This window comes from Balaenoptera musculus, chromosome 9 (assembly GCF_009873245.2).
Source record: "Balaenoptera musculus isolate JJ_BM4_2016_0621 chromosome 9, mBalMus1.pri.v3, whole genome shotgun sequence".
Taxonomy (NCBI): Eukaryota; Metazoa; Chordata; class Mammalia; order Artiodactyla; family Balaenopteridae; genus Balaenoptera; species Balaenoptera musculus.
Window position 1 is genome coordinate 98,154,079 of NC_045793.1, and position 284,085 is coordinate 98,438,163.

General features: G+C 49.3%; 6 protein-coding genes, 2 long non-coding RNA genes and 1 pseudogene across 21 annotated transcripts; 4 read left to right on the forward strand and 5 right to left on the reverse strand.

Moving 5' to 3' along the window:
* Positions 1 to 1,304: 1,304 nt before the first annotated feature.
* On the reverse strand, positions 1,305 to 83,002 carry NUDCD3 (NudC domain containing 3). 3 transcript variants are annotated; one of them, XM_036862895.1, is made up of 7 exons: positions 82,687 to 82,964; positions 76,938 to 77,248; positions 25,360 to 25,492; positions 16,316 to 16,459; positions 6,482 to 6,670; positions 2,954 to 3,099; positions 1,305 to 1,425 (listed from the first exon to the last, which is right to left on the reverse strand). In XM_036862895.1, the coding sequence occupies exons 1-6, from the start codon at positions 82,876 to 82,878 to the stop codon at positions 2,989 to 2,991; spliced, it is 1,080 nt and encodes a 359-aa protein (XP_036718790.1). In that variant the 5' UTR covers positions 82,879 to 82,964; the 3' UTR covers positions 1,305 to 1,425; positions 2,954 to 2,988. The 3 variants fall into 3 exon arrangements, with proteins under 3 accessions (XP_036718790.1, XP_036718789.1, XP_036718791.1); XM_036862894.1 differs by having other exon boundaries at positions 1,305 to 3,099; positions 82,687 to 82,963; XM_036862896.1 differs by lacking the exon at positions 6,482 to 6,670 and having other exon boundaries at positions 1,305 to 3,099; positions 82,687 to 83,002.
* A 1,697-nt stretch (positions 83,003 to 84,699) lies between these two features.
* Positions 84,700 to 111,160, reverse strand: NPC1L1 (NPC1 like intracellular cholesterol transporter 1). Its single transcript, XM_036862893.1, has 19 exons — positions 111,056 to 111,160; positions 108,548 to 110,073; positions 106,140 to 106,240; positions 105,620 to 105,792; positions 105,247 to 105,375; positions 104,646 to 104,828; positions 103,415 to 103,529; positions 103,158 to 103,285; positions 102,572 to 102,709; positions 102,205 to 102,294; positions 93,240 to 93,430; positions 92,952 to 93,076; positions 92,231 to 92,357; positions 92,011 to 92,066; positions 90,730 to 90,880; positions 90,289 to 90,520; positions 90,017 to 90,130; positions 89,777 to 89,939; positions 84,700 to 87,914 (listed from the first exon to the last, which is right to left on the reverse strand). Exons 1-19 carry the CDS (start codon positions 111,107 to 111,109, stop codon positions 87,739 to 87,741), a joined length of 3,972 nt encoding a protein of 1,323 aa, XP_036718788.1. The 5' UTR covers positions 111,110 to 111,160; the 3' UTR covers positions 84,700 to 87,738.
* A 23,381-nt stretch (positions 111,161 to 134,541) lies between these two features.
* On the forward strand, positions 134,542 to 134,980 carry LOC118901227 (annotated as a pseudogene).
* Positions 134,981 to 135,104: 124 nt separating this feature from the next.
* DDX56 (DEAD-box helicase 56) lies at positions 135,105 to 144,994 on the reverse strand. 2 transcript variants are annotated; one of them, XM_036864326.1, is made up of 14 exons: positions 144,906 to 144,994; positions 144,655 to 144,816; positions 143,903 to 144,063; positions 143,587 to 143,757; positions 143,383 to 143,473; positions 142,560 to 142,804; positions 142,176 to 142,295; positions 141,552 to 141,665; positions 141,360 to 141,454; positions 140,152 to 140,225; positions 139,936 to 140,025; positions 139,132 to 139,237; positions 136,263 to 136,336; positions 135,105 to 135,851 (listed from the first exon to the last, which is right to left on the reverse strand). In XM_036864326.1, exons 1-14 carry the CDS (start codon positions 144,963 to 144,965, stop codon positions 135,774 to 135,776), a joined length of 1,641 nt encoding a protein of 546 aa, XP_036720221.1. In that variant the 5' UTR covers positions 144,966 to 144,994; the 3' UTR covers positions 135,105 to 135,773. The 2 variants fall into 2 exon arrangements, 1 of the variants encoding a protein (XP_036720221.1); XR_005021303.1 differs by having other exon boundaries at positions 135,787 to 135,851; positions 139,132 to 139,302; positions 144,906 to 144,984.
* Positions 144,995 to 148,224: 3,230 nt separating this feature from the next.
* Positions 148,225 to 151,099, reverse strand: TMED4 (transmembrane p24 trafficking protein 4). The gene is made up of 5 exons (XM_036863596.1): positions 150,658 to 151,099; positions 150,355 to 150,455; positions 150,117 to 150,242; positions 149,711 to 149,857; positions 148,225 to 149,275 (listed from the first exon to the last, which is right to left on the reverse strand). Exons 1-5 carry the CDS (start codon positions 151,082 to 151,084, stop codon positions 149,126 to 149,128), a joined length of 951 nt encoding a protein of 316 aa, XP_036719491.1. The 5' UTR covers positions 151,085 to 151,099; the 3' UTR covers positions 148,225 to 149,125.
* On the forward strand, positions 151,073 to 152,737 carry LOC118900806. The gene is made up of 2 exons (XR_005021229.1): positions 151,073 to 151,134; positions 151,839 to 152,737. It is a non-coding gene; the product is annotated as an uncharacterized LOC118900806 (long non-coding RNA).
* A 3,660-nt stretch (positions 152,738 to 156,397) lies between these two features.
* LOC118900807 lies at positions 156,398 to 165,221 on the reverse strand. Of its 2 annotated transcripts, none has more exons than XR_005021231.1 (3): positions 164,975 to 165,221; positions 157,650 to 157,777; positions 156,398 to 156,438 (listed from the first exon to the last, which is right to left on the reverse strand). It is a non-coding gene; the product is annotated as an uncharacterized LOC118900807 (long non-coding RNA). The 2 variants fall into 2 exon arrangements; XR_005021230.1 differs by having other exon boundaries at positions 164,822 to 165,221.
* Positions 165,222 to 165,275: 54 nt separating this feature from the next.
* Positions 165,276 to 239,775, forward strand: OGDH (oxoglutarate dehydrogenase). Of its 4 annotated transcripts, none has more exons than XM_036863592.1 (24): positions 165,276 to 165,374; positions 178,744 to 178,992; positions 193,533 to 193,724; positions 195,286 to 195,376; positions 201,912 to 201,956; positions 209,943 to 210,058; positions 213,020 to 213,174; positions 213,301 to 213,447; positions 213,974 to 214,064; positions 214,441 to 214,620; positions 218,933 to 219,061; positions 226,865 to 227,044; positions 227,384 to 227,536; positions 228,262 to 228,364; positions 228,521 to 228,649; positions 229,001 to 229,151; positions 229,392 to 229,519; positions 229,660 to 229,838; positions 230,314 to 230,385; positions 230,972 to 231,100; positions 231,709 to 231,781; positions 238,074 to 238,237; positions 238,436 to 238,590; positions 238,688 to 239,775. In XM_036863592.1, exons 1-24 carry the CDS (start codon positions 165,285 to 165,287, stop codon positions 238,806 to 238,808), a joined length of 3,222 nt encoding a protein of 1,073 aa, XP_036719487.1. In that variant the 5' UTR covers positions 165,276 to 165,284; the 3' UTR covers positions 238,809 to 239,775. The 4 variants fall into 4 exon arrangements, with proteins under 4 accessions (XP_036719487.1, XP_036719486.1, XP_036719488.1 ...); XM_036863591.1 differs by lacking the exon at positions 195,286 to 195,376 and adding an exon at positions 195,511 to 195,613; XM_036863594.1 differs by lacking the exons at positions 165,276 to 165,374; positions 195,286 to 195,376 and adding exons at positions 166,726 to 166,749; positions 195,511 to 195,613.
* Positions 239,776 to 258,493: 18,718 nt separating this feature from the next.
* ZMIZ2 (zinc finger MIZ-type containing 2) lies at positions 258,494 to 274,350 on the forward strand. 7 transcript variants are annotated; one of them, XM_036863251.1, is made up of 19 exons: positions 258,494 to 258,604; positions 264,624 to 264,758; positions 264,919 to 265,033; positions 265,352 to 265,554; positions 265,798 to 266,023; positions 266,261 to 266,524; positions 266,677 to 266,853; positions 267,507 to 267,584; positions 267,774 to 267,942; positions 268,538 to 268,682; positions 268,759 to 268,969; positions 269,612 to 269,717; positions 269,906 to 270,063; positions 270,720 to 270,787; positions 271,036 to 271,104; positions 271,375 to 271,619; positions 272,130 to 272,299; positions 272,384 to 272,623; positions 273,333 to 274,350. In XM_036863251.1, exons 2-19 carry the CDS (start codon positions 264,709 to 264,711, stop codon positions 273,438 to 273,440), a joined length of 2,802 nt encoding a protein of 933 aa, XP_036719146.1. In that variant the 5' UTR covers positions 258,494 to 258,604; positions 264,624 to 264,708; the 3' UTR covers positions 273,441 to 274,350. The 7 variants fall into 7 exon arrangements, with proteins under 7 accessions (XP_036719146.1, XP_036719151.1, XP_036719152.1 ...); XM_036863256.1 differs by having other exon boundaries at positions 272,384 to 272,540; XM_036863257.1 differs by lacking the exon at positions 273,333 to 274,350 and adding an exon at positions 271,935 to 272,029 and having other exon boundaries at positions 272,384 to 272,525.
* The last annotated feature ends 9,735 nt before the right edge of the window (positions 274,351 to 284,085 follow it).

Below are 284,085 nucleotides of genomic sequence, written 5' to 3' on the forward strand. Positions count from 1 at the left end.
TGGGGCTAGGACAGCAGAGTGGCGTCCAGCTCAGGGACCCGGGTTAAGAGGGGAGGGCAGATCTAAGACCCCCAGCTGGCACCCGACGGTCCTTTCTTCCCTCTGAAGGCAAGCCGGTGACCCAACCTTCAGTTGTAAAGAATAAAACCAAGGACATTAAGACAGATTAGACCAGATAAAACCATGCTCGTGTGGACTGGCTGAGGGGTGAGCTGAGTCTGAGATTACAGAATATATTAATTTTTCCTTGCCCCTGAAGTTGTGAGGAGAGGCCTCAGGATTCCTAACCATGTCCACGGGGGCATCAGGGAGCTGAGCGAGAGCTTGCCAACCTGGTGTCCAGGAAAGGTATGCATAGCAGCGGCCAGGCTGAACCACCTGACTCCCAGACCACGGGGGACCAGTCCCACATGTGCGCCACTGTCGGGGGCAGGAGCTCTGCTCTGGCGCCTGCCCTCTGGCCAAGACGGAGAGAGCACTTACCGAGGACTGGCGATTCCGAGTCCACACACCACTCTTCATTCACAGAAACAAGTCGTCCAACCTGGGCTGAGCCTGCTGCCAGCTGGCCGTCTGGGCAGCAGACTGGAGCGGGGTTTGGGTCTGTTCCCCAGACTGTGTTCTGGGTGGTCAGGTCTTCGTAAGGCAGCTGCCACTTCCTGGACACACTGGCACATAGACTACTCCTGACTCTTCTCCCTCCCGCACACTTTGGAGGCAAACTGTTGAGAGATGGTGCCTCTCCCTCCTGGCAGATTATTTCTGCCCTCGGAGTTTGGAGTTTGCTTGGTAATTCCACTGTTGAGCCCTCTGCACATTCTTCACTCATTCAAGAAACGCTTATCAAGATATGCTCACCAGGTCCTGCCCACCGAGCATGGCCCCTGGAATGGGGGAACGGGCAGGGGGTTCTGGAGAGGCTGCCATGTGACTGAGGAAGGGGATGTGTCACACACCTGTTATGTCCGGAGCGGGTGCAGGCAGACCCGTGAGCCCAGCGTTCCGGAATCCGGGCAGGTAAATGCAGCACTGAGGACCCTCGGGCTGAAGCCTTCTGACTCCTGTTTGGAAATGCACGCAAGCTCTAGAGCTACAATCTTTTCTCCTGACCAAAAGCTTATTAGATTTCTGAAACCTGTGTGAAGTCTCGCCAGGATGCGGGCTGGATGAGAAACACCTTTGGGAGATATTTAGGAATTTCCCATTTTGGCGTTTGCTGTGTACACGGGCCTCAGGGCTAGAATTCAGGTAATGTCCACACAATGAGAACTGTCTTGGCAACAAACGTCACACACAGACCCACAAGTGCTTAAATACAGATTTATTGCAAACCAACACCGGAGACAGGGTGATTTCGCAGGCGTGCACCCCACTTCCTTGGACCTCAGCTGACGGAGCTCAGGGGCCAAACTGCTGCTGCCGGGTCTGAAGAGAGAAAACAGGCAGAGTGCACAGGCTCCAGAGCCCAGGCCGGCGGCGAGGGGCAGAGGTCTCCCACAAGATGGCAAGGGCGACCGAGCACTCCCTCCCCTGAAGCCCGGCACTCCCAGATGCCTGCGAGCTGCTGTTACAGCGGGCGGGTGGGGAGAAACGCAACACTGAAAATCAAATCGGGCAAAAGGAAGAAAACTGACCACTGAGTCCACAGCTCCCAAAGTCTCCCAAATAGCTGAGGTGCAGGCACCACACCCCACCTGGTCACGGCAGAAGACCCCACGGGGGTGGCGGAGGGGAGGAGACAGAGGCGTGTTGAGAATGGTTCTCTCACAGACACGTGCCAGTGAGGCCTTTCACTACGTGGGACAGGTGTGCAAATCCTGAGGGCGCTGCAGAGGGGCCTCCAGCAGCTCCATGAGCAGCCTCGGTGACAAGTGCAAACAGCACGGCCCTGTGGCCCTGTGCCCTCGTGGTGGCGCTTCCCCCAGCCACCTGGTGTCCACACCTCCTGTGATGGCATCAGAGCAAGCAAACGCTTCCCGGGGACCCAGGGATGTGTCTACAGGGCGCTGTGAGCCAGAAACCTGCCCCCACAGACTGTGATGAAGCAGCTCCCACCTCTGCAGTTGAAGGGGGAAGTCTCCAGAAAGAACGCCCCCCGGACAGGGCTCCTTCCTCCCCCAGCCCAGAGGACAGAGCTCACGAGGTGCAGAGACCTGCAAGGTAACCGCCCAGAAGGGCAGCCCCACAGTCCTGGCGAACGGCACAGGCTCTGGGTCCTGGGAGAGCGGTGGGAGCAGAGCCACGAGCTCTGTGCGGTGCAGTCTGGCCTCAGCCAGGAAAGGACCAAGGGCTGCACCGAGCAGCTGACACACCACGGGGCCTCCTGAGGGTGCCTGGCCCAGCTCACTTAGACAAGAACCGGATCCCCCGAGAGAAAAGTGCTAGGCCCGGTGGGAGCAGAGCAGCCCGGTCAGGAGAGGGACAGAGCCTGCCGTGCCTGCACCTGAGGCCACAAGACACTTTCTTCCAGCATCCAGATCCGGCGGCAGGACCCCAGTTTCCGCAGCTCCTCAACGAGGCTGAGGCAGGCGGTGAACGCGTACAGGCAGGCGGGCAAGACCACACGTGAACACACCCAGCAAGAGGGCAAGGCTGCGCTCTCCCCAGACTGGCCAGAAGCCCGGCCCTCAGGCCGCACAACCCTGCCCGCGCTTCTTCAACAGGCGAGCAGCACCCACGCCCGCCCCAAGCGTGAGAACAGCAAGCAGAGAGCACGAGAGCAGCAAGCGGAGGGAGGGAGTGGCTAACGGGCCAGGTGGGGCACCCGCCGGGACACCCCCTGCTCTCTAACACCCGCCCTGCAGCCACGCAGCCCCGCCCTGCTCTAGAACAGTCTGGAGATGCAGGGCCAGCGTGGAGGCCGGGTTCACCCTTGAAAAGAAGGATGGCAAGGGTGAACCAGACAAGCGAGTCCCCGGCAGGAAGGAGCCGAGGGCCGCGGCTGAGGCCCCACCTCCCCGCCGGCGAGGGCTTCCTTTCCTTCGGTCATTAAAACTGCACAGCCCCCGGGGAGATGTTGAACATGGCCGGGTCGAATCGCTGGCCTCGGAAGGGAGAGCCTTCAGCATCCCACCCCTTCTTCAGCATCTCATGGACTTTCTACAAACAGAAAATAGAGAGGTTAACTGTAGTCACCAGGCCCGCACGTCCTAGAGCAGGACTCTGCTCTGCTTCCTCCGGAAGAGGACCTGCCCAGGGTGACAGCAGACCCTCCGCAAGACTGTGCTCCCCACATGCAGATTCCACCCCCATCTTGTCCCCAGCGAAGCACCGGCCATCTTCCTGGCTCAGATGCTGTCCCTTCTCACCAGAAATACCTGTCCAAACTCCAAATGGCCTGAGGGCTACAGCCCACAGGGCTGACTGAGGTGCAAAGAGGGGTTCTCTGCTCCCCTTTCCCAGGGAGAAGGCTGGTGGCCTCAAGGCCTGCACCCGCAGATAGTCTGGGAATGACCCAGGCTGTGACTCAGAGAGACCTCAGGAAGTCTGGCTGTGGACCCACCAGTCACCGACCCCTGCAGCCCCTGTGGGGCAGAGGTCAAAGCTGCTGGATCACGTATCCCAGCACACAGGCAGCCTGGACCATCCAACCTTCAGGGGCAGCAGCAGGCCAAGCACTGTGGCCTGGGCCAGGGCACTGCAGGAGGCTGCACCCATGAGGGAGGTCCCTCGCGGTGCTGTAGGCCCTCCTTCCCCGCGGGTCCCCAGGTCTGCCCTCTGTGCTTCCCTGTGAATGCATCAGGCTGGGAACATCTCCCCTTCCTTCTGACCAGGAGAAACAAAGAGACTCACTGCCACGGGGCCAGAAAGCCCTGCCCACCTCTGGCCTCTAGGCTAACAGACTGAGCTGAGGGGGAAATTCCTGGTATCTGGCGAGGCTGCAGGACTCTCCTCCTGACAGGGGCCTTCTCTTCCCTGTTATTAAACCTACGTGGCGCAGCAGCAAACACATCAAAGATGGGCAGTACATCTCAGGGATTCATCCATATTACTCCCAACTCGGCACAGATGACACACGCCAGGGACCCTGGGAAGAGCACTGGAGGAGTGGGCAGTGCTGCCCGCAGGCCGCCCCCCGGGGAGAAGGGACCAGAGAGGCCGGCCCCGCCCACCAGCCTGACTCCGGTGCTTCCTGGCAGCCCTGCTGGGCCAGGCCTCCTCCTCCGTCCCATCCCTCTTCCTCTAGCTCTTGCCCACCTACCCCTCTGAAGCCCCCTCCGACGCCCCCTCCTTCTCGGTCTCTCAACTCACTCTGTGCCCCTCATCTGAGCACCTCGTCTCCCGAGTGAGCCCTGACCCACCTGACGTCCCCGTGCACCGGCCTCGTCACGGGCGGTCTGACGGGCCCTCACGCTCCAGCTCCACGGGTCCCCGGCCCGCTGCCCGCGCTGGTCCTGCCCCAGGCCCCTCATGGCCACCACCTGCTTTCTTAAGCCGCCCCTCCTCCCCGTAGCCCCCATCTGAAGCCACCAGCCAGTCCTGCTGACTCTCCAGCCGCGATTTCCTTCTTCTCCTGGGGACGCTGTCCTCCGAGGACTACAGAGACTGCCCGTGGCTTCAGCACCGCCAAGTCCAGCTCCCTCACCGCCCGGCCACGCCGGCTCCACTGGCTCCTCACGCCTCCAAAGCTCTTCTCTCGGTCCAGATCCTGCTGCCCGCGCTGTGTTTCCCTCAAGGCCCCGTGTGCTGAGGACAGTCCGCGTGGAAGCCGGGAGGTTCCCGAACGTCTGCTAAGCCCAGAGGAGTCCCAGACAGCAGTGCTGGCGCTTGCACCTCTACTACCACGGCCCTGAGGTCTCAGTCCTCTACTGTCTCCAGCGAGGGGCGGCGAGCTGGAAGCCCCTGCCTGTCCAGGAGCAGGTCAGCTGGGCGAGGGGTCACCCCCGAGCCCTGCCGCCTGCACCACCAGCCACGGGCTCCTGTGTGTCTGCTGAAGGTCTCCGCGGGGCACTGCACTCAGCCAGGCACTCACGTCCCTTCACGGTCAGCACGCTGCCTGGCACACGGCAAGCCCTTCCAGAATCCCTTTCGACTCAAACCACAGAGGTCTTTCCATCAGACTGCAGGGTCTTCAAGGCTCTTCTTCAGATCCTTCTTGATCGGCCGGCCCCATCCCTGAGCTCATCAACAGGGACTCGGCTTCCTACTTGGGTCTCACAGCCAGGTGCCTGCCCACTTCGGGGCAGCGACACCCACACTTTCTTCGGTGGCTGCACAAGGTCCCCTCCCGTCGGGCCAGTGTTCAGAGTGCTCTTTCATCTGGTGGCCACAGGCAAATGCAGCACAACTGGATAAAACTGCCGCCTAAACGTGCACAGAGGTGGGCTGCACTCCGCGTCCTGTGCCCTGCGAGCTCAGCGATTACAGCCAGGGGCCAGTTTCCGTAGACAAGACCAGCAGATGCCCATGATCCAATGGTTAACCGTAGTCCCGGCCTCTAGCCCCAAAAGCCCAGGTGGGTCAGGGAGCCAGACCAAGAGGCGATTCAGAGACTTGGGGAGGGGTGACAGACAAGCCTGGAACCTGCTCAGGGTTCAAACCCCAGCCCTGCTGCCAGACCAGCTGTGGGACCTTGAACACGGGCTGTGACCTCTAAACCTCAACCCCCCTCTCAGGGGTGCTGCAACGGGGACCATGACCCAGCCAACCCGACCCAACCTGCGTGCAGTAAGCACTCACTAAGCGCTCCCCTCCATGGCTCCTTGGCCCTCAAAGGAGCAAGGTGGGCCGTTTGCATGCAAGGTCCGAATGAGACAGGCAGGAAGGACCACAGGCACGCGGGCAGTGGGCGGGGGCGCTCGACGGCCCCAGGCCTAGAACACTCACAGGAGCCACAAAGTGAGGCCCCTGGGAGACAAAACAGGACGCCTGAGAATCTGAATGGCACTGGGGGTGGGGTGGACGGCGGGCCTCGTGTCTGACACATGAGCAGCCTTGGAGATGGGCCGTGTGCCATGGCTCAAACTCCCGGTGCTGTTCACGTGGGACACTGGGAGCTAAAACTAACCTGAGAAAAGCAACCCTCTCTTCTGCACAGAGCCACTCTTCGGAGTACTAAAGCAGAAGGAAGACGGTGCACGTCTAACTAACCCTCCTCTCTGCCACCGCAGGCTCAGGCACGAGCCTCCTCTCCAGTCACTAACTCCCTCCCGTCCCTCCACAGCCGCCGGCCACGCACACTTCTCACGCTTCTGACGTTCGAAAGTGACTTGGAAGGACTTTCTTCCCATTGGCCCTTTGTGGTCAAACCCGCACCGGCCCCGAGGCAGGGTTGGGCCTGACTGCCCCTCCGGTGCTGAGGGTCCTGGAGGGGCTGAGGGGAGGGAGCTGTCTCCACGGCCCCAGCGTGCCAGCTAGCAACACGCGCTACCACCGGGGCCCCGTGGACGACACCTCTTGGCTCTGCACCCGGGCGCCCCGTCCCAGGCAGTGAGCAGCAGCACGCCCCGTCCTCCCCGCTCCGGCCCCGGAAGGCCCGTACCAGCTCGTGGCTCTGCGGCTTGCCCTGCAGCTTCTGGCGGTAGTCGAAGGTGAGCCTGTCCAGGACAGCGTGCTCCTCCTCGTCCACTGTGGCCATGGAGCGCTCCTTGTTGATCTCGTCGATGTCGATTTGCTCCTCCCCCTCCAGGATGGCGCTCCACCAGTACTCGCCCACCTTGTTCAGGCTCACCTGGCACACGAGGGCAGAGACACAGTCAGTGTCGGGCAGGTGGCACTGGGGACCCAGCGGGGGGGTCCGGACCCCAGGCTCTGAGTGTTCCACTCTCCACCGCTATGCCTGGGCAGTGCCTGTGGTCCTTGTCCCCCAGGTCCTCTCAGAAGACACTGACCCCTGAAGGCATCAGCACCCGCACCGCTCAGCCACCAGAACCCCAGCCAGCTCTGACCAGAGGGGGGCGTTTCCAAGCACTCTGAGCTGGCCCATCCGCCGGTACCCGGACCCCATCACGGTCTCCCGAGCTGCCGAGGGAAGCTTGAGCCCGAACAGGAGCTTCTGTCAACATCCACCTGCCCGGGCCCCGCTAGCTCATCCCCCTCCCTCCTGCTGGCCTTTCCCGCCTCCAAGTGCAGCACCCAGTCTCCTACCTGCTGGGGGGACCTGGAACCTGGGGGACCAAGCACTCAGCCTGACAATGACTACCCCCCAGCCAGACGCCCAGGCGCCTTGTCTCACTCTCTTCCCTGGCCAGGCAGCTGCAAGAGGGGCTCCCCAGCCCTGCGACCGCTGCACGTGACTCACCTCCCACTCAGCCTCATGGTGCAGCCCAGTGAGGGACGGGGGGAGTCGGGGGGACACAAGAACTCAGAGACGGGGACTGAAGAATAGCAGGGCTTTGCCTGAAGCTGATGCCAAGTACATGCATCCCAGGGACCACACAGGGAGGGCCCAGGCCACCCCCCTCCCCGTGGTCACTGGCCGGCTCATCGGGAGACTCTTTACTGACTGGCCAAGAACTGACAGGAGGGCTGCCCACGCTCCCTCACTCTGTCCACTCTCAGACGGGATGTAACCCCCACTCATGCCCAGAGGGGCAGGGAGGTGCCACAGAGATGACGGAGCCAGCAGTGAGAGCAGCCCTTCCTCACGGGAGCACCATGAGGAGAGGCTGACTGGCCAGTGGGCAATCCTGACGAAGTGGACCGGGAGCTGGCCCACAGGCGACATCTGTGAAGACACTGCATGCCCACAGGTCCTAAGAAGTCGGCCCCATGGCTCACGGGCTGCAGGGAGCGGTGCTGCCAGCTCCAGCCCTGCTGCCCGAGTCCACGAGAGCCCCGCGGAGCCCGGGTCCAACAGGGTCACAGCAGAGCTAAGTCCCGGCCCTGAGAGCGGCTGAGGCGTGGGCAGTGATGAGGGCGGGTCACACAGTGGAGACAGCCTCCAGGAAACCACAGGCACAGCATGAGTGTCAGATCTCAGCACATTACAAAAGCAAGTCCCCCCACTTCTGACCATCCTGGGTGGACGCGGGCGTGAAGATGGCAGGGGTGAGATGGCAGGGGTTCTGAGCACCCTCTGCCCACCTGATCAGATGAATGACCTCTACCCTGCCAATGCCACTGTTTACATTCAGGGTGAAGCTTCTGTTTCCAGATGCTCTGTCTAGCCAGCTTCTGGCCAACTGTACTCCCCTGTTTGCACGCGCGGACCTGACCTGGCCCTCAGAGCCCCCAGTGCCGAGCGCTGAGCCCCGTCTTTACAGAGCTGCAGATCACTGCGCCAGTGCAACAGAAACCTTCCAAGGGGGAAATACATTCTCTTCTTACCATTACAGGAGAGACTTCTGAGGAAGTCGGCCCTCTGTATCCACAGGTTCTGCATCCACTGAAGTCAACCAACTCCAGATCAAAAACATTTGGGGAAAAAAAAATTTCCAGAAAGTTCCAAAAAGACTTGAACTTGTCGCACTTCAGCAACTGTTTACATAGTATTTACATTGTATTAAGTATATGATGTGAAGTCAACAGGAGGATATGCCCAGGTTACATGCAAACACTACACCATTTATATAAGGGACTAGAGTACCCTCGGACGTTGTATCCTTCGGGGGGTGGGGAGGGCTGGGTTCTGGAACCAATCCCCTGAGGATACTGAGAGACGACTGTAAATCTCCAGAGACAACAGACCCTTTAGACTCATTTTCCTTGTATCTTCGTTAGTCGTCATCATGGCCGAGATCTCTCTAACATGTATCGTTAGTACTCACAACCTCTGTAAAATACCCACTATTACCTCTACCTAGAAGTCAGCGCCTCACCTGGATCACCCAGTGCTACAGGCAGAACAGAGCCATGCTCGGGCCAACAGCCCGTGACAGCGCTGTGGGGTCAGCCCAATCCCCACCCCGGGGCTCTGCTGCTGTCCCTGCGCATACGAACCACACACGGGGTGTCCCAGCCAGGTCCACACACACATCCAGGCCCGACACAGCTCGGGGGCACAACGGGACTGACCCTGAAAACAGGGAGCCTGGTGGGCCTCGCTGCCCTGGCCTCTTGTGTCCACAGAACAAGTCTGCACGGGCACTCTGCAGACCCAATAAACATCAAGATGAGCCCAGCACCACAGTAAACATAATGTAAGGTGAAATTCACATTAACATAAAATTAGCCATTTCAAGGTGAACAGTTCAATGCATTGAGCGCGTTCACAGGAGTCTGAGCTATCACCACCTCTATCTAGTTCCAGAACACTCATCACCGCAGAAGGAGAGCTCGTGCCCGTGAGCAGGCACTCCCCACTCTGTCCCTCCCCCAGCCCTGGCAACAAATCATTTATTTGCCTGCTCTGGACATTTCCCAAAAACGGACCCACAGGCTATGTGTCCTGTGCCTGGCTTCTTTCACTCAGCACAATGTCCTCACGGTCCATTCACATGCTAGTGGGTCAGAACTTCATTCCTGTTTCAGGTGGAATAATACAGAGTGCAGCATCAAGAGGACATGCGTGAAATGTTCTTGGAATGGAGCTCAAGGATTCAGGTCTAAGAGTAACATCTCTGATAAAACAGTCTGATGGTTTAACATTTGGTTTTGATTTTTCAACATTTTGTTATTTTTTTCTTAAATCAGGTGTGTGGAGGCGTAAGCTGGCCCACAGTAAAATTCACTCTTCTGAGGGAGCATCCTATGAGCTTCGACAAATGCAGCTACGTAGCCACCACTGCTATCAAGCCACACCCCAAGCGCACAGTCCCCTTTCGACGGCGACCCCCTCAGCCCGACGCTTGCTTTGCCATTTCGTTGGTCTGTGTCTGTTGGTCTGCTCTTCTCGGGGCGCAGTGGCCTGGTGTTCAGCCATGCTACGCGCGCCTGGGGGTCACCCCCGACACAGGCCGACGCACCTGTGGGTGGACAGGGGGGTGTTTCCAGGGTTCAGCGGCCACCTACCAGGCTGCCTGCAGGGCTTTGTGGTCTCCTTTCCCCTTTGTAGGTACCCAGCAGTGGGATTGCTAGGTCCCATGGTAAGTGCACATGTAACTTTATAAAAACTGTCAAACTGCTTTCCAAACCGCCTGCACGGTTTGGCCTTCCCATCCGCAGTGCAGGGGAGCTCCAGGAGCTCCACACTGTCACCAGTCCCTGCTCCTGTCGATTCTTTCCAGGAGCCAATCAAATAAGTGTGAAGTGACATGTTGCTGTGGTTTTAATTGGTATTGCCTTAATGACTAACGACGTTGAGCATCTTTCCATGGGCTTATTTGCCATCTCGTTTCTTAAAACATTTTATTTAGAGTAATTTCAAACTTACAAGTTACTAGAATTATTCAAGTACAAAGAATACCTTTTCCTAGAGTCACCCACTGTTAACATGCTACGCCTTTTCTTTATCACGTGTATGTGTGTCTGCACATACGCTCTCACTCTATGTGTGTAAGTTTATAATATGGGGTAAATTACACAGTATTTTTTCAGAATCATCTTGGCCCTTTACCCCTAATACTTCGGTGAGTGTCTCCTTCCTGAAGGTATGGAAGTTCTTTACTATAGTAACTTCAGCTCACCTTCCCTCCTGCACAGGATCCAGTCCAGGGTCCTGACTACATCCTAGTGGGCCTGTCCCCTTTCATCTGGAACATTCCACCGCCTTTGTCTTTTGTTGTTAAGGACCATCCTTCGTTTGGGGTTTGTTTGGTGCTTCCTCCGGATTAAGCTCAGGGATGTGCCCCCGCAGAACCTGCACAGGTGATACTGCAGCCCTCCTGAGATGTCCCCCCTGCAGGCACAGATGTCACGTGGCCGCATTCCCGGGGTTCCTCCCTGACTCCATCTGCCCCACAATATGGCAGGGACACGACACTTCCAGCCCCAACAGGTGCTGTGCAGGGGCCAGCAGGGGCCTTCTCCTCCATGACGGAGCCACTTACCCCTCTGTCGTCAGCACCGGCTCCTGGACACGTAGCATCTCAATGGCTCACTCATTCCCATCCCTGATCCCGCAGCGCTCAGTGCCCCATCTCGGCTGGTCACGGGTGGTTGCTGTGACCTGATAACACACCCTCGTTCCTTGGCTTTCCTCCAGGTTCCTTTTAGCAATCGGTCCCAGACCCAGAATCAGTTTCTCAGGGGAACCCCCAGAGTGCTGGTTGAACAGTTTTCCCAAAACGTCCTCAGAGAAACTTCCAACTCCACGTGGCTCAGCTCACCTCAGCACCCCAATTGGCATGATGATGATGACTCACCCACACTCATCTCCCTCCCCTCCTCTGTCACACAACGCTGCTTCTATTCAGAGAGGGAGGCAGTGCGCCCGGCAGGGAGGACGGCCCCTCGCAGCTGCCCGTACGTGGGATCGAGCTTGGGCCAAGGAGATGCATGTGAAAGCTGTGGGACGGTGCTTCAGAGGGGCACCTTGAAACCAGGACAGAGGACAGGGAGAGGCAGCGGGGGCCCGCTCAGCTCCAGGAGCTTCTGCGGGGAGGACGCGGCCCCGGCCAGACCACTGGCCTCTCAGGGCTCTGCCAGAGGCGGCACTGCGGTTGGCAACCTCCTGGTTTTAATGTCGTCAGCAAGCGTTTCAAGCTTAAACATTAAAGTACTGTAGGGCCAGACAGAGCCCGGCCGTGGTGGGCTGTGGCTGCGAGGCAGGTGACCACGCAGTGCCAAGCTGCGTCTCCACTCTCCTCCCCCGCGGGACGAGCGGACGCACGCTCTGTCCACCAGGAGCGTGGTCTTCCGGTTCTGCTGACACGTCCCTTCTATTCACGGGCAACTTCTCCAGAACGTGCGGACTCAGGCTACCTGCTTCTCAACACCCGGTGGAGATCCAGGGGCTGGTGATGATGCCAAAAATGTGACCACCTTGAGAAACACGATGGGTCCTGAGAGACATGAGCACTGAAGGCCAAGAACTCGCATTTCAGTCCCTGGACTAATTTCCAGGCTTTGGGCTCTTGCCAAAATACTAACGTAATTTAACCTGTATTTTAAGCTGAACGATGGCCCCTCAGAGCCAGGCAGGGGGCCGGTGGCCACCAGCGACAAAACAAAAGTGGTGAACCACTGCACAGAGAAACACACATCCCCACTCAAAAACAGCCCAGTGCCAGGGCACACAGGGGTCTGCTGATGTCACAGAAATCCGACGTCCTTCTTGGAGGAGCCCACGGCAATGGCCAAGGACTACACTCAGCCTGTAACTCTACTTCTGAGAACTGTAATCTAAATATATAATCCAAATACGGGGGACACAGCTTATATAAAAACACTCACAGGTTCAAGCACCAGACACACCCAGTAGCGCGAGCTTTAAGGCAAGCCGACGAAGGTCTGTGAACACTCTGCAGCTACTGCACCAGCTTTAAATGACTCGAGTGTGGATCGTGTCAGCGTGTGGACGGGCGTCACCTCACGAATGGCTACAAACGCCAAGACCGCAGAGCCTCAAGGGCTCGAGGCCATGGCCTGCAGGTGCCCACGGCAGGGCCATTAGCCCCACCTGCAGGGAGAAACCAGGACAGCGAGCCGAGGCGGGTTCTGGGACAGAACAAGGCATGGGGGGAGGCCCTGATTTCACGTCTCGGGAACCAAGAAAGGAGCTTGCCTCAGAATCAAGAAGCCTCGTTTAACATTCTCGAGTGTGGGAGGGAGGGAGGCAAGAGCTGTCATCCGGGTTTAGCTGCCACCCCTGCCTGCTCTGAAAGCCTGCCCGGGCGTGTCTGATGTGGATCCGGCTCAGGCAAGGAGGGAGTGGTGGCTGGGAATCAAGGGGCATGTCTGCATCGGCCTGCTTGGGAGGTCAGGACTTGGACCACGGACTCTGGTAAGGTGACAGGCACCCCTGGAGTGACCCCTCCTGTCCCAAGTGGCCCCCACAGAGATCATGCCACATAAGGCCTGTGCTAGTGTCCTGGGGCAGCCGTAACACAGCGCCACACACTGCGGGCTTCAAACAAGACACTTATTCTCTCCGTCTGGAGGCTGGAAGGCCAACATCAAGGTGTCGTAGGGCTGCACCCCCTCCAGAGCTTCCAGGGGACCTTGCCTTGTCTTCACTTCACTCTGTGTCTGTCTCTTTTCCTCTTGTAAGGACACTTGCCACTGGATTTAGGGCCCACCTGGATAATCCAGGATGATCTCATCATCGCAAGATCCTTAACCTTATCACATCTGCAAAGACCCCGTCTCCAAGTAAGGACCTATTTGCAGGTTCTGGGATCTGGCGAGGACATCTGGGGGCCCTTTTCGGCCCACTCAGTCTTTAGGAGGTGGGCCCTTGACTATTTTCCTTAATCGCCCCAGTGCCCAGCACAGGGTCTGGCACTTAGTGATAAGCAACCAACAAATGTCTGGGGATCGACCAACCAAGGCTTTGAGCCTCACTTTAAGATCGAGGAACGGAGGTCCAGTGAGGCTAAAGGCGGCCAGTGAGTGGGGCTGAGGCACAAAGCAGGCCTGGTCACCTGGGCAGCCACGCTCTGCCCCTCCAGAGGCTCGAGGGAACGGCACTTGTTCTGGTCAGCAAAGGCACCAGGGTGTTCACACATCAAAGCCATGTGCTTACTGAGCTACAATATCATCTCAGATACGTGGTCCTCAATGTTACCAGTAAATAAATAATTACACTGAGAACACACCAAACCTTCAGCTCCATAAGCAGCAATGTCTCCATTAAGACACTGGCATTGGCTGTACCCGAGGACCGTGGTCAGGAGGAAGGCGGAGACAGGCAGGATCCCCGCATCTCGTGAGAAGGTGCACGCCAGGTGTGCAGGGGGCCGGGCTGGCAGGGAAGCTCCAGAAGAGGATGTGATGCTCTAAATTAAGTCCTCTTCTTTTTCTACAAGTGGTGGAGCAGCATTAGAAATGTGATGCCATCCACGGATGGCGAAAGCCACTCTAAGGACCCTCGGGAAAGAACCAGCCTAGCACCTGCAATTCTGAGAGAGGTTTCTACGTGGACCTCGCAGGGTTAAGCAGGAGCAGAACAGCCAGAAGCCACGCTCACGGGCAGTGACAGGTGCACCTCAGCCCGCAGCCGGTTCTGCTTCTTTATAACTCCTCGAGCAGCAGGTGCTTGGCAAGAGCAAACTGGAAAACTAAAAGGCAGCCAGGGCACAAGCCTCCCCCTGGACCAGAGGAGAGCCTGGGGCGACCACAGGGCCTGGGCGCATGACCGGACGCTGAGGCCGTCTCATCAAGGTCAGCAGAGAAGGCGACGCCCCAGCCTCCCTGCTGGCCCGGGGCTGCTGGTCACAAGCTACGCTGCGCTGCTGCCAGCTCTCCTCCCCTCGCCTACTCGCTCCTGGGCGCCTATCAGCTGAAAGGTAGAGAAGGAGGGAAACGGGAGGCTTCTGGGCCTGGGGTCTGGCTCCACCCTGAGCAAGCTCTTCAGCCTCTCTGAGCGTCCGCATCCTGATTTGTATAACAGGCTTGCAGAGATGAAACTGCATCACCAGGCACCTCACAGAGCCAGGGCCTAAGTGTACCCAGTAGATGGAGGCCATAATTACAAGGACTTAATGCCCTGGCCACGAGCCATGTCCGTATTCAGACGCAAGTTGTACAAAACACGCAAAAAAGGTGACACGGCTTTGGAACAGGCATGAAGAAGTCAGCATCACCTCTGGCAACGAAAATCCCAAGAGTGAGCTACCTGGTTAGCAGAAGCCACGTCAAGTACAGGGAATCCTCGGTACCCTGATTACAACCCCGACAGACCAGTGGGTAAACAGTGGCTGTAGACCTTCAGGGTCCAGCGATGAGGTCAGTCTTTCCGTCCCAGGCGGGGACTCGAAGACAACAGGGCTGAAGACAACAGAAGCGCCCCTCAGAGGGAGCAAAGCACAACCGGCTGTCTGCCAGGACGAGCTCTACGTGCACAGCTCTGGGCGGTCCATCAACCCCACACAGGAGGAGTGAGGCCCGGCATCCGTGGACAACGGGGCACCCAGGACAACGGGTCCACGCTCCCTGTGACCACCTGGGCCATCACAGCGGCACCGGGAGAGGGTGGGCTGCCTGCCGCGGGTTCCCGCTGGCCGCCTGCGTGACCTAGGGAGGCGGGGGGGTAATGAGACCCTGGCTTCCTACTTCCCACAATCGTAGGAGGTGCGAATGAGACCATGCCCATGAAGGTATTCTGCAAATGGAACTGGTGGTTAAGAGCCTGGGCCGTAGTCTGGGGAGCGGCACTGGGGGTGGGGAGGCACGGGGGTGAACAGACGAGCAACTGAACCCCAGGGTGATAAGGGGGAAATCATCATGACTGTTGCACACTCGTGGCGAGAAGGAGAAACCTCGGAAGGGCAGGGGAGGTGCAACAGAGCAAGGTTTAAGCAAGACTCGGGCAGACTTGGCTGGCGCTCTGCCACCGGGTGTTCCTGTCACACAGAGGGGCCTGTGTGTGCTCGGGGGTCCCGGGCATGCCGAGACCTCCAGCTCCCCCAGCAGTGATGGAATCCTCTCCGCTCCAACGGGTTCGTGTGTCTGCGAGCTGAGAGCAGCCAGAACAGAGCGCCGCAGGCCTTGTCGGTCAGGACCAAGCAGGCAGGCCCATGGGCACCTATTCCCATAGAGCAGTGGATCATGACGGAACGGCACACTTTGCACATATGAAGAACATGCCTATATAAAATTCTGAGGTCTTTTTTGCCCAAAGACTTAGTATTTTTCTTTTCATCTTTGCCCCTTTCACCACGCCCTGGTTAAGCACCCCAGCAGGAGGGAAGAGGAAAGGAACGAACCCAAATATACAGAGTCTCCCTTCGCTGTATGAAGCCTCCCTGGGCGCTGCCCACTGACCAGGTGCAAGGCTCTGACGAGGGAGGATGCAGCCACCAAGGAGTCTAGTAACTGGAACACGTACCCCTTCGTTTGGATCCTGCACCCTTGGCTAGCTTAGCCAGTTGAGACCCACTTTGTCAAATAAGGCTGTCGGTTTGAATTTATTAACTCTGCATCCTCCAGACTGGCATTCATGAAAGCGATCTGCCGTTTAATTTTTAACTTCTTTGGTTTTGCCTTAGATGTAACTGAACCCCTGGAGAGCAGAAGCCTCTGGAACTGAGGGGACATGTGCGGTGTGAGCACAGCACCAGGACCTCCTCCGTGGTCACTGCATGTGGTCTGTGCATGGGCAGGAGGACAGAAAGCAGCGAGAAACACCGCACTCCAGTGCCCCTCAGTTTCTTGTTGACATGGGCCCCACCTCAAGGAAGCAAGCAGTGGGACGCCAAGAGGCCAAGGCTGTAGATGCAGCAGTGACAGTCAGCTGAGGCCCACAAAGGTGCCCTCTGAGCTGCTTGGAAAGCACCGAGGAAACTCCCCAGCTGGCAGAAATCAACACCCTCACAGCATCACTGCCCACACTTACCAAAACGCACTTCCCGGGTTCAAGGCTCCAGAGGGAGCTCTCGGTGTTGATCTTGTGGGTGAACTTTCCTTCCATGAGGACGTGCTCCCCATTTTCCTCCAGCACGGCCACCCGGATGGAGCTGCTGCTGAGGGCCACAGAGACCTGGAACAGAGCGGAAGAGAATCATCTCGTGCTGGGAAGGTGGTGACCGGCGTGCTCCAAGGTGGGAGGGGACGGAGGTTTCCAAGGCGCCTGACCACACACTGCAGGAGAACAAGATGCAAAACCAGCCCGAGGGTCATCAGGCTCTCTGAATGACGCAAACCACACCAACCAATTCACACGTGAAGCAGCCTCTGCATCATCATCTCCTTCAAGGAAACGCACTAGAAGATGTCTCGATATGCATAGCGGTAACGTGGGGGGCTTTGCGGGAACTGCTGGTTTGCCGCCGCAAACTCTACTCTGGTTAGGGGAGGCCAACTCCCTGGGCAGAGGGCAGGCAGGGCCGGCAGCAGGGGGTGTGCTCCCCCCGACGCCCACCCTGCTGTCTGGCGTGGACAGCAGCCCTGCGCTGGAGGACACGCCCGGGGGGGGGGGGGGTGCAGAGCAGCCGCGTGCCCAGCTCTGCTGCCTGCCAGGAGCTGCTGTGCCATCTGTGGCCACAGCTCAGCTTTCACCCAGGAGGGTGAGGCCAGGTCCTCTGGTTTTATATTTTGCCTTTGTTCTCCCATCTCCTCATTCGCTGGAAACGCCCTCTCCCTGCTCTCACACGTCTGTCTCCACAACAGCGCTGGAGTTGCTGGACTGGGGGCTTTATTTCATGCGTGTACCCCGGCCAGCAGGATTCCAAGCACGTGGACCCCAGGACGTTCAGCAGATCAGTAAACAGTAGAGGAAAGAAAACAGAACTCCGGGTTTGTTTTTCCCCCACTTCTTTTAAGTTCTAAATTTTGTGTTTTATAATGTAAAAATCTTTTATAATAGTATTTACACAATGTCCGGCCTTTCTCACAGGTGGGTGGCGTCAGTCAAGGCGTCGAAACAGTCTGGAGATGGCCCTCCCACAGGTCACTTGCTAAGTGCTTATTAAATGCACTTGAAAAGAAACCCTCAGTGTCACAGAATTTTCAAACTGGAGTCTACACCTGTCAGTGGAATCTGATACTATAACCTACCTGTGTTTTAAATAACCATAAATAAGAGATGGAAAGGAGAGAGATGCCTGCACACACCGTGTCCACATGCAGGCCCCAGTGGGGTCCTGTGAGCCCCAGCTCCAATTGCACCCAATTTCTGAGAGAATGTACCACTTAAGTCGGTTCTGCTAAGGCACAGGCACAACTCACTTCACTCCCAGCTGCCCAACAGCGGCCCAGCGCACTCCTAGACAGATGCAGACAATCGCTGGCCAAATCGGGTGTCCCTGACCACGAACTCGGATGTGCGGTGAACACGTGACAGAGCGGACCAAGGCTCCACCAGTCCTGGCCTCCCAGGAGCAAGCTCACTTTAACAAATAAAATCCTCCAGCCAACTTTAGGTAACAGGATAATTTCCAAACCTGGGTGAGCTTCTCACAACGCTCGTCTCTTACACAAAGGGGACGTACCCAAGCACCAAGGGGAAACCAGACCAGAGATGCTTCCAGGAGCTCCGGTTCAAGACGTCACTCTGGGAACAGGCGGCCATCTCCTGAACTCCATGGCCCAGAGAGATGACAGGAGCAAAGCACGCAGAGAAAAACCCCAGACAACACAGGGAAGAAGGGAGAGGCCAGGACAGAGAAACTTTCAACAGCTCTATGGAGAGGAAGGAGAGGCGTGTGGCGACAGACAGCACAGAGCAGGGACAAGCACAGCCGGGTGGCGCTGCCGGCTGGCACTCAGCAGGTGTGGAGTGTGCAGGCAGAGCGGCTGAGGCAGTCCACGGGCAGCCGTGCCCGCGGAAGCCCCGTCAGAAGGGATAAGAACCCGCTGTGTGCCATGGAGCTACAGGGGGCCCTGCTCCAGAAAAACTGGCCGGCAGTCTGAGGGAACTGGGTGGACACCAGCCCAACACACTGCAAGGCAAAGCCAGCCAGTCAACTCCTCAGCTGTGAGCAGCGACAGGAGAGGCAGACCTCAGACATGTAAAGGAGAAAACCATCAACATCAGCCCACACGCCAAAGAATGGGGAAGTTTTTTTTTTTTTTTCTTCTTCTTTTTTGCCACACCGCGCAGCATGCGGGATCCGACCAGGGATGGAACCCGTGCCCCCTGCAGTGGAAGTGTGGAATCCTAACCACTGGACCACCAGCGAATTCCCAATATATTTTTAAAATAAAAAAGTAACAGGGAACTAAGGATTGCATTCTGCGAGAAAAAGCAGCAGCACAAAAAGACAGACTTAGGTTAAAAAAAAAGTAAAGATTACAGAGCTAATTAGGAAAAAAGGGAATTCTAAAATATTTCCAATTTATACCCTCAGAGAGATCTGAGAAGATACGGTATCTATTGAATCAGAATAAAATATGAAAACAGAACTAGACAAAACAAACAAACACTTAGAAAAAAAGAGAGTCAAAATAAGATTTTCAACAGAAAGGCTGGAAGATAAAGTCAAAGAAATCAAGGTAGAGCCAGAAACCAATCCAGGCAATCAGTTTGGCATTCCAGAAACTGTGACAGCAACAAGACAATTTTCCAGAGCTTTAGAAAAATATGGTTTCAGTTTAAAAGGACCCACTGAGGGCTGAACAGAATGAATGAAAGATGACTTACACAAACTCATAACATTTCATACCACTGAGTATTTAAAATAAGGTCTTAAAAGTTCCAAATAGGAGGAAAAAAGTTTACTCACAAAGAACCGGAATGGAAGACATTTCTAGAATCAGTAACAGCGGATGTAAGAAAACAGGAGAATAAAACCTTCAGTCTTGTTCGGGGAGATATTATTTTTTTGGCCACACTACACGGCTTGCGGGATCTCAGTTCCCCGACCAGGGATCGAACCCGGGCCACAGCAGTGAAAGCCCAGGCTCCTAACCACTAGGCCAGCAGGGAACTCCCAGGAGAGTATTTTTTAAAGTTAGAATTCTATACAAACTCAAACCACAAAATAAGCAAAAGTTTAAAATAACCGCATTTTAAGACATTCAAGAACACTGCGTTTATTACCACACATCATTTCAAGAAGGTTACTTGAGTCTATACCACAACAAAATGAGGATGAAAACAGAGGAAGATCCTGGATGAGGAGGGGGGTCAAAATCCACTTATAAAATGAGTAAGTTCTGGGGATCTAATGTACAGCATGGTGACTGTAATTAACAATACTAAACTGTACATTGGAAAGTTGCTAAGAGAGTAGAACTTAAAAGTTTTCATCACAAGAAAAAATTTATAACTATGTGAGGTGATGAATGTTAATTAAACTTATTGTGGTAATCATTTTGCTAAACATACACATCCCAAATAATTATGTTGTACACCTGAAATTAATACAGCATTATATATCAAATATATCTCAGTAAAACTAGGGGAAAAAAAGAGGAAGATCCAACAAGGATCTAAAACACAGTGAATTTAATCTAGAAGTGCAGTGAAAAGAAGTTCGAGGATGCAAGCTATACAACCGAACTAGAAAATAATCAGTCCGGATGGGAGCCAGAGGTGAGAGGGTCTGCAGGAAGTGATTTCTAGACAATACACAGTACTAGTGAGAGACTGAGTAATTCTGAGATTATGATGAAAGTGTACTATTTTTTGACAAGAAAAAAAGAAAGACAGCCAGAAACTCCAGAAAAACAAAAAACTATACAAGAAACTACTGATCCAAAGGGATGTAATGAAAATGGAGTAAGGACGTGCAAAGCAGCTTGACAGGAGGAGCAGCAGAGACCAGAGCCCTGAGTGTAAGGGGTGGTGGGCTCAGAGTGCTTGCCCTCTCAGGGTCCCGACAGCCTGAGCCAGATGACACGGGAAATCCTAGGTCCCCTGAGACTTTCCCGGGCAGCCACCCTGGCTGGCAGGCAGGGCTGAGGCCCTGGGGGCATGGCGGCAAACACCAGAGACCAGAGCCGCCCTGGTGGGGCCGACAGAGGGAACGGGGGGCACATCATCTGTGCTGAAGGTGGGGCCGCGAGGCTATTTATTCATACTTGACAACTTGACAACACATGCATAGAAAACATCTGCCAAAAGATCCCAGGAACTAGTACCGTGATTTCTGAGGTTGCGGTGGAGGCTGGTATAGGATAAAAGGGCAGAGGCAGGAAAGAAACTTCTCCTTGAACATTTTATTCTTTTGAACAGATAAATGTCCTATGCATTCAAACAAAAAAAATTTTTTAACAGATAAATGCAGCCTATTAGCCTTTTCTGCTATGGAAGTTTCCTATAAAAAAGAGTCTTCCTACATTTTTTTCTAAACGCCTTCTAAGAAGGGAACACCGTGTAATAGAGCTTTTTAGCACAAATTCCTACAGCTGAATCAAGCTCTGGGGCACAGCGTCACTGTACAAGACATGCCCAGGGGCCTTGGTGCTGTTCTGGAAGGTTCCCATGGTGAGACGAGAGATGGCATACAGCATGGCCGCGAGCCCACCAGCCAGCAGGAAGGACCTCATCCGTCAGTAAAGACCACGCACCATCTCCGAGAGGAAAGAGAGTGCCGAGAAGGAAAGTAATTCACTTGTCACTCAATGTCATCCAGTCATGACCGTGTGCAACAATATCATGACTTTTTCCACGCAAAAGACAACTGATCAGACAGGGTGGAGGTGGGAGCCGGGTCCTGCGCTCCGCTCCACCACCGTCTCACCGGACAGTGTGGTGCCTTAGCGGTTCATGTCTCCAGGAGAGCTCTCTCATCTGCAAAATGAGAAGTCAGACTAAAACTCTCCGGAGTTCAATTTCCCTGCATTAAAATCCTATGATTCAATGAAATGCCAGGTTTATAACCAGTCCCAGCTGACATTAGTGATCACACATACATCGTCCTGATGGCAAAGTTCCTTCTCCCTACCCCATGGCTACGCTGAGGAAAGAATGGGGAACTCGGCTACTTTTCCCTTGCAGAGTGGAAAGAACAAAGAACATGATGAAGCAAAGACCTAACTACATTTCACTAATGAATGAAACCAAAGCTTCATTTTGAGAAGTTTTCCGTTAGATGCACCAGCAAAATGATAAAAACAACAAAGACAAAAAAACGGTTGCATGTAAAATAAGAATGCTTGAACTTAAAGCGTTACGCACATGCATTTATCTGTCCCCCACTACCCTTGAGAGGCAAATACGTTTCTACAGGAAAAAAATCCACAAGGAGTAAAGGAGGGGCAATGTTCTGAGGCCTCAAGCACCAAGCTACAGCTGAAGAAGAGGGGGCCCAGGATGCCCCTGTGTTAACCCTCAGTGCTCCCACATCTACCCATTACCCCCAACACCCCTGGCCCCTCACACACAGAGCTACCTACAAACCCAGAACAACTGAGACTTCATCAGCTGAGCCGCTACAATCACAGCTACCATCATGATGCTATCTGATAGGTGCCACAGACAAAAACCAAAAATAAACACTGCTGACATGTAGCTGTGACAGGTACCGCAGGGAAGAGCTGGAAAGGAGCCAGCCCAGAAAGAAAGTGGCAACTCAGAAAAAACCCTTAGGCCAGCAAAAGCCGAGAGATACAAAATAAACTTATCCCTAGGGTTTAAGTGAGGCATGCCTAAAACTCTTTAGATCACCAAGAACTAGAGAGACCATGAATTTTTCAAAGGTTGCAGTATAAAAGCGACCTGGAATTTGAAAGTTGCTAAGAGAGTAAATCTTAGGGGTTCTCATCACACACACACACACACACAGTTCTGTAATACGGTGAGCACGTTAACCAGACTTATTGTGGTGATCACTTCGCAGTACACACAGATATCAAACCACTATATTGTACATCTGAAACTAATATAACATGGTATGCCAATTATACATCAATCTTTTAATGACATGGGGAAAAATACTATTGAAGGAGAAAAAAAAATTCAACCGCATAGGAGACTAGTGTAAAGTAAGTCAGCAGGTGTCACAAAGTGCCAACACTAGATAAATAAATGCCTTACGGGAAACACGCCTCTTCCAATCCCGGCGCCACAAACACTCAGGCTCATCCACACCCCCCGAGTGGTGGGAGCACTGGCTCCAGAGCAAGCCAGCCTGGAGAGACCCTCACCGTCTCCGCGTTTCCCCCTGTGCGCACCGCAACGCCTCGAAGGGCTGCTGGGAAGAAGGGCCCGAGGGGTGCCCGGCCGCACGGAGCTGGTTGAGCCAACAGCCTGTTTATGCTCCGCACGGCACCTGCCACACCCTGGAACTGTGCTGGTGCACCTGCTGTCGTTACCTGAGCCCCACGCAGGTCAGCTCCAGAGCAGCAACCTTGTTCAAGTCTTGGGGAGCATCACGTGGTCAGTAAACGTCTAATGCAGAAATGAGCAAAACCCAGGGCTATCCTCAGGGAAAGCGAGGCCATCTCCTCCCAGAGGTCACAACAAGTGGATTGAGGAGGCAGAGATACCACTGAGGCGTGACGGTCTGTCCCTTAGCGCAGTGAGACGAAGGACAGGCGCCTCACAACACACTGCTCAGGGCACAGCAGCATCGTGAGACTGACACCCCAGTGACCAGTGTGCACCTCTGAGATGCTGTTTTCAATGGGAAGGTTTCCCAGATGGCTGTGGGAAGTTCAGCAAGAGATGTCAGGTAACCTGCGTCTCTTAAGTCAAAGAAAGAGAAAATAACTAGTTGTTTTTTTTTTTTTGGCCGCACAGCGCAGCTTACGGGATCTTAGTTCCCCGACCAGGGATTGAACCCGCATCATCGGCAGTGAAAGCGCGGCGTCCTAACCACTGGACCACCAGGGAAGTCCCCAAAATAACTAGTTTTAGGTTAGGCCTAACACAAGTCCTTCCAGAGAAAGCTCCAGAAGTTCATGGAGAAGTTAGAAGACAGACACTAGACCAGGAAGCTGTAACATTTTTAGCCAAGTAGTGAAGTACAGTAACCAACGCTTTTCATAATTTATTCGCCTACACACAAAGCAATCCTACCAAAAAACAAAATGAAAATCAACACCTGACCCACTAAAACTCTAAAGGATGCTGAACAAACTATTCTGACAAGGAAGGTCAGCCTGCACCCACTATGACCCACCACAATCAGAGGGAACACGGTCATCAAAAGTAGGACTCCGTGGGGATGACCCCTGGTTACCTGGTCTGACCTGGATCCTAAAGTCCATTGGGTCACGGGTCACTGAGCCCTGGTGAGATCTCCTGGGATGGGGTGGGAAAGGGAGAAAGGGAGGAACGAGCAGACAGTGCTGCTGCAGCCACCAGCCCCATGACGCCCTGACGCACACCCACGTGGAGCCGTGAAGGCTCAGGGGCTCCTGTCCTGCTCCTGTCTTCTGTGCTGCAGAATGAACTGCATTCGTCTCACACTGGCGGAAAGTAGCAGTATTCTAGAGGCTTCCCCGGGCCCCACCCAGACTCCTGCACAGGGCAGGCCTGTTTTAGGTAGAGCCTAGGAAACCAGGGAGGGAGCAGCAGGGGCCTCAGGACGGGGGTGGGGTGGAGGGGAGGCCTGGAGGGGCTCACTCACTGCCCAGAGCCTGGATCCACACACGTATCCAGACCAGCAAGAGCCACTTGACACGGCATCGTTTCTCGAAAATGTGTATGAAACTCAGCTTCTGTTTTACATGCTCTGGGACCTTCTCTTTTAAAGAAGCCAGCAGTTATGTCGCTTTATAAAGTGAGGAGTGGGACACACGGAAAACAGTATGAGCTTTAGAAGCAAACACACCTGCATCAAACCACAGCTTTACCATAGCACCCATTCAGCCATTCACTCCTCCAAAAACACTCGGACAGTGCTCACTGCCCCCGGTACAGCAAGAGGGAGGGAGACACACGGTGACCTCTCCATGTCAACCTGGAGAACCAAGTAACTGCTCTCGGCCTTAAGTTCTCATCTATAAAACATAAACGATACTACTTACTTTGCAGGTTGTAGTTTCTCATTATGACTGAAATAAGGAAACAGTTTCTGGCATATATCGGAATGTTTTATATTACAGATTATAGTAACAATGTCCCATTTCACCTGAGAGTTTTTCCTTTAAAGTGATGCCTACCTATTTCCAACGAGCTACAATCATGTTATTCTCAGCAACATCCCCAAGTAAACATCTCTCTCCCGCTAAAAGATTAAATTTCTACTCACTCAAGCTCATTAAGATGGAGAAATCAACTAAAGCTGTAAATGTTACAACTCCGCAGAGCACAGGACTGGAAGTCCACTTGTCACTACAGAACCTGTAGTTCTTTGCTTTCCCTCTTGGGACTCCACTTTCTCCATCTGTGAAATGGGTATAACAACAATTGCCTTGCCTACTCTGTAGTGCTTTTGCAGAGACTAAAGGCAATAAATGATATGAGAATACTGTCATTAAAAAACAACAACAACGGGGCTTCCCTGGTGGCGCAGTGGTTGAGAATCTGCCTGCCAATGCAGGGGACACGGGTTCAAGCCCTGGTCTGGGAAGATCCCACATGCCACGGAGCGACTAAGCCCGTGAGCCACAATTGCTGAGCCTGTGCGTCTGGAGCCTGTGCTCCGCAACAAGATAGGCAGCGATAGTGAGAGGCCCGCGCACCGCGATGAAGAGTGGCCCCCACTTGCCGCAACTAGAGAAAGCCCTTGCACAGAAACGAAGACCCAACACAGCCATAAATAAATAAATAAATAAAATTAAAAAAAAAATTTTTTTTAAAAAATTAAAAAAAAAAAAAACAACAACAACGACAAAGCTCAGGTTCTATTCACATAGGGGGCTGAGCCGGGTCTCATACTTGACGTGGTTAAAGAGGATGTGGGGTGGCAGGCTTGTGACTGCAGAAGAGAAGCGGTTTTGTGTTGGTGGCTAAGCGGGGAGACCAGCTCCAGTGAAGCCCACAGCCTGAAGCCTATGCCCCAAGGAAAGAAGCTGAGCAGAGAAGCTGGGAAGAGCCCCCGAGGTTACCTGCTTGCCCTTCACCACGTGCTTGGGCACCGGCACCTTGAGCTCCAGGTCAGTGTAGTCCTGGGACCAAGCGTAGTTCTCACGCACGGCACCATTGTAGCTGTCGGGGTTTCTCTGGAACTGCTCCTGCCTCCTGAGAAAGAACAAGAAGTAAGATGACAGCCCAGGCCCACACACAGGGCAGGAAGGCCACAGGGAACCCAGGTACATACTGTCTCTAGGTTGTGAGAATTTTCACCTAATCTCACTTGGCTTTGCATCTAAAACTCTCCCTCTCTCTGGGCGATTTCCTTTCTGACCCCCCAGCTCGGGCTTCCTGGGAGGTCACAGGAACAAAGAGAAAAGCCAAGGAGAAGACCCTGAGTGCAGCACCCTCAAGGTTAGGAAAAGTATCTGCCACCACAGTCCATGGCACAGCCTGGTCCTCCTGGTCTTCATGAAGCTTAGAAACCAGGCCAGCCCACAAACCAAAAATCCTCATTAATAAAATCCTGGGGGGACTTCCCTGGTGGCACAGTGGTTAAGAATCTGCCTGCCAATGCAGGGGACATGGGTTCGAGCCCTGGTCCGGGAAGATCCCACATGCCGCGGAGCAACTAAGCCCGTGTGCCACAACTACTGAGCCTGCGCTCTAGAGCCTGCGAGCCACAACTACTGAGCCCACACACCACAACTACTGAAGCCTGCACGCCCTAGAGCCTGAGTGCCGCAACTACTGAGCCCGTGTGCTGCAACTACTGAAGACCGCGTGCCTGGAGCCCATGCTCCAGAACAAGAGAAGCCACCGCAATGAGAAGCCCGCGTACTGCAACGAAGAGTAGCCCCCACTCACCACAACTAGAGAAAGCCCGTGTGCAGCAACGAAGACCCAACGCAGCCAAAAAAAAAAAAAAAAAAAAAAAATCCTGGGGCTTGTGGGTGCCTGGTTTCTCATAAACTACTTGGCAGGGCGTATCTATTAAAAAAAAAAAAAAAAAAGGCAAAACAAGTTCAGCCTACAGCTGCTCAACTTCAATCCTAATCCAACACCAGCCTCCATTTTCTCCCGGTAAATAAATGAAAGCCAAGGCAATGTACTAAACTGCAGGCTCTCCTAAGATGCGAGCAGTGTGCTTATGAGACAGCCTAGAAAAAACCCAGTCAGCCAAATCCTCCTGTACACGCATTACCAACCCAGCACAGATGCAAACAGGCATGGCCAAGAAGCTGATGTTAAAAATAAAATACAATAAAATACTTGCCACAGAATTTAACAGTGTTAATAATAGTATGAACACCATACAAAAATAAGTGTAGAGTCCATTATAGTGAGTTTTAGATCTAAATTAAAGACAGAAGCTTAGTCGGGGAGGAGGCAACACCTATGAGGAAGGACATCCCAAAAAACAGATTCACTCGGCCACCTTCTCCTGCCCTCGGAGAGCCCAGCAGATGCACCTGGTGGGAGAGGCCGACGGACGAGATTCCACTCACTGTGAGCGTCTGCGTGTGTACAGATGGAAACACCCAGAAAAGGGTCAAGAACGCACGTACCCCATGAGCCCCTCACCTCTGGTCAGGAGGGGTTGGGAGCGGTGGTTAATGAGGGCGCACTTTTTCTGGCAAAAGTTTTAAGCCAAGAACATGCGTACCTCCTGTGGGTATGCCTTACACACCTCATATCTGAGGCTGGGCCTCCATCACAGCCCAGGCTCTCTGGGCTGGTAAAGTGGTGGCTGCTACAGGCTGAGCCACGTCCCCCAAAGTTAATATGCTGAAGTCCTAACTCTCAGCACCTCATTTGGAGACAGGGTCTACACAGAGGTAATCCAGTTAGAATGAGGTCATTAGGGTGGGCCCTGATCCAATGGGACCGTGTCCTTAAAGGCAGAGAGATCCGGACACGAAGACACACGCACAGAGGGACAACGTGTAGAGACTCGGGGAAAAGACAGCCACATGGCGACGGCGATGCAGCTGCAAGTCAAGGGACACTGAGGACCACCCCATAAGCTGGAAGAGGCAAGGAAAGGTCCTACCCAGAGTCCCAAAGGGAATGCAGCCCTGCAACACCCTGATCCTGGACTTACGGCTCCACAGCTACGGGAAGATTTATTTCTGTTGATCAAAGCCACCCAGTTTGTGGTACTTTTTGCAGCAGTTTAGGTCAGGGGCAGGGCTGGGCACTGACCAATCAGAACAGATGCCAGCCCCAAACTACACGCTCACGCGGCCAGGGAGGGATGGCGGGCCCCTGTGGGGACCTAGAACCACAGAGAAAGCAGGGTGGAGCAAAAGAGACAGGAACGGTCAAAGCCTGGTCACAGGGTGGTCAGAGTAAGCTTGATGTGGATGCCACCAATGCGAGCGTCTGCAAAGGGGGTTCAGTGATGAGAGGAAAGCTTTCAATATACTATAGAACTGACAAAGGACATGCAGCTTTTGTGCATGGTACAGGTTCAGTCTTCTAAGAAAACACACACACAAAGACGTGTGTGTATGTATAAAAGGAAGTCCATTAAGCCTCTGTGGTTGTCTCTGGGTAGCAGGATCACATGCAGTTTGATTTTCTTTTCGGTATCTTTAGGTATCGTCCAAATTCCCTACAATATGCAGACGCTTTACCACCAGGAGAAAAAGAGCTCTCTTTAAGAACACACTGACAGGAGACGATGATCTGCCCTGTGGCCCCCACTCCTGGGAGCTCTCCAGTGGCCACACCAGCTTGCTTGCCTCCTGAGCCCCTGAAACAGGTCCCGGGGACAGAGTGGCCCAAGACCCACGTGTCCCTGACCCACAGGCTTCCTCCTCGCTCTAGCACCTACCGCAGCTGTAAAGCTCACATCTGACAAACACTTGAACGTGCACAGAATACCGCCAATGAGCATCAAGTAACAGGAGGGAGTGGGAGGAGGCCTGACCCTCCCCGTACATCTTCTCTGTATGGCCTTTTGAATCGTGTGTGTACTTACCTATGTGAAATAATCAAGGTTATGAAAACACGGAAATAAAATACCCACACACAAAATAAAAGCCCATGTGGCCTGGCACTGGCAGAGGTTAGGAAATAAACCTAAGGACCCCTCAAAGTGGGGGGACAGCTACTTCCCATGACATACAGCTAAGCCCTTATCGGCTGCCATCCACGTGGGCCCTCCGACCAGGACGGGCAGCAGACGAGCAGAGGATGGGAGATGCCAAGAGGTCACACCTCCTCAAGGGGCCACCCTCCACCCCACGGGCGGCTGTGCTCAGGGAACCCCCTCCCCCAGAGCAGGAGGAGTGCTGCTCAGGCAGCATCGCAGGGGGGGCGGCTCAGCAGGCGCTTGCCCCCATCCCCCAAGACCTGCACCTTCCCAGCGGAGCCAGGAAAGTCACTCCCAGCACAGAACAGCAAGCTGCTGGGCGTTTTTAACTCTCAAAATCCACCTTCTCTTTAAATATAGTTGATTATTTCCAGCCAACAGCGTGCAACAGTAAGTCTCCTGTCATGTGCAGGTGCTCTGGGCCCCCGCCCTCACCCTGTCCCCCCTGACCAGCCTGCGGCCACACCCCTGCAGCTGCTGGCCAGCGCTGGGGGTGGGGAAGGGGGAAGGAGGGCAGGGAGTGGGCAGGGCGGGAGGAGGGGCATGAGTCAGCAGCCAGGGTGCTGCGGCGGGGTGGGGCTGGCCACAGGCCTCACTGCAGCCCCCATGCCTGAGGAGCCGCAGCACCGGATTACAGGGTTGCGACCGTGTTAAAGGAAAAGCCAGGCCCTGTATCTCCAAGGGACCGGCTCTGCTGGGCAGACGCCCACAGCCAGCATCACCTGCACAGGTGGGAGATGAGCTCAGGCCGCCCCCACTCTCCTCCTCCACGCCCCTGCACCGCGGCAGCGTGGGAATTAGAACAGCCAGTGGCAAGTAGGAGGAGTCGTGGGTAAAAGGGGTCATAGCCCCCAGACAAAGGCTTTTGTGCAGGAGGCTGGAGCCCATACAGGGAATGGGTTACAATTCGGGGAGCAGCCGGGGCTGCTCTCAAGCCCCTTCCCAGCCTCCCGGGGTTGAGGGTGGCTCCCCCTGTGTGAAGACAGGTGCTGGGCAGTGCTCACCAGGTTCCCAGAGCCAGAAAGAGCTGCTTTCACCCTGGAACATCCTGCCTCCACACACTCACACTTGCCCCTCATGACCTAAGGCAAAGGCCACCTCTCCACTGTCCTCAGTGGTGTCCAGATGCGACAGCTCTGGCCACACCTCCCTACCCACCTGTAGATGCCACTGCCCCTGAACCCAGTGGGAGGGGCCAGGGCTTATGCGTGCATGAGCACACGTGGCATGCGTGGGTATGTGTGCATGAGCACACCATGCGACCGTGTGTGCTGTAAGCATGTGTGTGGTGTACGTGTGTGGTATAAGCATGTGCGTGGTGTGTGTGCGTGTGCGGGGTGTATTAGGAACCCAGTGGGACGGGCCAGGGCTTATGCGTCCACGAGCACACGTGGCGTGCGTGGGTACGTGTGCATGAGCACACCATGCGACCGTGTGTGCTGTAAGCATGTGCGTGGTGTGCACGTGTGGTGTAAGCATGTGCGTGGCGTGTGTGCGTGTGCGGGGTGTATTAGGTGGTCAGCAGACAGCAGCTCATCCGTTCTCTTCACAGACCAGCTCCATCTGTCATCGACTTCCTTCTCTTCTCACTGATCCCACCATATCCCACATGTGGATGGGAGCCACAGCCACTGGAAACACAGTGATTTTTCCTCTGGATTTCTGCATTTTCCAACCTATACAAAGTGAGCATTGTTAGAACACTTGCCCACCTCGGAGCCCCAACTCCCTGCTTCGGAAGCCCAGCACCAACTGTGCCCTCCTGGAAGCAGGTCCACGGGCAGCGTTCTCAGCACTGCGATGTGCCTGGCGGGGCCTGGATCCTTAGCCATTGTGACTGTCTGGGATGGCCACGCCACACCACGTCACACTTCACCTCTGCAGCTTAGAAAGGAAAGGGTCAGATGGCAGCATCTGACCCGCATGACCCGCCCACAGGGCGCTCTGCACCAGGCGGCCCACCGTCCTCCCCAGCCTCCTGCCCAGTCTCCTCTGGGGCCTCCCACCTGCAGGATCCTTTTTAGTACCTGCCTCTTCTCAGCTCCTCAGGCAACAGGAGCCAACACCACCGGGCCCCAGGTGCGGGGCTCAGAGCCCTCTACGCCAGGCCTAGTGGTCACTGAAAACCCCGTGTCCACAGCACTCAAGGCCCGAGGCCGACCCCATGTCACTGGGTGCCAGCCATGAAACCTCAAGCAGGTCATGGCACTCCGGTCCCTGGTCCCCAACCATAAAACCAGAATACTGACAGCTCTGTCCCAAAGAGTGGCCAAGAAGAGCAAGCAAGACAAACATGTAAAATGGCCAAAACGGGAAAATGTTCAGGGTCACCACCCTCCGCGCGCTGGATCACTGCCCTCTTCAGTGCCTTCCCACCCAGTCAGAAAGTCTGCCTACGGACGCAAGGCTCAACAAGTGACTTTTATGAATAGAGATTTCTTGACCTTCTGGGGCATTCAGGGAGGGAAGTTATGCATTTTGCCTAATAACCTTACAGTTTTACCCTTGAGTTTCTTTTTAAAAATCTAGCATCAATAAGTTTATCTACACTGATCTCACCAGTTTAGCATCTGCCACCAATCGGTCTCCCCAGATAGTAGGGGGCCTGCCTCACCAACAGGACCAGAGCCCCTGGAGAGGCAGCTAGTCTCCAGTCGGCCTAAGCTAAATAGTCCCCTGAGAGCAAAGATGTCATTCAAGGTGAGGAGGGTCCCATGAGAGGCACACATGAGACCCCCAGAGGGCTCCTGCTGGCCAAAGATGGGACAATTTGAGCATCAAAAAGAATAATGTGAAATAGTTAAAGATCCATGAGATCATAAAACCCCAGTGGTCACCTCTGGTGAGCAGAGTATAGCTCAGTCTGAAAATTAATTTAAAAAAAAAAAAGGTTCTACAGGAACTGGAATTTCAGAAAAGCCAAGTCCCTCTATAAGGATTCCAGATAGTAAATGAAGGTGTAACAGAATGAGAAAATCACCACTGTGTAAACTGCAATGGAAACGTGAGTCTGGGCAGCACCCCTTGACAGACGCCGAGCACTAGGTGAGCGGCGGATGGGAGTCTGCCCACGGAAGGATCAGAAAATCACCTATGTCCACAACAGCCAGATACCAGGCACCTCCTGAGAGAGCCTCACCTTTGCTGTAGTCCTGCACCAACGCTGGGCCTTTAATTCACTCCACTCGGGCTTCCCTGGTGGCGCAGTGGTTGGGAGTCTGCCTGCTAATGCAGGGGACACGGGTTCGAGCCCTGGTCTGGGAAGATTCCACATGCCGCGGAGCAGCTGGGCCCGTGAGCCACAACTGCTGAGCCTGCGCGTCTGGAGCCTGTGCCCCGCAACGGGAGGGGCCGCGATGGTGAGGGGCCCGCGCACCGCGATGAAGAGCGGTCCCCGCACCGCGATGAAGAGTGGCCCCCGCTTGCCGCAACTAGAGAAAGCCCTCGCGCGAACCGAAGACCCAACACAGCCAAAAATAAATAAATAAATAAATAAAGTAGCTATAAAAAGAGAAAAACTTTAAAAAAAAAAAAAGTAGTGATAATTGGTTAATTAGAAGTAGAAGATTGACTAGGTATTAAGCGATTTCTAGGAATAAAGCAGAACATAAAGGAATAAAAGCTGAGCTATAAAGATAATTCTCCTTTTGAAAAAAAAAAAAAAAAATTCACTCCACTCCACAGGTCTACAGGTCTAATCACTGGACTATAGGGAGCACAAGGGACAGAGAACATGTTCATCAAAACCACGTACATAGGGACTTCCCTGGTGGTGCAGTGGTTAAGAATCCACCTGCCGAGAGATTAACCAAGATGGTGGAGTAGAAGGACGTGCTCTCACTCCCTCTTGCAAGAGCACCAGAATCACCACTGGCTGCTGGACAATCATTGACAGGAAGACCCTGGACTTCACCAAGGAGGATACCCCACGTCCAAGGACAGAGGAGAAGCCACAGTGAGACGGTAGGAGGGGCGCAATCAGAGTAAAATCAAATCCCATAACTGCTGGGTGGGTGACTCACAGACTGGCGAACACTTATACCACAGAATTCCACCCACTGGAGTGAAGGTTCTGAGCCCCACGTCAGGCTTCCCAACCTGGGGGTCCGGCAACGGGAGGAGGAATTCCTAGAGAATCAGACTTTGAAGCCTAGAGGGAATTGATTGCAGGACTTTGACAGGACTGGGGGAAACAGAGACCCCACTCTTGGAGGGCACACACAAAGTAATGTGTGCATCGGGACCCAGGGGAAGGAGCAGTGACCCTGGGGGAGACTGAACCGGACCTACCTGCTGGTGTTGGGGGGTCTCCTGCAGAGGCGAGTGGTGGCTCTGTTTCACCGTGGGGATAAGGACACTGGCAGCAGAGGCTCTGGGAAGTTCTCCTTGGCGTGAGCCCTCCCAGAGTCTGCCATTGACCCCACCAAAGAGCACCGGTAGGCTCCAGTGTTGGGTTGCCTCAGGCAAAACAACCAACAGGGAGGGAACCCAGCCCCACCCATCAACAGTCAAGTGGATTAAGGTTTTACTGAGCTCTGACCACCACAGCAACAGGGAGGGAACCCAGCCCCACCCATCAACAGTCAAGTGGATTAAGGTTTTACTGAGCTCTGACCGCCACAGCAACAGTCAGCTCTACCCACCACCAGAGCCTCCCATCAAGCCTCTTAGATAGCCTCAACCACCAGAGGGCAGACAACAGAAGCAAGAAAAACTACGATCCTGCAGCCTGTGGACCAAAAACCACAGTTACAGAAAGATAGAGAAGATGAAAAGGCAGAGGGCTATGCACCAGATGAAGGAACAAGAAAAAACCCCAGAAAAACAACTAAATGAAGTGGAGATAGGCAACCTTCCAGAAAAAGAATTCAGAATAATGATAGTGAAGATGATCCAGGACCTCGGAATAAGAATGGAGGCAAAGATTGAGAAGATGCAAGAAATGATTAACAAAGACCTAGAAGAATTAAAGAACAAACAAACAGAGATCACCAATACAATAACTGAAATGAAAACTACACTAGAAGGAATCAATAGCAGAATAACTGAGGCAGAAGAACGGATAAGTGACCTGGAAGACAGAATGGTGGAATTCACTGCTGCAGAACAGACTAAAGAAAAAAGAATGAAAAGAAATGAAGACAGCCTAAGAGACCTCTGGGACAACATTAAACGCAACAACATTCGCATTATAGGGGTCCCAGAAGGAGAAGAGAGAGAGAAAGGACCAGAGAAAATATTTGAAGAGATTATAGTCGAAAACTTCCCTAACATGGGAAAGGAAATAGCCACCCAAGTCCAGGAAGCGCAGAGAGTCCCATACAGAATAAACCCAAGGAGAAACACGCCGAGACACATAGTAATCAAAGTGGCAAAAATTAAAGACAAAGAAAAATTATTGAAAGCAGCAAGGGAAAAACGACAAATAACATACAAGGGAACTCCCATAAGGTTAACAGCTGATTTCTCAGCAGAAACTCTGCAAGCCAGAAGGGAGTGGCATGATATACTTAAAGTGATGAAAGGGAAGAACCTACAACCAAGATTACTCTACCCGGCAAGGATCTCATTTAGATTTGATGGAGAAATCAAAAGCTTTGCAGACAAGCAAAAGCTAAGAGAATTCAGCACCACCAAACCAGCTCTACAACAAATGCTAAAGGAACTTCTCTAAGTGGGAAACACAAGAGAAGAAAAGGACCTACAAAGACAAACCCAAAACAATTAAGAAAATGGTCATAGGAACATACATATCGATAATTACCTTAAACGTGAATGGATTAAATGCCCCAACCAAAAGACATAGACTGGCTGAATGGATACAAAAACAAGACCCATATATATGCTGTCTACAAGAGACCCACTTTAGACCTAGGGACACATACAGACTGAAAGTGAGGGGATGGAAAAAGATATTCCATGCAAATGGAAATCAAAAGAAAGCTGGAGTAGCTATACTCATATCAGATAAAATAGACTTTAAAATAAAGAATGTTACAAGAGACAAGGAAGGACACTACATAATGATCAAGGGATCAATCCAAGAAGAAGATATAACAATTATAAATATATATGCACCCAACATAGGAGCACCTCAATACATAAGGCAACTGCTAACAGCTATAAAAGAGGAAATCGACAGTAACACAATAATAGTGGGGGACTTTAACACCTCACTTACACCAATGGACAGATCATCCAAAATGAAAATAAATAAGGAAACAGAAGCTTTAAATGACACAATAGACCAGATAGATTTAATTGATATATATAGGACATTCCATCCAAAAACAGCAGATTACACGTTCTTCTCAAGTGCGCACGGAACATTCTCCAGGATAGATCACATCTTGGGTCACAAATCAAGCCTCAGTAAATTTAAGAAAATTGAAATCATATCAAGCATCTTTTCTGACCACAACGCTATGAGATTAGAAATGAATTACAGGGAAAAAAACTTAAAAAGGACAAACACATGGAGGCTAAACAATACGTTACTAAATAACCAAGAGATCACTGAAGAAATCAAAGAGGAAATCAAAAAATACCTAGAGACAAATGACAATGAAAACACGACGACCCAAAACCTATGGGATGCAGCAAAAGCGGTTCTAAGAGGGAAGTTTATAGCTATACAAGCCTACCTAAAGAAACAAGAAAAATCTCAAGTAAACAATCTAACCTTACACCTAAAGAAACTAGAGAAAGAAGAACAAACAAAACCCAAAGTTAGCAGAAGGAAAGAAATCATAAAGATCAGAGCAGAAATAAATGAAATAGAAACAAAGAAAACAATAGCAAAGATCAATAAAACTAAAAGTTGGTTCTTTGAGAAGATAAACAAAATTGATAAGCCATTAGCCAGACTCATCAAGAAAAAGAGGGAGAGGACTCAAATCAATAAAATCAGAAATGAAAAAGGAGAAGTTACAACAGACACCACAGAAATACAAAGCATCCTAAGAGACTACTACAAGCAACTTTATGCCAATAAAATGGACAACCTGGAAGAAATGGACAAATTCTTAGAAAGGTATAACCTTCCCAGACTGAATCAGGAAGAAACAGAAAATATGAACAGACCAATCACAAGTAATGAAATTGAAACTGTGATTAAAAATCTTCCAACAAACAAAAGTCCAGGACCAGATGGCTTCACAGGTGAATTCTATCAAACATTTAGAGAAGAGCTAACACCCATCCTTCTCAAACTCTTCCAAAAAATTGCAGAGGAAGGAACACTCCCAAACTCATTCTATGAGGCCACCATCACCCTGATACCAAAACCAGACAAAGACACTACAAAAAAAGAAAATTACAGACCAATATCACTGATGAATATAGATGCAAAAATCCTCAACAAAATACTAGCAAACAGAATCCAGCAACACATTAAAAGGATCATACACCACGATCAAGTGGGATTTATCCCAGGGATGCAAGGATTCTTCAATATACGCAAATCAATCAATGTGATACACCATATTAACAAATTGAAGAATAAAAACCATATGATCATCTCAATAGATGCAGAAAAAGCTTTTGACAAAATTCAACACCCATTTATGATAAAAACTCTCCAGAAAGTGGGCATAGAGGGAACCTACCTCAACATAATAAAGGCCATATATGACAAACCCACAGCAAACATCATTCTCAATGGTGAAAAACTGAAAGCATTTCCTCTAAGATCAGGAACGAGACAAGGATGTCCACTCTCACCACTATTATTCAACATAGTTCTGGAAGTCCTAGCCACGGCAATCAGAGAAGAAAAAGAAATAAAAGGAATACAAATTGGAAAAGAAGAAGTAAAACTGTCACTGTTTGCGGATGACATGATACTATACATAGAGAATCCTAAAACTGCCACCAGAAAACTGCTAGAGCTGATTAATGAATATGGTAAAGTTGCAGGATACAAAATTAATGCACAGAAATCTCTTGCATTCCTATACACTAATGATGAAAAATCTGAAAGAGAAATTATGGAAACACTCCCATTTACCATTGCAACAAAAAGAATAAAATACCTAGGAATAAACCTACCTAGGGAGACGAAAGACCTGTATGCAGAAAACTATAAGACACTGATGAAAGAAATTAAAGATGATACCAACAGATGGAGAGATATACCATGTTCTTGGATTGGAAGAATCAACATTGTGAAAATGAGTATACTACCCAAAGCAATCTACAGATTCAATGCAATCCCTATCAAATTACCAATGGCATTTTTTACGGAGCTAGAACAAATCATCTTAAAATTTGTATGGAGACACAAAAGACCTCGAATAGCCAAAGCAGTCTTGAGGGAAAAAAATGGAGCTGGAGGAATCAGACTCCCAGACTTCAGACTATACTACAAAGCTACAGTAATCAAGACAGTATGGTACTGGCACAAAAACAGAAACATAGATCAATGGAACAAGATAGAAAGCCCAGAGATTAACCCACGCACCTATGGTCAACTAATCTATGACAAAGGAGGCAAAGATATACAATGGAGAAAAGACAGTCTCTTCAATAAGTGGTGCTGGGAAACTGGACAGCTACATGTAAAAGAATGAAATTAGAATACTCCCTAACACCATACACAAAAATAAACTCAAAATGGATTAGAGACCTAAATATAAGACTGGACACTATAAAACTCTTAGAGGAAAACATAGGAAGAACACTCTTTGACATAAATCACAGCAAGATCTTTTTTGATCCACCTCCTAGAGTAATGGAAATAAAACAAAAATAAACAAATGGGACCTAATGAAACTTCAAAGCTTTTGCACAGCAAAGGAAACCATAAACAAGACGAAAAGACAACCCTCAGAATGGGAGAAAATATTTGCAAATGAATCAACGGACAAAGGATTAATCTCCAAAATATATAAACAGCTCATTCAGCTCAATATCAAAGAAACAAACACCCCAATCCAAAAATGGGCAGAAGACCTAATAGACATTTCTCCAAAGAAGACATACAGATGGCCACGAAGCACATGAAAAGATGCTCAACATCACTAATTATTAGAGAAATGCAAATCAAAACTACAATGAGGTATCACCTCACTCCTGTTAGAATGGGCATCATCAGAAAATCTACAAACAACAAATGCTGGAGAGGGTGTGGAGAAAAGGGAACCCTCTTGCACTGTTGGTGGGAATGTAAATTGATACAGCCACTATGGAGAACAGTATGGAGGTTCCTTAAAAAACTAAAAATAGAATTACCATATGACCCAGCAATCCAACTACTGGGCATATACCCAGAGAAAACCGTAATTCAAAAAGACACATGCACCCGAATGTTCATTGCAGCACTATTTACAATAGCCAGGTCATGGAAGCAACCTAAATGCCCATCAACAGACGAATGGATAAAGAAGTTGTGGTACATATATACAATGGAATATTACTCAGCCATAAAAAGGAATGAAATTGAGTCATTTGTTGAGACATGGATGGATCTAGAGACTGTCATACAGAGTGAAGTAAGTCAGAAAGAGAAAAACAAATATCGTATATTAATGCATGTATGTGGAACCTAGAAAAATGGTACAGATGAGCCAGTTTGCAGGGCAGAAGTTGAGACACAAATGTAGAGAATGGTCATATGGACACCAAGGGGGGAAAACTGCGGTGAGGTGGGGATGGTGGTGTGCTGGATTGGGCAATTGGGATTGACATGTATACACTGATGTGTATGAAACTGATGCCTAATAAGAACCTGCAGTATAAAAAAACAACAAAACAACTAATACTAAACTTTCATTGGGTTATTTGTATGGAAATATGTTAATATAAATGTTTCAGACATTACATGAAATTTCTAAAAATCTTATATTTGTATTTGTATGGAAATATGTATGGAAATATGTTAATATAAATGTTTCAGACATTACATGAAATTTCTAAAAATCTTATATGTTCTGGTATAATGTTATAAGTAATAATCCTAGTTATTACTTTAAAATGTATATCTCAGAAATAACTAATTTTCTTGTCAACTGCATTATTATGAACTTTCATCAAATCTTTAACCGTGGTCATTTTTAAGTCTTTTGTCATTTACAGACAGTTCTGGGTGTACTCTGATGATTTTGCAAATATGTTCCTATAAAAGGGTTTCATCTTCAAGAAATTCATGGAAAAGACTCTGACAAGTACAGGTTTCTGGTAACTGACTGTACTGCTGAACTGAATGAATAAGCATTTTCAGAACTCTAATGAAAAACTGATGAACTCATAAAAGTGCTAACAAAAGATCAAGATGAAAAAAAAATTAATTACATGGGACTGAGTGAACTGATGAGGATGAGTATAATTATTGTGACTTTCTGTCTGAATTTAAAAAAAAAAAAATCCCACAAGGACTCAGAGGCAAAGAATATACAAATCAATTTTCACTGCAAAGTAAAGGAGCTGTTACAGTGGAGGATTACTGGACTGAATGTCAATATTATGACATAGTATGAGTGTGTTTCATGTTTGGTAATTGCAATCATTGTTGCTTTTGTTGTGGTCATCCATGTACAATGCTTGGTGTCAGTCTATTTATGTCTTGTAAAAATAAAATACAGTGTGTGTGTGTGTGAATAAAAATAAATAAATAAATAAATAAATAAAGCACAGGAAAAAAAAAAAAAAAAAAAAGAATCCACCTGCCAATGCAGGGGACACGGGTTCGACCCCTGGTCCGGGAAGATCCCACATGCTGCGGAGCAACTGAGTCCGTGCGCCACAACTACTGAGCCCACGCGCCACAACTACTGAAGCCCACGTGCCCTAGAGCCCACATTATCGCAGCTACTGAGCCTGCATGCTGCAACTACTGAAGCCCGCGTGCCTAGAGCCCATGCTCCGCAACAAGAGGAGCCACTGCAATGAGAAGCCCACGCACCACAATGAAGAGTAGCCCCCACTAGCTGCAACTAGAGAAAGGCCGCGCGCAGCAACGAAGACCCAACGCAGCCAGAAAAACAACAACAACGCCAAAAAAAAATAAAACCAGCCAAGTCCAGAATTTGGAAAATTACAATAGACAAAACTCTAAGTTTCTTTACAAATAAATGGCATAAAATGAAAAAAGAGAAGGGAAATGATTCTAAATTAAGAGACTTAGAAGATACAGCAACCAAATGTAATGTTTGGACCTGCTGGAATACTATTTTGAAAAAACCAACTGAAAAAAGACATTTTGAGACAATCAGGAAAGAGTGAACACAGACTGGACATCAGATGATTATAAGGAACCATAAATTTGTAAGTTATGATAATTACCTTAAGCCCTTATTTTTTTACTGAAGTATATATATGGGTGAAGTCTGTGATTTCTGGGATTTGCCAAAAAAAAAAAAAAAAAAAGTCTGGGATTAGGGAGAGAAATGAAACATGAATCATAACATGCTGCTAACAAGGAAGGGGGGGAACCTCGTGGACATTCGTTATGCTACGCTTTCCTTTTTGTGTCACAAAACCTGAAGGATTTGTCTTGGCTATGCACCCAGGAGTGGGCCTGCTGGGTCAAGAGTGTAAAAGTAAGCATCCCACCCTTAAGAGGCAGTGCAAACTCATTTCCAAGGGCTGCCCCAATTCACGTGCACCAGTGGTGTGCACGGGGTCCCGCCAACCCACAGGGTCATGTTCAACACAGGCACACTTTCTAAAGTTTTATCAAGTAAAAATATATACAAAATAGTATTTCCGTATGGTCTTGATTCACATTTCCCTGCGTATTAATGTTAACTGGCCGTATATGCGACTCATTTCTGCGAAATTCCTGCCACGGCTTTTGTTTGTGCTTTCCCTGGTTTGAAGAAGTCCTCTATAAACTTTTGATAAGAATTCTTCGTTGGTTTCATAGTTTACAAACGCCTTCTCCAGGTTTATTAACTTGTCTTCCTATTTCCTTCCAGATGTTTGATTAACTCAAGCTCCATCACTACCATCAAAAGATCTTCACAGCTCCTCACCTCCCAGAGGTCTGAAGGGTGTCGTCGCGCCTATTTTCTAACAGGAATACTCTAATTTTTTAATCTCTACTTTTTGGAGTTATTACTCCCTTTGCATTCAACATGGTTTCCTTGTGTAGTCTTTTCTTCTCTTGACCAGTTGTACCAGGAGCTCGTCTAAATATAAAGGGAAAGTCCAGCTGAGAAACACAGAGGGGCCAGCTGGGGACAGGACTGGCCCGTGGTCACTGCGTGCACCAGCCCGGCTCCTCCGGGATGCCTTCCATTCCTTAGCGCCCACTCACGGCCAAGGCACTGTCAGGAAGGCTCAGTTTAATAAAAAAAATTCTTACAAAAAGTATATTTTGAAAATGTGCTTTTAACATTGTAAAATTAATTCTGTAGCACAGTTAAAAATATGAGACGATTCTATATTTACCTAAAATAAATGAGGCAAGGTGCTTGGAGTCTCATGATACGCCCATGAGTCATTTGACAGGTGTTAATGCAAATTTAGGGAACGTCCTTGACAATCTGTATCAGATGGTCAGCCAACAAAAACATAATCAATATTTACTAAGAACTCTTCTAATTAACTAAAGATATAAGTTGGTTATAGTGAGACTTTTTCTTAAATCGTGTTAATTACTTCAACAAGGGAAGGAGGCATTCCAATTTTTTACAAGTATATAAATGTGAAATATACATTTTAAAACAAAAACTAGATAACCTACTCCATAAGTATTCTGAATTCTTAGTCTTTAACTCAATTTTCTATTCCTAGTCATCCAAAATCAGGACAGTTATGACCAGCTTTACTATTTCAAGTCCCAACAGACTTCCCAATTGAGGAATACAAGCATACCTCAGAGATATGGTGGGTTCTGTCCCAGACCACCACACCACCACAATAAAGTGAGTCACATGAATTTTCTGGTTTCCTAATGCATGTAGAAGTTATATGTACTCTACACTATACCATATAACTATTCTGTAGTCTGTTAAGTGTGCAATAGCATTATGTCTAAAAAGACAATGTACATACATTAATTACAAATATTTTATCAGCGAGTCATAATCTTTGTGCTGGTGGAGGGTCTTGCCTTGGTGTTGGTGGCTGCTGACTGATCAGGGTGGTGGACGCTGAAGGCTGGGGTGGCCGTGGCCATTTCTTAAAACAAGACAGCAATGAAGTCCACCGCATCGATTGACTCTTCCTTTCACGAATGATTTCTCTAGCAGGCAATGCTGTTCGACAGCATTTTACCCACAGGAGAACTTCTTTCAAAATTGGAGTCAATCCCCTCAAACCCTGCTGCTAAGTTGATGTAATATTTAAATCCTCTGCTGTCATTTCAACAGTTTTCACAGCATCTTCACCAGCAGATTCCATCTCAAGAAATCACTCTGCTCATCCATAAGAAGCAACTCCTCATCCGTTAGAAGTTTTATGTTTATAACAAATATAATAATAATGAAAAGGTTTGAAATATTGGGAGAAGTACCAAAATGTGACACCGAGACCTGAAGTGAGCAGACGCTGCTGGGAAAATGGCGCTGCAAGGCCTGCTTGACAGAGGGCTGCCGCAGACCTCCAATTCGTAGGAAACACAGTATCTGCGAAGCACGGTAAAGCAAAGCGCAATAAAGTGAGGAATAGCCTGCAGTTAGACCAGAGGAAAACAGCACCCAAACCTCAGAAGGGGTGAACCCAGCAACAGAGCCACCTGTCAGAAACGCCTGCATCAGAAGCTGCCCGTGGAGACAGTGTGACAAGGGGCAAGAGGTTCAGTGAGGGGAGGAAACGGAATCCAAAACAGATGCATGCATGAGAACCGAGCACTGCCACACGCTCACCACAGATGCAGACGAGAAGCCACACCTGGCTGCAACATCAACAAGCCTCAGCACTCAGCCCCTGCCTGCATTAGCACTGACTATTCATGACAGCAACTTCCCCAAAGAGCCCTCAACTCTTCCATGAATGTAAACTCAACCCCCAGTTTACACCCAGCCTCTGAATCCACCCTCAAAATCATAGCCTTGCAGTTTCCACCAATCCTGACTATCCTCACCCAGTCCTAATCAAGACTCCCACCCCATGTTCTCACTTTGAAAGACCCACCTTATATCAAACTTCTAATTCTCAACAAGTTCTGGCCTTACCACCCCCCTCCGAGAGGCTGTCAGAGCTTTGGAGGTGGTACTGTCCCTCCCGAGGTGAGCAATACTCAGCTGTCTCACCAACAGATGACATGGTCTCTGGGGCTGCCGTATGCAGGCATGCAACGTGCACATGCGATGTGCATGTCAGGACCCAGCAGGGTGGCTCTGAACCCATAGGGTCTGCTCTTTCTGATGCTGACATCCCATGATAAGTGAAGTGCATCAAGTCCTACTTCAGGTGGACCAAGTTGTGATGAATGAAAAGTACCACCCTGGAGGAGAGAGATCGGCGTTACTTTTATTGAAAGGAAAAATCAAAAAATAGGGAAGAAGGAAGCTTGGGAGGGCTGAGGAGGGCTTCCCTGGGCCCAGGTGAAGAGGCGGTGAAAGTGTCAGGGTTGAGGGGCAAAAGCCGCAGGCCGCACAATCGGCTGGCCGCCTCTGTCCTGGTGACAAAAGGAGCCGGTTAACGACACCACCACTATCACTGTCAAAGAATTTACAGCCCACTCCGGGAAAGGCGTGTGCCCAGCCCAAGATGGAAGGTGCAAAGCGTTAGCTGCCAGCGCCAGGCTGTCCAGTACCTGCGAGCACTGAGGGACTTCGGGGGGGGGGGCAGGGCAGGAGAACGTGGACACCCCGAGACGGGGAGCAAGGGGAGGCGTGGCAAGGGGACACGGAAATCAGGGGAGTCCCGAGGACCTCGGCAGGCCAGGGCCTGAGGTGGCAAAAGGCAATTCTACCCACAAGTCTTGAGCCACGAAGAAATGACCTTGGTACCGAGTACTGAGAAGGCTCGTTTTTTTCAAAGGTGAGCCAGCTAATGTAAGTTCTACTTTGTCCTATCCTCAAGGTGTTTTACTGAGACGTTGTCTGAAATACTACAGGTCACAGGATGGCAAATGACAGCCCGGCACCTGTTTGGTAAATAAAGTTTTATTGGAACGCATGCTATAGTAATCCATTTACAAAGCGTCTCCGGCTGCTTCTGGCTCTAGAATGCATGGCCTGCAAAGCCTGAAATATTTACCACCTGGCCCTTCAAATTAGCTTATGTAGTTTTGGAATTGGGGGGCTGGTTTTGGTGTGTTTGTTTGGTTAGTTTTGGTTTTTTGGTTTTGGTATTTTTGAAAAGCCATGTTAAGTTTGAAAAAAAAAACTTTTAAAAGGCATCAACTTAATCAGTAACAAAACCTCTGAAATGAAAGCGACTCCTATCACTAGGACATGTGGTCAGGTCACTTGGGATGGGGCCTCCTCCACTCCCAGGGGCTCCATCCTGGGAAGGGGCGGCATGGAACAGCAGACGCACAAGGGATTCAGGATGATCAGCTACGACCACTCACACCCTCTCTGGGCTGCAGGTTCTTCATCTCCTTTTCACCTCCCAGGATTCTTAGGTGAGAATCATGTGGAAGTGTATGCACACAGTGCACCTGGTAACAGACATGCTCTGTGTGGTTTTTTTTTTTTTTATTTATTTAGTTAGTTAGTTAGTTAGTTTTGGCTGTGTTGGGTCATCGTTTCTGCGCGAGGGCTTTCTCTACTTGCGGCGAGCGGGGGCCACTCTTCATCGCGGTGTGCAGGCCTCTCACTGCCACGGCCTCTCTTGTTGCGGAGCACAAGCTCCAGACGCGCAGGCTCAGTACTTGTGGCTCACGGGCCTAGTGGCTCCGTGGCATGTGGGATCTTCCCAGACCAGGGCTCGAACCCGTGTCCCCTGCACCGGCAGGCAGACTCTCAACCACTGCGCCACCAGGGAAGCCTCGCTCTGTGTGATTTTATCTAGTGTTTCTCTCCCATAAACTACCACCCGCAACTCCTCACGGAAGAAACCAAATGCCCTTTCATCCTGGAAGCTGTCTGCTGTCCTCTTCTCTCAACATCTTCCTGACCGTCCCACCGACTGGACGACCTCACCCACAGAGCGAGGTGGGCATGCCTGCATCTCTCCAGTCCAGACCACAGAGAGAGGAGGATGAGGCCCAGAAAAAAGAGAGGTAGGGGAATTAAAATAGAGACCAGAAGGGATGCCAAGGATCACCAAGATAATTCTGAAGAAGAAGAAAAACAAGGGGGGAGAACAGCCCCTGCTGATGTCAAGTGTGATCCTGGCACTCGGAGCGAATGGCCAGCAGGGAGAACACCCAGCCCTGAACCAGCCCCTCCCACGGAGACCAAGGTGGCACACAGGTGGGAAAGAATGGCTGCTTGACAAAGGGCAAAAAACTAAACCTATATGTGAAAAACACACTTGTCTTTAAAAATTTTATAGGGAAATGTTTTTATTAAATCCAAGTAGAGAAGTACTAACAAGACACCTTATATCATAGAAAAGACTGATCATTTAAATCTAAACTAAATGTGGGCTTCCCTGGTGGTGCAGTGGTTAAGAACCCGCCTGCCAATGCAGGGGACACGGGTTCGAGCCCTGGTCCGGGAAGATCCCACATGCCGCAGAGCAACTAAGCCCGTGCACCACAACTACTGAGCCTGCGCTCTAGAGCCTGCGAGCCAGAAGTACTGAGCTCGTGTGCCACAACTACTGAAGCCCGTGCGCCTAGAGCCCGTGCTCCGCAACAAAGAGAAGCCACCGCAATGAGAAGCCTGCGCACTGCAACAAAGAGTAGTCCCCGCTCGCCGCAACTAGAGAAAGCCCTCGCACAGCAACGAAGACCCAACGCAGCCAAAAATAAATTAATTAATTAATTAAAAAAAAAAAAAGGTAGGCCACAGAGAGGAGGAAGATCTGTGACACATAACCAACAAAGAACTGGAACATATAAACAATTTCTACAAATCAGTAACAGAAATAGGAAAGTCGGCAAGGGCTATAAAGAGGACATTCAGAGAGAAGGAACTGAACTGCCACTGAGCACAGGGCTGCATGGTCTCCTGAGTAACTGCAATCACGGCCAAAATGATGGACTCCCTCATCGACTGACAGAAAGGAAAGGAAACCACTGAGGTAATCAGAGAGCAGGGCAGGAGGAACGTAACTTTCCATACACCACTGGAGGGTGCACACCCTGGAACGGCACTTCTCAGAGCACGGGGCATAAAATCTACATGTGGAACAGAACACAAAATGGAACAGACAATGGGAAGCTGTATTGCAGAGAAAGAGCCAGCACAGCTTCATGGCGCTGCCCCCATGTTGGTACCGGGCATCTGAGGGCACAGCCAAGACAGCGTGCAAGTCGTTGACTGAGAGAACAGGAGAGGAATTGCACCATGGTCAGGAGAGGTCAGGAGTCGAGAGAGGGTCACGGGGCCAGGAGGGAGGAGGGTCCTGGGGTAGAAAGGGGGTCACAGAGTGAGGAGGACACCACATCAGAAATTATCTAGTAACCAGTGGGGGTGAACAAATGACAGCAGGTTCAATCAGTGGCCCGGTGTATGAGGCTGAATAACTGGAAACAGAGCTTAAAGATGAAGGGTAACGACTGAGTGGTGCTAGCGTTGGGGGAAGGACACACCCAGCATCACAAGAGAGCGACAGAAGAAGCTGGGGGCTCACAGTCAACCAATCAATCACAAAAGTAGGAACACCTCCTACAGCACACATCCAAGCTGGGACACCGAATTCACCTATTAGAAGGATTTGCTAATTGCATCGCAGGTGCAGGTGACAGGCGCCATGCTCTGGTTCTCAGAGAAAGGTACAAAGATTTTAATATATTTCCAGAAAGAGAGATATAAAAATTAGGAGACAAGCATGTACACTGACAGGGCCCAGAGGCAGGGGCGCCCAGCAGCAGTGAGCTCATCCACTGCCACATATGGTTTCTAAACACTGTCCTCAAACAAAGCAATCAGGCTCCTTGGAGAATGGGTGGAAGAGAAAATACGAGATGAGCCTGGAGCACCTGGCAGTGCCAGAAAGTAAGGAAGTGCTCAAAAAACCACAGGATGCAGAATGTCAAAAGGACAAAGAGGCCAACCGAGAGCTCCCAATGGGCAGAGCTGGAACTGAAATGAGTGGCTAAATATATAAAACAGCACTGGATTATCATGTAGAGAATAGGGACTTCCCTGGTGGTCCAGTGGGTAAGACTCCGCACTCCCAATGCAGGGGGCCCGGGTTCGATCCCTGGTCGGGGAACTAGATCCCGCATGCATGCCGCAACTGAGAGTTGCTCAGAAAGGTCACAGAGCCGCACCTCCGGTCCAGGGAGCCACTCGGAGGCTTGGCAGGTAGGAGGAGGGTGCCTATGACCCCGGTGAGCAAGGGAGGCGCACAGCTCCAAGCCAGCTCTGCCACTGACTTGCCGTGCGACCCTGAGCGGATGCCTCAAGCTTCTCACCTGTAAAATGGGGACGCATTAGTACCGACCTCAGAGATGTGAGGATTAAATGGGTCGAGATATATATAAAGCGCTCAGAGCAGAGCCTGGCCCAGAGCAGGTGTCATAATCATCAACATCTTTACTCACCTGGATCATCAGTCCTGTAAACACTGCCACTGTTTTGTCAAACAGAAGAAGCTGTCATGCCAGGCAAGACCTGGGCTTTTAAAACCAGGGTTCAGAATTTAATCAAAAAGTGATGGGTAGTCACCACAGCGTTGGAACAGGGAGTGACATCATTTGATTGTTTTAAAAGGTCCCTGCAAGGTTGCCGTGTGGAGGCGATCGGATAGCAGGACGCCCACTGCGTGGGAAAGGAGGCTGGTCAGTGCCGGCGGGAGTCGGGGTGGTGGGGTGTCGGCAGGGATGGGAAGAGCTGCGGAGGCGAGGGTGCTGGGGGCCCCAGCCTACAGGCGGCACAGGAGCCTGAAGGGTGGCAGGAGGGCGAGCACCTGGAGGGCCGGCAGAGCCCGACACTCAGAACGTGGGGGCTGAGGGTGGAGGGCCGGGTGACCCCCACTGGAGGCCTGCCTCACCTCACCCACCCGCTTTTCTCAGCCCGCTCATCCCATCCTTTCCCCTCACCGCCAACCTCTACCAGGACCAGGCTTCCTCCGTGATGACAAGAGGGGTGAATCTCCCCCTTCACACTCAACACCAGGACACAGACGACACCACAGACACACATAGAGCAGGCACGGTGTTACCTGCTCATCCTGCACTTACACTCAGGCAGCCACATGCATAGCTGTCATGGAGTCCCATATGAGATCACAATCTTCCAGAAGAAAAACCACACCTAACACGGGGTCTAACACACTGGTATACAGTTGAGACAAGTTTTGAACAAATTAAATGTAAACCACAGAACTTAACGAAATACATACATCATAATCTTATGGAAGACCTTCTCCCCGTTTCCTTTAAATCCATCCAAAAAGCTTCAAGTTACCAATGTCTGAGTTTTGTTTTCAATCTCACAAGAACACCCTGGAACTCTAAGTAGAGATGCAGTCCATCTCCTCAGCTGTGAAGGCCCGGAGTTATCAGGGGTGGAGAGGGGTTTCCACTGCAGCCTAAGGCCCAGCCTGAAGGTGTCCTATTGCGGGTCAGCCCTCACGTCAGCCTTCTGCATATGCACCAGCTTCCTCTCAGTAAAGCCTAGAATGTCTTTTCTGCAGGCAAAAACGCACACCTGGAATTCAAGATCATAATCCATTAAATTCTGATAAGTAAATATCGATCACGAACTGAAGGCCCGGTGCACTGAAACAGGACCTTGGCATAAGACTGGGTGGCCAGCCTGGGGGCAGCTGCAGGTCCAGGCCCTGTCCGGCCATTTCTTTTTTTTTTTTTTTTTTTTTAATTTATTTATTTATGTATGTATGTATGTATGTATGTATGGCTGTGTTGGGTCTTCATTTCTGTGCGAGGGCCTTCTCCAGTTGCGGCAAGCGGGGGCCACTCTTCATCGCGGTGCGCGGGCCTCTCACTGTCGCGGCCTCTCTTGTTGCAGAGCACAGGCTCCAGACACGCAGGCTCAGTAATTGTGGCTCACGGGCCTAGTTGCTCCGCGGCATGTGGGATCCTCCCAGACCAGGGCTCGAACCCGTGTCCCCTGCATTGGCAGGCAGATTCTCAACCACTGTGCCACCAGGGAAGCCCTAAAGTACAGATTTTGACACAGCAAAGCTCCACTCCTCACTGAACACTATATAACACAGAACTTCGACGTCAACTAGAAATGCTGAGTCCTGGGGACCTGGGCTGTGCTCTTGCTTCTTGCTGTCAAGGTCAACGGGCCAGGCCCCCTGGCCGGCTCCTGCTCGACCCCTCCCACAGATATCCCCTGTCGCTCACAGCCACCCACTGCTCCAGCCCTCACACCTCACCCCACCTTAAAGACAAACAAACAAGGACTCAAAATCCTGCTCCCAACCTGCCTTCCCTTCAGGAAGTCACTTTCTCTCCACCTCACCTTCCAGCACGCCCCACTGTGAAACTCTGGCCAGTCCAGTGACTTCCAAGTGTCAAAGCCAAACTGGCCTTTCATAGTTTCAGAACCTGCTTTCCCCTACAACATCTGACATCAACATCCTGCCCTAGACACCCGGTCTCCCTCTCTCCCCTCCACCATCACACCCACCACCACCTGGTCTCCTTTGGCTGACCTCTCCTCCCCATAAGCTCCAGGTGACACAGCAGTAACCCTGCCTCTTCCACACACACCCCTGGGAACACTGCAACAGTGAGGTATCCTGTCTGCATTCCCAACCTCATCCACTGTGTCTGCTCCCTGTTAACGCTCAAACAAGCCAGAGTACGTAACTCTTGAGTTAGAAACCACTGGGTAGCCCACTCTCCACAAGATAGACCCACTTCTTCAGCATGACACTCAGGGTACTTCACCGCCTCATCCCAGCTCCCCAGGTACACAGACAAGGCCTCTCTCCTCTGACCTCCCACGGGACCACAAGAACTCCAGCACTGACTGTACAGGAATTCCTCCTGACAGCGTGCCTGCCCTTCTCAGCCTGCTGACCTCCCATGCCATCTCCCCCACAGTCTGGCACAGTCTCCCCACCAACTGTTCCTGGTGTTCCTGTCTGCTTTGTTTTTGGAAGGGAGGAGGGTTGCTGCTGTGAGCGTGTGTGCACACACATGTGCACAATAGAAGGTGCATTCCAGACTCTAACACAGCACAGGCAGCCCACACGGTGTCAGGACCGGAATCGGCAGCTCTGAGCTGATGTGACACTGAGAAGCAATGAGTACCTGACCCTAGTGAGAAAGTGAAAGACTAGGCAAAGGGGTTCACATGTCAGACCTCCTTAAAGCAAGGAAGGTCTTCGAAGGATTTCAGATAACAAAATAAAGCAGAATAATTTAGTGCTTGAGGACACAGACCCTGGAGTCAAAGTCCCTGCTGGGCCACAGACCAGCGGTGGAAGCCTGGACAAGCTGGCCCGGCTCTCCAGGCCTTGGTGTGCTCATCAGTGCAACGAGGGACGTAACCCCTCACTGCGGAAACAGCATGGGCTGGCGAGCTAACAGACCGGCAATGGCTGACACCCCCAGAACCCACCTACGGGTTGTGTTGATCCAATCCTTATCCCCAATTTACACACATGAGGCTGCACAATTCAGGTCCAGACACACGCTCTAGGCCCAGCTGTGACCTCTGGGTGCCATCCACCTGCCCACCCACACGACCCTGAGCCCTGCGAGTGTGTGGTCAGACTTGCACGCTGACAAAACGCGCTTCTCCATACACATCCAGGGTCTTGTGTGGCTGTTTTCGCCTCCTGACAACAGCTCAGCTTGGAAGAGATGACGGTCCAAGAGTACAGCCAAAGCAACAACGTGCCATGGGAGCACTAACGCCTGCTGGATTTCAGTCTCTGCACATAGTACTTTCCGTTCTCATAGTTATAGGCTGCCAGGGAATTTTAGCTGTGAAGAGAGTGAAGACAGGCTGGAGAAACACTCCTACTATTTACGAAGTTCTGTGTCAGACTCGATCCTTCCTAACAGCCCCCTCCCCGCATATATATGAGCTGAGACCCTCCACCAAGTGCTGTTCTGAGGGGGGCTGAACGGACGGCTGGACAAGACCCAGGCCACAGGCTGGCCAGGTCCTCCCACAGCGCCGGGCAGTGAGCTGCAGCACGATGCCACCCAGCCTCGCTGAGCTACTCTGCTGTTTGGCTCCTGCTGCCTGTCCCCACACGGCATGAACTGTTAATTTTACTGCCTCCTAAAAAGTGCTTCAGAGGAGCCTTAGACTACGGTATATATTTGCAATCTCCATAATTTTACCCTTTAAAGAAGCAGAACTAGATGCTCTATCAAACATAATTACCTCATTGGACTAACAATGCCTGAGGAATGCAGCCCGGTTTCTGGCAATGGACTGGAGAGTTCTATGTAGAGGCTTATAGAGAAAGGTCTTTCTTACTATAAGAAGAGTCACAAACAAAACTAGTGTCCGAAAGGCATCTCTGACAGACAGCCTTTCAAATGCAGCACATCTACTCAGGCTACTGATGAAAAGCAACTAGTTCTGCCTTCACGGGGACTTCCCTGGTGGCGCAGTGGTTAAGAATCCACCTGCCAATGCAGGGGACACGGGTTAGAGCCCTGGTCCGGGAAGATCCCACATGCCATGGAGCAACTAAGCCCGTGCGCCACAACTACTGAAGCCCGCGTGCCTCGAGCCCGTGCTCCGCAACAAGAGAAGCCACCACAATGAGAAGCCCACGCACCGCAATGAAGAGTAGCCCCCATTCGCAGCAACTAGAGAAAGCCCGGCGCGGCAGTGAAGACCCAACTCAGCCAAAAATAAATAAATTTATTTAAAAAAAAAAAAAAGGAAATGTTGCCAAGGATATGGAGAAAAGAGAACCCTAGTACATGGTTGGTAGGAATGTAAACTGGTGCAGCCATTACAGAAAACAGTAGGGAGGTTCCTCAGAAAACTAAAAATAGAGTTACCATATGATCCAGCAATTCCACTCCTGGGTATATATCCAAAGAAAACAAAAACACGAATTCGAAAAGATATCTGCACCCCAATGTTCATAGCAGCATTATTTACGATAGTCAAGATACGGGAAGCAACCTAAGCGTCTGTCAACAGATAAATGGATAAAGATGTGATACACACACACACACACACACACACACACACACACACACAACAGACTATTACTCAGCCATAAAAAAGAATGGAATTTTGCCATTTGCAACAACAATGGATGGATCTTGAGGGGATTACGCTTAGTGAAATAGGTCAGACAGAGAAAGACACACACTGTATGCTATCACTTATATGTGAAATCTAAAAAATAAAACGAATGAATATAACAACACAAAAAACAGATTCATAGATATAGAGAACAAACTAATCGTTACCAGAGAGAGGGTCAAGGTAGGGGTAGGGGATTAAGAGGTACAAACTCCATGTACAAAATAAATAAAATACAACAATATATTGTACAGCACAGGAAATATAGCCAATATTTTACAATAACTTTAAATGGAGTATAATCTATAAAAATGCTATCACTGTATGTTGTACACCTGCAACTAATACAATATTGTAAGTCAAATACATTGTAATATAAATCAATCAATCTTCTTCCATGTCAAAACTGTACGCAAAGAGCACATGAACAGAACGATCTGCTGATCTACCAAGTCCTGCCATCCCAAATGTGGCCACATGGTTGAATGGGTGAGTTCAACTCCCCGAACTCACTTTCAGTCCACTGAGTCCCACCCCGCCCCCCCACACCAGACGGCTCTGCCCGCTGACCTGAGCTGGGACAGCGAGTCTTTCCCGAACCGTCTTGCTCTCAGATTCCCCCCCCACCCATCTTACCCCTCTTCACGGATTCCTTTTCTTCAACCGTCCGTCCCCAGGGCTTCAGAACGCTTTCCCCCAGTCTCTCAGTGGCCCCTGCCCTTCTCACTCCCTTCAGAGACTTCATTTCCAGGGTTACAACCACCACTGCCAAGATGATGACTCTCACACCTGGCTCCAACTTTTGCTTCTCTCCCTGAACTTCAGACTGACATATCCCTGTCAGCTAATCGCTTCCACTCACATGTCCCACAGTCACCTCATACCTGAAACCAAACACACACTTCTTATACCACAGAACCCCCAAAGGCTCTTGAGCAAGGGACACAAGTTACCTTAGAAAGTAGGGAAGTGGGGCTAAATACTGAGCACAGGTTAAGGAATCTGTCTAGGAAGAAGTCAGCCCCCTCTTCTATTCCACGAAGAGGCAACTACCCACCCCAACCCTCCAAAAACCTAGAGGTTTATTCTACAGGGAATTGGAGACAGATAAACACACACACACACACACACACCCCCCTCCATCCTCGTGTGTGTGTCCATCCTCTCACAACAGTGAGATGATACCACAGCCTTGAAACAATAACAGAATATTATGTAAAAAACAACCCCTTTCAGAAAACAAAGAAAGAACTTGTGGAAATGAATAATGATAGCAGAGTAAAAACCAACTCAATACAAGGATTGGAGGATACAGGTGAGGATATCGTGCATGAGTTTCCCAGAAAAAAAAGAGAAAAAAGTCAGAGACAGAATACACAGGTTTACCACATTTTATTGCACTTCGCAGATACTGCATTTTTTTTTTTTACAAATTGAAGGTTTATGGCAACCTTATGTTCATTGTCACATGATGGTTAGCATTTTTTAGCAATAAGGTATTTTTAATTAAGGTATGTATATTGTTTTTTATATATAATACTATTGCACACTTAACAGACTTATAGTGTAAACCTAACTTTTTTATGAACTAGGAGTGACTCGCTTTATTTTGACATTTGCTTTATTGCAACGGTCTGGAACCAAACCTGCAGTATCTGCAGGGTGTGCCCGTAGAAGAAAAAAGTGGAACAATGGAACCAGCAATCCAATTTCTGAATAACAGAAGAACTAGGTGAAGAATAAAGAAAATAAAGGGGGGGAGATAACCAGAAAGAATTTAAGAAATTTCGTAGAGATGAAGGACATCAATCTACAGTCTGACGGGCCCACCAGGCACAAAGCACATCAAATTAAACCAGAGCCAAACTCAGAGAAGCAGGATACACTTTTGGAAGAGCAGGAACACGGGGAAGAGTAAGCTTCCCACCAAGAGCAAGAATCAGAATGCCCTCCGACTCCCTAAGAGAGACACTGTGAGCCAGAAGAAAACAAGGGAATGCAGGGCACACTGCCAGCCTAACACTATATAGAGCCAAACTATCAATCAAGTATAAAGGCAACACAGACACATTCAGACATTTGGTAGAGTGGCCGGCTTGCCGTGGTTTCCTTGGGGCTTTCTTTGCTTCAGCACTGGATTCTCACATCCTGGGAACCTGCTCAGTCATGGGCAATGGTTTGCCCATAAAACTAAAAGTCCCTTATCCCAAGAACCCTTGAATCCCAGGAAAATTAGGAAGGTTGGTGAGGTCTCAAAAACTTTCTCTCAATGGTCACTTTCTCAGGAAGTTACTAGGAGGTGTTCTCAACCAAAACATGAGAGTAAAGAAAGACTAAGGCCCACAGTTCACATCACACTTAAGGGTGAAAGCCTGAATGCTTTTCCCCAAGTCTGGGAACGAGACAAGGATGTCCACTCTCACAATTTCTAGTCAATGTTGTACTGGAGGTTCTAGCCAGGGCAATTAGGCAAGAAAATAAATAAATAAAGGACACCCAGACTGGAAGAAGTGAAACTATCTCTATTTGCAGATGACATGATCTAGATAGATAGATAGACAGATAGACTGACCGATAGATGCTTAAGAATTCACTAAAAATTATTAGTTAATACAAGAGTTAAGCAAAGTTGCAGGTTACAAAATCAGTATGAAAAAATCAATTGTGTTTCATAACAGTAGCAGTGAACAATCTGAAAAAGAAATTAAGACAATTCCACTTACAACAGCATCCAAAAGAATAAAATGCTTAGGAATAAATTTAACAAAAAAATGATAAAACTTACACTCCAAAAAGAAAACATTGTTGAAAAGAATTAAAGAAGAGCTAAATAAAATTGAAAGGCATCTCAAGTACAAGGACTGGAAGACTTAAATACTGTTAAGATGACAATACTCCCCAAACTGATCTACAGAGTCAATGCAATACCTATCAACACCCCCACTGGCTTCTTTGCAGAAACTGGCAAGCTGATTCTAAAATCCATACAGAAATGCAAGTGATCCAGAATAACCAAAACAATCTTTAAAAAAAGAGAACAAAGGTTCCAATTTCAAAGCTTACTAACAAAGGTGCAGTAATCAAGACAATGCGGTACTGGCATAAGGACAGACATGGAGATCAACAGAACAGAACCGAGAGTCCAGAAACTCTCAAATTCACGGTCAACTGATTTTCAACAAGAGTATCAAGTCTATTCGATGGGGAAAAGAACAGTCTTTTCAACAAATGATGCTGGAATAACTGGATATGCAAAAGAATAAAGTTAAACCAATACCTCATATCATATGCAAAAATGAACTCAAAATGGATCAGAGACCTAAATGCAAGAGCTAAAATTATAAAACTCTAAGAAAATATAAGAGTAAATCTTTGTGATCTTGGGTTAGGCAATGATTTCTTAAATATGACACCACAAGCATATGCAACCAAAGAAAAACTAGACAGACTTCATCAAAATTTTAACCTTTTGAGCTTCAAAGGACATTTTCAAGAAAGAGAAAAGATAACCCACAAAATGGGAGAAAATACTTGAAAATCATTTATTTGATAAGGGCCTAGTATCCAGAACATTTAAATAACTCTTCTATCTAATGATAAAAAGACAACCCAATTAAAAACTGGATTAAAGGATCTGAATAGACATTTCTCCAAAGAAGATATACAAATGGCCAACAATCACATGCAAAAACATTCAACATTTATAGTCACTAGGAAATGCATATCAAAATCATAAGGATGGCTACAATCAAAAAGATAGATAATAACAAGTGTTGGCAATGATGTGGAGAGATTGGAGCCCCCATAAAGTGCTGGTGTACAATGGTGCAGCCGCTGTGGAAAACAGTCTGGAAGTTCTTCAAAAGGTTAAACATTGAGTTACCATGTGACGCAGCAATTCCACTCCTAGGAATATGCACAAGAGAAACGAAAACATGTATCCAGACAGAAACTTGTACATGAATGTTCACAGCAGCATTATTCATAATAGACAACCCAAATGTTCATCAACTGATGACTTAACAAAATGTGGTCCATCCATTCAAGGAAATATTATTCAGCCAATAAAAGGAATGAAGTCCTGACCCATGCTATACCACTGATGAATCCCGAAAGCATTATGCTAAGTGAAAGAAGCTAGACACAAAAAGCCAAATATCGTATGGTTCCATTTAAATGAAATGTTAGAACTAGCAAATATAGACAGAAAGTAGGACGCTGGTTGCCTAGGCCTGGGAGGTTTGGGAGGAAATGAGGAGCGACTGCTAATGGGTATAAAGTTCTTCTGGTAATAATAAATATATTCTGGAACAGAATTAGATAGTAGTGATGATTGCACAACCTTGCAAATTTACTAAAAACACTAAATAGCATATGATAATAGGTATTTTATGATGTGTGAATTGTATCTCAATTTTTAAAAACTGTGTGTGTGTGTGTGTGTGTGTTGTTAGCATGGAGGAAGGTATGCAAGAATATACTTCGTGGTATATTAATATTAGCTACAGAATTAGGAGGAAGAGTTTACTTTTAAATATACTTGTAATTCACCTATTATAGTGGCCAAGTATTTTCTAATGTTAAAATGATCTAAAAAAAGAAATAGCAAATGTAATTTTTTTAATTGGAAGGAAATTCAACAGTATAGTTAATACTGATGGAACTTGAATAATTTTCTCTATTTTCCAAATGTTCTAAACCCTGCCTTTATTACTTTTATAATTAATTAACTGCTTTCCTAACTGCCACAAGCTATAACAAACAGTGGCAAAGAAAATGCCATTCCTAAATGCAACACAAACATTAAAAACTTGGATATTAATTGAACTCAGGATACATGAAATGTGTCTATAATCCTCCAGGGCAACTTTCTGTAACTGAATTTAATGAGAGAAGGAAAGGAAGCCATGAACAATGCAATGATACACCTACTTTTAACAGGGTATTTAATGGGAGTATAATGATAACATATACTGCAAGGTAATATGCAGTTTTACCATAACATCAATTAAAGACCCAAAGGGGTATAACACAGAACTTGATCAAGTCACAGTAAAATTCATTTTAAAGAAATCAAACAATATTAAAGAACAGTCTCAAGCCCCTTGTACACAATGGAATGGAACATCCAACCTACGACTTGAAAGGAGAGAGAAATTTCTAAAATCTAACAACATAAAGGAAATCACTGAAGACAAGATAGATGTGGCAAACAAACTCCCTGCACAAAGTTCAATGAATCAACTGGAAAAAGAAGCGCAGCAAATAAGAAGACACATTAAGTTTTATTTGTGAAACTCTAGAGAAGGGAAATACCCAGATTCCAGGTACTGGAGTAGTTAACAGAAGGAAACACCAATGGTAAATCACTGCACAGAAAATGTAATCTTTCTTATAATTAAAGAAATGCAAATTAAGGTGTAAGGTACTGTCACACATGTTTAACTGAAATTTAAAACTTGTTTGTTATCCATGATGACCAAGTAGGCCTGTCCCAGAAGAGGCAAAACACAGAGAAATAGGAATGTGCTCCATCCCGTCACCACAAGACTCTCTACAGACAGCGTACCAGACTCTACCACAAGCCCTTTTTAAAAAACCATCAGTATGTGTAATATTCACCACCACCAAAGCTATACTAACCACACAAAAAAACCTTTCACCACTGATGACACCTGAGGCTTCAAATCTACCCATACTCACTCTCCCCAAAGGACACTAACAAACCAACTACCTCCAAGAAATAGAGGAAAATATGACTGTGGCGTGAAAATAAAGGTGAAAAGGACCTGATGCTTTAACTTTGGGGGAAAAAAGAAAAAGGAGATCAAAAGTTTAAGTCCTGGATGGAGGATGAAACAACTGCAATTTACACTGAATTCACAAACACCACAAGACACTCCACATGAAGTAATTCCACGACCCAACCTGTGACTGTTATACTTTTCACAAAATTTGCAATAAGGGATTTCAGTTTTCTTGGAAAAACTTTCAGTCTTTGTTAAAGTCTATTTGAACTGCATCATGATTCTTTTCCACACCCACACGTCCTAGGTGGCCCCAGACAGCAGACCCAAGGACTAGCCTGGCCGCAACCCTACCCGTCTCACAAGCTCCTTCAAGGCTGCACCCTCCCGGGGAAGGCCCTGAGCACACGCAGGGCCCTCGCGTGCCTGCCCGCCTGCCCGCCTGCCGCCACACAGGCTGGAGGACCGGGAAGCCCCCGCCCCTGGCTCCCGGGGCCCCGCCCAGCACACCCTCGCCAGGAAGCATTTCGGATGTCTAAGGGAGCTGTTTGACCTCTTCCTTACACTCATCACACTGGACTACAGCTGTCTGTCCCCGTCCCCACACCGTGAGCCTGCAAGCTCCCCCTGTCCCCCCAGCTCCTACAGCAGGGCCTGGCACAGCACGCAAGAGACACAACACGCCTGTCGGACACGAGGGGAGAAGGGCAGGCCCGTGCACAGACACCTCCTCTAACATCAGAGCGGCCTGTGAAAGGAAGAGGCGTTGCAAATGACCGGGGTTTCCCGTCACTGGCCTGATTGATTCCCACCCTTGGGGGTGTGTGGGAAGGCAGAGGACGACCCACCCCCAGCACTGAGGGTCAGGACCCGGCACCCACAGCTGTGAGTGCATACTGGGCCATGCTCTGAATGGAGTGTGGCCATGCCTTTAGCCCCAGCGGCCGGAACAGAGGAAACTGAGGAAAGGGGAAGCCTGGGAGCCAAGCCCAGACAGGTGGGACAGGGCGGCTCCTGGGGGCACTGCCACCCTCCTCGGCAGCCGGCCCCGAACCCGTGACCACATGGAAGCTGTCCACACTTGCGATGAACAGGTGATGACAGGACAACTTCTACAGCAAACAACATCAGTGCTCAGACCAGTCAGCTGCGCAGGCAGATGTCCGTGAACAGGTGGCCTCCCTAGGAGACTTTCTGTAGCATTGTAAAAATAAAGCCACACACACACTCCCTGGGAGAGAGGGAAAGACAAAGAGAAATGTGTGTTACCTCCAGATCCTTGAGCATATTTCAAGTTACTCAGTCAAAGAGCTGGATATATTTTGCTTACAAACAACATTTCACAAATTGCCCTAAAATTTCAACAAAAACTAATTTCCAGGGTTCTAGTCACAGTTACTGAAAAAATGTAACCTATAATAAATTAACACACATGCAATTCACCTGCTAAAATCCTCTAATGGTCATGTCTCCAGGAAAAGTCCTAGATAAGAAAAACTGATCAATATATAAGCTTAACTTCTAGTGGAATAAAGAAACCTTAAAGCAGATTACTCCGCTTGTTTGAATGTACATGAAACCAGGCAAGTCCTACTTGATGGGCAGCTCTCAAATGGAGGGACACCGTGGAGTGTTGGGGGCCTGGAGGGAGCAGGTGACGCTGGGCCCTATGCACTGTCCTCTGACCCACACCCCTCTACACGTCCCTCTAGACAGCAGGCAGGTGGCAGTATGTTTATAATTAATCTGAGCCTGGAAAAGAGCTCAATTTTAGATACAAACCCTAACAATCTTTTGCCTGGTCTCATCACACTGTGAATTTTCCAGGCACACAACCGTGTGTGAATCTGTTTGATTCTGGGCTCTACTGAAAGTTAGTCACCTTTTTGAAAACTCATGACCAGCACAGCACTACTGAAGTGACACTGGTAGACTTCACCTAGAATAGTCAAATGCAGTGGCACAAAGTATTTCTTACAAACACGGAGCATGGTCTGGCAGGGTTAAGAAGTTTAGGAGGAAACCTAGTTTCCACTTTTTAAATAAATGAACGCTTAGCAACTCTTCAGAGAATCACCTCTTGATATAAACTTATGGGTCTGAAAAGCAACACAACATAAGGGGCTGGCTGTGAGGCTCCAAGCCACACAGCGTTTCCCCACAGACAAAGCCACCGCCGGCCCTGTGCCCCCGACGAGCAGCGCGCACAGGGCTCGGGCCACGCTCAGGGGACGCTGCGGCTCCATGCAGGACAAGTGCTCCGTGCAAATGCTGTGCCCCCAGCGTTACAGAACGGAGGGCTGGAAGGACCGCAGAGATCACCCGGCACAATCCCCTCATTTACCCAGGACAGAACTGTGACTTGTCCACAGGCACACAGCTCTGCCAGCGCCTCGTCCCTGACCCAGGCTCAGCAGTCAAGTCCGCTCAGACACGTTCGGGGAGTAGGTGCTGAAGCGGTGCCTCAGAGACACCCTAAAAGAGGGAAGTGAGGGAGCTTTTCCCAGGCAGGAGCGCCGCTCAACAGGTGTCTCGCGGCCCGTGGGACACGCCTTCTGGACGATGTGCGGACCCCGGCAGTGTCACCAGTGCCTCAGGGAGGGCCAAGGCTGAGCCAAAGGCTCACATCCCCTGGGGCTCAGACCTGTCAAGTCCTCTTGCAAAGCGCGGTCCCTGCAGTTTATAACAGACACCTGAACAGCCATTTTGGAAATGGGAACACTGGAGCCACACCTCACACGTACAAAGAGAGCAAATGGATCAGAGGCACAGATATAAAAAAATGACACCACACAAGGGTTACTTTCACAGAACTATAGAAAAAAAGCACACAAGTACCACAGGAAAATGGGTGAAATCCTTCCTGAACTCAACACAGGGAAAGCTTTCTAACTCAAAATCAAAAAAAAAAAAAAAAAACTGATAAAGTTTATGACACAAACATTTTAAATATTAAAAAACACTTTTGCTTGGAGCAAAACCTATCACAAGCCAAGTCAAAAGACAAACTGGAGGAAAATATTTATAATATATTACAGATAGAGGTCTAATTTCCCCAATATAGAGAGCAAGCTCTTAAAAGCTGAAGTAAAAAAGTAACAAACCCTAACAGAAAAATGAGCAAAAGACATAGAGTATTCTCAGAAAAAAGATATACAATCAGCCCTTAAATGCGTGACACTACGTACAACTTCACACATGATAAAAGAAATAAACATTAAAACATGAGCGTATCTCATCTTTCAAAGCGTAAAGATTCAAAAGCTCGGCACACAGTCCACTGCCCAGCTGTGGGGACAGGCTCGCAGTAGGAATGCAGACGGCACAGCCTTAATGTCACTGGCTTATCTAACAAAACCACGGACACACACATATGCAGAGACTGTAAGGGAGTGGGTGGCACACAGAGGGAGCGCGTGGGGAAACTTCCAGTCATTTCTCATTTGGGAATATCTTGTTCTGGGTGGTGATTCACGGCAATGCTCATTTGTAAAAATACATCAGACTGCACTTGAAAACTGCACCTATAACAGATGTGTGTGCTGTGCCACCCTGGCTAAGGGGGCCCGTCTCTCCGAACCCCCTTCCCCAGGCGGTTCTGAATTAGAGTCGGCCGGAAGCTGCCCGTGGATGGAAGTGAAAGCTTCGAGGGGGCAGCAGCCTCAACTGTAAGACAGGCCCAGGGTGTCTGGTGGGCTCCAGCTCAACCTCATGACTTACAGCTAACCAGTATTACTTCGCCTGCTAGTGGCTGAACAGACCACCATCAGGCCTGCAAGAACCACTACTAAGCAGTATGTGGCTAAATCTACCAAGTATTCCAGGGGCCTTCCAGGTCTGGACCCAGGTGAGCTGGTGACTAGGGACAGTGGGAAGATGATGGGGTCGGGGGGGCCCTCAGCAGCGTGCAGGGGTGGCCCCGACCCCTCAGCAGAGATGGGGGTGAGCCCTGTGGTGAGATGGTACCTTGCTGAGCAGGTGGACGGAGGCAGCGCTGGTGCCCAGAGCACTTCCCTCCCCAGAACCAGGAGAGCAGGCCGGGCTGCACGTGGAGGGGGCAGTTCAGGCAGGATAACCTTTTCGGTTTCTGACTTACAACCTGCTTCGGATAATTAGCTGCAGGGCGCACCCCTCAAGCCTATGTCGTACTTACGCACACGAATGAAGTCTGAGATGCAGAAAGTGACACATGCTGGGAAAACGCCCCCGAGAGACTTCAGGGAGGCCCGGCCTGGACAGCGCTGGAGCGAGCGTGCACAGGCCGGAGAGGGAGGCCGACAGAAAAGGAGCCGGCGCGCAGGGGGGAGCACCCTCCTGTGAGGGGAAGGAAGGGCCACAGAGGCATCAGGGGATGAGCCGAGGATGGAGGGGGGACAGCGGGAGACGCCCCCCTGGGCAGAAGTCTGAAGCGCAGAGCGTGAGGCTCACAGGAGGAGAGGGACCGGAGAGAAAGCACCCAATGAGCTTGGGTCGTGAGACGGGGCTGAGTGACTAGAAGCTTTAGGGAGGGAGGGAGGAGGCCACCCGGCTTCAGGGAAGTATTTTACATACCTGCATGAGTGTGTATGAGACTAAGTGGAATGGAGAAAGGCCACGGACCGAGCAGGGGGCTTCAAGCCCCGGTCTGCGTGGAGGGGTCAAAGATGCAGAGATGGACCCAGCTCTGGTCTCTCCCAAACAAGGAGGGCCAGCGCGCTGACGGCAGGACAACAGAAGGGCCACGAGTCCACCTCCTGCCCCCTTCCCAACACATACAAAATCTGAACCAAGTGGCACCCAGGCCAGAGAGTGTGGGGACATATCTGGTGACACCCGGGAAGTGGAACTCCATTCCTGCAGAAGAGCAACCAGCGCAGTACACCCTAGGCCACCGCCTAAAAATTTCTAGAGACCAGGTGTGGAACAGTGACAGCATTCACAGACAGGGTGACAGGAGTCTCAAGCAGAAAAATGAACACAAAATCAGGAATCACCAAACCCTGAGAAAAGCCAGCTTCCCAGGGCGGAGGCCACCAAATTCTACAGGGAAAGAAGTGCTGCTGAGAGCCACAGAGGGAACCGGGCACCAGGATTCCACAACAGACACGATCACCCTTCCAAGTGACGGGAGGGACACTGCACTCCAAAAAGTCAACCAGCCATCTGAGAAGCTAAAACCTGTGATCACTGAAATTAAAAAAACAAAACACAAAAGGTGAGCTCCAGAAAAGTAGTTGCCTCTGGGAGCAAACTGCGATCCGGTGGTCGAAGGGGGCCTGAGATTTGCCTATGCTTCTGAGTGTACTCTTTAACTATTGTGTAAATTAAAATTAATGAAAAATTTCAAAGAAATATATTTTCTGGACGAAATAAATGAGAACTTAGTACTTCTACAAACTTTCAGGCTCCTCCAAAAAAAAAAAGAGTCCCTCAAGGTGACAGCAGGCCGATTAGGAAGGAAAAGGCCCTGTGGTCTGACTGATTTGGTAAATGCTGGGTTAAATCGCACGTTTCTCTCTTCCAGGTCCACCAGGTGACGGTGCCACAGCGCAGACCAGTGAGTCACTGATGCTTCAAGAACGCCTGCACAGAAACATTCACGACTGGAGATGCCCAAATCTGTGTGTCAGCTTTCATTCTTTTTTATTCTGTGAACCAAAAGCCTTTTGGAAAAAGGGCAGCGCCCACTCCTGGGCTCCTGGACAGTCTGCGCCCCCTCATTCATTTTCCTCAGTGAATACACATTACTTCGGAAGATATTTTTAGGACTGTTAGAATCTCATAGTCTGTTTAGTCACTGTTCTCCTCTAGTTCCATGAGAAACGAGGCCGACGGAGCAGAGAGAGTCACTGAGCACAGTTTACACAGAGGAACACGCCGGGTGGCCGCTCCAAAGAACACAGAGCACCGAAGAGGACACATTTATAAGGTTCGCCGTGTGAAAAAAGCCAGGGACGAGCAGTGCACACAGCGCGCTGTGCCCCCAGGAAATCAACCCGAAAGGCAGGATGGTGACACGGGGAGGCTGTGCGTGTGGGAGCGCGGCTGCGTGCGGACTCTGTGCTCTGCTCACTTTTGCTGGGAACCTAAAACTCCTCTTAAAAATACAGCCTGTTTTTTTAAAAAGTAGGGGAGAGGAGCACATAAGCACCCTCGGATCCTCACAGACTTCCCCTGTGGTGTCCCCGTGGTGACGGGCTCACGCCGGGGGGCCTCTCTGCAGAGAGAACAGGGAGGTGGGGTCATGGTGAGAGGAGGACGGATGTTCCATGGCCCCCCTTTCTGCTACTGCGATCTCTTTAAATATCTGCATGCGGCATTTTTCGAAACACCAGTAAAAAAATGGTTTTAAGGAAAAAGGAAGTTCTAGGGCTAGAGGGGTACAAGGGAGACAGATCTAAGTAAAGGCTGCAGCAGCAAAATCAAAGGCGCTCGGCCACAAAGCCACACAGTGGGGAAGAGACTGGCACAAGGAGGCAGAGTCTGTAAAGAAACGACCACAGGACCCAGGGGCACAGCCTCCACCCTGCAGCCAACTGAGACTGCAGGGCCCGGGGCCACCCTCGCTCGCAGGGCTCTCCCTAATATCCTTCTCATCAGATTTCAGCCTCAACCTGAAAACTGGTGTTAACAGTGAGATCTACTCTGTGTCGCTGAGAGGGCACTGCCAACCTGCTGGAGGACAGGGACCACACCCCACATCCGCTGTGAGGCAACCGTCCCCCTCCTGCCTGACTCTGAGCTCTGGGAGGTACTTCCATGAGTTTTGCTGCTTTTGTTGTTTGGAGAGTTTGGGACTTTTCTTGGGAAGGAGAACAGACTTCTTTCTGTTCTCTTATTCCGGACCCAACAGAGTGGGCAGGGGTGGGCGGTCCCACGAAGCAAGTTAGGAAACCAGTCGTCACTGCACCGCATTGTGCAGCACCCACCCTGCCAGGCATGTAGGCACAAGGGTCATGGGGTCAGCATGCAGGCACTGGGGTCACGGGGTCACCCCGTAGGTACCAAGGTCACAGGGTCAGCCTGTGGGCACCAGGGTCACAGAGTCAGCACCACTGCCTTCAGAAACAAGAGGCAAGAAGAGACCTGGAAGTTTGTTCTCCTGGGAGAACACGAGCATCTGAAATGACATTCCTCCTACTTTATTCAGCTTTCCCCAGGGACGCCCAGAAACTGCTCGACTGTTTTTAGGTCACAGCTAGTCCTACCTACCCACTTACTGCGATGCTCCAGCAGCAGCAGAACAGAAAGCTCTCGGGGAGCCTGTCTTCCTGCCCGGGGACAGTGGCGGGGGCGGATCGGGTGCCCAAGGCACAGGGCTTCATGGGGGGACCAGCCCAGACCTGTCTCCCACCCCTCCGGCCGTTCCCCCGCAGAGAAGATTCCGTCTAAGCATCTGGGGACTCGTGGCCACCACTGCAGAAGACTAAGGGGCGCTGGCTGGTTTCCTTCCGACTGCCCCCCTCATCAGCCCCCAGGCTGCACTTACTGCGAGCCCCACCCCACCCCACCCCGCGGAAGAACCGGTCAAGAAAGGCAGAAAGGTTACACCAGAGGAGGAGGAGAAGTTCCTTCCAACCCCACACGTGACAATGCCACCCAGAGATGAGCGATGAACGTGGCGCTTGCTGTCGGAAGCAGAACGTACTGATAGAACCAGGACCGCTCCTTTAACTGGGGACAGCGAAGCGCCCACTCCTCTCTCCCCGCATCCTTCCAGCTGTAGAGCAGCTCGGGAACAAGGAGGCGTCGGAGGCACTGCACCTGCCCCAGCCGGCCAGAGGCCCCACCGGGCTGGCACTCCCAAACCCCACATGTCCCAGGCCCTGAAACAAACCTACACAAGTATTCATCCCATAAATACTTGCTGAATGAAAGCACCCAACTGAGCACTCAGCTTGTACTGACCACTCTCATTTTACTCTCTCATTTAACCCTCACAACAACCCTTTAAGCTGAGAATCATCACCCCTACTTGACACATGGAAAAACTAAAGCCTGAAGGCCAGACAGCTCAGCAAGGTCTGAGCTGGCATTTGAATGCAGGGCTTTTTTGACTCCAAGATTCACACTCTTAATCCATACCATGAATTTTTTAAAAGGGGGGAAAGAAAACTGGAAGTGAAAAGTTGGGCAGGATGGTTTCAGAGGGTAAAGTAACCAGGAAATGGGCATAAAACAGGCCTAGAAGCCAGGACACCTGGTGCCTAGATCCTTGATTTCAGACCATTCTCCAATCAAAAGCCAAGGCCGGGGACTTCCCTAGTTGCGCAGTGATTGAGAATCTGCCTGCCAATGCAGGGGACACAGGTTTGAGCCCTGGTCCGGGAAGATCCCACATGCCGCGGAGCAACTAAGCCCGTGCGCCACAGCTACTGAGCCTGTGCTCTAGAGCCCGCGAGCCACAACTACTGAAGCCCGCGTGCCACAACTACTGAGCCTGCGCTCTAGAGCCCGTGAGCCACAACTACTGAAGCCTGCACACCTAGAGCCCGTGCTCCACAACAAGAGAAGCTACCGCAATGAGAAGCCCACGCATCACAACAAAGAGTGGCCCCTGCTCATTGCAACTAGAGAAAGCCTGTGTGCAGCAACAAAGACCCAATGCAGCCAAAAATAAAAAATAAAAAAAAATAAAAAAAAAAAAGCCAAGGCCATTTGGAGAAAAAGCCGACTTCACAGCAGGATGACATGGAACATCTTGTGGTGCAAGCACGCAGAGAAGTGCTCAGAAAATGATGCGAACGTGTCAAAAGGACAAGCCCATTTGAAGGGCACCCTGAGCAACAACGCAAGACAGTGGGGCCATAACTATGGAGTCAACATCTGTAAGGGCACAATGACACACACAAACAAGTGCATGAATGAGTGAGTGAGTGGAGGAGAAAGAAAAGCCATTCCTAGTAATATAATCCCAATTAATAAATGTAGAAAGAAGGATATAAACAGGAAATCGCAATTTGGCAGACACCACAGCAATAATTGTTTCAGGCAAGAATAGTCAATGGTTGCTAAGATTAGTGGGCAAAGTATGAGAAGAAACAAGATATTTAGAGTCTCAAAGTATCTCCGCACAAGACACTTATTAATCACAAAAGGGAAAATAGTAACTCTTTAGCACAGAAGAAAAGCAGCCACTGCGGCAGCCTTAGCCGGTCACAAGGAAACATCAGACAAAACCACATTGAGAGGCATTCTACCAAGGAAAAAAAGAAGTCAGTAATCCTTAAAAGGGTCAAGGTCATGAGAGACAAGACTAAGAAACTGTGCCAGATAGAGGAGACTGAGGAGACGTGCACCATAATGCAGTGACGACAAAGGAAGCGACGCTGGCCCAGGAGAAAGGACACTACTGGAACGATGGATGAAACTGGAACAAGGTCTTCAGATGCGCTCACAGCAGCCCCTGGTTACAGGAGGCACGGACATCTGGCATACTGGGAGAAGGATGTATGGGGTCCTTTGCATGATTTCTGCAACTTTTGGGGGCAGATCTTAATTGTCTAAAAATGAAAGTTTTCTTTAGAGACCACAAAATAAATAGACCTTGAGAGTTATATGCGAGAACACGTGGTGGCCCTTGCTCAGCTAAGAAGGACTGGCCCCGTTCCATCGCATTGTCGAAGCCACGGACCTGACCCTCGAGAGATACTCAGAACCCAGGCTCACAACCAACCAGACACGCAGGATTCAGAGCTGAGTCATCCGAGACGTCCTACTCCAGGGGTTCTCGAAGTGAGCCTGGAGATGAAGCCACCCGTGCCCCGCAGCCCTATGTCAGCCAGCTGCTGAGCCCCCCATCTGTGTACACAGAGGTCTTCCCAGGACTCCACTTACCCACAGGAGGGCAGGCTCCCTGGTTTAAGAAAAAGAGACAAAAAACTCAGGCCTGCTCCCGCTCCCTTGCAGTACAGGCTACAGGGCCCAAGGCCCGCTCAGACCAGGACTCCTGACTCCCAGTCCTGGGTTCTGTCCCTAGAGGGTTCCTCACCACCAGGGAAGCTGAGTACCTGGCCCCTCAGTACAGAGACAGGGAAACGATAGAGGCCTCAGGGCTCTATGACCACACAGGACTCAATTAGGGAGTTTACAGAACACTGAGTTGCCCTAAAAGAAGACAGGGAGGAACAGTACATAGACAGATGTGAAAGCCCTAACTCTATGAAAATTCAAGAAAAACTGAATGTTACTGGATAATGGAATTCGTTAGATATGTTAAAATTCAAAGGTTTATCATTTTTGAACATGACTTTTAATTTGAATCACTCATTCACTCAGCTGGTTACTAAGTGCCAACTATGCCGCCAGGGACGTTCCAGGCACTGGCCACACAGTGGACAAGATAAACAGACCCAGGTGCACACAGTGACAGAAAAGCTGCACTGTCCCTCCATCACTTTCTGCCGACTGCCCTCCTCCTGGTTTCCCCAGTGAGAGAACTAGCACGGAGGGCTAAAGACACAAAAAAGGCAGTTTACACAGGGACACACGTGGGAGCTACCACCCGGGGCCAGAGACAAGGGTGCGGTCTGAGCCAGAGGCCAGAGAAGCACCCGCCACAGGGCGAGCCAACCGCAGAAACAGAAACCAGGGGACAGGTCAGGAGTGTATCCCAAAGGAAAGGGGTGACGAGTGAGCTGAGGACTTCAGGGCTGGACAGCTGCAGGGAGCAAGCGAAGGGTGAAGTAGCGGCGCATGTGACGGTGCAGCGTGTGTCACCACTGGCCTCCCTCCCTCGTGACAGGACTCTCCTGGTTGCCTTGCTCGGGCCTGCACCCCCTGGTCACACATCCCGCTCTCCTGGCCCCCTAGGCAGACGCCCCCTCACCTCATGTACAACCCCCCCAGCTCTCAATCCTTGGGCCTCTTCTCCATCTACACTCACTGCCTCGGTGATCTCATCCAGTCTGTGCCTTTAAACCCACTGTATGCCGATGCTTTTCAAACTCCCACCTCCAGTCCTGCTCCCCTGGGACTCCACCTGCATGGCTCACGGCTTCTCAGACCCCGAAGACCCCGCTGCGGCCAAAGCCTAACCTGCCAGCCTCAGAACCAGCCACCCCCCACCCCTTCCCTCTGCAGCTAATGTCAGCTCCACCCTTCCAGGTGCTCGGGGCAACACATTTTGAGAGGGAGAAAAAAAATGAAGTTACATTTAAAATTCAAAATATTAAAGATGTATTTATTACTAAATATAGTTGTCACTAAAATACTATAATAAAAACTGAAGGGGTTTCCCTGGTGGCGCAGTGGTTGAGGGTCTGCCTGCCGGTGCAGGGGACACGAGTTCGAACCCTGGTCTGGGGGGGGTCCCACATACCGCAGAGCGACTGGGCCCGTGAGCCACAACTACTGAGCCTGCGCGTCTGGAGCCTGTGCTCCGCAGCGGGAGAGGCCGCGATAGTGAGAGGCCCGCGCACCGCGATGAAGAGTGGTCCCCGCTCGCCACAACTAGAGAAAGCCCTAGCACAGAAGCGAAGACCCAACACAGCCAAGAATAAATAAATAAATAAATTTATAAAACAAAAAAACAAAACTGAAGAGTCTATATTCCTAGAAAATCCAAGAAAATGAACAGAGAAACTATTAGAAAACAGAGAATTCAGTATCGGTGTACAGGGCTTATTGAATAAAAACATTAAAATTCTACAGAGAACATAAAACAAGACTTGAATAAATAAAATATACCCTTGTTCTTAGACAGAAAGACTCAATAATGTAAAGCTGTCATTTCTCTCTAATTCAAAACATAAATTTAATGTATTCCAAATGAAAATTTCAACAGAATTTTCACATGGAAAAATTTTCCAGAAAAGTCTGGGGGCAAGGGATTAAACACTAGTCCCACCAAGTATTAAAATGTATCATAATGAAGCTATGGTAAATAAAACAGCTTGGTACCGGCAAACAAATAGAACAAATGGTTTAGTATCTATGAATAAATGGAATAGAAAAGGAAAGAAACACACAGAAACATACACAGAGCCAATCAGAACCCAACATATGTCACAGTGAATGGCATTTCAAATAAAACCAATGAAGCAAAGGTAAGAGCAGCCAAGAAATGGGTTAGGGCTGCCGGCTGGCACCTGGGGTGGGTCAGGTACCCACCATCAGACAGCCTGGCAGTGAGAGAACAAACTGGTACAATCTCTCTGGGGCCACTTCAGCAACATCCATCAAAATTACACACTTCATACCCTTTGACCCAGTAATTCCTGTTCTGGGAAGTCGTCCAACAGATATCCATACACATGTTCCAAGAAACACATACAGCACAGTCACTGCAGCATCATTTGTGCCCGCAGTAGATTGGAAACAACCTAATGACGCTGCCTGTGGAGACTCACTAAATAATGACGCTACATCCACAGGGTAGAACTCTGAGGGAGTCGAGAGAAAGGCTGTAGTCAAGTCTGACTCTTGGCTACAGGCAGAGTCACCTGGAAAGCTTCTGAAAATCCTGACACAGGGTCGCACCTGGGCCAGTTACACCTGATCTCCAGGGGCAGGCCCAGGAATCAGCATCTTAAAGCCCCACAGCTGTGAGGACAGTGACAACGCACACCAGGAAAAACGGCACCTGGCACCAGGGAGACTGCGTCCTTGTTAGCTGCCTGTCAGCCGCTCGGGGATGTAACTACAAGTCCACACACAGCATACCGTATACAACAGAGAAAATACACATAAACGAATACAAAAAATAAAAAGTTGATAAAACAGAAAACTTTTACAAAAGTACGGACAATGGCTGCCTCTAGGGAGAATTCACTTTCATTACACAGGCTTATAACTTTCAAAAGTATTGACCCTAAATCCAACTGCCAATTTACTATACCACGCAACAGTCAGAGAGTGGGAAACAACATACCAACAACTTGATTTTTTTCTTAACAAATAAATTTTGAGAGAATAAAAGCAAGAGAAACAGAGAGTCAGCTACAAAGTGATATGTGGTTGGAGCCTTATTATAGATTTAAACTTTTTTTTTTAAATTATAACATTATGAGAAAACTGGAAGTTTAAACACTGGTTGAAAACATTTACAGATGAAATGATGAGGTAGAATTTGCTTCTGAATAACACAGGAGGGGGAGAAGTGGCCGGGTGTACTTCACAGGGTTGGCAGTGAGTACACGCGGATTCACTGCATTCTTCTGTTACTTACCTTTGTATTTAAATTCAACCTAATACATTTTCCACAAGGTGCATATACTTTTTTTTTTCAATAGGAAAAAGAAAAAAAAAGCTAGCATAAAAAGTTATACTTCTTTAGTGACACAGAAAAATATTCAATTAGAAACTGGTTGTGTTAGTTTTGAAAAGTATCTCTTAGATAGTTCTGGTAATAGTTCCTTTTTCTTAACAATAGCAAAGCGAACATACCCATGTCTGGGCCTCTAAGCGCACTGGGAACTGCTTCAATTCCCCATGACTCTGGCCCTCCCTTCTAACTATGATTTCAAGCAAAGCACTTCACCACTGTTCATCTCCATTTCTCCATCTGTTAAAAGGAAGCAGACTGGGCTCTGGCATCTGGAAGTACACATTTCCCAGAGGGAAGAGTACCCTGGGGGAGTCTCACTGGCCCCCTCCTCCCGCCCACAAACATGCTCACTCTATGCTCACTCTCACAGGCTAGGACGCCAGGTCATTTTTACCATCCGGCTTCAGTATCCAACCAACTCAACATGAGTCATTGCTGTAAGATATACAGGCCAACCTCTTCTAAAAATGAAGCCTATAAGCTAGAAATGAATTGCAAAATGAAAACAAAAACACAATGCTTCTAGAGGAAAAAAATACTTCTAACAAACAACCTATATCAGGTCTTCCTCATCTGTGATTTAAATCAAATCCCTGAGGCCACTTACACCTGAGGTTCCTTAGAGAAGGGGCAGTTTCAGGGTGAATTGGGTGAAAGAACAGCTTCTATACCAGATGAGACTGAAAACAGACCCTGAGGCAGGCAGGCCCAGCAGAGCCCCAGTGGGGGAAAGCCGGCAGACATCCCTGGACTGCTGGCTTTCTGTTTACTATTCTCTTGAGTGCATGATTACAGCCAACAACCTCATCTGAGCAAAAGAACCTCTTGGGCACAAAACACTCAACAGTGTACAACATGAATTCAAAATCAGCAAAAGGGATGCAGGAAATGCTCAGCATACAATGTTCAGCAAAACAGAAGCCACAGTGTAAGACAATTTTATAAGCATACTTTGTGTGTGTGTGTGTGTTCAAACACACCCACGCACACGTTTATATGCATAGAAAAAACTGTAGAAATATCCCAGAAAGTTAATAGGGAGTGGTAGGATGTTTTCTCTTGTTTACACACTTATCTTTATTTTCCAAATAGTCTACACTGAGCATTATGAGGAAGAAAAACAGTTTGTTCTTGTTTAAGTTAAGAAAAGCAATACTGAGAACAGCTCGTACCTACTTGAGGGCTCACTATGCGCCAGGAATCCTGCTCACCAGGTCTTACACACTGACCTCAGTCAATCTTCACCATAAGCCGACAGGGTGGGTATTTGGGGTAGCATTCCGGTATGTCCACGTGACTCTATCAAAGGGCCTCCTGCAATGGGCACCTGAAAAAGCAGGGACCAACAAAGGAAGGACCCCATTTAGAGACAAACCCAGGAAGCCAGCTCTCAGGCAGCATGACTGCACACAGAAAGGATGCCCCAGCAGAGAGCAGCGCCCTTCTGCTCTTGTGACAGCCCGCCTAAGGGACATCTAAGCCACAGACGTCACGAGACACGGGTGAGCAGAACCGAAGGAGAGGCACTAAGGAATGAACTCAGCACGCATCGGATGCTCACCTAACACACAGCTGGGAGCTGCGAGGGGCTGAGTAAGTCTCTGCCCCAAAAGTGAAAGATGTAAGAACCAGCCATAAACAGATGTAAGATGAAACCCAGGCTCAGAGGAGGCGTGGTTACCTGTGGCGGGCAGCAGAGGGACAGAGGTGCTGCAAGGCCTTGCTGCGTGGACAAGAGCACTGAAGAACGTGAACAGTGCTGCGCTTGGGGCAGATGAACCAGGCACGATGAAGACGAAGCATCTGCTGAGGATACTATTAGAAATCTGAAACTTCTCTTCCAAACTACACCAACCCTTTCCCAAGATGGATCCCTGTAACAGCTGGACACAAAGGCCATGCCACCCAAAATAAAAGAAAGCACTGAGCAGCTTTCTAACACACCCTTGTTCTAAGAGGATTTCACCAGATGGGTCAACACATCAAGTAGTTCCATGACACCCCCTTCTCACGAGGCCCTGCTGCCTGCTTCCCTGTGCAGGACAGAGGGGTAGCTCGGGAGGGACTCAGGGCATGTACCACCATTCAACACTGACAGCGCAGGAGCGGCCCTCTGTATCCACAGTTCCACATCCACGATTCAACCAACCACAGACTCTGCAGTATTGTAGTGTTTACTACTGAAAAAAGTCCATGTATAGGTGGATCTGTGCAGTTCAAGGTTGTGTTGTTCAAGGGCCAACTGTAATTTACTCTCAGTGCTTTCTTTCCTTTTTCTTCTTTTTAAAGAATTCTGTTTGTGATTTATAAGGGCAAAAGCCAGAGGTAGCACAGCCTTTTGTACATTTTTGTCAGCATCCCAGCACAAGCAAATGCAGTTATCACTGTTTTGCCTACAGCGACACCTGCAGATTGAGAGGGAAACTGCAGGACCTATGGCCACCGAAGTGGGACCAGACACAGAGATGGAACCCAAGAGGCAAACCCCACCAACAGCTCTGAGAGGTGCCCGACTTAGTGATTAGGACGTTGATGCTGTTGGTTTTGCGTCCCTCTCTCCTTCCACAGCACTAGTAATGTCATCAGCATTTCTGAAAGCTTCCCAGCTCCCTAGAAGTCCTTTGAGCACAGATCACTGGGTCAAGTACAATATAAACACTGGGGCTCTAAGCAGCACTTTTTACAGTGTCTTCACTATGGACAACTCATAAACTGTGAAGCTCCTTTGCAGAGCACGTGCACTTTCTCAAAGCTATCTTGTACGGACAAGGAAATTTTTGTGTACCCAAATTCTCTCATCTCTAAGGAATAAAACTGGGCACTTTAAGCACCAGGGTGGCGGCATGTGGCTTTATGTGTAAAAATCTGTACTTTAGGGCTTCCCTGGTGGCGCAGTGGTTGAGAGTCTGCCTGCCAATGCGGGGGACACGGGTTCGAGCCCTGGTCTGGGAAGATCCCACATGCCGCGGAGCAACTGGGCCCGTGAGCCACAATTACTGAGCCTGCGCGTCTGGAGCCTGTGCTCCGCAACAAGAGAGGCTGCGATAGTGAGAAGCCCGCGCACCGCGATGAAGAGTGGCCCCCACTTGCCGCAACTAGAGAAAGCCCTCGCACAGAAACGAAGACCCAACACAGCCATAAGTAAATAAATAAATAAATAAAAATTTTTTAAAAAAATCTGTACTTTATTTTATGCGTAAATGAAAATGTACACTGCAAAAACTTTAACCCATGGTTGGCAGGGCCTAGGCTGGGGACAGGGGGTTGACTCCAAAGTGTGATTTGCCTGTAGACTGAGAGAAGTTGCCATCACCACTACCTAATACTGGGCAGAACCACCAGCAAATGGGTAGCAAGCAGGAGTAATCAGAAATCAGCAATGTCAGACCCAGATTCTAGGTATGTAACTGGTTTTTGGACAGGGTGCCCCACAAAGGCAGTGCTTCTGTGTGGTCACCTAAAGAATAACTATCTTAAGTTATTTAACTAACAGAACCCCCAGATCTACAGTTTATAGGATAAGCAATTCTGGGCACTGACTGGAAGGACTTGGGGGGCCACAAAAGCTACAACAAGGACAAGGATGGCTTTCATGTTCCATTTCAGATCTGCCACAACACAGCCTTTCAGATGGAACTAGAGAGATGTGGACCACAATTTCTTGTTTTGTTCATAGAAAACCAGTGAATACCTGAAGGCTGAGAAGGTTCAGTCCACGGAAGCGTTGAGCCTGCAGCACCAAACTAAGGTTTCCTGGAACACACTCAAGTCTTCAGTCTATACTTACACCAGGTTAGGACTCGCAAAACTAACGCTGATACTAACCTGGAACACAACTCATTGGTCCAAGAATAAAAAATAGGGTCTCTACAAGACAACAAGGCAGCTATTCTAATCTATTACTCAGGAATTAAAAACAAATCCCCTCTTTTAATAGAGTTCTTAGAAATCATAAAAAGAATGCAAAAAAATTAGTAAAGCAAAGTATATAGTTCATAGTAGAAAAATTAGAAAATACAGTAAGGGGCAACGACGGCAATGAAAAACACTCACAGTTCCACCACTATTCATAATGTATTTCCTTCTGGGCTTTTTCTCTGCATGTACACTTAACCCCCCTTGAACAACAGGGGGTTAGGGGCACCGACCCTCCATGCAGTCGAACTTGGACTTTGAGACTCTGCAGTCTTGCCCCAACCCATCTCCACAAAATTTATTTTCCCCCTACTCCGCATTTTATGTCACTCCAAGTTGTTCACTTTGCTTCATTAACTAGGAACTACATTCAAAGAGTCCCCAAAACAGGTTAGAGGGAGAGTGCAAGGAGAGGGAAGAACAGAAGGGAAGTTTAGTCAGAGAAGGGCCAAGGGGGAGAGGCAACCAGGAGAGGGCAGGGAATAGTCCTACCAAAGAGGAAAGAGAGCAGATTCGCCTAAAGACAGAGCAGGCCAGGAGCAGCATGCCGTCTTTCAGACACTGCCACAGCTCATACACAAGGAGGTTTCAGCTCTGCTCACCCAAACAGGGGCAGGGAAGCACCAGGAAGCAGAATTCCTGAAAAGTGAGGACGAGTACAGCACAGGGCTTGATCTAAGCCCTACCACTCATTAGCTGCATGACCCTTGGCTCATTCAATATTCACAACAGCCTCTGAGGGAGGTGCTGTTATTATCACCTCCACTTTACAAAGGAGAAAACTGAGACACAGAAAGGTGACGCAGCTTGCCCAAGGTAATACATTTACTAAGTGGCAGGCTCTGAGGGGACTCTGGGTCCGCAGTCCCCCATTCCAGACAACCTCTTTGGGTGTACGTTAGACCAAGAGGACTGTGGGCCCATGTCCCAGCAGTTGCTCCTGCAGGGAAAAAACAGAGTCAAGACACACAGACAGGCAGGTCTCATGGGAAAGCATAACTCTATGAGCCCAGTGCTCTAACTCTGGTCTAGCTCTTAACTGGCTGTTTGACTGTGGGCAGATTATTACCTTACCCTATAGAGAGAAAAAGGAAGAATACTGAAACCAGTTGACCTCCCATCCTACACACTGTAAGGCAGTTTGCAAACATGAAGAGCTAACTAAATGCTGAAATAGAGTCAGTGTGTTACCAAGTAAGACCCACTTAGGGACAAACCCAACCACCAGATGTCAAGCAAGAAAGAAGCCACCTCTGACATAAAACTAGCGATGTTTCCTTAGGTCAGTCTCCCAAGGCAAAAGAAACAAAAGCAAAATAAACAAATAGGACGCAATCAAACTTATAAGCTTTATCAGAGCAAAGGAAACCATAAACAAAATGAAAAGACAACCTAAGGAAGGGGAGAAAATATTTGCAAACAATGCAACCAACAAGGGCCTAATTCCCAAAATATACAAATAACTCACACAACTCAATAATAAAAAAACAAATAACCCAAATGAAAAATGGGCAGAAGACCTATATAGACATTTCTCCAAAGAAGACATACAGATGGCCAATAGACACGTGAAAAGATGCTCAAATTGCTAATTGTTAGAGAAATGCAAATCAAAACTACAACGAGGTATCACTTCACACAGGTCAGAATGGCCATCATTAAAAAACTCTACAAATAACAAATGCTGGAGAAGGTGTGGAGGAAAGGGACCCTCTTGCACTGTTGGTGGGAATGTAAACTGGTGCAGCCACTATGAAGAACAGTATGGAGGTTCCTTAAACAACTGAAAATAGAGTTACCACATGATCCAGCAATACCACTCCTGGGCATATACCCGGAGAAAACTCTAATCTGAAAAGATATATGCACCCCAGTGTTCACTGCAGCACTATTTACAATAGGCAAGACATGGAAGCAACCTAAGTGTCCATCAACAGATGAATGGATGAAGATGTGAGATACACACACACACACACACACACACACACACAATGGAATACTACTCAGCCATAAAAAAGAACGAAATAATGCCATTTGCAGCAACATGGACGGACCTAGAGATTATCATACTAAGTAAGCCAGAGAAAAACAAATATCATATGATAACACTTATACATGGAATCTTAAAAAAAAAAAAAAAAGAAGATACAAATGAACTTATATACAAAACAGAAACAGACCTACAGACACAGAAAACAAACTTATGGTTACCAAAGGGGAAAGGGAGGTGGGGATAAGTTAGGAGTTTGGGATTACCAGATACACACTGCTATGTATAAAATAGATACCCAACAAGGCCCTACTGTATAGCACAGGGAGCTATATTCAATATCTTGTAATAAACCATGATGAAAAAAAGAAAAGAAAGAAGCCACAAAGTAGAAATTCTTACTTGGGAAGAGCTGGTGGTCTCCTCGGGACTTCAGCAGCGCCAGCATCTGTTCCTGGTGGCTCTGCCTCCCCGGAGCGGTGGGCCACTTCCTGCTCGGCACCCTGCGGGCCGGGAGGCTCCTGAGGCCCGCCCGAGTCTGCGGTGGAGTCCACCTCCACCTCCTGAACCGGGGCTGGGACCGGCTCCCGCTCAGCCGTGGCCGCTGCCACAGCCGTGGCCGCCTCCTCTTCCTTCCGCCTGACCTTCTCCTCCAGCTCCTTCCTCCTCTTTTCATCATCCTGACGGGCCATGCGGTCAAAGGTTTTGAATACCTAAAAGCAAACAGCAATCCTGCAATCAGTTCATCCGCCCAGTACTGTACCACACATTCTGCAGAAATACAGCAAAATCTGGTAAATAAAGAATGAAAAAGCAGTAGACTAAAAAAAATGTTCCCACTGGCAAAATGGAAATGCACTTCAACTTCACCAAATGCCGCTAGGAAAACAATCTTTAAAGGGGAGTTCCAAAATCAATGAAAGTGAAACCTTTACAAGCCAAGGCTCAAAATATTTACACGCCTATGAGGTCAATTTTCAAGTCTAAATGATGCATAACTAAATGGTCTCACCTGTCATTACTTTTATAGCCCCCGAGAGCCTTGTTCGAAATGCAAAGAACACGCTGTCCTGGTACTGAGAGCTGTAAAGGCACCAACAACTCAGACGAAAGAAGAGAAGATGGGAATTAGTTGAATTTCAATCCACAAAATACAAGCCGGCTCACTGGACTGCTGCTATCTTCCCACACTGCACGGGCTGAGGGAAGGTGTGGGTCTTAGCCTGGGAATTCAACAAACATCCATGATGTGCCTACAATGTGCAAGGGGCACCAAAAATCAAAATGACAGCTCCCAACCTCGAAGAACTCTATTTTCTGGTGTGTGGATCAGTCATTAATCTTTTCTGGGCCACAGTCACACCCACAAGAGTGCTGGGACTCTCCATCCAAAATGTGCACAAGAAAATGGCATTTTGTATGCACCATTCGAGGGCGCACATAACCCTGAAGTGCAGCCAGGACAGACCCAGACGTGACAACTCTGACAGGAAGAGGCTGTGACGAATACACGTGATGCCATCAGAATGAGGGTGCAAATGAGCATTTCCAGTGAAAGAGAGCTAAGGAAGTTTCTTGGAAGAAGGCGCTCTGCCTCAGACCTTGAATGAAAGGCACACCTTCCAGAGGGAATGACAGGAGGAAATGTCACAGCTCCAAGAGGCAGGGTCACCAAGAAATATATCCTATGGTATCTCCTCCCGGAGGCAGGAAAGCTGGGAGATCCACCTTGAAAAGTGGGTGGGAGAAGACACTTACATTCAATCCAGCAACCTCGCTCCGTGGTATTTACCCAAAGGAGTTGAAAACATGTCCACCCAAAAACCTGTACACGGATTGTGTATAGCAACTTTATTCATAATTGCCAAAACTTGGAAGCAACCACGATATCCTTCAGCAGGTGAATGGATAAACAAACTGTGGTACATCCAGACAATGGAATATGATTCTGTGATGAAAGAAATGAGCTATTAAGCCATGAAAAAACATGGAAGAACCTTAAATGCATATCAGTAAAAGAAACCAATCTGAAAAGGCTACACAGTGTATGATTCCAACTATATGACACTGTGGAAAAGGCAAAATTTTACAGACAATAAAAAGACCAGTGGTTGCCAGAGGTTGGGGGGAGGGAGGTTGGAGGGAGCAGGTAGAGCTCACAGGATTTTTTTAGGGCAGTGAAAATACTTTGTGTGGTACCATAATGAGGACTACATGCCATCACACATTTGTCCAAACCCCATAAAATGAACAGTAAGAGTGAACCCTGAAGTAAACTGTGGGTTTAGGTGACTATGATATGTCAATGTAAGTCCATCAACTGTAAGAAATGCACCACTCTGGTGGCAGCTGTTGGTATAGGGGACGCTGGGGGAGGGGGGGGTGGGCAGGGGGGACATAAGAAATCTCTGTACCTTCTCTTCGATTTCGCTCTGAACCTAAAACTACTCTAAAAAAATAGTCTTAATAAAATAAAAATGTCTTAAGGTGTGTAGGACTGTTTCCAAAGGGCTAGAATGCAGACACGTGCTAAATAACTGCTGCGTGCACTGGGCAGGAAGACAGAACCAAAGAAGTTACTAACTATGTCAATGTTTTTACAGACATTCTCTCAAAACCCTCGTGAAAATGCTGTGAGGAAGGCACTGACATTTCAAAGATAATGGAAAACTAAGCTCGGAGAGGGTAACCTGCCCAAGGTCCTGCCAGTGAAAGAAGAAAGTAAAAAATTATACAGGAAACACACCAAACACTGAAAGGAGATGTAGGCAGAGGAAGGTAAGTAAAACCCTAAGGCTAAAAACTGGAAACAATATCTCTCTCTACTTCTTCAGAGAACCTGAACCCTGACTCACTCCTCTTGTTCTCACGTCAATGACACCGGACACCAGACCCGTTGCCCTCAGAGCCATTCATCCTCCTGACGCCCCACATCTTCATCTTAACTCCAGAAAAGAATCAACAGCAAGGGATCTCTCCAAACGCCGGGAGCCTCCCTCGGACCCTGGGCCTCACGTTCCTCGCTGCACTGCGGCGCCCACCGCCCCTGCTTACTCAGCACCCTGCCTGCCCCCTGGCTTCACCTCTCACGTCGCCACTGACCTCAGCACTCATTCAGAATCCCGGACTGCGGAGCTGGAAGAGATGTCCCTGACCTCCAATCAACCTTCTCAACTGACAGAGAGGAGAGTGATTCTCCCAAGATTTCCCAGCAAGCTCAGAACAGATAGAGCCAGCTTTCCTGACTCTCATGGGGGGGACTTCTAAGCTTGCCAAACTGGACTCCAGAATAAACACAGAGGACCCACTGATACGAATGAAACGTCATTCAAAATTATTGTTTTCTTAAAACATCCTAGTAAATCATGGAGTAGAATACAATTTCTATATGCATCTTTCCTGCTGAGGGTCCTGCAAGCTGTACATTCAGACTGTGCAAGCCCTAAGAATTAGGAGGAAAAGTCTGAGAAGGCTTAAACCTCACCAACAGCCCATACCCCAGAATATCAAGGGAGAACTTTTGGGTTCCAGAACAGAGTACCCCAATACTCCCATCCAAACCCTCTTTGCCTGAGTTCTGAGGAGACCCCCAAGCACCCCACTGCCAAATGCCTCTGTGGATAAAAGAACAGCTCCCCAGGATTTACCCTGATCTACCCAACCAAAATAGCCAGGGAATATCTGCTCTTTTAAAGTTCCTTGGGCAATACTGATGATTCAGAACCACTTTCAAAAAACACTACACCCCTCCTAACTATCTGCTGGAAACTGTCCCCCTTGGTTTCCCTGAAACTTACTGCCCTGCCCACTTCCCTCCATCCCCCTCCCGCTCACCTCCATCCCCCTCCCACTCACACAGCCTCTTCCTTCTCCCATCCCTTCTCTGGGATCCTTCCCCAAAGGGCTATCCTCCACCTTCAGTTCCTCTCCTTCAAACCACTCAGATTCCTCTACCTTCCTTAAAATCCAGCCCCACAATTCAACAGCCTGTGGGCAGGGACTTCTGCCTGCCATCTCCAACTCAACTAAGCTTCTTCCCCTAAACTCAGGTGACAGTTCAGTGAATGCATTATCATTATTACAGTGCCCAGGTTTGAAACCCTGGGTCACCTCTGGCCCATCCCAACCCTCTCTCTGCCCTGCTCTCCACCCCCACTTTATTAAACTGTTCACCAAATCTTAACCTTAAGGGTGTCTGAAGCATAGTAGGTGTCTTACATGAATTACCTCTGTCAGTTACCTGTAAAACAAGGGAAAAGACCAACCTTTTAGGTTGTGTTAGAAATAAATAACATCCTAGAATGTAAAATACATAACAACTGGTACATACTAGGTGCTCAGTAAATGTTCCTTTCTCCTTTACATCTTTTCTGCAAAAGATCACCCTAGACAAAAGTGTTCCCACCCTACAATGGATTGGTTAAATAACAGAACAGAAAGATCTGGAATCCGAAAAATGAAGTTTTGAGTTCCAGCTCTATGATGAGTTTGATCAAATCACCTAACCTTGCTGAACTGGCACCCTCATCTGCCACATAAAACTCAACCTTATCTATTTCACAGTCTTCCATGAAAGCATTAATTTGACATAAGGGCCTCCTAAAAACCATCTCTGACACACAGCTCTCTGATCACTCAGATGGCACTTAACAACTACAAGGATGAGGAACAGCCTTAAGTTTTGAAATTGAATACCACCCTCACTCCTCATTTGACCATATTATCTTTGGTAGTTAAACATTTTAAACTTCTGTTTCTTCATGCAGGCACTGAGGAAAATAATACCTGACCAACTTGCAGCTTGTAGCAAGTCTTCAGGAGATGAACATTTGAAATCACTTCATAAACTGTGAAACGCTACAGAACCGTGGGAGGTTATCACCAGCATTTCTACCTTCTCAGGTTCCCAGAAACAGGCTCAATGCTTGACTGAGTACCTTCTTTCAATCCCATCAAAGTCCCACCTCTTCGAGTAGCACTGACATATATACACTACCAAATGTAAAATAGATAGCTAGTGGGAAGCAGCTGCATAGCACAGGGAGATCAGCTCAGTGTTTTGTGACCACCTAGAGGGGTGGGACAGGGAAGGTGGGAGGGAGACGCAAGAGGGAAGAGATATGGGGATGTATGTATACGTATAGCTGATTCACTTTGTTATACAGCAGAAACTAACATAACATTGTAAAGCAATTATACTCCAATAAAGATGTTTGAAAAAAAAAAAAAGTCCCACCTCCTCTATAAAACTTTTCCCCATTTCCAAACCATCATTTCTATTCCTTTCCTTCCAATGGGCTCTGTCACATAATTGGCCTTGCATAGTTCTCTGTTACTGTATTTTACCTCCTTAACTAGAGCATAAGTATCCCAAGGAGAGAGACCATTATTTAACCATCTGCATTACCAGTGTATCTCCAATGCTTCTGGCAGCTGAGAGTATAAATACACTCAGTACATAAACTCTTGGTTATTACATTCCAAGTACCCCGTCAACGTCACTGAATAAGTATTAACAGCACCTCAAACACACAATAAACTTAACCTGGGATGTACAGATATATATTCAAGTGTAAACTTATTAAGTACTACTATGACTGTCTTTGACCTGAAAAGTCACACTTCGAACAGGGGGACCACACCCATCAATCACAGTCTCCCTTCCACGTCCAGTCGTCGCAGTTCTGGGGTGTGCAGGTGTCCGTGCTGCCGCCCGTTCCCCCGTCTAGCCTGCACTATTTTCATTCTCTGACTGGCAGGCCCTGGCACCTCGAAGGGTTACACGTTGCGGGAGCTGACCCTGGCCCTGAGCGTCGATGTACTACTACTTCCGATATCCAAGTGCACCCGGTCGGACCAGGCTGCTCGAGAGCCAGCCCGTCTCGCACGGAAGGAGTAAACTGATACCCCAAGAGCATGTCTGCTGAAGCCGCGGCCCCAGTAGGCTGGTCCGGGGCAGCGCCAGAGGATGAACTGAGGCCGGCAGCGGACGGAGCGGCGGGCTCGCAGGGGTGTGGGCTCCCGGAGAGTCGGGGGCTACGGGGGCGCGCTCGCGGCGGTCGGGGTCGGGGCTCCCACGGCCTCCCCCCACGGCCTTCCCCCACCTCCTCCACCTCCCCCCACCCCGAGCTTCCCGCCGGCCGCGCATTACCTGCAGCACCAGAGCCTGCGCGGCCCCCGGCGGGAAGCCCATGCGGTCCGACGGGTGGCGCAGCAGGCGGTAGAAGTCCGTCTTGCGGTAGAGGAAGCCGAAGAGCACACGCAGAAAGTCCTGAACGTTGCCCACGTGCTGCAGGATGCCCAACAGGGCCTGATCGTACAGCTCCGCCGCCCCGGGCTCCATGGCGTCGCCGGCCGGAGGGAAGCTCACTCACTGCGGGCGCGGCCCGGACACCGGCCTGAGGCCACTTCCGGTGCGCTGCGGTAACGGCTCCGGCAGCCAGCGCGCCCGTGAAACTTCCGGTCCGCGCTCGTTCGCCCCCGCGGTAGGGCTTGGCTGGGCTGCGTTTGAGCCGACTTGACTCGGGCCCCGCCCCCACCACCCCCTGGCTTCCCGAGCGGTCTGGCTGAGGAGGGGACGTGGGCCCAGAAATGCAAGAAGGCCCGGAGCTGCGGGACTGAGGGCGCCTAGTGGCCATGCTGGCAACGGACGGAAGAGGTGTAGCGCGGACAAGTGTTACGTGCGCCTCGCTGTTGTCACGTGGTCTATGGGTTGTGTTCCCGACTGGGTGACCTGAGCCCCAGGCGGGACAGCGGGGGCCTTTTGCTGGCGCGTCAGAAGAGGAAATGCGAGCGCTTACTGGTGGTGTCTGTCCTGTTAATAACGGAGCCGTGGGTGAAATGCAAGGTGAAGTGCATAAATACAAGAAGACAAGAATGTAAAGTGAGTGCATGCACAAATATTAAATGGAAAGAGCTAGGTGCAGAGTAGAGAATCTGACGTGCCATCCTGTGAAATATACATATACGTATGTATGTGTGTGTAGTATATACATTGTATGCGTAGTATACACACAGCGTGTATACGTGTCCTATCTGTCAAAGCATAATCTTAAACTAAAAATATAACTCTCATACAAATATATAATGAACACATGTGAAACATTTATACATTTTAAGTAAAGTAACCAGTGATATGATAAAGCTAGTTTGGAGAAGCTTTTGGAGAAACTGGGTATTTATCAACACTTTGAGAAAACAGAGTAAGATTGCTAGGTGGGATACGAAGCTGGCTTGTGTCCTACAAAATGATGTAGATTATCTTTTCCAGTGGATAGAAATGATTTGCATCTCTACTGGCCTAAAATCTACGGGTTAACATATATCTTCATAGTGCATGGGCTCTAATGAATTGTAAATAAAGGCAAACTCAGATAAATTGCCCTAGAGCAGTGGTTCTGAAACTCTCTGGACTTAGGACCCATTTACTGGGAATCCCTGGCGGTCCGGTGGTTAGGACTCTGAGCTCTCACTGCCGAGGTCCCAGGTTCAATCCCTCGTCAGGGAACTAAGATCCCACATTTCATGAGGCACGGCCAAAAGAAAAAGAAAAAAAAAGGACCCATTTTCACTCTTAAAATTTATTGAAGACTCCAAAGAGTCTTCAATATTTTATGTAGATTATGCTTATCGGTAGTTACCATATTGGAAATTAAAACTGAGAAAATTTTTAAATATTTCTTTATGCATTCTAATAACCATAAAAAACACATTACATATTAACGTATTTTTATGAAGAAATAATGTTCTTCAAAGCAGTAAAAGTTTTTGAGAAACATAGCAGCCTTTTAAATTTTGCAAATCTCTTTACTATCTAGCTTAATTGAAGACAGCAAAATTCTCACATCTGCTGCATTCACTGCATTGCAATATGTTGTTTTGATTGAAGTATAAGAAACCCAGTCTCATACAAATAGTAGTTTGTCTTTTTAATTAAATGTGAGGAGTATTCTTGGAAACTACACCAAAATTCTACAGATTGTAGTTTCTCAGTGGTTAGTTGCAATATGGAATCTGAAAACCATATCAGTAAATGTTTCCTACTTTGTCACATTAATACCCATTGGTCTATCCTATACTTGGAATGGATCTTTGTTGGTTCACAATCTAGCCCCCGTACACCCAGGGCAAGGAGAGACCAAAGAAAGAGGCAAACCACTTCAGATTGGTAGGTGGCAGGTTTAATAAGCAAGGGAAATAACTTACAAGGCTTGCCTGGGCAGCCACTCTGCCAGAATCTTAAAAGTTTATACAGAAGCCTTGACTGGGTTCAGTCACGTACACTGTCCGGATGGTCTCATCAACACGTTACTCTCTCCAGGCCGTTTCCCTGAAAACAGCTCCCACTGTGGGAATGGTAGGCAGAGCGTACATTACAAGGACAGCAGAAGGGGTGAGGAGTCTCCCATTGCCTGGGTCCAGCTGGAGGCTCAACCAGGGATCGTGTTCTCTTGATTACCCGCCCCCAACAATCTTTTTTACACACATGATTTTGTAACACCAGAATGGAAGGAAGAATGTGACGCAAGAATCTAACTGTATTAAAAATGTAGGAAACAGCCTCTCTGAAAGGGGTGGTAGAAAAAGATGCTGACCTAAGTAACTTTGGAAATGAATGGTGTCTGGAAGACTAAAGGCTAAAGGAACTGTACATAGACACTTAATTCTCAGGTTGTTTTCCACAGGGACATGAGTTATCATTTCTGAGACTACTACATATGTACAGAGGAAATGAACAATTATGTAAATGGTGAGAGTGGTACAGCCAGGCTTCTCACTGTTGGCATGGGAGGCTACAAGAGAGCAGTCTAGAATGATTCGTGTGGTTAGGGTTAGAGGCGGAGGCATCAGCATAAACTCCTGTTTAGCTTAATATAGCTACAGATGGCTACATATAGCAATATTTATAGAAATGTGTACATACATGGGGCAGTATACACACATATGTTTCCTTGCTCTCTCTCAGCTGAGAGGACCCAGAAGCAACAATGCCCCAGCAGCAACGCACACACTGAACACCCAGATCCTGGTTTCTAATCCCATCTCCAACAGAAGAGCTAGAACTCCTGGGAGAAACGGCTGACTCTAGGACTGGAGCAGAAATATACAAGTTGAGCCTGGATCATCTTATAATGCCAGAAAGTAAGGAAGTGCTCAAAAAGGGGAAAAAAATCCACAGTGATGGGAGTATGCCAAAGGGACCCAGGAGCCAACTGAAAGAGCTCCCAATGGCCAAACGTGGAACAATTTGAGCCTCAAATAAAGTAGTAGTATATTAGAACCCAAAGTACAAAATGAGTATCCGTGAGTCCATACTGATATAGATATCATACCGAATAAATAAATGGAGGAGAATAGACAATTTTCCTGTTCAGAAGAGTTCCAAATAATTTATGTAAACAGCCCACCCGCCAGGAGGTAGAACATAACTCCCCCCTCCTTAAGTGTGGGCTGTGCATAGCGACTTCCGGCCAAAGAGCACAGCATGGAAACAGGTGCAAGATAACTGTACAGGGAAGACGCAACCTCAGCCAGGCGGTCAGAGCCAGCATCACAGCGATGAGTGGTGGCGACTGCAGGCACCCTTGGCACGATATGCTGAGAACGGCGCTCTGCCTCTGTGGTCTCCCTCCCAAAAGCCCATCACCCTAGTCTAATCAGGAGAAACACCAGACAAACCCCATTTGAAGGACATTCTATAAAATGCCAGACCAATCTTCCACTGTCCAGGTCATCAAAAACAAAGAAAAGGAGAGTCTGACAAACTGTCACAGCCCAGAGGAGCCTAAGTAGACATAACATCCGAATATTATGTGGTGTCCTGGATGGGATCCTGGCACAGAAAATGGACACTAGATAAAAGCTACGGAAATCTAAACAAAGTATGGACTTTAGTTAGTAGTAATTATCAGTACTGGTTCATTAATTGTACACTGACAAGTGTATCATACTAATGTGATATGTTAGCAGGGTAAACTGGGTGGAAGGCATACAGAAACTCTCTGTACTATCTTTGTAATTTGTCTGTAAAACTATTCTAAAATTTAAAAGCCTTCTTTTAAAAAAGTGTTTTTAAAAAAGTGATAATCATCCATAATCCTACCCCCCTGCCTCCCAAAAGTAAGTGGAGCGTTGTGTTGGTACTGGTGCAGGGAGAGAAGCACCCTCATCCACTGCTGGTGCGAATAGGGCAGCCTCTCTGGGAGGCATTTGCCTGTATCCCGTTCAGTGCTACAGCGATGGTAGCTCCCCACACATAGACAGGAGACGTGTAAGCACGTGCTTATCCCACAGGTCCATGGTTCCGTACCTGAAATCCCATAGGTGAGCTGCATTTCAGAATTTAGAACATTTTTTAGAAAGGTAATTTGATGCTTACAGCACATGAGATATTAGACCCCAGGAGGATCTGGGGCAGCAACACGAAATCAAACTCATTAATGCACTGAAATATATGACTATTCACAACAAGTTGGTTGAACAGTGTAAGTATCCTATTTATAGAGTATAAATAGATACATCTTGTCTGATCGGTTTTTGCCACCAAATGAGTTTGTCCCAAACTTACAGGAGAAAAAGAGACAAACACAGTAGGTTTTCAGAGCTTTGGGAGTTCTGAATTCCACAAAAGTGACTGTGGACTTATAGCAGAAAAATAATTGGGGACAATGTGATTGCCCACTAGCTGGGGAATGGATAAAAACACCGTGTTCGTTCACACAATGGAATGCTGTGTCGCAGTTCAAATGATTGGACTAGATCTCCACGTAGCAACATGAATAAATCAAAAAAATGTATGTTGCATGAAAAAAAAAAACCTCGTTGCAAAAGGATAGGTCAAGTGTAATATCAATTAAGAAAAACTTTTAAATGTGAAATAATATTATATGTTTACATACACAGAACTAAAGTTTTAAAACTTGCATGAGGAGGACACATGTCAAATTCAAGAGATGGATCAGGACCAGATCACACCCACGCCATCGCGTGCCACCTCCATCACATCGTGTGTCCCTGTGGGTGAGATTTCATGGCCAGAGGGTGACCTGTCGTGGGCACTCCTGTGGGGACAGCTGCTCCCAGGCCCTGAGGGGGAGGATGGGTCAAGGGACTCCCACAGAGGAGCCCTCGTGGCCCCTCAGGTCAGGGCCGGTGAGCTGGGACAGGGGCTCCAGCTCCATCAGAACTTCTGCCTATTGTGAGGTCAAGAGCTACCCAGGCCACCCTCGCTCTTGGCAGGATGTTCAAAGCCGTAGTTGACATAGACACTGTTGGCCGTGCTCGACGGGGCAGGGTGCTTTGAGCAGGAGGCCGCCTTGGCCGCAGCCACCGCCTCCTCCTGCTGCTGCTGCTGCACCAGAGCTGGGTTGACATCAGGCCCTGCAGAGGGACAGATACAGAGGACCACGGTCAGGAAAGCGGCGTGCTGGATGCGGGGCGCAGGCGTTTGCTGTGGCCTAAAAAGGAAGTTCCGGAGATCGAGAGCTAAGCCCTAAGCCCTCCACCTCCACCCCTGCCCCTCACCCCAACCCTCGCTCCACCCTACACCTAAAAGCCAGTAGCCGTTTCAGCCGCCATCCATGCCCAGCCCCTGGCCCACCTGCCTTCCAGTGCAGACCCCTGCCATCCGGGGATCTGGCAGGGGAAGCCCCCAGACGCCCATGGCCTGTGACTGCCACCCCCTCCTCTCTTCCTGGACACCCTGTGCAAGCGCTCCTTGCCGAGAGAAGCCATTCCTCACTGTGTTGTCAGACTCAGGTCAGGGAGGGGCCCAGGGGCCTCTGCGCCTGCCACCCACCTCTCTGTCAAGATCCCAGGCCACTCTGAGGGGGCAGGACCTGCGAGCTCCTTCCTCACTCCCAGCCACTCGGAATCCCCAAGGGGTGGCCACGACCTGTGGGACCTGTAGCTCCCCAACTGGGTGGCCCCTGGGGCTGTCCTCCTCGCCACCCACCATCCCCAATACACTCTCCTCTTCCAAAGGGGGTCAGGAAGTTTCTACAAGATGCTGGTGCCTTGGGTAGGGGCGCTGGAGCTGTGTGGCCTCCAGATACAATGCATGTGACCAGCTCTGTGACTGGGGTGGGAGTCTCAGTTTCCTCATCGGTGAAATGGGGATGAAAACATCACCTACCTCCAGAGGTGATAAGACGATTAGTGCACATATATTAGAGCACAAACACACCCTTCTGTAAATGTTTTCTCTAAAATTACCATTATTAGTATTCCGGATGTCAGGGAATGGTGCAGCATTGAAGTGCTTTCAGCTTGCCCACCGTAAGAGGGGGGATGCTTCGCCCTGCGGGCCCAGTTTAAATCTCTGTGGGGGTGGGGCGGTGGAATTCCCTGGTGGTCCAGTGGTCAGGACTCCGTGCTTTCACTGCCGAGAGCACGGGTTCAATCCCTGGTCGGGAACGAAGGTCCCACAAGCCGCCCAGTGCAACCAAAAAAAAAAAAAAAATCTCTTTTGGGGGACGGGGTGTGTATATGACTGTACTCAACAATGAGGAAACAGAAATGTACGTGTTGCTGGTAGGAGTTTAAATGGTAAAACTTGCTGGAGGGCGTTAACCATTGGCATGCACAATCAACATTCACAGACCGGACTTTCTCCAGGAAATATTGGAGGATGAGGTCAAAGGTTCAGCCACAAGGATGGTCATCGCAGCACTGGCAATAGCATGGAAAGTCAGAAATAGTCTCATGTCCAGCAGCTGGGAGCTGGTTAGATGGATTGTGGCTGATCCACAGGAGAGGATATGTTTTTCGACTGCAAGTAGTCACCCATGAATGAGTCATGAAATCAATTTCGCGATAACACCAGCATTTTTTTAAAAAATCAATGATAGACTAGAACAGAAAATATCCGAGGCTTCTCCGGCAGTGTTATTTTGTGAAATGCTTGTTCTACTCTGCCTGTCCGTGTCCGTGCCTGTACACATCACCTCTCAGTGTGATAATGTATTTCTTGCTGAAGGTCATGATCAAAAGTTCAACAGCACGCAGCACAGAACCATACGGCTACTGAAAGTGTTTGAAACACACATCTGACCAAGAAAAAAGATGTTTTCACATGTTAAGTGAAAAACTGCAGTTTTTCCAAACCAGGAGGAACTGTGTGCTCACAATTTGGGCAGTGACTGTCCCGGGTAAGCAGGGCTGTGTGTGTTCGTGGCATTTTGCCTGTGGCCTGGAGTCACGCGGGAGGGGCCTGGCAGTGTCAGAGGAGCCTGGGCACTCACCCACGTAGCTGAGGATGACCGGCAGGAAGACCAGGCCATGCAGCAGGCCCAGCGCAGTGATGAGGAGGTTGAGACGGAAGAAGAAGATCTGGATGAGCTGCGCCTTGGCCAGGCCCAGGACGAGGATGCCGGGCAGGTTGGTCATGGCCACTCCTGCGAACACCTGGGGGTCACAGGTGGGCGTCAGGCTGGGCACAGGACAGCCGGCCGAGGACTACGTGAGGCAGCCCATCCACTCACCGCGCTGCCCATGGAGATGGTGGCCTCCTTGGCCCTCTCAAGCCGTGTGGGCTTGGTGCTGATGGCAAAGGAGCGGGTGATGTGGGACACGAACTCCACAGAGATGCCCACCGCCTGTGGGGAGAGAGGAGGCTTCAGCCACAAAAGGGCGGGGGCAGGGGTCTCCACCCAGACCAGCGGGCAGCACCTAGACTCTAGAAAGAACTGGGGTTGTCCTATGAGGCCAGCACCCCTCCTGCCCTGGAACCCCGACCCTTCGGCCAGCAGGTTACCGTCACCAGGTTGATGAGGGACACAGCATTGTAGCTGATATCCCACAGGGTCATGAAGCCCACAGTGTCCACCAGGATCATGATGATGGAGAACAGGTTGAGGAGGCCGGAGCAGACGTCCATGCCCAGCAGGAAGCAGCAGACAGCGAAGGTGGGCACCAGGCAGATGGCGAGCATGAAGAGCCCCTCAGGGATCACGGTCAGGTACTGCTCATAGAACACATTGGTGATCCTGCGGGTCGCACAACACAGTCACTGCTCCGTGGCTTCCCACGCCCACTTCAGGATGAGCGCGCAGCTTGGGGAGGGTGTTGGGGGGCCCGGGCCCAGGTGCAGCCCGAGCCTCCCTGCTGGAGCCCATCCCCACCCAGCAGCCGCCCTCACCAGCCCAGCACCCTCGCCCGGGCCCACCTCCCTGCATCCCAGTGCCCAGGGACTCACGTGTAAGGGAAGACCTCGAAGTCTGGGTCGGTGCCCGGCACCTTCCGCAGGTCGGCGGTGATGTTGGCTGCGAGCGCCCGAGCTGCCCGCAGAGCCTCCGTGTAATCCTGAGAGTTCTTCAGCGGCTTGTGGTAGGCCATGAACCGCGAGGCTGCAAAGGTCAGAGCCCGTGCCAGGCGCCCTCAGAACCCCCAAGGGATAGCGCCCGGCTGGGTTCAGGGCTCTGCCGCCACCATTTGGGAATTCTTAATACATTTTGAGCAAAGGGCCCTGCATTTTGGTTTGGCCCCAGTCCTGCAAACTCTGCAGCTGGTCCTACTGCTGTGCAAGACTCAAGTCCCAGCCCTGCCTCTGATGGATAGAGCTTACAGAGATCTCCCAGGACTTCCCTGGTGGTGCAGTGGTTAAGAATCCATCTGCCAATGCAGAGGACACGGGTTCGAGCCCTGGTCCGGGAAGATCCCACATGCCGCAGAGCAGCTAAGCCCGTGCGCCACAACTACTGAGCCTGCACTCTAGAGCCTGCGAGCCACAACTACTGAGTCCATACACCACAGCTACTGAAGCCCACATGCCTAGAGCCTGTGCTCCACAACAAAAGAAGCCACTGCAATGAGAAGCCCAAGCACCGCAAGGAAGAGTAGCCCCCTCTCACCACAACTAGAGAAAGCCCGTGCACAGCAATGAAGACCCAACGCAGACAAAAATAAAATTAAATTAAGAAAAAAAGGAAAAGAAGAAGAGATCTCCCATATGAACCCAAACGCTGCTCTGTATGGTTTCAAAACATGCATTGGATTCTTAAAATTCATTTAATTACTTTTCCAATGTACATATTCCTATAGGAAAGGACCAGAAAGGGAGACAGGAAAATGGAAACAGCTGACTTAACAGAGCTGTGCATCAGGGCACCCACTGGGTAAGTACAACAGTCATTCATTTAACCAGCTGCCCACTGCCCACATCTGGGTGTGACTTGTGCCTGAGAGAAAAGGATGTGGGTGGCTCCCAAGTGCGGCATCAGCCACTGAAGAGTCCATGAACGTCACACTGACCTTGGATTTGGGGGTGGGGAGAAGGAAGCAGGGCAGAAATGGGGTAAAGTCTGAGGATGTGGAGCTGGGTAACGTGACCTCTGAAGATAGGGCCAGGGCAGTTAGAAGTCCCCCATAAGGGGAAGGAGGAAGGAGAGGAGGCTCGAGATGGAGAAGCTGTTCCCTGGGACTCGGGCCCCTGGAGCAGCTGACTCTGGTCTTCCCCTCCAGTCGAGGCCGTGCTTACCTAAGACCTGGCCATCTGAGCCCAAATTCACGGAGGTGCTGTACGCTCCCAGGCCGCTGCAGGGAGAAGACCAGAGCAGGTTAGCCAAGGATCGGGCCCCCTCCATGTGCCTGGCCTATGGCCACTCCCAGAGAACCCACACTGCCTCCTGCCCCTCTCTGCCCCCGCCTTGGGCGCCCACACAGCTGTCCTCCCTGGTGGAAGCCCCACCCCGGCCTACCCTTTGGGACATTTGATGTTGGGCTCATCGTTCAGGAACCAGGGAAGATACTTGTGGAACTGCTCCACTGATGGCCGGACAGACCCCGCTGTGGGTCTCATGCAGTTCTTCAAGCAGGCCAGGGAGTCTGCAAAGAGAGCAGGGGCTCCAGGTGGTGGCACCCCGAAGGCCAGGCAGCCCCCGCTCTGCCCGCCTTGTGGTCCATTCCCATCACGATCCCCACGCACTGCCACTGCCGCAACAGGCATGGGTACTTCTGGAGAGATTTGCAATTGTCTCTAACTATGGGAGGAGTTCCCCTGTCAGTTATGGAAACGGTTGGTACCTATGAGCAAGTGAGGAAGAGAAGTTTGGGGCAGAGAAACAGCCACCACGGGGCCTCCCCACTCCGCCTACAAGCGCAGCTGCTCGGGGGTGGGGCCACGTGCTGATCCCAGCTCTCACTCGACTCCCTCGGCGTGTGAGCAGCAGCCTGCCCGGCGGGTGCGGGCACAACTCAGCAGGGGCCTGAGGGGGTGATTGCCTGGTGGGCCAGCTGGGCGTCCACACACACGGGTGCAGTCCCCCACACCCGTGCTCCAAGACGGGACCCCCCCCGCCCCAACTGACCCTGCCGAAGAGCGCGAGGGGCTAAGAGATCCTCCACCAGTCCTCTCCTTTTTCTAGCCTCAGTTTCCCCAAGATGTAGTGGGCCCTGAGCCCCCAGAGGCCCCATACTCACTGACAGTCGAGGGGCAGAAATCATCTTTATTGGGGCCAAAGACATAAAGGCGGCAGCAGGAAGATGAAGACAGCCAATCAATGAAGTCGTCCACCCAGGAGGAGGCAGGGATGGCCAGGTAAGACCTGAGGGTCAGGGAGAGGAGGTCAGGGGACAGGACCACACAAGCAGGCTGCAGCGGGTCCTTCCTACGGTCCAACCTTCACTCTGGGCCTCCCCAGGCACATGGCAGCAGGTGGGCAGCAGGGCAGGGGAGGGGGACAGACAGGGGTGGGCTGGGGCACTCACTCATCAGGGAACTCTGTGGCGTACTGGATCTTCTGGGTTAAGGAGAAGTTGTTGCAGCCTGCACTGGAGCAGATGGCGTTCAAACCTGCCTCACTGGAGAAGTTGTAGCCCCCAGTGGTTACAAAGTAGACCGGGGCCCCCACCTCAAAGTAGCGGTTCAGAAAGAGGAAATAGTCGAGCAGGTACGAGTCCTGGAACAGAGGACAGTCAGTGAGGCCAGGGCCAGACACACCCCAAGAGCCTCGCTCCAGCAAATGCTCAAGAGGTACACACACAGAGGTGCATGCTCACAGAGGTACAGAGATACGTGCTCACAGAGTCACATGTACGGTTCCATTACAGATGTACATGGTCAGAGGTGTGCCCATAGAGGTACACACTCCAAGGTACACACATCCAGGTATAATTACAGGTACATGCACAGAACACACTCATGGAGGTACATGCACAGAGCATCACATGCCAGCCTGCATGAACACACTCTCTGACACACACACAAACATATACACATAATTTTACCCCTTCTTATCATCCCCAGTTTGGTACAGCCACAGTCTAACAAGCTGGCCTGTGACCACAGACTGCACGGACACGCACTTGTAAACACCCATGTGCACACCCTCAAGGCCATGTGCCAGGCATCTGCATGGCCTGTTCCCTTCTCCTATAACATAAAACCTTAAAGTAACATCAGGGATGATGTTGGAATAGGAAGAACTAGGATTCCACCTCCCCACCTAGACTCCAACTGCACTGGCAGAATCTGTCTGATGTAACTATTTTGGAATTCTGGGGTCGATTGAGGGCTTGAAGATTCCAGAGAAAGGCTTGGATGGTTCTTAGCATGGTTCTGGCTACTCATCCTTTATCCTCCCAGCCTGAAGCAGGCAGCCATGCATGCATTCCAGGAACAGTTTGCACACAGCTTGCAGGATCCAGGGTAGGCTATGAGGCCCATCTCTTAAATATCAAGGATATGTGTTCTGATCACTCATTGCTGCATCTGATATCCGTAGAGCAGACACAGAGTCAGGCACCATTAAAACCTTCACCTCAAGCTGAAGTTACTTCCAAGATATTTAAAGAGCAAGTGCTTGATTTATTGTTTTTCCCCTTCATATCTCCCTTTTCTCCTTTTGAGAGTGAGACCTTTAAGAAACATGACACTCAAAATCAACCACAAATACAGGGGAATTTAAACAGTCACTGCACATGCCCAGGGAAAGGTGAAGGCTCAGAAAAGACCTGTAAAGACTTTAACTTTACATCTCAGGCTGATCTCCAGGACAGAGACATCAGTAACAATTAAGTTTTTAAAAATAAATAAATAGGGCTTCCCTGGTGGCACAGTGGTGGAGAATCCGCCTGCCAATGCAAGGGACATGGGTTCAATCCCTGGCCCAGGAGGATCCCACATGCCACGGAGCAACTAAGCCCATGTGCCACAACTACTGAAGCCCATGCACCTACAGCCCGTGTTCTGCAACAAGAGAAGCCATGACAATGAGAAGCCCGCGCACTGCAATGAAGAGTAGCCCCTGGTCACTGCAACTAGATAAAGCCCACGCACAGCAACGAAGACCCAACACAGCCAAAAATAAAAACAAATAAATTTATAAAAATAAATAAATAAATAAGCAAACCCTGGGGAAGGAAGAGAATCTGATCTCTAGAGTTACTGCGGACTCTCAAATGTCCATTTTTCAACAACAACAACAACGAAAATCATAAAACATACAAAGACTCAGAAAGATATGGCCCATACCTGGGAACAAAAATTAATCAACAGACACCATCCCTGAGAAAGACCAGACAATGGATTTATTAGACAGAGACTTTAAAACAACTATCTTAGAGATGCTCAAAGAGCTAAAATAACATATGGACAAAGTCAAGAAAACAATGTATGAACAAAATGGAATGATCAATAAAGAGAAAACAAAAAAGAGAACCAAAAAGAAATTCTGGAGCTGAAAAGTACAATAACTAAATAAACAACTCACTATAGGGATTCAAAAGCATATTTGAGCAGTCAGAAGAAGAATTACCAAACATGAAGATAGGACAATTGAAATTATCAAGTGAAGAAGAGAAAGAAAAAAGAATAAAGAAAAATGAACCTGTGGTACATCATCAAGCAGACCAACATACACATCATGGGAATCCCAGAAAGAGAAGAGAGAGAAAGAAAGAGGAAGAAAGATTATTTGAAGAAATAACAGCCAAAATTTCATAAATCTGATAAAAGATATGAATATAAACATCCAAGAAGCTTAACAAACTCCAAGTAGGATAAACTCAAAGAGACCCACACCAAAGCACATTACAATTCAACTGTCGAAAGATAAAGACAAAAAGTGAATTTTGAAAGCAACAAAAGAGAAGAAGCTTATCATATACAAAGGATCCCCAATAAGATTATAAGCACAGTTCTTATTAGAAAACTTGAAGGCCAGAAGGTGGTGGGTTTGTATACTCAAAGTACTTAAGGGGAAAAAACTGTCAACCAAGAATCCTACTTCTGGCAAAACTGTACTTCAGAAATGAAGGGAAAATTAAGGCACTACCAGATAAGCAAGTGCAGAAGGAGTTTGTTGCCACAAGACCTGTCCTGCAAGAGGCACTAAAAGGAGTCCTTCAAGTTGAAATGAAAGGATGCTAGAGTATAACTCAAAGCCATATAAAGAAATAAAGATCACTGGTAAAGGTAAATACATAGAAAAATACAAAAGCTAGTTTTATTGTAACTTTGGTTTGTAACTCCGTTTTTTTATTTCTACATAACTTAAGAGACTAATACATAAAAAATTATTAGTCTGTGTTTTTGGATACACAGTGCATAAAGATGTAATTTTGTGATAGCAATGACTGAAAGGAAATGGAAAGGAGCTGTATAGGAGCAGATTTTTTCTATGTAATTCATGTTAAACTAGGATAAATTCAACAAATTTTAGGATATTTAATGTAATCTCCCTGGTAACCACAAAGAAAATAGCCATGGAATATACACAAAAGGAAATGGGAAAGGAATTTAAACATTTCACTATCAACTAAACAAAAAGAAGATAGTAATGCAGGAAATGAGAGACAAAAAAGCTGTAAGGTATATAGAAAACAAATAGCACAATGACATAAGTAAGTCTTTCCTTATCAGTAATTACTTTACATGTAAATAGACCACTCTCTCCAAAAAGAAGTCAGAGGTTAACAGAATGGATAAGAAAAACATGATCCGACTACATGATGTCTATAAGAGACTCACTTGATATCCAAAGATGCCCACAGGTTGAAAGTGAAAGTATAGAAAAAGATATTCCATGCAAATAGTAGCCAAAAGAGAGGTGGCTATCCTACTACCAGGTAAAATAGACTTTAAATCAAAAAGGTTACAAAAGACAAAGAAGAACATTATATATTAATAAAAGATTCCATAAAGCAAGAGTAAGTGTGTATAAACAGTTACACACCTAATGAATGACCGTCAAAATCTATGAAGCAAAACTTGATAGAATGGAAGGGAGAAAGAGAAAGTTCTACAATAATAGTAGGAGAGTTCAATACTCCAGTGTCAATAATGGTAGAACACACAGACAGAAGATAATTAAGGAAATAGAGGACTCAAACAACACAATAAACCAACTAAATCTAACAGACATATACAGAAACTCTGCCCAACAACAACAAAGTACATATTCCTCTCAAATACACATGGAACATTCTCCAGGATAAGCCATGTGTTTGGCCACATATTAGATCTCAACATTTAAAAAGATAGTTATCATATTATGTATATTCTCTGACCACGACTACATGAAGTTAGAAATCAGTAACAGAAGGAAAACTGAAAAATTCACAAACTTGTAGAAATTAAACATCACACTCTTAAACAACCAGCGGGTCAAAGAACAAATCAGAAAGGAAATTAGAAATTTACAGATGAATGAAAATGAAAACACAACATGCCAACACTTATGGGATGCAGTGAAAGCAGTGCTAAGGAGGAAATTTATAGCTATAAATGTTCACAATAAAAAAGAAGAAAGATCTCAAGTCATCATCCTAACTATACAACTTACAGAACCAGAGAAAAAAACCTAACTAAGCACAAAGCTACCAAGACAAAAGAAATAATAAAGATTGGAGCAGAGATAAATAAAATAGAGAATAGAAAAACGATATAGAAAATCAATGAAACCAAGAATTGGTTCTTCAAAAAGTTTAACAAAATCAACAAAGATTTACTTATGTCAACTAAGAAAAAAAGAAAAGACTCAAATTACTAAATCTGAATTGAAAGTGGGGACACAACTTCTGATTCTACAGAAATAAAAGGAATTTTAAGTAAGTACTATGACCAATTGTATGCAAACAAATTGGATAACCTAGATGAAATGGACAAATTCCGAGAAACACAGAGCCTACCAACACTGTGAAAAGAAGAAATAGAAAATCTGAATAGACCCATAACTAGTAAGCAGATTGAATCCATTTTCAAAAATCAACTCAACATAGAAAAGCCCTGTACCTGATGACTTCACTGGTGAATTCTACCAAACATTTTAAGAAGGATTAACACCAATACTCCTCAAACTCTTCCAAATAATTGAAGAGGAGGAAACACTTCTAGCTCATTCTATAAGGCCAGCATTGCCCTAATACCAAAGCCAGACAAAGACACTACATGAAAAGAAAGACTACAGACAAATATCCCTTATGAATATTGATGAAAAAAATCCTCAACAAAATACTAGCAAATTGAGGTCAACAATATTTTAAAAGAGTTATACACTGTGACCAAGTGGGATTTATCTCAGAATTCAAGAGTGGTTCAACACATGAAAATCAGTCAATGTAATACACCACATTAATAGAATGAAGAGAAAATCACATGATCATCTCAACTGATGCAGAAAACACTTTTGGCAAAATCCCACGTCCTAGGAATTCCCTGGCAGTCCAGTGGTTAGGACTCAGCGCTTTCACTGCTGTGGCCCGTGTTCGACCCCTGGTTGGGGAACTAAGATCCTGCAAGCCGTGCAGCGTGGCCAGAAAAAAAAAGAATTCCACATCCTTTTACGAAAAAAAAACCTCAGAAAAGCAGGAGTACAGCAAAGTTCCTCAACATGATAAAAGCCATAGATATGAAAATCCCACAGCTAATATCATACTCAGTGGTGAAAGACTGAAAGAATTTCCTCTAAGATTGAGAACAAGATAAGGATGCCTGCTTTCACCACTTCTATTCAACATAATACTGGAAGTTGTAGTCAGAGCAGTTAGGCAAGGAAAAGAAATTAAAGACATCTAAACTGGAAAGCAAGTAAAATTATCTCTGTTCATAAAATACATGATCTTATATACATATGTAAAACTCTAAAGATCCACCAAAAAAAACTGTTAGAATTCAGCAAAGTTGTAGGTTACAAAATTAACACACAAAAATCAGTTGTATTTCTATACATGAGCAATGAATAATCCAAAAAGGAAATTAAGAAAACAATTCCATTTACTATAGCACCATAAAATACTTAGGAATTTACTTCACTGAGGAGGTGAAAGACTTATACACTGGAAACTACAAAACATTGCTGAAAGAAATTAAAGAAGACAGAAATTGAAAGACATCCAATATTCATGAGCTGGAAGACTTAATATTGTTAAGATGTCAATAGTACCCAAAGCAATCTGTACATTCAATGAAATCCCTATCAAAATCCCAATGATTGGGCTTCCCTGGTGGCGCAGTGGTTGAGAATCTGCCTGCCAATGCAGGGGACACGGGTTCGAGCCCTGGTCTGGGAAGATCCCACATGCCGCAGAGCAACTAGGCCCGTGAGCCACACCTACTGAGCCTGCGTGTCTGGAGCCTGTGCTCCCAACAAGAGAGGCCACGATAGTGAGAGGCCCATGCACTGCAATGAAGAGTGGCCCCCGCTTGCCGCAACTAGAGAAAGCCCTCGCACAGAAACGAAGACCCAACACAGCCAAAAATAAATAAATTAATTAATTAATTAAAAAATAAATAACTAAACACAGCAGCAGCCAGAGTGATCCTTTTAAAAAAAAAAAATCCCAATGATTTTTTTGCATAAATAGAAAAATCCATCCTAAAGATCATAGTGGAATCTCAAGGGACCCCAAATAATTAAACAATCTTGACAAAGAAGAACAAAGTTGAATGACTCATATTTCCTGATTTTAAAATTTACCACAAAGATACAATAATCAAAACAGTGTGGTACTGGCACAAAGACAGACACATAGACCAATGGAATAGAACAGAAAGCCTAGAATTAAACCCTCACATATATGGTCAAATGATTTTAGACAAGGGAGCCAAGACCATTCCCACCAACAAATGGTGCTGGGGAAGCTGGATATCTACATGCAAAAGAATGAAGTTGGACCTTCAAAAATATACATAAATATATATAAAAATCAACCCAAAATGGATCTAAATTTATGAGTTAAAACTACAAAACTCTTAGAATAAAACATAGGGGGAAAACGTCAATACATTGGATTTGGCAATGATTTATTTTTTGTTGTTTTGTTTGTTTGTTTGTTTTGGCCACGCCACAAGGCTTGCGGGATCTCAGTTCCCCAACCAGGGACTGAACCCGGGCCCTGGCAGCAAAAGCCCAGAGTCCTAACCACTAGACCATTAGGGAACTCCTGGCAAAGATTTATTCTTGAATATGACACTAAAGGCACAGTTAACGGACAGAAAAATAGACAAATCAGACTTTATGAAAATTAAAAACTTTGGTGCATCAAAGTACACTACCAATAGAGTAAAAAGGCAACCAAGAGAAATGAAGGAAATATTCACAAATCACATATCTGATAAGGGATTAATTATCCAGGATATCTAGAGAACTCTTAGAACTCAACAACAAAATCCAACCCAATTCAAAAATAGACATTTCTCCAAAGGAGCTATACAAATGGCCAATAAGTACATGCTTAACATCACTAATTGTTAGGGAAATGCAAATCAAAACCACAGTGAGATACCACCTCACACCCATTAGGATGGCTATTATCAAAAAACAAACAAACAAACAAACCAAAAAAACCCAGAAAACAAGTGTCAGTGAGGATGTGGAGAAACTGGAACCCTGTGCGTTGTTGGTAGGAATGTAAAATGGTACAGCTGCTGCTATGGAAAACAGTATGGAGGTTCCTCAAAAAATTAAAAAATAGAATTGCCATATGATTTAGCAATTCCACTTCTGGGTATATACCAAAAAAAATTGACAGCAGGGTCTCAAAGAGACATTTGTAAACCCATGTTCATAGCAGCATTATTTCACAATAGCTAAAACATGGAAGCAACCCATGTCCATCAACAGAAAAATGGTTAAGGAAACTGTGAGGTACATGCATTCGTATACATATGAATATTCTTCAGCCTTAAAAAGGAAGAAAATTCTAACACATGTTACAACATAGCTGAACCTTGAGGACATTATGCTAAGTGAACTAAGCCCATCACAAAAGGATAAATAACATATGATTCCACTTGCATGAGGTACCTAGAGTAGTCAACTTCAGAGACAGAAGGTAGGATGGTGGGTGCCAGGGGCTGGGGGGAGGGGATGGGGAGTCAGTGTTTAATAGGGACAGAGTCTCAGTTCTGCAGGATGAAAGAGCCATGGAGATGGATGGTGGTGAGTGTTGCACAACAATGTGAACGTACTTAACGCCACTTAAAAATGGTTAAAATGGCAAATTTCATGTTATGTATATTTTACCAGGAAAAAAAAATTGAAAGAAATAAGTTTTATAACGTCGTAAGAAACAAACAAATCTCCCCCAAAGAAAAATAAGCCAAGGGCATAAACAAAACCTCAGCTGGGTCTTGCAGCCCATCACCACCTTCCTTCTCGCTCATTGGCTTGGCCCACCAGGCCCCTGATACCCGTCCTGGGGGCACTGGGGAGCTGTGAGCAGCTCTTCAGCCCTGTGAGCAGCCCCCAGGGCCACCATGGGTGGCAGGGTCATTCTGGACCCTTGCTGGCTTTGCTGCCTCCTCTGGCTCCCTATGGTGGCTCGAAGGTGCCCTCCTGGCTGTCGGCTCTCCTCCCACCTCATCTTGCTTCCAAGGCCAGCACCACCTGCAGATGGCTACCCAGACTACTGATCCCAGGGCTCCTGCCGGCACCCGGACTCCCACCACCCCGCCCAGGGTGGCCCTGGATGTCCGAGCCCTCAGGATGCTCTCTCTCCCCCGGAGAGCGGGCACGCAGACTTGCTCTCCCCCAGCCACCAGCCCACGCCACCTCTGGTTGCACATCCAGACGAGCCTCTCCGACGTGTGCTTGCTGGCCCCAGCCTGGCAGTCAGCACCCTTCCCCACCCCCGACCCCCAGCCTCCAGCTCTCGGGCTCTACCCCCACCCCTCCCCACACCCAGTCACTCCCACACCCAGGAAATGCACCTGGATGCGCCCCAGCCTCCCATGGGTCCGTGCTGTCACCTCCGCTGACTTCCTCTGCAAATCCCACTCATGCTCAGACGCCCCTCGATCTCTCCTCTGCCCAGGACCCTCAAGCCACAGCGGTCTTTCCTTCCACAGAGCCCCCGACCCTCACTGTCTTTCAGAGGACGGTACAATGACATGGGCTGCTGCGGAGCCCAGGCCTGAGGACGTGGAGTGCCCAGCAGAAGGCAGGTGCTCCGCAATCCTGCCCTGACAGTCATCTCGATCGGCTCCCACGGCCAGCCCCTTGGGTGCCTGGTCGTCTCCCTCTCGTGGCCTGGGGCTGGCGCTGAGCTCCTGCGCTTTCCATACGTGATGTGGCTTCTCTTCCCAGCTCCACGTGGTGAGCGGTCCCGCACTCCTACCACGCCCCTGCTCCATGCCGCCCCACCCGCTGTGTGCTGCTGACCCTCCTCACGTCCCTGGGGACCTAGGGCAGGGGAGGGAGGACACCCACCGTTGGCCCCAGGGCCCGCTCACCTCGGGCAGGGCCAGCTCCTGGTCCAGCCCCACTTTGACGTAGCACATGAAATAGAGACTTGCTCCAAACGTGGCCAGGAAGAGCAGCAGCTGGGGAGGGAAGCACCGTGTGAAGGCCTCCCGCCCAGCAGCTCCCCAGGCTGGGGCTGGGCGGGGTCTCGTGGGGAACATTCTGGAGTTGGGCAGACTTGAATCTCAGCCTCCCTCTTGCTTCAGCTCCTGGACCTGGGCAAGCTGGACACCCCACCAAAGATGAGGGGCGAGGCGAGGGTCAAGGCTGAGCAGACCCCACCGCCCCGGGCACTACCAGGGCCCCTGTCCCCGGGTGGTGCGAGGCCCCCCCAGCTTCCCCTCCGTCCCCACTCACCACAACCACACGGGTGAACCGGTGCAGCAGGAACGGGACGTAGAACTTGCGGAAGCATCGGAGCAGTAGCCCCTCGTCCTGGCTAGGCGGGGGCAACTCCCGGGCACTCTTGCAGCAGCAGACGTCCAGCCGGGAGGCCTGGAAGGAGGCAGGCACTCAAGGTGTCCCCCAAACAGACCCCGGGGACCACCTCCCTCCCATGGGGCGGGAGAGCCACCTTCCGCAGGTGGCCTGTGCCAGCACCGCCCAGTGGGGACACGCCACTGTGCGTTGCCTTTATCTCTATCTTCTACCTTGATAAAACACCTTTGAATTTGGCACCATCACGGAAACAGGAACTCCCTCCCTGTCAGTCTCTCATTTATATTTTGTCATGACCTGACCTCGTGTACTTCAGGAGGTTTGATCATATTCCTCCAAATTACCAAAACGAAGTTACTTTGGGACATTGGGGACTACGTGGCCCAAACATTCCAGCACTCTGTTGCCGCGCTCAATCCCACACGCTGAGCCTTTACTTCTACAAAGTAAAGCCACCCCAGCCCCAGCCAAGATGGGGGTCCCTTGGTCTCTCCACCTCCCCTACCTCCTGCCTCCTGCTGTCAAGGGAGAGCAGGGCCACGAAGGCCGACATCTGCAGCAGGAAGTCGAGAAGCACCGCAAAGCCGGAGGTCAGGGCAAAGGTCCGCACAGCTGGCATGGGGGTCAGAGCTCCTGGTGGGGGGAGGGGACCAGGGGTGAATCTCAGGGCCCGGCACCTGCTCAGATGGGTACAAAGGGAAAGGAGGCTGCCAGCCTCCAAGGACTCCCAGTACCTGGTGGGGAGGGGCCGCCCCGGCTCACCTAGGAAGAAGCAGATGGCCTCGGAGAGGCTGCAGAGCAGCATGCTGGGGGCCACTCTGCCCAGGGCTCGGCCGATGTGGGCCTCCCGTCCCTCCCCAGGCCTCCGTGGCAGTCTCTGTGTGGGGACGGCAGGGACACGGTCAAGATCCGGCCAAGGGCTCTGTCCCTCGCAGGCCAGCAGGGAGCTGGCACGTGCCACCCGCTCCCCCAGGCACGGCCGTCGCCTGGAGACCCAGCCAGGCCTGAGGAAACGGCTCCTCCCTCCCCAGTGCGAGCAGACCCTGCCGACACTGTGCTCGGCCACATCTTCCACTTCTCAGGGTCTGGCCCAGAGAAATGCTTGGCACGTCTGGGGATGCCCATGGCATCCTTGCTCTGACCCATCGTGGAACCCTAAATGTTCACTAACAGGAGAGGCTAAATGGACCCTGACTTGTCCTTCCATGGAATGCTACCTAGTAGCACAAAGACAGAGGTGGCTGTATGTGGAACAGAGAAGAACAAACCTGACTCCATATTGGATCTCTAACCTTTGTGCTCTGTTGCCTGTGCTTAGTCATGCTGGCTCTGGATCTTTTGTTAAGGAATGTTGCCTATGGCCTGAAATATACATGATGGCCCATTCTCAAGGCTCTGACCTTTAAAGATGTAACACTTTTCCATTCACATAGAGATAAAAAAGTTGCAAAGCAGAGTCCAACATTTGTCTTGTTGGAGGTTTATAGGAACATTGTGAGCAAACCTATGTGGACAGCTGCAAGAACAAAGGATTCCTGACATCAAAAAGTTTGTAACAACAAGCCACACCCCCTCCCCTTTCAGTATAAGAGAAGCCTAAATTCTAACTTGGGTAAGATGGTTCTTTGGGACAGTAGTCCACCACCCTCTCAGTAAGCTGGCTTTCCGAATAAAGTCACTATTCCTTGCCTCAACACCTCATCTCTCGATTTATTGGCCTGTCATGCAGTGATCAGTATGAGCTTGGGCTGTGCTGTGTGACACTCTTACCAGACAGTATGTGGGGCTGACAGAGAGCAAGTTCAGGTGACACAAATGGTATGAATACATTTATGTGAAAGATAAATAAACGCAAAGCACTGTTTTCTACAGGAATTGTACACATGGACATCGGCGCTTAGGAAGAGGCAGTAAGAAGCCCAGCAAACCCATGCAGGGCTGCACCTGGGCATGTAGGGGCAGTTGGGGGTATGCAGAACTCCTGCCCCCTTACCTGGTACTCGAGAACGAAGATGAAGATGTTGTCGGCCCCCACGGCGAGCACCAGGAAGGGCACCACTTGAAGGATCACCAGTGAGGAGGGGACACCCAGGTAGGAGAAGAAGCCCATGGAAGCCATGACTGCGCCCAGCACCACAGCCACCCCGCCCAGGCCCAGCGTGGCCTTGGAGTCCACCTGCAATGGGATCAGGCTCAGCCTCCTGGCTGCAGGGCTGCCCGACGTGCCCCCCACCTGAGTTAGAGGAGGGCAGAGGGCAGGCTTGCTCCATGCTTCTGCGTTTTGGCCGCTCTGCAGAGCCGTCCTCCCAAGGGCGGGCCCTGTGAGCCTGCCACTTCTTCCTCAAGCATGCATTGTAAGACAATGTAAATATGAGCTTTGCATTTGCACAATTTGGGGGTGGGGTATCGTCAGGGAGCAGAATGAAAACTCGCACGGCCTTTTGAAACTGAACACTTCAAGAAGCATCACCCTTTGGGGGAGCCACTCTGGGTGTGTCCACTCCGCCGTTTTGAAGTGCTCTGGAAAGCAGGCTGGAAAGGTTCTAAGCACCCTGATGGGCCATCCCACCCTCGCTGCTCCCCTCACTTCTCACCAGTACTCGGCGCCAGCTGGAGTAGCTGCCCAGGGCCAGGGAGATGTACAAGAAGATGACGAGGTAGCTGACAGCGAAGATGGGCAGGTCCTCGGCTGTTGTGCTGTTGATCTCATCCTCCAGGGAGCGCTGTGGACACACACCCGACCAGCCCCACTGACCCAAGGGCTTGGCCAGCGGGCACTGTGTGCGTGAGCCACTGTGAGCCCCGGCAAGGCTGCGAGAACAGCTGTCGCATCACCCCATCCCCCTGGGCAGGCACACGCTAGCTGAAGGTCACTCAGGAGGGGCGAGGACATGATGGGGACACAGGACCCCACCCAGAGCCACTTGAACTGTCCTCCCCAAAGCCAGGGGAGCCTGCAGCGCCTACCTCCGCCATGAATGCGACCTGGAACACACCAGCCGTCCGACGCTGGAAGGCTCGCATCTCCTCCAAGAAGGCCCCCTCCCAGAGCTTAGCCTGGGCCAGCCGGGGGTCCCCAGGAGGGTAATTGTTGAGGGAGAAGGTCAGGATCAGGGCCTCCGCCTCAGAATAGTCCTTCCCTGGAAGGAGAAATGCTCAGCTACCCTCCAACCACACCTCTGCTTTCCTCCCAGACCCCAGCCTCACCCGTTTCCCCTCCCCCGCCCCCCCCATCCAAGTCATTGTCGAATGACTACACCCCACTTCCCTCTCTCAGCCAAAGGCAAAGCCTATGGGCCCAGGCACAGAACGAGAGAATCTGAGCAGGGCTGGGAGAAGATGCGGGGGTGGCAGAGGAAGGACGCGGGATGGGCAGGTCTGCAGCCACCCCCAGGCGGCAGGAAGCCCTTTGCCACTCCCATCCTTCTGCCCTTGACTCCTGCCCCGTATGTCCCCTCACTGGCCTCCCGGGGGCCACCCAGCTTACCTTGGTAGCCCCCCACGGCGAGGAAAGGGAAGATGGGCGCCCCGTAGTCAGCCATGCAGCTCAGGGCAAGGGCCGTGCCATCTTTGTAGGTGAGGGGGGCGCTGGAGGGAGAGGAACGCACCTTTCCTGATCCCACTCCCATCTCCGTGGCCCGGGTGCCCCACCCCGGACCCCCAGCACCATCGCCTGACCCTGTGGTCAGAACATTTCTGGGCCCAATCCAGAGTGAACTGGAGCTCCCAGAGCGGGGCCTCAAGCTCTCTCTGCCCTCACCCCAGTCTCACCCTCCCGGCTCCACCATCATGTCCTCCCAGATGCGGCAGGTGGGTGAGCGTCACACACGCTCCCCTGGGGTGGGGGCCGGAGTCTGGCACACAAGCCCCCCGGGTCCTAACCACCAATAGAGCCACGCAGGCCTCACGCTGCCCTCAGCCTCCTCCTCCCGCCAGCCCAGAACCCTCCAGGCCCAGAAGTGGGAACTCCTTCTTTCCTTGGACAGCGTACCAGCCCTGCAACCTTGGGCAGGTCTCCATGCCCTCCACTGAGCCCTTTCTGCGAACACATGACACGTGCATGGACACAGCACTCATTGTGAGCAAGTGCGTCCATCAGTCACCAGCTGGCTGGGAGTGCTGGTTGCTGTGTGACCTTGAGCAGCTCACCATACCCCTCTGAGCCTCAGTTTCCATGTCTCTGAAATGGGGATAATCGGGCCACCCAAGAATTGTTGTGAGCATCCAAAATCAAAGTAAAGCCAACTTGAGGACTGGAAACCTGGGGTCAGAGCTTCCTCCCTGACCTACCTGTTCTGAGGGCCAGCCCTGGGGCTGAAGCACAGACTCTGGGAAGCAGCCCAAACTTGGCTCACCTGAAGCGTGGGAGCCCTGGCTCCCCCGTCCAATCCAGAGATTCTCAGGGTGGCGTGGGGGCCTCGGGAGCCCTGGAGACCCTTTCAGGGGTCTGCAAGTTCAAAACTATTTCCATAATAACACTAAGATTCTGTTTGCCATTTTTACCCTTCTTCGATCTCGAGTCTGTGGAGTACAGACAGTTCACTGACATGGCTCTAGTTTCCCTATTGCAGCTAACATTTAAGAAAAGATCACTTGGGGACTTCCCTGGTGGTCCAGTGGTTAAGAATCCTCCTTCCAATGCAGGGGATGCGGGTTCGATCCCTGGTCAGGGAACTAAGATCCCACATGCCAAGGGACAACTAAGCCCACGCGCCTCAACTAGAGAGAAGCCCACATGCCGCAACTAAGACCCAATGCAAAAAAGAAAGAAAAGATCACTTGCTGAGCTTTGATGACGTATCAGAGAAAATCCACAATTCTCTGGAAAGGCTATTACAACACTCCTTCCTCCTCTGGCTACACGAGTGTGTGGCCAAGAATTCTCGCTGAGCTTCAACCAACAGGCCAAACACAGAACCAGATGCCAGGATCCAGCATCTTCTGCTAAGCAAGACCCTAAAGAGATTTGCAAAGATGCAAAACAATGCTACTCTTATCACTCCTGATATTTTTGGTACAGAAAATACCATTATTTTTCATTAAAATATGTTATTTGTGGCAGCACGTAATGGGCCTATTATTGTTATTTTTAAAGAATTAAGAAATATTTTGTAATTTCTCAGTTTTACTTTCTCACGTGGTAAATGTCAGCAGATATAACCTCTATCCAAACCCAAGCTCTCTGGAGTCCTCGGTCTTTTGTCAGAGTGTGAAGGGACCCTGAGACCAGGCGTTTGAGGACCTCTGCCCATTCCAACCCCAGAGAGCCTCAGCGGCTGCCTGCCCACCTACCTGCTCCCCTCCAGGCTTGGTAGCTCTCGGACCTTTGCTCTTGGTCCCAAGGCCCAACACTTTCACTGGCCTCCTGTTTGCACCACGGCAAAGTGGACACAGCCGGGGACAAAAGCCCAAACAGCGTGAGGGGGTGTAGCTGCAGCCTGCACAAGGGTACCCGGCCCAGGCGAGCAGGACCTAAAACCAGCCCCGGCCCCTGCCCTGGCCCGGGGCACCTCACGGGCTACCCATGGCCCTGCTGGCCTGCATCCAGGCCCAGCACAAAAGCAAAAAGGAAAATAACGAAGCACACCCACGAGCAGGGCCTTCAGATTGCTCTGCGACCCTTAGACCAAGAACATGCAAGGATGAGCCCTATGTCAGGAGCGCTGCAGAAAGACCGCGTGGAGGCTCTGATGGTCAGGTGCAAACCAGCTACAGTGAGCACGCACCCCACTGAGGGCGTGGGGGCCGGAGAGGGAGCACGGAGAGAAGCGGCACGTCGCCGCCCCTGCGACCGAGACCCAGAGCCACACGGGGCCCCTCAGTTTGGGCTGTGCACCTGGCCTGGGCTCCAGGGGGCCCACGCCGACCCCGGCAGCCATGCCCTCGAGAACTCACTTGGCGCAGTAGAGAAAGTGGTCCTTCCAGTCTACCTGGGAGGTCTGCCCCGACAGCGTCTGGTTGGCCGTGAGCAGCAAGTACGTGCGGTTGTTCTGGAAATACTGCAGGAGGCTGTTGACGCAGCAGTCGGAGAGACTGGCGTTGTGCGGGTTGAGGGGGGCGTAGCAGGTGTCCCGCAGGGAGACGTTACGCTGCTCCTCCGGCGACCACACCTGCAGGTGCCGCAGCCTCTCCTGCAGCTCCAGCACCTCCAGCAGCAGGTCAGTGGACAGGATCCCACTGAAGTTCTTGGGCCCCAGCAGCAGGGAGTCATACCTGTAGCGGGGCCGGTTCGGTGCCGTCAAGAACACCTGGTTGGTTCGGAAGAAGGGGCCAAAATACTTGTCGTGGAATGCCTTCTCGCTTCGGGCTCGGCTGCTGGGGGCTGACCACAGCTCCACGGGGTCTGTGGTCAGTTCTGTAAAAGCCAGACCCCCTGCCATGGGCACCACCACAGCAGCGGACACCACCAGGATGGTCACTGGCCACGAGGCCACCCACGTGCCCCAGCGCTGGAAGCACTGGCTGAGGACTGTGTGGGTGGAGAGGCTGAGCCGGTGGGCCAGGCCGATGCTCGCCTTGGGGTTGGGCGTCTTGCGTTGGCACCACTTGGCCAGGCGGGGCCACAGGAGGAAGGCGGTGAGCAAGGCGAAGAGAGAGCAGAGGATGAGGATGAGGACCAGGCTCCCTTCCATCCGGCCCAGGTAGAAGGTGGGGTCCAGGGCCTGGGGCCGGGCGATGACGGGGCAGGAAGCAGCGCAGTCCTGGCAGGAGCAGGCCGACGCGCCGTAGCCCTGGGATCGGTTGCAGGGCACGACCTCATCGTTCAGAAGTTGCATCACGCTCCCCTCGGCCTGGCTAGGCTCCCACAGGTGAAAGGTGATGTCCAGGGGTGCCAGGCCGTTCCCCGTGTCCCCCTGGAAATTGAGCCAGCGCTGGGCGTTGCAGAGGGCAGAGCCGTAGACACCGCACATGGAGCCCACGGCCAGCGCGGCGGCCGCGGGGATGCGCACGCGGCTGCAGGAGTCGTAGGTCCGCTCGGCGAAGCTGCGCTGGTAGAAGGCCTCATAGGCCACCACCGCCCGGGGCTGGCTGCCCCCCTTCCCGGCCACCCGGGTCACGTTGATGAAGAGGCTCTGGTTGGAGCTGCAGGTGTTGTGACAATGCAGGCTCACGAAGTTGTCAGAGCAGGCCGGGCAGCGGGCGAGGAGGGCCTTGGTGACCCCCAGGCTCATGTCCAGGGCCACCAGCTGTTTGGGGGAGCAGCAGGCGTAGGTGGTGTTGGGGCCGGTGTAGAGGCGGGGACAGATGCTCTGTAGGAGGGTCAGGTGGTCACCCGTGACGTGGCGGGCAGGCGTGTTGTCCAGGCAGGACACGTTGGTCAGTGAAGCCAGGCTTCCAGACACCTCCGGGTTCTTCCCGCACTCGTCGTAGAAGGCGCAGTATCCGGGCTGGTGTATGGGCGTGTACAGCTCGCTCTGGGCCTGTGGAACAGGGCAGCGTCACCCCGAGCCCCAGCGCCGGCCAGCACCTCCGGGTAGCTGATGGGGCAGCGGGCAGCCAGGACAGGCGTGGAGAAGGAAGCAGAGCAGGGCGGGTGAGGGGTGGATGCCAGACAGGTCCAGGACGCCAGGGATTCCGGGGGCAGCGCTGGAGAAGGTGGGGTGCCGAAGCAGCACGTGAGGCTCCCAGTGGTGTCTGAGGGTGGTGAGCGGATGGGAAGAGCCAGGCCTCCACCCTGAGCGACAGGGTCACTGAAGAGAGAGGTGACCTGGCACATCTGCCTTTAGCAAGGTCACTCCGGAGGGTAAGGGGACAGTTGGGAGAACGGGGTCACCCAGGAGACCCCTGGAAGCCACTGTGTGGTCCTGCTGAGAAACAAGGACCTCTGGACAGGTGGAGGGCCGTGTGGACGCAGGCCCTGTGCACCTGGGGCACCGTTGCCGCTGCTGTCAGCTGCCACCGTGCCCAAGCTGCAGCCAGGGACCCTCTTGGAGATTCTGAGCAGAGCTTCCCCTGCCCTTACCTGCTGGGGGCTGAAAGCCTTCACCCACCTTCCCAGGCGTGCAAATGAGCAAGAAACTTGAGAGGCAAGACCTCCTCCTAAACCTAGATGCTACATCCTCATTAGGTGATTCTCCCCTTGAACCCATGCCATCAGCACCCCGGGACCGGATCCTCCCTTAACCTTCCACCAACCGTCTTAGGCCAGGACACCCACAGCGGACCAGGAATGGGAGGCATTCAGTCACACCCAGCCCGGCTACCCCCTGCTCAACGCTTGTGTCCATCTAACCCCGCGAGCTGAAGACTTGAGCAGCTCAGGACCCTCGACCGGCACCCCTCCTCTGGGGAGCCTGGGATCCCTCTTCTGTTTAGAAACTGCCCCCTCCCCAGACCCCAGGCCCTCTCTCACTGTTGCCAAGCAGCCCCCTGCCCGGAGTGGACATAGGGCCTGGGACTCACCAACTTCAGGAGCAGGGCCCAGAGCAGCCAGCCCTTCAGGCCGACCTCCACCATCCTGGCACTGGGAAGGGGTCAGAGGGTACGTGAGGCCAGGACTTGGGGACAGCCAAGGGCTGGCTCCTGGCAACACACAGAGCTCACTGCGGCCGTACATATACTAAAACTGGGGACGGCCTACGAGGCAGCTTCCCTACCCGGGACAGTGTCACCCGATTGAGTTGGGGACCAATGGGGCTGAGCCCTGCACCTCCCGGGGCTTCCAGCTGGTTAATGATCCACCTCACTTGTCCCTCCCGCCTTTGGCTCCACCCTCTCAGATGAGCCTCCAGGGATGTCCCCTTCACCCACTTCCCAAAGTGACCAAGGCCAGAGGGCTGAGCGAGCCGAGACCTGCTGTGAGCTCCCCAAGCGGCCTCTGCTGCAGGAGGTCCCAGGCCCAGGGACAAGTGGGAGACGTGGCTGGGCCTGGGCACCGGCCCTCCGAACCTCTATTCACGCCCCCAAGCCCCAGCCTCAGACCCCCCAGTCTCCCCAGCGCCCTCTTGGGTCCAGGCCAGCTCTGGCTGGGACACACCCTTGCACTGTCATCCTTAGCAACTGTTGTTAATTAATATTAACAACCCGATAACAGAGGGGGCAGTTAGGGGTGGAGTGACACAGTGACAGTAGTCTCCTCTGGGCGGAGGGGCAAACACCAGCTCGCTGGGGTCTGACAGCGCACAGAGACCCCAGGTGCGACGGGTACACACAGCCTCGCTCTTCCACCCCGGACCCCTCCCTTACGTCCCGTGCCCGGGTCTGTCCCCACCAACCATGGAGGGGCTGAGTGTCGCTGGGAGCCCCAGGCAAGCAGCCCCGCCCACCCTGGGCCCAGGTTACACTTCATTCACCTTCCGCTCTTTCCAGATAGGGAGTTCTGAGGCCTCCCTTGGGCTCTCCCTATCACCAGAATGGGTCAGACCTTGGCCCCCATGCCAAGGCTGAGCAGATAAGGGCAGCCCGTGGGGACTATCTCTCGTGTGGCCACCTGCCAGAGGCAGCTGCAGGAAGGAAACTGCTGTCTCCCTGGTCTTGTGTTTGCTTCATAGACCCTGGCCTGACTCAGAGCGAGCCACCCAACACATACAGGGGAAGACAGAAGCCAAAAGCGGGGGAACCAGACGCCAAGGGGGGTTGCCAGGGAAGGTGCAGGCGGACCCCTAAGCCCCCAGTCAGCCACGGTGGAGAGGAGAGCCAGCGGCCCAGGGGCTGCCGTGTGCAGTGACCTCCATCCTGCAGCTCCCGGGCCCCGCCCCCATACACCCTGGCAGGCAGATGCTGGGACTCCAGCTCCCACCTAGGGACTCTGTCCTCTCTCCTAGATGTCTTTTCCCCGAAGCAGACGCTGAGGCAGGGATTCCAATGCAGAGAGTTGATTTGGAAGGTGATCCCAGAGGGCACCAGCAGACAGTGGGGATGAGCCAGGGGATGGAAGGAAGCAACCAGAGTGCATTGAAGAGTGGGCTCCTTGGACTTCCCTGGTGGTCCAGTGGTTAGGTCTCCATGCTTCCACTGCAGGGGGCACCGGTTCCGTCTCTGGTCGGGGATCTAAGATCCCGCATCGTGCGCCGTGCGGCCAAAAAAAAAAAAAGAGTGGGCTCCGGCTTGGATACCCACAGCCTCACGGGGAACCTCCGGAAGATGGTGGGGAGCCTGCCCCAAGGGTGTGTGCTTGCCCATCATCTTCTTTGGTCGCTGGTTGAGGACATTCTCTGCAGCTTCAGCCCCAGGCCCCTCTGGCACTTGTGGAGCCCCCGGGCACACCCCCTTGACCTAGTTTGTCCCTAAGGGAGGCCCCCAGAGACGGAGCCCAGATGTGTGGTCTCTGGGGTCTTCTCTGAAACATACACAGGGGGAGAGCGGCAGCATCCAACTCTGAGTAAAAGAGGAAAACTCTCACCCACCCGGCTCCCTGTGCGTGTGCGGGGTCTCCGAGGCCACGCCCCGGGCACAGACTTCTGTCATGAGCAGTTTTTGTACACTCCCGTATCCCACTTTATCTCCTGACATTTAACACAGACTCAACACTTCCTTCAGACTCTGACTAGCGTGTGTGTCACTGGGCTGTGTCCCACAGAGCGATGGACTGTCTGCTCTCCTAGTGCCAAAGGTCGGCTGCTTCCAATAAAGAAGTTTTTGGTTAATATCTTTGCGCCTAACTGTATTTCCTCTATTTTGTATTTACCTTCCTTAATCCAGGATTCTAGAGATGAGAGGGGAGTGTAAACGACTACCACGTTTACAGCCCTAAGTACACACAGTTCATCAGCTCTCCCCTTGGGCTAATCTAATCTAGGATGTATTGAGTAATTATCAGATTCTTGCTTATTGGTGTCGGGTGAAGGGTTCAGATGGTGGACACACACGGATTCCCCAAGGGTTGCGACTCTTTTCACTGACACCAGCAATAACCAAACGTGCCAAGTCACTAGGCTCACCTTCACTGTGTGTTCGATCTGTTGTCAGACTTTACAAATTTAATAACTGTAAAAAGATGCCTCGTTTTCAATTCTCCTTTATTACTAGTGGGATTGAACCTGCCCCAGCTGTCCCAGGGAGGGAACTGGAGCTGAACACCGTTGCTAAGCTCAGGAGGCGGCGAGGAGGGGCCAGCTGCCGGCATAGGAGGCTCCTGGGGTCAGGGATGCCTGGCCGAAGCAGCACGCCTCACTGGCTTGCCTCTCTGCACCCCAGGAGCGTGCTGAGGGTTTGCAGTCTGGGCTGAGAGGTCAGGGTAAGACGGTGATTCTCCACCAGTTGCTGGTCCAGGCCATGGCACCTGGCTAACTGTGTGTGCAAGGCTCTGACCTGCAGCGATGTGAACAGTTTATGGTCATTTCCAGCTCACAGGGGTAACCGGCCTACAGGTTGAGATTTGGAGCCTGGTCACTTAGTGCACCCTTCATCTTCTTTGCCCTCAGACCCCAATTCTATTTGGTGAAGGACTGTGTCCACAGTCCAGGCGAAAGATGCTGCTCCCTGCTCTCCCAGCCTCCTTTGCAGCCAGCAGTGGTCCCGTGATCCTGCTCTGGCCAATGTGAAGGCTTCTTTTAAAAAAAAAATAGATTTAATTTTTGAGCAGTCTTATGTTTAGAGAAAAATTGAGCAAACACAACATTGTTAACAACTATATTTCAATTTTTAAAAAATTGGGGGGACTTCCCTGGTGGCACAGTGGTTAAGAATCCACCTGCCAATGCAGGGGACACGGGTTCGAGCTCTGGTCCAGGAAGATCCCACATGCCGCAGAGCAACTAAGCCCGTGCGCCACAACTACTGAGCCTCTGCTCTAGAGCCCGCGAGCCACAACTACTGAGCACACGTGCCACAACTACTGAAGCCCGTGTGCCTAGAGCCCATGCTCCGCAACAAGAGAAGCCACCGCAATGAGAAGCCCGAGCACCGCAACGAAGAGTAGCCCCCGCTCAACGCAACTCGAGAAAGCCTGCTCGCAGCAACGAAGACCCAATGCAACCAAAAATAAATAAATAAATAAATATCCTTCTAAAAAAATTTTTTTTTCTTAACTGAACAGAAGGTACATAGTTCTCTCATGCCCTTTCATCCCCTCAACAGTTTCGTCTATTACGACTCTCTTGCATTAGTGTGTGGCACATTTGTTGCAATCAATGAGCCAATATTGACATGTTATTATTCACTGAAGTCCATAGTTCACCTTAGAGTTCACTCTTGGTGTGTACATTCTATGGGATTTGACAAGTGTATAACGACATGTATCCACAATTATAATATTATACAGAATAGTGTCTCAGCCTAAACATCCCCTGTGCTCCACCTACTCATCCTTTGCTCTCCCTAAACCCGAACCACTGAAAACCGCTGCTCTTTGTGCATACATTTTTTTGTGTTCATAAAATACACATTACATAAAATTTACCTTCTTAACCATTTTTAAGTGTACAGTTCAGTGGTCTTAAAGACATTCACACTGTTGTGTTACCATCACCACCATCCATCCTCCTAACTCATTTCATCCTATAAAACTGAACTTCGATACCATTAAATGTTGACTCCCCATCTTCCCCTCCTCCCAGGCTCTGGCAACCACCATTCTTCTTTCTGTCTCTATGAATTTGACTACTCTAAGTACCACATATAAGTAGAATCATACAGTATTTGTCTTTTTGTTACTGGCTTATTTCATTTAACATAATGTCTTCAAGATTCATCCATCTTGCAAAATTTCCTTCTTTCTTAAGACTGAATAATATTCCATTGTATGTATACACCATATTTTGCTTATCCATCCATCAATGGACACTTGCTTCCATTTTGGGGCTATTGTGAATAATGCTGTTATGAACACGAGTGTGCAATATCCCTTCCAGACTCTGCTTCAGTTCTTTGGAGAATATACCTAGGTATGGAATTATGGGACCGTATGGCAGTTCTATTTTTAATTTTTTGAGGAACTGCCATACTATTTTCCACAGCAGCTATACCATTTTATGGTACCACCAACAGTGCACAAGTGTTCCAATTTCTCCATTTCCTTGCCAACACTTGTGCTTTTCTAGTTTTTTGATAGTAGCCATCCTAATGGTGGTGAGGTGGTATCCCATTGTAGTTTTGATTTTCATTTCCCTAATGATTAGTGATGTCGAGCATCTTTTCATGTGCTTATTAGTCATTCATATATCTTCTTTGGAGAAATGTCTATTCAAGTCCTTCGCCAATTTTTTAATTAGGTTTTTTTCTTGTTTGTTTTGTTTTTTGATGTTGAGTTTTAGGAGTTCTCTCTATAATCTGGGTATTAATCCTTTGTCAGATATATGGTTTGCAAATATTTTCTCCCATTCTGTGGGTTGTCTTTTTACTATGTTGACAGTGACTTTTGATGCAAAAAGTTAATTTTCATTTAGTCAAATTTCTCTGTTTTTCCTTTTGCCAAATGTGCTTTTGGTGTCATATCCAAGGAATCATTGCCAAATCCAATGTCATAAAATTTTGTCCTATGTTTTATTCTAAGAGTTTTATACTTTCAGCTCTAAAGTTTAGGTCTTTGATCCATTGTGAGTTAACTCTTGTATATGGTGTTAATAAGGGTCCAACTTTTTTCTTTTGTAAGTGGATATTCAATTTTCCCAGCATCTGTTGAAAAGACTGTCCTTTCCGCATTAAATGGTCTTGGTACCCTTATCGAAAATCATTTGACCAGAGACTTCCCTGGTGGTCCAGTGGGTAAGACTCCATCCTCCCAATGCAGGGGGCCCGGGTTCAATCCCTGGTCAGAGAACTAGATCCCACATGCATGCTGCAACTAAGAGTCCACATGCCACAACTAAAGATCCCGCATGCTGCAACAAAGTTCCCACGTGTCACAACTAAGACCCAGTGCAGCCACAATAAATAAAATAAATATTTTTTTAAAAATCATTTGACCATACATGCAAGTGTTTATTTCTGAGTTTTCTATTCTATTCCATTAGTCGACATCTCTGGCTTTATACAAATACTACATTGTTTTGATTACATAGCTTTGTTATAAGTTTTGAAATCAGGAAATGTGAGTGTTCTTTGTTATTTGTCAAAATTGTTTTGGCTATTGAGATTCCAATATAAATTTTAGGGTGTATTTTTCTGTTTCTGCAAAAGCTGTCATTGGGCTTTTGATAAGAATTGCATTGAATCTGTAGATCGCTCTGGATAGTATTGACATCTTAACAATATTAAGTCTTCCAACCCATGAACACTGGATGTTTTTCAATTTATTTACATCTTCTTTCATTTCTTTCAGTGATGTTTTGTGGTTTTCAGTGTATAAGTCTTTCACCTCCTCGGTGAAGTTAATTCCTTAGTATTTCATTCTTTTTGATGCTATTGTAAATGGAATTGTTTTCGTAATCTCCTTTTCAGGTTGTTTATTGTTCGTGTATGGAAATTGCATGTATAGAATTGTGTCGGGTATAGAGATTGTGGGTTGAATTTGTATCCTGCAACTTTGCTGAATTCATTTATTAAGTTCTAACAAGTATTTTTGCGGAATCTTTTTGGTTTTCTACATATAAGATCATCTCATCTGCAAACAGTGATCATTTTACTTTTTTTTTAAACTTATTTTTTATTTTTTTATTTTTGGCTGCGTTCGGTCTTTGTTGCTGTGCACAGGCTTTCTCTGGTTGCAGCGAGCGGGGGCTACTCTTCATTGTGGTGCGCGAGCTTCTCATTGCAGTGGCTTCTCTTGTTGCGGAGCGTGGGCTCTAGGCGCGCGGGCTTCAGTAGTTGTGGCACAAGGGCTCGGTAGTTATGGCTCGCAGGCTCTAGAGCGCAGGCTCAGTAGTTGTGGTGCATGGGCTTAGTTGTTCCGCGGCATGTGGGATCTTCCCGGACCAGAGCTCGAACCCGTGTCCCCTGCATTGGCAGGCAGATTCTTAACCACTGTGCCACCAGGGGAGCCCCCCATTTTACTTCTTCCTTCCCAATTTGGATGCCTTTTATTTCTTTTTCTTGCCTAATTTCTCTGAGTAGAACTGCCAGTACTATGTTGAATAGAAGTGGTGAAAGTGGGTATCCTTGCCATGTTCCTGATCTTAGAGGAAAAGCTTTCAGTCTTTCACCATTGAGTACAATGTTGGCTGTTGGTTTTTCACATAAGACCTTTATTGTAATGAAGTATTCCTTCTATTCCTCATTTACTGAGTGTTGTTTTTTTTTTTTATCATGAAAGCATGTTGGATTTTGTGAAATGCTTTTTCTGAATCAACTGAGATGATAAAGTGGGTATTTTTTTCCTTTAGTTTGTTGATGTGGCATATTAAATGGATTGATTTTAGTATGCTGCACCATCCTTGCATTTGACAAATAAACCTCACTTGGTCATACTGTATAATCCTTTCAATGTATTGCTGAATTCTGTTTGCTAGTATTTTGTTGAAGATTTTTGCATCAATGTACCTGAGGGATATTGTTCTGTAGTTTTATCTTGTGTCTTTGTTTGGCTTTGGTGTCAGGGCAATGCTGGTCTCAGAGAATGAGTTAGGAAGTGTTCTCTCCTCTACAATTTTTTGGAAAAGTTTGAGGATTATTAGTCTTAATTCTTAAAATGTCTAGTAGAATTTACCAGTGAAGCTGTCAGGTCCAGGACTTTTCTTTGTTGGGAGATTTTTGATTCTGCTTCAATCTCCTTACGAGTTTTAGGTCCATTCAGATTACCTGTTTCTTTATGATTTAGTCTTTGTAAATTTTGTGTTTCTAGGAATTTGTCCATTTCATCTTGGTTATCCAATTCGTTGGCTGTTCATAGTACTCTCTTATAATACTTTATTTCTGTAGAATTGGTAGCAATGTTCCCACTTTCGTTTTTTTATTTTAGTAATTGGAGGCTTCTCTCATCTTTTTCTTTAAATAAATTTATTTGTTTGTTTTTATTTTTGGCTGTGTTGGGTCTTCGATGCTGTGCGTGGGCTTTCTCTAGTTGCGGCAAGCGGGGCCTACTCTTTGTTGTAGTGCATGGGCTTCTCATTGCAGTGGCTTCTCTTGTGGCAGAGCACAGGCTCTAGGCACGTGGGCTTCAGTAGTTGCGGCAAGTGGGCTCAGTAATTGTGGCTCACAGGCTCTAGAGCAGAGGCTCAGTAGCTGTGGTGCATGGGCTTAGTTGCTCTGCGGCATGTGGGATCTTCCCGGACCAGGGCTCGAACCCGTATTCCCTGCAGTGGCAGGTGGATTCTTAACCACTGCACCACCAGGGAAGTCCCTTTCCTTTAGTTCTTTCAACATCTTTAGGACAGTTGTTTTAAAGCCTTTGTCTAGTATTTCTGCCAGTAGATATTTTTCAAAGACTGTTTCTGTCGATTTTATTTTTCCCTTTGAATGGGTCATACTTTCCTGTTTCTTTGTATGCCTTGTGATTTTTGTTGTTGTTGTTAAACACTGGACATGTGAATTTAATAATGAGGGAACTCTGGAAATCAGATTCCTCTCCTTCCCCAGGGTTTGTGGGGGTTTGTTATTGTTTTTGTTTATTGTGTTTTTTTTTAAATTTTTATTGGAGTATAATTGATTTATGATGTTGTGTTAGTTTCAGGTTGTTTATTGTGTATTGTTTTCTGATTGTTATAGGCTGTCTCTGTGCCCAGGATCAACCTAAGGTATAAACTTAAGGTCTTCTCAAGTCCTTTTTTAGACTTTTCCTGGGCATGCAGGGTCACTTTCTAATTTTCTCTGTGTATGCAGTTGTTTTTGAATGTCCTAGATTTTAATGTCTGGCCCCTGAAAGAGCAAAAAGTGAAAAAGGAAGGTGGGAAGAGAAGGGCACTGGTCCTTTAAACCTTCTGGAGGTCACTTCACCTGGAGGGGGAGGGGCTTGCAACAACGGGGGAGGTGCCTATTTGTCTGCACCTCTGTGAGCTGAACCAGCAATCAGCCATCAGAGCACAGATCCCCAGTATCTGGAGGACAGGGTCCTTTTTGTCCACCCTGGCTCTGACTAGCTGTTGTGCACAGCTGCCTGCCGACGGGCTGGAAGTTGGGGATGGGTAGGTGCTACTGTACAAAGGGCTGAAATTGAGCAAAATTAACCCCAGTTTACCCTCCAAGTCTTCCCCTGGAAGTTGCAAGCCTTCAACAGACTCCAGGTTTCCAAAATAGTTATATTAGACAAGTTCTGCCAGTGCAACTGTTGTCTAGGTGGGGAGACAGATTCCTGGTACATCCTACTCCATCAGCTTCCCATGATCTTCTTTCCCCAACATGAAGGCTTCTGTTTCCCTCATTAAATGGGATGTATGCAGCGGGCATGGTATTCTAGCATTTCGCTCTTTTCACTGCCCTAGACTTAGATGGAATGTCTGGAGGTGTAGCAACCACCTTGTGACCCTGAGGCATCAAACATGAGGAGAAAGGCAAGATGCACAAGATCACAAAAGGAGTGATATCAGCAAAATGGTGAACTAGGAAGCTCCAAGCTCTTGTTTTCCCACAAAAACACTGAAAAAACAAGCAGAGGATTTCCCTTGTGGCGCAGTGGTTAAGAATCTGCCTGCCAATGCAGGGGACACAGGTTCGATCCCTGGTCCAGGAAGATCCCACATGCCACGGAGCAACTAAGCCCATGCGCCACAACTACTGAGCCTGCGAGCCACAACTACTGAAGTCCGTGCACCTAGAGCCCATGCTCTGCAACAAGAGATGCCACCACAAAGAGAAGCCCGTACACTGCAACGAAGAGTAGACCCTGCTCGCTGCAACTAGAGAAAGCCCATGTGCAGCAACAAAAACCCAACATAGCCAAAAATAAATTTATTTATTTATTTATTTATAAAAACAAGCAGAACTGTCAGAACCAACTTTTTAGGAGCTCTGGAAAAAATTCAAAGGTCTACAGCAACCAAGCAAGTGCTCAACCAAGAAAAAGCCATCTTCAAGACAGTAGGGGAATATGACAAACCCACAGCCAACATTGTTCTCAATGGTGAAAAATTGAAACCATTTCCTCTAAGATCAGGAACAAGACAAGGTTGTCCACTCTCACCACTATTATTCAACATAGTTTTGGAAGTTTTAGCCACAGCAATCAGAGAAGAAAAAGAAATAAAAGAAATACACATCAGAAAAGAAGTAAAGCTGTCACTCTTTGCAGATGACATGATACTATACATAGAGAATCCTAAAGATGTTACCAGAAAACTACTAGAGCTAATCAATGAATTTGGTAAAGGAGCAGGATACAAAATTAATGCACAGAAATCTCTTGCATTCCTATAAGCTAATGATGAAAAATCTGAAAGAGAAATTAAGGAAACACTCCCATTTGCCACTGCAACAAAAAGAATAAAATACCTGGGAATAAACCTACCTAAGGAGACAAAAGACCTGTATGCAGAAAACTATAAGACACTGATGAAAGAAATTAAAGATGATACAAACAGATGGAGAGACATACCATGTTCTTGGATTGGAAGAATCAACATTGTGAAAATGACTATACTACCCAAAGCAATCTACAGATTCAGTGCAATCTCTATCAAACTACCAATGGCATTTTTCACAGAACCAGAACAAAAAACTTCACAATTTGTATGGAAACACAAAAGACTCTGAATAGCCAAAGCAATCTTGAGAAAGAAAAACGGAGCTGGAGGAATCAGGCTACCAGACTTCAGACTATACTACAAAGCTACAGTAATCAAGACAGTATGATACTGGCACAAAAACAGAAATATAGATCAATGGAACGGGTTAGAAAGCCCAGAGATAAACCCACACACATATGGTCACCTTATTTTTGATAAAGGAGGCAAGAATATACAATGGAGAAAAGACAGCCTCTTCAATAAGTGGTGCTAGGAAAACTGGACAGCTACATGTAAAAGAATGAAACTAGAACAGTCCCTAACACTATACACAAAAATAAACTCAAAATGGATTAAAGACCTAAATGTAAGGCCAGACACTATCAAACTCTTAGAGGAAAACATAGGCAGAACACTCTATGACATAAATCACAGCAAGATCCTTTTTGACCCACCTCCTAGAGAAATGGAAATAAAAACAAAAATAAACAAATGGGACCTAATGAAACTTAATAGCTTTTGCACAGCAAAGGAAAACATAAACAAGATGAAAAGACAACCCTCAGAATGGGAGAAAATATTTGCAAACGAAGCAACTGACAAAGGATTAATCTCCAAAATATACAAGCAGCTCATGCAGCTCAATATCAAAAAACAAACAAGCCAAGCCAAAAATGGGCAGAAGACCTAAATAGACATTTCTCCAAAGAACATATACAGATTGCCAACAAACACATGAAAGGACGCCAACATCACTAATCATTAGAGAAATGCAAATCAAAATTACAATGAGGTATCACCTCACACCAGTCAGAATGGCCATCGTCAAAAAATCTACAAACAATAAATGCTGGAGAGGGTGTGGAGAAAAGGGAACCCTCTTGCACTGTTAGTGGGAATGTAAATTGATACAGCCACTATGAAGAACAGTATGGAGGTTCCTTAAAAAACTAAAAATAGAACTACCATATGACCCAGCAATCCCACTACTGGGCATATACCCTGAGAAAACCATAATTCAAAAAGAGTCATGTACCACAATGTTCATTGCAGCTCTATTTACAATAGACAGGACATGGAAGCAACCTAAGTGTCTATCAACAGATGAATGGATAAAGAAGATGTGGCACATATATACAATGGAATATTACTCAGCCATAAAAGGAAACGAAATTGAGTTATTTGTAGTGAGGTGGATGGACCCAGAGTCTGTCATACAGAGTGAAGTAAGTCAGAAAGAGAAAAACAAATACCATATGCTAACACATATATATGGAATCTAAAAGAAAAAATGGTTCTGAAGAACCTAGGGGCAGGACAGGAATAAAGACGCAGACGTACAGAATGGACTTAAGGACACGGGGAGGGGGAAGGGTAAGCTGGGACGACGTGAGAGAGGGGCATGGACATGTATACACTACCAAACGTAAAATAGATAGCTAGTGGGAAGCAGCTGCATAGCACAGGGAGATCAGCTCGGTGCTTTGTGACCAGCTAGAGGGGTGGGATAGGGAGGGTGGGAGGGAGGCTCAAAAGGGAGGAGATATGGGGATATATGTATATGTATAGCGGATTCACTTTGTTATAAAGCATAAACTAACACACCATTGTAAAGCAGTAACACTCCAATAAAGATGTTAAAAAAAAAAAAAAAAGACAGTAGGGGACTTCCCTGACAGTCCAGTGGTTAAGACACCATGCTTCCATTGCAGGGGGTGCAGGTTTGATCCCTGGTCGGGGAACTAAGATCCCACATGCCACGTGGTGCAGCCAAAAAAAAAACCAAAAAAGACAGTAGGAAAGTTTTCCGGTGTTTCTACTCAACCATGCCCCACCCCCTCTCTGGCACAGCGGAGGTCTTCGTCTTGAAGTGATGGTAACACAGTTTCTAATCCCCTCCCTCAAACCAGTGGAAGCTGAGGCACCCTTATTTGCAAATTACTGTGTATATACATTCTAACCTGTCTTGGGGAGACCTAAAGAACCACGACATAAAGAAATGTGAGGCACTTGCTTCTCTTTCACGTCAAGTGGAAGTCACGTGGGCAAAGCAACAGCCACTGCTCCTAAAAGACATCTGAGGCAAGGGATTATGAGTGGAGACATACAACAGATCAAATACAGCCCAGAGGAGAAGCTTGGAAAGTTAGTACATTCAAAAGCAGCTGTGTATAAGGGGTATTTAGAAAGCCACATGCACGCACAGCACAAGACACATACCCAGAAAAGACCTGCAGAGATCTGACGCTTTCACCCTGGGCTTATGCCTAGGCTCAGAGCAAGCCTGCCTAAATGTTAAAGGATAATCCCAGCACAGAGCCAATCTGAAAAAAAGGGAGAGGTGGAGTTTTGTTTGTTTGTTTTTCTGTTTCTCTGTGTGTGTGTGTGTGTGTGTTTTGTTTGTTTGTTTACTTCCTGGCATTCAAGGAAATCTCTACCAAAACATTAGCTGATCATGAGCTAAAGGAGCAGAGATTTCAGTGAGCACACACAAGGAATAGTCTTTGCAAAAATAGTTTGGAAAAGTATAAACATAAGCAGACCACTACAAACTTCAACAGTAAAAACATAAACAAACCAAAAGAGCAAATGCTAGGGAATAGGGAGAATCTGATTTCCAGAGTTAGCACATTTTTAATAATCAAATACCCAGTTTTCAACAAAACATTGATAATGCATACAAAGAAACAAGAAAATATGCCCATTCAAAGTAACAAAAAAATTGACAGGGAATTCCCTGGCAGTCTAGTGATTAGGATTCTGAGCTTCCACTGCAGGGGACATGGGTTCAATCCCTGATCGAGGAACTCAGATCCCACAAGCCACGTGGTGCGGCCAAAAAAAAAAAAAAAAAATTGACAAAAACCATCCCTGAGGAAACCCATAAGAAAAGATCTTAAAACAACTGTCTAGGGAGTTCCCTGGTGGTCTAGTGGTTAGGATTTGGTGCTTTCAGTGCTGTGGCCTGGGTTCAATCCCTGGTCGGGGAACTGAGATCCCACAAGCTGTGCAGTGTAGCCAAAAAAAAAAACCAAAACAAAACTAACAACTGTCTAAAATATACTCAAGAAGGCAAAGGGAAAAAGGTACAAAGAACCAAAGGAAATCAGAAAAAAAAAGTATGAACAAAATTAACAAAGAGATAGAAAATCTAAAAAGAAATCAAAAAGAAATTCTGGAGCTGAAAAGTACAGTAACTGAAATGAAAAATCCACTAGAGGGGTTCAACAGCAGATGTGAAGAAATAATCAGTGAACTTGAAGATAAAGCAATTGAAATAATCAAGTTTGAGGAGGAGAAATAGAAAAGTAGGACTTCCCTGGTGGCGCAGTGGTTAAGAATCCACCTGCCAATGCAGGGGACATGGGTTCGAGCCCTGGTCCGGGAAGATCCCACATGCCACGGAGCAACTAAGCCCGTGCTCCGCAACTACTGACCCTGTGCTCTAGAGCCTGCGAGCCACAACTACTTTGAGAATAACTTTAGATATAAAGTGAGAAAAAAAATAAAAGCATGTAAAAAGATATTTCATGCAAATAGTAACAAAAAGAGAGCAGGAGTGGCTATCTTAATATCAAACAAAATAGACTTTAAGTTGAAAACTGTTACAAGAGACAAAGAAAGACATCATATATTAACTAAAGGGTCAATTCATCCAGAAGCTATAATAATTATAAACGTGCATACAGAGAACAACAGAATCCCAAACTGTAAAGAACTGAAGGGAGAAATAGACACTTCTATAATAATAGTTAGAGACTTCAATACCTCACTTTCAATATGGATAGAACACCCAAACAGAAGATCAGTAAGGAAATAGAGGACTCAACACTATAAACCAATTAGAACTAACAGACGTATATAGACAACTCTACCCAACAATAGCAAAACACACATTTTTCTCTTGTGCACATGGAATATTCCCCAGGACAGACCACATATTAGGCCACAAAATAAGTCTTAATCATTTAAAATTATTGAAATCATCAAAGTATCTTTTCCAATCACAACGGAATGAAACTAGAAATCAAGAGCACAAGGAAAACTGAAAATTTCACAAATTTGTGAAGATTAACACACCCTTAAACAAGTAATGGGTCAAAGAAGAAATCACAAGGAAAATTATAAAATACCTTCACACAAACAAAAATAAAAACACAATTTACCAAAATTTATGAGATGTAGTGATGAGTGATGAGCAGTGATGAGCAGAAAATTTATTGCTATAAATGTATACATTAAAAAAGAAGAATAATACCATTTGCAGTGACATGGATGGACCTGAGGATGGTCATGCTGAGTGAAGTAAGTCAGTCAGAGAAAGACAAGTATCATATGATATCACTTATATGTAGAATCTTAAAAAATAGTACAAATGAACCTATTTACAGGATGGAGATATAGTCATGGATATAGAGGGCAGACTTGTGGTTGCTAAGGGGGAAAGGGGGGGGATAAATTGGGAGACTGGGACTGACATATACACACTACTACATATAAAATAGATAACTAATAAGGACCTACTTATAGCACAGGGAACTCTGCTCAGTACTCTGTAATGACCTATATGGGAATAGAATCTAAAAAAGAGTAGATATATGTATATGTATAACTGGTTCACTTTGCTGTACAGCAGAAACTGGCACAGCATTGTAAGTCAACTATACTCCAATAAAAATTAATTTTTTTAAAAAAGGAAGAAAGATCTCAAATCAACGGCTTACCTGGACACCTTAAGAAACTAGAAAAGGCAGAGCAAACTAAACCCAAAGCTCGCAGAAGGAAGGAAATAATAGAAATGAGAGCAGAGACAAACAAAATAGATACTAGAAAACAATAGAGAAAAATCAATGAAACCAAGAGTTAGTTCAACTTTAGCTAGACTAAGAAAAAAAGACCAATATCCCTTACAAATACATATGCAAAAGTCCTGAACAAAATATCAATATTAGTAAACCAAATCAACAGCATATTAAGAATATTGTACATCATGACCACGTGGGATTTATCCCATGAATTCAGGGGTAGATCAACATAAGAAAATCAATCAATGTAATACATCATATTAATAGAATGAAGGGGAAAAGCCACATGATTATCTCAACTAAAGCATAAAAGGTATTTGACAAAATCCAACACCCTTTCATCACCAAAAAACCACTCAGAAAACTAGGAATAAAAGAGAACTTCCTCCAACTTCCCTGGTGGCGCAGTGGTTAAGAATCTGCCTGCCAATGCAGGGGACACAGTTTCAAGCCCTGGTCCGGGAAGATCCCACATGCCGTGGAGCAACTAAGCCCATGTGCCACAACTACTGAGCCTGCGCTCTTGAGCCTGCGACCCGCAATTACTGAGCCCGCGTGCCACAACTACTGAAGCCTGTGCACCTACAGCCCGTGCTCCGCAACAAGAGAAGCCACCGCAGTGAGAAGCCCGCGCACCACAACAAAGAGTAACCCCCGTTTGCCGCAACTAGAGAAAGCCCATGCGCAGCAACAAAGATCCAACGCAGCCAAAAATAAATAAATATATTTATTGTAAAAAAAAAAGAGAGAGAGAGGACTTCCTCAACATGATAAAGGACATTTACAAAAATCCCACAGCAAACATCATACTCAATTGTGAAAGACTGAAAATTTTCCCTTATGATCAGGGACAAGACAAGGATGCCTTTCACCGCTGCTATCTGACATTGTACTGATATTCTAGCCAGATCAATTAGACAAGAAAAAGAAACAGATGATATCCAAACTGGAGAAGAGGAAGTAAAACTATCTCTATTTACAGATGATGTGATCCTATATATAGAAAATCCCAAAGAATTTACAAGAAAGCTACTAGAGCTAATAAGCAAGTTCAGCAAAGTTGCAGGATACAAAATCAGTTGCACAAAAATCAGTTGCATTTCTATACACTAACAATGAACAATCTGAAAAGAAAATTAAGAAAAGAATTCCATTTGCAATAGCATCAAAAGATAAAATACTCAGGAATAAATTCAACCAAGGAGGTGAATGACCTGCACAGTGAAAACTATAAAACATTGCTGAAAGAAATTAAAGAAGTGGTGATCATTTTGTAATACATAAAAAATCAAATCACTACGTTGTGCACCTAAAATTAATATAATACTGTAAGTCAGCTATACTTCAGTAAAAAAACTAAATCAAATCAAATCAAATCAAAAGAAATTAAAGAAGACACAAATAAATGGGAACACACCTCACATTCAGGAATGGAAGACTTACTGTTGTTAAGTTGTTAATACTACCCAAAGAGATCTACACATTCAATGCAATTCCTATCAAAATCCCAATGACACTTTTTGCAGAAATTTGTGTGGAAACTCAAGGGGCTCTGAATAACCAAAACAGTCTCGACAAAAAAAACAAAGTTGGAAAACTCACACTTTCTGTTTCAAACTTATTATAAAGTTACAGTTATCAAAATAGTGTGGTACCAGAATAAAGACATATATAGACCAGGGATAGTTTTTTTCAACAAATGGGGCTGAAAAAACTGGATATCCACATGCAACAGAATGAAGTTGGACCTTTACCTTACACCATATACAAAAATTAACTCAAAATGGATCAAAAATCTAAATGAAAGAGGAAAACTATAAAACTCTTAGAAGAAAACTTAGGGGGAAATCTACATGACATTGAATTTAGCAATGATTTCTGCTGCTATGACACCAAAAGCACAGGTAAAAGAAAAAAAAATAGGTACATTGGGGACTTCCCTGGTGGTCCAGTGGTTAAGACTCCATGCTCCCAATGCAGGGGGCCCGGGTTCGATCCCTGGTCAGAGAAATAGATCCCACACGCCGCAACTAAAGATCCCACATGCCGCAACTAAGACCCAGCGCAGCCAAATAAATAAATAAATAGTAAAAAAAAAAAAAAGATACATTGGAATGCATCAAAATTGAAATCTGTTCATCAAAGGACACTATCAAGAGATTGCAAAGACAATCCACAAAGTGGGAGAAAATATTTGCAAAGCATATACCTGATAAGGGATTGATATTAATATGCAGAATCTATTTTTTTAATTCCCCAAATTCAATAAAAATAACCCACCCAGGGAATTCCCTGGTGGTCCAGTGGTTAGGGCTCTGCGCTTCCACTGTAGGGGACACGGGTTCAATCCCTGGTGGGGGAACTAAGATCCCGCATGCCGTACATTGAGGCCCAAAACAAACAAACAAAAAAAATCACCCAATTCAAAAACAGGCAAAGAGGGCTTCCCTGGTGGCGCAGTGGTTGAGAGTCTGCCTGCTAATGCAGGGGACACGGGTTCGAGCCCTGGTCTGGGAGGATCCCACATGCCGCAGAGCGACTGGGCCTGTGAGCCACAGCTACTGAGCCTGTGCATCTGGAGCCTGTGCTCCGCAACAAGAGAGGCCGCGATGGTGAGAGGCCCGCGCACCGCGACGAAGAGTGGCCCCCGCTTGCCGCAACTAGAGAAAGCCTTAGCACAGAAACGAAGACCCAATCAATCAATCAATCAATAAAAATCTAAAAAAAAAAATTTTTTTTAAATAAAAAAAAAAAAACAGGCAAAGAACCTGAACAGACTTTTTTGCCAAAGAAGATAGACAAATGACCAATAAATAAGCACATGAAAAGATGCTCAACATCATTAGTCATTAGGAAATGCAAATCAAACCACAATGAGATACCACTTCACACCCAGTAGGTTGGCCTTTATTAAAAAAATGGACAATACCAGGTGTTGTTAGTGATGTGGAAAAGTTAGAAAGCTCACACATTGTTGGTGGGAATATAGACTGGTGCAGCCACTATGGAAAACAGTTTGGCAGTTCCTCAAAAAGTTAAACATGGAATTGTCATATGATCCATCAATTCTACTCTACTCCAAGGTATATACCCAAAAGAATTGAAAGCAGGAACAGGTGTACACCAATGTTCACTGATGCACTATTCACAATAGCCCAAATGTGGAAACAACCCAAGTGTCCATCAACAGATGAATGGATAAAAATGTGGCATATACATGCTTGGAATATTATTCAGCCACAAAAAGATATGAAATTCTGATACATGCTACTACCCGGATGAACCTCAAAGACATTATGCTAAGTGAAATAAGTCAGACACAAAAGGACAAACACTGTGATTCCACTTATATGAGGACCCTAGAGTGGTCAAATCCATAGAGACAGAAAGTAGAATAGTGGTTGCCAGGGGCTCGTGGAGTGGGTCGGAAGTTATTGTTTAACACGTATTGAGTTTCAGGTTGGGAAGGTGAAAAGGTTCTGGAGATGGATGGTGGTGAATTCACAACAGTGTGAATGTACTTTATATACTTCACACTTCAGCAATGTGGATTATACACTTAAAATGATTAAGATGGTCAATTTTATGTTATGTATATTTTACCACAATTTTCAAAAAAGACGGCAGGGCAGGAAGATGGAAGAACTCGGATCCCTGCGGCCATCCAGCTCCAGTTATTCCGACCCCTCTTCGTTTACATCCCTGTCATGGGGTTTCTCTTACCGCAGCTATACGCAGTCCTAAGTGATGTGCCTGGAATTCCCTGCTCTCTCCCACCTGGCTCTCAGCATCCCCTACTGGTGCTTTGCAGGGCCCCGTTGATATTTTCAGCCGGATACCTCTTCTTCGTGGGGACTGCCCTGGGCACTGTAGGATTTAGCAGCATTCCTCCTTCTACCCACTAGATGCCAGTAGCATCCACCCCCAGATGTGATGATCTAAACTGTCTCCACTCCTTGCCAGAGGCCGCGTTGGGGCAGATCACCCCAGTTGAGAACCACTGCCCCACGAAGCCTTTGCTAAGCCAGCTAACCTGCTCACCGTTCTCCACGTGTCCTGTGGGTCCCTTTCCCCCAGCTCAGCTGTGACGCCGCAAAGGCCCCCTCCATGGCTTCCCAATTCCTGCCTGTCCTTCACAACTCGCATCAAATTCTTCAGCGTGGCGGGGACTTTGCCCACCACCCCAAGCCCAGGCGGGCTCTCCATGCTCTAGTCATCACAGCATTTGGCCTCTCTGTTGCCTTATGTACGTGTTTTGCTCCTGGAAGCTGAGTTCCTGGTTCCTGGGGGCAGGGATATTGCACATATAAGGGTCCAATCTATGCATTTCAGTGAACGTATGAGATTGTCTTTCCCTGGAGCTCAGCCGCAGTCAGGAAGCACTGGTGTGGAAGACAGAAAGCCCAGGGCTGTCTGGTCCTCTGTCCCCATCCCCAGTGGGGCAGCCACCAGCATCTCGGGAGTCTGCTCACCCAGCCTGCTCGCCCAGCACCTCCGGAGCCTGAGGTGGGGAAGGGCCTGCAGGTCCATGGAGAGGATGGCCCAGGACTATGGCCTGGCCTGGTCTCTGCCCTGAGTCACAGAGGTGACTTGGAGGGAGCGTCCAGCCCACTGCATCGGGGGCAGAGTCCAGCCTGCTTAGCATATCCTTCCTTCCACTTTTAACTGGAAATAGTGCTCCAGAGCCTCAGACGGGAGAGGGGCTTGTGACAATGAATTACCCTCAAGGTACCAGGGACACTCTCCGGGGAAAAGCTTTTAATGAACAGGGGCGAGTCCTGGTTGGGCCCAGGAACCCACTAACAACTTGGCATGGTGCATGCTTCCAAGAGCTCCCAGGCCAGAGTAGAGACCAGGCCCCAGAGACAAGCCTAATGAGGTCAAGGGCAGTATCAGATACACACCGAGAAAAAGGTGCCCAGCCCAGGCCAGGGATCAGGAAGTCTTCCTGGAGGAAGCCATGCCCAGGCAAGAAAGGTTCCACACTCTAGGGTTGCCAAATTTAGTAAATACAGAGGAAGACGCCCAGCGAGATTTAAATTTCAGATAAACAACTAATAATTTTTTAGTATGTCACAAATATTGGATGGGACACGTCGATACTTAGGCTAGAAAGTTACACCCTTTATCACTGACCCTCACAGATGAAGATGACTCAGAGAAGGGACAGGACAGGGCTGGACCTTGGGTTCCAGAGGGGGGCCCACTGATCTGAGCACCCTCCTACTCTGCCTCTTAGCTGGCTGGCACTAGGCTGGCTACTTACTCTCCCTGAGCCTCAGTTTTCCAACCTGTACAATGGGATGGGTGTGTGGACAGTCAAGCTCGCCTCTCGAGGGCTGGTGTGGGGTCCAGCAGCATTGGGCTCCCACAGGAAGGAGGTTATTAGAAATGCAGAATCTCTGGCCCTGTCCCAGACCTGCGGGATGACACCTGCATTCCGAGAAGAAGCCTCTGCGATCCAGGTGTGCATTCAAGTTTGAGGGCGCTGTGTGCAGAGCCGTCCCACGGGACCCAGGGGCTAGCGCAGAGCCAGGCACGGGGCGGGGAGCGCTGGGGGACAGGGGCTCCCAAGCCTCATTGGGTCATCCCACACACAGGGACACTCGGAGAGGCCACTATACACCCACTTACAGCTGAGACCCCAGAGGAGGCCAAGAAAAGCGAGGCGCTTCCCTGGAGGCCGGGCTGGCACATCTCGGGTGCCACAAAGGCAGCTCTTGGAGCTGGTCTGAAGACCTCGGATATGCCCATGCTCTCCAGCTCAGCCGTGCCACGTCGATCTCACTGCTTCTCAGCGGCCTTGAGGATGGATTCGTGGGCAGACACTAGAGCTCTGAAGAGCTTCTGAGCTGAGTGAGGTTGAGTCTGCCCAGCGAGGTGCCTGGCGCACCGTGGGAGGCTGGGCAGAGGTGACTTTTCCTGCCCAGAAGGATCACGTCTTCTTTTTCCACATAAACATGGCTGTAGTGAACACACGAGAAGTGGCTCTTGGCCCCTAAGGCTTTTCTCCGGGGAAAAGAGGATGGCATTTGGCAGGGGTGCCTCCCTGCACGAATTCAGTTCGATCGACATTGCCTCCCTCCAGGAGAAACTGCCGCTAAAGACCAAAGTCCCGAGAACAACTGATTCCCCAAAGGCTGAGTCACTGATCCTCAGCAGATGGGGAGAGAATTAGCTGGAATGGGAAATGCACTTGAACTGGTTCGTGCTCTGGGTCCAGAGGTTTCTAGGGACACTCTGTTCTCCCATGCGTTATCACCGTGGCTAAATCTGATCAGGGTGCTCTCCTGCTTCAAATCCACTGGCACCTTTTGGTGTCTTTTGAATTTTTAACATGTGACTATTGTCTTTTTAAAATAAATCAGGTTAGTTTTTCAGTTTTTCCCTGTTTTGGTGGCAACCGCTTTTGTTTTCTTTTCATCCTCAGATGTGCTGGGTTCCCTCCCACCCGGAGCACTTACACACGCTGTTCCCTCTCAGAACTGCTGTTCCCCCCACCCTTCCAGTCTCACCGGACTCCTCCAATTGGGTGAGGCCCCAGGTAACCCTCCTGGCACTGTGGACGCCCCAGAAGGGTGCCAGTCTAGCCACCAGTGTGCTGGCTGGAGGGCCCGGCCCGCTCCCTCCTGCCCCCAGCCCAGCACCTGCACCTGGCAGCTCCAACAAGTGCCGGCAGAGCAGAAAGGTGCTTCAGGAGTCTGCAGCTCGGGGGAGGATGGGATGCACTGAAAGCTTGGTGCTTGACCCCGCTAAAGCTCCTCCCATGCAGGGGCTGTGCTCTGTCCATCTCCCCTAGACCCTAGCCCACGGCCAGGAACACAGTGGCACCCATTCAAGCCTACGTATGGGTGGGATTAGGCCAGCCAGGGGTGGAGAAAGTCCCTGCACGCTGCTGCCCCCTTTGCCGTGAGCTCTGTGCCTAGCCAGACTGGAAACGGCTGGAAACAGGCCAAGCTTATCTGTTGCTCAATGAAGCTGAGCTTAAGGCAGGCTAACCCCACCTCTTTCCTTCCAAGCCCAGATCACCCATCACGTGCACGCCTGTGTCCCAGGGCCTGTCCAGTTCTGTTTTTGACGTGCTTATCAAGGGCACAGGTTTCGTATCAGATACACAAGTTCAACCTCTGAGGGCCTGTTTCCCCACGTGTAAATGGACAGCGGTGCCTCCACCCAAGGCTGTGTGACTGAATGAGACATCCGTACACCTTCCCTCTGCAGACCCAGGGCATGGGGGCACACCACTCTCTTCAACCCGCCCAATTCAGACCCCACCAAGTGCCAGGGCCCATTCCAGCTGAGCGAGGGTTATGTAAACACAGCCCAGGCTTATGCAATACAGTGCCTAGGATGGCACCTGCCCCATGCTGCTGAGAGCGCCGGCTACTCCTCCGCGGGCGCGGACCACCGGGCCAGCCCGAGACACCAGGGCAGGCCTGTGCTGACCTCCAAATCCTGCCGTCACCTGCCCTGTGACCTTGACGCCAGCTAAGTTCTGAGCCTCAGCCTCCCACCTAGGAATCGGGAGTAGCCTTATGTTGGTAGAACGCTCAGCACGGGTCTCGGCACACAGCCTGCAACTAGCACGCGGCCACAAGGCCCCAGCTCTGTCCCCAGCTGGGAACACAGCCCAGAGCAGAGGCCCCTTTGAGAAGGAACATCACTGGGGAAACCCGAGGCGCCCACTCTCCTGCATCCGGGCTGATTCTGGATGTAAGCTCACTGGCCGGGATGCCTGGAGGTGGCAGGGTCAGAGGGACAGGGAAGGTTACAGTGCAAGGTTGGCACAGCATTGTAGAGCAGACAGCCTCCTCGATGTCCCGGGCTCTCTCTCGTGTCCCCAGGGCCAGGCCTCAGCTCCTCACCTGCCGCAGGCAGCAGGTGGGGAGGTCTGGCAGGGACTGAAGGCAGCAGCCAGGCGGGGGCCAGGATGCTCTCCAAGGCCGGCTCCTCCCACACGCAGTGACACCCACAACGCTCCTGGTACAGCTCTGGGACCCAGCAGACACTCATAAAGCAGCCACCTCTGTTCAGCTCCACTGACTGACCTCCGCAGGGTGCCCGAGCCAGGGCAGGCCGCAGGAACGCTGGCCGCGTTGCACGGGCTACTGTTGCACTCACTGATAATCCCACCCGAGCAGCAGCCCCTACCACGCACGCCCTGGCTCCCTGGAAATCCTCAGAACGGGGCAGGAAGTGTGGAGACCCCGAACCTGAGGTCCCACCAACCCCAATCCCACCATACCGTAACAGCAGCCAGAGACCCAGGCTCCTCCCGCCATGCAGACCAGCTTGCGCTGATGCCTGGTTTTCTTTCTGAACGAAATACTCAAGCACTTTTGACTTTCTTCCCCGGCACAATCAAGGGCACTGAGTCATCAGCGTCCCCCCTCCTCCAGACAGCAGCTGGGAGGCCCGGATGGGGGTTGGGACCCTCTACTGTTAGAGCCTTGCAGCTGAGCTGAGAGCAAAGGAACAGGGCATGTGGGTGTCACACTGCCACTCGTGCATTTAAAACCCAGGTGGAGTCCGGCCCCCACGAGCTCCTGAGTGGCCCTGAGCTCACACCCAGCTTCTCCTCGGCCTTAACCTTTGCGCCGCCATCGCCATCATGCTAGGCGCTGCTGACCGCCGGCGCTCGGTAGCAGCGGCCGCAGTCGCCCGGACCAGCCCTCGAGTCCTCCTGCACCCCGCTCCAGCCCCGGCCCCGCTGCCGCTAGCCAGCCAATTCGCTGCTAGTCCCGTGGGTCACGTGAGACAGGAGTGGGATGCTCGCTGGGTGACATACTTCAGCAAGCCAGACACTGATGCTTGGCAATTGCATAAACGGATGAACATGCTAGTTGGCTATGATCTGGTTCCAGAACGCAAAATCACTGCAGGCGTGCAGACACTTAAATGATTTTGCTAGTGCAGTTCACATTCTAGAGGTTAAGGTCAAAGCAGGACCTCATAAGGAAATCTACCTTTACGTCATCCAGGAACTTAGACAAACTTTAAATGAACTGGGAATCTCCACTCCAGAGGAACCGCGCCTTGACAAAGTGTAAACCCCACGGATGGGCTTCCCAAGGGTTTACTGATAATGCTACTTGATTGTAAACAATCACCTGGAAATACTGACGACAACATACTACCTTACCTGAACAAGTTTTCCTTTTTGAGTACCAAACCACGTAATGTATCGATAACTTGGACTTTAATGAAAGGAAAATGAGTTTGAACTGAAAGAAAAAACAAAAACAAAAACCGCACCCAGGTGTGCTGCACGTAGCAGAGCAGGGAGCAGTCTGGGGAGGGGACAGCTGTCCCTGGCTGCCTGAGAGAGTGGAAGGCTGAATTCACAACGTACCCACGTCTGGAGAAAGAGGTGTCGTCGGGAAGGACCATCTTCCCGGCAGGCAGGTGAGAAGTCGTTTCCGAGCTTCAGGGAAGGGAGGCTGTCAGCCTGATCCTAGACAGGAAGGCCGGAGCTGCCGGCGGGAGGGCAGGTGTCTCCTGGGCCCGAAGGCACCAGGTTGCAGCATGGCATGGCTGACCTCTTCTGGCCAAGGAGGCACCGTACACGGCAGGCAGAGAGCCAGGCACTGCTTACTGGAAGTGGTTTCTGATTCCCAAGGTTTCCAGGGATGGCCCCTTCCTACAGGCAGGAGGCACAAACCAGGGCAGCTAGGATTTTTATTCTGCTGTTAAAGGCAAAGCACCATCCTGGCCATGAATCTAGAGGGCCACAGTGCTGCCTGCCCTGAATCCAGCCCATCCGGTGCGGGAATCAAGCTCCCTCCAGGCTGGGAAGCCTGCTCCACACTCTGTGCTCAGCCCCGGGAGAGGCCCCGGACAAGCTTAGGAGGGCGCTGCTGTGGGTCCGCGCTTCTCTTCTCTGTGCCTGAAGCTGCGCAGTGGGTTCTGGGTTTTCACCTTCTGTGGGGGCAAAACGGTAGATTAGCTGTGGCGAGCGGATGTCCGTGTGCGCAAAAGGAGACAGACTCAGAGAAGGGGGTGCCGTGGCCACCTGGCAAGCCATACAGGCCGTGAGCCAAGGACAGGAGCTGCTGTGGACACCGCAGGGGCCCACCTTCCTCCTGCAGCTTGGAGGATGGGGAGGGCAGTGGGGAAAGAACAGCAGGTCCCCCTTTGCTCTTGAAGCTGCCCCGTGGGTGGCCAAGGGAGAGCCCCAGCACCCACAACTTTGATCAGTGGCCTGGAGTTTGGCGCCAGTCCTCGGGACTTCTCTCCTCCCTCCTGAGGGCAAGGGGCGAGCACATCCTGGCGACAGTGGAACAAGGTGGGAGGGGAGCCCTGCAGCTATCACCGAGGCTCCAGGGGACATACCTTGGCCTTCTTAGAGGAAGGGGGCTTCTTCCGCTTCTTGTGAGGGCGGACGAGGCCGCGAAGAGCAGGAGGAACTGGAAGAGATATCTGGCTCAGCGGCCACCGCCCACCCTGTGCGCCAGCTCCCAGCCCCTCTCCGCAGCCAGCGTCCGAGAGCCCGCCAGCTCCACCCTCCAGCTGGCTCCCAGGGTGCTCTCCCCCACTCTGAGCCAGTGCCTGGCACTCCAGTCCACACTTAAAACACCTAAGAACACACGACTGTTATCACACATGCACAGGGCCAGAAGAGCAGCTATCCCCAGGGGTGGGATTCTGGGGACTTTCACTGTCTAAAACACTTCTTTACAGTATTTAAATTTGTCACAGTAAGTATGTAACAGAAAAAAGAAAATGCTGGGACTTCCCTGGTGGTCCAGTGGTTAAGACTCCATTCTCCCAATGCAGGGGGGGCCCGGGTTAGATCCCTGATCAGGGACCTAGTTCCCGTATGCCGCAACTAAGAGCCCACATGCCACAACTAAAGATCCCATACACTGCAACTAAAGATCACGCATGGGGCTTCCCTGGTGGCGCAGTGGTTGAGAATCTGCCTGCCAGTGCAGGGGACACGGGTTCGAGCCCTGGTCTGGGAAGATCCCACATGCCGCGGAGCAACTAGGCCCGTGAGCCACAACTACTGAGCCTGCGCGTCTGGAGCCTGTGCTCCACAACAAGAGAGGCCGCGATGGTGAGAGGCCCGCGCACCGCGATGAAGAGTGGTCCCCGCTTGCCACAACTAGAGAAAGCTCTCGCACAGAAACGAAGACCCAACACAGCCAAAAATAAATAAATAAATTAAAAAAAAAAAAAGCACAAATATTTATAAAAAAAAAAAAAAGATCACGCATGCCACACGAAGATCCTGCATGCCACAACTAAGACTCGGTGCAGCCAAATAAGTATTAAAAAAAAAAAAAATGCTGCCGAAACAAAAAAACCCTACATGTAATTTCTTCCTGTGTGGCCCCTCCTCCCATATCCTTCCTCACCTGTCTGGTGCCACCATCACTGCTCGTGACCTGCTACATGATCCCTGGGCTCTGCTGTCACTCCCACCTGCCCATGGCCCAGCACAGGGTCCCATCCGGTCAGGCCACACAGGTCCTGACAGGCCTCTGGGCATCACACCGCCACACCCTCCCACATCACCTTGACCCCTTTAGGTCACACGCTTTTGGCAATGACTTTGCTCCTTTGTGACAGAGAGGATGGAGTTCTCTCCTGAAGCAGGAGATAGATGGGCCCCAGGTTAGACATTTACAACTAGCCTCCTGTTTACACTTTGAAAATAAAGATAATAATAGGAACAGGATAAGCAGTTGGTCTTTGTCTCCTGTGGACACCTCAAGGTAACGGGAATGGCAGGAACAGAGAGAGGTTAAGCCCTGCTTAGGTAAAAAATAAGGAGACCACATATTTCTCATTCTTGGGGTCAAGGAGACCTCCCAGACTATGCATGATCAAAACAGTTCCTCAGGGGAGGGGGCGCTAGACCATAATATGGTCTGCTAACCTCCCAAAAACCCTCGTGCTGGAATCCATCGTGGCTAAAAGATGCACGTGCACATCTGGCAGGGCCCTCAGTCAGACCAGATATGGACTTGGAGCCAGATAAAGCAAGATGACTGGCCAGATGAAAACTGGAAAACTGCCTCCATGTAAGTGATTTAAACCACCCCAAAAGCTCACGGCTGGCTCGTGCTCTCTCTCTCTCTCTCTGAGCCCACCCATGCTTCCTCTGCACCTATCTTCCCTCCTAATAAAACTTTACTTACCTCACTACTTTTTGCTGAATTTTAAAGAATTGCTGAATTCCTTCTTCAAAGCAGACAAAAGCCAGGGCCCTGCTCCTAGGCACTACTAGTCTCTGGCGGTCTAGGGGCTAGGATACGCCGCTCTCACCACCACGGTCCGAGTTCGATTCCCGCTCAGGAAACTGAGATCCCACCTCAGGCTGCCACACGCTGCAGCCACCTCACAGCTACCCGAGAGCGCTCCCACCCCTTCTCCCCGCTCCCTTCTCACTCCGCAGACCAGGACCCCTGCTGGTGTCCCCGCCAGCTCACTGTCCTGGGGGAACCTGGTATTTTCCCGTATCTCCTGGATCCTTCCCTTCCACTTGCTGGGGCCTCTCCTGCCACACCTGCCAGTTTATGCCAATCCAGGGGGGTGCTGGGGAAGGGGGCCTGCACTCACCACTCTTCTTCCTTAAGCCACTTTAAGCACCTTCAGCACAGAAGTCACACATATCCGTTACCAAAGCCACACGGGACGTCGTTACCCAGGTGTAAATGGAGCCAGGCCCCTGAACACCTCAGCTGGGCTTTGGCCTCCTCTACATCATAGAAACCATCTCAGGGTCCGTTCTTGTCCTCACAGCTGCAACCCAGACACCCCTTGTCCCCACAAGGTCTGTCCTCTGTCCCCTCCGCCAACTGCTCCAGAGACTCCAGCCACCCCACCCCCGGCTTGGCCCGGTCACTAATCCCGAGTCTTCTCCAGCACAAGCAGCACTGCCTCTTACCTGCGACCCCCCCGCACCTGGTCACTCCCTTCCACGCCCAGGCGGCTGCTTGGCCAGGTACTGGCTCGCTCTTTCACTGGGCCAGGCTCTGGGGCGAAAAACCCTGGCCTTGAATGCCCGGTTTCCTGTCTCCCCAACAGAGAGAGCAATGCCTACCCAGGAGGCTGTGCGGGTGAGTTCGAGCGAGTGAACAGAGGGGCGTTTGTGTCTGTGCACGTGCTTGCTGCCCAGTCCCCGTGGTCCTGTGTCAGCCCAGTGCACGGCAGCTGAGGGACAAACGCCCACCCCGCCCCCAGCCCTGCTCACCCAGGTAGTCAGGGACGTGGCCCAGGTGAGGCTTCACCACGGCGGGGTGCAAGGGTAGGTCGTGCCGCAGCAGCTGGAGATCCCTGGGGTTGTCTTCAAAGTACGTCTGGCAGGGGAGAGAAGCGGGCACTGCAGCGTCAGTCCTCCTTTTGCAATTTCACAGGGGAGTTTCTGAACAGGGAATCGGTCTTTCAGAATTTCAAGGGCTAAGGTTTCACACCGCCTTCACCTGTGGCCACCTGGTCCCCCTCCAGAGCCAGCTCCTGATGTGGTTTCTCATCTCCCCTCGCGTGCTCTGCACGCGCGGGAAGGCATGTGTCCCCATTCCCACTCCCCTCTCTGTGGGGAGGCCAGGAGACTGCCGCACCCTCCTCACTGATCATCACCCCACGGGCCGTCCTGCACTGACACACAAGCAGCCGCCTCTTCCTTTCCTGTGTAACACGCACCGCGTGGATGCACCCGACTTGGCTTCCCGCGTCTCTGTGGAGGACTCCCGGGTGTCTCCACCTGGGGAATCATGACGAACGCGGGCACACGTGCGACTGTGCACGTCAAGAGAATAAACTCCAGGAGCTGTGATTCTGATGGACACGGCCACTGTCCACCACAGAGGCCAGGCTGATTCACCTCCCAACAGGACAGCTGGCGTCCTTCACCCGCTCTTGGCCTGTTTCCTCCCCACCGACCTGCTGAAGGCGCAGCTAGCTGTCCAGTTCACTGCCTCTCACGATCATAGCTGGGCCAGCCTCCTGGAAGGGCGATGCCCTGAAGCCCCGCCCCTCCCTCCCCAGGGCCCCTCACCTTGAGCTTCTCGGAGTGCAGAAGCTCCTCCTTGATCTCCTTCAGCCTCGCCTCGCGGATGGCCTGTTTAGTCACTGAGCGCATGGCGTCCTGGGGGCAGATACCAAAGGTCAAGACGGCGGGGCTGGAGCCAGCCCTCGTGCCGGGGTGCTCAGCAGCAAGGGCCTGACGCTGGGTCCTAAAGAAGCCCCAGTACTCCCAGGGGGCCCCGCTCACCCTGCAGCGGTAGCGGAAGCCCTCGATCTCCTCCATGCGGAACTGGTAGGGAAGCAGGACGGGGGCTCCGTTCCCTGTGGAGGAGACGGCAGTGAGGCTCCCCGGGCTGAAGGCTCCGGCTGCGGTCTAGTGGGGGCCTACCGCTTAGAGCCTCCCACACCCACACCCACTCCCTGGGGCGAGGCAGCCGGGGAGCCAGCCCACTCCTTCCCCGCAGCGCACACGTGCGCAAGAAAACCTGGGTCTCACGGACAGTTCACGACAGGCGACCCGCTCTGCTGTGGCCAGGGCGGCGTGCTGTCCCCACGTCCTGGGTTCCTGTCACGTCTCTCAGCCTCAGGACCTGCCCCCCCGCCCACTCTCCTCCTCCAAGGCTACTCCAGCCCCAAGGTCCCCGTGATGACAGCCGCGGAGCACTAAGGAGCACCGGCCCTTTCACTCAGACGCTGGTCTGTCATAGTAGCGTACTGGGTCACTCAATGTTTACGACAAAAGAAGACGGGGCGGGGGGACGCGGGGGGGGTTGGCGGTGCAACAGGGGCGTCACCCATTTCAGGTAAGGAAACCAGGGCACAGAGAAGCAAGGCCCAGAGTCGTCCCTCGATCCCCCGTCAAGCGGTGCCCCAGGCCACCTTCTACACAAGGCCAGGGCTCAATGCCAGGCGGTGAGCATGTCCTTTCTCGGCCCGTGTGGCGAGCAGCAGTGAGGCCCCACAAGAAGCCAGGCTGGACCCTCCCCCATAACCTGCTGGACGGTGGAGCAGCCCTGCCCAGCCCCGGCTAGCGCACTCTTCCTGCAGCCTGGAACGCTGCCCGGCTGCCCCGCTACAGCAGGACCTCCCGAAGGCGCCAGCGCAGAAACCCCCAGCAGCCCCCTCTCCCAGGGTCTTCTCTAAGATGCCACCAGTCCCACCCTGTCTGCCAAACCTCTTCCCTTGGTCCTTCTGCCCCACGAGGCAGAGAATAAACATGACTTTGGCCAATTACATGATGGCTCTGGACCTCAGCTGGCTTGACGGTGAAGGGGGACAGTGCCTGCCACCCAGGGAAGGGCAAGGACAGGCGGAGGGACACGGCGCACAGCGTGGCCAAGTGTGCGGGGGGCTGCTGCTCGTGCCGGCGTCCCTGCTGCCATCACCACCACCGGGTCTGCGGTGTCATGGCAGAAGCCGGGCCCTGGCGCAGGCCAGTGAGAGCTGGGCTCTTACCTCCGCTGAGAAGCTCCTCGATCTTGCCCAGATGGGACTGCTCCGTGGGCAGCACGAAGGTCAAGACTATGCCTGGGTTGTTGGCACGCGCTGTCCTGCAAGGAGAGACGGCCCAGCCCGTGTCTCTGGCTATGTGTCCTACAGTGTGCCCTCCATCCAGGTGCCCAGCCTACCACGCCCCAGTTCTCCTACCTGCCGGCCCGATGTATGTAGGCCTCGGGGGTGGGGGGGAGATCAAAGTTGAGCACAGCACACACGTGGTGGAAGTCTATGCCGCGGGCCACACCAGCCTCCGGATCAGCGGCCCTGCAGGAAAACGCCCCAACCTCAGACAGACCCCTCCTCTCCTCCAAGAACACGTTCTCAAGCTTATTTAATCAGCAAAATCTCTACACAAAGCCTTGTATGGAACTACCGGACCCTGACACGTGTAAGACTCTTAAGCATCAGAACTGGAACAGGAACTAGGGTAGTGGGGGCAGCCAAACCGGGCTCTGACCTCAGCTCTGGGCCAACACTGCCCACAGGCAATCTGAGAACAATTCCAAGCCAGCCAACCCGTTAGGCAGACAGAGACTGGGGACTCCTCTTTCCCCCGAAGAAAGATCCTTCCCAAAAGTCACAGCCACTGGAGGCTGGGCCGCCTCCCCTCACAGGATGATGGCGCGCCAACAAACCAGGCAGTCTGGCCCTTCATGCTGCCCATGGAGCACGTGTGTTGGCCCTTCAGTCCCTTCCCCCACACTCACAGTCTTCTGAAAGGCTGAAAAGCGGGTCTCCCTGGGGAGGGCTGGGAGGAGAGAAGCGTGCACTCACCTGTTCCGCTTGGGTCCTTTGCCCCGATGCTTGCCCTTGACCGGAGACCCCAGGACTTCAGCATCTGTTGCTATGACGCAGTCATATAAGCCTTGGTTGAACTGTGAGATGATGTGGCACCTGTGGCCCGAGAGCAGACGGAAGTGAGCCCCAAGAGCAGGCTGGAGGTCCCTCTCCCGCCCCCTGCTTGGTCAAAACGGTCACCCTTTCTGACTCTTCCCTCTTCTTCAACTCTTCCCCGACTTAATCTCTGTGCCTCAACCTCCTAAAATGAGGATGGAATTACAGTAGGTACCGCAGAGTTGTGACAGATAAAGTCAGCGAGGATCAGTCAAGCCCAGAGCCTGGGCACTATCTTCAACCAACACACGGGAGATGACACACCTGGAGCGCAGTGGGAGCTCTCCATTGAGCACACAGGCAGGGATGCTGAACTGCTCCAGGAACAGGCGCAGCCGGTAACTCCGCTCCATTGTGTTGACAAAGAGCAGAGACTTTCCCCGGATCAATGACAGCTTGAGCAGGGCATACAGCAACAGAAATTTGTCTTCCTCAGTCTCACAGACCACCTGAAACTGCTGTAACTGGTCTGGCCCTGGCAGCTGGGACTCCTGTAACTTGAGGGTAACCTAGGGGAGGACAGGCCTGTGGTCAGGAAAGAAAAGAAGACAGAAATGCTACTGCAAGCCACTGGCTCACAAACCCCAGCACAAACGTGTTAGTGCAGGGCACCCTGGGTCCCCTCCAACTGTGTAATGTAAGAATTCAAAGCACGCTAACCGTTGTAGTGCACAGAGAACATAAAACTACACACAAACATTTGGGGCACAGAACAAAGAGAAACACTATAAATTACTGTAGTGAGGAGAGAACCCCTAGAGCAGCAACCTTTCTGAAGAGTAAAGTTCACATAAGGTGAGAACTTTAGCCCTGCTGCTCAAAGTAGCCTTTGTGCCCCGTGGGGGTCCCTTTTCAGGCTTTAGGCAAAGCATGGTTTGAAGCCCCCAGCAGACATCTGGAACTACATAGTGATTTTAGGTTGGGGGATAGGGGGATGGTTTACAGCTACTGGCTTCTAGTACATCAGAACCAGGAATGCTAAACCAATAATTTCCCACCCCAAATAACAAAGGGTTCCTTTGAGAAGGGAGAAGCAAGTCCTTGAGTATCATGTCAACGCCTCCAGATGCTTCCACGGGGCCCTTACCGGGTTATGCAGTACCAGCTCCTTGAGTGCTTGTACATCCTCATTAAAAGTAGCCGACATCAGAAAAGCCTGGTAAATCCGGGGCAAGTGACTAAAATGAAACGGAGCCCCATCAGACACCAGCTCCAAAGCCTCTAACTGTGGCAGAGGAACTGGCCCCCTCGCTCTAGGTCCTAGTGTCTATTCACAACCCCTTTTCCTTACCAGAGAAGACTCTTGAGTTCCTCCTCAAAGCCAAAGGAGAAAAGAAGATCAGCCTCATCGACCACCAGCAGCTCCAAGGAGTCTTGCAGTTTCAAGTTGTCTTGTTGCAAGTGGTTTAATATGCGGGATGGGGTCCCCACCACTACATCGGGCTTCTCCATCAGCACAGCTCTGCAGGTGGGCAACACCTCAGTGTTGGGGAGAGGGTAGCAGCTGGGACCTCACCCTGGATTAGCCCTCTTTCTTGCTGCACATAAACCCAAACCCACATCCCAGTGCAAACTCATTCCCCTACAGCCCTGTTGCTTTCACCCACCTCTGAGAGGCTGAGTCTTCAGCGGCTGAGACATTGGCCACCCGGATGTCTCGAGAACAGTAGGCAGCCAGCTGCTGAATCATGGACTGGGCCTGCCGTGCCAGTTCCTTGGTCGGCACAAGGACAAGGGCTCTCACAGCTTGCTCTACCGCGGGGCCTGTCTGCAAGAGACGAATTAAAGACTTCAGCCAGTCGGTTCACATCATCACGGCCACTGCATGCTTTTCTCTACCTCTTCCAGACAATCTGACCCAACTGCTGTGACTTCCTCACGACAATCCAGTTGTGTTCTGGTCAACCCTTCACTTACTTTACCCACCTCAGAATGCAGATAGAAGACTCTTTTCCCAGGCACTGACCTCAAAAAGGATAACTTACTTTATGGTTACAAAGTTACTTAAAATGTACCAGTTGTGACATTGACTTTTCACAATAATCCTACAGATGGGAGGAGAAAATGTGCCTACTTTTTATAGTATAAACAAGAGAAAGCGATTTACTCAAGATTACACAAAGAATGGTGGTCGCAGGGCCCGGACTTAGAACCCAAGTAACCTGAATCCCAGCCCAGAGCGTTTTACCACAAAACCAACAGGTTCTCTCAGACCACGCTTCACGCGTAAGAGGTCAGAAGAAAACCCGGTTCTTGGGAAAGACTTGGGGGCGTGCGGGTGGCGGGCACAGCTTTCCAAGAGGGCACAACGCCACTCAGACGCCTGCGGCTCCCTTCCCCGGCCCCTCCCCCAACTCACCGCCTTCTTGTGGAGCAACAGCTGCAGCATCGGAATAGCATAAGCGGCGGTCTTCCCTGAACCCGTGCGGGCCCGAGCCAGGAGGTCCTTCCCCTCCAGGGCCAGTGGGATGGCCTTTTCCTGGATCAGCGTGGGTCGCGACCAGCCCAGGTCGGTGACGGCCTAGAGGAGACAAAGGACGGCTCAGGCGGCGCGCTGCCCTGCCGCCGCCCCTCTCCACGTCGGCCCGGCTCCTCAGCCCTCCCCGGTACCTGTAGGAGCCGGTGGTCCAGGCCCATGTGTTCGAAGCCCAACGCTTCGGGATCCTCCATGCTGCTGCTCTGTAATGACAGCGCGCACGCGCGACAGGAAGAGCACGCAATGACGCGTGGGCTGGTCAAAGCAGCAACCAATCAGCTTCAAAGGAGTCAGCACCTCCCGGAAGCCATGGCTTCTGGTGTTCCCCGGGGTTCTGCGGCTGCGGTGGCTAGTGCGGCCCGTGGTCTCGGGGAGGGGCGGCGGGGGCTGGGAGCGGGGACCCCGGGCGGGGACCCCCCCCTCAGGTCCTCGCCAGTTCCCTGACACGACCTCCAAATGGCGTACTAGGTTAAGGTTACCAGCGGCAGGGGCAGCCTCGCCCTAGCAGTAATGCTGGCATTAGTTATATTGACAAAGACATCAATGTTTAGAGTGCTCGTCTGTGTACTACCTAGGAACAGGGAAGCTACGGTGGTAGCTTACCACGTTTGGGAAACACTGGTGAGTCCTACGCCCTTTCCTACCATTATGCATCTGGAGGATCTCTGTCAGGTTTATGTGTAAGCACTAATTGCTCTGCCACCTACTATGCTCAGGAAAAGTGCACCAGCTTATGTTCCAGGGCTGTTTGCCTGTAGCAGTGGTGGGAACCGTGGGAATCTGTAATGGGGCAATGGCTTTGAGAGTAGAAAGCAAGTGACGCTGGGTGTACCAGCATATAACAGAGGTCACCGAGGCTGGGCTAAGGTTCAGGGTCACAGGCAGTCCACAGGACAGGCTATAGCAATTGGATTGTACAAGGATGAAGGTTGGAAGAATGAGTGGCATGAGAAACAAAAAGGTAGGTTGCTCTGGGGTTCCCAAACCTAGCAGCCCATGTTGCCTGCACAGCTTGGTTAAAAATAAGAATTCTTGGGAGTTCCCTGGTGGCCTAGTGGTTAGGATTCCGGGTTTTCACTGTGGTGGCCCAGGTTCAATTCCTGTTTGGGGGAACTGAGATCCCACAAGTGGTGCAGCGCAGCCAAAAAAAAAAAAAAAAAGGATTCTTAGTCCCCACCTGTATTAGTTTCCTATTGCTGCTGTAACAAATTACCATAAACTTAGTGGCTTAACACAAACTTATTATCTTATGGTTCTGTAGGTCAGAAGTCTGACGAGGCCTCACTAGGCTGAAATTACAATGTTGGCAGGGCTGCATTCCCTTCTGGAGGCTCTTGAGGAATAATCCCTTTTTTGCCTTTCCCACCTTGGCTTGGGGCCCCCTTCCTCTATCTTCAAAGCTGTTAATGGAGGGTTGGGTCCTCACCTCGCATCACTGCAACTTTCTTTTGCCTCCCTCTTCCATTTTTAAAGAACCTTTGTTATGACATTGGGCCCACCCCAATAATCCAGGATAATCGCCCTATTTTAGAGACAGATGACAGCAACCTTAATTCCTCTTTGCCATGTTTGGTAACATAGTCACAGGTTTCAGGAATTAGTATATCTAACTGGACATCTTTGGGAGGCTATTATTATGCCTACCACACCATCCCAAACATAAACCTACTTATCAGCTGGACCTGAGTGTTGCCCAGGAATCTATATTGACGAGTTTCTCGGATGACGCTATGAATCTACTCTGACATGGGCCCAGCATGAGAGCCAGAGGTTAGGCTCTGGCTGTTGTTAGGGTGAGAACTGAGAGCAATTCATGCACCACAGGTAAAGTGGGGCTGGGACCAAAAGATGGAGCTGGGGACTGGGCCAGGGATGATGGGATGAGTAGAATGGCTCCTACGCCCCACCCCCTTTTTGTGGTAAGGAGGTAGAAGGCTGTTTGATAAGGGTGTTATATAATCTAAGAAAGCAAGACTTTCAGAATGGAATCAAGGTAGTATTGGGGGGGAAAAAAATCACCAGAATTCCTTGGATGTAGCCGAACTTTCAAAAACATTTTCCTAGGCCATAATGTGTCTGAATACCACACACCAGTATGGAAATCCTTCTTTTCCCCATAGCCACCACCTGTTAGCCTGTCCTCTGGCAATCGAGATTCCAAGTGCCCATCAGTGTAAAGGTGTGCTATACTCCCACCTTTGTCCTCACTCCACTCCCCTTACTATCAAAAAATTCACAGGAGGAGAAACTGAGGACACAGTGATGTGTCAGCATAATTGAGATGCACAGCTGGACAGACTGTTGAAGGCCACCCCAGCACTGTGTAGTTCCCTGTATTCCCACAGTCCAGGCTCCAGTGTCTGATTTGCTGGCTAGATTCCTAGTATCAGCCACAGAGCAGAAATGTGTTCCCTTCCTGACACATCCCATGCTCCCCAAGAGGCTCAGGCCAGAGGTCCACACGCTGACTAGTTCCAAGGCTACCTGATTTTCCCTGTGTTAATTCTAACATGAAGACAATTAAGAACTATTTTAAATATCCAGAGAATTTTGGAAGAGTCATTTATGGCATTTCACCTCACTGGACCGTTAACGTGGCCATCCAGAATTAGAATTTTTAAAATATCTACAAAAATATTAAATGACAAAGCCTATAAAACTAAATTGCATATACTTTTATAAGTAAAGATAGGTACACACATGGAATAGTATAGAACGTAAAGAGAAAAACAAGGGCTTCCCTGGTGGCGCAGTGGTTGAGAATCTGCCTGCCAATGCAGGGGATACGGGTTCAAGCCCTGGTCTGGGAAGATCCCACATGCCGCGGAGCAACTGGGCCCGTGAGCCACAATTACTGGGCCTGCGCGTCTGGAGCCTGTGCTCCGCAACAAGAGAGGCCGCGATAGTGAGAGGCCCGCGCACCGCGATGAAGAGTGGCCCCCGCTTGCCACAACTAGAGAAAGCCCTCGCACAGAAACTAAGACCCAACACAGCCATAAATAAATAAATTAAAAAAAAACAAACAAGAAGGGCAGAATTTAGTTTTTGTACATCAGATAAATAATGTATTTTAAGTAAATAAAACCATGAAATAAAACGTCAAGAATGGGCAACTAAGGGCATTAAGCTTTATACAGCAGAAGGGCATGAGGGAAGTACACTAAGATGTGTTTAAATTTATGATTCCAGGGAGCTAAGAAATGGGTACGTAATCTCCTCACAGTATTCCCTGCTGACAGGTCTACCTGGTTGACCTCTGTGAATGGCCGAGCCACCACCCTGTCCGTTCCCACAACCCCGAGTCTCCAGTCAGGCCAGGCTCTAGCACCACAAGCCCACATGCTGAAATCCACTCCGGGTCAGCCGCAGAGGCACCCAGACCAAGAGCCTTTCCTCCATTTCCCTTTGTGCCTCCCCTCTGCCCACAGCCTCTTATTTCATTTCAAACACAGCTACTACAACACGCTTTATTTCACTGGCAAAATCTGTATAAAGAACCAAATCTGGTTCCCATGAAGAAAACATTTACCACAGCTTAAATAAAGTTAAGGGAAATGGAAGGGTAAGAGTGCCCTGCCTTGTGCTAGCTCTGTCACTGCCTCAGTCTGAACTCAGGCCCTGTGTGATGGAAATCACAGGTGTCCCAGAGAATTCTCTGCCTGGCCCTCTGATTAGGCCTTGAGAGCAGCTGTGATGTCTGCTTTCTGGCCCTAAGAGCTGAAATCCTGAGAGCTGCCATGGTAGGTAGTTATCAAGAATGCATGGATAAACAATGCAGAAGGGACTGCATTGGTGTTTTTAGCTAGTCACACAGAGGCAGTAACACTTCAACTAGGAAGGAAAATATATAATTTTATCAAAAAATAGTTCTAATATATAGAAAAACATTTCAATCCTCTGGGGCCTTTGCCCCTTATTTACATTCACGAAGCCACTGAGTGAACCCAGGACTGACAGGGGAGCAGTGAGGTGGGGCCTCCTCGGTGGGGCATTTTGGTCGCCTACTTTCTAAGCAGACGAAGAGAGAGGTTAAAGCAATAGGAGAGACACTTGCTCATTTTGTGACAGGATGGAGAGGAATCACTAGTGGCGAAAGAAGCAAGACTTAGCCCTGGGTCAGTTCTGACTCCCCACAAACCCCAAGACAGATCTTTGAAAGCTTGGACCAATGTCCTGTGTCCTTGAGAACCAGTGTTAACAAGTGGCTGATCTGAATGCTTTGTTGCCATGGAACCAATGTGGCTTATATTCTTTTTTTCACTGTTTTTTCCCTCAAAATCCATATGGATAAGGTATTGGGTGGGGAAAGTACCAAACAACTGAGGTGACAGGAAAGGGTCATATGGAGAGGGCACTACACCAGCTTCTTAGCCTCAAAGAAGCTCTTGAGGTGACGCATCTGCCAGATGCCAGTGAGGATGAGGATGACGGTCTGAGCGATGGACCACCACAGGACTCTCTGGTTGGTGCTCTCACTGATCAGACGGAAGCGCTCTTCACGATACTGCGTAGGACAATGGACGCAGGATTAAATGTGCAGGAGAGACAGTCCCAGCATTTGCGAGGCCCCTCCCTCCTGTGCGACGACTCAACTGTGGGACCAAACGCCTTTTGAAATACTGCCTCTGATTCCCCTGGAAGTGCCCCCAAGGAAGTGACACGCTGCCCCTCCACAAGCATCTCTGCTAGGACAGAAATCATGCTCTTACCATTTCAGCAAGATCCCAATGTAAAGAGGTAGGCAATGACTATTGCTAGAGTGTGAACTGTCCTCTCTACCCTTTATTCTACGGAGCTGAAAAACGGCTGATAGCCCTCTCCGTTCCAGTCTTTGAACAGCTGATCTCCCAAGCAGGGAAGGCCCCAGGCAGAAACTTCCAGTAAGTGTAGTGGGTATAAAGGTCAACTGCCATGTCCAAGTACAGTGACATGCCCTTACCCTTTGGTAATCCTGCTCCTTCTGGATCTGTTCCACCTGATCCAGCAACTGGCGGGCTCGGAGCTGCAGCTCCGTCAGTTTATCCTTGGCAGCAATCTCGGGGTAGTTGTTGGCATGCTCCCCGACCTGGATGTCTAGGTGCACACGCTAGGAGGAAACAGGGTTGGACCCCAAAGTCGTAAGGTCAGAGACACTCTGAGGTTATGGTGTCTAAGTGGTGGGATCTCCGATGGTCTGTTCCAGGCTATGGAACCCACTCTTGTCCCTGGCTGTGGGACAGAAGGGCAACGTCTATTTCTTGCTTGTGACTGTGCCACAAAGTGTTACAAATGATAAGAATAATAAATCAAAATTTTGTAACCAAGTGAGAGATTCTGAGCTATGGCCAAAGAGAAAATACTCTTACCAGTCTGCCGCCAGCAAAGAGAGCCATCCTGGTAGAGTTGGAGTGCAGGCAGATCTGATGGTCACCAGGAGTGTGGGAAGTGAAGGTGAAGCGGCCCTCTGAGCCGTACTGCCGGGACAGCACCACCTGCAGCACAGCAGTCAGTGAAAGCCCCCGCCTCTACTCTGACCTCTCCAAGAGCAAGTTCATGTCTTCTGAGCTCTGTCCACCCCAAGAGCTCTAGTGAAGGTGGCCTTACCTTGCCTTCAGGGTCCTTCACCTCCACATGCATGCCCAGGCCTGGGGTCGAGGGTAGGAAGATCTCCTTCTGCTTATCCCACATTTGGGTGCGGTAGTTCCCTGCGGAGCAGACAGAGCCGTCACAACCTACCTAGTCCGTCTGGCTCCCACACTCCGCGGGGCGCCGCGGTTCCCAGGACGCCGGGCAGGGGGCACTGCTCCCCCGGCCACGGTCCGGCATCCACAGCGCGCCGCTAGGAGCGGGGAGCCCGACCGCGTCGGGAGGACACGCAGGGCCCTGTCCACCCTCGCCCCGCCTGACCGATGACCATGGTCTCGTCGGGGATTTCCTCGATGAAGCAGCGCTTTTCGGTCTCGCCGATGTGGAAATAGAGCCCTCGGACGCCCGCCGCGCACAGCGCGATGAGCAACAGCGCCAGCAACCCCATTGCCCGCCGACGCCCAGCCCAGACACCTGCCAACGCGCGCCCCCCTCCGCCCAGTGCGCATGCGCGCACCTGCGCCCAGCTCTCAAACGACGTAGCAAGACCCGGCGCAGAATACGCGTGCGCGGTGCCTCCCTCCCTGCGTCCGCTCTGCCCCGCCCCGCGCGCGTCTTCCAGGCCAGGATGCACAGCCGAGGGGAGAGTGCGCAGGCGCACCACGTTCGGGTGTTCCCTCCCGCTCTCTGGCTGCGCAGTTGGTTTGGTCTCCTGCCAACTAGCTTTTTTTTTACACCCAGTGCGCATGCGCGCGCCTACGCCCCGCTCCCAGTAAACGCGGCACGGCGGAGTGGAGAGTAAGCGTCGACTGACGCCTTCTTTGCAGATCCTGCTTAGAGTTCTGGCCTGCGCCGGGGCTTGGGTCCCAGATCTGGACGGTTGGAGGGCGGGCCCCAGTTCTGGAAGATTGGGTCCCCGGGGGCGTCCGGACTCGGGATCCGCGCAAGGCGGGAAAGTCGGAGCCCAGGGGCCGACGGGCACTTCCCGAGACCCCGGCCGGGCGGGTGTCGGTGTGAGAGCCCTTCTGGGGTGCAGGAGCCTTAGGCGCGTCCGGTGCCGGCTGGAGGAGCGGCCCGCCCGGCCTTTGGAGGCCCTGACCCGGGAGAGGAGGCCTTGCCTGGATGAGGCTGCAGTCCAGCCGACAGGAAACGATATTCCGAGCCAGTGGGGCGCCAACAGGCTTTTAGGTGTTCCTGATTTTAGGAGTTTGTCGGGTTTTTTTTGCATGCCATGTCAGTGTTGCGGTGGTTATTTTCTGACACTCCCCTGCTAGGGGTACACACTGAAGTATCCACAGATAGTCACCCGGGGGTGCTGACCTGGGAGAGGAGGTGGAGATTGGGCTCCAGGTGAGAGATGTGTGGGAGGAGGTACGATGCGAGACGGTCCAGTTGTCGCTAGACTGCTCCCGAAGGGCGGGGCGAGGCTTGGCGGCGTCTCCGTCTGTGTTCTCCAGCCCGTATTGCTCTCTCAACTTGTCCGACTGCTCATTGTCTCCTAGGTGAAGAAGATCTGGGACATGCGGTCCCTTGGACTGCGGGTCTGCTCCACTGGCCCGCAGTGGTCTGGGGCTCAGAGTGGAGAGAAATGTGGAGCAGAACGAAACCTGGCCTCGTGGCTCCGATGGGCCCGTGACAAGTGGAAGTGGGGGCCCAGTGCTTGCTCTGCTGCCTGCCTTCCTTGCTAAACACAAAGAAACCCTGTAATAGCGTGCTTAGTGTTGCATATGCTCCAATTTATCCGTAAGAAGTGGGATTGAACCAAAGCAAACATCCTTGTGGAATTAAAGAAGTTTTACAAGGCAGACCTCCCTGAGCAGCAGCAGTTCTGCGGTGAGGATGGAAAATAAGAACTTTTTAAGAAGCTGGAAATTTGGGTTTCAGTATGAAATCTGATTGTTAAATATTAGACTATGGCTCAACTCTTCTCTAATGGAATGAACAACAAGGCACAATCTGGCCACATTCAGCAGTGAGTCATGTGAACAACATGTGATCTCATACAAATCCAGTGGGGGACAGTCTTCTGGTTTAAGTGATTTAACCTGTTTGCCGGCTCCTCCCTTCAAGGCTCTCTGCGTCTTTCTCCCTCCTTTCTTGGAACAAACTGGTACAACTTGAGACTGAAGATCTGGGCTAAGAAAATTGAGGAAAAGTATGAGGAAAACTCAGAATTTCTGAGTAGGTCCATGAGGCCTGTTTACATCTCCTAGTTACAGCACCCCTATTGTGGGATGGAGGAAGGTGAAAATCAAACCAGAAAGTTTCTTACTGGGCATGGAATTAGAACAAAGAAAAGTTGAAAACTTGTTTTAAATTTTCTAATAAGAGAATTTCGAAACATAAAAGTAGAATAACTACAATGAACTTTCATATACTCATAAACCAGTTTCAACAACAATCAAGATTTTGCCTTTCTTATTTCATTTATCCCTTTCTGCATTTTTGTTTCCTTAAGTGTGTTAAAGACTCCCTGGACATCATATAGTTTCACCTATAAATATTTCAGTTTGTCTCTAGCAGAAAAGGACCGTTAAAAATACCATTATCATACCCGACACAATTAAAAATCATTCTTTAATAATTCTAATACTTAGTATATATTCAATTCCTCCCCCCTCCCCATCTCAAAAAACTTTGGATTATTTAATCATGTCTAAACAAGGTCTGCTTACTGCATTCATTGATATATCTCTTAAACCTCTTGATACACAGTAGTCCCCCCTTATCCAAGGGGGGATACATTCCAAGACCCCCAGCGGATGCTTGAAATGTCAGATAGTACCAAACTATATATACCATGTTCTTTTTCTATACATACCTCAGATAAAGTTTAATTTATAAATTAGGCACAGTGAGAGATTAACAATAACAAAATAGAACAATTATACTTTAATAAGAGTTATGTGAATATGGGCCCTCAAAATATTCTGTTGTACAAATTTAATGCCTTTTCCATCTTAACTAAGTTCTCATCGTGCACTGTGGTTATAACTTTTGCAGTTTGAGATTCAACAGGAAAACCAGCATGAATTTCTTTTTTCCTTCTTTAAAATTCCACAGAAGTTTCATTCTTAACATAGATCTTAGCAATTTCAGCATACGATTTTTTTCTTATTAAGTCAAGAACCTTCACCTTTTCAACTTAAAGAAATTTACGGCTTCTCTTTGGCATATCTGAATTGCCAGCATCACTACTCTTGCACTTTGGGGCCATTATTAATTAAAATAAGGGTTACTTAAACACAAGCACTGTGATACTGGGCTAGCCAATCTGATAACTAAGAGGGCTACTAAATGGGCAGGATACACTGGACAAAGAGATGATTAATTCCAGGCAGGACAGAGCAAGATTTCATCACGCTACTCAGAACAGCAAGCAATTTGAAATTTATGAATTATTTCTGGAATTTTCCATTTAATATTTTCAGACTGCAGTTGACCACAGGAAGCCAGATCCATGGATAACGGGGACTACTGTATTAACAATTCCCCTTCCCCTTTTGTTGTTGATGGTGATGATGATGCCATTTACTTATTGAAGCAACTGGATCATTTGACCGATAGAATTTTCCACAGTCTGGATTTGGTTGATTGTTTCTTCATGTGTCACTTAACAGGTTTCTCTGTCCTTGGTACATCCTTCAAACAGTTAAATCTAGAGCCAAGGAGGAGTTACAGTAAGACAAAATGTGTTTTAATCCATTAAACCCATTACCCTTTTTTAAAGCTCAAATTCTCTCATAAAACACTTTTGCTATGCTTTTTTTGGACACAATTCCAGTAGCCTTCGGGGGCTTCCTTACATTCCATTTTGTACATTTCCTGCCCTAGACACAAAATCAGCCATTTATCCAAGGAATCCTAATTCACTTTTAGCAAGAAATAGTATTTGTATTTCTAATTTTTTTTAAGGAGAACCCTGAAATTTGTCCTAATTGATGGGTAATTTTAAGAAGCTTGCATTCCCCACAGGAAGAAACCTGCCTTAAGTAATCTAATTCCCGAGGTCCCAAACCTTTTCCCCTCAAAGGTGGGAGGCGGGAATTTCTGCCAACATTTACCTAGGCTAGCTATCCCTTCATTCATTCATTCAGCCAATATCTGCTGAGTAGCCATCTGTGCCAGACACTGTTCTAAACCCTGGGAACACACTGGTTAACAAAACACAAAAATCCTCGTCCTCAAGGATTTATTTTGGTTATTGTCTGTCAATAAACAAGATAAATGAGTAAATATATAGCATGTCAGATGGAGGTAAGTATCAAGGAAGAAAATAAAGGGAGTATAATGAGTTGAATGGTGGCCTGGAAAAAGACATGTCAATGTATGAGTCCCAGGAACCTGTGAATGTCACCTTAATTGGAGAAAGGATCTTGCAAATGTAATTAAGGATCTTGATGAGATAATCCTGGATTATCTATGCAGGCCCTAAATCCAATGACAAGTGTCTTTATGAGAGACACAGAAGATACCTCACACCCATTAGGATGGCTACTATTAAAAAAAAAGAGAAAAACAGAAAATAGCGAGTGTTGATGAGGATGTGGAGAAACTGGAACTTTTGTGAACTGTTGTTGGAAATGTAAAATGGTGCAACTACTATGGAGAACTGTATTGAGTTTCCTCAAAAAATTAAACATAGAATTACCGTATGTCCCAGCAATCCCACTTCTGGGTAGATCTCTAAAAGAATTGAAAGCAGGATCATGAAAAGATATTTGCACATCCATATTCATAGCACTATTCACAATACCCAAGAGGTAGAAGCAACCCAATGTCCATCAATGGGTGAATAGATAAGGGATAAACAAAATGTGACACATATATACTCTGGAGTATTATTCAGGCTTAAAAAGGAAATTCTGCAATATGCTACAACATGGATGACCCTTGAGGACATTATGCTTGGTGAAGTAAGTAGTCAAATTTAGAGAAACGGAAAGTACAATGGTGGTTACAAGGGGGCTGGGGGGAAGCGGGGAATGGGAAGTTGCCTAATGGGTACAGAGTTTCCGATTTGTAAGATGAAAAAGTTCTGGAGATCTGTTTCACAACACTGTAAATGTACTTAATGCCATTCTACTGTACAGTTAAAAAAGAGAGACACAGAGAAAAGGAGGTGGCCGTGTGATCACAGAGGCAGGCATTGGAGTGAGGCAGCCACAAACCAAGGAATGCCTGGAGCCACCAGAAACTGGAAGAGACAAGCAATGAAATCTCTCCTAGACACTCTGGAGGGAGCACAGCCCAGCTGACAACTTGATTTTGGACTTCTGCACTCTCTAATTGTGATAGAATGAGTTTCTGTTGTTTCTAATCCAGTATGTTTGTGGTAATTTGTTATGGTAACCACAGGAAACTAATATAGCGAGTGTCTGGTCAGATGTGGGATGGGATACAGAAGAGTGGCCAAGGAAGGTTCCCTGAGAAGATGCTGTGTGAGAGAGGCCCTTACGGGGCAGGTTACATGGATACCTGAGGAAACAGTGAAAGCCCCAAGGCTGTTGTGTGTCTGGTGAATTGAGGAAAGTCAAGGAGGCCAGTGTGGCAGGAGGAGAGAGAGTGAGGGGGAAAGTAGGAGGAAACGAGGCCATAGATGGGCGTGGGAAGACTAGGTAGGGTTTTTAGACCATTTAAGAACCTTGGCAAATAAATGAGAACCTCTTAGGGGAGTTTTGAGTAAGGAATGACTTGATCTCAGATTTTTAAAAAAATATATTTATTTGTTTGTTTATTTTGGGCTGCGTTGTGTCTTCATTGCTGCGCGCAGGCTTTCTTTAGTTGTGACGAGTGGGGGCTACTCTTTGTTGTCGTGCACAGGCTTCTCATTGCGGTAGCTTCTTGTTGCGGAGCACGGGCTCTAGGCACACGGGCTTCAGTAGTTGTGGCACATGGGCTTCAGTAGTTGTGGCACATGGGCTTCAGTGTTGTGGCTCGTGGACTCTAGAGCACAGGCTCAGTAGTTGTGGTGCATGGGCTTAGCTGCTCCGCGGCATGTGGGATCTTCCTGGACCAGGGCTCAAACCCGTGTCCCCTGCATTGGCAGGCGGTTTCTTAACCACTGCACCATCAGGGAAGTCCTTAGATTTTTAAATGATCCTATTCAGGCACAAGATAATCATTGTAAAATGTAATCAATGAATACAAAATATTTTTGTAAGTTATGTTTAATTTCAATTAGGCCTTTGTCCATCTTGCAGCTTACAGGAAATTCAGAAGTTAGAAGACACCATGAGGAAATAATAAGGTAAATCCAGAATATGGAACAACTGACTCCAACCTTTCAAAAACTAAAGCCAAAAAAGGGGCAGGGGGAAGTTGGAGAAATGTAAATACTAATTTAAGAAACTAAAGATGGATAATACTAATTAAGACATGTGAACCTTGACTGGACCTTGGTGTGGTAGAATGTCTGCGAAGACCTTCTCCAACAATCCCTCCTATCCCCATGTCCACGTGCTGCTCTTCCCACTGAGGAGTGGAATCCATTTCCCCTCCACTGGAATCTGGTTTTGACCCTGTGACTTGCACTGACCAATTCAATGCAGTGGAAGGAAAGCTGTATGGCTCTGGTGCCTGGGCCTTAAGAGGCCTTGTGGCTTCCATTTTCACTCTCTTAGAACCCAGCTGATATGAGATCCAGCCTGAGCCACCAGTTAACAGAATGAAGCTCTTCTGGATCCTTCAGTCCCAGAGGAGCTGCCTCAGTCAATACCATATGGAACAAAGATGAGCTGTCGCCACCGAAACCACTCCATGCAATTACGCCACTGGAGAAAGTGAAGATACTCTTTATGAACTGATATATTTATAAACATTTCCAGGATATTTTGCTAAGTTAAAAAAGCAAGGTGCCGAAGAGAGGACATAGTATGCTATCTTTGGTGTTTGTATTTGCATGAAAAATGCTGGAAGAATATATAAGACGATAATATAAGTGGTTACTTATAGGTAACATGAATATTCAGCAAATACACACCAGTATGGCTGTGCTGTGTAAACTACAGAAATACTTTTGTCCTAGTTGGTAAATGGCCACTCTCCAAGCCCCTGAATTCCCTCCATCTCTGCTCTCATCCTGGGATACCTGATTGCGCCATGATCCAACAAATAGTTACCCCTGGCAGGGAAGGGGTCTGCCAGGCCAGCAGATAATGAGGTGGATGGTAACAGGGGTGGTGCAAGGGAGACTTTGCAAACTAGACCTTTTAATATCTTTTTGATTTCTGAACCAAGTGGATGTGTTACCTAGTTAATAAAATATATTTTAAAAACAAAAGCAGTGCTACCGCAATTCTCTATCACAGTACCTTGTTTTATGGATTTCAGATCATCAATTTCTGTCTTGTTGGTTTACCCTAAAAGGTCAGCACTATGACAATACAGATCCTGCCTGTCTGTTGTGTTCACTTCTGTATCCCCAGCACCTAGAACCAAACTGGTAGAAATATTTGTTGAATGAATGCAGAATGTATATTATGATGAAAAAGCATACTGAACAAAAGCCACAGGATGCAGTGAAGGCAGTGCTCAGAGGAAAATTTATAGTTGTAAAAGCCTGCATTAAAAAAGAAGAAAGAAATCAATAACCTAACTTTACACTTTGATGAACTAAAAAAGAAAGAAAGAATAAAGAAAAAAAAGAGAGCAAACTAAACCCAAAGCTAGCAGAAGGAAGGAAATAATAAAGATTAAAGTAGAGGTAAATAGGGAATTCCCTGGCAGTCCAGTGGTTAGGACTCTGTGCTTTCATTGCTGAGGGTGTGGGTTCAGTCCCTGCTCAGGGATCCTGCAAGCTGCACAGCACTGCCAAAAAAAGAAAAAGGAAAGAAAAAAAGGAAAAAGAAAGAAAGAAAAAATGGCAAATGAGGCTATCTTAAAAATAATATTTTAAAAAGTAGAGGTAAATAAAACAGAATAGAAAAGCAATAGAGTCCATGGAAGGTATAAGTTGATTATTTGAAAAGATTAATAAAATTAACAAGGCTTTAGCTAGACTGACAAAAAAAGAGGAAGAAGATATAAATCACTAAAAAATCAGAAATTAGAGGCATTACTACTGACCTAACAGAAATAAAAAGAATAAGGGAATACTATGAACAGCTGCACAACAACAAATAAAATAATTTAAATGAAATGGACAAATTCCTAGAAACACACAAATTACCTAAAGTGACACAATAAGGAAAAGTCCAAGAATGGACTCTCCTGGTGAATTCTACCAAATATTTAAGGAAGAATGAATAGCAATCCTACTCAAACTCTTCCAACAAATTGAAGACAACACTTCCTAACTCATTCTATGAGGCCAGCATTACACTGATACTAAAGCCAAAGATATCACAAGAAAAGAAAATTCAACCAAAATCCCTTATGAATATAGACGCAAAAATCCTCAACTAAATACTAGCAAACCAAATCCAACAGTATTTTTTTTTTTTTTTTTGCCGCGCTGGGCCTTCATTGCTGAGCGCAGGCTTTTCTCTAGTTGTGGCGAGCGGCAGGGCGGGGGCGGGGGGGAGCTACTCTTCGTTGAGGTGCACGGGCTTCTCACTGCAGTGGTTTCTCTTGTTGCGGAGCATGGGCTCTTGGCACGTGGGCTTCAGTAGTTGTGGCTCGCGGGCTCTAGAGCGCAGGCTCAGTAGTTGTGGCGCATGGGCTTAGTTGCTCTGCGGAATGTGGGATCTTCTAGGACCAGGGCTCGAACCCATGTCCCCTGCATTGGCAGGCAGGTTCTCAACCACTGCACCACCAGGGAGTTCCCCCAACAGTATGTTATGAGGATCATACATCATGACCAAATGGGATTTATCCCATGAATGCAGGGGTGAGTCAACATAAGAAAATCAATCACAGTGTGTGTGTGTGAAAAAAAAAAAAAAAAGAAAATCAATCAATGTAATGTATCACATTAATAGAATAAAGGGGGGAAATAAACATGATTTTCTCAATTGATGCAGAAAAGGCACTTAAAATCCAACACTGTTTCATCACAAAAAACACTCAGAAAACTAGTTAAAGAAAGTAACTTCCTTCACATGATAAAGGACATCTGTGAAAATCCCACAGCAAACATCGTACTTAATGATGAAAGACTGAATGCTTTCCCCCTAAGATCAGGAATAAGACAAGGATGTCTATTTTCACCCTTGCAATTCAAGATTGTACTGGATGTTCAAGCCAGGTCCATTAGACAAGAAAAAGAAACAGAAGGCATCCAAACTGGAAAGGAAGAAACACTATCTCTATTTACAGATGACACAATCCTAGATATGGAAACAATCCTAAAGAATCCAAAAGAAAGCTACTAGAGCTAATAAATGAATTCAGTGAAGTTGTAGGACATAATATCAATACACAAAAATCAATACACCAGTAATGAACAATCAGAAAAAAGAAATGAAGAGAGCAATTCTACTTACAAATGCATCCCCCCAAAAATCTAAGAAAAATTTAACCAAGGTAAAAGACTTGTACACTGAAAACTAAAAACATTGCTGAAAGAAATTAAAGAAGACAAATAAATGGAAAGACATCCCATATGCTTGGATGGGAAGACTTACTGTTGTTAAGATGTTGTTACTGAACCAAACCAGGTTTGTTTGCTGGACAAGCAGCAAGCCAAACTCAGAGACTCGGAGGTTTGCAGCAGAGAAAGTGTTTATTCACAGGGCAGCCAAGTGAGGAGATAGGAGAACAAATCTCAAGTCTACCGTTTCAAAGACATAGGGCTTGGGATATTTACAGTATAAAGCTGAAGCATGGGGAGTGTGGGGAAAGGTGATTGGAAATAAGAAGGTGAGATAATCATCATTCTGCACAGGTGCAACTAAGCTACAGGCTTCATCATGGGACACATTCAGAAAAAGGCAGTGTTAGCATGTTCTGAGGGTGGAATTTTTGGCCCTCTGATGTCAAAAGGTCTTCAAGTGGACACTTGCTTGGTAGTCTTAACCAGTCTTAACGAGCTCAAACTGGACATAGCTGACTCCAAGTTCCTGAAAAACAACTTGGGCAAACATTTTATTGTTTAGGCTGCACGACACTTGGAGGACATTGATTGATTGATTTGATTTAGGCTGCACCGGGTCTTAGTTGTGGCAGGTGGGATCTTCCTTGAGACATGTGGGATCTTTAGTTGTGGCATGCATGCAGATCTAGTTTCCCGACTAGGGATCGAACCCAGGCCCCCTGCATTGGGAGCACAGAGTCTTACCCACTGGACCACCAAGGAATTCCCAGAATTTTTTTACAGGAACAATTAAAGCGAGCTTGATCAGTGAAGGCAGGTTACAAGTTTAACGGATCTAACTGATGATTACCCTTGGTTTCAATGTCAATACTACCCAAAGAGATCTACAGATTCAACACAATCCCTATCAAAATTCTAACAGTCTTTTTTGCAGCAGTGGAAAAGCCAATCCTCAAATTTATATGGACTTGTAAGGGGCTCCAAATAGCCAAAATTATCTTGAAAAAGAAAAACAAAGCTGGAGAAATCACATTTCTGGATTTCAAAACTTACTACAAAGTTACAGTAATCAAAACAGTGTGGTAATGGCATAAAGAGAGTATACAGACCAATGGAATAGAATTGAGGATACAGAAATAAACCCAACGTATATGGTCCACTGATTTTCAAAAGAGTGCCCAGTCCATTCCATGGGGCAAGAATCATCTCTTCAACAGATAGTATGGGGATCACTGGAGTTCCACATGGAAAAAGATGAAGCTGGACTCATACCACATATCATATACAAAAATTAACTCAAAATGGATAAACAACCTAAATATAAAATCTAAAACCATAAAACTCTTAGAAGAAACATAAGGGGAAATCTTCATGATCTTGGATTTAGCAATGGATTCTTGGCTATGACACATAACACACTAAGCAACAACAACAACAAATATGGATAAAATGGACTTCAAAATTTAAAACTTTTATTCATTAAAGAACATTATAAAGGGGACTTCACTGGTGGTCCAAAGGTTAAGACTCTGCGCTCCCAATGCAGGGGGCCCAGGTTTGATCCCTGGTCAGGGAACTAGATCCCACATGCCACAGCTAAAATATCCACATTCCGCAATGAACATCTCACGTACTGCAACTAAGACCCGGCACAGCCAAATAAATAAATATATATATATATATATATATATTTTTTTTAATGAAGAACATTATAAAGAAAGTAAAAGACAACCTACAGAATGGGAGACAATATCTGCAACTCACATATCTGATAAGGGATTAATATATAAAGAACTCCTCCAACTCAATGAGACAAAAAACCCAATTCAAAAAAGGGCAGGGGACTTCCCTGGTGGCACAGTGGTTAAGAATCCATCTGCCAATGCAGGGGACATGGGTTTGATCCCTGGTCTGGGAAGATCCCACATGCCGCGGAGCAACTAAGCCCGTGAGCCACAACTACTGAGCCTGCTCTCTAGAGCCCGTGAGCCACAACTACTAAGCCTGCATGCCACAGTTACTGAAGCCCACGCTCCTAGAGCCCATGCTCCACAACAAGAGAAGCCACCACAATGAGAAGCCCACGCACCGCAACGAAGAGTAGCCCCCACTCGCCACAACCAGAGAAAGCCCACGCGCAGCAAGGAAGACCCAATGTAGCCAAAAAATAAATGAATGAATGAATAAAAAAAATTAAAAACAAAAAAGAGCAAATGACTCAAATAAATTTTTCTCCAAAGAAGATATACAAATGGCAAATAAGCACATAAAAAAATGCTTGACATCATTAGTCATTAAGGAAATGCAAAACAAGACAACAATGAGATCGCCTCACACATACTAAGATGGCTATAATACAACTTTTAAAAGAAAATAAGAAGAGGATGTGGAGAAATTGGAAATGTCATGCATTGCTGGTGGGAATGTAAAATGGTGCAGCCACTATGGGAAACAGTTTAGCACTTCCTCAGAAAGCTAGACATAGAATTACCATATGACCAACCACTTACACTCCTAGGAAATACACAAAAGAATTGTAAACAAGTACTCGAAGGATACTTGTAAGCCAATGATCATTGCAGTGAAACCACGAAGGACCCTGCGGGACCTTCCCAGGGACAGACCCCAGTGTCCCCTGCCTCTTTTTTTTTTCATATTTAATTTTATTTATTTGGTTGCACCGGGTCTTAGTTGCGGCAGGCAGGCTCCTTTAGTTGCGGCACATGAGCTCCTTAGTTGTGGCATGCGAACTCTTAGTTGCAGCATGCATGTGGGATCTATTTCCCTGATCAGGGATAGAACCCAGGCCCCCTGCATTGGGAGTGTGGAGACTTAACCACTGTGCCACCAGAGAAGTCCCTCCCCTGCCTCTTGTTTGTAGAAAAGCTTTAGCCTCCTAGGCCTGCCCCATGTTCCAAAGAGCAAATTTAATCAGAGAAGTGAGAAAATGCAGAAACAAAGGAAAACAGTCAAACAAGACCAAATAATAATAGTTTAGGCATAAAACAAAGGCAAGAACCTTTAGTTCCTCCTCAAGGGCCACAGATAATACTCTGAACAATCTCCTTGTTTTGCAGAAACGAAAACCCCCACTAGGTGGAAGAAGTTAACTGCATGCTGACCACAAGCACATAGACTTCAGACCAGCTGGAACCAGGCTGATGTTGCTGACTCCCGAAATACCACCTAGTTACTCCACCACCAACCAATCAGAAGAAGGTCCACGAGCTGACCAGGCACCCTGCAACCCTCTCCCCTACTGTTGCCTTTAAAAACCCTTTCCTGAAAGCCACTGAGTTCTGGTCTTTTGAGCATGAGCTGCCTTTTCTCCTTGCTTGCCTTTGCAATAAATACTGTATTCTCTTTCACAACCCAGTGTCAACCCAGTTTTGCTGCCAGTCAGGTGAGCGGACCCAAGTTTGGTTCAGTAACAGTAGCACTATTCACAAAAGCCAAAAGGGGGAAATGACCCACGCGTCCATCAACAGATGAATGGATAGGCAAGGTGCAGTATAGCGCTATAATGGAATATTATTCAGCCATGAAAAGGAAGGACATTCTGACCCATGCTACAGCATAGATGAACCTTGAAAACATGCTAAGTGAAGTAAGCAAGATATAAAAGGACAGATAAGTACTGTATGATTTCACTTATATGAGGTAGGTGGAGTCATCAAATTTATAGAGACAGAAAGTATAATAGAGGTTACTAAGAAAGAAGAGGGGAGGGGAATGGGACGTTATCACTTAATGGTTACAGAGTTCTCATTGGAGTGGTAAAATAGATAGTGGTTATGGTTGCACAACATTGTGAATGTGATTAATGCTGCTAAATTGTCCTTTAAAATGACAAAATTTTTTTCTTTTATATATTTTACCACAGTAAAAAGAGAAAGGAAGATAAAATACTGAAGTTTGTTCCTTGGTTCCTTCACTTTCTGTCTCCAGATCCTTATCCCACATATCAGACCAATTTTGTTCGTACAAGCACTTATACTTCCTACATAAAAAACAACAACAAAAAAAACACCTCCTACTTTGCCTTTCCCTTTTAGAAATTTAGAAATCGCTCTAAGTCTATCACACCTGTGAGCAGGTGGCAAAGTCCTCAGTTTGAATTTCAGCCCAGATTCAGACACTTGTGTCCTCTATGGAGCTTTCATGGTCAGATCCCTATGGTCAGATTGCTGGCCTTTGTCACCCCAGTATTCCTGGCTATGCCACATGACACAGCCCTTGTCTTCAAGTTTTGGGGAATAAACACCGAAGAACAATTCAAGACAGTGTGGAACAGCGTTTCCCTAATGTCAGTCATTTGGATGCCACCTTCCCATACTACTATCTAGTTAATCTAGTCTTAAAATGGAATATTTTATTACAAAAGAAAACTTTTTAAATTATATTCTTTTTTTTTAAGATTTTTTTGATGTGGACCATTTTTACAGTCTTTATTGAATTTGTTACAATACTGCTTCTGTTTTATGTTTTGCTTTTTTTTTTTTTTTTTTGCCTGAGGCATGTGGGAATCTTAGCTCCCTGACCAGGGATCGAACCGGCACCCACTGCACTGCAAGGCGAAGTCTTAACCACTGGACCACCAGGTAAGTCCCCCCAAAGAAAACTTTTTATTACTGTAAATCAGAAAACCAGTATCACTTGCCATAAATATCAAAGATAAACTGTCACAAATCAGGAAGACAAAGTAATTTAAGTTCTACCTATATTACTATCCACCAAAAATTTTCAGCCTAATTTCTTATCTCTCTTTGTCAAAAAAGGGAAAGAAGAAAAAGTGGAGCTAAAGATACACTAGCACAAAATGAGGCTTTCTCCTTGCTGTAATGAAGACAGAAGAACTGCAAGGGCTTTCTCAGTATGTGATTGACTACAATTTACCATATTTCATCAAATCTGACCGTTTTCCCCCCACATTTTGAAATACAGCAGCATCTTACGATCGAGGTGTCATAGTAACACTGTTTTTTCTTTTTCAGCAGTAAGTAAAATAACCTCTGAAAGCAAATGACCATTTGTATTCGATGAAATGGCATGATACACCGTCCATGCACACCACGTGAATGCCCCCGCGATCCCGTTGCCCACTTTGGGAAACCGTTGTGTCGGCGCTGGGGCCTCCTGGTTCTCATTCCCCCGGGCCACTACCTGCTGCGCCTCGAGCGCGCATTGCTGATCAAGGTTCCTTTCTGTCTGGCAGCACAGACTAGGTCAGCTCTCCATCAGAGGACTCCTGAGAGCCCACTGCAAGAAACACTACTTAGCAACGTGCAGACCCCCTTTTCAGACCCGTCACGCAACCCGGTAGGGACCGGCCGGAGGACTCCCAGCCGCAGCCCCGGCGCCTGCACCGCTCCCCCAAGAACGCGCCAGGAGCAACGCAGCCGCAACTCTGTGACGTCAAGACCCCGCTCACGAGTTAGGGGCGGACCCTCTCCTCCCAGGGCGGGGCGGCGTGATGACGCCACACGCCGGGGCGGGGCCGAGAGTTTGGTGCCCCGGAGTGGGGTGTCGGCGCCTCATTCGGGTGGAGCTGAGCTGGAGACAGGTAGGCTCGGGCTGCAGCCGGGATCGGCCGGATTTGGGAGGCTCCGCGCCGGTCGGGCAGGAGGCGGGGGTCGCGGCAGGGGGCAAGGCCGCCGCGCCCTCGTTGTGGCCGGCGCCCCGGTGACAGGGAGTGAAGCTGGCTGGAGCGGGGCTGACGGCGATAGGTGGGTGGGACGGGGCCTGACAGACGGGCGTGGCAGCCAATGGCGCGGCGGGCGCCTCCTGGCGGGCGGAGATTGGCGGGTGCGGGCGTGCGCAGAGGTCGCGCGGGGCGCGGAGCGGCGCTCCATTGGCTGGAGCGGGCAGGGGGTGGGCCGCGCGGCGGATGTGAGGGAATGGGCGCCGCGGCGCGGGTGACCCCCAAGGTCGAGGAGGCGTCACGTGGGAGTCGCCCGGCAGTGTCCTCTCCCCACCCGGACGGATGGAAGGGTGGCACGCCCTTGAAGAAGCGGCTGCGAATTGTGGGCAGTCCTCCCTTTCCAGAGCGCGGAGACGCTGGTCGGCTTCTGTCCGGGCTGATCCTTCGTTCCTGGGGTGAACCCTTGAGGAACGGATTACCCCGCAGTACCCCCACTTTTTCAGTACCCCACCGTACTAATCCTCCCTGTGTTCCTTGGGGTGACTCCCTTGAGGAGCGGATTACCCCTCAGTATCGTCTGTGTTCAGTACCCCCTATATCCATCCTCCCTGCCGTCTCCTGGGGTGAACCCTTGAGTGGATTACCCCGCAGCATTTACCTTACTCAGTATCTCTGCTGTGCTCAGCAGGCACCGTACCCATTCTCTCCGTGCTCCTCAGCGTGACGCCCTTGATGAGTGGATTACTTTGCCGCACCCTACCGTACTCTGTACCCACATACTCAGGATCTCTCCATACTCAGCACCCTCGGTATCTATCCTCTATGTGAGCTCTTTGGGGTGACACCCTTGGTGAGTTGAATACCCTGCAGTACCCTACCGTACTCAGTACGCCACCATACTCTTCTTTCTTCCAGGGGTTTGATAGCTCATGCTGAGATGAAGTGCATTTCCTCGAGGAACACACTAGTGTACCTTTTCCCTTTTACCTGATGTCAGTGTAAGTTGGGTACGGAGACTTAGTAGAAAACCTGTAGCGAGACACTGAGTAGATAAGAAACTGCTATCTCTGCTTTTCGCCCAGAACAGATGACTCAGGCCTGAGGTGTGAACTCTGTCTTGGGGTTTCTCTGTGCCTTGTTCTGCAGGCCTGCGCTTTGAAGCAGGGACTAGAGGCCCACTTCCAGGTACATTGCTCTGAGCAGCTTTAGGATGAATCGCCTGGGATGAAGCCTTGTTTGCACTGTGTCAGGACGTGCAGCAGTCCAACCGCACAGATTTTTGTGCAAGACCTGCGCGGTATGAAAATATATAATACTATTATTCTAGCTTTGCACATTAGCTGAGGACTAGCTCTTGAAAGTTGGAGAAATATCAGAGTATCCTGATTATATTTTTGAGAGCACTTTCCACGTTTCGAGTACTTTTTTTTTCCTTAACAGCTTTATTGAGATACAATTCACGTATCATACAATTCACTCTTTCAAGTATGCAGTTCAGTGGTTTGTAGTGTGTTTACGGTATGCAGCCATCACCAGATTTCAGCATGCGGGATCTGGGATCCGACCCCGCGCCCCCTGCAGCGGAAGCACAGAGTCTTAACCACTGGACTGCTGGGGAAGTCCCAAAATTCAGTTACTTTTAAAGACTAACTTTAATTTCAGAAATATGAATTTCTGTTGATTTCATTTAAATTTGAATGCACAGTTTATTAAATGTGAAATATTTACCGTGTTTATTACATGTATATCTTGCATATACATGTATGTGTATCACATCTGCTTTTTTTTTTTTTTTTAAGCATCTTTATTGGAGTATAATTGCTTTACAATGGTGTGTTAGTTTCTGCTTTATAACAAAGTGTATCAGTTATACATATACATATGTTCCCATCACATCTGCTTTTAATCAGTCTTACTCCTCACTGCCCCATTTGACGAAAGTACTGTATCATCTCCATTAAAATTTTTAGGTAGTTTTATTTTGGGATAATTGTACAATTATTGAGAAATTTATTTTAGAATGGTATAATTTTGAGAAATTGTACATGCAAATCTATTATATGCAGTTATAACAAATGGTACAGAGAGGCCTCAGTGTCCCTTTACCCACTTTTCTCAAATGATAACATTTTACAAAAATTACAGTATTATATCACAACCAGGTATTGACATTGGTAACAGTCAAAACGGAGAACATTTCTATCACCACAAGCATCCCTCCTGTTACCTTTTTATGGCCATACGCACTTCCATCCTGCTTCCAGTTCCTTAGCTTCTGGCAACCACTAATCTGTTTTCCATTTCCGTAATTTTGACGTGTCAGGAATGTTGCATAAGGAGACTCATACAGTAAGTAACCTTTTGGGGTTGGCTTTTTTCACTAAGCGTAATTCTCTGTAAACGCATGCAGGGTGTTGTCTGTGTCAGCAGTTTGTTCCTTTTTATGCGTCCAGGCTATTGACGTACCACAGTTGATTTAACTCTCCAACCGTTGAAGGACGTCTGGATTGTTTCCATTCTTTGGCTATTAAGCTGTTATAAACATTTATATTCAGGTTTTTATGTAAACATAAGTTTTCATTTCTCTGAGGTAAATGTCCTGGAGTGTAATCACTAGGTCATATGGTAGTTGCATGTTTAGTTTTTTTTTTTAGAAATAGACAAACAGTTTTCCAGAGTGACTGTACCATTTTACATTCCCACCAGTAATGTATTTGTGACCCAGTTTCTCCATTATTCTTGCCAGAGTTTGGTGATGTTACCATTTTCTAAAATTTTAGCCATTCTAATAGATGTGTAGTGATTGTGGTTTTAATTTGCATTTCCCTTATGTCTAGTGATATTGAATGTCTTTTCATGTGTTTATTTGCCATGGGTATATCCTCTTCAGTGAAATACCTCTTCATATCTTTTGCCCATTTTGTAATTGGATCATTTGTCTTTTTTAATGTTTCATTTTGAGAATTTCTTATACATTCTAGTCCTTTCCTGGATATGTGGTTTGCAGATATTTTCTCTAGTCTGTAGCTTGTCTTTTCATCTTCTTAACAGTATCTTTTGCAGAGCAAAAGCTTTTAATTTTGATCAAGTCCTGTTTATGAATTTTGTCTTTTATGTGTTGTACTTTTAGTGTCAAGTTAAGAACTCTTTGCCTGGCTCTAGTTTCTCTTACATACTTTTCTAAAAGTTTTATAGTTTTGTGTTGTACATTTAAATCTATAATCCATTTTGAGTTGATTTCTGTATAAGGTGTGAAGTCTAGTTTGAGTGGTTTCTTTCTTTTCTTTTCCTTTCATTCTTTCTTTTTTTTTTCCCTCCCCATAGGTATCCAACCAGCAGCATTTGTTGAAAAGACTGTTCTTTCTCCATTGAATTGCTTTTGCTCTTGTCAAAAATCAGTTGGTTGTGCTTGTGTGGGTCTGTTCTAGAGTTCTCTATTCTGTTCCATTGGTCTTTTTGTCTATTTCACCATCAGTACCACAAGTCTTGATTATTGCAGCTACATAATCTTGAAATTAAGTAGATTGGTTCTTCCCACTTCATTATTCTTTTTCAAAATTGTTTCAGCTGATCTAATTCCTTCGCCTTCCCATATAAATTTTAGCATAATCTTGCCTATATCTATAAAAATTCTTGCTGGGATTTTGATAGGAATTGTGTTAAAGTTGTTTATCAATTTGGAGATAACTTCTTTACTATGTTCAATCTTCCAATCCTTAAACAAGGTATGTCTATTTATTTAGGTTTTTTCCTTCCTTCATCAGTGTTTTCTAGTTTTTGGCATACAAGTCCTGTACATGTTTTGTTAGACTTATACTATTTCCTTTAAAAAAATTTTTTGTTGTCATGTGTCTGTTGATAGTTTGTAGAAATACAGTTGTTTTTTGTATATTTATCTTGTATCCTGTGACCCTGCTGAATTCACTTATTAGTTCTATGAGTGTTTTTGTAGATTCCTTGAGATTTTGTCATAGATAATCATGTTATCTGCAGATAGTAGTAGTTTTATTTTTTACTCTCTGTTACATATGCTTTTTAGTTCCTTTTCTTGCCTTATTGCACTGGCTGCAACTCTCAGTACTACGCTGAGTAGTAGGGATGAGAGTGGACATCCTTACATTGCTCCCAGTTTTAAAAAGATGCGTTCAGTCTTTCACCATTAAGTATGTGTTTGCTGTAGGCTTTTGTGGATGCTTTATATTAAGTTAAAGTTCCCCTTTATTCCTACTTTTCTGAGAGTTTTTATCATGGTTGTTGAATTTTATCAAGTGCTTATCTGCATCTATTGATATGAGCATGTGATTTTTCTTCTCTAGCCTGTCAGTATGGTAGATTACATTGTTTTTTGAATATTGAACTAGCCTTGCATCCCTGGAATAAACCCCGTTAGGTCATGGTGTATAATTGTATTTGTATATTGCTTAATTCTATTCGCTAAATTTTGTCAAGGTTATTTATTTATTTATTTGCATCTGTATTCATGAGGAATATGAGTTTAAAGCTTTTTTTTCCTTTTTCTTTTTTCTATCTTTGTCTGGATTTCATTTCAGGGACATACTAGCTTCATGAAATGAATTGGTAAGTTCTCCTCCTTGTATTTTCTGGAAGAGATTTTGTAGAATTGGAGTTAATTAATCTTTAAACATTTGATAGGATTCTGTAGTGAAACCATCAGGGCCTGGAAATAACGTTTTCTTTTTTTTTTTTTCCTGCACTGCATGGCTTGCGGGATCTTAGTTTCCCAACCAGGGATCGAACCCGTGACCCCTGCAGTGGAAGTGCAGAGTCCTAACCACTGGACCACCAGGGAATTCCCTGGAAATTACTTTATCAGGAGCTTTTAAATTACATATGAAATTTCTTTAATAGTTATTTCAAATTGGGTGAGTTGTGGTAGTTTGTACTTTCGTTGAGTTTCTCTGTATCCTTGCTGACCTCATGTCTAGCTTTTCCATCTCTTGTTGAAAGGGGTGTTGAAGTTTCCAACTATAATTGTAGGTTTGTCTTTTTCTCCTTTCTCTTTTATTGGTTTGATTCACATATTTTGCAATTATGTTGTTTGGTGCATACACATTTAGAATAGCTATATCCTCTTAGTGGATTAACCATTTGTCATTAATATCTCTGTGTCTGGTAATTTTCTTTGCCCTGATGTCTACTTTATCTGATAATAATATAGTCCTCCTGCTTTCCTTTGATTAATGTTTTCATGGTATATAATTTTTCATCCTTTCACTTCCAACCTTCCTGTATTGTTACATTTGAAGTTTCTTATATTATTGGATCCTGTTGTTTTATCCATTCTGCCAATCTCTGTTTTCTAATTGGTGTATTTAGGTCATTTACATAACATATCAAGTAATTATTGATGTGTTAGGACTTAAGTCTGCCATTTTATCCTTTATTTCCTTTTTTGTTTTTTGTTCCTCTGCTTTCTTTATCTTGACTTCTTGTGGGTTACTTGAACACATTTTTAAATTCTGCTTTTATTTATATGTAGTGTTTTTGAGTATATCTGTTTGTGTAGCTTTTTTAGTGGTTGTCTAGGTATTATATATACATAGTTGATCACAGTATACTGGTGTCATCATTTTATCAGTTTGAATGAAGTATAGAAACCATATCTCTGTTTACATCACTTTACCCTACTCCACTTAAAATTGTCTTTTAACACATTTTTGACTGGAGACATATCACGGCCACAGACGTTAGTTTCTGCAAAAATCCCCCAGTCAGTAATGTGTTAAATATTTCCTTTACGGACATATCATTAGGACCACATCAGATGTGTTGAAATTTTTGCTTCATCAATCACACATCATTTAGAAGATTTCTAGAGGAAAAGGAAATTATATTTACCCATATATTGTCTTTCTGTTGTTCTTTCTTTCTTCATGATGTTGCAGGATTCCTTTTATCATTTACTTTCTGTTTACAGGATTTCCTTTAGCCATTCATTTTGGGTAGGTCTTCTGGCAGCAGATTTTTTTAGTTTTTCTTATCTAAGAAGATCTTTATTCCCCTTTTGTTCCTGAAGGATATTTTTGCTGGATATAGGATTCTGGATTAACAGTTGTTTTCCTTCAACACTTGAAAAGTGTTATGCCACTTTCTCCTGGCCTCCATAGTTTCTGGTGAGAAATATGCTATTCAAGTTGTTTGTAGTTTTCAAAAGCTTGTGATGGGTCTTGGAGTGGATTGCTTTGGGTTTATTTTGTTTGGGGTTCTCTCAGCTTCTTGAATCTATAAGTTTATGTCTTTTTGCCAAATTTGGGGAGTTTTCAGCCATTGTTTGAATACGTTTTCAGCCCCTTCCTCTTTCTGCTCCTCCTGAGATTCTGATGACATTTATATTCAGCATTAGGTCTTTTGTTATAGTCCCACATGTTCCTGAGGTCCTGTTCTTTTTTTTTTTTCCCCAGTCTGTTTTCTCTGTTCAGATTGTGAAATTCCTTTTGTTCATGTTTGTTCATGTTCATGTTCACTGTTTCTTCTTTCTTCAGTTTAACCTATCCATCAAGTTTTTTATTCTGGTTATTGTAATTTTCAGTTCTGAAATTTCCATTTGGTTCTTCTTTATATCTTCTTTTTCTTTACTGAGGCTTTCTACTTTCATTTGTTTCAAGCATGTTCCTAGTTGCTTGTGGAAGCATCTTGATGCTGGCTCTTTGAAAATCTTTGCCAGATAATTCTAACATCTGTGTCATCTTGGTGTTGGTGAGCTTCCTCTGACACTGCCGGGGGGGTAGGAGGTGCTGCCTGGTTATGGAGGTGGAGGCTCCTCACCTGGCCTCCTTGGTATCTGTGGGCAGGGACTCCTTGTTACTGCTGTGTGGGTGTAATTTCCCAATTACACCTTTGTGATTCCACCCTGCCTGGGAAGGCAGAGGTGCTGCCCTGTTACTGCTGGGCGAGTGTAGAATCCAGGCTCCCTCCTAGATAGTTGGGGTGGGGATGGAAGTCCCTGATCTCCTCTGACACTACCAGGTGGAGTGGGAGTGGGCCACAGTGTTTCTGTGGGGTTGGTTGCAGTAGAGTGGTTATTGTCTAAAAATATTCTGTCCTGCTAGGCTGCCCCATTCCTGGTCCTTTGGCCAGAGAGGGCAGACTTTTACTGCAGCTTTTTTTTGGGTCTACATTAGTTGGTATTTCTGGGTTACCAGCTTCTTCAGAACCTAGCCTGGAATATATGAGGCAAAAGGAAAACCGAGAACTCAATGCTCAGTCTTTTTGGGCCCTGAAGTCCCTTCCCAGTCTGTCTCCTCTCCACCTTTCAGAGTCTTTTGTTTTGTTTTGTGTTAAATGAAGCATCTCATGTTTTTAGCTGCATTTAGTGGGAAACAGAAGTTCTGTATGTGCTTTTTAAATTTTTAATAAATATTGACAAGTGTCCTTGCTTTCCATAAAAATTTAATAATTTCTACTTTAACCAACACCTTTAAAAAGTGCCTGTTTACTTATACCATACACCACTGCAGTCAGGGCACCTTTGGTAACACAGTGCTGGTCTGGGAAGGATGGATCAGTCTTCAGACCCATGCACTGAAGCTTGTTTGGGGTTCCCACTTCAGAGGTGGAAGTGCCCCCCCAGCAATCTGGTCAGCTACCCACTCCAAATTTACTTCTGTTTAGTTTTACCTTGGGAACTTCAGCTTTTTAAGACATATCATTAGTTGTGGAGTGGGTTTTTTGGTTTTTTTTCTGGTAGGTTGTAGTCCTTTAGTCATAAAAATACTTTTTTAAAAAAAATAAATTTATTTATTTTTGGCTGTGTTGGGTCTTCGTTACTGCTCGTGGGCTTTCTCTAGTTGCAGTGAGTGGGGGCTACTCTTCGTTGCGATGCGCGGGCTTCGCATTGCGGTGGCTTCTCTTGTTGTGGAGCACGGGCTCTAGGCACGCGGGCTTCAGGAGTTGTGGCACGTGGGCTCGGTAGTTGTGGCTCGCAGGCTCTAGAGTGCAGTCTCAGTAGTTGTGGCGCACAGGCTTAGTTGCTCTGCGGCATGTGGGATCTTCCCGGACCAGGGTTGGAACCCGTGTCCCCTGCATTGGCAGGCGGATTCTTAACCACTGTGCCACCAGGGAAGTCCCATAAAAGTACTTTCAAAGTGTGCAAAGTTCTTTCATGTTTGTATCATAGTTACAAAAAACATTGAGGGAGCAGAAGTGATTGCTTCCTTCACTTTATGGCAAAGGAAACTGAACACAGATCAAGTGACACATTTAAGGCTCACACAGCAAGGAAGAGTCACTCTGCCTGTTTGCCCTGCAGGCTCAACCGCCGTTTCTGTCTAATAATGGCAAAATACCTTTGTAGTTTAAGCGTACTCTGCACTACCTCTCAACCCCTCAGTTTATGTTTGATGAGGCATCACAAGTGAAAGACGTTGCATCCTCTTGAGATTCTCAACCAGTAAGAGAAAATTGGTACTTGTGCTCTCTCTGTACATAATGTCTTTGTATCACTGCTAAAACTAGAATAATGGATTAACAGCCATAGGTATGTAGTAAGCATTGTTTTCTTGGTTCATCATGAAAATCTTAATGTGTCCAAAACAAAACCAAAAACAAAAAACAAAAAACCTCTCAAGGTAAGTTTTTTAAAAATGGTTCTTAGGCGACACACAATGGTAACAATCATTTAATGATGCATGTGTTTTTCCCTAAAAGACTCATGTCCTGAGAAGTTGCCCAGGCTGTTTTTGCCTCTTTAATTACTCCTCTGCCTAGCCAGCATGAGGGTGGTAGACTTCAAGCGTCAGTTTATCTCCTCATCCTGTGAATGGGGAGGTGGCCTTGGGTAAGGTGTGTGCTGCCTGACTGGGGAATGTCCAGGCACAGATAAAGTTCTGTTTTATTTTCCTAAGGACAGAGCACTGAACCCTTAAAAACAAATTTTGCTTTGGTTTTGGGGGGTTTTTTAATGTTATTTTTCTCAAATGTATAGATTTATACTTGCATCTTGAAATTAATGGGTTACAGATAGTGTCACTTTGTGTACTTTATTGACAGGGGTAGGCTCGTTTATGTTTCTTCTTAGACTTTTTTAAAAACAACTTTATTGAGGGGCTTCCCTGGTGGTCCAGTGGTTGGGACTCCATGCTTCCACTGCAAGGGGGCGCGGGTTCGATCCCTGGTTGGGGAACTGGGATCCCACATGCCGCGCGGTGTGGCAAAAAAATAAAAAATAAAGTTTAGGTTTGGGCAAATCTGTTCACAAACATTTAAAAGCAAAAAACTTTATTGAGGTATAATTCATATACCATACAATTCACCCATTTAAATTGTACAATTTAACATTTTACAGTATGTCAGAAGGTTGTGAAACCATCAGCATTATCTATCAATAGTTTTAAAACATTTTCATTCCCCACCCCCAACAAAAAAAAAAAAAAAAAACCATACCCATTAGTTGTCATGTCTTATCCTTGCTATCCCCAGTCCTGGGCTTTCTGTCTGTATCAGTTTGCCTCTTTTGAACATCTTCATATAAATGAAGTCATACAACATGTTGTGTTTTTTGTGTGTGAATGACTGTTTTCACTTAAAAGTTTCAAAGTTCATCTATGTTGCAAGAGATGTCGGTATTTCATTCCTTTACATTGCCTAATACTATTACATGGTATGGCTATACCACATTCTGAATACCCATTGATCAGTTGATGGACATTTGAGTTGTTTCCACTTTTTGGCTTGTATAATGCTACAGTGAACATCCGTGTACAAGGTCTTGTGTGGACGTATGTTTTTGTTTTTCTTGGTTGTATACCTAGGAGTGGAGTTGCTGAGTCATATGGTAATTCTATGTTTAACTTTTTCAGGAACTGCCAAACTGTTTTCCAAAGTGACTGCACCAGCTTACATTCCCACCAGAATTGTATGAGGGTTCTAAATTCTTCATGTTCTCTCCAACACTTGCTTGTATTGATTGTATCTAATCTAGTGGGCATGAAGTGGTATCTTGTTGTGGTTTTGATTTGCATTTTTTTCCCTAATGACTAATGATGTTGAGTATCTTTTAATGTGCTTATTGGTCATTTGTGTGTCTTCTTTGGGAAAATGTCTGTTTGTATCCTTTGACAATTTTTAAAAAATTAATCAATTTATTTATTTGGCTGCGTCGTGTCCTAGTTGTGGCACGAGGGCTCCTAGTTGTGCTGCATGCGGCACGCAAACTCTTAGTTGCGTCATGTGGGGTCCAGTTCCCTGACCAGGGATCGAACCCGGGCCCCCCTGTGTTGGGAGCATGGAGTCTTAACCACTGCGCCACCAGGGAAGTCACTTTTGGCAATTTTTTGATTGGGTTATTTTTATTTTCATTATTGAATTATAAGAGTTCTTATCAGCTGTATGATTTGCAAATATTCCTTTTACTCTGAGACTGTCTTCTCTTTTTTGATGGTGTCCTTTGAAGCACGAAAGTTTTTATTTGGATGAAGTCCAGTTTGTCTGTTTTTTTTGTTGTTTGTCCTTCTGGTGTCCTAACTAAGACACGTTGTTTGTCTCAAGGCTATGAAGATTTACTCCATTTTAACTTGGAAGTTATAAAACTTCGAAGAGTCTTACAGTTTTAGCGCTTACATTTAGGTCTTCGGTCCATTTTGAGTTAATTTTGTATATGGTGTGAGACAGGGGTCCAAACTTCATTTTTTCACATGTGGATCTCCAGTTGCCCCAGCACCATCTGTTGAAAAGACTATTCTTTCCCCATTGAGAATTTTTGGCCCCCTTATCAAGTAGAAATATTGTTCTAAACCACAAGTCAGAACACTTGGACTTTTTGGACAACCCGAAGCTTTCATGAAAGTGAACAATTCAATGTTTCTACCAAAAATGGTGCACTATTCATAATGTTGACTCTGGAATTGGAAGCATGGAATCTGAACCTACCAAAATCTGAAATGTATATACCTGCTGTCTGCTCTGTGGGTCCATCAGATCGTGGATAGAGAACAGCTGTTCCTGGTCTTCCCGGGGTGGAGGCTGGGGATGTTGAGCCATCTGCTGAAGGGCAGGTTTTCCGATGAGTCATCTTAAGGGAAGTTTGAAAATTGCTGGTAACAGTGCTCGGCAACACTGAGCTATTTGTCAGACTCGGTGACTGTAGATAGCTAGGTAACGTGGTTTGTTCATAGTATCATATTGGAAGGACTGCATTGGGAAGGACACGTGAAACGAGCAGTTTTGTGCTTGTCCGTGTGGCGCCTGTTAATTGGGTATCGCAGCAACTGAGTAATGACAGTTACTGGAGGTGAAGATACTGCTGTGCTCTAGGAGAAAACCCCAACTCAGAGGCCATCGAGTGTTTCAAGCTGCCTAGATAATAATGACATTGGGGGAGAGAAATGAGTGTTTTCCTTTGGACCTGAATTTTTTTAAAATTAACGTGGAAAGCAGCAGTAGTAGTAGTTTTGCCGTCAGTGTCTTTCTTTGTCTGCCTATTAGAGAAAATGGGAGTATAGCTGGAGGTAGGAAGAACTACTGAAGTTACTTAAGGTTAAAAAGAAAAGGAGTTAAGATGGCATTCTATAGCAAAATATAGGCTTGTTCATCTCTAATTTTTAAGGAGCAAGTTTTTGTTTGTTGTTTAGTTTGTTTTTAAAGTACCTGTTCCGCTTTTCCCTTTTGCTGACCTGTCTTTTCTGAGCAGCAGAACAGGCCAGACACGCTCTCTGTCAGTGTCCTTTATGCGTATTCTGATCATATTTGGCTTAAGAGGAAGGGTTCTTATAAACAGTGTAGAGGATAGTTTATGTAACATTTATTTCTGGGTAGTTCTCAGCATGTCTCAGAGCTTGGATTTCCTTCAGGCAGGAGTGGAGGTGGGGTGTAATTCCAACTTTACAGCCAGGGCACTTGCTTCAAGGCAGATTTAAGGGCAACCATGTGTCAGGCCAGCAGGCACCGTATCTCAGGGCAGAGGGCTGTGGTGAGCCTCGCCCCTGCACTGGGGCTCCCTTCCCCTCCCACAGCCTCTCTCGCTTTGACGGGAAGGTGCCGGGATTTTTATGGGGAGAGGAACTGCACAGTGTCCTTATCCCTTCCTGACTGGGTCCCTTCCCGGAGGCATCTGGATTCTGACTTGGAAGATGCTTGGAAGTGGTTCAAGACCCCTCCGGGGACAGTCTAAACTCTTTCATGGTCTGGTGGGTGCATCAGCTGCTTTTGTAAAATGGCTAGTGTAGATAGAGTTACATACTAGATTTAGTAAAATTACAATCCTCAAACTCAAGGTCCATTCAACCTTGGGGAAAACTTAAACTCAGAAAGGTGACCTGTAAAACAAGAGCTAGCGCCTGCCTTCTAGGGAGTTGGTGGGGTTCGTGAAGAGTCTAACATGTCAAGTTGATGACCATAGAGCGCCCCAAGGTAGGTAGACGCTTCTGTGGTCCTTGCTGCCCGTGCTTCCTCTTGCGGAGCCCGCTCCCTCGCTGTCAGCCCTCCTCCCGCTCCCAGTCTTAGGGAACGGGGGTCAGCACCCCGGCTGTCCAGCGAGTCCACCTCTCCTGCAGACAAGACGATTCTTGCTCCTCCTCTGTGTTCTTCGCACCTTTCCACCTCTCTGTCTTTCCTCCTCCTGATTCTTATATTTAGAATGCCTGCCGTCCCCGCCTCTCCAGAGCTGAATCCCCCCTGTCCTCCACGCCCGTCCCCAAGCTTTCCCAGCCGCTGGAAAGGGACACCTGGGAGGAGTGGGTTCTCCCATGGAGTTCTGTTGGCATTTTCTGTGCCTCTCAAGCACTCAGAGTGCTGTCGCTGTAAGTTTTAATTTTTTACATTTTTTTTTTGCTGCTCAAAGATAAATTATTTGAGGGTGAGCAAAATAATTTTCCAATGTCTCCGTGTTCTCCAGAATACCGTGAGTCCAGCGGGTACTCGGTAGTCTCCAGATAGATTAGAAAGTATCTTTGTCATTTTACAATTAATATTAATCTAATCATTAATTAATCTTTGTTGCCTTTTCCTATAATTGTTTTATACAACGTATAAACTTACAGGGCATCACATATTTATCATGATATATCGTATCCCTCAAACTAGATTGAAACTTGCAGGCGAAGACCATAACCTCTGCAGCTGTGTTCTCTCCTCCCCATGTCGAGCACAGGCCCTGTACATAGAAGGTTGGTCAGATTGACTACCTCCTGCTGTGTCGTGCTCTCTGAAGCAGAGCACGCGGCCACAAATGCATTTACAGGGTCTTTCTCCTCCAGCCACAGTCTGCGAGGTTTTCCCCCAGTAGCCTTGTCTGCTACAATGCTCTTTCTAACTTTTCTTTCTTTTTTTGGTGCAGACAGTCGTGAGAGACTTCAGGACAAGAATGTTTCACTTAAGGACTTGTGCTGCTAAGTTGAGGCCATTGACGGCTTCCCAGACTGTGAAGACATTTTCACAAAACAGACCAGCAGCAGCTAGGACGTTTGGGCAGATCCGGTGCTATACTGCCCCCGTTGCTGCGGAGCCCTTCCTCAGCGGGACTAGTTCGAACTATGTGGAGGAAATGTACTATGCTTGGTTGGAAAACCCCAAAAGTGTACACAAGGTAAGGCTCAGAGGAGCAGGTGTCTTCGTGTGTTTGGAGTCTTGGCCGATGGTGGCTGGCCGTCCAGGTAAGTGCATGTGTTCTGAGGACCGTCGAGAAGGAAGGCAGGCAGGTGGCTGGAAGCCCCACCGACCTGAGTTCTCTCCGTCAGCCCAACTCGGCCATCACACCAGGCCCAACTGGAACCGCCTTCTCTGGAGGGGCGTGTCTCTCTCTCCGTGTGCGGCACGCTCAAGGCCTTGCTCCCTGGAACAGCCAACGTGTTAAACCGGCAAGGATGTAGAGAAGCACTTGCACCACTCCCAGGCTCTCACCAAGGCTGCTGCAGGATGGTGATGCCGCAGAAAGGAAGCCCACGGAAGGAGAGACCCCGCAGGAAGCTCCTCTGTCCCTCTGTCCTCGGAACACCTGAAAACCATTTCATGTGATTTCTGTATAAATGACATTTTAGATCAGTATGTTCACGTTTTTCTCTTGTATTTGAAAGTAAATTCTGTGAAGTCTTCCTTATAATTTCTCTGTGTTAACCGGTGAGGCTCTTCCTTAGAGCCTCTCTCTTCACATGTTTACTTGATACAGAGCGTGCCTAGTGGGAGAACTTCTTCACAGCATTTTGGCCAGTGATATGTATGGGTTTTGATGACCGTTTCTTGGTTTTCAGGTCAGGCAGCTGGCCCAGCAGAAGCTGGAGGGTAGACCCCCAAGTTGCTCAGACTCCTTGTGCCCCGTTGCGGGGTGTGTGAAGGAGACAGTACGTGTGAGGTGCTCAGGGTCTGCGCAGAGGAAGTGCCCCCCGGAGGCTGGCTGTCATCACTGTTGATCTGGCTCTTTCCTTGTGGATTTTAGGGACTTGTTATCTAAAGGCAGCCTGCTTCCATTGAGCCCTTGAGCGTAAGCTTTACCCTTTTACCCTGAAGCATTAGTGACATTTAGATTGGGTACGTTTGACTGCGGGAGCCACCAGCCCCGTTTCATCAGGAATGCCGCCTCTTGGTCTGAACCTCCTTGCCCAGCAAGGTTTCCATGGCAGCCTGGAAGCTGCATTGCTCCGTGAGCAAGAGGAGACCTGGTTTCCTATGGGAGGAGATCTGGGGTGTGTTTCCCAAGACTGTAGACAAATGCACTGCCCGGAGAGAAGTGCCTCTGCCTGTGATGTCAGACATTAGCGGTTTCTGAAGACCGTTGCTACAAAGTTATCTCTCAAATAAACTTAGCCCAGAGGTTTCAGAATCAGACTTACATCTTGTGTCCAGGCTGTCCCTTGCCTTCCTTTTCTCAGACGTAACCTCTTTGTGGAACCAACCAAGTCTTCTTAAGTTATATTTGGTTTTAGGGAGAACAGCACCTGAGTGAGTTATTGCGAGTTAACAGGGATCTAGGTCGGGGAACGTCCGTGTGTGAATGCCTGGCGTCACGGGAATGGGTTGCAGTGGAGAAGCACACTGTGGCTCTGTGGTGCAGAGCTCTGGAAAGTGGGGCTGAAAGCATCACAGTGGCTGTTACCATTATTAGTATTTGTATTAATATTGTTATCGTTATTGCTTTAAAAAAATTGTTTAAAAGACTTATTCTGTAGAGCAGTTTTAGGTTTATAGCAAAATTGAGGGGAAGGTACAGAGAATTGCCATGTACCCCTGCCCCCCACATGCAGTCTCCCCGCCATCAACACCCCCGCCAGAGTTACAACATTTGTTACAGTTGATGAACCTACATTGACGTGTCATCATCACCCAAAGCCCATAGTCTACATTAGGGTTCACTCTTGGTGGTGTGCATTCTGTGGTTTTGGACAAATACATAATGCCATGTATCACCATTATAGTATCATAGAGAGTATTTTCACTGCCCTAAAAATGCTCTATGCTCCACCTATTCTTTTTTTTTTTTTTAATTTATTTTTTATTTATTTATTTTTGGCTGCGTTGGGTCTTCGTTGCTGCACGCGGGCTTTCTCTAGTTGTGGCGAGCAGGGGCTACTCTTTGTTGCGGTGCGCGGGCTTCTCACTGCGGTGGCGTCTCTTGTTGCGGAGCACAGGCTTTAGGCGCACGGGCTCAGTAGTTGTGGCACACGAGCTCAGTAGTTGTGCTCCACCTATTCTTGAAAAGTATTTTTATCACATGGTGTCAAGGAAGGTAACGCTTGGGGGTTCTCAGGTTGTGTGGGATGGTCACTGTGTCCATCTGTCCCAGGGATGAGGACAGCACAGTGAGAGGACTACTGACAGGCACAGATGCAGCCTGCTGAGGAAGAATCCAGGGTGAGGATTGGGTCCTTGGGCTCCACGGGTCAGAGCAAGCACCTCTTTAGCACCTCTTTGAGAGATTCTGCGGGGGATATGGGTAAAGGATCTCAAAAAAGGACTTTTCAGTTTAATAAGAGAATACGTGCAGATTGGCGTCTTTGGGCCAGATTTTATGTGCTGGTTTCTGTGTCAGGATTCTCCAGGGGACACAGCGTCTTCTTGAGGGAGAGGGACAGGATGGTATAAATCAGTGGACATTTACAATGGCAGTGTCCCTCCACGGCCATCCCAGCAAAGTGGACTTGATAGCCTCTCCAAGTTGAGTTAGGCCCAATACCTGTTGTATGCTCATTTTTTGAGTGACAGGATCCAGAGCTTTCATCAGATTTTCAAAGGCATTTGTGACCCACGGAAGGCCTTGGAAATCGTTGGCTTTATTAAGAATGCTTCGTTTGTGCTCTGTGTTAGAAAAAATAGTTTAGGGAGAGATAAAGAAAATTAGGTTTTAAGATTTAGATTGATCATCTTTCTGAGCTCTCATTTCTGCATCAGATAAGGGATGTCAAATTCCTTGTCCTGAGAGCTGGTTCTGTCATCATTCTCCTTCCTCCCTTTGCAGAGGGCTTATGAGGAACTGCTAGGACTGAATTTTTTTGTGTTCAGCAGAAACAGCACAAATTTTGCATCTCCCCCTCCCTGCCCTTCTACGCTCTGCTTTCCTATTATTTTTTAAACTTTTTATGACGTTTTCAAACATACAATAGGGGTGTCAATTATAAATTGACACTTACCATCTACCTTTACAAGGATCAAATTATGAACTCTGCAGCTGCTGACCTTCAACACCCCCTGAAAGGAGTTCAGGGGGTGGAGATCAGGAATGAAGCACTCTGTGCTCTGGGAAAAGCTGGGAGAACAGGTCTTCGGATAGATATTTTCAGGAGAAGATTTTATGAGCCCAATTCTGTCATCTCCCTGTATCTAGAAAAGCACTAAAATCCTTCATGGTGCTGTGTGCTCCTCGTGACTAGCAACAACCTTCTGCAGAAAATATGTGCTCGATTGCATGTACGCCCCCTTCACCAAAATCACAAATATACTGACCTTCCCCCCTACCTCTTTAGAGCAGTTTCTTGGAGCTCTCTGAAATGCTGTCTCCCAGGCTATAGTCCTCATTTTGCCCCAAATAAAACTTAACTCACAACTCTCACGTTGTGCTTTTTTTTTCCTCCCCCAGTTGACAGGAGTGTGAAATGAACCTCCGTGAGGAGACCCATCACGCAACTTCAGCAGCTCTCTGCAGTTTGCCAGTCTTTAAAAATCTGTTCCTTCCCCACTTACTTTTCTGTCATAAATGCATCTGAGTGGCTCTATCAAGGGAATGGTTTCTTCACCACACCTAACAAAATTAACAAGATACTTCTCTAATACTATAATCTCATTCTCAGTCTATATTCAGCTGTTTGTATTACCTTAAAGCTGCCCTTTCACGTTTGACTTTATAATTTACTTTATAATTTTGTCGTATCCCTATTTTTAAAGAAAACTTTTATTTCTAAATGTTTAATGGGGAATGTTATGTTTGTGGTAAAGTAATCAAGCAGTTCAGGGGTGCAAGCCCCCGAGCGCTCTCCGTGCCTCTGCGCCCAGTTACCTGGCCGGCCCAGGGTCTGCCTTTGCACTCCATCTCGCCATCCCTCTCCTCTTTGTCCCTTGGTGTGGTCCTGTCCTAGACAGCCGTCCCTTCCCCATCATTTTCTCCAGTCCGGCCTCTGCGCTCCAGTCTTAAACACCTTGTCAAGTGTAGCTCGCTCCTTGAACCCCTAGGACCCGTCAGCCAGGGCCTGTTCTGTCAGCATGCGAAGCCCTCCCTCATTAAGGTCTTGGCCATGCTGGGGACAAGTCAGATGGTGGCATCTTATTTTTATTTATGTCTTAAAAACAGAGTCAAAGCCAGATTGCCCTTGTTAGTGTTTCACACAGACAGGTAGTTGAGAGTTGCTGAGCCCTCACCGGGCCCCTCCTGTGCAGCAGAGGCACCTCCACCCCCGCCACAGTCATAGCGTGGTGTCAGCCCTGCGGGGAGGACCCAGGGTCGGGCCGTGTGCCCTCTGCACCCTGTGGTGCCCTTTGTGCCCCTGCTCACTGGGCCACCATGGCCGTCCTTGGTGCATCGGAGCTCACTTCCCCTGCCTGGGCCTTCTCAGTGACCTCTGCCCACTTCCTAAAAGCCTGTCTTCCTCGTCTTGCTGACTGCGTCCATTTCCTCTCCTGCCTTCTGCGGGCCAGCTCCCACGTGTAGTAACAGCTCTCTGGTCCAGTGTGGTCGCCACAAGAGCTCTGTGCGGCGCTCGATGTGCAGGTCCTAGACTCTCGGTCCCACCTCTCTGAGCTCGGCCATGCCACCCTTCTGGCCCGGGCACTTCTGCTTTTTCCTTCCATGCTCATGAAACACGATGCTGTTATTTTCTGTAATTGAACCAGACAAGCAGAGCAGAAAGAGACACACGTTGTCCCCAGTATGGGGTGACACCGTTCCTTTTCATTCTGCAGCTTTGAAACTGCCTTGGCTGCACTTTAAAAACTCAGCCGCGGTTCGCCCTAGTTCTTTGCTGGCCTTGGGGAAAAACACACATGTGGTATACTTCATGGGCTTTCAGTGATCGAGGCTGTTAAACCTCACTTTGAAGTTCCCCCTCCATACTCAGCTTCCTAAATCAGGATGAATCTCAACCCTGGTGACTTTTTGTGTTAAATCGACTAAACCAACTAAGGACATCTTCCCTAACTTCAGTATAGTATTTTACTCTTAAAGGATTTGTGTTTATACCGTCAGGGACATAAAATTAACACCTTTGGAAAGTGTAAGGGTCCTGAAGCAGTGCCTTCACCTTATGTGTGTAGCAGTTTGCAGCTCGTGACAGTTTTATTGGAGGACTGAGTCGAGTGGCTGCCAGGAGGTGTGAGTGTGCAGGGCCCACTAGCTCGCGGGCCCGTGGGGACTTCGGGAAGCCGAGCACAGTTAGAATACAGAGTAAACCCCACTGGCTTCTGCAGGGAAGCGCCAGTCGTTCTGAGTTTTGAAGGGTAAGGAAGGGGCCTGGCCAGGGACAGGGTCGCTGTACCCAGAAGAGGCGCGTGTGAAGGCAGAGGGCCGCAGGGGCCCGGGGAGGGCCGGGGGGCACTCAGCGAGCACTCACAGAGGCTCCTGGGAGGCTCGGCGCCAGGAGCCCAAGGCAGCAAAGTGAAGACCAGCAGTGTGAGCTGCGACGTACGTGGAGAGGCCCCAAGATCAAGCCGAGGGGTGTTGGATTAGTTTGTGAAACGCTGTGGGAGTGTGGACCCCTGAGCAGTTGGCAGAAAGTGAGGGTGTCAGGCGCTGATGGAGAGCTATCTAAGCCTGCGGTGGCCAGGGGGCGGGCTGGGAGTAAAGGCGTGCTGCATCTTTGGGAGCGTGATTTTTTAATGACTGTCCTTTTGTACTGTATTTTAAGCAAGAATCGTGGGTTTTTAAATGTCAGTGATAACTGGGGAGAGAGATCCAGAGCGACCTCAAGGGGAAGGTGGACACCAAGAGCAAGAAAGGAGCGAGTCAACCTCGGGGCCGGGGCAGCTTTTTTTTTTTTTTTTTGGTCGCACCAGGTCTTAGTTGTGGCAGGCGGACTCTTTAGTTGTGGCAGGCAGACTCTTTAGTTGTGGCATTCAGGCTCCTTAGTTGTGACATGTGAACTCTTAGTTGTGGCATGCATGTGGGATCTAGTTCCCTGACCAGGGATTGAACCCCGGCCCACTGCATTGGGATCTCAGAGTCTTATCCACTGCGCCACCGGGGAAGTCCCTGGGGCAGCTCTTGAGAAGGGCGCAGCGAGCTCTGCCCCAGCCACCTGCCTGGCGCCTCCTCTCTGGGGAAGGGAAGAAGGAGCGCGTTGTCAGCGGGAGGTGTTCTTTGGGGCCTTTCCCAGAAAGGGGCTGTGATGGTGATCGCATCGTCCGCCCAGAGCCCCTAGGCCACTCACTCCCCGACTCCGCCTGTGCCAGGCCCCCGCGAGGGGTCTGAAGGTCTGCTGGGCTCTGGACTCTGCCGTCCATGGGCAGGTTGTGAGTTTAGGGCCTTGTCTCTTAAGTGGTCCTGACTCGCAGAGCCAGGATTCTCTCGGAGCCTGACGCTTGGCTCAGCTGGGCTAGGCCCTCCAGGTGGGGCCGTCCACTAGGCGCGTGGGGACCAGATGCCCGCTGTGGTCCCGCACAGCCGCCCTGGAGAGTCGCAGTTCTGAGTTGACAGAATGCACTGTTGGGTGCGGACAGCCAGGCAGAGGGCAAGGGCTCTCACTTCCTGAGGAATGCCAGAAAAACTGCGCATGAGAGCCGTCACAGGCGTCCTGCGTATGATATTTTCCTGCAGTAAAAGTCTGGTTTCTATGAGCGTTTGTGTAATAAACCACCCCAAGACTTGGCAACTCTAAACACCACCAGTGAAGTCTTTCTCATGGTTCCCAGCTTCCGTGCAGCTGAGGTTTGGCCAGGCTGCAGCCCCGCAAAGGACCCCCTAACATCTGGTGCTTGGTGCTACCTAATCACCAGGCCCTGCCATCAGCCAGGGGACCAGAGAGACTCCCTCACAAGTCCTCAGTGTAGCTCCAAGAGGAGAAGGGAGGAGAGGCTGCAGGCCTTGGATGCCCCACCCAGAACTCACACTGCCACTCCCACCCATGGCCTTGGTCAAAGCAAGTCTCAGGCCAGCCCCCAAGGGCTCACCTCCAGTGGAGGAGCCACATGGCCACTGCAGGGGGCCTTTTGTGGACCTGGGAGGACATGTGGCCACTGGGCAGCCTACCACAGTCCTTTCTATAATGATCTGATGGGCCACTGCCTTTAGTCTAGGGCAGAAACCCAGGGAGTATCATTCCTCTATCAGCAGATTCCTTAGAGAAGAGCTGAGGCAGCTTTTCTTTGCTAATCTTGTGTGTTTATTGCCGTTTTACCTGTACACCCATACAGAGAGAAGATAGTAGAACTTGTCTGGAGATGTTCTCTCACCTGTACTACACTGTGCTTTAAAAATAACAGCATCGCTGTAATCGAGCACAATTCATTTGGCTTCTCTGGCTGAGGCATCCCCAAGCAGAACCCCCAAGTTTAACTGCTCCCAGTATTAATAGGTCTGTGGTGACAGGTCAGGCAGGCCCAGGTCCTGGTGCCTCCTAGACGTGGTGGTGGGCAGTGAGCTGGGTCGGGACATGGCCCTGCCCGTCCTCAACTGGGGACGGTTTGAGCAAGGCCCTGCCTGTGGTTGGAGGGGTCTGCAGCCCAGCACTATGCATGTCTTTCGAGACTGCCTAGCCCTGAAGCAGGAACCTTTTGTGCAGGTCTGTGGCCATCCACCACAGGTCTTCTCGCCCCCTCACCCCGGGCATCGTCTCGTCGGGACGTTTGGATAGTCCCACACGGTGTTTTCAGGAAAGGCATGGAGCCCAGCAGTTGGCACAGACAGGGCACACCAGGAGGGTTGTAGACACTGCCCCATGCAGGCTTTTCATACACAGCACAGACATGAGTCACTCAGCTCCACGCCATAGCTGGGCTGGTGTGCACAGAAAGCTAGGCGCTTAGGAAATAATGCAGAATTTGCCAGCGCACTTTCTAAGCTGGAAGAGCCCCTGTGCAGGGTGAGTAGGGAGACGTGCAGCCTCAGAGCAGTGCCAGCTCCCTCCGGGGCACTGGGGTCCTTGAGGAGCAGCACCTGTCGGCCAGCGAGTCACCGGTGACCATCCTTGGCTCAGGGAGCTGTTGCCTGTCCATTTATTTGACTGAATTAGCCTGAACCTGCCAAACCCTTGTTCCTTTGAATTTGTTCCTTTGAATTTCACGTTTGTGGCAGTTAAAAAGCATTGTCAGTATCAGAACATAATGATACGGTTGTTTGTGACAGTGCTGGCATCTGACGTCCAGAGCCGGCAGTCATTAGTTTATCAACTGTGATGGCCTTTGAGCCTGGGGTTTGGTCCATTCAAGAGGTGGCCAGAGGCTGCCCCACCCCATCCCCGGCCTGGTGTTTTACGTCAGGGTCCTTGGCAGGGCGCCCAGCAGAGGGTGGTGGTGGCTAGCAGGTGACATCATGTTCTAGACCAGGGTGCATAATGCGGGTGGGTGGGGTTTGTTCCATAGCTAAGGTGGAGACGAGACAGCAGGGCATCTGAAGGGGACTTTGGACGAGAGAAAGTGGTCTGGTCAGTCCAGAACCCAGAGTCATAGAATTGAGCAGCTAGAATAAGCATTAGTAACCCTCGGGTTAAGCTTTGATCATCAGCTTCTTGAACAAATATGAGTATACCTACAGGTGCTTTTTAAGGTGTAAAAAGCTACACAAGTATAGGGGTGTCCTAAGTAACCTGTGCTCCCTACTTTTATAGGCAAGGAATGAGGCACAGAGAGCTGAAGCGACTTCCCTGGCCCTCGCCCAGCCTGTGGGGGTCAGGACTGGGGCCCCCAACCCCCAGGAGCAGGCGGGCAGCAGGCAGGCCCACTCTGGTGGGCTCAGCCTGTGCGTGGCCCTGGTACGTCACCCAGTTGCACTGGCCCGCGTATCTGACACACATCGGGGGCCTTTGAGACGGGGTGGGGAAGGGCGCTTGGTAGCAGGTTTGCAACCCCTCCAAAACCAAACCCTTCGTGAACGAGTCTCTGTCATGACCTTCACAGACAGGAACTTGGCCCTGAGACTCTTGTGATCTGCTGACAATCAACAGGGTAAAGTCTGCTTGCCTCACTGAACCACTGACACCCGCGTCCCCTGGTTAGCACTCCCACACCCACTGAGGTCAGTATCTTATCTGAGATGAGGACTCTGGACGGTCCACGGTCTTACAGCTGTCACCGCACCCACTGCTGCACCTGACACCCCGCCTAGCACAGCACTTATTAGCACCACACCTGACACCATACCTAGGACCACGCCAGACCGAGCACCTGGCATCCACCTCGCATCACACCTAACACTGCATCTGATACCACCCCTAGAACCACAGCTAACACCCCGCAGCACCACATTTGACATCCCAGGGAGCACAGCACCTAGCATCACACCTGATACCAGCCCTACCACTGCACCTGACATTGCATCTGACACCACACCTGTCAAGATGTTCGCCTTTGAAGGAGTCTGACCTGTCTGAACTTAACTCAGCAGGTGTGTTGAGCACTTACTATGTGCGAAGCACCGGACCAACTTCCTTAGACGTTACAGAGGAGAAGGGATGTGTTTGCAGCTTTGAAGAGCTGCCTCTAATTGGGGAGAGGAGGACTGGCGGCGGCAGGGAAAGCCCGTTGGGGCTGTGAGAAGTCTGGGAGGTGTACGGGGGAGCATAGGAGCTGATGGCTTTTGAAAACAGACCTTCATGCACTACAGTTAAATGCTTTTAGTTATCTAAAATTAAATGTAAAGCATTCTGGTTTCATTTCAGCCAGAATGTTATACTTATTTGTACTTGAAATCTATCGTGTTTTGGTTTAAGTCATTTCAGCAGCAAGTTGATGGCCTTAAACCCACTCGTGGGAGGTGGGTGGCCGGCCTACACTTCCGTTGACGGGCCAGGGCTGCTCGCCTCTATGGCACGGAGGCCGCGAAGCTCCACGTGCAGGGGGTATGTGGGACCACACAGGCGTCCTCTTCTTGTAGCTTTCTCTTCATTTGGGAAAGGGCCCACTGACCAGTCACTTCAGCCTCGTGGTCACCTGTCCCTGCAGCGGGTCTGCAGACACTTGATTCTGGCAGCAGGGAAGCTGCTGCCGGGGAGAGAACCAGAACTGGCAGCAGGTAGACATATGGGTAAACAAAGCCTCAAGTTCAGATGTGTGCAAATGAGGGCTGCGATTATCAGAAGGGGAACCCTCTCCAGATAGTGACGGAGCCACAGGTTGAAGATGACGCCGGCCAATGTGCAATGTGTGGAGAGGGGATGAGCGCCCCAGGCAGCAGGAGTGGGGGAGGTGCAGGCTACTGCCGAAGGAAGGCGGAAGCCAGTTCAGGTGTGGGGAAGGGAAGGGTGGAAGAGGCATCTTGGAGAAGATGCTGGAGGGAGAGAAGCTCAGCCTCTGAAGGGCGGTGAAACCTGCAAGCCAAAAAAAATGACCTTCATTTTCACAGCCTTTTTTTTTTTTTTTAGATGAAAGTTACTTTAATTTATTTTTATTTATTTATTTATTTTTGGCTGTGTTGGGTCTTTGTTTCTGTGCGAGGGCCTTCTCTAGTTGCGGCAAGCGGGGGGGGGCCACTCTTCATCGTGGTGCGCGGGCCTCTCACTATTGCGGCCTCTCTTGTTGCAGAGCACAGGCTCAGTAGTTGTGGCTCACGGGCCCAGTTGCTCCGCGGCATGTGGGATCTTCCCAGACCAGGGTTCGAACCCGTGTCCCCTGCATTGGCAGGCAGATTCTCAACCACTGCGCCACGAGGGAAGCCCTCACAGCCTTTTTTTTAAGTCAACTTTTTTTTGAGGTCTGACTTACATGAAAATTTACCAGTTTTAAGCAGCAGTGCGAGGGTTTTGCAAAGTGTATGCCGCCAGGAACTTTCTGTCACCCACGTGTGCAAACTGATTGGATCTGGTGGAAGGGGGCTTGCTGTTTGTTGGGGTGGGCTCCTTGGCCGGGCCCTCATCTGAGTGCAGGTACCCACACCTGCCCAGAGCGTGCTGGGGAGGGCCTGCCGGAGCTTCAGGGAAGCTGAGCGCAGTGGGGGTGAATTACGGGACAGGAGGAAGCTGCATTCCTGGCATATTCTTTCCCAGTGGTTCCCAGCTCTCTGCAATACTGGTAGGAACCAGTTTTTTCTGACCACCTCCAGCTTGAGCAGAATTTCAGTCTGTGTCGCTGTCCTCAGCCAATTGAAAATCACCTGGAGTTTTATCCCAAGCACAAGAGAAGGTCAGAGAGAGGAGGCCCGATGTCTGCGATTTCTCTCCCCGCCCCACCGCCACCCAGGGGCCTGGCCTGCGCCCTCCGGGTGTCAGCCCTGGAAATCCTTTGATTTTATTGTTTGCTGGCTTTGGCAAGGGTAAGCCAGCCTGAGAGATGCTGTTTATGTAAGGGTTGCTCTGTCTTACTTAACCTGATCAGTCTCCCTGCCTGGTGACCACCCTGTGTCAGTCCTGCTTGCCTGAACCTCTCCCCAGGAGGCTGTGGTTGGCATTCCAGGTGCTTGGAACATCAGTGTGGTAACTACTCCTACCTCTGTGGCTGCCACCACTGTTCTTGTTATTCAAAGCTGATTTTTCTAAAGAGAGGTGAACTTGTGGTTTTTGCTATGCCTTTTGGCTCTGGGTCTGTCAGCAGCTGGTTCCCATCAGGGTGAGGGGTCGGTGTGCAGCCAGGGGACCCTCTCGATCCAAGGTCTTGTCGTTGGGCGACTGCCACTGCATTTCTACACATGTCTTCATGCGTTCTGTGGGGCAGAATACAGTGTTTAAGGCTTGAAGAAAGTTGAGATCCTGTGTGCTGCTCTCCAGAGGCTACTTGGTTTCAGGGTCATGCCCTGTCCTTCAGCCCCCCTGCAGCCCCAGGGTATGTGTCCAGAGCAGGACTTGGCGTGGACACACGTAAGGGTGGGGACGCCAGTGCTAGAGCCCGCTGGGGGCAAAGTAGAAACTAGATCAGGTTTTACAAGGCTGGAGCAGGGTGCTGTTGGTTCTTGCCGTGCAAGGCTGGGCTGACTCCTGCCGCATTCCCTGCCCTATCAGCGGGGCTCCTTTTAGTCCAGGCCCTCGGTTACTGGAGGTATGGGTGGGGGCCAGGAAGAGCCCTGGGCCAGAGCTGCTCCCAGAATGCGTGGAGCTTGCATGGCCTGCTTACAAGCTCACAGAGTCAGAAATGTTTGGGGGTGTCCAGCGAGTCTGCTCCTTAGGCCCTTGTAAGGAACCAGGTGGGTGCGGAGCTTGGGGCAGCCTTACCTTGCCCAAGGCTGCTGACCCTGAGGCATCCTCTCCTTTCTCTCACAAGAGTAAGTCAGTTGCTTTCTCTGGTGGGCATACTGCTTTTACCCCTGTTAGAGGACTCAGAGGGATAGAATGGTCTTGGGGTTCCAAGCCCTGGATGTAGAATGCCCCTGGTTGTCAGGTCACGTGATGCACGGTGCTCTGCAGTCGGTGTTGTGGCCTTTGCCAAAAGAGAACCCCAGATCTCCCTTCTACCATCAGCTGACATGCCGAAAATTAACCAGAAAGGTAAAAACAGTAAAACCTTGAATAGTGAGATATGTTAAAACATTGAAAAATTGTGATTGAGATAGAATTCACATGTAAAAAGTGTACAATTCTGGTTTTTAGTATATTCACCATGCTGTACTATCATCTCCCTAATAGTTTGATTTTTTTAATTAATCTTTTTGAACACGAGAGGACTATGTTCTTATTGTAGAATGATATAAGCATTCTGGAAAACTCTGCTCAGAAACACTTACAGTGAGAGGCCGGGCTGCCCTGTGTGATACTCCAGGCCTGCGCGCGTCCCAGGGGTTTGTGATCGGCGGCAGCGTGCACCCATCTCTCGGACCGTCCGAGTCAGCACATCTACGCGTCATAAGGAGCCTGCCTGAGAAAGCCAGAAGGCCTTCAGCCTTCAGGACCGGCCTCAAGGTTTCTGCCCAGACACAGACCCATTCGATACCTGCCCAAGCTCCCAGATGCGCCCATCTGGACAACACCTCGGGAGCACTTAACTGCGAGGGCGAACAAAGACCTAGTGACGTTTCTCCTCTCCAGATTTTTCAAGAAGTCTAACCGGAGTTTATTGACAGAAGAATCTTAGAAACTCGAAAATGCATGGCAGAGAAGAAGGACAATGTTTTCATGTTTCTAAACTCTCTGAGTTTTAATATATATTTTTTTGCAATGGAATTTTATTAAGTCTTAGTTCCTCTGACCTCTAAAATTTTTTTTTAAGCCTCACGTCTTTGTATTATTATAAATTATAAACTATTATAATTCACAGTGTCTATGCAGACTATAAATTGAATCAGGGAATTCCCTGGTGGTCCAGTGGTTAGGACTCCGAACTTCCACTGCAGGGGGCACAGTTTCGATCCCTGGTCGGGAAACTAAGATCCCAGAAGCTGCACAGCATGGCCAAAGAAAAAATTGAATCAGACACAAAGTAGCCAAAAATAATAGGAAGAGGAGTTAGTTCACATTAGCACAAAGGAAATTGAAACCAGAAGTAATACCAGTTACTACCAGTAATGCCAACTGCCTACCAGATTGTGTGCTAAATGCCTTTAGTCTTTACAAAAAAAAAAAAAAACCTATGAAGAATATATAGATTTTTTTTTTTGTCCTCATCTTACGGGTGAAAAAACTGAGCACAGAAATTTAGGTTATTTGCGAAGATCTCAGAGCTCAGATTTGAGGTTCTGCCTCTGATTGCACACTCTGAGCCCTTAGTGACAAGACTGTTTCTGTAGGGGTCAGTGGGGACGCTTCAGGCTTCACCGGTCTGAGCTCCGGGCTGCCTCTTACATGAAGGCCCTGATTCTGTTTGGGGTTTTTTTGTTTTTGTTTTTAATATTTATTTACTTATTTGGTTGCGCCGGGTCTTAGTTGCGGCATGCGAACTCTTAGTTGCGGCATGCGTGTTGGGATCTAGTTCCCTGACCGGGGCTCGAACCTGGGCCCCCTGCGTTGGGGGCGCGGAGTCTTAGCTACTGTGCCACCAGGGAAGTCCCCCTGATTCTGTTTTGTGTCCGGGGAGAAAGCACAAGCAGGCAGGCCTGGGCTTCAAAGGCTGTGCCACGCCTGTGGGGTCTGGAAAGTGGATCTAAATGTGCTCAGTTCCCCTCAGGAGGCCCAGTTGGGGTTTGAGGACCTGGGGCAGCTGCAGCCCTACAGGCAGGAGGGCCGCGAGCATTGGTCTTCCGGATGACTAGGCAGGGAACAGATGGGGCAGGAAGGCCTCTGTTCACCTGCCTCCTGGGCTGCCTGCCGTGGAAGCAGTTGGCACCCGCAAGCTGGGCAGAGCTGCGCGGCCTTGGGCCTTGGGGGTTTTGATGGGAGGGCATCTGCGTCGTAGGGTTGGGGGTAAGGAGGCGCATCTGAGGGAACGATGGAAGCAGGGGCCCAGCCTCTGAGAGACCCGCCCTCTGGGGGCAGAAGCAGGCTGTCCAGAGTAGGAAGAAGTTGACCCAGCCAGGCTACTGGTAGATGGACATAATCAAGACTTACCTGCCAAGAACGGTTCTCTTTTTGGCTAAAAATGAGTCCTAGGCCTTAGGGGAGCAACGGAGTGACATGTGTGTTCCTTCTTTGTCTTCAGTCGTGGGACATTTTTTTCCGAAACACCAACGCCGGAGCGCCCCCGGGCACCGCCTACCAGAGCCCGCTCCCCCTGAGCCTGGGCTCCCTGGCAGCTGTGGCCAGAGCGCAGCCCCTGGTGGAGGCTCAGCCCAACGTGGACAAGCTGGTGGAGGATCACCTGGCGGTGCAGTCTCTCATCAGGGCCTACCAGGTAAGGTGGCAGCGGCCAGCCACCCGTGACAGCGCCCCGCTGACCCCGTGAAGGCTGTCGCCTAACTTTCACCCCAGCCAAACACTAGGTGCTCTCTCTCCCTGCTCTGGGCTGGAGGGAGGCAAAAATGACATATGACAAGAGAAAAGGAGCCCAGGCAGTCCCACCTGGTTTGAGCAGATCCTCTGCCACCTTTAGCACCTGCCCTTATTTCTTCCCATAGGTTGGCAAGGATGATTTGTAGGCAGGGAAACGCAGTCAGTGCCTGGGCGTCAGGGGAAGTGCCGATCCCCAGGAGGGAGCAGTGGCCGGGAGGGGGGTGCTGCTCCCCTTCTCAGTTGCTAGGGCCCAAATGCAATAAGAGAAAATGAACCTGTAGGGTCTGGGGACAGAAGCAGAGCCCATGGAAGCAGGGAGAGGCAGGTGAGGGCAGCTGAGCCTGCAGAGGGGCCACCGCTCCGGGAGCATTCCGGTCAGCGGTCAGCCCCGTTGGAGGAGGCTCATGCAGAACCAAGGGCTCCCATGGCCTTTCTCAGAGCCCAGAAGCCCCTTCCAGGATATCCGCCTGGCGTGGAGAAGAGCCCAGAATTCAGACCTTACCACCTGGTCTGTGAGTAGTTCTCAGGAGGAAAGGAGGAGAAATCCGGCCCGGGGAGGCCCTTCTGGGAGCCCCCAGGACCTGGGCTCCCCTGCTGCCTCTTCTGGCATTGCTGCAACGTAGCAGGGGTGTCACACCACAGAGTTCTCTCTCCGACGTTCTCTTTCCTGGAAACGGCCATGTGGACCGTTCCCCTCCGCCCACGGGGCCAGTTGCCACAGGGGTCAGGACAGGTAGCACAGGGTGGGCCTGTCCTGTTGGAGCCTGGCAGGTCAGGCTCTCTCCCCAGGGCAAATGACGAGACGCACGCCGTTCACAGTGGGTGTTTCTGTAGAAAGAGGCACAGTTGGTGTGTGCTGACCACTGCCTGTCTCATTCAGCTTCAGTTATTTCTGTTGGTCTTTAAGTGACTTCTCAGCAGCTGCTCCCCTTCCCAAATTGTTAGCAAGAAACGGTGGATTAACGTATCCAAGACTTAAAGAAACAAAATTGGAAGGGATTTTCTGTGTCTTTTTGCTTTTAAACGGTTCAGATCAGGCACCGAGGTCCCTGTTGTAGCTGTCTGCTGTTGTGCCCCCTGTGCCCTGACCCACGCAGCAGGGCCACACCCACACCTTCCTTAGGGACTTCTGCGTGTTCTAAGCTGAGTGGCCTTCGCACTGGAGCTAAAGTCCCCAGCATATCCCATTTCTGTTTATCCAGGAAAACTGTGTAAGGATCCCGAGAAATGAGTCCTTTTAGACTGCCAGGTTTATCAAAACCTGAGGAGCTTATCCCCTTTTTATAAAAGTGCATTTATGCACAATAGTGCTTTAAAACAAGCTATTGTAAGGTTTTTTACAAACTGACTTTGTTGTTTGGGTTCATTGGCGCTCTCAGGGAAAGGTTTGACCAAGTGCAACTTTTACCCCTCGCCACAGCCCACAGGACCTGCTTAATGACTGCTTGTATTATTGCTTCCAGGTCAGGGGTCACCACATTGCAAAACTTGATCCTCTCGGAATTAGTTGTGTAAATTTTGATGATGCTCCAGTAACTGTTTCTTCAAACGTGGGTGAGAATTAATCTGTAAACACTAATTTTAATGTAATTTTACTTTTTTTTTTTTTTTTTTTACCCCTTCCCTCTTTTTTTTTCTCCTGTCCTTTTGTGTGTGTCCTTCCCTCTCCATCGCTGGCCCATTCGTAGATACGAGGGCACCATGTAGCACAGCTGGACCCCCTGGGAATTTTGGATGCTGATCTGGACTCCTCCGTGCCCGCTGATATTATCTCATCCACAGACAAACTTGGTGAGGGTCTGAGAGTGGCCAGCGCTGCGCTGCTTGGCTCCTCTCTCTGTGTCCCAGCCTGTGGCAGCCAGGACGTCCACAGGCGGAAGGGAAAGGCTCTTAAGTTTCCTTCGTTCTGATCACTTGACATTTATCAGTCATGTAACCTTAGTGTGTTTTGGGCAAGTTATTTTCATCTCAGCTTTTCAGCCAGATCGTATGAGCTCAATTGTCTAAGTCTCAAAATTGGAAAGTAAAATTTGGGGGCAGAAAAGGTTTGTGGCACAGAGAAAAAGATGACCCACCCAGGCAGGCGGGTCAGAAGATATTCCAGAGAGCAGCTCGTCTGGCTTCGGTTTCCAGATCTCAGGGCAGTGCTGCCCCAGACGGGGCACTGCTCAGGACCGTTGTCACACGCTGTCTGCTCTGAAGCACGGTGTGGCCTGCCTTTGACAGGGCGAATTCCAGAGCAGGTGGTGCAGTTTGGGTGTCTCGATTCTCAAATGCCGGTGATCATACTGAGGAAACTTTGGAAGGCGTCCCCGCGCGCAGGGAGGCGCGCACGGCGCGCAGGCGCTGTAGTCCCGCACACCGTGCCCCCTCTGTCTTGAGCAGAGGGGCGTGGCTGGGCTCACACCTGCGGTTGCTTTCTCAGGTTAACCTGCTCTGAGTCACCGTGCTGCTAACCTGTGCTACAGAAATGACGACGTGACTAATTTTTAAATGGCCAGATTGTTTTTGAGAAACACTGTGCATGCTAATAGAACTGATGATTACCTACCTGCCTAACGCTGCTCTTTGGGAGGGGACGAAATTTGCCTTCTGAATAACAGTCACTAACGCTCTGTGGTGCCCGAATGCCCTTAGGGGCGTGTCCGAGTTGTGACGTGGGAGGTCAGGCACTAGTCAGGTAAGGCTGGATTTCAAACAGTGTTGGCCCTGGGATTGCTGTTAGAGGTTTGTCTCTGCTCTGTCTTCATTTCAGAAACACTCCTAGGTAATACAGGGTTTCCTCTACTTTGTACCTGCACTTTAGCAGTTTTTGGAAGACAGATTAGAGAAGCCCTCCTGAATATGATTAAATAGGGCCAGTTCAGATTGTCGGCAGGACATGAGCTTAATCCTGCTACTTTATTGAGTGGTGACAACTTAGTGCACCCCAGAAGTGAGCTTCTCTTTGCAGTGTCCCCCAGGACACTTGGAGCTCCTTTCCTCTTGCTCGCCACTTAGTCCCCGCAGCACCCAGGCCCGACCCAAGCTGTGCTCACCGGTGCTGAAGCCCCCTCAGCACCGTGAGTCCCCTCCAGGTGCTTAGGGCAGGGCAGAGCACCCGCCCCTATGTGAGAGGCCTGCGAGCCCCAGGGCACCAGCTGCCTGATGAGAGCGCAAGGTCCTGTGCCCTGGAGCTGTCTCTCCAGAAAAGGATGACTGCAGAGCCAGCCCGGCACAGACCACAGAGGCTGGCATTCCCATGCACAGTCAAGCATTTAAACAAGAAAGGCACAGGGGAGATGGGGTCTCCTTCTCCCGTCTGAAACTGCATCTCCCCTGTTCCTTGTGCCATCCCTGGTTGCTAGTTTCTTGGTATCAAAACGGACCTTTTTCGGTGGTTCGCAGCTCATTAGCACTGCCTGGGGAGCCTGGAGCTCTTCTCTGTCCCACTCGAGACTGGTCAGGGTGGGATGGCACCCGCCGCAGCCCACAGGCTCAGGCGGGGCTTTCTTGGAAGTGCCCCCCAGGCCACCCCAGCCCAGGAGTCTGTGAAGGGTGAGAGCCCCCAGGCCTGTTGATGCTGCCTGGCTCCTCAGTTCACAGCTCTCATCAGGGGCAGGGGCAGAGGCAGGACCTCTGTCGTTCTTTCTAGTTCTTTCTTGGCCATCTCGGCCTTGCCTTACATCCAACTCTGGAATAGTGCCCCGAGTGTGCCTCTGTGAGGTTCTGCGTCAGCATGGCGAGGGTCATAAGCCAGAGACACACAGAGGTGGCCCAGAACTTCCTGCGCTCATTTGAGGAAGACTGGGCATCCTCCAGCTGTGAGCCCTTCAGAAACACCAGGAGAGAGTTGGGCGGCAGCCCCCTCCTGTGCAGGAGAAAAGGGCACTGCATCCTGAGAATTCAAAATAGTGTGACATAAAGGTCATGATCAATGGGGTTAGCGTAGGAAAGTTAGTCTTGAATTATCTCACCCTTGATGTATGTAGGTCTTTATGAAAACAGCTGGTCCAACGTGACCGCTCTGTTCAGGGACACTGGACAGTCCCTAGAGCACTTTCCTGCCCACCATCTTATCCGAACCTCAGGGCCTGGGTTCGAGCCAGCTCCCTATGTGGAAGCCCGGCTCTGCCAGGGCTAGCTGTGTGCCTCTGTCTCTGTCTTCTCATCTGTTAGGTTGTTTCAGAAGTAAATAAACTCCTTAGAATAGTGCCTGGAGCTTACTAAGCTCCATGAAGGTGTGAGCTACTGTGATTATTAACCATCTTTTGAGATAAGTAGCTGCTGGTCTCTCTGGTAAAGATATATATTTAGAAACCAAGAAATGGAGCAAATAACCCAGAGTCGGTCCCACAGGAGTTGGTAGTAGTAAGGACTGGGGTGCAACCTGAGTGACGAGGAAGCAGGGTAGCTCCGGTGCAGGGACCTGCCAAAGTGGGGGGGGGGGTCAGCGTGGCCCATGTGTTGGTCTGGGGTAAGTGAGTGACTGCAGCGGTGTCCTCTGTTGCACAGAAGCCTTCCCCAAGCTTGCGTCCCACTCATGACACCTCTGAGCTGCCCTTCCTTTCTCCCGGTGGATGCAGCACAATTTCTCCATCCTCTTGTGGGGAAACCGAGGCCCAGGCGGTGATCACCCCCCACCCCCCATGTATTTGAGCATTGTGCTGTTGCTGGAGCAGCACAAGGTGGGGAGGAGCAGCTGCGAGCCTTGGGTGAAGTCAGGAAGCCGTTCCCAAGGGCAGCGCTAGCCAGTGCAGGTCTGCAGGGCGAGCGGGGCTGATGTCCTCTCAAAATTTTTTTAATAAGGTGGAAAATATGAAGAGTTTCCACTGAGTTCTTGCCCTTTTCTGACCAATTCTGAGAAGGTTGGGAAACGCTGGCCTAGGTTCCCTATGCTAACATCCTAGAAATACTCATGGCCCCTGCAGTGACAGGTAGAGAGAGTGTTAACAGGTAGACAGCAGACTTGGCCGACATGCTCCAGCTCCTGGATGGTCCCAGCATGTCAGGGTCACCATGAGACACGTGCACACAGAACATACTGTGAATGCAACAGAAATATCATTGAGATGGTGGGGTTATTGATTATTTTGATTAAAATTTAAAAATTAATGTTAGAACAGTTTCTCAGTTAGGTGTGGGTTATGTTCTAGAATTGTGCAGTGACTGCTTAGGAAAGGGGGGCCTTTTCCCAGCATGTGTTATGTTAGGAGCCAGGTTCCAGGTGGCCCCCAGAAGCACATCTTGATTTATGCCAGGCTGTGCCGTCGACCACACGTCGGGTGGAGGAGAGTTGAGCTCCAACCTGAGATGCCTGGGCACGCATTCCACGTTCCTCCCTAGGGAGAGGCAGGAAGTCTCCAGATGGGATCAGGTTTCCTAGCGAGGCCTCTCCTGGTTGGCCCTAAAGAAGGGTCAGCGTGCAGCTTTTGACAGCGAGTCCCTTGGGGTCGGGGTTGTTGCCACCTTCAGTAGAAACAAATCAACTCCAGACAGCCTGTGTGCTCTTTCCCCTCCAGGCTGCAGTCCTGCGCTGGCATCCAGTCCTTGCTTCGCTGGGGTGAGGATGGGGCGTGGGGCAGTCTTGTTTCTGGCCTCAGCAGAGCTGCCCTTGGCTGGGTGGGGACGTGGAGAAAGTTCTCGTTAGCTCTTGCCCTCAGTTTCCTCTCCTCTTCCAAGTTCAGCATTTGAGTTAGATTCCAGCTTAAAAATGCCATCGTCTGTGGTTTCTGTATAAATTCTATAGTATAACTATTCACAGTGACAAAAATGATTGAAATTTACTTAAATGTGAGATTTAAACATAATTAAAGGAGAACTCAAAACAAATTCTATAAATAAAAGAGAGGAAGGTGTGAAACTTCTGTTTACCATTAGTGTTTGCAAATTGTCAAACTTAGGAAATGAACTTGAGTTAAATAGTTAAAAGGGCAATTCAAAAGTCCAAATTATGGCAACATTTTAGCTACTTCATGTCCAGCACAGCAGGACATGAAGTCTCCCCACCCTTCTGACCTTCCAGAACGTTCTTTCTGGTTGAGTTTTGCCCCCTTGATGGCTGGGAAGAATGAGCTAAAAATAGAGTTGAATTTTAATCTGCTTTCATAATTTCAGAACAATAGAGAGCAGTTTACTTAGCATTTATTGGCTGCTGTGTGGAGTGTGTGGTGCCACCAGACCACTGAGTGAAGAGTTGGAATCAGGTTCCCCAAGTGACTCAGGAGGGCAGGCCAAGCTAAGGTCATTGTGGGTACATCCCCCTGCAGGGGTGTCCTCCCTCCTGGATGCCCAGGAACTGGCAGACCAAGGCACATCCCTGCTTCTTGCCGGCTATGCTTCGCTTTAGAAACAACACGGCCAAATCTCAGCCGTTCTCTGTCTCTCCAGCAGAGCATCTTGTGCTCATCAAGAAGTAATTTTTAAAAATGTTTTAAAGTGCTCAGGTGCTGGGAATCCCTTGTGCTTTCTGTAAATGACAACCAGAATATCTATTCTCTTTCCACTCTCCTTCGGTTTGTGTCTTTTCTTCGTATTTTATTTTAAAAATATCCAAAAAGTGCAGATAAAAATAAAAGCATCCACATATCCAGTACCCAGAGTGAACAAATGTAAACATTTTACCGTATTGCCTTTAGATTTTTTTTTTAAATTTTATTATTTTTTGGCTGCATTGGGTCTTTGTTGCTGCGTGTGGGCTACTCTTCGTTGCGGTGCACGGGCTTCTCATTGTGGTGGCTTCTCTTGTTGCGGAGCACGGGCTCTAGGCGCGTGGGCTTCAGTAGTTGTGGCACGTGGGCTCAGTAGTTGTGGCTCGCGGGCTCTAGAGCGCAGGCTCAGTAGTTGTGGCACACGGGCTTAGTTGCTCTGCGGCATGTGGGATCTTCCCAGACCAGGGCTCGAACGTGTCCCGTGCATTGGCAGGCGGATTCTTAACCACTGCGCCACCAGGGAAGTCCCTAGATTTTTTTTAACACACGCACATTTGCAGTTCCCTTTGAGGCCAGCGGCGCGTGGGGAGGTGGCGGGAGAGGTGGGGAGATAGTCCCACAGGCAACGCTTATGGCTCCTTGGCGTGGTCCTATGTCTTGATTATGAGGATTGAAGGAAAAAAATGAAGAGTCTTCATCCTTGGCTTAAGCAAAGCATCCATGCTTTTGTGCAGGACCTGGACGTTCCATTGTCTTGAGAGCCCCTTGCTCTGAGGTCTTTGGTAGGTGCTGCCGTCCTCGAGGGCGAGGAGGAGAGCTTTACCCGCTCAGAGCAGGCGTCTCCGTCCTCTCTGAGTCAGAGCTCTTGCCATCAGCGTCCAAGGATGCATTGGCTGGCCTTCCTCTCTACTCCCAGGGCAGGGAGCAGCCACAGTGCCAGTGACCATGCTCTGACCCCTCAGTCCTCAGGCCCACCCTCCCAGGGAACCAGCGTCAGGAGGTATTCTGTGTGTCCAGATCAACATCTTGATTTTCACTAGCGCCAGGCAAGCTTCCAGGTGTGGGGCAGGAGTGTGTGCATCTGTGCACGTGTGTGGCTCTCGGCCTGTGTCCTCAGCAGATGAGTTCCTCCATCCTGGTTCTACCTTCTCGAGAGGGGAGACCGAGGACCTACCTTCTACTCTATAGAATCCAGCAGGAGCTTGAGGTTTTGGGTCTAGTCTGCTGCCTGATGCTCCAGTTCTGAGGAATGGGGCTCAATAATTAGGCTTTTTCATTTTCTTTTCCCCAGTTTTTTCATCCCAAAGCAGTCTGGACTGGGTGGATTTGACTTCCCAGGAGAGCTCTGTGTCGGCCACTTGTTCAGGGTGGGGAAGTGAGGAAGTCTCAGCTGCCGCCACACGGTGGCTTCTCAGTCTCAGGGAGCTGCCTTTCCCTCCTTCAGATTCACCTTATTCCAGCTGTTCATGAACCGTTTCCATGTTTATCAAAGTAGCTCTCAGACCACCTATCCCCCCTCCCTTGTTCTCCTTCAGTGTCTATGTCTGTGTGACAGTGTTTGTGCTACCTGTTCCTGCGGTAATGGTGTAGGGTTTTGGGTGTTTTGGGTTTTTTTAAACTAACTCTCACCTGTCTTTTTCCCTCTGCGCTCACCCATGCTATCCCACTCTGCCTCTCAGATCTTGCAGTTTTCAAGGAACGACTTCGAATGCTAACAGTAGGAGGTATGAAAATAACGAGCCTTTCACTTTTCTGGAGCTGAGGAGTTCATTTGAACAGGATGTGCGTCTTTCCCCAGCATGCAATTTGGGGAAAGTTGACACAACTCTGTCGAGTGTTTTGAAGTTTGTTAATTGTCTTGAGATATGTTTTTCCTGTCATTTGGCTGTTATCCAACAGGTAGAGCTACTTACCATGTCATATTAGCTTCTGTCCATTTGTGTTCTGAAGAGCATTTTCACCTCCACGTGTGTCTCACCGTCGCTTCGCCGGGCTTCCGTCTTCAGCGTAGGCTGTCTCTAGCTCCTGCTGTAGCCAGCGGGGACCCGAGGCCGCACTACATGCTGCATGTTGGCACGTCCTGTCCTCCACGTCCTGCACTGTGCCTTTGACTGGACTCTGGATTCTTTCAGATTCTGCTTCCTGGGCATTTTTTCCCTTTTGATCCTCCCATGTTTGAAGGACAACTGAAGTACTGATAAAAAGTTACTTAATGAAGTAAGGAATCCTTAATGACCCTTGGTTCTGGGCAGAGCACCTTTGAAGAATCCAGAGTGGGGAGCCGGGGGTCATCTGCCTGCTGTCACTCACCCCAGTGGCCAGTCTTCCTTTCATGCCTGGTGTCACTCAGAAGTTCTCTTTTTCCTCCATCTTATAATGTCTGTGAGACTCTAATTTTGATTAAACTTTTCATTTTGAAATAATTGTATGCAGTTATGAAAAATAACAGAGACATTCTCATATGCCTTTCAGCCAGTTCCCTCAGTGGTACCATCTTGTAAACCATAGTACATCACACCAGGATACCAACACTGACAGCAGTCAAGCCACAGAGGTCTACATCACTCCAGCGGTCATTCCTGCTGCCCCTCTGTAGCCACACTTACTCCCCTTCTACCCCACCCCCATGTTTGACCCCTGGCAACCACTGTTCTGTGCTGCATTTCTATAATTTTGTCATTTCAAGAATGTTTTACAAATCACAGTATGTAACATTTTGGAATTGGCATTTTTCAGTCAACATGATTTTCTAACACTAGTTTTTTCCTTCTTAATTGCTGAGTAGTATTCCTCTCCATAGATGTCCCAGAATTGTTTTAACCATTTACTCATTGAAGGACCTTTATGTTGTTTCTGTTCTTTGACTAATAGAGTCTTTTACAGAGCAAAAGTTTTAAACTCTATAGTCCAGTGTATCAATTTTCCCATGATCCATAAGATCGTATTTTTGGTATCAAGTTTAAGAACTCTTTTCTTAGCTCTAGATCCTGAAGATTTTCTCCTCTGTATTTTTCTAAAGGTTTTATAGTTTTGCATTTAACATTTAAATCTATGATCCATTTTGAGTTCATTTCTGTATAGGATATGAAGTTTAGATCAAGGTTTGTTTATTTTGGGCCTGTGGATGCCAATCGCTCCAGCACCATTAACTGAAAAGTTTGTCTTTCTTATCATTGAATTGCTTTTATACACTTTTATCAAAAATCAGTTGGCCTTATTCAGTGGGTCTGTTTCCGGGTTCTCTATTCTTTTAATAGGTGTGTCTCTCCACCAGTACCACACTGTCTTGATTACTGTAGCTGCTGAACTTTTATTTTCCTTTTCCAGAATTGCCTTGGCTGTTCTAGGGCCTATCTCTTTCCATGTAAATTTTAGAATAAGCTTGTCTACATTTACAGAAACTCTTGCTGACATTTTGGTAGGAATTGTGTTAAACCTATAGATCAATTTAAGGAGAATTGACATCTTTACTATGTTGCCCTTCAATCCATGAACATAGTATGTCTCACTTATTTAGATCTTTGATTTCTTTCATCAGCTTTTTGTAGTTTTCAGCATACAAATTCTGTACATGTTTTGTTAGATTTACATGTCAGTACTTCCTTTTTTAAAAAAAATTTAGTGTCCATCTATTCATTACTAATATCTAGAAGTACAATTGATTGTTTTTATGTTGTGTCCTGTGACCTTGCTGAGCTCATTTATTCTAGGACTTTTTTTTTTTAGTAGATTCTTCAGAATTTTTTGGGTAGACAATCATCTCACTTGAAAATAGGAACAATTATTTCTTCGTTTCCAATCTGTTTGCCTTTTATTTCCTTTTCTTGCCCAATTGCCCTGGTTGGACCTTCCAGTACCATGTTGACTAAGAGGCATAAGAATGAACATCCTTGCTTTGTTCCTGATCGATGTTGGATTACATCGATTGATTTTCAAATATTAAACCAAACTTCATGTACTGCTGGAATAAACCTCAATTGGTCATGGTATATAATTCTTTTTGCATATTGCTGCATCTATATATATGTATTTGCATCTGTATTTGTAGGGAATATTGGTCTGTAATTTTTTTTTTTCTGACTGTCTTTGTCTGCTCTTGGTATCAGGGTAATTCTAGCTTTGTAAAATAAGCTGAGAAGTTTTCTTCCTACTCTAATTCTTGAAAGAGACTGTGTAGAGTTGGTGTTAATTCTTCTTTAAACATCCAGTAGAATTCCCCAGCAAAACCATCTGGGTTTGGATTTCTTTTTCAGAAGCTTTTTATTTATGAATTCAATTTCTTTAAAAGTTAGAGCTATTCAGATTATCTGTTTCATAGTGGGTGGGTAACAGCAGTTTGTGTTGTTCTAGGAATGGTTTGTTTACATGTGAGTTGTCAAGTGTATGTTGTTCATAGTATTCCCTTAGTATCTTTTTGATATCTGCAGGGTCTGTATTGATATCCCCTTTTATTCCTGATATTGGTAATTTGTGTCTTCTCTTTTTCTTTGTTAGTCCTGTTAGAAGTTTGTCAGTGTTACTGATCTTTCCAAAGAACCAGCTGTTTCATTGATTTTTCTGTTTTGCTGTTTTCAATTTCATTGATTTCTGCTCTTATCTTTATTTCTGTACTTCTGCTTTCTTTGTATTGTTTTTTTTTTTTCCTTCTTTTTCTAGGCTCTTGTGGTAAGATCTTATAGATTACTGATTAGAGCCTTTTCCTCTTCTCTAATGTTTGCATTTACTGCTATAAATTCCCCTCTCAGAACTGCTTTAGGTGTTCTACAAACTTTGACATGTATTTTCATTTCCATTCAGTTCAGTGTATTTTTTGATACCCCTTAATATTTCTTCTTTGACTCATGGATTATTTAGAAGGTGTTGTTTAGTTTCCAAGAATTTGGAGATTTTCCGTTTATCTTTCTCTTATTGATTTCTACTTTGATTCCATTGTTGTTGGAGAATGTACTCCACATAATTTCAGTTCTGCTAAATTTTTTTGTTTTTGGCTTCGTCGAGCCTTAGTTGCAGCATGCAGGATCTTTTGTTACAGCGCGTGGGCTTCTCCAGTTGCATCGCACTGGCTTCTCTCTAGTTGTGGCACGCGGGCTTAGTTGCCCCGTGGCATGTGGGATCCTGGTTCCCCGACCGGGGATCGAACCCGCATCCCCTGAATTGGAAGGCAGATGCTTAACCACTGGACCACCAGGAAAGTCCCTCAGTTCTGCTAAATTTGTTGAGGTGTTTTTATGGCCCACTATATTGTCTGAATTGGCATATGTTCCATGGACATTTGGAAAGAATGCATGCTCTGCTGTTGTTTGGTGAAGTGTTCTATAAATGTCCATTAGATCCTGTCAGTTGTAGAGTCTTTCTATATCTTTGGCAACTTTCTATCTACTTTTTTAATCGATTATTGACTGAAGGGCTTTGAAATCTCCAGACAAACTGTGGATTTGTCTCTTTTCAGTCCTCAGGGTTTTTTTTTTTTTCACATATTTTGCATCTCTGTTGTTTGGTGCACACACACTTAGGATTGCTATGTCTTCTGGGTGGATTGATCTTTTTATCATACACTGTCCCTCTCTGTCTCTAGTAATTTTCTTTGCTCTAATGTATACTTTATCTGATGATAATATAGCTACTCCTGCTTTTGTTGGACATGTTTTACATGACATATCTTCTTCCATCCTTTTACTTTCAATCTGCCTAAATCACTGTATTTGAAGTCAAGCATATAGTTGGGTCCTGTTTTTTTAATCCACTCCATCAGTCTCTGTCATTTAAGTAGACCATTTATATTTAATGTAACTATTGATATGTTAGGGCTTAAGTCTACCATTTTATCCTTCATTTTGTTTGTCCCTATTCATTTCTCTGCTTTCTTTTTCCTGACTTCCTATAGGTTTTTAAACCTATACTTTAAAAATTCCATTTTTATTTATATATAGTCTTTTATCATATCTCTTTGTGTTTTTAGTGGTTTTTAGCCTTTTTAGTGGCTGTTTAGGTGTTATATCACTACATAACTTATCACAATCTAATGGTGTCATCATTTTACCAGTTCAAGTGAAGTGTACTTACCTCCCTTTACATCCCTTCATTCTCTCCATGTAAAATATATAATTATCTTAAATATTTCCTCTACATATGCTTAGAACTGCATCAGATAATATTACAAATTTTGCTTCAATCATCAAACATAATTTAGAAGACCCACGAGGAGAAGGAAAGTCTTTTATTTACCTGTATTTTTTAGTTCCATGTTCTTTCTTCCTTCTTCCTGTCTGATTCCTTCTGATATCATTTCCTTTCTGTTTACAACTTCTTTTAGCCATTCATTTAGGATGACAGATTCTCTTAGTTCTCTTCATCTGAAAATGTTTTGATTTCTCCTTCATTCCTATAGGATATTATCACTGTATATAGGATTATGGGGAAACAATTCTTTTCTTTCAGCTCTTGGTAAGTGTGGTGCTACTTCTGGTCTCCATGGCTTCTATTGAGAAATCCACTATTATTTGAGTTGTTTTGTCCTCTGTTGAGAAATCCACTGTTATTTGAGTTGTTTTGCCCTCTAGGCAAAGTGTCACTATATTCTGGCTGCTTTCAAGATTTTTTTCTTTGTCTTTAAATTTGTCTTTAAATTCAGAAGTTTAATTGTAACATATTTTGACATGGATTTCTTTGGCTTTATTCTGTGAGTTCACTGAGCTTCTTGGGTCTGTGGGGTAAGTCTTTTGCCATATTTGGGAAGTTTTCAGCCTCCCGCTTTCTCTCCTCCTTCCAGGATTCATCAGAACAACTGTGAAATCTTTTGTTACAGCATCACATGTCCCCAGGACTTTCTTCCCTTTTTTTTCCCCCCAATCTGTTTTCTCTGTATTCTTCAGGTTGGTTTATTTCTGTTGTTCTCCCTTTAAGTTCACTGATCCTCTGTCCTCTGATAATGCCATTGAGCCCATTTACTAAGTTTTAATTTGGGTTATTATATTTTGCAGTTTCAAAATTTCCCATTTGGTGCTTCTTTGTATCTTAATTTTTTGCAGAGACTTTCTATGTCTTTGCTGAGACTTAATTTTTTTTTTCATGTCTCTCATGTTTTAATTGCTCACTGAAATTATTTGATAATGGCTTCTTGAGAATCTTTGTCAGATAATTCTAACATCTGTGTCATTTTGGTGTTAGTGTCTATTGATTATCTTTTCTCGTTCAATCTGACATATTCCTGGTTCTTGTTATAAGTGATTTTTCTTTTTTTTTTTTTTATATTGAAACCAGGACATTTTGGGTATTATGAGATGGGATCTTGTTTAAATCTTTGTTATAGCAAGGCTCCTCTGAACACTGCTCTGGTAGGGAGGGGCCCACCTAGTTACTCCCCAGTGGAGATGGACATTCTGGGCCCCAAAGTCTCTGTTGACATTAGGGTGGGGGAGTGGGCTAGTGCATTACCTCCCAAAGGAAATGAAAGTTTGGGCTTCCTCCTGGGCCTTTTCTGAAACCTTTGGGTGGGGTCAGAGGTCAGAGTGCACTGCAGCCTGGCAAGGGTGTTGATGGAGCTGCAATGTGTTCCGTATGTTTGGGTGGAGCAGAGCAGTTACAGTCTAAAAGTTTTCTGTCCTGCGAGGCTGCCTTTCTCCTGGTCCTTTAAGGAGAGCAGCTTTTGTTGGGGCTTTTTCTGTCTAGACCTGTAGAAATTTACACATTCTTTGCTCCAAGGCTGGGATATGGGAGCCCAAAAGGAAACCCAGGGACCTCCTTGGCTGGTTGGCTTTTTTCTCCACCCTTTGGCGTCATCTTACATCCGTTTTATATATGATATCTGGGGTTTTAAGTTGCACTTGGTGGGGGAATAGGTAGGAATATGTCTATACTACCTTCCCAGACATCTGTAGATTTAAGTTCTCAAATGACTGAAGAACTCAGAAGCAAGGCCAGCAGTTTTGAAGTTTAGTAGTAGAGCCCAAGAATGATCAGTTCACAGTGATGGAAATGAAAAATCACACATATGGTGAGGCAGAGGGCTCTTCATGCTGAAAGGTCACGACAAGCCCACGTTCTCCTCTGGGACACACAGGTCATTGGTTAACTCCACAATCAAAATGTTCAAAATGTTCCCAACAGAGTGTGCACTCTTTGGATACCCCGGTTCCCTGAGCCCCCACTGCTGAGTGTTCCCATGAGCTAGGAAAAGTGTCCCCCAAATAACTCTGGTTTTCCTCCATAAACACTGAGAGCTGGGCTGTGAAGGGCCAGAGCCATGCTTTATCAAGCCCACGTGATGGCCCATCCTCATTCTTGATAGAATAACAGCAGGAAACGGGTGCATAGCTTAACCAAGCCACTCTACCATCACCACCGCCTCCACCCCAAGGTGAAAAAAAGCCAGGTTGCTTTTGTTTTAATAAAACAAAAAAAAGGTTGAAAAACATAGAATTTGCTTTTAAAACTTAAAAAAGAAAAGTGTCCTAGAGCATTAGATAAATAAAAGCTGTCGTTCCCAAGCCAGCTTGAATAGGATCATGCGGGGATGTTCATGGCCCATCCATGACCAGTTGAGTCAAGTCCTGGCATTGGAGCCTGGAAATGTGCATTTTTACAACTCTCCCAAATTCCCTAGAGATTTGGATACACAGCTGTGTTTGCAAGCGACTGCTTAGGTCCCTTACTGGGCCCTCTGTCTTATTTACACTTAATTAGGCCAGGAAATGGGAGACTGTCTGATCTTGCACAGTCAGGTGTTATAGAGACTGTGGGTGCTCGTTTCACATTTCATCCTGGCGTCTGGGATTGTGACCTGCACCTTGCCTCACTCCAGCCAATATCTTGTGGGTGGGAGCCTAACCTATAGTGTCACTGGACAGTTTTCCTCCAAGTCTCTTCCCCTTTGATAATTATTGCAACATGAAACAAGCGCATAATGCCCTGGAAAGAGCCCCTCCACTCCATCACGTGTTTGTCAGTTTGAAATATGCTTTCAGATGAGGAGGCACCTTGCACGTGGTGCTCAGCAAATAGCAGTGATGAGTCAGTGATAGTCGGTTCCTTAGCAATTAGTCAGTAAATACGTGTCGGTATTGGACTGGGGAGAGCAATAATCAGATCTGTGACTTACGAGCGCTGTCTGGAGGATGGGTCTTCATGTGCAGTTGGAGGTCTTCCAGGAGACGGCGCCGTCCTTCATCAGAGGTGGCTGTGGAAGCCTCTGCCCTGCTGCCTGGCAGCTCTCCCGCAGGCCACTGGGCTTCTTGGTGACTGTCCCTCACTTCTCAGTCTCCTAGCTTCCACTCACCACATACAAATGCCATCGCCATTAAGACATATATGACCTAGTCTAGTCCAGTTCCTCATTTTCTACTTGAATTCTCTCCTTAACTATTTTTCATTTGCTTTCTGATTGACTTACCCAGTGCCTTTTCAAAGCTAAATGGCTTTGTGTCTGTGGGACCTTGAAATACATTTTTCTCTAAATTATAAATGATTGGTGCACTGGACTAATATATGCATCATATGAATTTATTCTCCTTTACCTGTGATGCCAGTAATATACTCAGCTTCTGTTTGTTGCTCAAGTTTGTGTTTCTGGCTGTAATATAGTATTTATTTTCATACATAACAGAGGTTTTTATGATTTTGTTCTTCTTTTTTCTCTCTCCTGGGGAGTCCCTCCCCCTTTTCCTAAACTGTGGCCCCTGTATGGCTGTGCCCGTCTCTCCTCACCCCCGTAGGGTTCTACGGCTTGGACGAGTCTGACCTGGACAAGGTCTTCCACCTGCCCACGACCACGTTCATCGGCGGACAGGAGTCGGCCCTTCCGCTGCGGGAGATCATCCGACGCCTGGAGGTAAGAAAACACAAGTCGTTCCCAGAAAACTCCAGTGGACTTGCTAAAAACTTGTGTTGGCAGGAGGCCTCCAGACTAGGTTGTTTTTCTCTTGATCCGATATCTTTTTTTAATGTAAGGGATAGGGAATTGTTTTGTTTTGTTTTTTGCTATTTTGTTGATGAAAATCCATGTTTTTTTATTTTTACAATCAACCATAACAAAATGTAGACTTTGCTTCCGACTTTAAAAAATGTGTCCTAAAGCATTAGGTAAATAAAGGGTGTCATTCCCAAGCCAGCTTGAATAGGAACGCCTGGGGAAGTTCCTGGCCCACCTACGACCAACTGAGTCAGCTCTGGTTTTGGAGCCTGGAAATGCGCATTTTTACAAATCTCCCAGAGGTAGGGATACACAGCTGTGTTTGCAAGCGACTGCTCGAGCCCCAGGTTGTACTGATCCAGCATTTGAAAGGGGCAGAGAGCCATGCACGGCTCTCATTTCATCCAATGCCAGAACCCAGGAGTTGGGCTGTTGTGGACACTTGGACCTGGACTCCAGGGGTCCCAGCCATAGCACCCCCTATCCCCAGAGGGCCCCACGTCCAGGGCTCTTCCAAGAGAGCCTCCCATTCTGACTTGTCCCAGTTCGGAATACCCCTTCTCGTTGTTTACAGATATTTGTGTAAACTCACCCGATGATGGTGGGTTGGGTATGTTTACACATGACATGTGCATGCACTGGGCGGCTGTGTGAGCTGACAGAACTTAAGTATGTTCTTGGTCCCGTGACATAATAATCAACTTGCAGCTCTTTGAATATTTAGAGCGAGTGCAATTCCTTGACTTCCTAACGTCTCACTAGAGAGAGAAGCTAAGAATCGGCACCTAAAACTCCCTGCCCTTTTCTCCTGGGGATTGAGCCAAGAACAAGAAAAACAAAATATGATCCAGGGGCCCAGTAACTATGTGTCCAAGTTAATAGCTAAATCCATGCTGATAATAATGGAGACATACTGTTTTTGACCTAATAGTTTCCTTTGAGCCTTTAATTTTTCAGTAATGGACATACTGCCCATCAGGCATAAGGAGCACGGGCGTGTTCTCCTGCCTCCATGGGTAAAGGAGGGAGCCCCCTCCCCCTCCCCGCCTCTTTCCTCCCCACTTCCTCCCTCCCCCTCCTCTCCCCCTTTCCCTTCCTTCTTTCTCTTCCCCTCCCCTCCCCTCTCCCCTCCCCCTGCCCTCTTCCCCACCCCTTCTTCTTCTCTCTGCTAGGCTTACAACTCAGACTTGGGTCCCAGGGAAGATGCACCCTTTTTTAAGCTGATGGAGGAAGGTTCAAGGTTCATGTTAACAGACGCTGTGGCTGGGCCATGTTTTCTCAAATGTGTTTGTGTAGAAATACACTTTCTTCTGCGGCTCAGTAGATCAGGGCACTGTCACTGTACAGCTCCGGTGGAAGTGGTGACTCGCGCTGGCTCTGAAGTCAGGGAAGGCAGGCCAGCACCCCCCATCCCTGGGCTTCTTGTGCATCCAGTTTAAAAGTTCCCAGTTTATCATGTGAGGTGTCATCAGGGAAATATAGTTTTGGAGTTAATGAAAATACCTTAAACACCAAGGTCTTTCCCAGCTCCATTTCCTCTTTTTGTCCCTAGGCAAGATTTTCCTCCTCTTGGCTAGGATGATAGCGAGCGCGTTGTGGTTGGCCATTATTTTGAGTTCAGGCAAATGTCCCTTTGTTTCATTATCATGGAATTAACATGCAGAGGTGCCCACCCCTGCTCTGGTGTCAGATCTGGACCCACCACTGGGATCCCAGGTGCATCCTCACCCTGCACTGTGCCAGCCAGTTTCCATGTCTGTAGTGAAAACCAAAGGGGGTCACGGACAGAACCACCAAGCAGAACTCGGCCCTCTAAGTGCTTGGTCAGCATGGCTGCTGCGAAGACGTTGAAAGGCATTTGTGGGCTCCAAAACTTATTGTCGGGAGTTCCCTGCTGGCCTAGTGGTTAGGATTCAGTGCTATCACTGCCATGGCCCGGGTTTGATCCCTGCTCAGGGAACTGAGATCCCACAAGATGTGCAGCGTGGCCAAAAGATATATATATATATATATATATATATATATATATATATAAATTAATTAATTTTAACAAATTATTATCACACCAGGGCATTGCTTTTTAAATTCCTAAAAGCAGTGGTTAAGAATCCGCCTGCCAATGCAGGGGACATGGGTTCGAGCCCTGGTCCGGGAAGATCCCACATGCCGCGGAGCAACTAAGCCTGTGCTCCACAACTACTGAGCCTGCGCTCTAGAGCCCGTGAGCCACAACTGCTGAGCCCGCGTGCCGCAACTACTGAAGCCCGCGTGCCTAGAGCCCGTGCTCCACAACAAGAGAAGCCACCACAATGAGAAACCCGCGCACCACAACAAAGAGTAGCCCCCGCTCGCCACAACTAGATAAAGCCCGCGTGCAGCAACGAAGACCCAACGCAGCCAAATATAAATCAATCAATAAATAAATTTATTTTAAAAATAAATAAATACAAGCCTGGTAAACTTAAGTGACCACTGAGCTGTGATATCCACCGGCAGCACAGGACCTTTCTTTCTCAGGGTGCTAGGCACAGTCTGACCTTGAGGTCAGAGAACCTGTCTTCCCCAGGAGCTTCCCCGTCCCCGGGCTGGTGCTTCTGTCCTCCCGCCATGAAGGGAGCATGTCTTGGCTTAGTGGTTCTCACTGTCCCCTCCCTGCCTATTGGGCTCTGTACTCTGTGGAGGAAGTATTTCATGGCCAGGTTCGGAGTGAGAGGAGGTTGTGGGCCCAGACTTGGTGCCCCAGGTCACAGCTGGCTCTGTTGCATTTGAAAGGGAGGCCACCTGTTCCTGCCAGCCTTCTGGCTGAGTAGGCAGTCAACACACCTGGGGGGACATCCCCGTGATCATATGTGTGTGTGTGTGTGTGTGCATGAAAAACAGATGGCGTACTGCCAGCACATTGGGGTGGAGTTCATGTTCATCAATGACCTGGAGCAGTGCCAGTGGATCCGGCAGAAATTCGAGACGCCTGGGATCCTGCAGTTCACCAACGAGGAGAAGCGGACCCTGCTGGCCCGGCTCGTGCGCTCCACCAGGTACAGGGCTGCACTGGTCCCGTCAGTGTGGTACAGCCTGTTGACAGGGGTGGGTGGGTTTGGAGTGTGGCCACAGCCCCACGCGAGCAAGGTTGGCCCTGGTGACTTGGCTTGGTTCCTGTCCAGGTTTGAGGAGTTCCTGCAGCGGAAGTGGTCATCTGAGAAGCGCTTTGGTCTCGAAGGCTGCGAGGTGCTGATTCCTGCCCTCAAGACCATCATTGACAAGTCAAGTGAGAACGGAGTGGACTATGTGATCATGGGAATGCCGCACAGGTACCTGGCCGCCCTTCATGCATCCGGAGCACGGGGTGGGGCACTAGGCAAGCGAGGAGGCTGGCTCGCCTGGAGCGCACTTGCACCCCTGCCCCGGGACAGCCGTCGCCACGGCATCCCCCTCCCTCGGTAGCCACTGTCACACTCAAGGCCATAGTGGTTTTAGACAGACATCTTGGCCTCATGCCCTTGTCGGGGTCACCACTGAGGGAGGTTAACCTAGAGGGAAGGCTGCTCGGTGACGTGGAGCGGAGACCTCAGCTTGAGGCAGCAGCGGAGGCTGAGGGTGGAGCGTTCGCCGCAGGCCGGCAGTGTTTCTCCGTTTTCTACCTTTCTTCCTCCCACCTCGTCTTGGCCCTGGGTGCCGGGCAAGCAGAGGCTGAGTGTCCCACATCAGCTCTGCTCTCAGCTCCTCTCGGGCTGCAAACCGAGGCACTGCCTGTCCATCGGGGGAGGAAGGGGCTAGAACAGCATTGCCTGCTGCCCGGAACACAGCTCAGGCCCTGCTCGCTCCTCTGTGTACCAGAGGGCGGCTGAACGTGCTTGCAAACGTCATCAGGAAGGAGCTGGAGCAGATTTTCTGTCAGTTCGACTCAAAGCTGGAGGCAGCTGATGAGGTGAGACACCTGATTTCTTTTAGAAACTAGCATAGCTCCGACCCACACCAGACCCTGGTTCCACTTGTTTCTCCGGAAGGACCTGGGCCTGGGATCTTCCATACCACTCGCAAAGGAGGTGGCCAGTGGCCGACCTTCCGGAGAAAAGAGAGATCAGAGGCCTGGCAGCCCCTGCAGTCCTCCCCGCTGGGGTTTGGGACATGCGCCTCTGGTTGAGGGACCTTCTCCCTGTGCCCTAGGTGGAGCCATTCTGGGGAAAGGCTTTCCATCCTTCCAGGGATGGGGGTTCTGGGAGGAGAAATAACACAGGACAGGGCTGTCGTGAAGAGTAAGCATCTCCATGCCCAGGATAAAGACTGACTGTTTGTACCTTCAGGGTTCTGGAGACGTGAAGTACCACCTGGGCATGTATCACCGGCGGATCAACCGTGTGACCGACAGGAACATCACCCTGTCGCTGGTGGCGAACCCTTCCCACCTGGAGGCTGCCGATCCCGTGGTGATGGGCAAGACTAAAGCTGAGCAGTTTTACTGCGGGGACACCGAGGGAAAGAAGGTAAGGCCACGGGGGCTGGCCAGGGGCGGCCCTGAGGCCAGGTGGTCCAGGACCGGCTCACAGCCTCAGGCACGTCCCAGATCTCATGTTTCTGGAATTTAACAAAATATTCTGAATGGATCTTGAAAGAGTAGCCATAGTGTTAATAAATTAATCCCAGTTACAGATAATGCTTCCTTCCAAGTTGTGACCACCAGAGCTAGGTGGGGAGTAGATTGCTTTCATTGTCACCACACCTGTGGAGAAGCTAGTCTTGCACAATATCATGGTGGACAAAGAGGGTTTGTCACTGAACAGGAGGAGAGAGTCTTAAGGAAAAGGTGTGGGTGAGCCTAAAGGAGGAATTGTAAAACTGACAGATGGGAGGAGAGGTGGTCAAGTTTGTGTCACGGTGGCACCGTTTAGAGATGGAGAACAGCTCGAGTTCCGGGGGCCCTGGTACCGGCATTTTCCAGGTGTGTGATGCTGAATGTTTAATGTTGGTTGGCCAGCCTGCTTATGTATAGAAATCCTCAGTGGATTGTAACTGTTTGTCCTTGTTTAATCTCAAAGTAGAAGTCTGTCTGTAACAAACTGTACAGTTCTTATTACTTAATGATAACCTTAAAGCCAAGCAATAAGAGAAATCAAGTTTTTGTAGTGTCTGCGTGTGCATTCTGGGGCATGTTCAAAGTCAGCATCACCACCCTACTCTCAAGCATCTCTTGTTCTTCCTAGAAATAGGGTCATATGTGAGGGAGCTAACAAAACATACACAATGTGATGTAAAGCTGCAGGTTCACTGGTAAAGAACTTCCGAAGAGAGGTATATGGGTGTGGAAGGAAGTGGAATGAAAGGCAGTCAAACCCTCTCATCGATAGAGCAGGTAGTTGTCATATTTAATTAAAGAAACAGCAGGATTTAGGTAGACGGGAAGAAAAGGACATTCTCGGGAGATGAAAGAAGGACAAAGATGGAGGTGGGGTTGTGCTGTGGGCAGAGCAGGGAGGAGCTGGGGCCGGGGGCAGCCTGGCCCAGGGTTGCCCTGGAGAGGGGTCAGACTTTTTAGAGGTGAAACCAAGTATTAGTTTACTAGATTCTATAATTTAAAACACTGTGAGTCTACTCGTACTGTGTTTGGATGGTTAGAGGGTAACGGGATCCCGGCCAGAGGTGGCATTGGGAACAGGAAGTGGTTCCTGCACCACGAAGAGTGTGGCCCATGGGGAGGGTGTCGGGACATGAGAGTTACTTCGCTGAGCTTGGGGGCCTGGACGGTGCCTCAGAAGCTCCAAGCGGGTAGAAAGTGGCTTCCTGTGCAGCCCCCGAGACCACCAGTGACACAGTGGCTGGGGACGGATAGGGAGGAAACCAGCATCAGTGACCAGTGCCTCCAGCATTTCCGCTGTCTGTGGCTGGGACCCTTGCCTAGGCATTTGGGGCCAGGGAAGGGAACAAGATTGCAGAAAACTCTCTGACATCCACATTCATAAATTACAGACAGGGCTTCCCTGGTGGCGCAGTGGTTAAGAATCTGCCTGCCAATGCAGGGAACACGGGTTCGATCCCTGGTCTGGGAAGATCCCACATGCCGCGGAGCAGCTAAGCCCGTGCGCCACAACTATTGAGCCTGCGCTCTAGAGCCCACGAGTCACAACTACTGAGCCCACGTGCCACAACTACTGAAGCCCGCGTGCCTAGAGCCCGTGCTCTGCAACAAGAGAAGCCACCGCAATGAGAAGCCCACGCACCACAACGAAGAGTAGCCCCCACCCGCCACAGCTAGAGAAAGCCCGCACGCAGCAACAAAGACCCAGTGCAGCCAAAAATAAATAAATAAAATAAATACATTTTATAAATAAATAAATTACAGACAAAAAGCCACTCCAGCATCGCTTGCTTAGAATGCTGGAAACATCCTGAAAAGGAATGAAATAACTAGGGAAAAGTGGTGGAGGGTATCTAACATGCTTCAGATGATCACAGCAATCCATCCTGTGAGGCCAGGAGAGGCTGATTAGCCCTGTGTGGTCACCAGGCGCTTGTCTGAGGGAGTGCCCTGTCCATGGGAGTGCCCTGCCTGGCGTGGATGGCCCATCCCTCCAGGCCCCTGCCCCCGCCCCTCTATCTGAGCCCACCCTTGCCCATGCTCAGCGGGTGGGTCCAGACCCCACTAGTCCTTCACACCTGCTCTCCTTGCTACTCCTCCCAAACCCTTAGGCAATTATCTGATTTCTGTTGAACCCAGAATCTAGGGAGCTGGAGTATTTGTTACATAACCTTCAGTGTTTCAGAAAAAAACTATGTAATTTCTATAAATGTGGCCAAGGTTGTTCTATAACCTGGTGCAAGACTGAGCCTGACCCAGCTTGGCTCAGGGCTGATGTGGCCCTTGGGGCATTCGTGTGGGAAAGCAGCTCCCTAGCGCCGCAGGTAGCCTGCCACAGATGGAGGCCCGCTCCTACCTGGGTCCAGATCGGGCCGCCAGGGTGTGTGATTTGAGCAAGCAGTGCTGCGCTGAGGGAACACGAGGGACCGAGTGCAGCCTAGCAAGGGACACAGTGCAGCTTCTCCAGAAGATCAAGAGAAACAGCGTGAGGAGAGGGGAGGCTGACCCTGAGGTGCCCGACGGCAGAAGGCCGAGGTCGTACATAGAAGGCTCTGCAGAGAAACGCGTGTCCTGGCGAGCAGGAAGAGGCGCCACGTCCCCTGGTCGTTTGGGCCCTGGCAAGGCTGCAGTCCTCTGAGGAGGTCCCTGCGCAAACCCGACACTGTGTCTACTTCCAGCTGTCATAGACGATCCCTGTGTCCCCCAGGGCAGGACACATGGGGTTCTGCTAAAAAAAATAATCTAGATTTTTGTCCCTGAAGAGCATGTGGACCTTTCCTTCCTGGCGCTGCGGACCAGGGAGGTGACAGGAGCTGAGGAAACACAGCAAGAGGGCGTCAAGGAGCAGGGGTGGCAGGGCCGTGGGGCTGTACCAAGCAAACAGGTAACGTATTGAGGACAGTGGGAACAGCATCTCGCGGTGTAGGAGGTGTTTATAAATGCGGAAGAAGAAAGGCCCAGAAAAAGGATTGGAATTGGAGGTATCGTAGTTGTACAGTGTACAGATTTAGAAATCTCTGTGTACGTGCACCTGTACATCTGGTTTTTGGCTCTGTGCCGAAAGAGCCTAGAAGTGGTGCTGTTCTAGTGGTGATGAGCACACGAGTATTAGTCTTCAGGGCCATCCTCCACCGAAGGAACCAGGCTCCTTAGAGAAGTGTCTGATTCCAGGGCTGGGCAGGAACAGTGCAGCAGGGGGCTGAAACCTCCGTTGTGCCAGAAAGCAAGGAGGCCCCCATGAGCCATGGGGCCTGTCCAGTTGGCACGGGACCCCCACGCCAAGTTTGGGACAGTGTGAGCGTCCAAATAACTACAGATACTAGTCAGTGACAGCCAGTTGAATATAACAGGAATCCGTGAGTGCATATTAATACAAATAAAAGTCGAGAAGAGAAAGCTCTTATGGAATGCCAGCGCATGAAGGTAGGAGTGACACCTGGCAGCACCCCAGAGGTGCCTCTCAGGCTGCTGGGTGGCTGGAGGTGTGGTAAGGAGCAAGATACAGAAGTTCTCCTCACTGTTCTCGTTACCGAGGAGAAATGGTGAGTTTAAAGGGAGAAACAGGGACTTCCTGGCGGTCCAGTGGTTAAGACTCTGCACTTCCACTGCAGGGGGTGCAGGTTCGATCCCTGGTTGAGGAACTAGGATGCTGCGTGGCGTGACCCAAAAAAAAAAAAAGGGAGAAACAGACAGCTACCTGTCCAGGTGATCCAAGTCAACTTCATCCACGTGGGGTAGGCCAGCTCTGGCGTCCCCTGGCATGGAATGCACCGTTCCTGAGTCTGGTCACACAGGACCATTGGAGCCCAAGGCCTGTCCACGCCGTGGAGGCGGGAGACACAATGGGCTGCTCCAGGTCGAGAGGCTAAAGAGGCGTGGCCCTAAGAGCACGTCCACGTGGGGTCTGGGCCAGCATTGCTTTCCTGATGAGAGGGTCCTGCGTGGTGGGTGCAGGGGTGGTGGGCATTGGCTCTGCAGCAGGTGACGGCGGGGTGGCTGGCGTGCAGACCTGGAGGGCACCCTCGTGGAGCACATCCTCGGGGGGACGAGGGTGCTGGGGGGCGCCTGGGGGTCTTTGTGCCTTCCTGCCATTTTCTAAGTTCGAAATTATCTCAAAATACATCGTTTTTTGAAAAGTGGATTGTGACTGAATCTCCAGTGTGCCTTGTGGACGTGGTGGTCAGGACCATGTCACATTCGGGGTCTCCTTTGCGTGTCTGCAGGTCATGTCCATCCTTCTGCACGGGGATGCTGCATTTGCCGGCCAGGGCATCGTGTACGAGACCTTCCACCTGAGTGACCTGCCGTCCTACACGACTCACGGCACTGTCCACGTGGTCGTCAACAACCAGGTAACCTGGGCTCCAGGCGGGCTCTGGGGTCTTTGCAGCAGAGAAGGCTGCGGAGGCCACAGCATCAATTAGACTTTCTCCTGAGGCTTCTTTGCTCACATCAGCCTTACTTAGAATGACATGTTTTCATCATTTAATACACTTGTTGTTTTCTGATTAGTAAACTTAGACAAACAGGAAACTTTCTTTAAAGTGGAGAGATTTTAATTACAGTGTTTAAGATCATGGTGTTATTTCAGAATATTTTCTTCCATACCCACAAGCATATAGATGGCTTTCCTCTTTTAAGAAACTGGGTTCTATATACACAGTTTTATATCCACTTCTTATTTACCACAGTGTTTTCTCATGGCATTATATATTCTTAAAATACTAATTTTAATGGAAATATTCATTATAGGTTGTTTCATAAAATAGATATTGAAAAGGTGCCAAGGAAAGAGAAAGGTCTAAAAACAACCTATCTCTGAACTGTGTTTTAAACAGATGACCAAACACAGAGAGTCTTTACTGCTTTTTGGGTAGGGGCTGAGATGCTAACAGGAATGGTCTTCAATCTGGACAGAGTATAGCAAAGATCATTCACAGGGATTGGAAGCCCAAGACACAGGGGGATTTTTTTTTTTTTAAGAAAAAAGTTTTTCCATGAGTAGTCTCCAGAGTCAGGTGAATTCCATCCCAGGAGTTTTTTGTTTGGTTGATTGGTTGGGTTTTTTGGTGTTTTTTGGTTTTTGGGTTTTTTTGATTATTTATTCTTTTTTTAAAATTTATTTATTTATTTATTTATTTATTTTTGGCTGCGTTGGGTCTTCATTGCTGCGCGCAGGCTTTCTCTAGTTGCGGCGAGCAGGGGCTGCTCTTCATTGCGGTGCGCGGGCTTCTCATTGCAGTGGCTGCTCTTGTTGTGGAGCATGGGCTCTAGGCACATGGGCTTCAGTAGTTGTGGCATGTGGGCTCAGTAGTTGTGGCACGCGGGCTCTAGAGCGCAGGCTCAGTAGTTGTTGCACACAGGCTTAGTTGCTCCGCGGCATGTGGCATCTTCCCAGACCAGGGCTAGAACCTGTGTCCCTTGCATTGGCAGGCGGATTCTTAACCACTGCGCCACCAGGGAAGTCCCTCTCCATTTGTTTAGATGGGGTAATTTCTGTTCCATCTTTAAGTTCACTGAGTCTTTCCTTTCTCCCTTCCATTCTGCTATAGAGCACCTCCATTCAGGTTTGGGGATTTTTTCCCTGATTTCCACCCCCTGGGGGATTTTGTTTGTTTGTTTGTTTTGTTTTTTCAACTCTAAAGTTTCCATTTGGTTCTTCTTGTATCTTCTGTGTCTTTGCTGAGTTTCTATTTTTTCATGTATTTCAGGCATGTTCATAATTTTTATTGAGGTATTTTTATGAAGTTTGCTTTGAATTTTATGAATTTTAATTTTATGAAGTCTTTGTCAGATAATTCTAAAATCTGTGTCATCTCAGTGTTGGCTTCTAATGATTGCTTTTTCTCATTCAAGCTTAGATTTTTCTGGTTGTTGGTATAACAAGTGCTTTCTTACGAAACCAGACATTTTGAGGATATGTTATGAAACTCAGAATCTTATTTAAATCTCCTGTTATAGCAGGTGTCCTCTGGACATTTCGGGTCGGGGTGGGGGGACACTTGTTACTGCCAGGTGGGGTAGGGGTCCAGGTTCCCCACCCCAGGTCTGTTGATACCCAGGGAAGGGAGGGTACGGAGGGTGGGACAAGGGTGCTTTGTTACTGCTTCCCAAGTGGCCTCCACTAACACCAAGGATGTAGTGGTTGCCTAATTACCAGCAGCCTAGGGGGACTGCTGGGGACACCGGGCCTTTGCTGGGGCAAGTAGGGGTGGCCACAGTGTTTTCTGTGGGGTTGGCTGCAGCAGGGTGGTGATTGTCTAAAAATCTTCTGTACTGCTAGGCGGCCTGTTCCTGGTCTTCTGGCCAGAGAGAGCCACTTTCCTTGAAACTTCTTTTTGCTATGCCTGTTGGCGTTTCTGAGTTGCCTGCTTCTCTAGCCCTAAATCTGGGCTATATGAGGCAAAAAGGTAGCGCTGGGAATGATCACAAGTCATTCCTCGGGACCTGAGGTCCCCGGCTGATCTGCTTGCTTCTGTTTACTTTCAGTGTTTGTTTTATATATATAATGCCCTGGGTTTTTAATTGTACTTATTAGCAGGAGAAGGAGGGAAAGGTACATCTCCTCCATCTTCCAGAAGCGGAAGTCCCTATGAGCACTTTTTTTTAAGTGTAAATTCCATTTCTTTAGTAGATATAAGACTATTCAGGTTATCTGTTTCTTCTTGAGTGAGCTCTGGTTATTTCTGTCTTTCGTGGAATTTTTTCATTTCATTTAAGTTGTGGAATTTATGAGCATAAAGTTTGCAGTGTTCTCTTATTAGGGTCTGTTGTTTTATCCCTTCTTTCATTCCTAATATTGGTAATTTGTGTGTTTTCTCTTTTTTTCTCGGTTATATAGATTTGTTGTTGGTTTCAAAGGAACAGCTTTGGTTTCATTGCATTTTCTCTGTTGTTTTCCTGTTTTCTATTTCATTGGTTTCTGCTCTTTGTAATTTCTTTCCTTCTACTTGCTTTGGGTTTAATTTAGTCTTCTCTTTCTAGTTTCTTATTTATTATTCATTGATTTGAAACCTTCCTTCTTGGCAATATAAACATTTAACAGTATTTCAATTTAAGAATCACATGACACAAATACAGTACAGGTAAGCCTTTGGTTTGTCAAACTTCTTATGACAGAAGGTCAAGCATTTTGGTTGAACTTAAGTGAGACTGTGTCCAGAGGAGAGAGTCTTAGGATCACATAGTGTCTGGAAAATTACTCTAAAAGGAAGCTGTGACCATGTAGACCAGAAGATAGAAGACTCCTAGAAGCATAAGAGCTGTTTTCAAATAAATGAATGCTTCACAAAGCAAGGAATATAATGGGCAGAGTCCGCACCAATGCATAGCAATTACCAGGAAGCAGCAGATTTCAGCTGAATGAAAAGAACTTCCAACAATCAGACCTGTTCCTTTTTTTTTTGCACCGCATGAAATTTAATAGGGTGGGGAAGACACTGAAAACAGGGGACAGGGAAGAAGGTGCAGAGTCCGGGTTGGGTGAGGACCTTAGTTAGCCAAATCCGGGGCCTTCAGGCCCACCCAGCTGCATCTGCAAGTTGATGCGGTAGCCCTGAAGGCTGCAGAGCGCCCGGCCCATGTGGGAGCAGGGGTAGTGGTGTGGATGGGGGCAGCCAGGGACAGAGCTGCAGGGTTGAAGGAAACAGGGCTCCAACCAGGATAGACCATTTGGCTCTAGGGTCCCCTCTGGCTCTCAAACCCAGCAGTTCCACTTTGTGGGGTTTTCCTACTAGTACACTCACTCCCAAACGTCTACTGAGAGATTTCTTTAAAGATATCACTTAGGGAATTCCCTGGCTGTCCAGTGGTTAGGACTCGGTGCTTTCACTGCCGGGGCCCGGGTTTGATGCCTAGTCAGGGAACTAAGATCCTGCAAGACACGCAGTGTGGCCAAAAAAAAAAAAATATATATATATATATATATATATATATATATATGTACATAATATATATGTCACTGCTGCACAATTAATATCTTAATAAAACTGGAAGAAAAAATAAATGTACAAAACTGAAATAAATAAATAATATGGAGGGGCATTGTGGGGAAGCTATCACTGCTGCAGCAAGACTAGAAACCAAAATTTCTACCACTACATCAGTAGGGAGCTAGTTAAATAATTTATGATATATCCATCCATGTGTCACAAGGCTTAAATGAATTAATACATATAAATTAATATACATAAAGTGCTCAGAATAGTGCCTGGCCCATAAATAAGCACTAATGTAAGTTAACTGCAACCGCCGTGTAATAAAACCATTTGAGAGAGTAGGATCTATATATACTGTTGAAATGAACTATAAGATACATTAAGTGGGGAAAAAAAGTACAGAACAGAATGTGGAGTATAGCTCCATCTCCGTGTGTGTGTGTGAGTGGGTGGGTATGCGTACACCCACCATATGTGTTTAAAGATGAAGAAGTCAGGGACTTCCTTGATGGTCCAGTGATTAAGACTCCGAGCTCCCAGTGCAGGGGGCCCGGGTTCAATCCCTAGTCAGGGAACTAGATCCCGCATGCCGCAACTAAGACCCGGCACAGCCAAATAGATAAATAAATATTTTTTAAAAATAAAATAAAAAAGATGAAGTCAGTAACAGTGGTGGATATTGGGGAGGACAGCTGGGGGACTGAGGTCTCAAAACTTCGAAGCAGTTCACTTTCTGTGATGTTCTAGCTGTAATGTGCATATTATGATCACTGTCTTACCTGGTCCCTACCCTCATTTCCCTATGGGGAGACCCAGACCCAGATGGACCATGGGATTGATCAAGGTTCTCTGTAAGTGCTCATCAGAATTCTCCCTGGTACATCTTTTTTTAATGTTCTCATCAGTTTGTGACTATTTCTAATCTTTTCTTCAGTCAGTGTAATAAAGGAGTTTATGTAAAAGCAATTCATCATAAATAAATAAAGAATTCTCAGACTTCTGTAAGAACTACAGTTTTGCTAATGTTTTCTTAAATCTTATTACTGTTTTTGATAACATCAGTCATGACATGGGGCCAGTAAGATCTGTAGCAGGAAAGGAAAGACGTGCTTTGCTGAGGCTCTTGTTTCTCTAAGGACATACGTAGGATTTCCTCTTCTGAACTTTTCTTCTAAGGAAGCCATCAGATGCTAAATGTTTTTGTATAAGAATGTTTATGGGCGGGGGGTGAGGGGGCTTCCCTGGTGGCGCAGTGGTTAAGAATCCGCCTGCCAATGCAGGGGACATGGGTTCAAGCCCTGGTCCGGGAAGATCCCACATGCCGCGGAGCAACTAAGCCTGTGTGCAACAACTACTGAGCCTGCGCTCTAGAGCCCGCAAGCCACAATTACTGAGCCCGTGTGCCACAACTACCGAAACCCGTGTGCCTAGAGCCTGTGCTCCACAGCAAGAGAAGCCACTGCAACAAAAAACCCATGTACCACAATGAAGAGTGGCCCCCACTCACCGCAACTAAAGAAAGCCGGCACGCAGCAACAAAGACCCAACGCGGCCAAAAATAAAAATAAATAAAATAAATTTAAAAAACAAAGAACAAAAAAAATTATTAAAAACAAAGAATGTTTATTGGGCTTTCCTGGTGGCCAGTGGTTAGGAATCTGCCTGCCAATGCAGGGGACACGGGTTTGAGCCCTGGTCAGGGAAGATCCCACACGCCGTGGAGCAGCTAAACCCATGTGCCACAACTACTGAGCCTGCACTCTAGAGCCCACGGGCCACAACTACTGAAGCCCACGCACCGAGAGCCCGTGCTCTGCAACAAGAGAAGCCACCGCAATGAGAAGCCCGTGCAGTGCAACAAAGAGTAGCCCCCGCTCGACGCAACTAAAAGAAGCCCGTGCACAGCAATGAAGACCCAATGCAGCCAAAAATAAATAAATAAATTTATTTTTTTAAGAAAAGATTTTTCAGGGAAAAGTTTAAAAAAAAAAAAAGAATGTTTATCAAAACCAAAGAGTCTTTGTATAAATTTTGGCAAAGCTGTAGGAAGCAGTATTATATAATCACTAAAATATTTAATATCCTGGGGAAACGGTCACAATATGGTGAGTGGAAATGCAGGGTACTCATGCTGCTAGTAGGAGGGTGAGTGGTACAACCACTTTGGAGAGCACTTGATGGTATTTAGGTACAATGTTCTGACCCTGTGGCTTAGTTTTCCTTCTTAGGAGTACTGCAGAGAAACTCAGTGTTTGCTGGAGAAAACCTCCATAAGAATGTGTAACAATGTATTAACCACAAGTTGGAAACAACTAAATGTCCAACAACAGGAGAATGGATAAATGAACTGTGGTATATACTATTCAGTACTTAGATTTCACTAAGCTCTACTACAGGAAGTAGAGGTACATGTTTCAACCTGGATGAACCCTGAATATAAATACTGAACAGAAAGCAAGTTGCAAAGGATTTGCACAGCATATAGAGTATGACACCATATGTAAGGTACATAGACTATATATCTCTATGGTTTAAAAGACATGGAAATACTCTTCCAAAATGTCAGTGCTATGAAAAACCAAGAAAAGCAAGAAGACTTCAAGATTAAAGGGGGACTAGAGAGAGGTGACAACTAATGCAGGGTGATGTGCTGGATTGGATATGGGACTAAGGCAAGAAAGACTGGGCATCGTTATTACAATTGGTGGAATGTGTCTACTGAGGGTCAGACAACGGTATTCTGTAATATTAAATTGCTTGGGCCAAGAACTGCACTCTGGCTGGTAATGAAATGTCCATGTTTTAGGGAATAGGGACGTCTACTACTTACCTGCAAATGGTTTAGGAAAAATGTGTGTGTGTGCGTGCGTGTGTAATGGAAAGAGCATGAATAAGAAAAGGGGCAAGATGGCAACAGTTGGTGAATCTGAGTAAAGACTGTGTGGGAGTTCTCTGTATGCTTTCAACTTTTCCATAAGTCTGAATGATATCAAAATTTTAGTGACCAATAAGCCTAAGAAGATACTATATATTGTTTATGGATGTATGGAATACATATTGCAACACGTAGAAACTGTCCTCCACTTTCAGGGCCGTGCTCCCTGTGTGTGGGCCAGCTGTATCAGAAATGTATAAAAAGTCCTGAAACTGTTAAGATTTGTTCATTTTGGCTTGTGAGTTCATGGGTGATCATTATAGTATTATCATACTTTCTATATGTTTGAAGTGGTTCATAAAAATAAATTTTAGGTATTTGTTTTCTTTATTTTATTTTTTATTTTTTTGGTTGCGTCAGGTCTTAGCTGTGGCAGGCGGGATCTTTTGTTGCAGCATGTGGGCTCTTTGTTGTGGCGCGCGGCCTCCTCTCTAGTTGTGGCGTGCGGGTTTTCTCTCTCTAGTTGTGGCGCGTGGGCTCTGTAGTTTGCAGCACGCAGGCTCTCTCGCTGAGGCGCACAAGCTCAATAGTTGTGGCTCGCGGGCTTAGTTGCCCCGCAGCACGTGGGATCTTAGTTCCCCGACAAGGGAACAAACCTGCATCCCCTGCACTGGAAGGCGGATTCTTTACCACTGGACCACCAGGAAAGTCCCCATGAAAATAAATGTTAAATGCAGGTTATAAAATTACGAATATGTGATTAAGTTTTAGTACATCTAAGTGGTGAGGCCTTTAAATTTTCAAAGAAAAAAATGCTAATGTTAAGTGACCAAAGTGCAAAATTACAGAAATGATAGGATCTGAAATTTTATATTTATATTTCATGTGTATGCATGCAAAGAAAATCATCTGGAAAGGAAAACATCAAAATATTTACACTGAACCTGGTAGAATATAGTGACTTTAATTTTTCATGCTGTCTTCCAAACTCTGCTGAACATGTATGAATTTTGTTAGCAGAATAGGAAAAAAAAAACAATTAAAAAAAAAAATAGTGTTTGGGAACTGTCTTAGAGTAGGCCAAGGGCAGCCAAGTGACCTCCGGCAAGTGGCCTTCAGGCTCCACCCTGCCTGCCGTTAGCCCCGCCCTCACCCTCAGACACATAACATTCCTGCTCCTGCCCTGCCCTCTTATCTTGCCCTGCCCTCAGCTCCACCCCCTGTCCTGGTTCCACCCTGCCGTTGGCCTAGAGGGTGGGTCTGCTCTGGCCCACCCCACCTCTGCCCCACCCATGCCCAGCAGCATGCCCAAGCCCCCTGGCCAAGCTGCCTGTCCCTTGCAGATCGGCTTCACCACCGACCCACGCATGGCCCGCTCCTCACCCTACCCCACCGATGTGGCCCGAGTCGTGAATGCCCCCATTTTCCACGTGAACGCGGATGACCCGGAGGCAGTCATGTACGTGTGCAAGGTGGCAGCCGAGTGGAGGAGCACCTTCCACAAGGACGTGGTGGTGGACCTGGTGAGTGACCTTAGCCTGTGTCCTGAAGGGAGGGGTCAGGGCTCCCTAGAGCCAGGGCATCTCACTGCCCCTCCTGAGAGCTCCTGCATCTTCGGCCTGGGTGACCTGACCTGGGGAAGAAGGTAGTTGGGATCCTGTCCCGAGATAGTCCCAGGTCACTCTCGTTTCATCTCATGTGACAGTCAAAGCAATTCTAGCGAGTGAAGGAGAGAGAGACAGGACCTTAATTCTAGAAGAGGTAAACTGAGGTGTCACGTAGGAGAAATGGGGCAGGTCCTCGTGGGTCCTGGGTCCCGGCCAACATGGTCCCTGATGCTGGCGTCTCCTGGCTGTGTTCAGGTGTGTTACCGACGCAATGGCCACAACGAGATGGACGAGCCCATGTTCACGCAGCCGCTCATGTACAAGCAGATCCGCAAGCAGAAGCCCGTGCTGCAGAAGTATGCCGAGGTGCTGGTGTCGCAGGGCGTGGTCAACCAGCCTGAGTATGAGGTGCGTCCCGGCTCTGGTCCCAGTGGGCCTTTCCAGAGCCAAGGAGGGATAGAGAAGGCCCACCACAGGGCCAATGCTCGCTTTTGCAGAGTAATTAGGATCCAAGTGAGAACATGTGAAATATTTCCAACTATAGCATTTCGGTGCAGAACTTCTTGGAGAGTCCAGGCTACTGAGGAGTTGCGTGAGGGAGGTGGGACCTGAGAGCACTTTGGCCCAAGGCAGTGGCCTCCTTGGCTTACAGAGTCCAGTGCACAGGGGTGAGAGGCCGAGAGGCTGATGAGGGATCCAGCTCGTAAAGGGCCTGCTGTGACCTGGTCAGTTCTGGCTGGTTATGAGTGCGAAGGCCCGTGCAGGGTGACGGAGAGGGAGGAGCAGGGCGGCGTATGAGCAAGCTGAGTCGGAAGTATGGGAAGGTCAGGGGCTGCGCTTGGAGCCATGAGAACTCGTCAGAAAGAATATGGCGAGAGGGTGGGCGGGGACAGGGCGCCAGCGCTGAGCAGGATCTGCAGCCAGCAACTGGAGAAGCAGCTACGGGAATGAGAACAGTAAAACGGAAGCTTCCCACAGACCTCACGGGGTGGTGCGTGTTGGGGGGAGAAGGCCTGGAGGCCAGTGGGGTCTGAGGGACTCTGCACTCAGGAAGTGCAGGCGCGCACTGGCCGTGAGGCTGGTGTGCCCTGTGCAGAGCGGCCCTGACGGCTGTGTCGGGCCCGACCCTCCAGGAGGAGATCTCCAAGTATGACAAGATCTGTGAGGAGGCCTTCACCAGGTCCAAGGACGAGAAGATCTTGCACATCAAGCACTGGCTGGACTCCCCCTGGCCTGGTGAGTGAGCCCCTCCCCGCTCCACAGCACCTGTGGGCCCCGGAGTCAGACCCCTGCCCTCGGCTCCCGGTCCTGGCCACCGCTGCACAGCGTCTCGCGTGTCCACGGCTCCGTGAGGAGTGGCACCTGTGTGTCAGCTCGCCCCTTCCCCGCTAGGCTTCTTCACCCTGGACGGGCAACCCAGGAGCATGACCTGCCCCTCCACGGGCCTGACGGAGGATATTCTCACGCACATTGGGAACGTGGCCAGCTCCGTGCCTGTGGAGAACTTCACCATTCACGGAGGTAAGGGCGCCACCCGGACCTTTGGAAGTGTTGGGCCGAGTCCAGTGCCAGCTGTGTCCCGGCATGAGACCAGTCCTCGCCCACCTGCGGTCCCTGCTCGTTCAAGGCCGGGGTGGCTGGATGAGGGAAGCCCTCGCCTCACCTCACCCCTGCCCCCGGCGAGGCCCTCAGCCAGCGGAGCAGTGGAGGACGGGACGGGATGTCACAGCCTCTCTGGCCTGGTCTCCACTCAGCTCCCTTCCCCGCTCTCCCGGTGAATCAGGACTCCGAAAGCTGGGAGCGAAGGAAGCTCAGCTCTTGTCCCGAGCGGGAGGGTGTGCCGGGCGGCTGGTGAGCACGCTGTCTCCGCAGGGCTGAGCCGGATCCTGAAGACGCGTGGCGAGCTAGTGAAGAACAGGACCGTGGACTGGGCTCTGGCAGAGTACATGGCTTTTGGCTCCCTCCTGAAGGAGGGCATCCATATCCGGCTGAGCGGCCAGGACGTGGAGCGGGGCACCTTTAGGTAACGGTCTCAGTGTTCTTGTGGGCCCTTCAGAGCACGGGAGGTGGAAAGGAAGGGCTCTGGAGTTCCTCTCCCAGAAGGAAATCCCTGCCAGGAGACAGTCATCAGATCCCATTGCTCAGACCCAGAAGCACCCTTTCCCTGCTCTGACTAGACGCTTCCGTTAAGAACGGGGCTTTGTGCTCCCGCGGCAGTGCACGGGGCTGGCTTCTGCCGCTGATCTGTGCTGCTCTCCCTCAGCCATCGCCACCACGTGCTGCACGACCAGAACGTGGACAAGAGAACCTGCATCCCCATGAACCACCTCTGGCCCAACCAGGCCCCCTACACTGTGTGCAACAGCTCGCTGTCCGAGTACGGGGTCCTGGGTGAGCACCCCAGCCTGCGAGGCCCTCCTCCCTGCCACCCCTCCCCCCTCCTCCCTTCCGTCCCACTCTCCCCCCCGCAGCCCCCTTCCCGCCCACCAGCTGACTCCTGTCCTGTCTTCTCCCTCCCTCCTGCTCTTCAGGCTTTGAGCTGGGTTTTGCCATGGCCAGTCCTAACGCCCTGGTCCTCTGGGAGGCCCAGTTTGGTGACTTCCACAACACGGCCCAGTGCATCATCGACCAGTTCATCTGCCCGGGACAAGCCAAGTGGGTGCGGCAGAACGGCATCGTGCTGCTGCTGCCCCACGGCATGGAGGGCATGGTGAGGCCCCCGCCCCTTCCCGGCAGACCTAGAACGTGGGAAGGGCCTGCCTAGGACCCTGACCCCGAAATTGGCACCGTACAGGCTCCGCTGGTGTTCCCCACCTCCCTTGGAAGGCAAGAGGCAGGTCCTGCTCCGTTACTGATGAGAAGTGGCTGTGCGGACAGGGGCCTCCCAGGCTCCGGTGTTCCCTGTTCTCTTCCCTCCTCCTCCGCCAGGCCCTGGGGGGGTTGCTTGCTTAAGACTCGGGTTTGGAAACCTGGAGGAACCAGGAGTGCTGGGCCCTGTCCTGACGTGGAAACGCCCCCTCCACGCTCCATGGGCAGGAGGAGAAGGAATTAAACTGCCAGCAGGAAAGAGACAAGTTGGTGTTTTTGAGACCAAAATGAGCAAGTTGGTTAAGGAAGAGATGTACTGAAAGCAACGGTCAGCATGGGGGAAGCTCCTGATCTGTAACTTGTGTTTCTGGTTCCAGGGTCCGGAACATTCCTCCGCCAGGCCGGAGCGGTTCCTGCAGATGTGCAATGACGACCCAGACGTCCTGCCGGTGAGTGGCGCACCTGGGCGTCTGTGGGCAACTCTGAAGGCATGACTGCTCTGTGCCTCTCAGGAGTCGCAGGTGGGCCCCGAGCCTGCTGGTCTCCACAAAGTGAGAGGCCTTCTTAGAGCACAGAAGACAGTGCCGGGCTGCCTCCTGTCGTCCCTGCTGCTGTAGAAAGCAGAGGCGCTGAAAGCTATAGCAGAAGCTTCTAGGAGTGATACTGCCTGTATTTTGATTCAGGCAGACAGTTTAGAGGAAAGAACTCTGGGGTGATTTTACTGAAACTTTAAGAGCTAAAAGGAAATTTGGGGGGTTCTGTTTCTAAGGAACATCAGAATTGGTTTTAGGTAGAAGCTGTGTCTGTCCCAGGCCAGGCAGTAGTTTTCAGAGAAATAGGGATTACATGGGACTGAGAATCCCATTCAGAGCGTGGGGCTGGCTGGCTGAGCTCTCGTCAGTGTCCCCTGTGTGTGCATCTCTGGAGGAGCTGTGGCACCCTAAGGCTGCGGCCGTGAGGCCCTCTGCCTTGATGCCCCCTGCGACGGGGTGCTCAGTGCCGCCTGGCCTCTGGCCCTTTCCCTTCTTGCTCCAGGACCTTAAGGAAGCCAACTTTGACATAAATCAGCTGTATGATTGCAACTGGGTTGTCGTCAACTGCTCCACCCCTGGCAACTTCTTCCATGTGCTGCGTCGCCAGATTCTCCTGCCCTTCCGGAAGCCGGTCAGTTGGGGGTGTCCCAGCTCAGAGAGGCCTGGCTTGAGAACTCAGGGCCCCAGCCCAATGGGAGGATGGACTTGTGGGCGGGTGGTCGTAGATGGTGCGTTGAGCTTGGAGGAGAGCTGAGCCCCCGCAGGGGCCAAGGGAGCAGAGAGTCCCCGGGAAGCAGGCTCCTGGGTGAGGTGTTGAAGGGTGAGTAGGAGTGTGAGTGAAGGGTCCCAGGGGAGAATGCCCCCTGCTGCTGCCGGTCACGGTGCAGGGCCAGGCAGGCCCATGGGACAGGACAGCCCTGGCCACAGGCAGGGACGTCCAGGAAGGGCTCAGGGGTCTTCCCCAGGTACAGGGTAGGGGGCACCCAGGGCTCCGAGCAGGCTGGGGCAGACTCTGGAGGAGTGGATGCCCAGTGTCTCAGGGCAGAGGAGAGGGGACAAGGGGAAACCGCATCGTCCTGTCTTCCTTCCCTTTTCACCTCTAACCTGCGGATCCCCCTGACCGTAGAGCTGGGAGGGCAGCGCTAGATGCCTGTTCTGAAGACGAGGCCTGGGCAGCCCCTTGCTTTCGGCCCTCCTTCTGGAATCCTTAGAACCTGAGCCTGTGCTCCTGTGTTTCAGTTAATCATCTTCACCCCCAAGTCCCTTCTGCGGCACCCTGAGGCCAGATCCAGCTTTGATGAGATGCTTCCAGGTAGGCTTGAGGGGGGTGGGCATTTGGAGGGGATCTTCACTGCTACTCGGGGGGGCGCTTATACTTGTCAGTCTCACTCTGGTCCTTGCCACATTTTTTGGTCGTTGGGTAAAGACCACTGAACACGACAGCCTGGATGTCAGAGCTCATGTGCAAATTGGTCAAACAGCATGTCTCGCGTCCCACCGGGGTCTGTGGCCTCTGCCTGGGTGCGCCCCCCAGGACTCTTCCAGAGGCAGTGAAGTGAGTCTGAGGTTAAGAGTTCACGCTGCTGCCTGGGCACTGCTCCCGGGGTGCTGATGGCAGCCCACCGCCGGGGACAGGAGAAGCACCGGTGGGTAGGGCCTGCCATGTAACACGGCAGCTCAGTGGGGTGAGGTGAGGCCCACAGCACTGAGATTTCCCCCCGGACAGCAGACATCAGGCGGCTGACACAGCACGCAGTGGCCCCGCACATCCCCGGGCTTACAGGGCCAAAGGAGCCCACTTACTCCCAGCCATGGCGCCCCCTTTAGTCTTCGGTCAAGGTAAACCCCTTCTTCGTTTTTTTCCCCATTTTTTTTTATTATGGTGAAATATGCATAATATAAAATTTACCATCTTAGCCATTTTTAAGCGTACAGTTCAGTGGCATTAATAAACACATTCACGTCATTGTGCAGCCATCAACCCCGTCCATCTCCAGAACTTCTTCATCTTCCCAAGCTGAAGCTCTGCACCCATTAAAGAACTCCGCCATCACCACTCCTTCCCCAGCCCGCGCCCCCCATTCTGCTTTCTGTCTCTGTGGGTTTGGCTCCTCTAGGAACTGCATGTGAGTGGGATCATACAGTATGTGTCTTTATGTGATGGGCTTATTTCACTCAGCACAGTATCCTCAAGGTTCATCCATGTTGTAGCAGGTGTCAGAATTTCCTTCTTTTCTAAGGCTGAATAATGTTCTGTTGTATTTATATACCGCTTTTTGTTTATCTATTCATCTGTGAGTGGACACTTGGGTTACCTCCACATTTTAGCCATTGGGAATAATGCTGCTATGAACATGGGTGTACAAATCTCTCTTCAAGACCCTGCTTTCAATTCCTTTGGGTATATACCAAGAAGCAGATTCCTGGGTCATATGGTAATTCTTCAGGCATACCATACCGTTTTCCATAGTGGTTCACAGCAATACACAAGGGTTCCAGTTTCTCTACATTCTTGCCAACACTACTGTTTTCTGTTTTTGTTTTCTTGGTTTTTGTTTTTGTATCATAATAGCCATCCTAGTGACCATGAAGGTAGTATCTCATCACAGTTTTGATTTTTGTTAACCTAATGATTAGTGATGTTGAGCGTCTTTTCATGTGCTTATTGGCCATCTGTATGTTGTCTTTGGAAATATGTTTAATTAAGTCCTTGCCCATTTTTTAATTGGGTTGTTTGTTTTGTTGTTGAGTTGTGAGATTTCTCTCTATTTACTGGATATCAATGCCTTATCAGATATGTGACTTGCAACTATTTTCTTCCATCTGTGTGAAGTTTGTTTGTTTGTTTGCTGCACCGCACGGCATGTGGAATCCTGCTTCCCCAACCAGGGATCAAACCCATGCCCCACGCATTGGGAGTGCAGAGTCTTAACCACTGGACCACCAGGGAAGTCCCTGTGTGTCGTCTTTGGATGCACAAAATTTTTAAATTTTCATGAAGTCCACTTTTTCTCTTTTTTTTGTTGTTGTCTGTGTCTTTGGAGTCACATCTAAGAAATCACTGCCAAATTCAATGTCACGAAGCTATTTTTTTTTTAATAAATTTATTTATTTTTGGCTGCATTGGGTCTTCGTTGCTGCGCACAGGCTTTCTCTAGTTGCAGCGAGCGGGGGCTACTCTTCATTGTGGTGTGCGGGCTTCTCATTGTGGTGGCTTCTCTTGTTGTGGAGCACAGGCTGTAGGCACACGGGCTTCAGTAGTTGTGGCACGTGGGCTTAGTAGTTGTGGCGCACGGGCTTTAGAGCACAGGCTCGATAGTTGTGGCACACGGGCTTAGTGGGTCTGCAGCATGTGGGATCTTCCTGGACCAGGGATCGAACCTGTGTCCCCTGCATTGGCAGGTGGATTCTTAACCACTTGTTCCACCAGGGAAGTCCCAATGTCATGAAGCTTTTGCCGCATGTTTTCTAGTTCTGTAAAACATGCCGTTAGTAATTTGATAGGGATTGCATTGAATCTGTAGATTGCTTTGGGTAGTATAGACATTTTCACAATATTGATTCTTCCAATCCAAGAACATGGTATATCTCTCCATCTTTTTGTGTCATCTTTGATTTCTTTCATCAGTGTCTTATAGGTTTCTGAGTACAGGTCTTTTACCTCCTTAGGTAGGTTTATTCCTAGGTATTTTATTCTTTTTGTTGCCATGGTGAATGGGATTGTTTCTTTAATGTCTCTTTCTGATCTTTCATTGTTAGTGTATAGGAATGCAAGAGATTTCTGTGCATTAATTTTGTATCCTGCAACTTTACCAAATTCATTGATTAGCTCTAGTATTTTTCTGGTGGCATCTTTAGGATTCTCTATGTATAGTATCATGTCATCTGCAAACAGTGACAGTTTTACTTCTTTTCCAATTTGTATTCCTTTTATTTCTCTTTTTTCTTTGATTGCCTTAGCTAGGACTTTCAAAACTATGTTGAATAATGGTGGCGAGAGTGGACATCCTTGTCTTGACCCTGATCTTAGAGGAAATGCTTTCAGTTTTTCACCATTGAGAATGATGTTAGCTGTGGGTTTGTCGTATATGGCCTTTATCATGTTGACGTAGGTTCCCTCTATGCCCACTTTCTGGAGAGTTTTTATCATAAATGGGTGTTGAATTTTGTCAAAAGCTTTTTTCTGCATCTATTGAGATAATCATATGGTTTTTATTCTTCAATTTGTTAATATGGTGTATCACATTGATTGATTTGCATATATTGAAGAATCCTTGCATCCCTGGGATAAATCCCACTTGATCATGGTGTATGATCCTTTTAATGTGTTGGTGGATTCTGTTTGCTAGTATTTTAGTATTTTCTTTATTCTGTTCCACAGCAGTGAATTCCACCATTCTGTCTTCCAGGTCTCTTATCTGTTCTTCTGCCTCAGTTATTCTGCTATTGATTCCTTCTAGTGTATTTTTCATTTCAGTTATTGTATTGTTCATCTGTTTGTTTGTTCTTTAATTCTTCTAGGTGTTTGTTCTTTAATTCTTCTAGGTCTTTGTTAAACATTTCTTGTATCTTCTCAATCACTGCCTCCATTCTTTTTCTTAGGTCCTGGATCATCTTCACTATCATTATTCTGAATTCTTTTTCTGGAAGGTTGCCTATCTCCACTTCATTTCATTGTTTTTCTCGGGTTTTATCTTGTTCCTTCATCTGGTACAAAGTCCTCTGCCTTTTCATTTTGTCTATCTTTCTGTGAATGTGGTTTTCCTTCCACAGGCTGCAGAATTGTAGTTCTTGCTTCTGCTGTCTGCCCTCTGGTGGATGAGGCTACCTAAGAGGCTTGTGCAAGTTTCCTGCTGGGAGGGACTGGTGGTGGATAGAGTTGGGTGTTGCTCTAGTGGACAGAGCTCAGTGAAACTTTAATCCACTTGTCTGCTGATGGGTGGGGCTGGGTTCCCTCCCTGTTGGTTGTTTGGCCTGAGGTGACCCAGCACTGGAGCCTACCCGGCTCTTTGGTGGGGCTAATAGCGCCAAGGAGTACTTCCCAGAACTTCTGCTGCCAGTGTCTTTGTCCCCACGGTGAACCACAGCCACACCCTGCCTCTGCAGGAGACCCTTCAACACTAGCAGGTAGGTCTGGTTCAGTCTCTTCTGGGGTCACTGCTCCTTCCCCTGGGTCCCGATGTGCACACTACTTTGTGTGTGCCCTCCAAGAGTGGAGTCTCTGTTTCCCCCAGTCCTGTCGAAGTCCTGCAGTCAAATCCCACTAGCCTTCAAAGTCTGATTCTCTGGGAATTCCTCCACCCGTTGCCAGACCCCTAGGTTGGGAAGCCTGATGTGGGCTCACAACCTTCACTCTTCACTCCAGTGGGTGGACTTCTGTGGTGTAAGTGTTCTCCAGTTTGTGAGTCACCCACCCAGCGGTTGTGGGATTTGGTTTTATTGTGATTGCACCCCTCCTGCCATCTCATTGCAGCTTCTCCTTTGTTCTTGGATATGAAGTATCTTTTTTGGTGAGTTCCAGTGTCTTCCTGTTGATGATTGTTCAGCAGTTAGTTGTGATTCCGGTGCTCTCACAAGAGGGAGTGAGCACACGTCCTTCTACTCTTCCATCTTGAACCAATCTCCGCATGTTTTCTTCTAAGTTTTATAATTTCAGTCTTGTATTTAAGTCTTTAATCCATTTTGAGTTAGTGTGTCTGTATGGTGTAAGGGTCCAGCTTCATTTGCTTGTGGATATCCAGTTTTCCCAGCACCATTTGTTGAAGAGACTCTCCTTTCCCCATTGAAGTCTTGGTTCCCTTGTCAGAATCATTTGACCATATACATGAAGGTTCATTTCTGGTCTCTCTGTTCTCTTCCATTGGTCTATATATCTGTCTTTATGCCAGTACCACTTTGATGTTGTAGCTTTGTAGTAAGTTTTGAAATCAGGAAGCATGAGTCCTCCAGCTTTATTTTTCTCTTTTCAAGATAGTTTTAGCTATTCAGGGTCCTTTGGCATTCCATGAATTTTAGGGTGGACTTTTCTATTTCTGCCAAAAATGTCATTGGGTTTTTTTTTTTTTAAGATGTATTTATTTATTTATTTATTTTGGCTGCGTTGGGTCTTCGTTGCTGCGCGCAGGCTTTCTCTAGTTGCAGTGAGTGGGGGCTACTCTTCGTTGTGGTGAGCGGGCTTCTCATTGCGGTGGCTTCTCTTGTTGCAGAGCACGGGCTCTAGGCACACGGGCTTCCGTAGTTGCAGCACACGGGCTCAGTAGTTGTGGCTCTCGGGCTTTAGAGCGCAGGCTCAGTAGTTGTGGCTCATGGGCTTAGTTGCTCCGCAGCATGTGGGATCTTCCCGGACCAGGGCTCAAACCCACGTCCCCTGCATTGGCAGGCGGATTCTTAACCACTGCACCATCAGGGAAGTCCCTGTCATTGGGATTTTGGTAAGGATTGCATTGAATCTATAGATTGCTTTAATAATGTTAACATCATGACAATATTAAGTCTCCCAATCCATGAACATGGATGACTTTCCATTTATTGGTATCTTCTTTTTTTTTTTTATTTTATTTTTTTTTCCAGCTCTAAGATTTATTGGTATCTTCTTTAATTTCTCTCAGTAATGTTCTGTAGTTTTCAGTGTACAAGTCTTTCATTTTCTTGGTTAAGTTTGTTCCTAAGTAATTTTATTTATTTGATGCTGTTTCAAATGGGATTTTTTTTTTCTTAACTTTTGGATTGTTCATAGAAATACAACTGAATTCTGAGTGTTGATTTTCTATCCTGTAACTTTGCTGAATTCATTTATTAGTTCTAACAGGTTTTTTTTGTATGTGAAATCTTTAGGGTTTTCTACATGTAAAACAAACAGATAATTTTATTTGTTCCTTTCCAATTTAGATATTTTTTTGTTTTTTTTTTTTTTTTTTTTTTTTGCCTAATTTCTCTGGCTAGAAATTCCAGTGCTATGTTGAATAGAAGTGGTGAGAACGGACATCCTTGCCTTGTTTGTGTCTTAGGAAAATGCTTTCAGTCTTTTCACCCTTGAGTATGATGTTCGCGGTGGGTTTCTCATATCTGGCCTTTCTCGTGTGAAGGTAGTTTCCTTCTAATCCTGGCATTTGCGTGTGTACGTGAATGTGAGCATGTTGTGTGTTGCTTATGTGTCACTAAGGGAACCCCTCATTTTGAATGCAGCTTCCTGAAGTCGGCCTTGTTCGCAGGGGAATGGTCCCGGCCGTGAGCATCTGAGTATTTGCTCTAGTTTCCAGTGTGGAAAGTTTTAGTATTTGTAAACTCATGAGGAGTCTGAGCAGAGTGGTCATGGGATGCTCTTCTAGACCTAGTTGTCCCTGAAGTCTGAGACAGGTCGTTCTGAAGAATGAACTGATGTCACTTGCTCTCCAAGGCTGGCCTTACCTACTGTGCCTGTTAGGCTCTCTCAGTGTGGATTAATGCAAGGGCATCACAGGCTGGCGAGAGGGGGAGAGCCCTAACCCTCAGAAACTAAATGTTCTGGTGTCATTTGTGGCACAGCCCCACCTCGTGGAGGGAGGGCCCTGGACACCCTCAGCCAAGTCCTGAGCAAACCCCCAGCTGTGGGGATTCTCTTGTAGGTACCCACTTCCAGAGGGTGATCCCAGAAGATGGCCCTGCAGCCCAAAACCCAGAAAACGTCAAGAGACTTCTCTTCTGTACCGGCAAAGTGTACTATGATCTTACCCGAGAGCGCAAAGCACGGGATATGGCAGAGCAAGTGGCCATCACGAGGATCGAGCAGGTGAGGGCAGGTGGTGCCCGGGTCAGTCCTGGCGTTCCTCCTGCAGGTGTCTGGGCCCCAGAGCTTTCCCAGAGTTTCCGGAACATCCTTTAGGGGTCACTGAGCTCCTCACCTGGGACACCAGCCCCTCTAGGACACCAGCCTCGCCCAGTACCCTGAGCACCTTCTCCTGACAGGAGCTCCTCTCTCTCTCCCCAGCTGTCGCCCTTCCCCTTCGACCTCCTGCTGCAGGAGGTGCAGAAGTACCCCAACGCCGAGCTGGCCTGGTGCCAGGAGGAGCACAAGAACCAAGGCTACTACGACTATGTGAAGCCCAGGCTGCGGACCACCATCAACCGCGCCAAGCCTGTGTGGTAAGGCCGCGGGCAGTCGGCTGGGGCCCGGGGAGGGCAAGGAGGCCCGGGCCCCTTGGTGGCCTTCGCCGTCACCGCTCACTGTCGCCCCCCTCAGGTACGCTGGCCGGGACCCAGCAGCGGCTCCAGCCACCGGCAACAAGAAGACCCACCTCACGGAGCTGCAGCGCCTCCTGGACACGGCCTTCGACCTGGACGCCTTCAAGAAGTTCTCGTAGATGCTGCCTGGGCTGCTTAGGCCGCCCTGCACCTCACGACTGCCCCTTGCTTCTCCACTAAAGAATAGCGCTCCGCGCTGCCCGCACCTCTGCCCGTCCCTGCACCACACACGCCCCCTCGCTCACTTAGGAATTAGGCTGCTCTCCCCCCTCACGTGCTCGGCTGCCCCCCAGGCTCTGTGACTTCTGTCCAGCTGAGCAGCCTTCATGGAGGCAGTGGGGAGCGGGAGGAGGAGAGGGAGCCCCCGCAGATGTCCTGGGAGGGTCAGATCTGCCCTCACCCCCCCAGATCACCCCCAGGACCGGCCTCATGTGGCATGCCCTTGTGCTGGCGGTCCTTGTCACCCAGCAGGGTGGCTTCCTCTCCTCAGGCTGCGCCCCAGACCCCTCGGAGGAGCCGCCACTGTCAGAGGCTTTGTGGGCTGGGAGGGTTCTGTCAGGGCCCTCGCCGTGCAGTGAGCGGAGGGCACTGCCGAGGGGTGGCTGGTGGGAGATGGCCCGAGACTGACCCGCACAGAGAGGGCGGGCCCGCTCTCTCCAGCGTCCACGTCCTCCCCTCGAGAGGGTCCCGGGCCGTGCACAGGGGCCGTGCATACTCCACCCGCCTGGGGCTGGGTGGCGCCCGGGCCCATGGGGTGTGCGTGGCGGGAAGCGCCACTTGGGGCTCTAGGGCCGGGGCGCAGGCTGCTCGTCTGGGTCCTGCCCTCCGTTAACCTCCAGTTCCACCTCCTTTCCTCTTTCCTTCTACACGATGGAGACTCCGAAGCATCCTTCTCTCTGCTGTGCCAAAGCTGGTCAGAAGGGGGAGAGGAGGGGCAGGAGTGAGGGGCGTCACTAGGCCGAGGGGCCAGCTCCCCTGACCTGTCACAGGGACAGATCTGATTTATTTATTTTGGTTAAAAAAAAAAATAACGAAAACAACTTTGCATTGCATTTGGCTTGACCCATAAACTAAGTTATCCTTGGGCCTGTGTGGTGTCATTGTTTCTGCTCCGCCCCAGGCGTCTCCGCCCTGCCTGGGAAGCAGCCCCCCCTCATGCAGAGCCTGCATGCGGGGCAGCACAGGGGAGGCCGAGCCGCCGTCCTCCCTCTGGCCTGGCCTCGCCAGGCATCATTGTTGCAGACTGTGTCGGACACACCCTGGTTTCTGAGTGTCCCCTGCTCCCACTTCCCCCAACACACGCCACCTAAAAAAGTACTCTGCAGTCTGTGCTTCAGATGGCGTGCGTGGTGGGCTCGCCCTGGGACATTTTTAGCCTCCAGAAGCCCAAGCAGCTCATTGGACCTCTGGAGGGGAGCCGGCCGTGCCAGCCGAGCCCTTATGAGGAGGCCGTGTCCCCTCTTGACAAGAGCCCCACTCCCTTCAGCCCACAGCACGCCAGCCTTGGTTTTCTGGGGGGTGGAGAGGTCCCAGCATTGAAAAAGAGCTCAGGGAAAGGCCTGGGTGTGGACATAGGGGTACCCTCCAGCACTGGGGCCCCCTGCTGTTCACCCCATCCTTTGGGCCACACCCGGGTCCCTTGTCCTTGAAGCCTTTTCAGAATGTCTTCATTTTGTCCTGTGGCTTGGCCAAGGGTCTTCCGGGCCTGGCATGCCTTGGGCAGGTAGTGGCAGGGGAAAAGCTGTCACCTGCCCCTGTGCGTCTGTGTGTGCTCCAAAACCAGCACCCTGTCCCCGTGTCTGATGCGGTCAGCCAGGCAGATTAGAGCTAAAAGGCAAAAAATGAGTCAGGAGCCCCTTTCCCTGGAGAGAATCCTGGTGCTCTAAGGGGGCAGCTGTCCCCATCCTGCGCTCTGTGTGGTGAGTTAGGGTTCCACTCTTACCCGGAGGTAGAGCACGTAGGGGTGAGACACGAGATGGAAGCTGGGCCCTCACCTCTTGCTGCTTCTAATCTGGTCGGTAGGTACAGGGGAGCCAAGAGCCCAAGGGGGTCTGGGCACTTCCTGGTGGGGTACCTGAGGGAGTCCAGGGCTCCCAGGAGCCACCACCACTGGCCCATCTGCAGGAGCCGAGGCGAGGGACAGGGCGAGGGACTCAGGCCTCTCCCACTCCCACAGCTCTGCGTGGGTCGGCAGATGAGGGGCAATCAGGCCACGCTGGGCCACCGGCCAGACAAACGCTTCTCTGGTCAGCTCTGTTCTACTGTGGTTCTCAGTCGCCCCTTTCCTAAAACTGGAAAAGAGCAATGGTGAGAAGGAAGAAGCCTCACAGTCTAGGACAGCAGCCTATATGCTTAGACTTCCAGAGCACCCAGACCAGTGTGTGAGAGCGTGCATGTGTGTGCATGTCAGTGCGCATGCACGCATGCGTGTGTGTGTGTGTGTGTGTGTGTGTATGCATAAGTGTGTTTGTGCACGAGAGTGCCTGGGCTGCTTGACATGGATTCCTGGCCTTTCTGGATATTAAAGGCCCATCTGACACCCGCACCTGTGAAAGTGTAGGAAGAGGGTCAGCCTGCCGCACAGGAGGGGCTGTCCCCGGGAGCGGCCCCCAGGACAGGTGGGCCTGGGGTGTGCTGGGGGGGGGAGGGGGGGCTTGGGATGAGGCACATGTGGGGCTGAGGCCTTACCCATAGTTCACCCTTGATGTGTCAAGTGACCGCCCACTGGGGTGATTTTATCTCCAGTGGAAATGGAGTTGGAATCAGTGTGAAACCTATTTCTGCCCTCAATTAGGTGGGGCAGTGAGCTGCCCAGTAGGATAGTATTCACCTGGGACTGGACTACAGAGCTAACCACACCTCTCAGATTTCCCCCAGCTCTCTTGTCCCCTGGGAGTCCCAGCTGCCACACCCAGCTCATGGCATCCTGAAAGGAATGGGGTCCAGGTCCCCTCCAGCAGGGCTGCTCTGCCCCTCCCCGCACGGCCTCACCCCCAGGACTTCACCCCTGCACTGTCTACCCTCCCCCACGCCCTCGCCTCCCCCAGGGCCTCACTCCCACCAGGGCAGACCCCCTTCCCCGCAGCCCCATCACCTCCCCCCAGGACCTCAACTCCCTCTTGGCCCTTTTTTTAATTGATATATTTGACATATAACATACTAGTTTCAAGTGTACAACATAATGATTGGAAACCAACAAGGACCTACTACTGTATAGCGCAGGGAACTCTACTCAACATTCTGTGATAACCTATATGAGAAAAGAATCTGAAAAAGAATGAATATATGTATGTGTATAACTGAATCTCTTTGCTGTACACCTGAAACTAACACAGCATTGTAAATCAACTATAATCCAATAAAATTAACGACGGCATGATGATTCGATATTTGTATATATTGTGAAATGGTCACTACAATAAGTCTAGTTCACATATGTCAACACGTTTCAATTTTTTTTTCTTGTGATGAGAACATTTAAGATCTCTCTCAGCAGCTTTCAAATATGCAATACAGCATTATTAACTATAGTCACCATGCTGTACATCTCCATGAATTATTTATTTTATAACAGGAAGTTTGTACCTTTTGACCATCTTCAACCAGGGTCTCACCCTTCTCTAAGGCCTCCCCTTCCCCGCGAGGCCTCCCTTTGCCCCTCCTCCCTCCCACCCCCAGCTTCAATTAACCCCTGTGTGCCTGGGTTTGGGAGGGGCTGGGATGGCCTCCCTAACCCTTGCGCCCTCTCCCACCCCACCTCCCCCATATGCTAGAGTTAGGTGGGTGGGCAAAGACCCTGTCTCCCCAGCCCAGAGCTGGACCCCAGCCCAGGATCTCCCTGCCATTGGCAGCCCTTGGCCTGGACACACAGCACCCCAGTGTCCATTCCCTGCACCCCCTCTGCCCCGCCTTCTAGGGAACACCGGAACAGAAAAGTCTGCTGAGCACCCTGGGACCCCAGGTCAGGTGTGGCCACCTAAGGGAGGCTCTGGGGTCGAGCTCTTTCTTTCTCTGTTTGTCTGGGGTTTTTTTTCTGGCCTGTGGTTTGTCGGATCTCAGTTCCCTGACCAGGAATAGAACCCATGCCTTGGCAGTGAAAGCTCAGAGTCCTAACCGCTGGACTGCCAGGGAATTCACACACACACACCCGCTTTCCTCTGTGCTGGGGCTTTCTCCATCTCAAGACTTGAGGTTCTGATTTCCCTGCTGATTTCCCTCCATTCCCCCGATTCCAGAAGTTCAGCCTTAAGAACAGGCTTTAGCCACTCCCAATAGGGACAGTTTTATTTGTTCCTTTCCAATCTATATGCCCTTTATTCCCTTCTCTTGCCTTATTTCACTGACTAGAACTTACATCACTATGTTGAATAAGAGCAGTGAGAGAAGACATCCTTGCTTTCTTCCCAGTCTTAGGGAGAAAGCATTCGGTCTTTCATCATCAAGTATAACATTAGCTGTAAGTTGTTTGCAGATACTCTTTAACAAGTAAAGGAAGTCCCCCCATATTACTATTTTTCTGGGAGTTTTTGCCATAAATAGGTGTTGAATTTTGTCAAATGCTTCATCTGCATCAACTGATACAACCATATGATTTTTTTTCTTCATTAGTCTGTTATACTGATTTTTGGACATTGAACAAGCCTTGGATTCCTGGAACAAGCCCCACTTTGTCAGGGTATATAATTCTTTTTTATATACTGCTGAATTCTATCTGATAATATTTTGTTAAGGATTTTATATCTATATTCATGAGGGATATTGGTCTGTAGTTTTCTTTTTTTGTACCATCTTTTGTCTACTTTGGTATCAGGGTAATACTGGATTCAGAAAATGAATTGGGATGTGTTTCCTCTTTTGTTTTCTGGAAGTATTTATGTAGAACTGGTGTTAATTTTTCTTCAGATGTTTAGTAGACATGTCCAGTTAAACCATCTTGGCCTGGACACTTATTTTTCTAGAGTTTTTAAATTATGAATTCAATTTCCTTGATAATTATAGGCTTATTAAAATAACTTTCATATTGGATGAATTATGGTAGATTGTGCTTTTCAAGGAATTGTTTATTTTTTCTAAGTTGTCAAACTTATGTGTGTGGAGTTGTTCATAATATTTCCTTATTTTCCTTTTGATGTCTGCAGAGCCTGTAGTGATTTCCCTTATTCCAGTCCCGATATTGGTAATTCGTTTCTTCTCTCTTTCTTTTATTTCAGTCTTGCTAGAGGTTTGTCAATGTTATTGATCTTTTCAAGGAACCATATTTTAGCTTCATTGATTTTCTCTATTGTTTTTCTGTTTTCAGGTTCACTGATTTCTAGTCTTATCTTTAAATTTTAATTCCTTCTATTGATACTTGCTTTGGGTTTATTTTGCCCTTCTTTTTCTAGGTTCTTGCAGTGGGAGTATAGATTATTGGTTTGAGAATTTTTTTCTTCTCTCATGTATGCATTTGCTTTTTAAAAATTTCATTATTTTTTATTGAAGTATATGCATTTACTTCTGTAAATTTCCTTCTCAGCACTGCTTTAGCTGTGGCTCACAAATTTTGATATGTTGTATTTCCGTTTTCATTGAGTTTGGTGTATTTTTATTTTTTATTTATTTATTTTTTTTATTTTTATTTTTTTAAATTTTATTTATTTATTTGTTTATTTATGGCTGTGTTGGGTCTTCGTTTCTGTGCGAGGGCTTTCTCTAGTTGCGGCAAGTGGGGGTCACTCTTCATCGCGGTGCGCGGGCCTCTCACTATCGTGGCCTCTCTTGTTGCGGAGCACAGGCTCTAGAGCACAGGCTCAGTAATTGTGGCTCACGGGCCCAGTTGCTCCGCAGCATGTGGGATCTTCCCAGGCCAGGGCTCGAACCCATGTCCCCTGCATTGGCAGGCAGATTCTCAACCACTGCGCCACCAGGGAAGCCCTGGTGTATTTTTAAATCTCCCTTAATGTAAGCTGGTGCAGCCACTGTGGAAAACAGTATGGAGGTTCATCAGAAAACTAAAAATAGTATTACCTTATGATCCAGCAATCCCACTCCTGGGCATATATCCAGACTATAATTCAAAAAGATACATGCATACCTATGTTCATAGCAGCACTATTCACAATAGCCAAGATGTGGAAACAACCTAAATGTCCATCGACAGATGAATGAATAAAGAGGGTGTGATACATATATACAATGGAATACTACTCAGACATAAAAAAGAATGAAATAATGCCATTTGCAGCAACATGGATGCAACTAGAGATTATCATACTAAGTGAAGTAAGTCAGAAAGAGAAAGACAAATACCATATGATATCACTTATATGTGGAATCTAAAGTATGACACAAATGAACCTATCTATGCAACAGAAACAGAATCATGGACATAGAGAACAGACTGGTGGTTGCCAAGGGGGAGGGGGTTGGGGGAGGGATGGAGTGGGAGGTTGAGGTTAGCAGATGTAAGTTTTATATATAGAATGTATAAACAACAAGGTCCTACTGCATAACAAGTCCCGGGAGCATGGAGTCTTTTTTTTTTTTTTTTTTTTAAATTATTATTTATTTATTTATGGCTGTGTTGGGTCTTCGTTTCTGTGCGAGGGCTTTCTCCAGTTGCAGCAAGCAGGGGCCACTCTTCATCGCGGTGCATGGGCCTCTCACTATCGTGGCCTCTCTTGTTGCGGTGCACAGGCTCCAGACGTGCAGGCTCAGTAGTTGTGGCTCATGGGCCTAGTTGCTCTGCGGCATGTGGGATCTTCCCAGACCAGGGCTCGAACCCGTGTCCCCTGCATCGGCAGGCAGATTCTCAACCACTGCACCACCAGGGAAGCCCGAGCATGGAGTCTTAACCACTGGGCCACCAGAGTAGTCCCAAGACTTTCTCTTTCAGGACTTCCCTGGTGGTCCAGTGGTTAAAAATTCGCCTTCCAATGCAGGGGATGTGGGTTCAATCCCTGGTCAGGGAACTAAGATCCCACATGCCATGGAGCAACTAAGCCCACGTGCCGCAACTACTGAGCCCATGTGCTCTAGAGCCCACGTGCCATAACTAGAGAGCCCGCGTGCCACAACTACTGAGCCTGTGCATTCTGGAGCCCACGCGCCACAACTAGAAAAGCCTCTGTGCCACAATGAAGAGCCCATGCACCACAACGAAAATCCCACATGCACAACTAAGACCCGATGCAGCCAAATAAATAAATTAGTTAATTAATTAAAAAAAAAACTTTCTCTTTAAGCCATGGATTATTTAGAAATGTGTCATTCCATGTTATCTTTCTGTTATTGATTAGTTTGATTCCATTGTGGTTAGAGAAATTCCCTCTGTATGATTTCAGTACTGCTAAATTTGTTGAAATTTGTTTTATGGCCGATGATATGGTCTATCTTGGTATGTGTTCCATGGGCACTTGAAGAAAATGTGCATTCTGTTTTTGTTGGGTGAAGTGTTCTATAAATGTTCATTAGATCCTGTTGGTTGATGGTGTTGTTGAGTCCTTCTGTATCCTTGCTGATTTTCTGTCTATTTTTCAATCAACTCTTGAGAGATGATAAAGTCTCCAACTATAATGATGGATTTGTCTATTCTTCTTTCAATCTTATCAGTTTTTTGTTCACATATTTCGCAGCTCTGTTGTTTGGTGCATGCACACTTAGGATTGCTATGTTTTCCTTGTGGATTGACCCTTTTTTCATTATATAATGTGTCTCTCTGACTCTGGTCATTTTCTTTGCTCTAAAGTCTGCTTTATCTGATAATAATATAGCCACTCCTGCTTTTCTTTGATTAATATTTGAATTTATATGTATGTCTTCCATTCTTTTACTTTCAATCTGCTTACAAGTTATTTTTTAAGTGAGTTTCTTGTAGATAGCATATGGTCGGGCCGTGTATTTTTTAATCCACTCTTCCAATCTCCATATTTTAATTGGTATATTTAGACCATTTACATTTAATGTAATTGTTACTAAGTTAGAGCTTAAGTTTTCCCCTGCCCTCCTGTGGGTTAAAAACTTTTTTTATAATTTCATTTTTTAAATCCATGGTGTTTTTTTACCATTGGTATTTATCTATGGTATAGCTTTTTTAGTGGTTGCTCTGGATATCACATTATATATACATAAATTATCATAATCTACTGGTGTCATCATTTTATCAGTTCATGCGACGTGTAGAAAAATGTACCTTCCTTTACATCCCTTTACCCTCTCCTTTTATAATATATTTGTCTTAAATATTTCCTCTACATACATTTAGAACCACATCAGACAGTGTTATCAGTTTTGCTTCAACCACCAAAAATACTTTAGAAGACTCAAGAGGAGAAAGAAGTTCTATTTTATTTGAGAACATTTTTGGCTTTCTGTGTTATTTTTTCCTTCCTGGTGTTCTTAGATGTCTTTATCATTTCCTTTCTGATTAGAGAACTTCTTTTAGCTGTTCTTTTAGGGTAGGTCTATTGGTGATAAATTCTCTTAGTTCTCCTACATCTGAGAATGTATTGACTGCCTCTTAATTCCTAAAGGACATTTTTGCTAGATATAGAATTCTGAGTTAACAGTTCTTTTCTTTCAGTACTTGAAAAATGTTGTGCCACTTCCTTCTAGTCTCCATGGTTTCTGATGAGAAATCCTCTCTCATATTAATTGCCTTGCCGCTTTGAACAATTTTTGTCTTTAGCTTTTAGAAGTTTGCTTATGGGAGTTCCCTGGTGGTCTACTGGTTAGGATTTGGTGCTCTCACAGCCATGGCCCGGGTTCAATCCCTGGTCAGGGAACTGAGATTCCACAAGCTGTGCAGCATGGCCATAAAAAACAAAAAAGAAGTTTGCTTATGATGTGTCTTGACATTCATTTCTTGGGGTTTATTCACTTTGGGATTTGCTCACTTTCTTGAATCTGTAGGTTTATGACTTTCATTATATTTGGGGTGTTTTTAGCCATGATCTCTTTGACTACTTTTTCAGCTGCCCTCTTTCTCCTCTTCTTCCAGGACTCTGATGAAAACGAATGTTAGATCTTTTTTTTTTTTTAATTTATTTTATTTATTTATTTTTGGCTGCTTTGGGTCTTTGTTGCTACGTGTTGGCTTTCTCTAGTTGCGGCGAGTGGGGGCTACTCTTCATTGTGGTGCACGGGCTTCTCATTGCGGTGGCTTCTCTTGTTGCAGAGCACAGGCTCTAGAGCACAGGCTTCAGTAGTTGTGGAACGTGGGCTCTAGAGCACAGGCTCAGTAGTTGTGGCGTACAGGCTTAGTTGCTCCGCAGCATGTGGGATCTTCCCGGACTAGGGCTCAAACCCGTGTCCCCTGCTTTGGCAGGCAGATTCTTAACCACTGCACCATCAGGGAAGGCCCAGATCTTTTGTTATATTCCCTGAGGTTCTGTTTATTTTTTTTCAGTCAATTTCCTCTCTGTTGTTCAGATTGGGTAATTTCTATTGTTCTTCCTTTTGGCTCCCTGATCCTCTGTCCTCTCCATTCGCCATTAAGCTTATCCATTGAGTTTTTTTTTTTTTTAAGATTTATTTATTATTTATTAATTTATTTTTATTTATTTTTGGCTGCATCGGGTCTTAGTTGCAGCACACAGGATCTTCCTTGAGGTATGCGGGATCTTTCTTTGGAGCGCACAGGCTTCTCTCTAGTTGTGGCGTGCGGGTTTTCTCTTCTCTAGTTGGGGCGCCCAGGTTCCAGAGCACGTGGGCTCTGTAGTTTGCGGCACATGGGCTCTCTAGTTGAGGCATGCAAGCTCAGTAGCTGTGGCACGTGGGCTTTGTTGCCCCGCGGCATGTGGGATCTTAGTTCCCTGACCAGGGATCGAACCTGTGTCCCCGGCATTGTAAGGCGGATTCTTTACCACTGGACCACCAGGGAAGTCCCATCCATTGAGTTTTAAAATTTCAGTTATTATGTTTTTTACTTCTAAATTTTCCACTGGGTTCTTCTTTACATCTTCTATTTACTTGTTGGGGCTTTCTATTTTTCAAATTTGTTTCAAGAATGTTCATAATTTCTTGTTAAAGCATTTTTACAATGGATACTTTAAATCTTTGTCAGATAATTCTAACATCTCTGTCATCTTGGTATTAGCATCTGTTGATTGTCTTCTTTATTTATTTATTCATTTATTTTTGGTTGCATTGGGTCTTTGTTGCTACAAGTGGGCTTTCTCTAGTTGTGGCGAGCAGGGGCTACACTTAGTTGCAGTGCATGGACTCTAGGCGCACAGGCTTCAGTAGTTGTGGCACGTGGGCTCAGTAGTTGTGGCACACGGGCTTAGTTGCTCCGTGACGTGTGGGATCTTCCCGGCCCAGGGATCTAACCCATGTCCCCTGCATTGGCAGGTGGATTCTTATCCACTGAGCCACCAGGGAAGCCTGTGTCGATCGTCTTCTTAAACGCAGTTTGATATCTTCCTGAGTCTTGGTAGGACAAATGATTTTTTATTGAAAACTAGACCTTTTGAGATTATGTTATGAGACTTTGGATCTTATTTAAATCTTTTATTTAAAATATCTTCTTCTTATATCACTTCAGCCGGAGATGGGAGAGTATCTCCTTATTATTTGCAAGGTAGGTGTTCCCCACTGGTCCTCCATTGACACCCTATGAGAGAGGTCTCCTTATTACTGCTGGGTGGATTGAGAGTTCCTGTTCCCCACTAGGCTTCCACTTTTACCTCCCTGGCTGGGAGGGGTATGAGAATCTTGCTAATCCCACATGGCCTCCACTGATAATTTTACTACCGCTGGGGAATGAGTGGGGAAGAAGATGCTCCCGGGACTAAGCCTGGGGCTGGCTGTCTCTGGGCGGGGAAGGTGCCGCTGTGATGAGAGTCAGTCAGGACTGCCCTTGACAAGCACGGGCTGAGTCAGGGTGTCTGGGGAGGAGAGGAGAGGAACAGCCAGTCTGGAGAAAGGGGAGGTGGCTCCAGGGAGATGAGCAGTCCCGGAACAATGGTCTGCTCACCCGTTTTAGGTGGGAGGCACTGATGGACCTTTTGCAGGAAAGGAGACCTTTGAGTCCTCGAGAACCAGAGCACTGCAGGAGCACATGAGCTTCTAGTGGCTGCTGTAACAAATCACAGTAAGTCCCCTACATATGAACCTTCAAGTTGTGAACTTTCAAAGATGTGAACGTGCATGCCAGCCCCCGTAGGCCAGCTGTTCTACTGTATTACTGTACTTTTCAAAGTACTGTACTGTAAGATTAAAAATGATTTATTTGTTGTGTTTGTTTTTTATGTACATATAATTTGTGTGAAAAGTATTATGAACCTATTACAGTACAGTACCGTATAGCCGATTGTGTTAGTTGGGTACCTAGGCTAACTTTCTTGGACTTACGAACAGATTGGACTTAACAAACGTGCTCTTGGAACACAACTCATTCGTATGTAGGGGACTTACTGTACCACAAACCAGGGCGGAGAAAAACAGGAACTCAGTGTCTCACAGTCTGGAAGCCAAAGTCTGAAAGCAAGGTGTTGGCAGGGCTGCACTACCTCTGGAGGCTCTAAGGCAGGATTTTCAGCTTCCAGGTTGGTGGCCTCATGACTCCAGTTTCGGCTCTGTGGTCACATTGCTGTCTGTGTCTCTGTCTCTAAACTCCCCCGGCCTCTCTCTGATGCTTTCAGGGACCACCTGGCTAATGCAGGATATACTCCTCTCACAACTTACACCTATTGCCATATGAGGTGATATTCACAGGGACTAGGATGTGGACATGTCTTTGGGGGCCACCATTCCGCCCACTGCATGGAGCTACACCCAAGGACAAGAAGGGGGTACGATAAGCAGATGAGGTAGGGGGTCCTGGAGAAAAAGATCCAGGCATTGGACTTCCCTGGTGGCGCAGTGGTTAAGAATCCGCCTGCCAATGCAGGGGACAAGGGTTTGAGCCCTGGTCCAGGAAGATCCCACATGCCACGGAGCAACTAAGCCCGTGAGCCACAACTACCGAGTCTGTGCTCTAGAGCCTTTGAGCCACAACTACTGACCCCCTGAGCCACAACTACTGAGCCCGCGAGCCACAACTACTGAAGCCCGCACGCCTAGAGCCCGTGCTCCACAACAAGAGAAGCCACCGCAATGAGAAGCCTGTGCAGCACAACGAAGAGTAGCCCCCGCTCGCCGCAGCTAGAGAAAGCCCGCATACAGCAACGAGGACCCAATGCAGCCAAAAATAAATAAATAAATACATTTAAAATTTTTAAAAAAAGAGTCAGGCATGGCATTCTTGACATAAGAGAAGCAATTTTTTACTTTAGCCATTTTGTGATCTAAGCCTGGCCACAGAGCTTGCCCTTAAACAGTTCTCAGTAATAATGATCTTAAGGGAAAAAAAAGATCAAACTGTTATCAGGCAAGAGAAGTAACAATAGCAAAGATAACAAACCACCTCTTATCCAGACTCCCAGTTCTGCTTCTTTGGTAAAGACTGGCCTGAAGCACTTTCTTGAGCCATTTTGCAGAATTTAAGCCCCCCTCAGGTGCTCAACCACTAGATCAACAGGAACCTATGGTTAATGATGATGGTGACGTCTTCTGAGCCTCGTGACTTCAATCAAGTAAAGCTTGGACTCTGTCCACTGCCCAAGCCGCTACACGAACATGCATGTACTCTTAGCTTCAAACTTCCCCAGTTTTGCTCTTCGGGGAGAAACTGTGTACGGTCAGGCCACTCAAGGTGGCCGTTCTCTTGCTCTCTGTCCATCCCCTGCTCGACCAGTGCCTGCTTCACTTACATGCTGCTCACAGGACTGACCTTCCTACTTGCTCCAAGCCCCGGCTAATGATTGTTCTTATCAAAGGGGCGGTGAGGGGCGTGCCCCTCTGCTGGTTTCCCTGGTAACCGATGAGCCAATCTGACTCATCAATTCCCCCTGTAACTGGCAACCTCCCCCGCCCCCGCCCACCTCCAGAGCGTCGACTTCCGCCAAGTCCAGCACGCCCGGGGGGGAGTCGTTCCAGGACCTTGCTTTAGAACTGTAAGCTCCCCCATCCATTAAACCATTGATGTCTCTGTGGCTGACTCTGGGCTCTTTCTCAGGTCTTGAATCTGAGCAGGTACAGGCCTTGTAGGCCTGTGGGATGTAGCCCCACATATATATTCCTTGAGGAGGAACTAGGACTGTTTTTTATCACTGAACTGTTGTTTCTTGATTGTTTCTCCCTTGTCCCTACACTCCCTCACTATCCTTAAGATTTTTAATTACTGAGACCTGTTCAAGACCAAGCATTGTGGTCTGGCTTAGATCACAAAATGGCTTAGGCCAAAATCGTCTTCTCTTATGTCAAGAAAGCCATGCCTGGTTCTGTTTCTCTGGGACGCCCTAACCTATCTGTTTACGTGGAGAGTCTGACAGTAGCTCCTGGCTGTGGTCCCCCCTCACCCGATGAGCCAGAACTCTCAAAACACGATATTGGTGCTCTACCCTGCTTGATTGCTTTCAGTTTCCTATTGCCTATAAGGAAAATCATGAAGCACCTATCAAATAAAGTAGGCAGTCATCAAGAGTATTTTAAAGAATTTTAAATAGTTTTTACCAAATCTACAAATAATGCATCCATCCTTACAATTTGGCTCATTCCTTCCTATCATTTCTTAATGCCTTTAAAAATACTTTTTGTAGATTTCCCAGCTAACGCTTTGCCACCTTCCTTTATTTCTATCCACACACACTTAGTTGTTTTGGTTTAATCATGTGAGCTTTAGTTGCTGACCTCATGACCCTTCACCTTAAATACTTCTCCTTGACAGTCTCCTAAGAAGAAAGGCATTTTCCAAGCCCACAGTACAGCCATCACTCTGGGGGAATTTCACATCCATTCAACGCTATTATCTCATCTTTGGCCCTTATTCAAATTTCCCTAAGTGTCCCAATAATGTCTTTTTTTTTTTTTTTACCCTTTTCTCTCTCTTTAAATATTTATTTATTTATTTATTTTTGGCTGCGTTGGGTCTTCGTTGCTGTGCATGGGCTTTCTCTAGTTGCGGTGAGCGGGGGCTACTCTTCGTTGTGGTGCGCAGGCTTCTCGTTGCGGTGGCTTCTCTTGTTGTGGAGCACGGACTCTAGGCGCGCGGGCTCCAGTAGTTGTGGCTCGCGGGCTTTAGAGCACAGGTTCAGTAGTTGTGGCGCACCAGGGCTCGAACCCACGTCCCCTGCGTTGGCAGGTGGATTCTTAACCACTGCGCCACCAGGGATGCCCCCCAATAATGTCTTTTTCCTCCATCCAGAGTCCAATCAAGGATCATGGCACTGCGTTTACTTCTTGGTCTTTCTGGTGTCCTTGAAATAGAGCAGGACCCTGTGGGGCCCTCTAGGGTACAAAAGCCTTTGCGTGTCCCCCGTTTTTTTTTTTTTTTTTTAATAAATTTATTTATTTACTTTTGGCTATGCTGGGTCTTCGTTTCTGTGCGAGGGCTTTCTCTAGTTGCGGCGAGCGGGGGCCACTCTTCATCGCAGTGCGCGGGCCTCTCACTGTCGCGGTCTCTCCCTTTGCGGAGCACAGGCTCCAGACGCGCAGGCTCAGTAGTTGTGGCTCACGGGCTTAGTTGCTCCGCGGCATGTGGGATCTTCCCAGACCAGGGCTCAAACCCGTGTCGCCTGCATTGACAGGCAGATTCTCAACCACTGCGCCACCAGGGAAGCCGCCCACCTCCCCACCCCGGCCCCGTTTCTTATTTATAGGAAAAAGGCTTCAGCCTCCTAGACCTTCCCTGAGTTCCAAAGGGCGGATTCAAACAGTTACTAATTACGGGAGTGAATGAATGCAGAAACAAAGGAAAGACAGTCAAGAAAAACTAGTGCAGCCATGGGTCAGAGTCCCGGCTCCTCCTGGGGTGGAGGGAGTGGGGAATGTGCCTAGCAATCTGATACAGATCTCTGAGTTCTTCTACAGGAGCCCGGGCCCCCACCCAGGTGGAGGATGGTAACTTCAGGCTGAGCACAAGTACATAGACCCCAGACTGGTTGGAACCAGAAGGCTGATGTTTCAGATTCCTGGAACACCACCCGGCTACCTCACCACTAACCAATCAGAAGAAAGTCACACACCCTGCAGCCCTCCCCCCCAAATTTTGCCTAGAAAAACTCACCTTGCATGTTTTTTGCAATAAACTTTGCTCTGCTCCAAACTCCGACTTTTCATTTTTTTCCACCTCACTGTGCGTTGGGCACAAGAACTCGGTTTCAACGACATCCTCTGACCTAGACCATTTCTCCAGACCTGACATTTCTTAAGAGTCCAGGTCAGTTCTGGAGGCTGACCCCTGTACGGACTAGACCAGTGGTTTTCTCATGATTCGATTCAGGTTGAACCTTTCTGGCTGGAACTTCCAAATGCAGTTTTCTGTGTCAACACTGAGCATCGCACCAAGGGCATAGGATGTCAGCTGGTCCCACACTTGGTGATGCTGACTTGGTTAACGTAGTGTCTGATCCATGTCTTTATTGTAAAGGTACCTTTCTCTACTCATAATGATTAGCGGCTTGTGGAAGACTCTCTGCTCCATAAATGTTTTTTATCAGCTAGCATCATACAACTTTGTATCCTATTTTTCTTTTCTTTTCTTTCTTTCTTTCTTCTTTGGCCACGATCCCACGGCATGTGGGATCTTAGTTCCCCAACCAGGGATAGAACCCGTGCCCCCTGCAGTGGAAGTGTGGAGTCTTAACCACTGGACCACCAGGGAAGTCCCTCTCATACCTTTAAATATTTCAAAACTGTGATTTTGGGTGCTGCATAAATTCCAGCCTATGGGGGTGTTTTACTAAACTATTACCTAGGAGAATTGAACTATTGGCTTACTAATGAACGCTCCACAACAGTGGGATTTTTGTCTGTTTTACTAGCTGCCACGTTTCCAGCAATGAGAACAGTGTCTGGCAAATAGAAGCTCAACAAAAGTTTGTTGAATGAATGAATACAGCTTGTGTCTAATTTTTCAATATCATAGATAATGCCACAGCAAACATCCTTTTATATAAATCTTTGCGGCGTTTATTTTATGAGGATCACAGATAATGATAATAAGAAGGGAAATGTTTGTTAATAGAGTGAAAAAATAAGGATGCAAAACCACATAAAGGCTATAATCTCCAAACCACACAGATATGCAGAGAGAACCATCAGAGATAAAATAGACCAAAATAACAGGGATTCTCTCTCAACATTTGGACGGTGGAAGGTTTTGATTTGTTATGAACATTTTTCTGTATTCTCTACAATTAGAATATGTTGCAAAAAAAGTAGCAGTTTTTTCTTTTTCTTTTTTTTTTTTAATTAATTAATTTATTTTTGGCTGTGTTGGGTCCTCGTTTCTGTGCGAGGGCTTTCTCTAGTTGCGGCAAGTGGGGGCCACTCTTCATCGCGGTGCGCGGGCCTCTCACTGTCGCGGCCTCTCTTGTTGCGGAGCACAGGCTCCAGACGCGCAGGCTCAGCAATTGTGGCTCACGGGCCTAGCTGCTCCGCAGCATGTGGGATCTTCCCGGACCAGGGCTCGAACCCGTGTCCCCTGCATTGGCAGGCAGATTCTCAACCACTGCGCCACCAGGGAAGCCCGTTTTTTCTTTTAAAAGTTAGTTTTGCAAGCCGAGAACATGTCAAACTATTGTGCTTAAGAGCCATTCATAATAACTGAAGGTCCTGGTTAAAAAACAAATTCAGGTTTAGGCCACATTCACTGCAGGAAAGAGCAGGCCCACAGAAGCCCCCATGCTGTGCTAGGCGGGCCACATGTAGAATATTGTGTTCCCTTCTCTGTGTCACTTTTTTTTTTTAATTTTTACTTTTTAAAATTATTTTTGGCTGCATTAGGTCTTAGTTGCGGCACGCGGGACCTTCATTGCGGCATGCAGGCTCTTTCATTGTAGCATGTGGGCTCTTCGTTGTGGTGTGTGGGCTTCTCTCTACTTGTGGCATGTGGGTTTTTCTCTCTCTAGTTGTAACGGGCGGGCTCCAGAGTGCTTGGGCTCAGTAGTTGTGGCGCGCCGGCTTAGTTGCCCCATGGCACGTGGGATCTTAGTTCCCCGACCAGGGTTCCAACCTGCGTCCCCTGCACTAGAAGGTGGATTCTTTACCACTGGACCACGGGGGAAGTCCCTCAGTGTCACTTTTAAAAGGATACTGTCTAACTGTCGTGCATTTGAAGGAGAGTGGCCAATCCGAATGGGGTCTGGAAATCCTGTGGCTGTTAACACTTAAAGAACTGGGCGTGTTTGTCTTCCAACAGCAGATTCCAAGGGAGTAAGTTTCTTCTAATACCTGAAGAGCTGTCAAATACCAAAATGAGGATTCTCATTTTATACAGTTGTAGAAGGGAGATTTTAGGGAGGCAGATTTTTTCCAGTAAATAAGGGAGACTTTTTTTTTTGGCTGCATGGCTTTCAGGATCTTAGTTCCCTGACCAGGGATTGAACCTGCGGCCCCTGCAGTGGAAGAGCAGAGTCTTTTATATTTATTTATTTATTTATTATTTATTTTTGGCTGCGTTGGGTCTTCATTGCTACATGCAGGCTTTCTCTAGTTGCGGCCAGCAGGGGCTACTCTTCGTTGCGGTGCATGGGCTTCTCATTGCAGTGGCTTCTCTTGTTGCGGAGCATGGGCTCTAGGTGTGCGGGCTTCAGTCGTTGTGGCACGTGGGCTCAGTAGTTGTGGCGCACGGGGTTAGTTGCTCCGCGGATCTTCCCGGCCCAGGGATCGAATCCATGTCCCCTGTGTTGTCAGGCAGATTCTAACCACTGCGCCACAGGGAAGTCCCAGAAGAGCGGAGTCTTAACCACTGGACCTCCAGCGAAGTCCCCTGAGAGAGACTCTTCTAACAATCCACATAATCAAAGATGGGAGTGGGCACCAAACAGCATCTCCCCGTGGCACTGGGAGGAGGTAACAGAGCTGCCTGCAGAGTTCAAATGCAGCACCCTGGTGTGGCCACTTCTGGCCTCTTCCAGGAACCTGCCTGCAACTCCCCCAAACTCACAGCCTCTTGGAGGCAGAAGAGGGTCAGGTTCCATGGGGCCTGCCTCCCCCTTCACGCTGTCTCTTCTCTGGGCCAGCTCTCTAGAGAATTCCCCCCTCCCATTTCCCAGCATTCCCATCCTCCGGTCTTGCTTTATTTTTCTTCCTAACCCTTGCCCTGATGGAAACATTGTTACCTGGTGAGTCATTTCCTTCTCTTTGTCCGTTCTAGTGGGGCCAGAGAGGACTTTCAAACGTGGTCACTGGGGCATTCAGAGCACGGACCAGTGACTGGCACACAGCAGGCCGGCCATATTTGTTCAATGAAGTAATGGTTCTCAAAGGATACAGAGCACAGGGTTCAGATAGCCTTGAGGGAAGAAATTTCAGCAATATTAAAAGTTAATTGTGGGACAAGCCACAATTACGGAGCCCGCATACCACAACTACTGAAGCCCACGTGCCTAGAGCCCGTGCTCCGCAACAAGAGGAGCCCCCGCTGGCCGGAACTAGAGAAAGCTCCCGCTCAGCAACAAAGACCCAATGCAGCCAAATTAAATAAATAAATAAATAAAACTGAAGAACTGTTTTAAAAAAAAAAAGTTAATTGTGGGACTTCCCTGGTGGTTCAGTAACTAAGGCTCTGCACTCCCAATGCAGGAGGCCGGTTGGATTTCTGGTCAGGGAACTAGATCCCACATGCCACAACTAAAGTTCCCGCACGGCACAACAAAGATGCCATATGCCACAACTAAGACGCGGCGCAGCCAAATGAATAAAAATTTTAAAAAAAGTTAATTGTGAGGCATCCATTGATAGAGGAATGGATAAACAAAATGTGGTATACACACACAATGAAATATTATTCAACCTTAAAAAGGAAGGAAATGATGCCAGCTGCAACATGGATGAAACTTCAGGACATAAGCCAGTCACAAACAAATACTGTATGATTCCACTTCTATCGGGTCCCTAGAGTAGTCAAATTCAGAGACAGAAAGTAAAATTGTGGGTGGGAAGGGGATGAGGAATTATTGTTTGATGAGTACAGAGCGTCAGTTTTAGGAGATGAAAAAGCTATGGAGATGGATGGTGGTGATGGATACACAACAGTGGGAAATGTGCTTAATGCCACTGGACACTTAAAACTGGTTAAGATGGTAAACTTTGATATTGTATTTTACCACAATAAAAAAATTGTGGGTAATCGGGAGAATGTGGTCTTCCTAAAGGAAGGGTAGAAAATAGTTGCAAATAAAGGCTGCTAATAGCATATGAAGATGCCAACTGATCAGAGGTTGCTTCATCTGGCTAGAACTCGAGTGACTTTTAGAATGCTTCAACAGGGCCGCCCTCTGGGAAGAGGGAAGAACAGCGAGGAAAGTAACTTGTTTGGTTCCGTGTGGTTTTCCTTACAAGACCCCTCCCAGAAGTGGCCGGTTGACACCGGGTCACCTCCGCAGGCCCCGCCCTCTTCTAGGCCCCGCCCCGTCCCACCCCTCCTCCTGGACCCGCCCTCTTCCTGGGCCCGCCTCCTCCGCCCCGCCCCGGCGGAGAACGAAGAGGAAGCGCGGGTGACTCTGCAGACGCCGCGTTTGGAAAGGTGTGAAGAGGGCGGGGAGCGCAGGTCGCCCCCAACCCGCCCTCCCTCTCCGCCCCGCCCCCGCCCCGCCCCCACCCGGCCCGCCGCCCGGCCCGCCGCCCTGGCCTGCGCAGGCCCGCGGCCACTCGCTTCTGAGCGCCGGCTCGGGGCTCCACTGCTCTGGCCTGGGGGCGGGGCCGGCGCGCGGCGTCATGCATATGCATGAGCAGCGCGGCGGCTCCATTGTGCCCTCGGAGCGGGCGGTGGCGAGATGGCGCGGACGGTGGCGGCCCCGGGGCGGCGGGCGGCGCTGAGGGCGGGCTGAGCGCATGGAGCGGCGCGGACCGGGTGCCGCGGCGGCGAGGGGCCGGGCCGGGCCGCTTGGAGGTGAGCGGACCGGGCGGGCAGGTGCGGGCGGCGGGGGCGGCAGGTGCGGCAGGTGCGGGCGGCGGCAGGTGCGGCGTCCCCGGGCCCGGCTCTGCAGCGCCTCGGCGGGGCCCCGGCGGGGCCCCGGCGGGGCTGGAGCCGGCCTTGCCGCCCACCTGCCGCACCTGCCGCGCGTGCGTCGTGGTCCTGGGCCGACTGGCCCCGTGCGCGCCGAGGCGACCCTTCACCTGAGCCTTTGTTGGGGCTGGCCGGAATCCGGCCGAGCGCCCGAGGGGTCTGGGGCAGGAGGCTGACCCGGGCCCTCGCCCAAGCTGGTCCCGCTGCCTCTTCTCCACGCTGTGGCCTGAAGGCTCACCTTTTGGGCCCCTCCGGGCCGTGCGCGCCGCCGGCACGCGTATGTAAGGTCCGCGGAGATATGCTCTGGGGCTGGCGACCCTGACCTTCCAGCCCCCAGCCGTGCTTTTGGTGGAGATACCCTGTTCCCAACAGGACATATTGAAGCTCAGGCGGGAGGGTGTCCTGCCCCCCGGCGTGTCTTGCCCTAGCCTCCCGCATCTGTTCCCCGCTGCCCTGTCTCCCCCCACCCCGCTACCCTGCTACCCCTGCCCTGCTCCTCCGGACCTTCCCCACCTCCCCCCGACCTGCTCCCCTTTCCCCCCTGACCTGCTCCCCTACAGCCTGCTCCCCATACTCTCTTCCCGATAGTTGCAGAATATCCATAGTGATGTCTTTAAGTCATTCCTATAATATTATCTCAGAAGATTTCACAGGGAAATACACAGAACATGTGACTCGATCTGTAAGACAGTTGATAGGGCGAACACAGACTCACCCACCAAATCCTGTCATACTAGAACCAGAGAGCTTCCCTTGAAGAAGCTTGAGAGAGGTAACAGGATAAGTGAAGGAATCTCAGCCTCACCCAGTGAGTACTGGCCTTGGGGACTTGTCACACCCAGAGGGTGGTTCGTGGCTGGGAAGAGAAAGGTGAGATGATGAATGACAGATTCAGAGCCACTCGTGAAAGACTGGTAGGGTATGCCTGGGGAGGATTTCTGCTCATTGGATTGGTCGCCAGGGGCAGCCAGGCCTCCCCATGGAGTGTCCACTAGCGCTTGGGTCCAGGATGGGAGCCGGGGCTGATGACTTAAAGGTGGTCACGTGTTCTCCCTTTTCCTAGTCCTAGAGTGACCACCACGTACCTATTTTACACATTGTAAACTGAGGCCCGGAAGAGTGCAACCCTTCAACTGTTCTCTGAAATGACCCACACCTGGGCCATTCAGAAATGCTCATTCCTGGGCATTTTGGATGAACTCTTTTTTTTTTTAATTTATTTATTTAATTTATTTATTTTGGCTGTGTTGGGTCTTCGTTGCTGCGCGCGGGCTTTCTCTAGTTAAAGCGAGCGGCGGCTACTCTTCATTGCAGTACGTGGGCTTCTCATTGCGGTGGCTTCTCTTGCTGTGGAGCACGGGCTCTAGGCGCGCCGGCTTCAGTAGTTGCAGCACACGGGCTCAGTAGTTGTGGCGCACGGGCTTCGTTGCTCCGCGGCATGTGGGATCTTCCCGGACCAGGGCTCGACCCATGTCCCCTGCATTGGCAGGCGGATTCTCAACCACTGCGCCACCAGGGAAGCCCCTGGATGAACTCTTAACACTTACGCCAGTCAGTGTGTGGCCTCCCAAGTAGAGGGGCAGGACTTTCAGCCACTGGAGCATGTGAGCCCCCCCCTTTGTGTCCTGTGATGCTCGAGTCCGTTCTCTGAGCGTGTCCGGTGTTCCTCTGGCTGGGACCCCCCGCTGTGGGGGGAGGCAGCGAGTCCCTGCCCTCCTGGGGTCGGGTGGTGTGTCGCGGGGCCTGCTGCTCCTGGGTGACTAGGCCGGGGTAATGGAGCGGAGGTAGAAGAGGGCGGACCCATGTTAATGTCTGCCTTTGGAGACTGCGGTGCAGGCGCTGTGAGGTCCTGGGGAAGAAGGGTCTGGGTAGTGAGCTGTCTGTAGCTCTTTTTCGGGAGGAAGATGTAATCTGACCCCCAGAAAACCCTGTGGCCTTCTAGACTGACCTCAAGCCAGGACGTTCTGCCCAGGTCCTGGCTTCCAGCGAGTGTCCGTGTACAGGGAGAGCCCCCAGCTGGCAGGAAGCACACACACCCAAGCTCTTTCTTACCTCTGCCTCTGAGGCCAGGAGGTGGGAGGAGGGTCTGCGCTCACAGCATGCCTCTCCCTTTGTCAGGAGCAGAGGGTCACGGGGTCCCTGACCTGGAGAGTTTGGGGCTTCTCAGGGAGACCAGACTTGGTTCAGGAGCTTGGCAGGAAGTCAGGAAGTCACTGCCCCCGCACAGAAAGCTCAGGGGGAACTGGAAATGTCTGTGGTCTCGTCCACAGCAGAGAAGTCGTGGGGGTGGAATTCCCCAGAGTCACGTGATGTAGGAAGCTGCCCTGGGCCCCAGGCCAGCACCCTCCACGGGGGCCCCCGCCCTGCACCTGCCCTGTCCCCCTCCTCCCCAGCTCCCCAGGGCTCTCAGACTGTGGTCCCAGTACCAGCAGCGGCAGCACCTGCAGACTTGTTAGAAATGCACGTCTTAGGCCCCACCCCACGCTGCGAACTCAGAGTGGGGCTGAGCAGTCCCAGATTCGGGCGTGCACCACCTGCCCTGAGGCTCTGACCCAGGCCAGGGGGCCTGTCTTCCCGTCTCCCTCCTGCTCTTCCCTGTCCTTTGCTTCCGGGACAGCAGAGTGGGCCTGGCCAATCCAACCAGCTTTGGGAAAGGATTGCCCTGGGCATCTCTGTGGGGAGAGAGAGCTGGTCATGGTTGTACACTAAATAAATTTTTATTTTGAGAGAATTCTAGATTTATAATAAGAAATAACACAGAGAGCTCTGTATCCTTTACTGGCTTTCCCTAGTGGTAACATCTTGCAGAACTGTAGCACAATATCACAGGAGGGTACTAACTCCATCAATACAGTTGAGATACATGTATTTCCATCCCCACCTTCTTATATTCCCACTCGCTTCCCTTCTCTCCACCCCTGGCAACCACCAGTGTGCTCTCCATTTCTATAATTTCGTCATTTCAAGGATGTTATGTGAAGGAAATCATACAGTGTGTAACCTTTGGGGACTGGCTTTTTCCACACAGCATGATTCTCTAGAGATTCCTGCAGGTTGGTGCCTGTATCAGTAGCTCTTCCTTTTTATGCCTCCAGGCTCACAGTTGGTTAACTCTTCACCGCTGAGGGACATCTGGGTTTCCATTCTTTGGCTATTTAGGAATAAAGCTGCTGGAAACATTCACGTACAGATTTTTGTGTGAACATAAGTTTACACTTCTCTGAGATACATGTTCAGGAGTGCAGCTGCTGGGTTGTATAGTAGCTGCATGCTTAGTTTTATAAGAAACTACCGAATCGTTTTTCAGAGTGGTTGTACCATTTTATATTCCCACCAGCCATGCACGAGAGATCCAGTTTCTCCTAGCCAGCATTTATTTGGTGGTATCATTATTTCTTATTTTAGCCATGGTGATAGGTGTGTAGTGATACCTCAATGTGGTTTTAATTTGCATTTCTCTGATGGCCAGTGATGTTGAACATCTTTTCATGTGCTTATTTGCCATCTGTATTTCTTCTTTGGTGAAATGTCTTTTTGTGTCTTTTGCCTATTTTCTAATTTTTTTTAACTTTCGTGTTTTGAGAATTCTTTATATACTCTAGATACTAGTCTTTTGTCAGATATGTGGCTTGCAGATATTTCTTCCAGTCTACAGCTTGTCTTTTCATCCTCTTAGCAGGGTCTTTCACAGAACAAAAGTTTTCAGTTTTTCCTTTTATGGATCATGCTTTTGGTGTCAAATCTAAGAAAGTTCTTACGGTTTTGTGCTGTACATTTAAATCTGACCCACTTCGAGTTAGTTTCTGTATAAGATGTGAAGTTTAGGGGTTTTTTGTTTTGTTTTGTTTTTGTCTTTTGCTTGTGAATGTCCAATAGCTCCAGCACATTCGTTGAGAATGCTGTCCTTCCCCCAGTGCATATTTTTTGCACCTTTGTCAGAAACTCTTGTCTGGGTCTGTCTTGGGTTCTCTAGTTTGTCCCATTGACCTATGTGTCTGTCCTTCTGCCAATACCACAGTCTAGAGTAGCCCACCTATATTCTAAGTCCTGAAAACGCTGCGTGTTGCTCCAGGCCCCACTCAGCAGGTTTAGGGGGCGTTTCCGGCTGTTGGCAGCGCCCCCCGCCCCCAACCTCCCACTGCAGTGTCACCATCCTGGTGGTTGTCCTCACTGGGGACAGCCAGCCTTCCCTTGCCTGGCTGGGTGATTCTGGCTCCGAGGGCTGAGTCCAGGGGCCCCTGAGCCTTCTGGAGCCACCGGCCTCCTGCTTTTTTGGCCTTTGCTTCCTGGTTGGCATGTGGTCTGGGGCCCGACTCCTCTGGGAGGGGCGTCAGGAAGGAGAGCAGGGCCAGGCGTGAGGTGGGCAGGCACGCCAGCTGCCTCACTCCTCCTCTTGTCTGACCAGTCCGTCACCTTCCCTCCCAGCCCTGGCTCTGCTGCGATTCTGGGAACCACTCACCCCAGTGCTCTGTGGGAGGCCTTGGGCCCAAGTCACAGCCCCCACTGTATCCCTCACCTGCGCTGGGGCCCTGGTCAGGGACTCGTCCCCAGCGTGCCGCCTTCAGGAGTGTATTTGCAGAGGATGGGATGATGTAATCCTGCCTCGCTTGGGCTGCCCTGATCGTGAGGTCCTGGTCAGCACTCAGGAATGCAAGCCTTGGGGTTGGGTGGGTGGCACTGTGAGTGCTGAGGCGGCGGGATTGAGCCATCAGAAGTTAGCTTGCCCAGGTGGTGTGTCTGTGTGCGTGAGGCCTTGCCGCCCCTAAAAGGCAGTGGTGCTCTAGGATGGAACCTCGACCCAAAGAAGGCAGACGGGCCTCCCCGGAGACCCCCTGAGAACCACAGCCAGTGTGCCTCTGTGGTTAGGCTGGGTGGAGGTGTGCGTGGGAGGTGGCCCTGGCGGTGCCAGCAAGGGCCCTAGGCCTGGTTGGTGAAGGGTTTGCTTGTGGAGGTGTCGGAAGGCGTTGGCAGCCGGGAGGAGCAGCCGGCCGCTGCCTCGCTCGTTTTCGGAGGTGCTAAGGGGAAGAGAGCCAGCCCCACATAGTGGGAGGAAGCGGTGCCCCATCCCGGCACAAGCACACAGGTTCCATGCGTGTCCCCCGGCCACGGCTGCTGTGTCCCCACTGGCCCCTTGCCATGTCCGTTGGGTGCCCACCAACCCTTCGCCCTTTGCGCTGTGTGTGCGTCCCCGCGATCTGTGGGGGTCAGTCTGCCCGCCTTGCCCCTGTGCGCACGTTGCCCTTCTGCTGCCCTGGGGAGAAGCCCTGGGGCTGTGGGGCTGCCAGCCAGGGATGGGCTGCTGGCTCCACACCTAGTTCCGGCAGGCGTCCCGCTCCCCCCGCCCGGCCCCAGGCTGCAGGTTAGCTGACCTTGCGGCCCACCCCCCACCACCCGGCATGCAGAGGCCCCTCCCCATAGTGGGCAGGCCCTAGACCCTGAGCAGGTAACGCCTGCTGGCTGGCCCTCCATCGGCCTCTGGCCTTGTCCTCCGCCCCCGGGCCTCTGGTGGGGTGGAGGCGGGGGATTCTGGCAGCTGGGTCCTGGATGTCCCCTGGCTTTTATGCGTATCCAGGCTTTCGTGTCGGGGAGGGAGAACGTGGAAAGTTTGGGGGATCAGAAAGCCTACTTCCAGAACCGTTCTGGGGGCTCCAGGTGCCAGGGCCCGGCCAGAAAGGGTCAGTGCTGGCTTCCGGGCTGGGGCTGGGGAGGGCAGAGATCTGCCAGGGTGGGCAATGCGGGTAGGGCCAATGCCGGCTGCCCTGAGCCCCCTGAGCGGGTCCCCGAGTCCCGGTCTCACCTGCCCTACCCTTCATCGCTTGGAGCAGAGGAAGGACGGGGCTTGGTGCTGACAGGCATCTCCCGGCAGCATCTCCACTGACTTCCTTCCCTCCTGTCCTAGCAGCCAGAGCATCTGAGTCCCACGTAAGCACCAGTGAGGGCTGCTTCCTGCCACCCACAGACCTGGCCTTTAGGCTGCTCCCAAGCCAATGAACCCCATGAACCCCATGAAACCCGCCCTGCCCCCCGCGCCACACGGGTGAGTGGGGTCTCCTGCTGCCCTCCCCTCTCGGGCCCCAGGACACGGGTGGGTGGTAGAGCGGGACCCCTCTGCTCCCAGCCTTCGCTTCTTCCCAGCTGGGGTTCTAGGCACCTGCGGCCTCCTGACCGAGCCTCCCCGCCTGCCCGTCTCCTTGCAGTGATGGTCCATTCGCTTATGAGGCGGTGCCTTGGCAACAGAGTGCCACTCAGCCAGCAGGATCGCTGTCCGTGGTCACAACCGTGTGGGGAGTCGGCAACGCGGCGCAGAGCCAGGTGAGCCCACACCTGGGCCCCGCCTCGAGAGGCGCCAGAGCCCCCCTGAGATCTCGGAGAAGTGGAGCCAGGGCTTCCTGAGTCTCTCACATCCTCAGAGACCAGTTCTTCCACACGTGGCGTGGGATCTCCTCCTCCTGTCTTCACCTGGCCTCCACACCCCACCTGTGAGCAGCTGCCCCCCCATTGGGCCACCCTCCCCTCTGCCCCCACCTCCACCTCCTCACCTGCCCGGCCTCTCCTTTCCAGCACTTTAGGACCACGGCATGAAGCAAGTTGTTTGGATGGTGTCCTTTAGTGCTTCTTGCTTCCTTGTAGGTTTTGGGGAACCCTATGGGCCCCGCAGGGAGCCCCCCTGGCAGCTCCATGATGCCCGGCATGGCAGGCGGCAGCTCTGCCCTGAACTCCCCACAGTGCCTGGGACAGCAGGCGTTCGGTGAGGGCGGTGCCAACAAGGGCTACGTGCAGCAAGGGGTGTACGGCCGCGGGGGCTACCCTGGGGGCCCCGGCTTCACCACTGGGTAAGCAGGACCCCTCCCCTGGCAGGCGTGCTAGGAGCTCTCTGGGGGCGACGCTGCTAACTTGCTGGGCGTCTGGGAGCTGTGTGACACTGATGTGTTGAACGTGGCATCTCTGCTGCTCCTGCCGGCTCCCGAGCTAACGAGGGGCGGGTGTGGGAAAGAATGGGGCTCCCCTCGGGTGCCGTGTACCCCCCGGGAGGTGGCAGGGCAGCGCTTCTGAGCCGAGCCGTCTGTCTGTTACAGGTATGCGGGTGGCCCGGGGGGGCCGGGGAGCCTGGGCCTCCCCTCACACGCCGCACGGCCCTCCACCGACTTCACTCAAGCGGCGGCAGCTGCTGCCGTGGCTGCTGCCGCCGCCACGGCCACAGCCACGGCCACGGCCACCGTGGCCGCCCTCCAGGAGAAGCAGAGCCAGGAGCTGAGCCAGTACGGAGCGGTGAGGCCCCGCAGCTCCTCCTGTGCGGCCCGTGTGCGTTGGTCCAGAAGGCAGGGACTTGTCAGGCAGCCAGGAATGAGGCCTTGGGGACACGCACGCTGTGTGCCGGGGCCGATGAAGATGAGGCGGGAAAGGAGTGGGGAGCTGAGGGGAGAGGACCCGGGTGGGGGGGGGGGGCGCGGGGGGGGGGCCCGCCTGCAGGGGGCGGGCACAAGGCTGGCGCCCACAGCAGTGGGTAAGGCCTGGATGGTTCCTCTCTTCTCTTCCCAGATGGGGGCCGGACAGTCTTTTAACAGCCAGTTCCTGCAGCACGGCGGTCCCCGGGGGCCCAGTGTCCCCAGCAGCATGAACCCTGCCAGCGTGGGAGGGCTGATGGGCCCCTCCAGCATGAGTCCCATGGGCATGAACCCCACCCGGGCAGCGGGCCTGGCGCCCCTGTATGCAGGGCAGCGCCTACCCCAGCACGGGTACCCTGGGCCCCCCCAGGCCCAGCCCCTGCCCCGACAGGGCGTCAAGAGAGCCTACTCCAGTGAGGTGAGTGGCCAGGCCCCCCACCCCAAGCGCCCTCAGAGCCGTTGTGTGGAGGGAGAACGGGCTGTGCCTGACAGGGTGGGTACCGCCATCCCTCCCCGGGAACGGGCTTCCCCAATACCTCTTCTGGCCATTTTGCCTCTTTCCTCCTTCAGGTGTATCCCGGGCAGCAGTACCTGCCAGGAGGCCAGTACACGCCCGCCGCCACCCAGTACGCGCCTGGCCCCGGGCAGCCCCCCGTCCCGTCCTCCTACCCTGGGCACAGGCTGCCCCTGCAGCAGGGCGCGGGCCCGTCCCTGTCCACCCCCAGCCCCGCGGGACTGCACTACAAGGTAGGGCCGCTCCTCCCGGGCCTCTGCAGCCCCTGCTGGCCCACGCCAAGCCCTGCGGGACACAGGCGGACCTTGTGGCAGCCGGGGCTGGCTGGGGAGTGGGCTCGCGTGTGCTTGGGTGACCGAGCAACCAGGAGCTTCCCGGGGGCCCTGATCAGCGTAGGGCAGCTCCCAGGAGGGGAGTCCAGGTATGAAAGGCCCCTCTGTGAGCTTCGGCATAGGGAGCAGCAGGCAGGCACCCACGCCACCTGAGTGTCCCCATCCCCTCTGCTTGCTGCAGAGAAGCCCAGCGAGGGGACAGGCCAGAGGGGCCAGGAGCTCGTGAGGGGAGGGGCCCGAGCGATAAGAGTCCCGCTGGAGGGCGGAGCGTTGTGTGTACCTGTGTCCTTTCGGCCTCTCTGTGGCTTCCCCGTAAACCCCTCTGATGCGTGGGGTCAGCTCTTTTTCTGTAGTGGTCATTCTTAAAATTATGAAATCAGCATGTGCTCCCTGTAGATTATTTAGAAGACACAAAAAGTGTATAAAGAAGAAAGAAGCCAACACCCGTGCGTGTGGTGGGCCCCCTGTCCCCAGCCCTCTCCTAGGGGCAAGTCCAGGGCCCTGGCTCAGGGGCAGGCGGCAGTCCCAGGCACACGCGGTTTTCTCTCCTGCAGCCCGCAGAGCAGTTCAGCGGGCAGGGTGCCAGCTTCAACGGGGGGAGCGTCAGCTACAGCCAGCCCAGCCTGAGTGGGGTATGGGCAGCGGGGCAGGCGGGCAGGCGGGCGGGAGGCTCATGGGGTGGGTGCCTGGAGAGAGGGCGCCCAGGCAGGAGGAAGCGTGGACTCCCTGCCCGTTCCTGGTCTGACCGTTCCCATTGGGCGCTCCGAGAACAAACTCCACCCCTACACCACTCCACCTTGACTGTTTGCTCAACCCCACAGCCCGCCCGTTCCATCCCCGGCTACCCCAGCTCCCCACTGCCAGGGAGCCCCACGCCGCCCATGACCCCCGGCAGCAGCATCCCCTACATGTCCACCAGCCAGGAGGTGAAGTCTCCCTTCCTGCCCGACCTCAAGCCCAGCGTGAGCAGCTTGCACCCATCACCACCTGGTGAGTGAGGTCTGCTCTCAGGACAGATGGGCAGAGCTCCAGAGAGTCCTGCAGGGACCTTGGTGGGGGCGGCGGAGGGGGGGCTTCATCTTCATTTTCTATTAATGGACCTCTTTGCAAATCCATTTGAGGCATCCATCTTCTCTGTAGAAAAATAGCCACGTGCACAAAGTTTTGTGTATGGTTTCAGGGCCCCCCTGAAGCCCACTCCTGGTTAAGAACTCCTGCTTTCCGGGAGACCACTGCAGCAGCAATTGCGGGTCCTAAAACCCTAGCTTGAGCACTAGGGTGACGGCAGGTGGCCCATTCACACCTCTTCTGCCTCCTACCCCCTCTGAAAGCACCAGAGGCACCATCTTTTTGGGTTGGTGGGGCATGTTCTCTGGTCGTGATTCAGGGATCATTCTCGGGGCTCCTACTGAAGCAGGACAGAATGGCGGGACACCAAGATCTGTTCCCGTTGGAGGTGGAGGCCGAGCCCAGGGTCCCAGGGGAGATGCTGCCCAAGCCCCAGCCCCGTGGAAGGGGAGGAGGGGCCGCAGTCCCCGCGATGGGGCGGGGCCAGGCTGCTCACACCAGCATGGCCTGCTTCCAGGAGGCGGCCCCTGTGACGAGCTGCGGCTGACCTTCCCCGTGCGGGATGGGGTGGTCCTGGAGCCCTTCCGCCTGCAGCACAACCTGGCCGTGAGCAATCACGCCTTCCAGCTCCGTGACTCCGTCTACAAGACCCTGATGCTGAGGTGAGTGGGTGCCCGCCCCCAGCTCGCAGCCCCTCGCACCGCCCCCTCGCTCTCAGCATCCATCCTCCCCGTGCAGGCCTGACCTGGAGCTGCAGTTCAAGTGCTACCACCACGAGGACCGGCAGATGAACACCAACTGGCCGGCCTCGGTGCAGGTCAGCGTCAACGCCACCCCACTCACCATCGAGCGCGGTGACAACAAGACCTCCCACAAGCCCCTCTACCTGAAGCACGTGTGCCAGCCGGGCCGCAACACCATCCAGATCACCGTCACGGCCTGCTGCTGCGTGAGTGCCCTTCGCGGGGCTGGGTTGGGGCGTCATGGCTAAAGAAAAAGGCACTGGCTCTCCTCCTTCCCATCCTGGGCCTTGTAAGTAAAGGGTCTCAAATAAAAATGCCCTCGCTGCTTTCGGGTTGGGTTCAGTAACTAAATTTGATGTTCGTGTTAATCATGTAAGAGGAACTAGCTGAGCCTGCCTCTTCCCTGGAGGAAGCTCACGGGGTCCTGAGTGCCAGCTGACCCTGGATCTTTGTTAAGGTGCCATTCAGGTTCCAGCAGGCTCCGGATCCAGGACTAGAAGAGGCAGGGTGCACTTAGCCGCACAGCACTGGTCAGCCCGGGTGGGAGGGGGCAGAGGTGGGGCAGCCCCGATGCAGTTCTGGGATGTTCCCACTTGGACCAGCGTAGGTAAAGGTGGATGCTGTAGGCAGGGCACCTTCAGGGGCCTCTCAGATAATTGTGTTTCGACGGAGAGGCCGTGGTTCGTGCAGACACACAGTGAGCTTTCCAGATAGGTGTGGGCCTGGTCCCCTGGGCTCCCCGGGGAGGGGCAGCAGGTGGCCTGCCTGTGCATTAGCCACAAGAGGAGAACGGGCCTGCGATGCGCCTCCCTGGGCCACGTCCCGCTGACCGCATCCTCCTGTTGCAGTCCCACCTCTTCGTGCTGCAGCTGGTGCACCGGCCGTCCGTCCGCTCGGTGCTGCAGGGTCTCCTCAAGAAGCGCCTCCTGCCTGCCGAGCACTGCATCACCAAGAGTGAGTGGCCCTTGCTCTCCCTGGCCCTAGGCAGCCGGCCCCATGACAGACAAGGCTGCCTCCTCTGGGGGCTGCGTGCAGGGAGCAGCAGTCAGCCCTGGGACGCCCCTCGGAGGTGCTGAGCCAGCAGTGGCCGGCTCCCGCTTGGCGGCCCTCACCCACGTCCTCCTTTCCCCTGTCAATGTCAGTAAAGCGGAACTTCAGCAGCGGCACCATCCCTGGCACCCCTGGGCCCAACGGAGAGGACGGGGTGGAGCAGACGGCCATCAAGGTGTCTCTCAAGTGCCCCATCACCTTCCGCAGGATCCAGCTCCCTGCCCGAGGCCACGACTGCCGCCACATTCAGGTAGGTGGCCGCTGCAGAGCTTTGCCAGAACTTCTGTTGCCCTTTAACTGTCTTTAGCGGGTGTGGCCTCTGAGCACCTCGGCTGGCAGGTGACAGGACAGGCCGGCCAGTGGGCAGGTGGCCTGGGTCCCCTGCCTTCTCCCCTCAGACTGGGCTTTTGTTTCTTCTAATATTATTCTAAGCATAACAGCCGTTTTACTGCGTTCTCGGGGCTCCGATTTTAAACGGCATCCCGGATGCAGGGCGCTGTCCTCTCCCCGCCCTGACCCCAGGAGCAGCGCCTTGGTTTGTCTCTGCAGAAACGCTCTGCGTGCAGACAAGTACGTGCACACACACCCTCCACCCCCCCCCCCGCCCACCTTTTGGTTACATAAGCGGTAAACATCACTGCGCCATTTTTTCCTCCACACCACGTCCTGGAGGTCATTCCCTGTCAGCACAGCTGCCCAGTTCTTGCTTTGGCCACACGTCGTTCCGAGGGAGGGCTGCGTAGGCTGTCCCGTCTCTTACATCTGTTAGGACGATGCCGTGGTGAAAGCCTGGGAGCCGAGCCTTCTCACACATGCAGTAAATATGCCCCAAGTTCCTGAAACCACAGAGCATGGCCGGGTTGCCCCGGCCCCAGTGTGAGGAACTGTCTCGCCCTTTCTCTGCAGTGCTTCGACTTGGAGTCCTATTTACAGCTCAACTGTGAGCGAGGGACCTGGAGGTGCCCCGTGTGCAAGTGAGTGTGTCAGAGACGGTCCCCACGGCTCTGGGGGCGGGTGGCACTTCCTCTGAGGCTGTTAATGGGCGTTTCCTTCCACAAGCCGGGTGTGGGGCTCACAGCACAGGCTAGGAGGGACGGAGTGGCTCAGGGCAGCGACGTCACGCAGGGTTACCTCACACTGGGGGCTGAGACGTGACAGGGCCTGTGCTCGGGAGGAGGTTGGGCCAGCCCTCTGAGCTGTGTGTCCCCTTGGTTTTCTACAGCAAGACGGCATTGCTGGAGGGCTTGGAGGTGGACCAGTACATGCTGGGCATCCTCATTTACATTCAGAAGTGAGTCTCCTTCCTGCAACCCCAGCGTCTTTGGTCAGCAGGGGGCAGCCCTGGGACAGGTGGGGAGACACCCCATGCTGATCCAGCATGGAGCGGGCTCGACTCCAGGCCGTGGATGGGATCCACATCCGACCCAGGCCCGCAGCCCACAAGCACGTGGAACGTGCTGGGGGGCCACGAGCATTTGAGTGGGAGGTCTGCCTAAAAATGGCCCGGGGCCAGGAGAGGCAGCAGGACAGGTGGTGACCAGCCCCGCGTGTCCCCGCCCAGCTCTGACTACGAGGAGATCACCATCGACCCCACGTGCAGCTGGAAGCCAGTGCCTGTGAAGCCTGACGTGCACGTCAAGGAGGAGCCGGACGGGCCGGTGCTGAAGCGCTGCCGCACCGTGAGCCCCGCCCACGTGCTCATGCCCAGCGTGATGGAGATGATCGCTGCCCTGGGCCCTGGGGCCGCGCCCTTCGCCCCCCTCCAGCCCCCCTCAGCCCCGGCTGCCGGCGATTACCCCAGCCAGGGTGAGTAGAGGGGACTCGCCCTAGAAGCAGATGGCCCTGGGCAAATGATCTGTCCTCTCCCACCAGTCTACCGCCTGTGGACGTGTCACTCCGGGGGCCACGAGCCTGGGGGCCTGGTTGGGGACTTGGTGGCATAGGCGCAGCCTCGGCCCAGCCGGCGGGGATGGGCAGCAGGGCTTGCGGCTGCAGCTGCACGCACCTCCCCAGTAGTCTGGAACAAAGGTCTGTGCTGGCACGCTTCCACGGACCGGCCCCGTCCGACCACGCGTGTTGGAGTGTCTGGGTGTGGTGGGTCCCGTTCCTGTCCCCTCGCAGCCTCCTGGCAGTGTCATCAGCCAGTTCCCCCAGCAGCAATGAGAAGAAATGCCCTTTGCCGAATAGCAACTTCCATAAAGTCAGACGTTATCTGGGTGAGCTCAGTGAGTCCTGCCCACGCTGTGGCTGGCCTGTTTCCGTGCTCTACCGGCATGAGCCCCCTGCCCTCACCTGGACCTGGCTCTCCTCTCTCAGGTTCCAGCTTCCTGGGACCCGGGACGTTCCCCGACTCCTTCCCGCCCACCACGCCCAGCACGCCGACCCTTACTGAGTTCACCCCGGGGCCACCCCCTGTCTCCTATCAATCCGACATTCCCAGTAGCCTCCTGACACCGGAGAAATCTGCCCCCTGCCTCCCAGGCCAGGTCAGTGCCAAGTCGGGGGGCTGAGGAGCTGTCCACCCAGAGAGCCCCTGGGCCATTTTACTAGGTTCTTCTCTCCTCCTTCAGATGGCACCAGCGGGTCACCTGGACCCGGCGCATAACCCTGGGCCTCCGGGGCTGCACGCCCCCAACCTTGGAGGCCCCCCAGGGCCCCAGCTGCACCATCCAAACCCTCCCCCGGCATCCCGGCAGCCCCTGGGCCCGGTGAATTCGGGTCCCATCGGTGAGCTGGCCTTCAGTGCTGCCACAGGCATGATGGGGCCCCCCGTGTCTGGGGCAGGGGAGGCCCCGGAACCGGCCCTGGACGTGAGTACTGGGCCCCGTGCTGGGGAGCACTTGGAGCCGGGGCTGGGGTGTGGCTTATCTGTCATCCCAGGGTCCACACGCTTCATAGAAGGGAGGACAGTGATACCACCGTGACTTCCAGACGCAGGGAGAGCTGGTCAGGTGATGTCAGCGCTTTTGTTGACAAGTGTGAGGTATCCAGAGTAGCCGTGGGGTGATTGTGTCCAGACACCTGGCCCTGGGGACCTGGGTGCCACCGTGGCATGGGCAGAGTCCCTGAGAAGACTTGGCTTGTAGCTGGTGACCCTGGCCTTAGGGTCTGATTTGACCTGTCTGACTCACAGGTGGTATGTGAGCCAGAATCAGTGCATGAAAGACAGGTAACTGTCCCTTGACCATGATAAATGAATACAAAGTTCAACGTGAAAAAATGTGGAAAGCACAGCGCAAAGCAGAAAATCCCAGGGAGTGGGATCCCACCTTCTGCATTCGCCCTGTTCACATTAGGGACCCCTCACGTCCTGGGTGTCCCATGTTGTCCTTGGACAGCTTGTCACAAGTGATTCCTGGTCACAGAGCAGTCCTTTGCTGGAAGAGCCCCTGTGCAGAGCAGGCTGAGGGGCTCCAGTGCCAGCCTGTGTCGGGGTGAGGGGTGCTCCGCATCCCTGCTGGGCCTGGGGCCCCAGCTGGGGACCCAGGCCCAAAGCTGGCGGGTTTGCTTTGTCCTCAGCTGCTCCCAGAACTGACTAACCCTGACGAGCTGCTGTCCTACCTGGGCCCACCCGACCTCCCCACCAACAGCAATGACGACCTGCTCTCTCTCTTCGAGAACAACTGATCCTGTCGACCACCTGGCCGACGGGGACATGCCCACAGATGTCACACACCCTCCTCTCCAGCCCGGCCACCCCTGACACCAGCGGCCCTCCCCACACGTACACCTGGAGCCGGGACGCGCCCCGACGCCTGGCCCTGGAGGCTGGAGGCGGCCCTGCACTGGCTGGGAGGGGACCCCTGGGCGGTGGTGCTCGCTGGCCCAGTTTGCAGCTGCAGAACTGTTTTTGATGAGATCCCCAGCCCCGCCCTTGTCCCTGCCCTGGCCCCATCCGCACCCCACCCATGCTTGTCCAGCCCTGCCTGGTTGATGCACACCTGCTGCCCTGGCCCCTCAGCCTCGCCCCAGGCCCCCTGACCCCTGCCTGCTCTCACCGGCCTGCATCTTGTCCAGCGTTGACCTTTTTACTTCAATGACCCCTTGGCCCTGGGCCGGCGAGGACGGGGGCTGCTGTGTCCCGGGGCCCCGTCTCGCCCAGCCTCCTGTGGCAGGGGCTGGGGGTGGGGGGTCCCTCCTCCTGCCCGAGGCTTCAGGCTGACGCTGGGGGTGGGGCCTCTACAGCACAACAGTGTACGTAGCGTAGAAACGCTGACAGATGTAGGGTGGCTGGGCCTCTGTGCAGCCGGGGGCTCCTGCCCTTGCCCGGTGCAGGCGGGGAGGGGCGGGCGGCAGCAAGCTCCCTCCTGCGGGAGGCGGGGCTCGGACTTGGCTCCCCGTACAGGTTCTTCAGCAGGCGGCTCCCCCGAGTTCCCCTTCTCTGTGAAAGTGAAGAATTGGTCTCGCTGTGTTTTTTAAAACCACACCTCTCCCGTGTCCACCCTGGGGCCACGCCAGGTGGGGGAGGAGGAGCTGTGCAGGGCCGAGCTGTGTCCCCTGTCTGCCCGTCTCTATTAAAGGACTCCCTCGTGGTGGACCTGGCGAGTCCCTCCTTCCTGCTCCACCTGCGTCCCGTGCCCGGGTGGGGCTCCGTGCTCCAAGCCAAGGCCCAGCTGTTCGCAACCCCGGGTGAATTTCCTTGTCCCTGGAATTTCCCAAGTTGGCTTTGGCAGCAGAGCTGTTTGGTGAAGTGTCACCGGGGCTGGGAGACACATCTGCCACCGCGTCACTGCGTGGGCTCGCCTCAGGCAGGGAGCCAGCTATGGGGCCAGAGGCCTCAGGAGGGGCCGGGACCGAGTGCCTTCGCCTGTGTGCGAGCTGCCCCGAGCCGCCCCGAGGGCCTTCCTGTCCAGCAGAAAAGGCTTATGCGTCCCGTGGGGGAGGAGGGAGGGCGCCCGCGGACACCTGCTGCGGGGGGAGCGTCCGGTGTGGGCAGGCTGCACGTTGCCTGCTGACGTTTTGGAACCCCAGCTGTGGGCCTTCCTGTCCCTCTGCAGCCTTGCTTCTGGCTTTTCTGGCTGAGGGAGGAACAGCGCCCCCAGTGCCGCAGGGAGCAAAGAGGCAGGCCCCGGGGTTTGCCCAGAAGCCCAGACCCAGCAGAGCCCACCCCCAGGGGGTGGGGGGGGCTCCTTTCCGGGGGATATTGGGCACAGCTGGGAGCGCTGTCCCACTGTGTGGGGCAGCTTTGCACCCTGGGCCTGTGACGTGCTGGGTGCTGGGTGGGGTGGAGAGATCGGGAGGTGGGCTGCTTGGACTCCACCCACAAGAGAGGTAGGGAAAGGTCTGAGGGGCGCCCCAGCCCCGGCGTCACCCTGGCCACCTCTTTTCAAACAGTGCGGGATGAAAGCAAGGTGTGGGAGTTCACGCGGTGTGATGCCGTTTTTATAAAGCGCGACGCCAAGTCTACATTTCATGGGATCCGCACACGTGCGACAGTGAGGAAGGAAGGCAAGGCAGTCAACACAGTGGCCACAGTGTTCCCTGTGGGAACAGCACAGGGGTGCGTCTGGGGAGAGTGACAGTGTCAGTGGTGTTCTGACCCTCAAGGGGAGAGGTGGTCTCACGGGTTTTCACCTTATGCTTCGTGTTGTATATCCTTACGTACGTACCAAATATGCAACTTAAAAAGCTAACTAGGCCTGACAGACACACAGAACACCCAACAACAGCAGAGTACACGTTCCTTTTAAGTGTATGTGGGACGTTCTCCAGGAGAGACCACACGTTAGGCTGCAAAACAAGCCTCAATAAATTAAAAAGATTGAAATCATACAAAGTACCTACTGTGACCACAGTGGAATGAAGCTAGATACGAGAAGGGAAAGGAAAACTCACAAATATGTGTAAATGAACACTCTTCAACAGTCAGAGGGTCAAAGAAGAAATCACAAATGAATTACAAGATAAAACACTACACACCAAAATCTAAAACGCAATGAAAGCAGTGGTAAAGAGGGAAATTTATAGCTGTAAACGTCTACATTTAAAAAGAGGGGCTTCCCTGGTGGTCCAGTGGCTAGGACTCCATGCTCCCGTTGCAGGGGGCTCAGGTTCCATCCCTGGTCAGGGAACTAGAGCCCACGTGCTGCGGCTGGGAGTTTGCATGCCCAACTAAAGATTCTGCATGCCGCAACTAAGACCCAGCACAGCCGAATGAATGAATGAATGAATGAATACTACAAAAAAAAAGTAGCAAAAAAGAGAACTCAGTTAACCTAACTACGACTGAAGGCAGTAGAAAAAAGAAACTAAATCCAGAGTTTGCAGAAGGAAGGAAATAACTATTAGAACAGAGGGAATAGGAAGACAATAGAGAATCAAGGTAAGCAAAAGTTGTTTCTTTGAAAAGCAACAGAATGAACAAACCTTTAGCTAGATTGACTAAAGGAAAAGAAATAAATGACTAAAATCTGAAATGAAACTTGGGGAAATTACTACTGACCTTACCTTAAAAGGATAAGAGAATACTATGAACAATGGTGCACCAACAAATTAGATAACTTAGAAGAAATGGACTAATTCCTAAAAATACAAATTACCAAAACTGACCCAACAAGAAACGGAAAATATGAACAGACCTATGAGTAAGGAGATTGAATCAATAATCAAACCTCCCCCAACACAGAAAAGTCTGGGACCAGATGCCTTCATGGGTGAATCCTACCATTTAAAGGCTTAGACCAATCTTTATCCCACCCTTGTAAACACTGCAGAGGAGGGAATACTTCCTGAGTGTTTCTTCTCGGCAGCTCCCTGCCAGCAGCACTGCCATGTTCCTGGCCTTCTCTCGCTCCAGGCTTGGTGGCCTGTGTCCTCTCCCTGCAGCAAGGGGCTGCCACCCCTGCCCCCTTAGCTCTACCCCCTGCAGCCCTGTCCTCAACAACCTTTCAAGCTTGGGTGGCCCCGAGACCATTCATCCTGCCTGCCACGGGTTCTACGAGAGAAGCAAGGACGTCAGGGCAATGGTTGGAGGGAGAAGTCTCTAGACAGGATCAAGGGAGTGTTTCATGGGCCCAGGGACTGCTGAAGCCTTTTTTCTTTTCTTTTTTTTACTGTTTACCTTTTGTGTTGGGAGTCATTGGCCACTGGCCTGATCCACTTTTTTAAGTTGACATACAGAACTGAGTTCTGTAAGGTCATACACCTGTGGAACTGCTGTCCAGGTGAAGACAGATGTTTCCACCATTCCCCCCACCCCCTCAGCTATTGCTGTTCTGGACCTTATCACCAGAGATGAATTTAGCCTGGTCTTGAACCTGATATAAGTGAATCATAGGTCTGCACCCCTTGGTTAACTGACCCTTAAAGCTCATGTTTTTATTTTCATTTAACTGTAAGTTGTTCCTAGTTATGACTAGCAGTGATTAACACCGCTCCCCAGCCTCCGACACCCAACTCTTTCTGGCCAGGGTGCTCCTCTGCTGAAACCCTCTCCATGGGGCGTTAGCCACGACCCAGGTTGCAAGTGACCATGACCCACTCGGAACCATCTTGGGGCAAATTATGGACAAAAAGATACAAAAAGACCAAAAAAAAAACCCCAACTGCCACTTCTGAAGAGCCAGGAGCAAAAACAGGGTGTCAGAAGCAAAAGCAGGGTACTGAGCATGCCCCCTGTGCACAGCACCACCAAAGGGGTGGGCAAACCTCCTAAGCTCGACCCCTGGACACACCCCTACCCTCACCCCATATAAGGAACCAGCTCGCCCCCGCCTGGGGGAGCGAGCAAGGGAAACTGTTACTTGTTCTCTCTCGCCCCTGCTGCAGCAGGGGCCCCAATAAAGCCTTGCCTGCATTTCTTGTCTGGCCTCTGGTCAATTTCTATTGATTGGGGAAGGTCACAAACCCTGGTCAGTATCAGGGACAGCTGGACACGGGCAGGCACACCCCAGGATGGCATTTCTCCCCTTTCTGAAAGGTTTGTTCTCCAGACCTGAGCTTCCAAGCCTGGCTCAAGTTGACTCACCACAGAAAGGCACTGACCGTCTGTTTGCTTTCCGGTCTGGCTCTGGTTGGCTCAGCTAGGGGGGCCCCCGTGACTAGAGTGGGATCATGAGCGCTTCCCGAGAGAGGGGTCAGTTTTCAGAAGGCGGTGCAGGTGGCCCCCAGACGCCCCAGGATGAGGTCCACATTCCTTAACTCAAAGCCAGCCCAGCCTGGCCTCACCTCCTCCAGCCAGGCTTCCTGGCCACAGAGGGCAGCACCTCCGCCACCCCACTCCCCACCCCGTCTGAAGAGTTCCAGGTTTCTCAGTGTCTTACCTTAGCTCAGGCTTTGGCTGAACTGCCGATTCCCCAGGGAGCTCTCTGTTTCCAGAATGAGTCGGAGCCTCTTGCTCTGGCCATGGTTCACCTGTGGGTTGCTGTCATGGTCCCCATTGTAGCTGATCAATTACAGACAATTAAATAGTTTATCTTTGTGAAGTTAAAAAATTGTACAGTGAACATCCACACAACCTTTGGATTCACCAACTGTCAATATTTTGCCCTGTTGCTTTACTGTTCCCTCTCACTCCCTCCATATATCTGTATTTTTTAATGCACACACTCGCTTTTTTTGTTGCCAGCTTCAGAAAGTAAGTTGCAGAGAGACACTTCATCCCTACTTTTTTTTTTTTTTTTTGGCCGCACTGTGCAGCATGCAGGATCTTAGTTCCCCTGCCAGGGATCAAACCCACGCCCCCTGCAGTGGAAGCGCAGAGTCCTAACCAGTGGACCGCCAGGGAAGTCCCCACCCTTCATCTCTAAATACTGCAGTACGCATCTTGGAAAAACAAGAATGTTCTCTGTTATAAACACGTTACCATTATCACACCTAAGAAAACGAACAGTAACTCCATAGCTGATGTCCAAACAGGTCCATGTGGCTGGAGCCAGCGTTGTGTGGTATTTTCTGTCTGTAGCCAAAACTCCTCCTGACTGAGCCCACACAGGGCCACAGAGCCCGAGGTTTCTGGCGGCTGGTGTCTGCTCTTTTCTCCCCCACCCTCTCCGCAGGAGCCCAAGACAGGAGAGGCCTCAGTGGAGCAGCCGCCACCTGCCAACAGTGTCACCGTCTGCTTGACTGCCTTGCAACATGAGCAGGAAACACTGCTTTGGTACAGTAAATACACACTCATGATAAAAAATAAAACACGAAAGCGACAGGAACCCTCATTCACTGCTGGCGCGAATGCAAAATGGTCCGTCCACTTTGGAAGACAGTTTGGTTGTTTCTTATAAAACTCAACATACTCCTACCATACAATCCAGCAGCTGGGCTCCCTGTTTTTTTTTTTCAAATTTTTTTGGCCACATGGCACACGAGATCTTGGTTCCCCAACCAGGGATCGAACTCGTGCCCCCTGCAGTGGAAGCACAGAGTCTTAACCATTGGACTGCCAAGGAAGTCCCCAGGCTCCTTGGTATTTACACAAAGGAGTGGAAAGTTTATGTCCACACGAAAACCTGCACACAGATGTTTATAGCAGCTTTATTCATAATTGCCAAAATCTGGAAGCCACCAAGATGCCCTTCAATAGGTGAAGAGATAAATAAACTGTGGTACAACCAGACAATGGAATATTATTCAGCACTAAAAAGAAATGAGCTGTCTGTTGTACACCAGTAACTTTTGTTATATTGCACATCAATTGATCTTCAATAAAAAAATTTAAAAAGACATAGAGGAACCTTAAATGCATAGTACTAGGTGAAAGAACCCAATCTGAAAAGAATACATACTGTATAATTCTAACTATATGACATTCTGGAAAAGGCAAAACTATGGAGACAGTAAAAAGATCAGTGGTTGCCAGGAGTTGGGGGCTGAAAGATAACAGGTGGAGCACAGAGGATTTTTAGGGCAGTGAAAATACTCTGTGTGATACTGTAATGGTGGGTACATGTCATTATATATTTGTCAAAACCTATAGAATGTATCAATACAACACTGAGAGAGAACCCCAATGTAAACGGTGGGTTTGGGTGGCTATAATGTGTCAGTGTAGTTTCATCGATTGTAACAAATGCAACACTCTGGTGGGGGATGATGATAATGGGGGAGGTTGGCCAGGGGCAGGGGTGGGGAACAGGGCACATATGGGAAATATCCGTACTTTCTCCTCAATTTCCCTATGAGCCTAAAACTGTTCTTAAAAAAGTTTCTTTTTAAAAAGTCTGTTAAAAAATTGGTACCTTACATATTATTTATAAATACGATTCTTAATTATTGTTACTGACTTTAAAAGAAACAAACAGCCTAAACAGGTGGAAAGCAGGAAGGACCCCTATATGGTCTGTCAGAAGTTATCTGTGCACATGGAGTCCAGGAAGACATTTGCTGTGTCTAGGACTCCTCAGAGTCTGGAGTCCTGCCCAAGTGGCCTCGTTGCATTGTAAGGTCAGCTGTCTCATCATTGGCTATTTTCAGTGGTAACCAGCAGCCTCCCTTGGTGAAGGGGCCTCTCGCCTACTGTATTTGTAAGTGGGCTGCAGACTAAGGACATTCAGCATCATTTCAACATGGCTTTAGCCTCCATTGAGGGTCCTTGACGATGCCCATGATTGCACTGCAAAGTGATTTTCCTCCTTTGATCTTTCCTTTTATATGCATTGCCTGGAATTCTGTGAAGAAGAGCGACCCCCCCCCCCCTTGTATACACTTTTGTTATTTAGAATCACTGTGGACTTGGATTTGTTTCTGTCCAATGTGTCGTAACTACTGTCATTATTCTTCTTGATACTTAAATTGACTTGATACTTAAATTGACCCGAGTTTGACAGGTGGTACCCTGGTACCCTGGCTCCTCGACCCATTTGGACTTGAATACTCTTGCTTTCTGGCCCAAGCTGTTTGGGGCTCACCTTGACCTTTCCCTGCCTCTGACCTTAGGTCGGGCATTTTCCCAGTGGTCCTTCGTTTCCTTGCATGGGAAAACCACATACTTATTATAAAGATAAAAAAGAGCTCAGGAGAGAGAAGTGCTTAGTAATAAAGGAGTGAAGCAGATTATGGAACTTCCACTGCATGGAACTTTGCCCAACATTGTATAAGGCATATCAAGGAGTTTGGAACCGAACTAAATGCTCATGATATAGGACTAAGTTGAAAGCTAGGCAATAAGATTGTACACACAACATGATTTATACATTTTTTTTTGGCCATGCAGCATGTGGGATCTTTGTTCCCTGACCAGGGATTGAACCTGCACCCCCTGCACCCCTCAACCACTGGACAGCCAGGAAAGTTCTGATTTATACGTTAAAAAGAAATAAAAGAAAAAGAATGGGGAAGACAAGATCTAAAAAGGGTCTTATACAGAAAAGACCAGGCTGGTGAAATTATAGCAGAAGAGATCATGTTCTATTTACAGTTCTGACAGCTCTGCTTGCATGTAGTTTGTGTCCTCAGAGAGAATTCAGGTCCCCTTTGTACGTGGTGCAAGGCCACACAAAGTTTGGCCCGAGTGTCCCGGGGCCCCTGCCCTCTGGGCGCTCCGGGCAGGAAAAGAGGCTGACTCACCAGGGTGCTCCAGGGCCCCAGAGGGCAGGACAGCTGGCAACACTGGAGCCAGACCACAGTTAACCTGTCTCTCTCCACCCTGACTCGCCCATCATCTGACTTCTCTTATGTTGAGTGGGGCTGGAGGTGCCACAGGTGTTTCTGGGATCCAGCCCAGGGGAAACTGGGTCAGGGATCAATTTGGTTTGGTTTGTGGATCTGTGTACGTGGTCCACTCACCTCCACCTGCTGTGTTGGTGTAGGAATGACATCCAGGAGCACTGCCCCTGCCCAAATGTACAAATGTGCCCTAGATGCCGGCACCGGAAGTTTGCATGGTAGGGAAGACGTGGACGGAGCCTGTTCCCACCCCTGTCCACTCCAACTGCCATCCTGTTTCCTCCTTTTTCTTCAAGATTCTGCTCACATTTCACTTACCTGACCTCTCATTTTTCCTAAAGTTAATTGCTTTGTGCAGTTCTCTCTTACTAGTTACTTCGCTCTTTGAGAAGTTCCTTTTTTAGTGGAAGTCGACTTGTTATTTTTTATGATATATGTAAGCAGTGCCTAGCATATAATAGGCACTAAATAAGCATTTATTAAGCTGAATAAATTGAATTGCTGTAAAAAATTCTAATAATAATGAGAAAATAAAAATCTCCTATTAGGTCTTCCTCCCCTTCCTGCCCTGAGATAAGCACTGGGTTTGTTTTGTCGCTGTTGCTTTAGTTTTTGGCCACACCAGATGGCATGCAGGATCTTAGGGCATGTAGGATCTTAGTTCCCTGACCAGGGTTCGAACCTGTGTCCCCTGCAGTGGAATCGTGGAGTCCTAACCACTGGACCACCAGGGAATTCCTGATAACCGCTATTAAAAGCTTAGTTAACATTATTTTAGATTCTATATAAACACACATATTTACATAAATAAGATCATGCTATGTTTGCTTCCACATAATCCTCTTTCTCCCCCTTAAAAATAGATCGTGGGAGGGGGACTTCCCTGGCGGTCCAGTGGTTAAGACTCTGAGCTTCCACTGCAAGGGGCATGGGTTTGATCCCTCGTCGGTGAACTAAGATCCCACATACCGCACGGTGCAGCCAAAAACAAACAAACAAAAGATCTTGGGTAGCTTTCTGTATCATAGACTTTCCTTATTTTTTGACAGTGGCATAATGTTCTGTTGTACATATGGCCCATGGCTCATTAACAACCTCATATTAACATTTAAGTTATTTCCCCACAAATTACAAATGTTGGCAAGGATATGGAGAAAAGGGAATCCTTGTACACTGCTGGTGGGAATGTAAATTGGTGCAGCCACTATGGAGAACAGTATGGAGGTTCCTCAAAAAACTAAAAATATCAATACAACTACCATGTAACCCAGCGATTCCACTCGTGGATATATCAGCAGAAAATGAAAACACTGATTCGAAAAGACACATGCACCCCAATGTTCATAGCAGCATTATTTACAATAGCCAAGATATGGAAGCAACCTGTGTCCATCAACAGATGAATGGATAAAGAAGATGTGGTATGTATCTACAATAGAATATTACTCAGCCATAAAAAAGAATGAAGTTCTACCATTTTGCAATAACAGGGATGGACCTGGAGGGCATTATGCTAAGTGAAATAAGTCAGAGAAAGACAAATACTATATGATAGCATTTACATGTGGAATCTAGGGAACTCCCTGGCAGTCCTGTGGTTAGGACTTGGTGCTTTCACTGCTGGGGTCCGAGCTCCCACAAGCCACTTGGTGCGGCCAAAATAAATACAAATAAAAATAATAAAAAGTACAACAACAGGGCGTCCCTGGTGGTGCAGTGGTTGAGAATCTGCCTGCCAATGCAGGGGACACGGGTTCGAGCCCTGGTCTGGGAAGACCCCACATGCCGCGGGGCAACTAGCCACAACTACTGAGCCTGCGTGTCTGGAGCCTGTGCTCCGCAACAAGAGAGGCCGCGATAATGAGAGGCCCGCACACCGCGATGAAGAGTGGCCCCCACTTGCCGCAACTAGAGAAAGCCCTCGCACAGAAACGAAGACCCAACACAGCCATAAATAAATAAATAAATAAATAAATAAATAAATAAATAAAAACCCAAAGTTCCTTCCTTATAAAAAAAAAAAAATACAACAACCTAGTGAATATAACAAAAAAGAAACAGACTCACAGATATAGAGAACAAACTAGTGGTTACCAGTGGGGAGAGGGAAGCCGGGGGGGGGGTGCAATATAGGGATAGAGGAGTAAGAGGTACAAACTACTATGTATAAAATAAGTAAGCTATGAGGATATTTTGTACAGCATAGGGAATATAGCCAATATGTTATGAAAACTATAAATGGAATATAACCTTTGAAAACTGTGAATCACTATGTTGTACACCCGAAACTTATATAATATTGTACATCAACTATACCTCAATAAAAAAAAAATAGGTTATTTCCAACTTTTTGTTCTTATAAACAATGGTATGATGAACAAATTCATATGCTCATATCTATAGGCAAATAGGTATTTCTGAAGCTGCTCCATTATTTTATCAGGATAATTTCTAGAAGACATTTTTTTTTGGCCACAGCTCGTGGCTTGTGGGATCCCTGAACAGGCATTGAACCAGGGCCATGGCAGTGAAAGTGCCGAGTCCTAACCCCTGGATCTCCAGGGAATTCCCTAGAACAGGGGTCCCCAACCCCTGGGCCGTGGACTGGTACCGGTCCGAGGCCCGTTAGGAACTGGGCGGCACAGCAGGAGGTGAGTGGAAGGCGAGCGAG

What these genes read in the sequence shown, in the direction of transcription:
- NUDCD3 (XM_036862895.1), bottom strand. Translation starts at nt 82,878, where the DNA reads ATGGAGCCCGGGGCGGCGGAGCTGTACGATCAGGCCCTGTTGGGCATC. An exon ending in CGCAGGCTCTGGTGCTGCAG is followed by an intron (nt 77,249 to 82,686) that starts GTAATGCGCGGC and finishes GTTTGCTTTTAG; the next exon opens with GTATTCAAAACCTTTGACCG. An exon ending in AACCCGGGAAGTGCGTTTTG is followed by an intron (nt 6,671 to 16,315) that starts GTAAGTGTGGGC and finishes CTCGTGTGCCAG; the next exon opens with GTGAGCCTGAACAAGGTGGG.
- NPC1L1 (XM_036862893.1), bottom strand. Translation starts at nt 111,109, where the DNA reads ATGGTGGAGGTCGGCCTGAAGGGCTGGCTGCTCTGGGCCCTGCTCCTG. An exon ending in GGTTCACCCGTGTGGTTGTG is followed by an intron (nt 102,295 to 102,571) that starts GTGAGTGGGGAC and finishes TTCCCTCCCCAG; the next exon opens with CTGCTGCTCTTCCTGGCCAC. An exon ending in CTCAGATGGCCAGGTCTTAG is followed by an intron (nt 90,881 to 92,010) that starts GTAAGCACGGCC and finishes TGACCTTTGCAG; the next exon opens with CCTCGCGGTTCATGGCCTAC.
- DDX56 (XM_036864326.1), bottom strand. Translation starts at nt 144,965, where the DNA reads ATGGAGGATCCCGAAGCGTTGGGCTTCGAACACATGGGCCTGGACCAC. An exon ending in TACATACATCGGGCCGGCAG is followed by an intron (nt 141,455 to 141,551) that starts GTAGGAGAACTG and finishes CTCTCCTTGCAG; the next exon opens with GACAGCGCGTGCCAACAACC. An exon ending in CTTCCTCTAAGAAGGCCAAG is followed by an intron (nt 135,852 to 136,262) that starts GTATGTCCCCTG and finishes TTGCCCCCACAG; the next exon opens with AAGGTGAAAACCCAGAACCC.
- TMED4 (XM_036863596.1), bottom strand. Translation starts at nt 151,084, where the DNA reads ATGCGCACTGGGTGTAAAAAAAAAGCTAGTTGGCAGGAGACCAAACCA. An exon ending in CGACGAGACCATGGTCATCG is followed by an intron (nt 150,456 to 150,657) that starts GTCAGGCGGGGC and finishes TCTGCTCCGCAG; the next exon opens with GGAACTACCGCACCCAAATG. An exon ending in TGAAGGACCCTGAAGGCAAG is followed by an intron (nt 150,243 to 150,354) that starts GTAAGGCCACCT and finishes GCTGTGCTGCAG; the next exon opens with GTGGTGCTGTCCCGGCAGTA.
- OGDH (XM_036863591.1), top strand. Translation starts at nt 165,285, where the DNA reads ATGACGCCACACGCCGGGGCGGGGCCGAGAGTTTGGTGCCCCGGAGTG. An exon ending in CGGCTCGTGCGCTCCACCAG is followed by an intron (nt 213,175 to 213,300) that starts GTACAGGGCTGC and finishes GTTCCTGTCCAG; the next exon opens with GTTTGAGGAGTTCCTGCAGC. An exon ending in GTCCGAGTACGGGGTCCTGG is followed by an intron (nt 229,520 to 229,659) that starts GTGAGCACCCCA and finishes CCTGCTCTTCAG; the next exon opens with GCTTTGAGCTGGGTTTTGCC.
- ZMIZ2 (XM_036863251.1), top strand. Translation starts at nt 264,709, where the DNA reads ATGAACCCCATGAACCCCATGAAACCCGCCCTGCCCCCCGCGCCACAC. An exon ending in GCTCCTCCTGTGCGGCCCGT is followed by an intron (nt 266,024 to 266,260) that starts GTGCGTTGGTCC and finishes TTCTCTTCCCAG; the next exon opens with ATGGGGGCCGGACAGTCTTT. An exon ending in AGAGAGCCTACTCCAGTGAG is followed by an intron (nt 266,525 to 266,676) that starts GTGAGTGGCCAG and finishes TTCCTCCTTCAG; the next exon opens with GTGTATCCCGGGCAGCAGTA.